General features: G+C 37.8%; 14 protein-coding genes across 35 annotated transcripts; 8 read left to right on the forward strand and 6 right to left on the reverse strand.

The window, feature by feature from the left end:
- The first annotated feature begins 42,821 nt into the window (after positions 1-42,821).
- Positions 42,822-49,922, forward strand: LOC103475520 (uncharacterized). Of its 2 annotated transcripts, none has more exons than XM_008427203.3 (7): positions 42,822-43,115; positions 43,336-43,680; positions 43,977-44,086; positions 45,876-46,032; positions 47,509-47,928; positions 48,513-48,615; positions 48,779-49,903. In XM_008427203.3, exons 1-7 carry the CDS (start codon positions 43,043-43,045, stop codon positions 48,912-48,914), a joined length of 1,344 nt encoding a protein of 447 aa, XP_008425425.2. In that variant the 5' UTR covers positions 42,822-43,042; the 3' UTR covers positions 48,915-49,903. The 2 variants fall into 2 exon arrangements, with proteins under 2 accessions (XP_008425425.2, XP_081471309.1); XM_081615183.1 differs by lacking the exon at positions 42,822-43,115 and adding an exon at positions 44,898-45,306 and having other exon boundaries at positions 43,660-43,680; positions 48,779-49,922.
- Positions 49,923-54,751: 4,829 nt separating this feature from the next.
- On the forward strand, positions 54,752-61,213 carry LOC103475519 (uncharacterized). 2 transcript variants are annotated; one of them, XM_008427202.3, is made up of 6 exons: positions 54,752-55,105; positions 55,679-55,765; positions 55,852-55,894; positions 56,019-56,143; positions 56,692-56,750; positions 58,590-61,213. In XM_008427202.3, the coding sequence occupies exons 1-6, from the start codon at positions 55,090-55,092 to the stop codon at positions 59,082-59,084; spliced, it is 825 nt and encodes a 274-aa protein (XP_008425424.1). In that variant the 5' UTR covers positions 54,752-55,089; the 3' UTR covers positions 59,085-61,213. The 2 variants fall into 2 exon arrangements, with proteins under 2 accessions (XP_008425424.1, XP_008425423.1); XM_008427201.3 differs by having other exon boundaries at positions 54,754-55,105; positions 55,676-55,765.
- A 5,166-nt stretch (positions 61,214-66,379) lies between these two features.
- On the forward strand, positions 66,380-68,213 carry timm10b (translocase of inner mitochondrial membrane 10 homolog B (yeast)). Its single transcript, XM_008427199.3, has 3 exons — positions 66,380-66,690; positions 66,766-66,861; positions 67,093-68,213. Exons 1-3 carry the CDS (start codon positions 66,664-66,666, stop codon positions 67,558-67,560), a joined length of 591 nt encoding a protein of 196 aa, XP_008425421.1. The 5' UTR covers positions 66,380-66,663; the 3' UTR covers positions 67,561-68,213.
- Positions 68,214-70,964: 2,751 nt separating this feature from the next.
- ilk (integrin-linked kinase) lies at positions 70,965-81,683 on the forward strand. Of its 4 annotated transcripts, none has more exons than XM_008427197.3 (13): positions 70,965-71,118; positions 71,557-71,682; positions 75,220-75,385; positions 75,533-75,628; positions 75,796-75,892; positions 76,022-76,105; positions 76,196-76,281; positions 76,373-76,482; positions 78,241-78,368; positions 79,566-79,687; positions 80,275-80,374; positions 80,467-80,597; positions 81,090-81,683. In XM_008427197.3, exons 2-13 carry the CDS (start codon positions 71,594-71,596, stop codon positions 81,237-81,239), a joined length of 1,359 nt encoding a protein of 452 aa, XP_008425419.1. In that variant the 5' UTR covers positions 70,965-71,118; positions 71,557-71,593; the 3' UTR covers positions 81,240-81,683. The 4 variants fall into 4 exon arrangements, with proteins under 4 accessions (XP_008425419.1, XP_008425420.1, XP_008425418.1 ...); XM_008427198.3 differs by having other exon boundaries at positions 70,968-71,118; positions 71,533-71,682; positions 75,220-75,352; XM_008427196.3 differs by having other exon boundaries at positions 70,971-71,118; positions 71,494-71,682.
- A 1,204-nt stretch (positions 81,684-82,887) lies between these two features.
- Positions 82,888-89,366, forward strand: smpd1 (sphingomyelin phosphodiesterase 1). Of its 2 annotated transcripts, none has more exons than XM_008427193.3 (9): positions 82,888-83,113; positions 83,291-83,533; positions 85,066-85,386; positions 85,550-85,830; positions 86,455-86,628; positions 86,901-87,072; positions 87,273-87,349; positions 87,675-87,820; positions 88,565-89,366. In XM_008427193.3, exons 2-9 carry the CDS (start codon positions 83,315-83,317, stop codon positions 88,981-88,983), a joined length of 1,809 nt encoding a protein of 602 aa, XP_008425415.2. In that variant the 5' UTR covers positions 82,888-83,113; positions 83,291-83,314; the 3' UTR covers positions 88,984-89,366. The 2 variants fall into 2 exon arrangements, with proteins under 2 accessions (XP_008425415.2, XP_008425416.2); XM_008427194.3 differs by having other exon boundaries at positions 82,889-83,113; positions 83,296-83,533.
- A 1,162-nt stretch (positions 89,367-90,528) lies between these two features.
- Positions 90,529-98,675, reverse strand: tpte (transmembrane phosphatase with tensin homology). 8 transcript variants are annotated; one of them, XM_081615182.1, is made up of 20 exons: positions 98,527-98,675; positions 98,302-98,350; positions 97,911-98,054; positions 95,693-95,773; positions 95,562-95,609; positions 95,305-95,469; positions 94,787-94,906; positions 94,327-94,426; positions 94,162-94,225; positions 93,270-93,334; positions 93,114-93,174; positions 92,946-93,027; positions 92,676-92,764; positions 92,522-92,583; positions 92,345-92,425; positions 91,469-91,574; positions 91,283-91,380; positions 91,111-91,206; positions 90,959-91,029; positions 90,529-90,862 (listed from the first exon to the last, which is right to left on the reverse strand). In XM_081615182.1, exons 3-20 carry the CDS (start codon positions 97,952-97,954, stop codon positions 90,757-90,759), a joined length of 1,539 nt encoding a protein of 512 aa, XP_081471308.1. In that variant the 5' UTR covers positions 97,955-98,054; positions 98,302-98,350; positions 98,527-98,675; the 3' UTR covers positions 90,529-90,756. The 8 variants fall into 8 exon arrangements, with proteins under 8 accessions (XP_081471308.1, XP_008425409.1, XP_008425408.1 ...); XM_008427187.3 differs by having other exon boundaries at positions 95,693-95,828; XM_008427186.3 differs by having other exon boundaries at positions 95,693-95,828; positions 97,911-98,059.
- Positions 98,676-100,396: 1,721 nt separating this feature from the next.
- Positions 100,397-104,056, forward strand: fgl1b (fibrinogen like 1B). The gene is made up of 9 exons (XM_008427184.3): positions 100,397-100,550; positions 100,633-100,734; positions 100,846-101,101; positions 101,522-101,681; positions 101,803-101,900; positions 102,570-102,658; positions 102,755-102,880; positions 102,982-103,046; positions 103,143-104,056. Exons 1-9 carry the CDS (start codon positions 100,515-100,517, stop codon positions 103,321-103,323), a joined length of 1,113 nt encoding a protein of 370 aa, XP_008425406.1. The 5' UTR covers positions 100,397-100,514; the 3' UTR covers positions 103,324-104,056.
- thsd1 (thrombospondin, type I, domain containing 1) lies at positions 103,462-111,288 on the reverse strand. 2 transcript variants are annotated; one of them, XM_008427185.3, is made up of 8 exons: positions 110,767-111,288; positions 109,374-109,490; positions 108,149-108,543; positions 107,397-108,033; positions 106,479-106,640; positions 105,504-105,918; positions 104,885-105,404; positions 103,462-104,773 (listed from the first exon to the last, which is right to left on the reverse strand). In XM_008427185.3, the coding sequence occupies exons 2-8, from the start codon at positions 109,423-109,425 to the stop codon at positions 104,123-104,125; spliced, it is 2,832 nt and encodes a 943-aa protein (XP_008425407.2). In that variant the 5' UTR covers positions 109,426-109,490; positions 110,767-111,288; the 3' UTR covers positions 103,462-104,122. The 2 variants fall into 2 exon arrangements, with proteins under 2 accessions (XP_008425407.2, XP_081471301.1); XM_081615175.1 differs by lacking the exon at positions 110,767-111,288 and having other exon boundaries at positions 109,374-109,643.
- A 2,549-nt stretch (positions 111,289-113,837) lies between these two features.
- vps36 (vacuolar protein sorting 36 homolog) lies at positions 113,838-119,531 on the reverse strand. Its single transcript, XM_008427183.3, has 14 exons — positions 119,354-119,531; positions 119,067-119,135; positions 118,629-118,699; positions 118,212-118,326; positions 118,004-118,093; positions 117,540-117,626; positions 117,221-117,253; positions 116,245-116,322; positions 115,932-116,066; positions 115,760-115,825; positions 115,571-115,635; positions 114,635-114,719; positions 114,455-114,531; positions 113,838-114,327 (listed from the first exon to the last, which is right to left on the reverse strand). The coding sequence occupies exons 1-14, from the start codon at positions 119,447-119,449 to the stop codon at positions 114,246-114,248; spliced, it is 1,149 nt and encodes a 382-aa protein (XP_008425405.2). The 5' UTR covers positions 119,450-119,531; the 3' UTR covers positions 113,838-114,245.
- Positions 119,532-119,706: 175 nt separating this feature from the next.
- proser1 (proline and serine rich 1) lies at positions 119,707-132,451 on the forward strand. 2 transcript variants are annotated; one of them, XM_008427181.2, is made up of 12 exons: positions 119,707-120,320; positions 120,388-120,453; positions 121,486-121,554; positions 121,749-121,843; positions 121,954-122,047; positions 122,215-122,325; positions 122,642-122,743; positions 123,476-123,554; positions 123,753-123,845; positions 125,738-127,064; positions 130,151-130,295; positions 130,391-132,451. In XM_008427181.2, exons 1-12 carry the CDS (start codon positions 120,276-120,278, stop codon positions 130,502-130,504), a joined length of 2,340 nt encoding a protein of 779 aa, XP_008425403.1. In that variant the 5' UTR covers positions 119,707-120,275; the 3' UTR covers positions 130,505-132,451. The 2 variants fall into 2 exon arrangements, with proteins under 2 accessions (XP_008425403.1, XP_008425404.1); XM_008427182.2 differs by lacking the exon at positions 123,753-123,845 and having other exon boundaries at positions 119,708-120,320.
- A 1,027-nt stretch (positions 132,452-133,478) lies between these two features.
- stoml3b (stomatin (EPB72)-like 3b) lies at positions 133,479-139,483 on the forward strand. Its single transcript, XM_008427180.3, has 7 exons — positions 133,479-134,445; positions 136,350-136,456; positions 136,542-136,614; positions 136,715-136,797; positions 136,886-137,089; positions 138,587-138,721; positions 138,834-139,483. The coding sequence occupies exons 1-7, from the start codon at positions 134,382-134,384 to the stop codon at positions 139,020-139,022; spliced, it is 855 nt and encodes a 284-aa protein (XP_008425402.1). The 5' UTR covers positions 133,479-134,381; the 3' UTR covers positions 139,023-139,483.
- A 1,250-nt stretch (positions 139,484-140,733) lies between these two features.
- Positions 140,734-185,040, reverse strand: mtus2a (microtubule associated tumor suppressor candidate 2a). Of its 2 annotated transcripts, none has more exons than XM_008427177.3 (16): positions 184,705-185,040; positions 170,499-172,763; positions 169,125-169,383; positions 166,006-166,263; positions 156,653-156,811; positions 153,804-153,902; positions 150,525-150,712; positions 150,299-150,424; positions 148,708-148,774; positions 148,089-148,303; positions 147,875-147,980; positions 147,702-147,775; positions 147,507-147,605; positions 146,643-146,762; positions 146,403-146,500; positions 140,734-145,976 (listed from the first exon to the last, which is right to left on the reverse strand). In XM_008427177.3, the coding sequence occupies exons 2-16, from the start codon at positions 172,515-172,517 to the stop codon at positions 145,553-145,555; spliced, it is 4,311 nt and encodes a 1,436-aa protein (XP_008425399.1). In that variant the 5' UTR covers positions 172,518-172,763; positions 184,705-185,040; the 3' UTR covers positions 140,734-145,552. The 2 variants fall into 2 exon arrangements, with proteins under 2 accessions (XP_008425399.1, XP_008425398.1); XM_008427176.3 differs by having other exon boundaries at positions 146,403-146,503.
- Positions 185,041-186,041: 1,001 nt separating this feature from the next.
- Positions 186,042-211,930, reverse strand: slc7a1a (solute carrier family 7 member 1a). 5 transcript variants are annotated; one of them, XM_081615178.1, is made up of 13 exons: positions 211,547-211,930; positions 198,851-199,096; positions 198,582-198,764; positions 198,295-198,453; positions 197,259-197,436; positions 197,028-197,161; positions 195,245-195,467; positions 193,770-193,909; positions 191,642-191,744; positions 190,696-190,901; positions 190,125-190,276; positions 189,239-189,347; positions 186,042-188,912 (listed from the first exon to the last, which is right to left on the reverse strand). In XM_081615178.1, the coding sequence occupies exons 2-13, from the start codon at positions 199,035-199,037 to the stop codon at positions 188,728-188,730; spliced, it is 1,959 nt and encodes a 652-aa protein (XP_081471304.1). In that variant the 5' UTR covers positions 199,038-199,096; positions 211,547-211,930; the 3' UTR covers positions 186,042-188,727. The 5 variants fall into 5 exon arrangements, with proteins under 5 accessions (XP_081471304.1, XP_008425400.1, XP_081471303.1 ...); XM_008427178.2 differs by lacking the exon at positions 211,547-211,930 and adding an exon at positions 209,069-209,195; XM_081615177.1 differs by lacking the exons at positions 193,770-193,909; positions 211,547-211,930 and adding exons at positions 192,730-192,866; positions 209,069-209,193.
- Positions 211,931-213,543: 1,613 nt separating this feature from the next.
- paxbp1 (PAX3 and PAX7 binding protein 1) lies at positions 213,544-223,785 on the reverse strand. 2 transcript variants are annotated; one of them, XM_081615176.1, is made up of 18 exons: positions 223,353-223,785; positions 223,067-223,189; positions 222,646-222,846; positions 222,241-222,462; positions 222,051-222,151; positions 220,986-221,209; positions 220,562-220,751; positions 218,371-218,494; positions 217,661-217,763; positions 216,846-216,961; positions 216,542-216,741; positions 216,299-216,446; positions 216,089-216,210; positions 215,900-215,976; positions 215,744-215,810; positions 215,042-215,188; positions 214,360-214,518; positions 213,544-214,218 (listed from the first exon to the last, which is right to left on the reverse strand). In XM_081615176.1, the coding sequence occupies exons 1-18, from the start codon at positions 223,642-223,644 to the stop codon at positions 214,105-214,107; spliced, it is 2,730 nt and encodes a 909-aa protein (XP_081471302.1). In that variant the 5' UTR covers positions 223,645-223,785; the 3' UTR covers positions 213,544-214,104. The 2 variants fall into 2 exon arrangements, with proteins under 2 accessions (XP_081471302.1, XP_008425397.1); XM_008427175.3 differs by having other exon boundaries at positions 213,544-214,222; positions 214,364-214,518; positions 223,353-223,784.
- Positions 223,786-288,358: the final 64,573 nt, after the last annotated feature.

Below are 288,358 nucleotides of genomic sequence, written 5' to 3' on the forward strand. Positions count from 1 at the left end.
TAATTGTAAACATTATTCATATCTTCTTGTGTGAAACAGGTACTACCTGGAATTCCATAACTGCAAAGTCAAATATAATTAAGTTTCAACTGAATATTGCTAAACTCGAAGGTTTACTGACAGTCTGTTCACTAAGACATTCTAATGACTCATGATTTACTCTACATCCATTTATCTCTTGACTGATGCATACAGTAGCTGCACAATCATCAATCAACGCTACAAAGTGATGGATTATGATTTTAAAACTTTTTCTATGACTGCCAAATATTTACCTTTGTTCCTCAGCTGATAAGAGCTACCCATTGTTGGCGTTAAGAGAAAATATCAAAGCTTTTCTTAGGCTGAACTTTGGATGAAACCCAGTAATAGTGGGAGAACAGAAACAGACGGTTTCTCTACAGGCAGTCATTTAATAAGACAATGTTCAAAGTATATTAAAATGGTCAATTTGTTATACTTGCTTTAGGTTTTACCATCTTAAATAGTAACTTTAGTTTAAGTCAGAGTTCTGTGATCAGGAATAATGCCTAGAGCAAGAGATTGCAGGGGGTCTATAAAAAAAAGAGGATTCAGTATGGAGTTGGTGAGAAGCATGCTAAACAGACCCAAAAAGCACTGAGTTTGGTCACACTGGGGGGCGCAGAGAGACCCTGTGGCGCTGGTGCCCTTCCTGTCCAAATACACATGAAAATAAAGGCATTTAATTTCAAAGTAGTTAGTATCAAAACATGCACAGAAAATGGGTCAGTTTAATTTTCTCTTTCAGTAATGGAATTGAAAGAAAATGAAACATCATGTGATTGGTTTTTGCATTCAAGCTTTCGTTGCAGGTGAAGTAATTCTCTCCCGTTCAAACTTCTGCTCAGATGATACATTTCACTTTTTTCACCAGGAGGAAGGGTGGGCTTGCAAATTATTTAATAATACTAATTGGCAGTTTAACTAATGGTTAATCAGATTGTCAGCTTGAAAAACAATTAAATCAGTTTAAGTTTGCCAGTTTATTAAGTTTGTCAATGTATAAAAACCCTTGTTTAACTAGTCCCAGTGGAAGACAGATGACCCACTTTTTTTTTCTTCTTTTACACAGCTGCATGGAAGCAATTTAAGTTGATTTTTTTTCATAACTTTAAATTCCTTCCACCACCCGACTTTCTCACCTTTGCTCTCTGCCTTGCTTCACATCATCCACACATTGTCCTGCAACATCGTTCTATGTTGAATTGGACATTAATCGTCTGCTTCAGAAAATGGGCTGCCGCTGTGCCGACTGCTGACCCTGTAATTTTCCATCTGTTCAGGACCAATCAAAAGCACGCTTTCACTCCTCAGTTTTCACCATCGTCACTGACTACTGAACTGATCGACAGAGCTGCTCTCTATTTACCCCCGAGTCGCTGCATGGCAAAATCACTTCTTGTTCCCGTAACTCCTGCTGGAAAAGCAGGGCATCTAATTTAGCAGGGCACATTTTTAATTTAGTTTTGGGTTATTTTTTGGCAACCTGAATAAACAGCTCATTTCACTTTGGCACCAGCAGCTCTCTAGCCGGTGTTGTATCTGGGTTTTTTTCTGGCTCGTGCAAGCAAGCAGTAGAGGTTCAATCAATCACTCTCTGTTTTCCTGTTCCTCTTGATTCGTATTAAAACCTCCCAAAACAGGAATGTGAAGAGGCTCATACAGGAGGCAGGTGCTACAAATTTAATGAGTTTAGAGCATCATTTTAAAAGTGAGTACTTTTATATTTGGAATTATGATCTGCTAAATTGAAACAACCACTACTGAAACTCAATTTAAGCATAACGATCTGCATGCCTCTGTCTACTAATCTCAGAAAATCAACAGATTTTGCACTTTGGCATCAATGTTTTTTGTGGTATTAATTTGCCTTATTATTTTTTTGTTGTGTTTTCCACTTTTACCTCCACCTGTCTTCATTCCCTCTCTTGTTTTTCAATGCAGACTCTCACATGGTTCTGCTTCCTTTATCTCTCCATCGCCTCCTCTGCCTTGTCACTTCCTTCCATCTCCACCTGCGAACACAGTAACCTCCTACCGTAATACCTTTCAAATATTTTATGAACAATGATATGAATTCATATTTTTCTAAAACAATATTTTTTTTTGTAAAATAATGGTGGCTACCACAATTTTTATATACTTGCTGAGCTCTTTTTTGCACAGATGATTAGGGATTTGTTAAGCTGGGGATCCTTTCTTTTATCAAGCTGATATATAGATTGTAGGGATGCACACTTCACAATGCGATGCACTACCCTCCCTGCATTCCTATGGCAAGGCTCAATAAACAACAAGGAAGAAATTGCAGCCCATAGCCACTAGTGCACGTGCCAAGCAGAGCCGTGAATGTTGAAGTGGCCAAAGCTACAAGCACCAGCTCCCGTCTTATACAAAATTCATCAACATTTGCCTCTCTCTACTACCCCAGGACTATTTGCAACCCTGCTCAGTGTTACTGTGGAGAAAAAGTTGTTTGTGTCCTCGAACGTCACCACAAGTTCAGTAAAACGCAGGGTTTCCTTTGTTACAAGAGACATGGAGTGTTTGAGGACCTGAATTCAACTCTTCCATCTCAGAGGAAAAATATTAGGGAGAGAAACTCATGAATGTAAAGGACATGGCACCCAGGGAACACACTATGTGTTGCAACAGTGACAAGTCTGACGTAAAAAGCCTAATAGACTTGGTCAGGGATGTGTCTCATTGACAACAGAACTTTAATATCGGTGGTTAACACAACTCAAGGAAATTCACTGTGATGCAATCAGTGAGCTGAGCTGCAAAGCACAGTGACCTCTGTTTTTCTGCAGGTGTTGGTCTGCAAAATGTCGAAGTCTGTCACATAAACTCACCACACACATACAGCTGTGTTCAAGAGAAACAGTGTGCATGTAAATGTCAGAAAAGCTTAAAGTCTTTATAAAGGGTTTTATTTCCATGTGCACATCCTGATTAGAACTCTGCACATTCTATTCGAAAGCATTACCTCAAAAAACAGCCGGCAAGATTGTTTAATGACAGAAACTGAAGAACATTGAATATTAGCCTGTTTAAAGCAACATTAAGGTCTACATTTTGCATAGATCACAGTGTGGACTAAAAAATGTTTCTATATTTGGCTTCCCTGTGCATCTGTAAATAATATTTAGCATCTCCTGTTTTTGAAAACTGCCCATCATCTGTGTTGTACGGAGTCGACCAACCTGTGAATAGTGAATAGGTTCACTAGTCTAGCAAAATTAAATATTACACTAATCCTGTCCTATCAATTTTCCAACATATTTGGTTTTCATTGCATAAATTTTGGTACAAATTAAAATTTGGGAATTTGCCTGATCATTTATTTGTATATTTTCTCCCACATATTTCCGACTTTGGTTTCGATTTGAATGTCTTTGAGAATATTTTCTGATCTTCAAATGTTTTATCTTCTCCAATCAGTGCTTATTTAAAACTAACTGACTGAAGTGAGTCATTCTAGACATTGTTCAAAACTATGCTTTAGTCAGAGGTTCAGGGAGATTTAACTACACTTAGCATAAACAACATCTGATGCCTTTGCCCTTAAATACTTGTCACTTGGGTGACAACAGAGTTTTCACAGAATGAGTGTCCTCACTTGTTGCAATTTGCACTGCTATTGTTTTGAACATGATCCTTCAAATTGATCATTAAAATTAGTAGGATATTCAGAAAGCTTGCCAATTATGTTTTACTCTACTATGACGACAAGTAAGTTATTTGTGATGCAGAAAAACAGTAAGAATTTGTGAGGTTGGACTGCTATTATCTTGAACACAGCTGATTCTTTCTGTGAGAACTGCTTCACATTATTGCATGGAGTCGACAAAGTGATTGTCTTTGTGCGACTGCACTTGAATCAGTTGCATGTTTTGTATTCAAATAATCTTTCTTGTTATCATCTTTGTACTCTTTGTTGTTGAATTTTACATTTCAAAGTGGTTTTCTGCCTCTTGACTTTGTGTTTTTATGATGAAATAATGCTGCTCCTCTCTTAATTGCCCCTCAAACAGAGAGAGACAATTATATCTCCACTGGACTAAAATACATAATTGCCACTCAAACTTCAAAATATGTAATAGATAAGGTTTTTTTTTCCTTACAATTTTGAACTCAAGTACAAAACATCTTTCTGTCTATTGTTGCTCAGATAAAAGCTTGTATTATTTATGGAGGTTAACATTTAGATAAAGATAGTAAACTTAATCTGTTCCTCTGTCTTTCCATCCATCTTTAGAAGAAAACACACATACTTTCTCACTAAGGTTAAATCAGACAAATGCTTGTTTCTCCTTCTTTTAGGCAGATAAATGTACACACATAGTGCTAGTGTGTTAATTTTATGTTCAGTTGGCCAATATAATTTACAGAAACAATTGTGAATACACACACACCACCATTAAAACACACTATAACATAACATCTAATGATAACCATGAAATCTTTCAGCCCAGTGGCTGTTTATTGTCTCACTTGAGTCATCAGTCGATGAAAGAAAGTAGCATTTTCATTGTGCAGAGTGCAATAAGAAAGATTTTAATTTTAGGGAAAAAAAATACTGCACTTTCCTGGAAACATGTTTATGCCAACTTTTAAGTGCCACTTTTAGGTTTCGTAATCTACTTTTTCTGTCATGTTGTGTGGAGGTTGAAGTGAATCAATAGGCAAAGAGGCAGAAACATCAAATGGATGGTGGAGGTTTAATGAAAAATAAATATGATGAAACAAAACTTAAAAATAGCCAAATGAACACAGAGCAGGAACAAAACAGGAACCAGGAACATGAGGAGCACAACCAGGGGGCAACAAGGAACAAATGGGATTTAACAGGAAGATCCAGCCAGGAATGTGAGCAGGAGAAGATTTTAAATACTGAGAGTGAATGCTGGAACAACGGAGCTGTGCAGATGAGCCAATGGGTTGCAGGTGTGAGGGGAGAGAGCAGAAGGCAGACTGAGGACAAAGAGCAAGAGAGAGAGGGAGGAAGAAAAAAAGAGAGAAAAAGAAAGAGTGGCAAAAAGGGGCGCGGGAAAGCACACGGGGGACTAGGAAATACATCTAACATTAAAGAATGACTAAACATAAGAAACATACTAAAACTAGAGTAACTAGTTTACTCTAGTTATAGGGAGGACAAGACAAGAAATAAAAATAATAAACACTAAGAAAGGACTGAAACAAAGTGAAATAGAAACATGGCTAATCTAACCTAATCAAAGAAAAGGAAAAAACATTACAAAAGTCAAAATCAACTCAAACAACCCTAGACCTTGACATTTTCCTAAATTTGCAGTTACTCTTTGACTGCTTGTCAACATGTCTTATATGGGTCCAAACTTCTTCCATTTACCACTGATGGAGGCCACTGTGTTTATTTAAAGAGATTACTTTAACACAATTTCGAATAAGTCTCATGCATAAAAATTTGGAAAACGTGAAGCACTGCGAATACTTTTCAGATGCCCTGTACAAGTGTCCCAAGATCAGTCGTACCCAGAGGAAAGCCAGTCTTAACATCTCAGTCAGGCTGCATGTCTGTGCTTAGTGTGGTTGGCCTTATTTTTTTATATGCAAGTAAAATAAATGGTACCTTGCTAAATCATCATATGATGATGTATTCCTCAGTAGTGATGAAGAATACATTAAGTTTTCTTTTTCCTTGAGTTTGTTTGCGTCTATGAAAAACTGCTTGACATTTTTTGGGGGGTTTCTTTGTGCCATGGGTATGTTTATGTGGGCATGGTATGAAAAACATTCATCTTGGACTTTCTTACGAATATTGTTTTCCTATTAGTTCAAATCCCACAACCAACAAAACATCCTTTACTCTTGGTTTTTCAGCAGCTCCTCTAGCCGTAGTTAATATTAATATATGGTCTCCGATGAGGCGGTTTTAACTCATTCTTTTCGACACACCGGTCTTCAACGTATAATACAATACACCATCTGAAATCCATCTGTGTTATACAAGCACTACAGAACTGGTAAAAGAGGAAGGGAGGAGAAAAGTAAGCCTTTTTAAACTTGCATCCAAAATTGTTTCCTCTGAACATGGCAGCCCTGAGGAGATCACATTTTCCATTTTTAACATGCATACACATATTTCTTGTTGCTGAGACAAAATGGCAATCTGTTTGAGATGGATTTATCTTCAAACCAAATAAATGCTAAAGTAGACAAGAGCCCTGTGGGACCTGAACTGTATGAAAATAAGCAGAAAGTAGGGGGATTAAATTAAAAGTACAGTGTGCATCCTGTCCAAGCTGTAGCGCTTTCTAAAGAGATGGATCTCCCCACGCAGAGACTCGCAAAAAAAAAAAAAAAATGTCTTGTTTAAGACTGGCCATATAATCTTTACCAGCACTAAAGCATAGCTTTGTGCCATAAATGTGGTTTGTTTAGTCCTTTAGATACACACAATCATCATAGTCTTTCATGCAATTTTTATCAATAAGGCAGACACAATATGTTTTGCACTCAAAATTGCTGAGATATGCTAGGGGAAAAAGGAAAACAAAAGGAAATAATGAAGGCGTGCAGACCGTGGACATGAACCTAACTTACTTTGACAATGTTTTTTTAAAGCCATCTCAAAAGGCATTTACAAACCTCAGAGCAAAGTCAAAACAAGCTTCTTATCCTTGCAGGTGGTAGGATGATCTAAGGATGTTTTGTTTGTTGTTATGCTCATTTTTTTATTTCTCAGTGCTTGTCAAAAATCTATATTTTTTTCCAATTGAAAAGTCTTATTTATCTTGACATTTAACAGCTTTTAAATAAACCAGTGATTAATAATAACATGAAATGATGAAGACTGCATTATGCATTGAATGTGAATAGGCTTTTTTTTCCACTTAATGTGAGTTGCATACTTAATTATATAAAGGTCTTTCAAAAAAAATTATCAAAAAAAACAAAATATATAATTCTGTTTAAAATTATGTGAAGAGTTTCCAGACCAGAAACCAGAATTGTAGTCCACAGCTTGTTATCAACTGCCAGAAGCAATTTCTGAATTAGTAACAAACTTTTGAACTTTGGACTGACTTGATGAACCAAACCTAGTTAAAGTTTTATCGAAAAACACTTTGTTAGCACCTCCCATTAGTCCAATCTTATGAAAAGTCCCTGAAAGACTGTTTATGCATTCGAATGTATTCCTTCGCAACCTGCTTAAACAAGTAGGTTTTTCTGTGTCTTCCATTTGTCACACCAATAACCTGTCCTGATGGGATCCAAAGAGTGACATCTGTGAATGCCAACTTCAGCTAAGTGAGGACAGAAAGCTGATTTCAGGTTCGCTTGCCTGCCAAAGTTCTGCAGCTTCTGTGAAAGGTAAAAGAGCCAAAACTAAACCTAAAGTTCAGGTGTTTTATTTTCTGCTTGGAAGCTGTTCTGATGATGTGAAAGTGGATGAGTTGAAGTGGTTCTGATGGCTGAAGGTCCTCTCTCCCATGAGTTGCCCTTTTATTGAAGTTTGGCATTAGAATCAGAATTAGACCTAAACCGTTTCCTTCACGGTTTAAAAATTTGAGGCAATTCTTCGATTTAACCATACGTCTGCAGTTCCATAATCACATGTGACTCTTAAAATGGCTCTTTAAGACTTTGACTCAAAATTACATAATTGTTACGGCATCAGTGGGGCCCTGCCCTCTTTTTCCTTGCAGGGTTCTGCAGTCAGGCCCTGCAGGTGTTGGGTGTTCCCCTGATTGGCGTCCTGCAGCTTTAAAGCTGCTAGGCGTACAGCAGAGTGGAGGCTTTTCCCTTCCCTCTCCTCAGATTCCCACTTGGTTTGGTTTGTATCTTTTGGTTGAGTTTTGTTAGGTTTTGCATTTGCTCATTTCTGGTTATTTATAGGTTTTGCTTTAATCTATTTTGGTTTCTTATTTCAGGCATTTCTTTTTTTCAGGGTTATTTCTTTCATATAACTTAATAAATTCTACTTTCATTTACACATTAAATCCTTGTGTGGTCTCCATTAATGTTGCCCCATCAAACGAGCCTGGTGGACGTAACATAATACAAATGAAATTTTTGTGGAACAGATGAAAGACATCCAAACAACACACAACTGTGGTTGAAAATTAAATAGCTGTCTATAAAACAAATGTCTAACAGTGTTTGGTTCTGGTTAGACTGTGAACAAGTTTCATGTTTTGGCATACTCTTCCACGAATGTTGAGTGATTACAAAGCCAGAACAACAATGTTTTAAGTATAAAATTATAAAAAGCTATTTTAATAGGCTTTAAACTATTTTAATGAAAAGTATTAAAGTTCCCACACTAATGGTAAAAAAAGTTATTAGACTTCTGCTCATCTATGTCCATAAATAATGAATCCTTTGTTAAAAATGTTATATTTTGTAAAGATTTGATATTATAGGTTCTAAAATCACGCTAGCTGGAGATGGGCACCAGCACCTCCCGACCCCACTAAGGGACAAGGGTGTAAGAAAATGGATGGATGGATGGAGGTTCTAAAATCTTTAAATAGACGTAAAATCAAGGTTATTTCACCATAGTAAAAACTAATTATATAAGTATTCATCAAACATGGAGAAGCATGGAAACAAGTTTATGGAGATTTATTCTGCACAAAAATTAAACCTCAAGGTTAAGTAAGGACTCCGGTTTCCTCCCACAGTCCAAAAACATGACTGTCAGGTTAATCGGCCTCTCCAAATTGCCCCTAGGTGTGAGTGTGTGTGTGCATGGTTGTTTGTCCTGTGTGTCTCTGTGTTGCCCTGTGACAGACTGGCGACCTGTCCAGGGTGACCCAGCCTCTCGCCCGGAACGTTAGCTGGAGATTTGCACCAGCACCCCTCCCGACCCCACTGAAGGACAAGGGTGTAAAGAAAATGGATGGATGGATGGGTTAAGTAAGAACATCATAATTCATTTTATCACGTGTCTTCCCTCCAATGGAAAGTTCATCTGGGAGCTTGTGTGGATTTCATATATTCTATAAAATTAATAGACAATCTAGCCGTATTTTTAAAGTCCCCTGTGGAGACTTTCTGTGTGTTTTAGCTTTTTCAATTAACCAAGCTTCCCTCTTGCCTGAAAGGACAAACATTTTTAGGTGTTTTCAGCATGCCAACCAGTTTATATTTGCAAATTGATGCTATTGAACTGTGAAAAGAGCTTTAATCTGTGGAAATACTCTCCCTTTGTGATTTTCATTGAAAAACATTGGTGTTGTTTAAGAGGAATTAATGCATGAGAAGTTTTGTCTGGAAACCAAAAAAAAAAAAATAATTCATGGAACCATTATAAAAACAAAAGGATGAAGGTAAAAAATGTAATCTAAAGCACTCTCTATTCCATTTGCTGGATTTATGCTGAAATGTCTTAGGGCTCATTTTTATATTGCTTGTTAAAGGTCATTGTGAAATAAAAAAAATAAATAGCCTATGTAATTCATATGTAAATCCTGACAACATTTCACACAAATAAGATGACAGGATGAGGCTTCTCGAGGCCATGACTGATGAGCAGAAGAGCACTCGACCTGCATTCCCCATTTCATTTTGGTGCAAGCTGAATCAGGAATATAGACTTGCTATATAATATAGACTGCATTCAGATGGGCTCTGAGAGGCAGCACTTCTAGTTTACCATCACTGGAAATGAAAGTATTTCACTTTTCGTCGGCACTGGACATCAACTAACTGTAAATTTAAAAATAATAATAATGCAAAACGTCTTGTTTATCAGATACAATGTACAGTCCATATCTTTCAGTCTACAAAACGTCTCTATTTTAAACATACGAAGAACAAAGGAGATTTTTAAATGGTTTGCTTTTTGAGCATTGAGAGAAACCAAATAAAGCCTCAAGCTTGATGGAGGCAGGTGTGAAGTTAAATATAATTGTCAATCCTTAAATAATGAACCAAAAGCATTGGAAGCAAGTCAGAGAACATTAGAGCAAATCAAATCGAGGCGCGAGGCAGTCGGGCAACTCACACAGACGGGGAAATAAAAAAGGGAGAACATAACATAGCAGGATCCATTGTGGGGGAAAGACTCCACAAATTTAATACAGATCACAACTGTAATTTAACCCAGATAAGAAAAAAAAAATACTTCAAACAGAGAATTTCATCTGCACCAAAGAACAAACTCTCACCAACTGCTAACTTTCATTAAAAGCCCTTGTTTAGTTGCGTGTTAGCACAAATAGCAGAGCTCTCTGGTTTGCAGAGAATAAACCGGGTTTATTCCAAAACACAAAACATGGTTTGGTCTAATCCGGTAGAAACTACCTGAAAGAATGGATCCATTCTGTCTTTTATCAATGGCTAAGGTTGCTAGTGATTGTGTAATCTTCCTGCCATATACTGAGCCCCTTAGTCCCTATTAAGCCGTGTTTAAAGCCCTGCAGCCTGCAGGAGTATTGCTGCTGATCAGGTCCATTCTTTTATTATCACAGAGCAGTTCTGATAGATACTTCACAGTATCTTTATTATTCTCTACTTGAATAAGACAATATGGTGACAATCACATCTGATTGTCTTTCAGGTTTTCTTTTTGTCCACCAGACTAACTTGTCTGTCTGAAGAAAAAACAAATCAAAATTTTGGTCAGAATTTCAAACAAAAAACCATTCCCATTATTATCCCATGAAATACACTTGAGTAACATAATGAGCATGGCAAGAGATTCTCTCAAAACAACTGCAGTTTGTGTCTTGACAGTGTTTTTCATGTCTTCTGTCTTTTTTAACCACTTAACGTTTATTAGTAACATTATCAGGACAAGTTGAGACTAATGGGAACAAACAAATTGTGTTAGTTGTGGTTTCAAAGACGTAATAATTTATTTTCAGTTTTATGTCTGTACTGAAACGCAGGTGAAAAGAAAATTGCATCACTGTTCTCCATAGAATTTTGGTGAAGTAGCATCTTCCTTCAAATTAGTGGAAGATAAATCAGACGTCAAACCTCAAGTACAACTTCATGTGCCGGATGTCTCAGGAAAATTTGGACATGTAGAACTCCCCCTCGATTTTCATGCTCTCTCTTGAGGGACCCTCTCTTTGTTTCCTATGTTAAACAGTGGATATCACCGCAGATTAAATATTTTAAAGTTCAATAAGTTCTAGCAAGAATGTGTGTTCCTAATACAACACTAGCTAGAAAGTTTCAACTTATGAAGAGCAGTGCACTTTGGGAGTTGGGATCAGTTATTGAACCCACATTAACTGATTAGCAGCTTCTAACACTAATTCTGACGTGTGCCTGACTTCTGCTTTGAATAGTCTTATCTAAAGTGTAATACTTCTGAATTGCTGGCTCAGAAGAAAATAGCTGGCCGCCATGCCATGGATCATAGCACAGACCATTTGTGGCTGCTAGGGTTTATTTGCTAGAAAATAACAGTGGCACATATTCTGACATGTGTTTGGTGCCACTGATTTGTTTTGCCCTTCGGTGTTATTTTTTCTAGCCGTTTACACTCAACCAAGAAAAGGGCTTTGAAAACTGACTGCTACCCTGCTGATCTTCTTGGTTGGCGAGAGCCCCTCATGCTGTGTGCCGATGTCAGAAATGAATGGGCAAAATGCCTGTGTAAAACTGCTGTCACTTTTTGCAAGTCATGGAGGAGTACTGAAAAATTCATGTTTCCTGAGTTTTACTATAAGTAAATTAGATGGATTTTGTTTACCATCAAATATAACCAATCAATATGTTTATTCACTCAACAAAAACACATTACATCACCAGTGAACATAAACATTGTCTTGCAACAACTCATCGGCATGAGCGAAAAGTGGCAGGAAGAAGAGAGACCTTATAAAAACCTGCCTCTTTCTCAAATACTGTCATGCCTTTGACATATTTCTTCTGTTGTGAATAGTGTCTGTTCATTGGGATCAAGGGTAGTGGTCCTGCTGCACTCGAACAGGGCAGATTAGTTAGTTCAGAACATCTATTTTTTTAATGCATATATTCAAGGGTCAGCAGACTACCCGATGATGAAATATCCATACAGGTACCTCCAAGTTATCAGATAATTATTCTTCAAACTAATCAGAAAGTACAGAGGGTCAAGGCTCAGTTTCAATTTCAGATTTATGCATTCTGCATTCTGATGTTCGATTACAGGGCCATTGCCATGAAATATGAGTCTCACTTCAGTTACTTGGTAAATGAGATTTTTCCATGGAAACCTGAGTTGCAGTGTGAACAAATCAAAGGCTTAGAGAAGGAAACATTGGTTTCCTATGCCACTGTGTCTCCCTGCTCATTTGGAAAGAAAATAATCTAGAATAAAACTGTGCCACCATGTTAGAAATCAAATAACACCTTGATTAGTAATGTCTATCCACTTATCGGTGCCTAATCTCTCCTTAATTGACTACTTCATTAGCCAATCTTTGTAAATGGTCCTGACTGTGTTACTGCTTACAGATTTTGGTGCTGATATACATGCATGAATTTAGGCTTTGTTACAATCTCTCTGTTGCCTGCAGGTGAACAAGCTGAATATGCACTTACTGCTGTAAACGTGATGTCCAAGTGAAGAACATTAGTGAAAGAGAAGAGGGCTCTTCCATTTATGAATATTAGCTGTAAGATTTTGACTGCCCAATCATCCACCTCCCAATGCATCTCAATTTGTATGTTCTCACTTGGTCATAGTTTTCACACATCAAGAAATGTAATCGTTATATTCACTGACAACTGAGGAAACCATGCATGAAGCCTTCTCTGAAGGTGAAGGAGACTTTTAACTTGTGTTGTGTTTTCTCTAAATCGTTGCTAAAAAAAAAAAAAAAAAAAAAAAAAAAAAGTAATTTGCTTTACACACACAGTTAGGATTTTCCACCCAAAAAAATCTCTGGCTGTTTTTACAATTTATGTTTTTCACCAAAAAGGTTACGCACATACCAGTGATAACTGGATATCAGGAAAAGAGATGTTTGTTTTGGAGAGCATAACCTATTTTACAGAGGAATTTGATGATCCACTTTAAGAATATCTCAGATAGGAGATTAAGTTATGCTGAATTTTAAATGAAATGTGTGCAATGCTGTTTTTTTTTTGTTCTAACTTTTCAAATTGCATACAATGGTCAAAAAGATCTCTATGATTAACAAAACAAAACAAACATATTCACGAGTAAAAACGTTCCTTACAAGCAGCTGCTAAGCAGTTGTCTTTGCATAAAGTCATGCATAGCTGTCACACAGCAGCACCTTAATCCCAGATTAAGCTTTGAAGCAAGATTACTTGGTGATTAATATTTGAAGCTCTACATCATTACGTTTGTATCCATCAGAGTTTTCCCAACTGAAGGATGCGGCTCGCGAAATGAAAAGCGGTTTGTGTTTGACTAAGTCAGGTTCATTAATTATGGTGCATATTGCTTTCTCTTAAGCGTAAATCCTTTTCATCATGCTTTTTTAGTAGCCTAAATAACATTTTTGATAAAAGCCCTATAGTTTTATGAAGTTTTTTTAGACAAAATAAAGTATTAGACCTAATTTGCAAAGATCCTTCCATGTGAAAGGACTCATTAATCGGGGGCAGAGATGACTTGAAGATGGAGGGGGTCAAATTGAAACATCAGGGATCCACCCTAGTTTTGAGATAAATTATAGTCCTGGAAGTGGGACGTCTTTTTTCACCACATTATCAGAGTTGGTTCTGCATTTTTCCTTTTGTACTCTGTTGATCTACAAAGAGGTTTTGAAATCACAGACAGATCACATTTATTTAAGACTATGCATCCTATCATATATGTGTCTTGATGATGTTTTTTTAACCGTCAGTGTGCATTGACTGCTGATTAAGTTGCTGCTTATAAAAGCAGGGGACTTGCACAGTAGACACATACACATTCACATTGAGAAAACTGCTTACTCACAATAGAAAGCTTTAGAGTCCATCTAAGGCTTAAATTAGATTGAATAATACACAAAATAAGCAAACACAATAACACAATTTTAGTAATCTTCCTGGAATTACTCCAGGAAGATTACAGGCCATCAACCCATGGAAAGCATCTAGACCTCTGATGTCGAGTGCTGGAAGGCAGTGCAGACCACTTGGCTGGAGTTTTTTCAAAGATTTTTAACGCGTCTCTGTTCCTCTCCATTGTTCCACCCTGTCTGAAATCTTCCATCACAGTGTGTCTGGCCAAAAAAGCTGTCCATCACAAGTCTAAATGAACATGGGCTATTTGCAGTGACCTCTGTGGTTATGAAGTGCTTCAAGAAACTTGTCAGGGTCCACATTATGTAATTTATTCCTCCAATGTTTGATCCCCACCAGTTTGTTTAAAGAGTGAACATGTCCACAGAGCTTTAGCTGCTGCTCTCCATGTTGTTTTGTCTTATCTGAAGCAACGGGGGAACTACACTTGGCTGCTCTTCATTGGCTTTAGCTCCGTGTTTAATACTATCTGGTAACTTAACTGTCAGACGTAGGCCTTCCACTTTCCATTTGCCATTGGATCAAGGAATTACAAAGTGATCACACTCAGTGGGTTAGAGTCGTCTACAGCCCCCTGCTCTAGATCTACTCAGAATTGCATTCTGACCTACCACAACACTAGTAATTCCATTGTGAAATTTGCTGATGACACCACTATGATAGGGCTCAAAGTCTGCGTACAAGGATGAGGTGGAGCAGCTGACAGCTAAGACTAAGGAGCTTATCATGAACTGCAGGAATAAGGCTGACAATATGTTTGCGTAAATGGAGACTGGGTGGACAGGGTTTCAAGACTTTTGCTTTTTAGGAGTCAGGGAGGACTTAGGAACCTGGTGTACACACATTGCAGACATGGTGAAGAAGGCCTGCAGGTGCCCGTTTGTTGCTGTGCCGTGAAGAGTGTCATCACTTACTGTCATTGTGAATGAATTCCCAGCTGCACATGGCATAAAAAAAGAGCCTCATAGGGTCATTTAGGTCATCTGGCAGATAATCGGACGTCCAGGGTTAAGTGTTAAGCCTCTGTTTAGAATCTGAATCAGTCAATTACTGCACATTCTTCATAGGGCTGCTACAATTTGTCACACAATAAGTGTTGTCTTATTATCGCATTAGATTTTGTCAGCTGTAGTAGTGAAAGTAGGCTGTAAGCATGCAAACAGCCTGTAACAAAGCAAATGCTGTAATCACAAACAAAATGCATCTCTTGGCTGTGAACACCTAGTATGCACAGTTAATTGAAATTAATGACCTGTAGTTCTACTTCAAATATTTTTGAAAAGCCAATTTTCTTCAGCTCACTTGTAGTTTCCTTTTCATCATAATCCATTTTCACTTTAATCAGAGTTGTATCAACTCCACTTCATCTCTCAAAACTGTTAAATAATTAAAATGACTGGAGTATTTTTCTGCAATTTCCTGTTTACTACTTGAAGGTTGAGGTTGTGAATAATGTGAAAAAATCAGCAAGAATTTCCCAATGTTTGCAGATCTGGGCTGGTTATCTGGAATTAAGCGTAGTGTGCATCCACAAAAACGTCTTCAAGTGTCAGTTTGTTATTAGCAATTCAATCATTTCTGAATTTAAAACATTTTGAGTATTTCTACTTTGTTTTGCATCTAAGCTGAACTCGGAGCAAAGAAATTCTACACGGCAACAGAGCAGTGATATAACCATTTTCTTTTTTAAAATCAAATCAAAATGATCTGTTAGTTCTGCCAAAACTGAAGGCCATCATTTAGAAACACATACATTCAAAAACCTCTTCATTTATCCTCCATTCACCCTTTTTATCACTGACTTTATCACACAAGCTCTCATTTTCCATGCATGTGTCTTGAAGCACCTCTACAGTTCACAGCGCAGCAGAGCAGAGAAAGGAGGCAAGCAGTGTAAATTAGGGAGCTCCTGAACTGCTGCGGTCCGCCTGCGCAGCGGAGCACAGCAGAAATGGATGAAGTGTAAATTGGGGGTGTCATTACCTCCACTCTAAGCTATTTGTATTGACAAGTAGGATGTTGCTAATTATTCAGGAACACAACCCACCAATTCTGTTTTCTGCAGCACAAACCACAAATGTATTTCCCTTGCAAACAGTGCACAATTTAACTACCCTCTGAACCACAGCTGTCCAATAAGATATTAAAAACAACACCCGTTTATTTTAGAGGTGCCTTATTTAATTGTCATTCTTGAAATTGGAAAGCTGTGCATGCCTATAAATATATATTATGAATTAGATTTAGATTGTAACTGGTGAGGGACAACTGAAGCACTTACATTAGCATTAGCGGTTCTTAGCTAAACAACCACGAAGAGAGTGGAACAAATATGACAAAAACACACAAATTTATAAAATATATTTTTTGCAACCCCAATTCCAATGAAGTTGGGACATTTTGTAAATCATAAAAATATGGATAATGCAATGTTTTGTAAGTCCTTTTCAATCTATTTTCAATTTAATTCACAACAAATGGGAAATTGTATTTTGTGTAACCACAATTGTTTGCACACATAATCTTCATGAGTGATATTCACTAAATTATCTGTATTCTTTTTTTTCTGTAAAATATGAATTTTTGGCTAAAGCCTTAAAAATAATATTTTTATTGACTCAAGACTTGAATGATTTTTTTTAACAAATACAGCAAAGTGATTGCCTAGTAATTATTCTACTGAAAAGAGGCAGAATAACCACAAAAGCTACCCAACATCAATTTGTTCCTTTTCCATCTCTACACCTCATTAAAATGCAGCCGATCCAAGTAAATAACAAAGCCCTGGTAGAAATTTGATTAAAAAATAAATAAAATAAAAGTATGAATAAAAATAACAGAACTGCTAAAAAAGTTAATGTAAAATTTGCTAAAGAGAAAAGTTTTTAGTTTGCTTCTAAACATTCAGCTTACCTCTGGTTTCCTGAAAGGTTATTCCAAAGGTGAAGGTATAATAAGGAAGTGATGGAAGTGGAGAGTTTGATTTTTAACTTTAGGTGCCAACTGAAGACCTTTCTCAAAAGACCTAGGAATTCTGGACGGCAAGTAAAGGTGAAGCTTTTAAGGTAAAAGTATCAGTAAAATAAGTCAGACTAAACCTGCCAAAACTTTTAAAAAGAAACATACGCACTTTAAAATCAATTCCAAAACTCCCAAGTAACCACTGCAGAGAATTTAAGCCCCTTTTCTGGTCCTTATTTCAATGCTTGGAGTTGAATTTTGCAGGGCCTGCTTATTAAAAAACAGAAAGCAGAGCATTGCATTGATCAATATGGCATGCTGTACTAGTCTCTGAAGCAGTATGAGAGAGAAACCGTTCTTCTGATGCGAGAACATGTTTTTTGTATCATTTGAATGCAATCCAAGTAAGTAATGTACTATTAGTGATTTATGTGAGATTGTCAAATTTAACACCTATACCTTTTACATGATCTGAAGTTTTCATTGCCAGTGTTCAAACTTGTGCTGTGGGTTCTCCTCTGTGCAGGTTTACCTAAATTTCAATCTTGTCTTGATTGAGCTGAAGAAATTTCCATGACTTGATTTCTAAAATATTGTTAAACAGTACGTCACACGTTGTCTTTTTAAGCGTTTTTAAGTCCTGGATTTTATTTAGGGTTAACAGAGTAAGAGAGTTTTGCTGCAATTACAAAGTTTATGTTCAAAATAACTAAGAACCATAGTTTTCCGTTCCAGTTAACAATAATGCATTACTTCGTGTTGGTCTATCACATAAAAATCCCAATAAAATATATTAAAGCTTCTACTTTTATGAAAAGTGGAGGAGGTATGACTGCTCTTTCAAGGACTTGTATTCTAAAACTTTTTGGAACACATGAGCAAAAACAGCCGCTTGCTCCCTCTCTGCAAGTTAGTAGTTCTCACATCAGTCATTAAGTTTTCTGCTCCTCTGTATGGAATATTGTACATTTCCCATACACCTGACACTTAGAAAATACATGTGCTGCCACTGCAGCTTCAATGTAAGCTTTCTACAGAGATCTAATAGCATAATAGATGACAATCCTGCAGCTTTTGCGAACAGCCCCGATGTTCCCATTAACATTCAAGCATTTGAGAGATTTTGAGACTAAAAACTGAGTACTGCAGTGAGCACGTATAAAGGAGAGGGGGAAATGTATGTCAGGTAATTAAAAGTGGCTAGTCTCGAAAATGTCGCTCTTGTCACTGTTAATAAAAAAAAAAGTTTTGTAATTAAGATCCCTAATTAAATCCCATCAAGATCCTAAAGCAGAGTACTGCCTTTAAAACATTTTTCAATTCAACCACAGAGTCTACTGTAATTAAAATGAATGACACATGGATCAAATTTATTATAGTCTGCCATGCTGCGCTCACCATAAAGGGGAAGATGAATGAAGATGTTGGGTGGATCAAATGAAGTGGGCAAATGAAGTAAGAGGTGTATGAAATGGACCATATAAAAGCTTTTGTTTATGTGTTTTTCTGGCCCTTTTGCATTTGATCAAAGATTCTATCATACTATCAATTAAAAAAAGTGGAGCAAGCAGTAAATGTTGCTTGCTACTTGGATTAAAACTTACCAACAAGGCGGTTTTGTTTTAAGCTTCTCGGCTAAAACGTGTTGCATAACATCAAAATGAGTGAATAAAAGTGGGGAAATAAGGGAGAGGAATTACAGGGTGGTAACAGAAATTTATTTTTTATTTTTTGAAAAACAGAATAGCAGGGAGGAGCATCTTGCTACTGAGCCTGATGGAGAAGCTGTTTTCCAGTCACAGGGGTCAGAAAAGGCAGGGTGCTCTAGCTCACCATTTGAGCATGACTGAACATGACACTGTACACCGACTAACACGTGCTTGGGGCACAGGTTTCTGCAAGACTTACAATGTCATAAACAGGCTTCATATTTTCAGGGGAAATAAGCCTCCTGGCTGGGCATCAATTTTCTACAAACAAGATAACAGCTGTGTGTAGCGGGACTAGGCTATTGTTTTTATGATTCTACATTTTTCTAAACTAGTCTCAGAAATGTTCAAAATTAATCTAAATTACTGATTATTTTTCCTTTTTATCAGGTAGTACATATTAGATGCGAAAAAAGCAGTGTTGGCGTAAAATGATAACCAAAATAAATGATTATACCATATATCAATGGTACCCCACTAATAAATGTAATCAGAAATTACATCTCTCATTAATCACATTAGTTCATATTTACTAAAGATTAATAGCTAAGCTAAAACAATCATACAAACATTATACAATGAAGACCAATATTCTTAATTCTTCTCTACAACTACATTTAAACCAGCTTTCAATTTTTATTTCAGGCATTTCACACAAAAACAGTAACACAATCAGTTAAAAATAGTTATTATTGAAATTACTTTGTTTATGTTGGCCTTATACATGGTTAGTGATTGAATAAGTAGCCACAAAAACAAAAATACTGTGCCATTGCTTTGATACAGCCAGCAAACCCAGACCATTTGAAAGCCACTACTTCAGGTAGTCAGTAAGAAGAATGGATTTTGTTAATTTTCTAAGCAACATTATCTACATTAAAAAACAACAATGAATTACACCTAATCCTTCCACTGAATAGAGACCACATTCACATTCAAGGTGCAACACATTTACCAACATTTAAGGTTATGGCTGACTGATTATTTTAAAGCTTTTCAAATCTCTAACCTTATCGAATATGATTGTTCATATGAGAAAACTTCTCATTCATTTAAACCACATTCACACTGTAGTGTCTGACCACGCAGGAAGTCTTTTTGAAAATTTCAGAAAAACAGTCAGGTCAACGGTCAAAAGACACAGAGTTTGAAAAATAAGTCTAGTCTGTGGATTCCAAGTGCATAAGCAAACAATCCAGCCAGGACTCAAACAAGACATAAATGTGGAACATTTACGTCTTTACTGTTTTTACTTTGGAGAATATGAGTTGGTCAGAGCGCTATAAACGGGACACTGTCCAGAGATCAGGGGGACTTCTCTATGATCGGACCAACGTTTCCTCGAGATTCAGTTGTGCTGACTTTGGCTGCAGCATCTTGAAGACACGGACAGAATACACCACAAGACAAAGTTTCATTTGAGCACATATTTGATGCGTGAGGGTATAAAGTACATACAAATATTTATAAAATGTTGTTTTGCTGGACCTAAAATTCCAATAATGAAAATTTTTATGAATTGCAGAAAAGCAGCTAAAGGTGTTGCCAGGTCTGATCAGAGGTGTTCCCTGTGAAATAAAAACATTCTGAAATCCTAAGTTTTTCTAAGTGTTGATTAGTCATTGTTTGTACAATGTCAATAAAAACAAAAACATAATGCTTGATTACCTCTTTTTCAGCTACAATAAATATGTGCGTCTTTATCGAGTGGAAACATTCACAGCTTTTATCTAGTCAAAGTGTGAAGATGCATTTTCACGCCTTCTACTTTAGCTCTAATCAGATGTCGGTGTTTAGCGGGTCAGCATTGCAGAAAGTGTTGACCATAACTTAATGCAAGAGATTCTCACTGTCAGCCGTTAGATTATGTAAACATCCGAAAAATTCTGCCGTGAGTGCTGAATAATTATGTGCCCTTTTTTTGCAGGCTCAGAAATTCCTCAGAAATAGCTTATTTCAGATGTCAGGGTTTTCTTGGAAAATTCTTGTTAGACACTTCTGGATGTGTACAGTAATTGGTAGCCAACATATCTTAGAAGGCAGTGTAATCCTGAATGAATGTCAAGATGACAATCTCCTCAAATGCCAGCCAGAGTTTGTGTCTTCATGTATTTGTGACTGCAAAGAGAAATACCGTCTATGAAGAAAAGACATGCAGAGCACATGTACTTTTTATGTTCACAATGAAAAACTAACAACTTTTCTTAGAGAAGCACTTGCAAAACAAATGCGTGAAAGCAGTGCAGGTGTGATTAGATGTGAGAAGTGACGCACACCAAGCTGCAAGAGAGTTTAAACACAAACCTTAACAGCAGCACAAATAGTCAAAAGAGCAACGACAAAGAAAAGGATCTGAAAGAAACAGATCGACAGTCATCACCACTTCATTAAGACTTATTTTTTGCAGCACGCACAAAGCCCAGTGTTTTATCGAGGGGGACAGCTCTATCATCCTCGTATGGGAGAGCAGCACAGAGTGCATTTGGAAGCTCCACAACAGCAAGCTGCTGTCACGCTACGATTTGTCACATGATGCTTCGAGGGATTATGAAACCAAAACACAAATGCACGTTAAAGATTCTTAGCAGAGCATGAAAGTTGGTACAGGAGACGTTTTTGTGGATGCACACTATGGCTCTGGGTCACACTGAATATGCATGTATGGAGGCATCAAATTTGCTCCTTAGAATGGGTTTTGCATATTTATCAACTTTGTTTTGCTCAATCTATTAACATAAAAACCCATTCAGGTTGCAAATGCTTTACAAAAAATGCAAGTAATACAGTCTTATTGGAAATGCACGTTGGAGAAAGGACAAGGTGTGTTGGACTAATTTTGAAGGCAGGGCTTTGTATTCTTGACATTTATGAGAGTAGAATTACTTTTAAAAGGGTCTTTTTGTCTGGGACTACAATTATGCCATTGTTTTGTTGCCTAGAATCAAACACAGAACTACTTAAAATGCAAGATCAATCTTTGTGTGTGCATGCAAGAGCTTCATTCTTTTCTTTTCTGTGCTTTTTTCCACCTGGATGCACATCTTATTTAAGCTTGCCTGTCAGAAGAGATTTCTTGATCATCCAGATGACTTCTCTCACACTTATGAAATGAAACAGTAATTTAAACAAATCCATAGCCCTATAACAGAAAAGCAACTATGTTTCATGTTTTGCATATTCTGTTATATTTCCGAAGTTTCTTTCCAAATTCTTTATGTTTAAAAACACATACAGCATATATTGTCTTAACATACCAATAGATCACAAAGGCTATGCTTATTCATGTACATTTTTGCCTGGGGTAATTGTTTAATATGTTCTTAATCATAAGAATAATTTCTCATAATTTGGCATGAAGGAGAAAAGGGTTTATATTTTGCAATAGCTACAAAGAAAAACAGACACAAGGTCCTTAGGAACTTGGTGTTCAGAATATAACAATTTGCTCAGCAAATCACCTGGATTGAAAAAAATTGCACATCCGTCTTGAGACATGGTTTAACTCAATGGCCACCCTCTTCATAACTGTTATTAACTGCTGGAGAAACAGTTTAGGATTATTGAGTTTAGCGAGATTGGATCAAAAAGTAACGGGGAACTAATATCTTACAATAGTCCTCATTTATTATATACCTACATCAGCTGGTCCTAGAGGTCAAAGGTAATGGCTACGCGGAGTCAAAGCAGTCTTTCACTGTCTTTAAACATTTTCAATCTAAAAAAAAAAAGCCAAATGTGTTGCAAATGTTTTCCGTTTATGAATCTTTACACCGTTCTTATTATTAACACAGCAAATGGTTGGAGGAGGTAGTGATCTTATAGAGTAAAATATGCTGAAGCATTTCTGGTGAGGATACAAATTTAAATATTTTTTAAAGGTGCATGAGGTTGTGTTTGCGTAAACGACTGTGATGGCATATATAGGAGGTAATCCATTCTAAGCCTGCTAAAATCCTCTTTAGCTTTAGCCTCTTGGACCAAATAATCTGGATTTATACTATATAAAGACTCTAACACAGTAATAGGTATGATATTGAGTGAAATAAGCCTCACCTCGAAAATCCGCCATGATGTGCGGGACCCAAGTTTTGTGTTGTTCTGGGATTCTGCCTGCCTCCTAGATCCTTCAGATCTAGTTCTATAATGGCTAAACCTTCACATGACAGTATTATCAAGAATGGTAATAAGAATTTGAAATGTTACAAAAACAAAATGGCAAAGTGGGAAATGGACTGAACTCATGTAGCGCTTTTCCAGTCATTTTGACCACCCAAAGTACTTTACACTAGAGCCACATTCACACTCACAAATGTACACACCAATACACACCAAATGTACACACCAATACACACATCGGTGTATAAATGTGACTGGTAATTGAGACGAACTTTGCCACTGAAATCCTTTAAAATCCAAGCCCCTTTAGATAACAGATAAATGTCAGCTGATGAACTGTAGGCTATATAAAGCTATATGTAATGTGTAATATATATACACATATACACATTACATTAAATATCAAAATCAGTACTATATAGATACCAACTTTAAAACTCAAAATAGAAAGATGGTGGCGGGTGGGTGAAGGCATAACAGGTCTGCTATAACATCATCTATTTTGCAATTTGTAATCACACTGCCCTATTGTCCATATGTTGCATTGGCTTGGAGCCTACAGTTCAAATAGGTCAGCCAGCTCACCAGCTGGATGGCAGGAAGCAGATACTGTGACCAGGTTCGTTCTCAGTGTGTGAATATTGGAACTGCTGTTGCTGCTGTGCTTTACAAGCTAAGTGACTGGCTGTTTGCCTAAAACAAGGACAGAGGCAGTTGCATAAGAATAGGGGGGGGGGAAGGAATATAATGGAAATGTCCTTTATTGAGCCACAATTGGGACATTTCTGTTCATCAGCAGCAAAGTGACATGTCATCAAAGCAAGTAGAGTCACACCAATATAAAAATTAGCAATATATGAAGAGAATAAAGAACAAAATATTTTACAATATTCAACATGTATTTATTTTATTTATTTATTTATTTTTAATAGTGCACTCTGGACTGAATATGGAATGAAAAACAATGTGCAAACATCAACCGGTTCAAAAATAAATGCAAAACTATATTGTTTGTAATTTAAATGGATGTAGAGGATTAACACAAATTTATATTATAAGTATCTTCCTTTATTATTTGTTACCACTGTCATTATTAGTAGACTATTGTTGTTGCTTTACTGTCAATATTATCATCGTTTTCTGTAAGTTATTTTATTTGTTTATTATATGAATTAGATTATGTAAGTATATTATACAGTTAACATAGACAAGGAGTTAGTAATTCTAGTTCTGTATGTTTGGTTGTTATTGACAACTGTCATTATTACTATTATTTTTATGGGTCAGTACATTTTCTTGTCCTGTTTTGAGAGAAAGTTTGTAATCATTTTGCTTTTATGCAATATAGCTTATTTGTTGGTTCTTTAGCACAATAAATTGAACAGGCATAGGATTACCACAACATGTTTTTAATTACTAATGTTTGATAATTACTGAATCAGTAAGTGATATATGTCATTAAATTGAGAGAAGGGAAAGGATTGAATTGAATAAGTGTTCACTTCTTCTTACTCCTTTTCAAACAAAAACGTGGTAATTATATTGTTCTTGATTATTTTGTACACGTTTTCTTTTGTTCTGAACCATTGCAGTCTGGAACCCGACTGCAGTGGTTCAAGGAACGACTAGTAACTTTTTTTTAGAATAAAAACCTGTTTGAAATAAATAAATAAAATAATTAAGTACTGAGATGCCAAATATGCAATCATCTTTGACATCCAATTTGACGTTTCTCCTTATTTAAAGATAAATCACACTTCTATTTTCCTTAATATTTTTGAAGGTGTGCCTAAGGCTATATAACCTTCAACCTACTTTCTTTGCCGTATTTTCAAACTGATGTTGAAACAAATAAGAGCAGCAAATTACAGCAACTAGACCATAAGGGTCCTATTACTGAGACTGCATAGAAGGTACATTACCAGCTTATAGGTTCTTGCTAATTTGTAAACAAATTAAAAACAGCTTAACAATACCCTAAATTGTATATATATATCTTTATTTTCAACCTTTTATTTTCAGCTTTGTTCTACTTTAAAGCTCATGAGAGTTTTTAAGAGGTGTAAAAAACTTAGGCAGTCCAACGACGACAACGAAAAGTTGCAGAGGACTGATGAAGCTAAGCTTGGAGCATTGTCTTTGGGCATCAGTGCACAACACTATGTCAACTCAAAGCAAACATAATGATAGCAGAGGCTCCAGTTCTAATTTCAGTTAATTAAGATAAGATTTATACAGTTATCCAGTGAGAAGGAGGAAGTCAATATACCTATTGCTTGAGTGCTGTACCTTGGAGATTTAACAAACCTCAGCTTGATGTAGGAATTTGGAAATGCTCAGCCATGATCCCAGACTGCATGGAATTCTGCATTGTGGCAAATAACATCTTATGACAAAAAAAAAAAAACTTTGAAAAATATGTCTCCCAACTACTATCACCTGCATACTTTATAATGCTTTATATAAAGAGACCCACATTCAAGAGTTGTGCAAGTCCAGCTTTTCTCCACATAATCAGTCCATGTTTTATTAGGGATTGTCTATAGTCTACATTAATGCAGCTGGAAGAAAAATGAAAGCACTCAGATGGTATTTGCAACAAAAATGTTTTCTCTGTTAAACCATATTGCCACAGTAACTGATAGGGAAGTAAAAGTTTTCTGTTTTGAGAAATTTCTGAGAAACAAAACGTTGTGGGTTTGACTCCTGCTGCTGCTCAACTAATTGGTCATAGATGTGGCATAAGCTGTGTTGTGTCCTGTTCTTCGGCTTTGGTTTAGTCGAAGGGGATAAATCCATCCTCTTAAAATCCTGCTTACTTCCAGGGAGCTCACCGACATTCCACACATGGACAACCTTAACTCCCAAAGCTCTTTTTGTTTCAAAATATCTTTTCAATTCTTACATTTTTTGTCTTGTTTTGCTTTTTTCAATACCTATCAATTGACAGAGACTTATAAGACATATTATAAACTATGATGATAAAACCCTAGTAAATATTATATCAAAAGTAATTTCAGGATTTGAAAAGATGATTTTAGTTGTACTGTGCAGCTTTTTGAGATTTTTGCTAATGAAAAGTGCGATACAAATTGAATTGATTATTATTATTATTATTATTATTATTATTATTATTATTATTATTATTATTATTATTATTATCATTAAAAGAAAAGAAAAATGTGGTCTTTCAATGAATCTCCCTGCATCACATCATGATCATATTCCAACTTCTTACAAACTAGAGAAACAAAACACTAACGGCAGTCAAGGGGAGAATAATGCAATTAGAATCTGCATGAATAAACTTTGAAAAAAGCTCTGCTTATTTTATTGTTTACACCAAATAAACAGCATTTGTGCAATATGGAAAATAGTAAAACTTTCTACAAAGAGGGCATTTGTAACGTATTCTATATAAAAGATGGTGGTGACAGAAGAAAAAGCAACTCCAGTGTTTCTTTAAATATCATATTGGCCCTGAAGTGGGTAGTTTACTGCACTGCCACTGATCATATTTTATCCCATTTTCCTGATCTTTCATGGATCAGAGCAGTGCTCCTCTGTGAGCTATGATCTATGTTCTTTGTGAAAACCTTGTTACAGGGGCAGTAAGTGAATCAATATCTGAATAGAAATTAAAATAAAATCATCACCTTCCTAAAATAATGACCTAAGCCAATTTTTGCCAAAAGGTGTTTTAGGCACAAAAAAATGACTTGGGCCATTATTGTAGGAAGGTGAAAATATGATGAACTCTTCACATATGTAATCTTGTGTTATTTCTCTTCAGGTCCACATTCAAGTTCAAGCATTCACTGTGATATATACTTCATATCAAAATCCAAAAATTCTTTCTGTTCAGAAGGAAAAAAATGTATTCAACATCTACGTAAATAAAATTAAGTGAATAGATGGATAAAATGTTGCAACTTTATAAAAAGACAAATAAATAGATTTCACAAAACACCATGAGCGTTGTTACTGAGTTTAGCAGGTTTGCCTCTGAATTGAGGGTTCACTATTAATGATTCAATAAATCCAATATGTACCTTGCTTAGATGATAAATAGGAAATAATGTTTTCACTGTTCAAATTAAGAGTTGGCATTTTACGCAATTATATAAAACGCCAGCATATTTTAAATCAGTCATTAAATGCCCTAGCAATGCTGTTTTACGCATTTCTATTCCATCCCTTGTTACTTTCAGACACTTTTCTTTACAGTGTTTTCACAGTGAAAATCGTTTTTAACAATTAACAATCAACGTTGATCTTTGAGGAGCCTAATTACTGCAGTTAACAAGTGTCAAGTAAAGATCTTTTTGTCAGAGGAAGCAGAAGAGGAAAACAATTGTAACTAATTGCTAAAAACATGGACATGCAATTAGTTCCAAGCAGAATAATGAGTCATATCTCAATGTGACTCTGTCAGGTCATGCCAGCACCGCAGCACCTTATGCCACTTCAAACACTGCTGCCCAGTTGGCAGCTCTGCTTACTTCTGTAAGTTGGAAAGGACTGCATAAACCGTGAAGTAATTGGTCAGCACTTTTTGTGCAGCAAGGATAAATAAGTAACCTTCGTCTCTGACTTGAATTTGTCATCTCATCATTTGTTATCAAGTAAAAAGTGTAAAACAAAACAAGAAAAAGATGTACATAATCAGAATCAAAAGTGTTTTGAAACTCTGAACTTTTTTGAATGATGTCAAGTTATAGACATAAAACTCAAATGTTTTTTGTTTTTTGTTTTCTTTTTGATTCCTCGGGTTAGAGCAACACAAATGAGCACATCAATGTGAAGTGGAAGCAGAGGAATATGTGATTGTCAAAGTCGTCTATTAATAAAAATAGCGACAGTCTGTTTAGACCCCCTGATCTAATATTTTGTAGAATCACATTTTACTGCAGATATAGCTGTAAGCACTTTTGAAGTAAATCTCCATTAACGTTTTCTGTACATCTGTGCAGTTTGTGCTTTTTTTCAAAATGGCTCAAGATCATTCTGACTGAATGTCGAGTATCTAAACATTATTTATCAAGTTTTGCAAGTTTATCCAATGGAAATAAGATATTTACTTTGACTGAGCATATATTTTGGTTTATACCTTCCACTAGAGCTCGGTCTGTGTGATTGCTAGTTGCAGCTGGCTATTCTGAAGGAGCAGAGTGGGAAATTTAAGCGGGAGAGCTGCTCTGTGAGACGGAAGCTCGGAAGTTTAAAAACTGCAGCTCCAAGGAATAGCTGCATCTCGAAGGCTCGGCTCACCCAACTGTTTTGCACAGTTGAATGGTTACCACGTGATTAATCAAGGCAACGCCCCAAGTATGTTTACTATGAGCGAATAATATTATAACATGACGTAAAGATCAAAAAATTTTGATCATTTGATACTTTACTTGTTCTTCCAATCAACTCTAACTAGCTTTTCTGTCCTTGCAGAAGAACAGTTGTCCCACAGCATTATGCTGCCAGCCCCATGCTTCACAGAAAAATTTTTTTATTTATTTTTTTCCCTCTTTTCAATTACTTGCTAATAACAGCAGGCCAGACATATGCAAAAATCTGTTAACATTTGGAGGAAGGGTTTGATTGCTGTAATATGCCACATGATATATTGAATCATGATATATATTTTTTTAAATATATGCCAAGTACAGAAAATATAAACATAACACACTGCTTTGCCATTATTTATTTTGTTTTTTGGGGATGCCTCTTGCAGAAGCAAACTTTCACTGGAATTGAAAATGTTTTCAATTTACCAGGGGTATGAATATTTCTTGGCTTAAGTTTACCTTTACCTTACAGATTTGGGTTAATAATGCCTTTAAAACCCAGGGAAGCTTAAAAAGCCCTGTCTGCCCTGAAGTTTGGTGTTTTTGAGGAGTCACCAACTTTCTGCATTAGTTTTTCCCTTAGAGGCACCAGATCAGTTAATTGTGCCAGATATGCTTGGGAGGAATCATGGTCCCTTAGTAGTTTAACATCGTATGTCTGTGATAACAGAATGGCAACATTTTGATGTACAGTACCTCCAACAGCTGGAATTCATTCATGCAAATATGATGTTTAACCATGAGAATTTTTCATCTTTTACTTTCTTAAATAGGTCTAAAACTCTTCCTCATCCTTTTTTGATAGATGTTGTATACTACTAATTATAAAAAACATTTTGTATAAGTGTTTAATGTTGCTAAATTTAACTTAAATTGCAAATCAAACTCAAGTCATTTTGACCAAAATGTGCTTTTTTTAAAAATGTAGGTCAATTAGTATGGACAAACGTACACACAGGCTTTATCTAGGAACTGACTTTAAAATATCTTCACACGGGACAGCGCTACCAAGAGAGCGTCTATGCATGTAAAATACAGAAAAAGGCACACTAACTATACGACCAACTCGTCTTCAATTGAAAAGGAAAGAAAAATTAAAGTGGCTTTCCAAACACAGCTGCCCAGAAGATATTTTCAACTCGGTTTTTGGATGTAGGGGTCACTGTGGTTTTACGTAACAGATCTATTTCAACTGCAGATGCCGGTGGTCAATTTGTAAAGCTAGACACAGAACACTTAATTAAAGAAGTCTTCTGAATCTAAATCAAGCTCAGCTTGAGGAAGCATTAAGCAAATGGCGGTCCTGGGGCTTTCTAAATTGCTTTTTAGTAGTCAGTAGCCATGTTGATGTTGAATCTGCTAAAATAAGTTGCAATTAATTATTTCTCCAGTTTAATGAAGTTAGTTAATGCACTTTTTTTCTGTAAAGTTCACATGAAAGTCAAAATAACATTTTATGCATGCTTTTGTCCTGTCAGAATGAAAGGCATTCCAGAGGACAGGCTGCACCTGTCAAACAGAGAAAGCACATCCTTTTTTAAAAAACAACCTTGTTGCTGGTAAGGTGGGGAATTCAGAGGACCCAGAGTATGTGATCTGTTGTCAATGTAAGAAAACTGCAGTGGAGGTGTCAAAACTAGCACAGACCATTTTTTTATTTATATTTTTGACATATAATGTAGCCGTCACCAATTAATATTCAGTTTTTTTCTGGCATTCCATTTCATTTCTAAAACATGTTTTCAAAACTGGTAGCTGTTTAAATCAGTAGTGGGCTACCAGAGAACCTAAAACGTTTCCTAGATTGAAGGACTTGATAAACGTCATTCTGTACATTTATTAAATTTAACATTTTGAATTTTTTTGTAACACACTGTGTGATAAAAATGGATGACAGAACAAGTTTTGACCACAAACACTTCTCAGAGTGTTTGTGGTTTATCATAAGATTTTAAGCACATTTGACCCTCATCAATAGGTGACAAAGCAGTGACAGTACAGTAAAGAAAACATGCCAGCTGAAGGAAGGGAGTTGCGCGTGGTATCAGGCTTTTTACACAATTCTGTACATTTCCTAACAGAGAGTCTGAATTTCTAATCTGTTGGATTAGTTCTGCCTCGTTGCACTGAACAGGATTCCCAGGAGTTCTGTGTTCAAGCGAGAAGCCGGGAGAAATGAGAGTAAGGAGTCCGTTAAGCATAAGTAAAGAAATTCCAGTATCCTAGTTTGTGTTTTGTTTGAGGCGCTTTCACATAAGAAGAAAACTGTTGTGTAACAGCAAGACAACCTCTATTGACTAAACTATATAAAAAAGCAAATTTAATAGATCTTTGTGGCACCAGTGCAATGTAAATGAAAGAAAGTTAAAAAAAACAAAAAAAACAAAGATAATCACACTCACTAGAGTGTCTCAATAACAATAGTAGGATTTAAAATAAAAATGTTATGCTTTTCACAAAGAGAAAATCCAAAATGAAGTTTTTGTCTTGGCGGCTTTGTCATCTCAAAAGACAATGTAATGTATATGCACAGATAAACTCCTCTTCACAACTGGAGGGAAGTGGATGGATGCCATTTCTTTTGTTGTGCAGTGAAGCAATGAGGTGGGGAAAAAATCCTTTTACCATTCAAAATTATAGATATCTGTCACATTCACAGTCGGGTACCCTCTGTTTCAAAGCGATATCTTACTCACATCACAGGCACAATTGAGCGTTATCAGCTCTAGGATGGCATTTTAAAAAGAGCAAACAATCGCTGCTCTGAAAGACGTAACAGAATAATTTTGGAGTTCTGCTTTTTTCTTATATTTTTCTGTTGTGGGAAAAGAGGAGAGATAGCATGCATAGATAAAACTAAAGACAAATAAATCCAGTAATTTTAGACTTTACGGTGTCTACTCAAATAAGTATTTGTTATGCAAATGAATTTTGCTATGTTTTTTTATTGATTAGTTTCTTTGCTCCATTAAATTTTGTGATTACTTTATGCTGCTGTTAGAAACTTTGGGTTTTAAAGACAGACTTGTTTAGCACTCTAAAAACATAAGGGCTTTGAATCATGTTGAAGTTTATTGTTATTTTCTCCCTTTCATTGTCTTGAGTAAAAAAAAAAAAAACTTTATGGATCTTTTATTATTGTTACACCAGTAAGGACATTCAATTATGTAGTATTTTTGTCCACTTTGTTTAAACCTTAACCGCAATTTGATATTTTCATAAATTACTTGTGATCATCAGTCGCATTAACTGGACACTTTTTTTGTTTTCTTTATGTTTTTTTTTTGTTTTTTTTAATAGCGACGGAAAAATCTGAAGGCTGTGTCAGCACAGACATGATCAACTTTATTTACAGTACATCACAGAGGTAACTAAATTTGTTGTTAATCGCCGGCTCTGTAATTAATTAACAGCAATTGTCATTTTAACCTAAAGTGATATAAAGACCATATAAGTAACATCTTCAATTCCAAGAATGATTTTGCTGCTAAATTATTGAATAACTAGACTAATAACTTCAACACCAGAGTTACATGTTGTTTATAATCTGTTATTTAGGTTATTCAATCATCAGATAGGTGCATAGTGATATTAAAGACAAACTATGTATGCTATAAGTAGTGCTATAATGTCTTTTATTTTTGACAAATACTTCTTTAGAGATGTGGGCTATGGACGCTGACATTAGCGTTGGAGGTGTCTGTGCTTACTGCAGTGTTTTGCATTGAGACAGTATAATAGGACTGAATAGCTTCAGTGACAGGCCAACAATAGTCTTTTCCATAGTCCCATCAGATCATCAAATTGTTTTTTTGAAGCAATAATTAACACCCAGTGGACAAAGAGAAGTGATTTTGTCATCCATCACTGTTATTTGTGAATATCACTTGTGCATCAGGTTTGCAGGCAAATGAGAAAACTGCAGATACTTTTGTATTTAAAAGAAAATACAATAAATTGCGTTCACATTTTTATTGTTAAAATAAACTAAAACAGCAAAAAAGATTATCATGAGAGCATCTAAACATCATTTCAGACATGGGCACTGAACTCAATGCATCTGGCTATCCAGGAGCCATCATGGGGTTGGAGAATTATGGAGACTTTGGAGCGAGTCTGGCCAAAACAAGGCCTTTATTTTCAATAGTCACTAAGTGACTAGTGACCTTATGAAAACAGCCCCTTGTTCTACGTAGTGCTTCACAGGGTCTTGACTCAGCGTTGGAGAAATTATTACTTCCTGGAGGCATGGATTCTGTTGAAGTTTTAAATTTTACTAACATTTGCCCAGGGCGCATGTAATGTGCCAGTTCAATGCTACAAAGCTTACCAGAAGTTAAGTCTTGTAAACAACCATCCTCCACTACGAAGAGAGAAGTGCCGATCCGAAAGAGGCAGCCAACACAGACTGAACGGCTTCTTTCACTTCCTCTGCTAAAAATACAGGAAGAGTACAATTATAAAACGGCACATAAAATTAATGTCATTCAGAATTTCTGTTTTTCACTCATTGACCCAATAACCATTCCAGTGGAGAAATCCAAGTCAATGGGGGGAAAAAAAACAGACTTAGCTGTGAAGCAGGACTATAATCAAGCGTTATTGCATAGGAAGGCAATATCCAGACTAAGTGGCTAGTGAATTTTACTAAAGAAGTTTAGACTTATTTAGTACGGAGTTTGGTGTACATGGTCTTTAAGAAAGTTTGTCTGTTTAACTTAATATCTTGTCAGATTTTTTGGATTATCTACATTGCAGTAAAGGGTTTGCTTGTGTTTGGCAGGACAGTCAAATTATTAATAAATTGCTGCCAGAAGCAGTTCGAGTCACCACAGCAGATGAACTTACAGCAACATTGTTAGAACCACAACTGTAGAATGTGAACCCTGTCTATCAAACAACATATTCTAAAGCTAATTAAAATGACTTACAAATATCCTTGTACTCCTAGAAGCACAATAGTCTGACATCTCAACTACCTGGATGCACTGTGTGTTCAGGCTGCAGTATGTAATTTGTCAGCGGTATTAATAAAAGAATTGCAATTTTCAACGTTGTTTACTATGTTGTCCACTGCTTGTGAAAACACTACATACAATCCTGATGCGAGATGTTCTGCAGACAGAAATTAGGTTGTTACGTTTTTGTTGATTTAATATAACAGCAGTTCTTGGACTTATTTTCAATAGTAAAAAAAAGTAATCAAATCTATCTAGGGGGAGGTTTATGTTTATTTCACTGGAATTATTATTTTTGTCTGAACCAATGTATATGTAAATTTTGCAAAACTAGGAGTCATTCAATTCCTTTTATTTGATTAAAAGTATTGTTTTGATTCACACAGGTAATCTGACAGACGGAACCATAAACAGAACAGCTGCAATGAAACAGGAGACATTTTGCGTGAAATAATGAGAATTGACAATTACTCCTACTGTGGTTATTATTATTATTATGATTATTAGGTTAGGTTCAAATAAAACAGGAAGGAGAGCCAACCAAAACAATGAATGTTTTAGTTTGGTCCACTTCTGGCCCAAATGTTTAATGTTATGTGACTTCTCCAGCATATTTTTCATAGAACGTGAAACTGTTGTTTATATGTTTGTGTATTTAGTCTTGTATTTTGGTTTTGTTGTTGGTTTTTAGCTAAGTCACTCTCAGAAAAGATCTTTTAATATTAATAAGGTTTTTTATTCTGGTTAAATAAAACCAGAACAGCCAATTACTGTAGGGGGCTCTCTCCTACAATTGAAAGACTTGAATTGATTGATTGATTGAAAATGTATTCAAATTTACTTGAACTTGTAAAGATGACATTAGTGAGTTTGTTAGATTTTATATTTTTCTAAATATATATTTTTAGAAATTAACTTTTAAGATAGAAAAGAATGCATATTTAACATATTCATCAACTTTTATTAGGTTTCAGAGAAGCTTTTTTTCTGGGGCTGACTCTCACCGAGTCGTGTTTGTGAGTCAGCAAGCAATTTAGTCTTACATTTCTGATAGAGCTATTCCACCACGTGCTGCATTCACCACAATGAACACCTTATTCTGTGGCCCATTGTGTACAGATCTGACAAGTTCCAGAACTTCTTTTTTATTGCACGTAATGTCTTTCTGAAATTGTCTTTCCCCTTCCTCACTCCTTCTCCTGCTTATCCAAAGTCCTAAAAAATTTCACACTCCCAGAAAGTTTAACGTTGCTTAGACTTTCCGGTCGCTTTGTCATTGCTGTACTTATTATCTTTCTCTGTCCGTTCGTCGATGTAAAGAAAGAGTGAACTTTTTGACACATGTTGGGAAAATTGTAGATCACACAAAAGAGCCCTTTAGGGATGGGTAAAAGGGGTGAAAGCAATCACTGTAAATGTGAGAAATTCACAGAAAGTTGCCGTCTTCCCTCTAAACTAAGAGCCAACATAAAGAACCCAAAATATTGTGTCTCAGTATGGCAATCTGTTTCCAGCCCTCTATACAATACCTGCCTTCTTTTGACTTTGATTGCAGCACAAGCTTTGTTGAGTATCTTATTCTACAGTATGATTGCCCAACATACTGGCTCAGCATGTGATGACTGTGGAGTGAGGCCTGAGCAAAGATTTCAGATTGACATTAGTGGTTTGACTCAGGTTGCTTTTTACAAAATAATTTCTAGAAGGATTATTGTATTATGTTGGGTCTCACAGATGGGGTCATGAGTGCACTGCTATATTAACCCTCAGGAAGAAATTAATTAATTTTAAGAAAGTGAATTATGCTGAAGCACAAAATGCATATTTAAGGATCACAAAAAAATATATACTTTTGCAGCATAGTTTTTAGTTGTGTTTGGAATTATAGCTTACGATATTTTAAATAATGTTCATGTCCAAAATTGGAAATATATAGAAAATAGCATAAAAGACAAAGGATGATGGCAAATGCAGCCAGGAACACAGCCACATGTTGCCAAAGAGACATGATGCTACATTTTGAACTCATAAGTTGGGAAGCAACTATGTATTATGTTATGATAGCAAAAGCACCTTCGAGTTGATGAAGCAAATATCTATTTGGAAATTTATCCTGCAAGGAGAAAGAAGTCAGGAAAAAGGTTTTCTGAAAGCAGAAGTTTAGAGAGCTAACAATCTGGCACACTACAGAGAAAATAAACAGAACAGTGCTTTGCGATGAGTACAATCTGCCTGTAATTTACCCAAGCGAAAAATGACAACTTGAGGTAAAAACTGTAAGACAAATTAAAACAATCCAGGCAATATCTATGTAGATGATGCTGCTCAGTTTCTGCTCCAGTTCTGACCAGCATTTTTGCATGCATTATCATAGTAATTAGCAATTCTCTTTCATCCAACAAATGTGTCACCAAAACAGCCTGCAGTAGATTCATGGGTTGTGCAAATTTCTTGATACTTTCAAGGTTTTAATTGCACTACATCATTGTATCAATATTGAACCGTCTGTGGAAAATGGCTGTAATGCCACTCAAACTCCACTATGTGTATGTTGAGTTTTCTCACATTTCATTTTCCCTTAAAATATCATTTCAAGCTATTGCTGCAAAGTCACGTATCCTCCTCTTTATCTGGCTCAGCCACAAAAAAATTACAGATAAAACTAACCATAAATTTAAAATATCAATCTGCAAACACCTTATTAGCTCATTAAGAGCTAAAGTAATACCTAAACTATGACCCCAAATCCACAATGACTTTTTGAAAATACTTGAATAGGACAGAATTTAATTTCCATTTTAGGTAAACAAAGTATTTTTGGATTGAATTATGACTACAAAACAGTCAACAAAGGAGATGAAATGGCAACATGTGGGAACAAAATGGAGGAATGAATTTGAAGTATTACACGGGGAAGGACTGAGTTGATCTTCAGCAATATGTCTGTCGATGTTGAACAGCAGTTGTCTAGGTCACAAGTCTCTGCTTTACTTATTTTTTTGTTCTGGGTATGAAAAGTTTGATAAGCACTGGTTCAGCAGGATATAAAGCCTTCAACGTGACTTACACAATGCTAAAATTGTCTTAGAAATACTTACAGATCTTTACATTTTTAAAGTGTGAAATTGTTCATGAAAATTAATACATCAGTAATTCTTTTAAAAGTTGCTTCATACTTTGGACCATCAAGTAATCTCTTAAAATTTCTAATAGTAGTAATAAAAGTATTTAATATAAGACTATGTACTTTCAATCAGAAAGGGCCTCACACACATAAAACTATTACATAATGTATTATGTATTCAAACAACTCTGAGGATCATACAGTAAACATACACCTTGTTAGCTGCTCCTCGTCTTTCATTAGGAAATACAACGACAGGTTTCATCTGACAGCTTGACAGATGCATTCTGAATTTAAATCAAACACTGGGAAAGCAAACTACTTCCTGAACATGTGTGTCAGTTGCCCAGCAACCTAGACATCTTGGATGTGATTTGGGAGACAGATAGGTCTCTCTTGCTCACTCTGCCATACCCCTACAACATGCATACCTGTGCTGAATGTCGTGTGAAAGTACACTGCTCAAAAAAATAAAGGGAACACTTAAACAAAACAATATAACTCAAAGTAAATCAAACTTCTGTGAAATCAAACTGTCCACTTAGGAAGCAACACTGATTGACAATCAATTTCACCTGCTGTTGTGCAAATGGAATAGACAACAGATGGAAATTATTGGCAATTGTATTTCATTCATTCAAATCTAGGATGTGTTATTTGAGTGTTCCCTTTATTTTTTTGAGCAGTATATTTTCTCAGAGAAAAAGATCTGAGCCATGGGACGTGTATAGAGTGCTCACTTAGAGTTTGAATCTATAGCACACTTTTACTACATAGGCTTTTCAAGATCTGTTGGAGCAATGATAACAAAACAGATCTGGAAACAGATCTCTCTCCTGTGATCAGTTTATGCAGTTTTTGTAAAACGTGTTTTCCTTGAGCAGTTCAGTGAGGATCCTAAGAAACATCACAATCAGAATACTGTAGAATGATGTATTTCAGTGAGCAATGTAAAATATGTAGCTTACTTCATTTTGCAGAAACGTTGCATAAGCTCTGAGGTGAGAAACGTTGATGGTGAGTAAGTAATTGCTGGTTTGGAATTTACAAAGTAAGTTGATGGTACTGCCAATCAGGGTGGACAGATAGGTTAGTAATAGCAAGATCAGCACAGCACAGGAAAAAATGTAAATTACTCAAAAACACTTGGATCATGGTAAGAGTAGAGCTTGATTACAGAAGCCAAGCTTGGACAATCTGGTCAAATCAGCCTCAAGCCCCAGTGAAACTTTACTTTACCATATTTAGCACTCTTATTTTGAAGTCAGAAAGGAATAAATTATTTTGTTGTTGTCCTGTTATATGAAGAAGTCAACTAATAAAAAATGCTAATGGTTGGAAAAACTTTGATGAACCCCCAACTATTTTTGAATTGTTTGCCTGAAAACATTTTGGCTTTCAAAAGTCAAATACAATTTGCAAACATGCCAAAAATGTGGTATGGATTCTTTAAAACAGCATTTAGATTTATGACACCTTTACTCCATTTTTGAAAAAGGAAGTGAATCATTTTACAGTGATTATACATTTCCTAAATCTGTACTCAGCATACCTGCCTACAACAGTGAAATGACAAGAAAAAGAAAAAGTGAACGGAAATTTTAGGAAAAGAACTATCTGCAAAGATTCAGCTCTGTACAACAATGTTAGATTTGTATCATTTCAAACAGGAAACAAAACAGTTAAGTTACAGTCTGCCTGGGAAATCAGAAAAAGTCAATTGAAATGTACTGAAACTCTCGTAAGTGAATGCAACTGGTGCATTAACCATTTCCACAAACAGAATTAAAAACCTTAATGGTTTTTGAGCAGGGGCGCAGTAAAGGGGTGAAAAGTGATGACAATTCTAGGGGTCCTGGCCAGCAGGGGGCCCTCCACAATTTAATTATTTATATTTTGTTCATAGAAATAAAATAAAAAAATCGGGGTCCTGTCAAATACAAAATTAATCATATTGTATTTTCAGACTGGTTTTAGCAGTAAAAATGTAATGTTACCCCTCCCAGACCAAAAAACACACATCTGTTTTTGCCCTATATTCCCCTGGATCTGTGTGAGATTGTCAACCATTTAGCATAGTTAGCTTAGCTGCAAATTACTGTTTGCCTCCATTTCACTAGCATAAAACGAATTAAGTAAAAACATTACCAACATACTCATATATTTAACTTGTTCCCTGTGCCTTTTACCACTTAACAGATGACTCAGTCAGCAGCAGTTATAACCCACGTCCTTCCTGACCCGTCCTCTCCTGAGTGAAATTAAAGCCGCAGTATGCAACTTTTATATAAATATTTTTTTATTCCACATATTTTTTTAAACAGTCATTATGTTGTGACAGTATGGTATGAGAGATAATGTGAAACATCTATTTCCTCTGCCTTCTCCCAGAGGAGAAACAACCAGTGGCAGGAGAGTTTTAGTGCTGTCAATCATAATCTCATGTGGTGCTGCTCATCCTTCCTCCCCCTTGATTTGTGCTGTGCTGCGGCTAGCATAACACAGAGCTGTGCAGATTCAAACTGTGAATGCTCAGTTTAGTTAGCATAGCTCAACGATGGCAGATAAACGGTTAAATGATAAGTTGTTTCTGCCCCATTAGCACATTTAGCAGTGAGTGAATGAAGTTGATTGATCCAACTCTACGTTGCATCGGTAAACGAAACGGGGCAAGACTTAAAGGATAATGCATAACTTGCCATTTTTTCCTTGAGGGTGTAGGCATTTACACTGTTTATCTTCATTTACAAAAATGATGCCCAACTGTGAAAACATTGTATTTTTTTTTTTTTTGTCGTTTTGTTTTTTCAGGAGAATGGCTGAGAGGCAGAACAGCAGACGAGGTTAAGCTCAATACTGAGTTTTTCATAAGTCTGCAACTTGTGCATGAAAACATTTTCACCACAACGGTCTGGGAAAACAGTTTGCTTGTTTGTATGTAGCTCTGAGTCGGTAGTTTACAGATTAATAACGGAGCTAAATTCAGCATGTTGTAAAGTAACATGCTGAATTGTAAAAACGACTCCAGCAAAAAAAAATATGCTTGTTATTTTATTTTCCTTCTAATCTTGTAAAGCACATTGAATTCCCTTGTTACTGAAAACATGCTAGACAAACCAAATTACCTTGGTTTACCTAGATGTAGTGAATAAATGTTTCTGTTAGGATCATCAAGGTTGGACAGAGCCCCTGGTAAAATAAACATACAATCACTAATTCATCTTTACCTTGGTCTTTCTCTTTGGGCTCTGAACCCAGCTGATGAGAAAAGTGCAATTTGAAGCCACATGTTGTGGGCCTGACGGGTTGGTCCCCAATGCACAGAACAGTCTTCGGCTCTGTGGCCCCGGCTCTTCTTCAGCTGCGGAGTTCTTTGTCCATCTCGATCTTGGCTCGAAGCTGCCTGGAGGATCCAACCATAGGTTCCTCTTTTGCACCCACCTTTTATAGTGTTTATCCACCCTTTTGGTGTGTTTGCATTAGCTAGCACTGTTGCTGTGTCTGTCTCATTGGCTGACTGCTTGGACAGATGATATCTTATCCATCACCGTCTTGGGGACATTATGACCTGATGTCTGTTCTAATGACCCCGAGTTGCTCAACGGTTGTCTGCACACCTTTTTCTTTGGAAAGTTAAATAAGGCCTTGGTCATCTCTGCTCTCCTGTCAGTTCCTCTTTTCCCCTATTCTTTCACCTACCATCTACCTCCAACACAACATCTTTAATTACAGTGACACATTTTACATAATCTCAAATTCAATGTCAAAATCACGTTTATAACCTTTTAACCTTTTTTAGTTTTCTAATTTAGTATTCATTTAGAATATAACGATAACCATAACTTATTAGTTACTCTTATTATAATCATAATGTGAGTTATTACAGACATTTCTGAAAAGAAACCAGGAATAATCCATTATTCTAATTATTTGATACCAAAATTACAGTTACTTTTTTTACTTGTAAGTATTTCCACAAGTGTAAAAGTAAGTGTAAGTATTCTTATAGTTAAACCAGTATTAATTTAAGTATTTTACTCTGGGTTTTATCCAATTACTCAAAATGTTTAATTTTATTCTTTAACCCTTTAATGCTTTGAAATAAGGAGTACTCTGAACTACTTTTATACATATGCAGGTTGGAAACTTACTTCCTCTTTTCTCAGGGAACCTGCTGTTCCTGTTTCATCTCTTTCTGCCTATGATTTTTTTTATGATTAAATAGAAAAACGTAGAATTAAAGCAAAGTTTGCAGGACACAATAACAACACACACAACCAGATTAAGTTTATTACAGACTGACTCTACTGTTGGGTTTTGATGTCACCTGTGTAATTAATTTTAAAGGTAACTTTATTTATTGTTACTATTACACTGAAATCTCCAGCATGGGGAAGTTGGATGATCTCGGCTTTTCTCATCAGAACTCACCTCGAGTTACCGCCAGAGAAACCTCAGCGTTCACTACTTGTTTAAAACTTATTTTTATTATTAAAAATACTTCTTTCAATCTAATCATCTCAAGAATACATTCCTGGAGATTTGGCAACCTCATCCACTTGTTTAAATCTAACGCTCACATAATGCTGCCTTGGTGTCATACTGACATCCATTCAAGATGGAAGTAAAATAGTTACCTCCAAATGTATCTACAAATCTCATAGTTACAGGAACCCAAGACTTTTCAGTTTTTCCTCTGCTTGTTTTGTGCAAGTATTCAAACTGCCTATGTGTGTTAATTAATTCAAGAAGTCAGAAAATCCTGACGAGATTCAACCAATAAATAGATATGATGATTTTTGATCGTCAGTTGTATATACAGTAATTCGTTTGACATTGCATTTCTCAACATTCTTTGGTAAATGCAATGTAAAACAAATGACTGGACGTCCTCAGTGACTAGCAGTTCCATCATTTTTGTCAGGGTTTGTGTTATGAAATCGGAGGAGTTCATGCATCTTGGTAGCTTGATCACAAGTGATGGTGGTGCAGCCACATTAAAACGCTCACTGAGGGATGCGAGTATGTTGGTAGTTCAATCTGTCAGAATGAACCATGGACAATGTGTGAACGCATTATGCAGCTTACACACTCCCTCGAGGTCAGACGATGTGCAAATATACACCACATTCTTTCACACAGACCTAAATACCTTTACTCAGAGTTGGCAGTCTGTGTGCTCATGTAAAATTCTTCTCAAAGTCTAATTTGCAGCGGCTCACGGGGGTACCTGGGAGTCTTTGAGACTTCCAGAGCCTGCATGAATTCAGTGTTTAACAATTACCTGCAAAAGTGCTGAGGATGGTCTGAGTATATCACCTTGTTAGCTCTTACTTTCACAGCACACAAAAAAGCAAGGAATAGAGGCTAAAACAGCAAGGAGTAATTAGCCTGTCATTATGCAATAAATCGTGAGAATAATCTCCACATTACTTTGTTATGAGAAATGAAATGGGATTTTTCAGATATTAAGCCAAATAATTCAAAGCTGTATACCTTATCAGGATTTCTCCTGGACAGCTGAATGAAGCAGTTATTACCTCCTGTTAGAAATTGTTGAGATTGCAACGACTCCCAGTGGAAGTGACATTGCCCTTATCTAATGGAGCAGAGCAACAAGGTCCCTCTCTAAACCCTGGCAGAATACTGACAGAAATCTATTAGATGACACTCGCTCTTCTTAGCCCTAATATGCAGTAAGTGATAAAGGTCAGACACTTTATATGAGTTCAAAATCATCAATCATGTGAATGCAGTGTTTGGTCAGAAGCGACTCTTTGTAATGAATGAAGGTGAGTGCTGTGTGAAGAAAGACGATCTCATAAAAGTTCATGCTTATCTTTTTGACTCATCTAGATGAAATACAAAAATTATGTTGAAAATGATTAATATTCTCAATGCAAAATCAGTATAAAAACAGGTTGACCTCATAATTTTTTACCTGCATTTGGGACGTTTTCACATGAATATTGATGATTCATCTTTGGTTGTGAAGTTTTTGAGGTTGGAAAGCCTCCATGCTATCACACTAATGTTTAGTGCAACATCTTTTGATGCCATATATTGCAAAGAAAATACACTGAAATAAGATTCCTGGGTTTCATTGTGTTGTTGGGTTTGTTCTGAGTTTGTTCAGTATGCGGTAGGATATCCACAGGGTGATTTTAAGGATGTAGTTTTATTTTTGTTTGAGCCTATCTTGCTCAAACAAATAACCACCTAAGTTGCTTTTTCAGGCATCCTAACGGAAGAAAAACACGTCATGTACGTCACAACAGTATGTGGCACAACATTGGCTGTCTGTAGAGCTAGTAAGCATTTAGGATCATATGATAGAACCCTCTGGTGGTGACAGTTATAATTGTGGTACAAAAAAAGAGCAGGTGACATTATTACAGAGGCTCAAAGGGAAGATAATACTCAAGCCAAGACAATATTGCACTTCAGCACAAGGGAAATGAGCATGTTTGAAGGATGGAGTTCAGTAAATAAACAAAATTAATTAATCCTTCTGTCTTGTTTGGTTTGTGATTTCCCTTGGTACCATTCTCGAATCATTTCAAATCTATGCTTTGCATATTTTTACTTAGCCCCGTTGACAAGCAATATTAAGTAACAGTAAACGCTGCGAAGATTTAGAGCAACAGCAAAGTTCTGCTGTGTATGAGAAGTTTCGACCTCAAGGTTTCCGTGCAACACGCTTTGTCTGTGTGGCTTCCTGTTAACATAGGGCATCCTGTTCTCGCAGTCTGCCAGACCCGCTCTTCAACCTCAGATGATGATGAACCGTTTCTATCTTTGCTAAATCCCTCTATGGATTCAAAGTGATTGACTGTAATCATGAGTACAAACATGGCTGGATGTGTACTGAGGATAGCCTACTCTCTTCTGCTCCTTGCTTCTTTTCTCCAAGGTAATCCAGTGCACTTGCACATGTGCTCTAGTTAATATACCAGCAATGGTGAGATGTTCACCATTTGATTTAAAATGTCTGTTGACGTCTGGATTCACAGGTTACCTAGCTAACAATGTGCTTTATTTGTCTACGTCATAGTGCCCAGCAGCCTATGCAATAGATTTTTTGTCTCGCTTTTGTTTTTTTTACTTTCAACATTATCTGATCTACTTGACAGGAGCCGAGAATGTTGAGCTGTTTTTTCATAAAACAATGGAAGCTGAGGTGGGTCAGAACATTACCGTACCCTGCTTCGTGAAAGATGCTACTGATCAGAAGATTGTCAGTATTAAATGGATGAAAAATGAAGGAACAAACCTTGCTGTGTATGACACCGTTTATGGAACTTATCGGTATTGGCCTAATGTGACCATCCAAGAGAAAAGAAATGATGCAAACAAGTTAATTGGTTCACATCTACACCTTCCTTGGGTGAACAAATGGGACAGTGGAATCTACATCTGCGAACTCTCAAAATTTCCTTCAGGTTCATTTATCAGTAAGACAAAGTTAACAGTGAAAGGTAAGACTGCTTGATTATTTATCTATATATAAAAATATTAAACAAGCAAAATGCTTGCTTGTGTCTCAGCACAATATAAATATTAGCTTTTCTCTTTATTTTCCTGTGAAAAGTTATTGTTTTCCTATCATCCAGACAATATAACAGATTTTTTTAAATGAGGAAGCTATAACCAGGCTATAATCCAAGCCCAAATAAAATCATTTGGGCTTGGATTGAAGCACCAAATGGTTTTATTGCTTCTGCTACATTCTTGTTTTGTACAGAATTCATATTTACTTCAAATTTCTCCTCAGATGAAATCAAGCTATTGTGCAATACTGATGAACTTGTTGAGGTTCACATTGGAGACAATGCTACAATTCAATGCACAGTCAATTCCAATGCACAGTACATGTGGACTAAGGTAAGATTCTTTTGTTACCCTCACCTGAAAGTAATCCATAATATCTTTTTGTCTGACTTTCCACTGCAATGCAGTGTATACACATTATGTATACATTTTTTGAGAAGAGTGCTTCAGAATATATGTAAAAAAAAAAAGGGAAAATTTCATTTTTACAAAAAAGCTGTAACCAGATAATATTTTTATATCAGCTTTTCTCCAAACCAGTATGTATTTCACAACAAAGTCAGTGCAAAGGAGTAACTAAGAAAGCTTAAACAGCAGGTGGAGGTGTATTATGTAAAATTGACTTTTTTGAGCTTTATATCATGTTAAAAGGTTGCCTTGATTTTGTCATGCATGTTTGAGGAATCCTTGAATCTCCCATGGCAGCCATTTGGGGGTTCCTAAATGCTTGCTCATACAAAGTACTGCCTGTTTTCCCAAAGCTTTGCCCTGGAGCTGCAGTGTCCAGCTGAGCTTTCTGATATCTTACAGCTTAACGTCCTCTGTCTACATTTCAGACTTGAATTTTAAATTAAAAAAGAAATTTAAAAAGTCGAAGCGGTTTTTGACTTTTTGTCCAGATGTATGATGGAAGTGACTAATGGAAACGATCACACTGGCTAACACTTAGGCAAGCAGCACTTTTAAATTGCTTTATGCCAGCATTTCAAGTACTTAGTGGAAAACAGGAACAGGCTAATGATGGAAAAGCTTGTTGACCCAAAGTTAAAGAGCTAATTCACAGTAAGAGAAGAGAAAAAAAGACATTTGGATCAGATCACAGGAGCAGCAGTCTAAGCAGAGGTCTAAACTTCCCTCTCCCCAGCAACCTGTGTCAGCTCTGGTGGGAGAATCCAAAGGCGTTCCCAGGCCTGCTGAGAAACGCATTACCTCAATCGTGTCCTGGCTCTTCTTTTGGGACGTGCCTGGAACACCTCAACAGGGATGCATCCAGGAAGCATCCTAACCAGATACCCAAGCCTCTGCAACTGGCTCCTCTTGATATGGAAGAGCAGTGGCTCCACTTTGAGCCGCTGGTCCTCCTGGATGACAGAGCTTCTTACCCTTTCTGGATACCCAACAGAGGAAACTTATCTTGGCTGCTTTTATTCGTAATCTTGTTTTTTAGTTGCTGCCCAGAGCTTGTGACAATAGATGAGGACGGGAATGTAGATCGACCAGCAAGGCAAAAGCTTCGCCTTTCGACTCAGCTCTCTTTTCACCACAACAGACTGGTACAGCATTAGCATCACTGCAGACACCGCATCCATCTGCCTATTGACCTCAAGCTCCTTTTTCCCCTCATTCATGGGGCATCAACCTAGAGAGGGCACTTTGACAAACATTAGTACCGTGGGAAATTCCTGCTGACATACCATTTCAGGAAGACATGTTCTTAAGCAGTTATGAGGCATGGTAGCAAGACCTTAAATGGCTGCTGAGAAAATTGCACAACAGGTTGTTGTTGGTTTACACCACAGAGTGAGTGACGTAGTTGATGTCAGCCCCCTTGCTTAGCTGACCTTGTGAGGGCTATAGTGGCTACAGCCTTTTCTCTGCCTATAATCCCCAGAATGCTGTGCAGTTCTGAGCTGGTATTCAGTGAAATTATCAATCAATCTACCAGACGTATTTGCGGTTGATATTGATAATGTGCCCACCGATATTGTTAATGATTTTTTTTTGTCCAGCCCTTTGTGTTGCTTTGTATAACTGTGTAAAATTGTCTGCTATTAAGTGTAAATGCAAAACCACTGTTTCATACCTGGATGTTTATGTTCTAAGCTGTTTATTTCTGGAACAGAACAACAAGTTTGTGTCAGACAATGAATCTCTGGAGCTCTGGGAGGTGACAGAAGCCCAGGCAGGAACTTACAGCCTGACAGTCGACACAGGAGACAAAAGTCTGCATAAAGATTTTATTATCTCTGTGCTGACTACAACCACCATTTTAAGGGCAGGTGAGCCTCCCCATTTCTTTGCTTCTACCTGCCTCTTTGTGTCATACTCAATTTCGTCAGATCCTCAGGGCTGGATTAACAATCTGACTCTGGGCCGAAGAGACTGAATGTCTTAATAAGCTGTAATGGATCAGAAAGCTGATACTTGAACTTCCATTATTATGCTTTAGCTTACTCATTTTTAATTTTAATTAGCTGAAAGGGATGATAGAGATTCAAAGGATTTAAAACTGTCATCCAGGTCATGAGGAAGTAACGGTGAATAGATTGAGAAATACTGAAGGAAAAAAAAAACAGAACCCAACGGTTTTTTCTGCAAATAAGTTGTTCAAAGAGATATGCATGAACATGAAACTCAGTTCATGTGATACAGAACTCATGGGATTTAATTCATCCCCAAATCCATCTGTGTCTTTTAACAATATGATTTTACAACTGCTGTGAGTTGGCTGTGGTCAAGTGAGAAAATAATGTCTACATGTCATCCTATATGCATGTTTCATAAATAACTAGAGGAAAACCACCTAGATGTCAAAAGTTCGTTACACTCCTTCAGCTCTATGTTCAAACCACAGAAATAAACAGAGAAACGCAAAGTGATGTGAGAGCGCAGTCTATTGGTCAGAGTAGAGAAGTACAGCAAGAAGCAGCTAAAACAAACTGAATGGTGCTTGAAATGAAACTGCTACACCAAACTCTTCCGTTTTCCAACTAAGCACCGCAACAGATCATGTTAAACATCCGTCATGTTTGTCTGTTAGACGATTTTAGCTCGACCTTAAAAAGTCTCACCAAGTGTGAAGTTATTCACAGTCTGAATATTTTTGCACATTTTAATGTGTGGACTATTGAAACAAAAGATGCTAAGTCGTGACCTTCAGTAGACCCCACCAAATAATAATTATGTTGCCTCTGGACAAAGCAAAATTTCTTTGTTAAACATGGTATTCACTCTTATAGAAATATTCCTCCTTCAAAACATGTTTTGATTTGCTCTGACTAAACTTGCTTAGGCAAGAAAGTATAGTTTTTGTATCCAATTTCTCAATTGAGAAGTTGGGGAAGTGAGAATTCACAAATTAATATAAAATGTTCCTCGACTCTGATCTGACAAAGCCTTCATTGCAAAAAGGAATTTTTAACATGAATTGTTTGGATGTAACTTGTAACAATAACTAAAAAAAAAGTATTTTAGGTTAATTCGCCTTGCCAAATTGCATTTATATATAAATGAGTATGTTAGTGTGCATGGTTGCTCGTCCGTTTACTGGCTGAGACAGACACCATCCAAATGTGACTTGAATGGATGGATGGATGTATGGATATGTGCTATTTATTTATTTGTTTCTATTATTGTTTGCAGATTGTTCATAGGATATTACTGTAGTTCCAAAATCTAGTTCATGTAACATAAGCATAACCTAATTTATCTTAGCCATTGGTTTTTATTATTATTCCTTGTTTTCCAACTTTCAGATCCAACAGAGTCAACTGAGCATCCAACTAATTCATTGCACACCAGCGCTGCAATATCATTAACCACCACACTTTCAACAGACACCCAATGGACCACTCAACCAAACTCCAGCACCTTTGGAGTCCCTGCTTCAGAGCATGTAACCCCTCCAGCAACTTCAACATCTGTCAGCGTCCCATCATCCCCTGACACCCAAACCATCACCAATTTCCTACTCAACTCCAGCATGCTGAATAATGATGTGACAGAGCTCACATCAACACAGAGAACGGCTAGTGATGTCACGAAGAATGAGTCCAGATTTTACAGACAGTCCACAGAGAACATGTTCTCAATGAGCACCACGGAGTCTGGGATAGCAGGAAGCACAGAAAGTACTGGAACAATTTCAACTGAACTTATTACCAGTACAAAGACAGGTAATAAATCTTGTTTATTTAACTTTATTACTAAAAAGCAGTCAGGGTCAGACAGCAAAGTCTTATCATTTTATAAGTCTCCAGCTGGTATCTACATTTTCTTTCTATTTGAAACGCATTATTGTTTTTAAAAAGTTTGAATTCTTATTTTTGCCTTTGGAGACATTGTGGAAAAGCTTGATTTGCTGTTATCCAGGCCAGGTCAAAGGGTCAGAAGGTAAACCATAAAAACATTTTAAGAACAAGACATGCTTGAAGCAAAACCACATGCCCAAAAAAATCAACTCCAAAAAGCCACAAATTCCTCAAATATGGGGTCTTTATAGACTCCAACTTTCTTTGCCTCATGTTTGATTACTTGTCAGGTGAAAAACTCATTAGACGGACCATCCAAAATTAATGCACAACCGAGGGAGGGGATTACAAGTAACACTTTTCAGCCTCAAGGCTAAAAGTTTTGTAATATAGTGTTGCATTTATTAAGAGTGGAATCTGGAAGCAAGATGATCAATATGTCAGGAATTTCTCTGTAGCTCCCTGTATCCTCAAATAACCAATTCTTATTTATTCAATCTGCTCCGCAGAAACCGAACGGAGTCATATCCTGTTGGTATTCATCATCGTGCTGTTGCTGCTATTGATTCTCGTGGTTGTCATTCTTTACAGGAAACAAATCATGAAAAAGAGGTAAAACTAAAATGTTTCTCCTTCGCCAGTCCCCTGCAGCCAAACTGGTTTAGCAGACATGAAAAATGCTAACATCTCTCATATTTTCAACTGTAACTCATCTGCATATTTTAATGTCCACCAATGATCAATCAATACTTTTCCTCTCACACTCCTCTTACAGGATGGATCTCCCGCCCCCGTTCAAACCTCCCCCACCTCCTGTCAAGTACACTGCTGCAAGACGAAGCGAGACGGAGCTTTACCCCACTTCCAGGTGCAACTCTTTATCAGCCCCTACCAGACCAATTTTTGTATGATAAATAAATGTTAACTTGTTTTGTATGACAGTAATATCTGTTGTACTTGTTGTGGTTGGTTGAAAGGAGTTTTACGCAGATGCAAAATATTTGTGCTTTTATCGCGGGGACATGTGTGCCAGAATTTTTTGTTAGAGCAGAACGGTGCATCTTTATGAGATCAAACAGAGTCAGATTTCTATCCCACATTTATTGGAACCTTTAGGAAGCATGTGCGGAGCCTTGAAATAAATTGCTCTTGATTGCAATTGAATAATCTTAGTTAAAAAGGGCTAATGTTCTCATACTTCAAACCATTTCAAAATACATAAATATAGCTCTGTTGCTATCATTCCCACTGGTGGTGAGATAGCCAATATCCTTATGCATTGCTGCCATGTTTTAAATCGAGTTTATGTAGATATAAAAAGAATGTAATTTGAATTTTCCTGTCAGTCAAAGGCTGACTGATTATTTTAATCTTGCAAATGGAATTTCTTGTAAATCTAAGGTGTGAAAGCGCAACAATAGGCACGAAAGAGTAATATTTTAACAACCACTGTGTTGCCATCATCAGTGGTTCAAATTCAATATTTCTAAAAGATTTGATTTGATTCTACGATTATATTCTATTAAAGCCCAATGTTGTAAAAAGGCAATAAACCAAAAAAATGCAAATAACTAATAATTTTTGATACATGTTGCCTACTCAGATATAGCAGTTCTATAAGCTGGTGGATATTTTCAGTGCACAATTACTACAAATTCATACAATTTAGAGTTTATCAGGCAAATCTAAACAGTTCTCTGAATGAGCACTTCTGCCTTTACAGGTGTAGTTCACACCATATCCACTAGATGGGGTTAAAATACACATTCCTTAAATGGCGATACAACAACCACCATCATAGTCATCATAGTGGTATCAAAATGATTAAATATATATATATTTTTTTAAGATACGCAAGTTTTTTTTTTATTGTGCGTGTGTATGAAACTGTTCTTTATGTTCTTTTTTTTTGTACATTTGTATAGTGCAATTTTAGTATTTTTTTATTTTTTTTGCTAAATGTATCAAATGTAGTAAGTTCATTGTAAATAAAAAGGAAAATAATTTTGACTCCAAGACATTTTTAAGGGCTTATTTTATGCCTGTAAATGATAGATGAGCACTGTTTTCTTGTGGAAGCTTTTTTTCTGTGTGTTTTCTATTCGTTTCCTGCATCCTGTAATGACCGCCCCCCGTCTTCTGTATAATTATAGTTATGATTTTCCATCTTCATAACCAGTGAATTAGGATTTCCTGCCATGAGGCCCACTGGAGCTCTTCTGATGTAGCTGTTCTGATGGTTTGTATAACCAGAAGTCCAATGTTAATGCCACTTGTAAAGCCAGGCTAAAACCCACAAACCACAGTAACTTAATTAACATATTCACCACATAGTCCAAAAGACAAGCCCCAAATTCACACTTCTTAGGCAAAATATTCAGCAAGTGATAAATAAATGCATCACTGGCTTGGAGACTATCTTAATTGGGCTTTTAATGATTTACATTGAATTTTCCAAAACAAGAAATGACTGGCATCTTATTCATCCACCTTGTGTGAAGCACTGGTATGTGGCAGCAAAACAGCCCACCATGTTTGACTATTGATAAAGTGTTTGTGAAAGCCATTGCATTGACTGTAAAGTTTTCTCCAGAAGGCACTTTGTTTATGCATATGTACAGTTATAAATTTATGAAAGGTGGGTGAGGAAAGCAATATTATTCTTCACACTATTTAATAGATCAATTACGAACCCTGAAGAATTTAACAAATTAAGGAAATTGGGAAGCTTCTGATGTTCAAAGACCATCAGAAGCTAATTGCTATGGTTTAAAGGTGAGTTTTGTTGCACTAAGTTTGTTTACGGTTAGCATAAAGACAAAAGTGATCTTTAAAATAAAGTTTATATATACATATTAGACATCACAACTTCAGGTCTTTGTGCTACAGTTGAAGCAGGAAGAAGATAAGATTTCTTGTTCAATATGCTTTTGTCTGCGCATTTGGTGCCTCAGTGGATCAACTTTATATTCATGCCTCAGCCTCTCTTAGCATTCAGAATTAACTTAGTCTTTTTTATTCATTTGAAAAACAAATTTTCATGAGGTTGGCTGAAAACTTGTGCAGTCTCAGCAAATCATGTGACAGAACCTTCCAGTAGCTACAGTATCTTAACAGGAAGCCTTTTTGTGGCTTCCTGTAAAGATATGTCACCTTGTTAATTTTCACAGACCCACTCTATAATCTCAGCTGACAGTGAACCTAAATCCCTCTATGTGAACCTAAATCCCTCAGCAAGACTGACTAACTTAAAGATGGCTGGAAGTGTACCGGAGATAGCCTTCTCCCTTCTGCTCCTTGTCTCTTCTATCCAAGGTAACTTTTGTGCTCATACAATGTTACAAGCAAGGTTAGGATATTTGCCTTTGGTTTAGAAATGTTTGTTGATTTCTGGTATAAATAGCAGCCTCATTAATATACTTTGAAATACTTTTATCTGTCTGCATTCTAGTGCTTGGAAACCTGTGTTGTCAGCTTTAAAGTGCAATAGATTTTTGTCTCCTCACGTTTAGTTTTTCTTTTTTTTTTTTACTTTCAACATTATCTGATCTACTTGGCAGGAGCCGAGAATATTGAGCTGTTTTTTTATGAAACAATGGAAGCTGAGGTGGGTCAGATCATTACCATACCTTGCTTCATGAAAGATGCTGCTGATCCATTTATATATCCACATAAATGTGTCTGGCTGATGAGGGAACAGCCAAACAGTTTCAAGAGGAAGTTATGACCATGATTTGTAAGAACTCTCGATGCATTCTGACCTCTCATCAGATTTTAATGGTTTTTCAGCATTTCTATATTTTTAGGAAATCAAATATACATCACATTTTCTACCTAGATCAGGACAGATTAATGTGCAATACAAGTGAAGCTGTGGAGGTCTACATAGGTGACAATGTCACGAAGAACAGCTGAAAACTTAACGGGTTTATCAACTGCGGTAACAATTTGGCTCCAACTCCTCCCCTTGTCATTTCTATATTCTTTGCACGAAACGTTGAATAAATATTAATGTTGTTTCCACAAATCATGTCCAATGTCCGCTGGACTTCTGGTTGCACCGTGTCAGCTGTTTGGGATTCTCCTCCGTAATTTCCCCTCAGAAAGCAGGAGAAGAATCTGCGCTTTCTGATTGGCTACCTGTCACATTCGGCGTTAAACTCCCAGTCGGGGAAAACCCCTGATTTAGATCGGAGCGGCCACGACGATCTAAATCACACTACAGGATGATCGGTTACAAAATCACCAGCGACAATCTTAGATCGGCCAACGATCTAAGATTGTCATAAGGGGAAAATAGGGACAAAAAATCTTGTAGTATGAACTACTGCAATAGGTAGTCGGATGTTCCCATCTTCTCTATCTAAATCTAGTGATTACTGAAGGTCAATACAGACTTCATAATCTGCACTCTTTTGGTTGAATGCAGTATTTATTTCCACTTTGGTTTTATGTTGTTTAGTTTTTATTCAAGTACATTTTTTGTTAATGGAGACTGAGAATCCATTAACACTGGAACTGATTTAGTTAATCAGTTCCTGTGTTATGTGTTCTTTTGAAAATAAAGTTTCATCTATCTATGGCAGGAAATCACGTGCATTATTAGTCATTTCCACTAAATCAGTGTCAAAAGGTCTTGAAACAATATTATCGTTTATTGCAATAATTTTTTAGACAATTAATCGTCCAGCAAAATTTGTTATCGTGACAGGCCTCCTCACACTCTCTCAAAACTGGGTGCTGATCAGTAAGAGATTGTACCACCACTAAGCAAACAATTGACTAGCCTCCAGACTTTTTTATTATAAAAAATGGCTCAGAGACAAACATGTGAACTCAGGAACTTTTACTGCTTACACCTATTATGCTTTTTTTTTCTTTCTTCTTTGAAGTTTGATGTTACCGTTTTACATTATTTTAGAATAGTAGTTTTACAGGTAATCTCTTGATTGTATTGATGTGTAATTCTGCTATTAATTTTAGATATTTCTTTGTATTAGTCTGTAAAGTTGACTCCTAAAAGTCTAACAAGGCCTTCACTAATATGCAGTTGTACAGACAGGACAAGTCTTTCTTTTAACATTGTTTTAAGTTTCATATGTCCCTGCTCAATTAAATTTAAATTTAAATAAATGAACAAAGCTGGAGATAGGCACCAGCAACCCTCCCGACCCCACTGAGGGACAAGGGTGTCAGAAAATGGATGGATAGATGGATGGATGGATAAATTAACAAAATTTACCCCGGTGAATAATGTGTTATTGATGCATTATGGTGTTTATGTGCTTTGTTTGAGAATAATGTGTGTGGTTGTTGTGGAATATGGAGGAAAGATATTTTATATATAGGTTTTAAATTGCATTTATCAACACATTCATATTTTGTACTTCCAAGTAAGAAGGTCATCCTCAGCTGGAGTGTCATGTTTTCTTGGTTTACAATAACAACATACAAGTTCGATCATTTCAAAAACAAGAATTAGGTGTGCCAGTGTGAATAGTTGTTGTGGATTTCTTTTTATGCACTTATGGTCAACACGCTTCAAAACATACATACAACACTACTAATACATAGTTAAACATCTAGTCGAGGAGAAATCATGCCCTGTTCAGCAATTATTAACCCGAAAAGAAGCAACAAGGAGGAGAGACTGAGCAAACTTTTCCCAGCCTCCATTCAGATTTTTTAATTTCTTTATATTTCTTGAGTGCATAGGCAACTTTCTGGGTTCATGTTACATTTACCAGCAATATTATATTCTCAGAATCTTGAACTTTAAATGACGGTAATTTTAAACGCTGGTATTTTGGCCTGACTTGGTCAAATCTGCAAATCTTTTAGTTTATCAGATATGCAGCTATCAATGATAAACTCATCTGATCCTTCTTTCTGCCAATCATTCAGATAACCTAAAAGACATTACTGAGCTAGCCTGGAGAACAACATGATGGTGTTGATGCCTTAAGGACATGGTCTCAACACTTCAAAATACAATCAAAAAGTCCATCTAAAGGCTATTTCAAAACAAAGTTTGATGCAGTGCCGGCTGTGATGGAGGTGTAGTCGTCTCTATTTCTTTTATGGAACTTATGAATGGAGATTTTCAGCCTGAAAGCCCAGTGAGGTCTTTTCATGTAGCCGTTTATGTTGCCAATAGACGAGGAGCTCAATATCAAAGACCACTGTTGTCCACAGCTACCACAAATTGACACTTCTGTTGACAAAGCAGGGCTAAAACCACAAACCACAATGTACGTAAAGGCTAGCAAACATATTCACCACACACTATCAAACCCGATATATTTTTTTTCCTTCTTCTTTTGTAATTGACTTTGGTCATTTAAAATTAAAATTGAATAAAAATCAATTGTACTTTACATAAATTCCACCCCCAACTCTCGCAATCTCACCCAAATGTTGTCACGTTATACTAACACGGCCTTGTGTACATTCACACACACAGTTTCCTATTTAGTTTTACAGAGAAAAAAATTCACGACAGCAATTTTTTTTTCTTTTCTTTCTGATTTTCCGACCACACTTGCAAAACCACAAGCTATTGTGCATGCAAGATATAAATTTGAGATACACCATCTCTGCAGTTTTACAATAGTAAAGTGATAATGTACTGTAGAAAAAGAAATTTGGGCGAGTGCTGATAGTTGCATCCTCACCGTGAAAATGCAAATATAATGAAGAATCAAAGTAAAAAAAAAAAAAAAAAAAGGGTTTTGCTGACTGAACATCTGGTCTTAACCTCAACAACAACCACCTGCTTTGGTAACCTAACTGGAATGTCCTCCTTTTGGTTCATTTTGATCAAATGTTATGCCAAGTTAAGATGATATGATGAAATTATGTTTTTACCCCCCAAAATGGCATTGAGGCAATCTGCTTCGAAATGAGGTTACATTGTTTCCTGTTTGTAACTGAAAAGCAGCAAGTTTTCAAAGCGCAGTGAAAGCAGAGAGGGAGCAGAGGCGGAGTAAAAATAGACAGTGTAGTACACCTCACCGACGGAGCGCAGTGATGCCCCATACAATGAGGAAAACTGAGACAACGAGACAACCAGCTTAGTTAAGGACAATGGGACAAATGGAAGGTAAGAACATTTCTTTTAAATTTGTACAGCAGAAAGACAAAATACTATAATATATACGTAATTCAAGGAAATATTAGCCTCAATGTGAATGTCGCAAAGGCCAGATCACAAATTGAGCAAATGTAAAAAACGTGTCACAACAAAAGGTCACAGGAAAGAAAATAGTGGCAATGAAAAGTTTTCCCATTTCTTACACAGGAATATGCGCAAAGTCACAATAAAACTCAGATTTTAAAAGAAAGAATCCTAACTTGTCTCCTTGTTTTTTGTGTGAATAAGACAAAGGAACACAAAAAAACAGGGGCACAGATATAACTATTGTTCAGAACTGCATTATTTCTTTCAGTGGCTAAAACGAAGAATGACTATTGTTTTCAATTTGTCATGAAGAATCTTTGACCGCAATTGTCAGTTGTTGGGTGTTTGTCACAAGCTCAAATTTATGCTTTCAATATGACAGTTCAAAAAGTAAAGATGTAAATTTATAAATATTTTAGTCTTCATTTCAACACAAATTAAAGTTTTCTTTTTTCCCTTTCTTGTCATGTCATGTTTGCTGTTTGGTAACAGTAGCCCTGACACTCGTGTCTCTGGCCTTGCTCATCTCTGTGTGTCTGAATATCATCTTCTGCTACAGACAAAGACACATGTCATGTAAAGGTAAATTAACGGTTCCCTTTCCCACATATTTTGTGCTTTTTCTCTTTAAAATATGTTACAAAATTGTTGCCCTTGTGTTTACTCAGAACCACATAACTGCTGCCAACCACACGGTTCGGAAGAAGAAACGTATGTTTATTTTCAGTTCGCTTTGGAATTAGACTTAACTGTGCAGAATACAATTCAGTTCAACATGTATTAAATTCCTATTTAAGACAAAGTGTAAAACTGGTCTTTTCATATCCGATTGCAGCCTGTCACAAATCGAAGGGCAACATTTTGGTAACGTCAGACATCAAGAGGAGCAGGAAAATCCCCACAATCATCATGAGCGACAGGAAAATCCAATCTATGGCAACATCAGCACAGAAAGACGTGGTAAGCACAAATCTGCTTTCTGATACCTATTAAATAAGGGGAAATCTATGAATGTGTTTATGATTGTATGACTCAATCGAGAAGAAAAAATAATGTTTTTTTTTTCTTAAAAAGGGCTGTGAATGGTTTTCCTGTTTTTGAACAAAACTTGCTTTCCTTTTCACAATCATTATTTCAAACATTTTGCACTCCAACCTCAGAAACAAGTTGCACCTTGAATTTCTTTTCTGATATGTACATCCAGTGTTATAAATAGGGTCTGTTAGTACAGTACGCACACAGTTGGACAACAGGAAACAAGACTAGAAACACTGGAATTGGTATCTGAATTATGGATTCCAATTTTGGCAGAAAATTCCTATGTTTAAGGAATTGGACGTAATTCTGATAATATTTTTGCTTAAATTTTAAAATATTAGGCTTGGTCAGATATAAATTTGATTATTCTATGTTGAACAAAGATTCCTTTAAAATACAAACTAATTTCTTTATCAGTTTTAAAAAATAAAAAATAAAGTCAAGTAACTTACAAATGTGTGTTACGGCAGGTTCTTCAGAGGTTTGCTACGAGACGATGTCCATGCAGCGCACTAGAGATTGTCTTAAGGTAACAGTTTAAGAAATCAGTTGTGTTTTTAATAATTCAGAAGTCATCCATTTCAGTTATATGACATTTTCAGTTATATGACATAATCTTAATTGCCCTTTATCAGTAAAATTTTATATTGTCACAGTTGCCTAGAAGTCAAAATAAGGTTGCAAAGAGTCAGAAATATAAAGCCATTGGGCTTTACTCTTCCAGTTTCACTCCGTTTTTTTTTTTTAGGGGCAAGATGTTCATTTTTGGTGTTGCTTTCAATTTGTCGGGGCTTTGTTAATTCAAGTCAGCAGCATTAGCACACGGCTGACACTGCTTTGACTTAAATGTTGCTTTTGTTACAGATGAGCTTCCATGAAAAGACTGACTTTAACTTGCCTCATCAGAGTTTCTTGTACTCAAAGGAGCCTCAAGGTGACCGATGGCTCTGTACCTTTGTAGTTTCTTCACCAGTGGCATTTTGCTGAGATGTGATGAATATTTTATTCTGTAGTCGTTGTGCTAGCAATTTAAGCCGGCATTTAAATGCTGTCAAAGTTCACCTTAGTGGTGATCCTTGCTTTACTGAGAAAACAAAATATGACTTCATTTGCCCTCAGTGGAAATTAAATCATTGCTTCAGAAACTATAAACAAAAATGTATTGTAAACTACCATTTTCAGTGTGAAAGTTTTCTTCTTATATTGTATTAGTTCAACTGTTACGATAGTCCCAAGACTTTGATGTATAATCAAATTAGCGAACTGTACATTTTGAGTTACGGGCCTTCCACGTTCTTCGGCACCTAATAAATTAATATTTTATTGCAGAAGCATAATCTCACAATTTTCTTTAATAAAAATCAATTTGTAAATTTAAGTACATTTAAAATGATTTATTTAGTCCTATTTTAAATAAGTATTTCTTATATCAAATTACCAGCACCATTCACGGATTTTACAAAATAAGAAAACAATAAATACATTTATTTAAATGTCAAAATGGTATAAATTGGAAAAGATACTCTGCTCCATTTCTCTGAGCCACTAGTCAGCATTGGAAAAAAGAACAAGAGAATATGCTATTCAGGAAAATAAGAAGAAAGTTGCTACTCAATTAAACTTCCCCAGAAACTTAAAAACACATAAAACTGTGACAAAAATAAAAACACACAGCATATGCTGTGAGAAAAGTTTATTACTGCAATAAAATATTTTTTTATACATTCCTAACACCTCTTCACCAAGGGTCCTAATAGGGTGGGGGCTTTGTTTATGATTGATTCTGCTCATTAATTTCGTAATAATCATACAGCTGATTTGCATGCATTTCACTCAGAAATGCCCTTTGAAATAAATCACATTGATTATTATTTTCAAGAGCTTTGCAGTTGCAATTAAATTCTGGTCGAGGCAAATTATGTGAAAAACAGTGCTCTGCAGACGAGATCAAAATTAAACTGTAAAATATCCGAAGGGAACCTAACCCTGCACATAAAACACTCTCCCTGCTGTGAACCATGGAGGTGACAGCATTCTGTGGGAATGTTTTTCTATAGCAGAAAGTTGAAAGCTGGTTGTATATCTGTCCTTCTGTTCACATAGGACTAAATTTATCATTGCATGTTATTTGTTGTACATGTCAAGCAGATCAGTTGCGACCATGCTGACAGATTTCGTTTCAGAACGGAAGGCAGCTAGCATCTCTGACACACATTGTGGTCAGCGGAACTGCAAACCAGTGAGCACCGTTGAGAAGAAATTGTTCTAAAAATAGACTAGACAAGCGCTACAAAAATAGAAGTGTGTCTGAAGCAAAAAAAGGAGAAAGAAAACGTCTCACATTTTCACCTGTTGTCTCTAATACCAGCCTCCGGAGTCTGACCTGAATTACGCCTCGCTGGATCTGAAGATCGCAAAGAATCGCAAGAAAAACAGACACATGCAAGGCCAGGCACAAGGACGCCACAAGAAACACGATTCGCTGGCAGAGCACCCGACGTCTCCCTTGAACGCCTTCTTAGAGGTGGACACGGAAGTGGACGCTCACCTGCCATCCAGAGACACCAGTGTCATGGTCTCACACAGCAGCATCTATCTCAACAGTCAACAGATAGCCCAGGAGGCAGAGGAGATGGAAAGAGAGAGAGGCATCAACATGGACAAGGACAATGTGGGATGGGATGGCTTACAGGAGAGCGAGGAAGGACGGAGAAGAGATTGGGATGAAGATCAAGAAAGTGAGGACAGAAAAGACGATTGCGATAATCGCAATGGGAATATATGTATAGAGCTTTCAGAGGTAGAAAATACTCAGAGCTGCTCAGATCAAGTCACTGACAGCTTTGGCCATGATTGTGTCTAACTATATATTTAAGTATTATATTACTTTTCTCAAACTTTTCAACTTGTACTCTAGAAAAATGTGAAACTATTTTCATATTTTTAGAGCAAAAAACTATCATCTTCAGTTTTCTCCACGCTTCGCAGAGTTGAGCAATTTCCTCCTTGACACAGACAATCTACCTCTTAAAGTCTCCATATTGAGCAACAGGAACATAACTATGCTTTCTCTGTAATAAACTACTTTAAAAAAAGAAAGAGGAAATTCTGCGTGACATTTAGAGGTCAAGAACCATGTGGAAAGTGCAGATTGTTGTGAAACGCAGGGAAAAGATTGAATCATCACAGGACACAGAGGAACTTTCACTCCTTTGATGTCTCTTATTCGTCCATCAGAAGATGTCTCATAAAAAAGTATGAAGGCAGAAAAAAAAAAAAAAAGCATTTCTGTTTTCCATGGTGTGGGCGATTGTAGTTTGAATAACTGCACCTTCCTGTTCCACGGGCAAACCAACTTTTAAATCATTCTAAAAAAATTAAGCTAACAGTATAGAAATTGGAAGCAAACACATAATGATGACAATAAATAGCAGTTTGCTTTTTTATCTTCCCCACGGGGAGAATTGTCACACTGTTTAAACTGCAAATGTCACCCACGGTGGATTTTCCCTGTCAAAGCTGTGACAAAAGGTCATTATGTTTACAGTCTGAGCTAATGCTCCAGCTGTTTAAATGAATGTCTTCCTCTCTGTGATCCCCAATTTGCGGAGTAATTTACTGCCCTGGTGTCTACTGACAGCAAAAGCTCGAAGGTGAAATCAGCACTCACACGCCTTTAAGCACATTGTCTGTTGACAGTTTTTCAAAGCATAAGAGCCTATTTCACACTTACGAATTATATGTGACCCCTAAGCATTATGGATAGACAGAAAGCTACAAAGAAACGCAATCACAAGTAAAAGTTCCCTTTTCATAAAAGTCACCCTTTTGCGTGGAAAATTTTGATTCAATGTCTTGTAAAGGGATTCACATCCTCTGAACTCCAAGATATTTTATTCCAACTGCAAATTTAAATTCATTTCTTATTCAAGATTGATTTTATATGATAAAGATAAACCTGCAGAAACTAGCCCACAATTGTGAATCCAAACGTATTCATGGTTTTCAAAATTTTAAGCAAAAAATACTCTTAAGATATGTTCAGTATTTGGATTCACAACTCTTTACTCTGATGCACTTTAACAAAACGTAAGCCAACCAACTGACTGCTTTCAAAACCAACAAATAGAATGTCTTACATGTAAAAGTCAATCGCAAAATAAGTCTACGTGTTTTGTTTCTCAGAGGTTTGTGAGAATATTACCACAACGCATCAGAAAGACCAAGAACCGCAGCGCACAGGTCCGAGATATACTAATAGTTAGAGAGACGAGTATGTCACAACTGCAAATCTACCAGCACATGTCGAACTGACAGGCCTCGCAAAGACTATCAAGAATCCAAGAAAACTCCAAGAGAATTCAGATTTTTCAGATTTTAAAACCACATGTCTTTTTTTTTTTTCTTTTTTGTTCAACTAATAATTAAGTTTTATTTTATGCAAGCCTATCACATAACCTTACCCAAAAAAAGTTTGTGGGTATGTAACAGTGCAAAATGCTAAAGTTTAAGAGCTGTAAATACTTTTCCAATGCTCTGTAAATTCAACTTCTAAGAAGGGTCTGATGAGCAACATATGAAGGCCTACATATACTACCAGAAAAAGACAGCCGCCATTGCTATGAATTCCGTCAAAGTTTCAGTCGTTGTATGACATTGCTCCTCGGAAACCCCGAGGCACAGGATTAATCCCAGCTTCCTTTGGTTGAGCTGCAGATTTAACGTTTCTTGCGACAGCAGATGATTGCATGATGAAAGGTGACGGAAATTCTTTCAAGTCCTTTCCTCTTTTTACAAAAAACAAAGCTATGTGTCAGAAAGGTGAGCCACTGACACTCGACAGTGACGGCTTAATGTGCGCAGATGCTCCTCTCTGAAGAGACTTGAAACAGTGATTTATTATAATGAACAGCAGCAGCAAATGTCAAAATTACATTTTTATTCCACTGTGTTGTACAAATTGAGAAATAAATGTTACTTTATTCTTTATAGGACAGATGTCCAATCAATAGTTTTCAAAAAATGTAATTATTTGTCCAAGATAATAGCTCGTCTTTCACAAGCTTAATATTGTAATATTGTTTAATAATGCTGAGTGATTTTTGAAAGATTTCAAGTTATTCAGTGTACATAATTTTGTCATGTTGCTACTGATAAAAAGACCAGTTAAAAAAATAATGCCACTTTTTTCAGCCAGTCTAATGATTTCTAGTGATAAAACACCACTTCCACTATAATGTTAATTTATGACTGTTTTGCTTGTGCCTCTGCGTCGTTGAATTGTTTCTTTTTAAATTACTCTGATGACTTTTTGCTTGGCAGCAAAAATTAATGAATAATGCTTTACAAAAAAGTTTTGACCGTAAATGTAGACCAATTTTTATTGGTCATCCTTTAGTCGTTTCTTAATGTATTTAACAGCAGCCAGGTTACACATGGATGACTAGTCATGATTGAGGACCAATAGCATATCTTTAAAATTGGTGCCTTTTTAATAAATGAGAAGACATTTAATCAATTTCATTTAAATTACCCAGACATGTTATGCAAATAGGACCCAAATCCATTGTGACTATATACCAGATTTATATTCTATGAGTCCTGTGCTCTATAGACTAAGTGTGCTTGTCAGTAACACACACCTTCAAAGAATCTAAGGCAGAAGTTCCCAAATGCAGCCTTTGGAAGGATTTTATGAGACAGCAGTCCACAATTAAGGAATAGCTCACATTTATCTCACCAGACTGATGATGGTGATATACTTCAAAAAAATTATAGTGAAATGTTCAATTATCAAAAAAAAAAAGATGCAGACAAATTAAAATAGTCTTAAAGTGGAAGACTTAAAGAGGGGGTAATACGTATTTTCCAAGCACATACCATTATTTTGTACCACAATCAAATAATTATATTACATTCAGGTCTTATGGAAAGTCTGCATATTTATCAAAAACAACTTAATTAAAATCAACGTTAAAACCCAAGTCTTTTGCAAGCCAGCGGAAGAATGAGGGGCACAAAGTATCATTGGACGCAAGTGTGAAAGCCGTGTGAGATGCATTTTGCATTTACAAAGCGGCTGAGTAATGACTTAAATACCGGTAATACTGGCTTGTGAAAATCTTCCTCGCGGAAAATGCTTAATAACAAGTTGCATAAAAAATGCTCTTAAACGTAAACCCGCATTTTCTGCACCACATGTTTTTATGCTTCTACAGAGCTACCATTGGAATTTACACAAAAAAATCAAGCATAACTACTTTCACCTATTGATCTTTGATTTGACTATAAATAAGTGTCATTATGACAAAAAAAACGGGATGTTTACTACCTTAGACCAGACAAATGTGATTTTTGCTGTCGATAACAGCTTCATTCAACTGGTCATGAGGTCGGCTGTAGGCCTTGATCCATTTCTTGCATTAGTACAGGTTCTGTTTGGGTGTTGGAAATGTAATCATATCCGTTTTGGCCGGGAAACTAGGAATTTGATCTATTTTCCCCGCCATGCTCGCGTGTTAGCATTTTCCCGTACGTTTCGGGTATTAAAGTAAATATGTCGCCAAACCGTTCTCATGGTGCAAATGCGCGCCCCAATTGCGAACGCCGATTGGTCAGTTGCTGACGAATCCCTGTAGAATGATTGGCAGGTGGCGTGTGCGTCGGCGCATGTGTCAAGCTGAAACCAATCGGTGCGCGTATTGGTTTCAGCAAATCACGTGACCGATACAGGAACTGTTTCGAAATGACATTAACGTGCCAAACTGTGTTTATACGGAAGCGAATCTATCAATCTATCAAATGCATTTGCTACAAACGAATTCTTGATCTTTTACGGAACAGCGTCAACTATGGAACAGCTTCAGCAGTGTGGGACCATTTTGATCTTATATTGGAAAATAAATTTGTTTTCATTTTTGTTGTTTCATCCTGTTCTTGTCAGTTTCTACTTGATCTATCTGAATCCAAATTCAGCTGAAATTGACTCTTAGTTTACTGCGGGCTGCACAGTGGCGCAGTTGGTAGAGCTGTTGCCTTGCGAAGGTTCTGGGTTCGATTCCCGGCCCCGGTCTTTCTGCATGGAGTTTGCATGTTCTCCCTGTGCATGCGTGGGTTTTCTCCGGGTTCTCCAGTTTCCTCCCACAGTCCAAAAAAACATGACTGTCAGGTTAATTGGCCTTTCCAAATTGCCCCTAGGTGTGTGTGTGCATGGTTGTGTGTCCTGTGTGTCTCTGTGTTGCCCTGCGACAGACTGGCGACCTGTCCAGGGTGAACCCCGCCTCTCGCCTGGAACGTTAGCTGGAGATGGGCACCAGCAACCCTCCCAACCCCACCTTTATCTATCCGTGAAATCCGTGAAGTAGTTACTTTTACAATTACTATAGACTACAGCATAATTAAATACTTTACATTGAAACCACCTCCCGACCCCACTGAGGGACAAGGGTGCAAGAAAATGGATGGATGGATGATGTTCTGCAGGTTAAGTGTTGCATATGTTTGACTAAACTGTCTTATTTAAATAAATTCACCTTTTCAACGCTGAGGCATTATGAGGCCAGGCATGAGAATGAAGATAAACTCGGATATACAGCCATTCTACAAATTACTCGGTTGCATTTTATAAATTATTTCATATACAGTGATCCCTCGCTATAACGCGGTTCACCTTTCACGGTATCGCTGCTTCGCAGATTTTTTTTTGTGCAGTTTTTTTTCAGTGTTCTGCATCCTGGTTGACCATATGATTGGCAAAAACAGTCTCCGCGCTTCTTCTCTACCTGAGTGCCAATAAAGTTACGGTATTTAATACAAATTAGCCATTCAGGAGATGGAAACTGAAACTTTGAATGCCAGCTGGGAAAAAAAACTGTGGCCAGAGGCAGCGCAAAACCCGACCGGAGGCTCGCTTGACGAGATCCATCGCTCTGCCGTAGATACAGCTGTGAATCTCGTGGGGCAGCTTGGAGGAGACGCTTTAATGACATGACATGATCACATTAAGGCCCGATTGATGAACATGGATGATCTGAAAACAGGCTTTGTTCTTTGGTTTCAATGTCCATCCATCCATCCATTTTCTTGCACCCTTGTCCCTTAGTGGGGTCGGGAGGTGGTTTCAATGTAAAGTATTTAATTATGCTGTAGTCTATAGTAATTGTAAAAGTAACTACTTCACGGATTTCGCTTATCACGGGATATTTTCGGAACGCAACCCCAAAGAAAAACAAGGGTTCGCTGTAAATGTAGTGTTTACTTTTTTTTCTACAGCAGAAGTTTTGTCAAAAGAGCGTAACAGACTAAATTTCAAAATGTTGTAAAAACTTTTTTTTTAAATAAAAATAGAAAAAAGAAACAGTCCACAAGCATCCTCATTCCAAACACATTCACTTAAATTTCCACCTTATGGTACATGTTCACATTATTTATTGACTGTATCAAATATATTTTAAATTTAACTGAAGATATGACATAATACAATATATAATATTCAATAAAATACAAAGACTTAAATCTTATTGTATAGACTAGCTCATCAAATCACTACGATGCCGGTAGGAATTTTTAATGTCCAGCAGGTGTCAGTATTGAGTGACACAGTATTGACACAGAATCGACACAGTTTTGGTATGTGTCGAAACGATACATGACGCCTCATCTATCCGTCACTCCGAGTGGAGTATGCAGAGTGGGGGGTGGGAGCTTGGCTGAGGAGGCAGTTTTGAGTGGCGGGCAGCGCGCTGAATGAGCAAGAGTTTACCACAAACACCCAGTAGCTTTTACTCGAAAGCACAATATTTAAAACTTAGATAAAAGAGTTTAAAAAAGAAAAAGAGGGACTCGCGCTCTTATAGCCTAAAATGCATCTAAAATGATGTACAGATCATTTCTGTGTAGAAATCAAACAAATACTTTTAATTAAAGTATTGTGTATTTGTTCATTTTTACAATAGGTTTAGGGCTATTTTATTTATTTTTCTACATTTTACATAACAAAAGTGATTTAAACATTGTGGCTCACTACTACTTTTTAGCTTCATATAATAAGATGGCAAATATCTTGACACAGGTGTCCAAAAAACGTTTGGACACCCGTGATCGAAGGGCACCAAGAAACATGAAAAGAATAGTTCAGGATTTTTGGGTAAAAGCGACTAATATCTTATCAGTAGAAGTTCCACTTTGGGTCTTTCTTTAATCTAAATCCAGTGTGACGTATCCAAGAGGATGAAACAATAGGTGAAAAGGAACCAAGACAAAAAGTAGAATTCTGCTATTTTAAAGCAACTGTAATTTAAAAATATCATTGTGTTTTATGCTGAGTTTATTTGATCAATCTCATTTACATTTGGCACTGATTCACCGCAGATATATTAACTCTTCATCATCTTACTCAAAAATTCAAAAATATTTTAACTATACCCTTTAGATCTTTTGAATGACGAGTTAAGTAATCAAACTCTTAGCTTTCTAACACAAATTGTACCTTCAGTTCCACCCTGAATAAATAAATATTCATAGAGAAGTCAATATTGTTGTTATGGTAGTTTGATTTAATGAGTCCATATCAGTGATAATTTTTGAGTAAAAGGGCCTCTACATTTACTTCTGTTATTCTCACAGCTGGAAACATATAGGAGGGTTTTGATTTCTCCTTAAAGCGATTGCGGTATCTTTGACAAAAATAAATATAATTTCATAAATATTCATTATTATTAATTTATTTGCTTTAAGCAACTTTTAAATAGGGCTCTGCCAGAAAGTTTTCAAACTATTAGCCAGGTGCAGGGACACTGCAATTCAAAAGATGTGTCAAAAAAGCAATAAGGGAATTCATGAATTATCTTCTGATATAGCTGATTAACTCATTAATCCAGTGCTCACCTTTAACTGAAATTGAGCACGGTCCACTAAAGATGATTTAAAGTAGTATTTCATAAGTATAAACATAAGACAAATAAAATAAGCTAGACTGAAAAGAGAAACTACTAAAAGAACGTTTTAGTTTAATATCTTATTAAAGTTTTTCAAATACCGATTACAGGAGTAGTGATATATGAATACATGATGGATATACGTAAACAAAAACAAAACTGGACTGGTTTTGCTGTAACACCAGCCTTTCTTGTTTATTCTTTTCATTTGTTCTAACAGCCGCAGAGTGAAACCTCTTCACAAGCAGAGGCGATCTTTGCTCCAAACATGGCCGCTCGCATGTGAATGTCATGCCACTAAAATCCTTCACGTGAATGAGTTCATTTCGGGTATAATTGGTTAGACGTGGAGGTTTAAACGTAAATCTGAACATACGGATTGTTTTACTTTATCCATTAAAGTTAGTCACGCTTTGGTAAGTCTAGAATTTCCTCGGATCCGAAGATCTAGAGACCAGCTTACTGAACACATTAGCAAACCAGTGGCTCACCACCGAGGCAATTACAATGGATCCTGACCAGCAGCTCAGAAATGTAAGTTGATTTTCCTCTCTCCGATTTGTAAATAGAGACGTGGACAGTGATTCTGAATGACTGCATTTCTTCCAGCTGCGGGATTTCCTTTTGGTTTACAACCGCATGACTGAAATCTGCTTCCAGCGCTGCTCAAGTAACTTCAACTACAGGAACCTCACAATGGACGAGGTACTGAGAGCAGACATAACCATAACCCCGTCATCTAAATACACTGATGCACGCTACGTTTGTAACGTATCATCATGTTACAAACGTAGAGTTGATATATATATTTATATAGAATACTTGTATTATAGATGATATGATTCATAGGTAATCAGACATAGATGACATATCCGTACTGTAATATTTTGTTCTGATTAACATTTCTACTGTCTGTCTGTCTGTCTGTCTGTCAAGGAGCGCTGTGTGGACAACTGTGCTGGGAAGCTGATTCGCACAAACCACCGCTTGATGGGCACGTATGTGCAGCTGATGCCTCGGATGGTGCAGCGAAGGATGGAGGAGATGGAGAGCAAGGCTGCAGAGAATGCAAAGGCAGCCGAGGCTGCAGCTGCACCTGGAACCATTGGGACTGGAGCCGAAGCCGCACCATCAGTTCAGACATCTATAAGTTCACCTCCACCTACTCAGATAACCTCATCAGTGACTGAAGTAGCACCAGAAGTCCATCACTCAGCCTTAAAACCAGCAGTATTAGAAATTCCATCTAATACAGTAGCCACAGGAATAGGTTTATCAGCTAGCGCACCACTTACACCCAGGACTGATGGTGTAAATGTCTCAGAGCTTAAAGGACTAGGATTTCCTCAGCCTGCTGTATCTGGAACCCAGAATGACTTTGGCAGCCCTAAAACATCACCATGACCAGAAAATGGACCAAAAGGCAGATCCAACAGAGTCTAAATCATGAGGCCTGATGGGCCAAGAGAGTCATGAATCAAAGGAGTTTTATCAGTCAAACTGAAACCTCTGTCCTCAACACCCAGGCAAAAAAATCTTTGAAATGATGAGGATCCTAACAGATGTTGATTATTTTTGACAGAGTTCTATCGTTTTTCTTTTCTTTTTTTTTATTTCTTACTTTTTTAGATTTGTCTTGTGGCTGCAGTCATACACATGTCACCTTTTTTTTTATTTTAGATTAATAAATAATTAAAGGATTGCTGACAACGTTAACGTAAAGGTATAGTTCAGGGGGGTTTTTAAAAGTTGTTTTTCTGATAAAATCTAAAATGTATATGTCTATGTGCTTTACAGCTGAGGTCCCAAACCGAGGTCCTGAGATCCCACTGTCCTGCAGATTTTAGGTGTTTCTCTGCTTCTTTACAACTGGCTTAAATAAATGGGTGATTAACGGGCTTCTGCAGCAACTGGAGCTATCCAAATGAGCTAATGCAACCATTTGTAACCATTGGGGAAACATCTAAAACGTGCAGGACAGTGGACCCTGATGACCAGGGTTGGGGGGCCTCTGCTTTACAGATGGAAAATAAAATGACAAAAATGGAAAAAATGTATATATTGCAGTGGTGAAGTAAGGGAAAACAGACTACACTTTATGATGGTCCAGTTATTTATCAAAAGTGCCTATAAACAAATGGCCCTTTAATCTATATTTAAATTAACTGTGTTTCAGTATTTTGGGATTTTCTGGAAGTTAATTTTGTTGATTAAGCCCAAGTGCATCCTAAGAATGAAATATGCCATTCTTGGGCATTTCAGAAGTAGTCATTTCTTTGACCGGAAATTACTACTTCTGGTCAAAGTAGTAATTCATATACATTTTTTTTTGTGCAATGCCAACTCAATTAAGCAGCTTCTTTTACTTAAAAACCTCTTACAAGTTCAGTTCAGGTTCACATTAAATTCAAGTCAGCTTATTTATATAGCACCAATTCACAACATCTCATTTCCGTTGAGTCATACATACATACTAGTTGATCCTATTTACCAAACAGTGCAATAAGTTTTGTTCATTATTAATACTAGCTGAAAAAGGTTTCTATCGAAGAAAATCATTTACATTTAATTAAGTTATAGATTTGCAGCATTCGCTCAAACGAGCACGTAGGTACAGCTGAATCCTTCATACAGAGGATGCATGTTGCAACCGTGAAGAGGAAGAACTAACCTTTTATTAAGAAAAATGCTCCCGCAGAAACTGGCACAGTGCAAGCAAACATCTCCCACCAATTGGGAGATGGAGAAGACAGAGCAGATACACAAAAAATAAACAGAAAAACTAATGTAGGAGTACCTTCTATGCAAATAAGAAGTAAAAAGTTAGAAGGAAGTGAACCACCTCCTACTTCCGTTTTCCATATGAAACAGTACAGACATGACAATATAAAGTTTAAAGCTACGGTGCTTTAAAGTTTGAGTTATTTCTGAAATCCACCTTGGTCTCTCTTCCTGTTGAACTATCTGTTAGCTTTAGATTTCAAGGTAAGTTAATGTGGATTTAGAGTTCATACCCATGCATTTAAATAGTTACTTCTGTTTGCTGTTATGTCTAAGAGCTTGGTCAATTTTAAATAGTGTTGAAAGGTAATGAGGTAATGCTGGTGCACCATGATGTGCCTAAACGCAGTGTAACTTCTAAAATAAATAGTTAAAATCCTACTTTTGCAGGTAGCACATTACGAAATAAAGATTGTTATATATCAACATTTCAGGTTTTCAGTTCTATCAGTCTTGAGAGACTTAAACAGTCTGAATTACCTCTGAAGGCCATCCTGCTGGATGTTCTGACAAAGCTTCAGGTCTGATTGTTATGATTGTGAAACGAGGTCATGACCTTGGTCACATCTGCCTCCTCACATAGTTTCCTTCGTGTTGCTATCAAGACGATCTGACATAGAAAGATCTACTACTCTCATCTGTAACACACTACTTCTTCTGAGGCTTTGATAAACTGAGCTTTTCAACAACGGCAAAATTCAACAAGAAGTTGATAGGATTGGCACAAAGATCATTGGTGGTGCTTATAATTCTATGGTCAACATCAGACAGTCGGTTGCATTCTAAAAAGCTTGAACAATTATCTCATCAATGGATGGGACAAAAATGGATAAAATAAAAGACTACTTTGTCTCCACTCTTGTATCATCATAGAGCCTTTTGTAATGTGCATTGCACATTGATCCTGGTTCTTGGCAGCCTACTTAGGGGAGGAGCTATTGTGGTTACTGACATACCTACTAGTTTATGTAAGGATATTTCACATTAAATTTGTTGTGGTTAGTGCAATAAAGAACCAAGGTTGCAACATCTATGTTTATGTCTGTGTTGCACCTTCAGGAAGAGTTTTCTAAGACATGAACCCAAATATATTACACTTTTGGCTATTTTCTTAAATAACTGAATTGTGGCATTTAGACTATCTTTAGTTAAAAAAAATCTATGTGAACACTGACCTAAAAAGTATGCAATTAAGATACTACTATAAAGTTGCAATTTGACTAAACTCATAACAATCAACCCACAGTTTTTGGTAGTTTTCTTCCTTGGTCATTACATGTCTATCACTGACCACAACCTTTACTATCTCAGTTACTGGTTAGGTGGACATTAAGGTTATTTAGAGTACACCCAACGAGTTGACTGTCATACAATTACACCATGACTCTTATAAATATAATATCCTTCCACATATTGCAGTGCTCTGAGTTTGCTGCCCTGCAGAGTCTGATGTCGACATTGTGATTGTTATTCTATATTGTGCAACTCTACTTGCCGCATAAAAGTCACTGTGTTTCTCTGGAGAAACACAGCGAAATATTTATGTAAACTACAGCTTTTCATTGTCAAATATTTGCCATCTTATTATGTGACTATTTCCTGCTGATTTCTATCTTTTAAGCCATTGTTATTTGCATTACATAACTACAATTTTCTGTGTCAAACTGTTTTCTTGACAGACAAAAAGGTCTGTAATCCATTTTGCCCCATTATAGCCATTCACAACAGGTGATGACATATTGATATGTATCAAGATCAACACCTTTTTGAGTCTATGCCACAAAAAAATAAAGGCAATTACAGAGAGAAAAATGTGTCCACTCTACCAAGATATAAAATTCTAAAGTGACCAATGATTGTATGTGGATCATACTGCAGATGACGAAATATTTTGTTACAAAAAAAAAACAAAAACCCTTGTGTATTTTAAAAGTTTTATTTCTCCTAAATTTCAAACATTTATTTATGACCCAAAGGCAGCCGCATCGCTGCATTGCCTCCTGCAGGGGGCGTCGCTGTGTCGTTGTCCCAGGACGTGGCTGCCAGGGGGGAGAGCTGGAGCCCACATCAACTCGGAAAAGCGGGGCGTGGACTCAGAGCGACCAGTGGAGAGGAGAACTGTGGTGGTTCTGGGGAGGGTGGAAAAAAAAAGGAAAAACGAACTCCTCAAGATACCAACTGGTAAGACTTTCGACACTTTCTCTCAATTTACGCAGTAATGCTTCATATTTCTGTTTATGCTGAAAGTTTTGTGGTGGGTTTAATTCGTTATGAAGCAACAAGGGGTTGTGACCCAGAGGGGCCAGCCCATCCGAGCCAACGTAGAAAGAAAAAGCAAGGAGGAAATGTTGGAAAGTCCAACTATTTGTTGACTTCACAACACAATTATTTCTTACTCTTCCAACTGAAGATGATAGTTAATGATTAGTTTAAAATATAGGAATTCCAGAATCTATGGCTTTGGGATTGATATGATTGAGCTGCAAGTTCGGCTCAAACGATTATCTTCTCTATTTACTTTAAAAAAAAAAAAAAAACTTTCTGCTTTTCTTGAAGGGAAAAGTGCACCTAAGGAATTCTCAAAACCTTTTACAGACTCTATGTCCCTGCTTCTTAAAGAGACTGGGAGAACAAACAGCCACTCTACAACACAAGCATGGATGACATCTTCACGCAGTGTCGAGAAGGGAACTCGGTGGCTGTCCGTCTGTGGCTGGACAACACAGAGAATGACCTCAACTTAGGGTAGGTTCCCATGTCAGTTCCTAATGTTTGCATTGGGGAGGGATTTCTGGTCCATCTGGATGCTGGAATTCAGCTGTGAAGTTAGTGCAATGACAGGTAAACACATGTCTTGCAAAAACTGGTGGTCTTTTCATAGGATGGGCAAGCATGTGCATGTGAGTATGCACAGTGATTGTTGTACACACATAGTTTACATATTGGGATATTACTGCTGTATTACACAACTTGCTTTGTTTTTTGTTGTTGTTGTTTTACTAATAATGTTGCTAAACGCAACTCATCTGCACAAACAAAACTTTAACTTTCTGATTAAAACTAAACAACATGAGGAAAATCATTAAATTTGTGATAACATCAGCTATGATATTTCCACGTTTTCCTCATTTCCTGTTTTTTCATCTGTCAGTACGGTCATTCCTTCTCCCTTTTTGAACTTCAGCATCTCTGGCACTTCTATCTACGTTAGATGCAGTTTGACTAAATCCCTCTCGCTGGAAATATTGCTGGTACACAAAGTGTGAGTTTATAACACCTGGAATAGGCAAGTCCAGAAACACCAGGATTTTGTTGTAGCTAACTACTTTTAACAACACAAAATAATAATAATTTTATTTTGATTTTAGTGAACGTACTCCCGATGTTATTTTTTTCCCCACAGAACTGTGTTACCCACTGGTCTGAAAAGTACAAACCTGCAACTGCTGATAGATAGCTTTTTTATGAACCCTTTTTGCTGCCTTTTTTGTATCTGTGGAGACATATTGGATATTAAAATTGTGATTGCTCAGAGAGCTTCGACTTGCATCGCTGCTTAGAGTTTATGAAGAGTTGAGTTGAATGGCTGAGAAGTTTCTTTAGCTTACTAGGGGGGAATCTAAAATCGTTGATTATGGCCCCAACAGATTGCTTCTGTTCATAAATTGTTATCATAGCCCTGTTTATGAGGGTATATATATTGGCAATTCTAATTTGTTGAATAAAATAGCACATAAAACAGTGTATATTAGTACAACTGCAGGAATCAAAAGTCCCAGCTTTTCTCTTCTGAATTGTTCAATTCTAAAACCCTTGCCTCTTTTCACATTCTCTTCGTCAGAAGGAGTCAGAAAATGTCTTAAATAAAGACCCTGGTTATCTCATTCTTGGACCCGGCCATATATGTACAGTTTGCGAAGCTGCTGGCCAACCACGCAACAGCCAAGTCCATTTCCTCTTCTTAGCTCCATACAGGGCCAAGCCCATCGCTGACAGAACTTCTTAGGCAGCTCCCCTACAGTCACACATAAACAAATGAATAAGCAGTCATTATGATGAAGGCCTTCTTTGGCTGTTACTCTGAGGAAGCTCAACTATGTGGCGCGGCCGCCTCTGTCCCGCTCAGAGTGCCCAAAGCGCTGAATAAAGGCTTTATGTGTTGTTGGAATAATAAGTTGGAACTGAAAGAGGTGCCTAAGAGCAGCTGGCGAAGCATTAAATAACCACTCCGCCTCTAGAACCGAGTGACACAGGAAAACACATGAAAAAAAGGCAGACGTAGAAGGAATGTGTAGCTCAGAGTATTTTCCACTCTGTCATTCTTGCATTTTTTTTTTTCCCTTGTTACTTTTTTTAGCCCACGGGGTGGTTTAGTCTATGAGCTGTCTGTCCACAGGGCTGACAGAGAATAAGCCTCCCTGCTCTTTCACTTCAGTGTGAGCTGTTATTTCGTAAAGACCTCCTCGAAGTTTATTGTTAAACTAACAGCAGAGTTTGTGGCTTCGCGGGGCGTTGTGAGAAACCCCAGCAGCCAGGAGACTCTGGGTTGGTCAGTGTAATGAGCTGACCTGTTGGGCCCGCAGTGGAGGTGACAGCCTGGCTCCTCGCAGACTGGAAGTGGTCATGTATACGCCGTGAGTGTGTGCGTCCTTGCACATGTTAGCAGGCATTCCAGCCTGTGTGGAAGTATTTATCACCGGGCCAATCATCAGATGGGAAGAGGCTGCAGGCACTGAGAGGAAGCATGTGCTTCAATCTAAATAAAGATTAGTGGGAGGTGGGTGCGTGAACCTGCGCCAAAGAGCAAACCTCACAGAGAGTGTTTTGTTAGCAGGGCGCTCCATAAAAAACACTCTACCTCTTCATTTTAGCCATATTCAGGATATTATAAGTATTAAAAATACATTCAGGAAGGTTTTTATGCTTAATTTCCCTGGCACCATATAGGTATGATTACTTCTCTTGTCTATTAATTTGTTTTATATAAATGTAAACCACAATTATGTTATTATTATTTGTCACCTGATATACTGCGTTTAAAACATAAGTTTCCATCTGAAAAAAGATTAAATTACAATTGTGCAGTGGTCTAGTCAAAGTCTTGTCTTAAATCTGATTGAGATGCTGTGGCATGACCTTACGCTGTCTGTTCAACCTGGGAAATCCTCCAATGTGTCCGAATTAAAACAGTTCTACAGAGTGGCCAAAGATTGACCACAGCGACATGAAACAGTCACTGACAGTTATTACCAATGCTTGATGACCAGTGTTGAGTTATTAGGTTTAGGGAGCAAATCCTTTTTCGTGTATGGGGTCAGGTTAATGCAAATATTTTGTCACAGTATTTTTTTTTTTACAGCAGTGACATTTGAAGAAATACATATCGAAATGTTAGGAAGAGTTTAGAGATAAACATTTTTTTGGATGTTGAGCCAAAAAAAAGGGCTGATTCTGGTTGGTATGTGATGTGTTTTGCTTACAGCTTGTTCCACAACAAGTGCAGCATTTATCAGTCAAGATGAGAACAAATGACAAGCTGAGCCATATAGGCTTGTGCTTTTTTTAACCTAAAAAAAAAACAACAACATTTTTTTGTTCTTTTTTTGGGCCACTTGCTAATACAGTGCTATCACATTTGAAAGAACAGTGTTTCTCGTTTTCCATACGTCAGAACTCAACAATGCTACTTCTGTCTTCTTCCACATCATTAGTAAATATTTAATATGAACTTGCCACCACATTGCCTCTGCTTTGGGAGACGTCTTTTCAAAAAAAAATTACCCTTTTGAAGTTTTCTTTGTACTTTGTTTTTGTCTGCTAGACGTTGATCTGTTTAAGTTTTGCCTGAGTATTGCTCTGCTTTTTAAAAGGAGACAGTCAAATTTAGTCCTACTACTTTTAAAGTTATTACGTTATTTGCACTTGTGAGGTGAGGTGAACCTTGATGAATTTTTCTTTTCATTATGGTAGACTGGAATGATCATATGTCTGTCTGTAAGTGTTATTTTTCCCTCTTGCAAAAGTTCAGAACATCTCATCTCTTTATTTGAGAAAGCGTTAACCTTTCATATACCTAATTTATTTTAAAAATGAGCTGTTCCTATTACAGCTTAGAATTCATTTGTAAATGTTTGTACCTGAATGGAGACTCTCTCCATACTGCAGTTAAGCGTTTCACTTGTGTCTCTTTGTGTTTGGATGTTTTGGTGACCAGATGTAATGTAAAGATGTGACATCCCGGCTCCTTTTCCTCTCATATTTTCCATTTGTCTTGTGTGTTAGAGACGACCATGGCTTCAGCCCGCTCCACTGGGCGTGCAGGGAAGGGAGGAGCGGCGTTGTTGACATGCTCATCATGAGAGGGGCTCGAATCAACGTGATGAACCGTGGAGATGACACACCTTTACATCTGGCTGCAAGTCACGGACACAGGGACATTGTGGCTAAGGTTCGCTTTTTAAGACGGCTCATATGCTGATGTGCTCTCTCTCTCTCTCTCTCTCTCTCTCTCTCTCTCTCTCTCTCTCTCTCTCTCTCTCTTTTTCTCTCTCTTTGTCTCTTCATGTGTTTTTGTTGCTCTGTGTTATGATGACAGCTGATTCAGTGCAAAGCTGACCCCAATACAGTCAACGAGCACGGGAACACCCCGCTGCACTACGCCTGCTTCTGGGGCCACGATGAAGTTGCAGAGGTGCGTCGCTGTACACCAACACGCACTTTTCACACCCATTTTTGGATTCCATCTGCTGGTGAAACACCGCCCTCTTCTGGGCAGAAACCGCTACTGCAGCAAGACCTGCTTCCTTTATCAGTACATGCTTAATTTGGTTGTAATTCTAGGGTTGTATCTCTTTTTAGGACTTGGTAACCCACGGTGCCCAGGTGTGTGTATGTAACAGGTATGGGCAGACACCTCTGGATAAGGCCAAGCCTCACCTAAAACAGCTACTGCAAGGTCAGAATTTTTAATTTATAGACTTTTAAACATTGTAGCAGATGTTTTTCTAGGATAAAGAGACTTTAAAGGCAAATTATGAGCACTATTCTTATATTTTAAATGTTTTATTTGTTTTGCTTATTTTAGAAAAGGCAGAGAAAATGGGCCAGAACATGGCCAAAATCCCATACAAGGAAACGTTCTGGAAGGGTACAATGAGAACGCGACCCCGTGAGTAGGATTTCTCTAATAAAATAAGATCAAAATTATGATGCGAAATTAGGATTCATGCTTTTTTTATTCATGTTTTTCGTCTCACAGGTAACGGCACACTCAATAAGCAAGCTGGTATTGATTTTAAGCAGCTCTCGCTCCTGGCCAAGATCAATGAGAATCAGTCCGGAGAGGTCAGCTGCTTTTACTGCTGACTGACAGTATTTTATTTTTATTTTTTTTAGCTCCTCCGGCTGATCACTGGAGTGTGTGCTCTTCTTTTAGTTGTGGCAGGGCCGGTGGCAAGGGGATGAGATTGTGGTGAAGGTGCTGCACGTGAGAGACTGGACCACCAGGAAGAGCAGAGACTTTAATGAGGAGCATCCCAAACTCAGGTTATTTACAGCCAGACTGTTGTTATTTACTACCGGATACATTTATGGTCACACGTTTACATACACCGGCCGTTCATGTTCAATTAATTTTATTAATTTTAATTATTTGCTTGAACAATCACAAACAACAAAAACAAAAGAACTTCAGTCATTTTTTAAATTGGTTGCACAAGTGAGAATTTGTTGTGGGTTTTCTCTATTTTACATATGGCCAGATTTATACATGCAGATTCAAATACATAGCAGAGAAACTACACACCAGTAAGCCAAACCAGTCATCATGGGTTTGTTCACTCTTCTTTGCAGAATTGCTAAGGGGCTATTTTAAACTTATACAAAAAAAGTTAGATGGTCAAATAAGACAAAGTTTGAACAGTAGTTGAGATTGAGAGTCATGATAATGGTTTCAAACCTAAGATTTTCCATCTGTCAAGCACAATGGTGGTAATATGATGCTGTTTCATTATATGGAATAAAAAAGAAGGAAGACTTCATCAAATTCTTAAATATCACCTGAAATCAACAATTAGATGATCAAAACCTCAACATAGTTGAATGTTCCAGGTGAACAATCACCCCAAACACACATCTAGATTGATTTTGGAATGGATAAAGCAGGATGACATTAAACTTTTGGAAACTGTAAGGACTATGCATGAAAGGCAGATCTGTGACACTTCATGACATTTAGCCAGTTTGGATGAATATCTGCATTTGAACAATAAAGCTTGTGCACAAAATCTAGTTTCCAAAAATAATTGAACTTGCCTGTTTTGTAATTATTCCACTTTGTAAGAACAAAATCAGTAATAGAAGAAAACGAACCTGATATTCATGGTGAATAATGAATGAATGTAAATCTATGAAAGGAAAAGTATGCATACAAAATGTGGAAGGTGTGAATATTCGAACTCGCAATCATGTTTATGTAAAAACTGTTTTATTTGGAGTCAGTGGTCAACGTTCACTCCAGCTCGGTTGCAGAATGTTTGTGCAACAAAAGAAGGTTAAACACACATCTTTGACACTTTCTTTGACTTCACTAATTGTGATGTCTGTTTTTGGGGGGGGCATTATTTGCATGGATTAGCTATTGTGACATTTAAACATAACTTAACCTTTAGTATGCTGACACTAACCCAGTCTGAATCAGCTTGCCCACCCCAGAAGCACGTCTTATAAACCACATTCTCGACTGTTTGTGCAACATCTGAAAGCAAATAATACTCCATCCAATTAGCAATGCATAACATAAAACGCATGTTTTACTTTTTCACCATCCGGAATGAGTTTAATCAGTGTTTCCCATCTTTGAGACTCATTAGGCTGTAAGGAAAAAAAAAAAAAACTGAAAAAAAAAACAGAACAAAAATGAGAGAAGCCTTTAAACTAACCCAGTCAAAGAAACCCCACTGGAGAGACTGAGTAGCGCAGCTGTGTTCTTACTTTAATGTGAGCTTCAGTTCTTTTGCTTTCTTTTGAGAACTTATGTTTAAATAAAAGCACTTTGGCTTAACTTGGGTAGATTTTGCAAAAATGAAAGAGTTTCTGTTAATGAGGTGTAAAACTTAACTTAAAAGGACTCCAGATCATACAAGCGCACTGTTAAAAAAAAAAAAAAAAAAAAATATATATATATATATATATATATTTTTTTTTTTTTACAGTTTTGTTCTTATTTCCTTGAGTGAAGTATAATTTTATGTTAACACAGCAAAGTTGAGTTTTAGCTGTTTGTCTCTCTTTTTACCATTATAGGATCTTTTCTCATCCAAATATTCTGCCTGTCCTTGGGGCATGTCAATCCCCTCCGTCTCCTCATCCAATCATCATCGCCCACTACATGCCATACGGATCTCTGTACACCATCCTCCATCAGGGCACAAGTAAGTCATTTGTGTTGACGTGCAAGCACAAAAAAGGAAATTTGCTGTCTTAATTTTCTCAGGTTATAAAACCTCTGCTTAGAATAGCTGTAACTCACTGTGCAACAGTCCAAGCCAAAATATTTTCTTACATTTGCATATAAACAAATATTAATTTCTTCAAGGTGTTTATGTATTTTAGCAGTAAGCATAAACATATAAAAAGGGAAACAAGATTATTCAAAAAGTGAAACTAGACAGTCATATGGAAGACTGATGACTTGAGAGGTGTCTAGTAGATGGTCATTGATGGTATCCACAAGAAGGGTAAGCCACAAAAAGTCACTGCCAACAAAGCTGCCTGCTCACAGGTTGCTCTGTTCATGCACATTTAAAGAAAGTTGAGTGGAAGGAAAATCTGTGGTAGAAAAAAAAGTGCACAGACAACAAATATTCTGGGTACGGGTAATTCCTCATCTGGGGTACCAATAGGACATTATCAGATGGTGCGCACAACACCATCACTGCACCTGACCCACATGAACACAACCACATCCCCAAACCAGCACAAGCCTAGCTTCCACAAATACAGGGCACATGAGCATGATGCACTTGCCACAAAGGAACAATGTGCCTAATCAATACAAGGCCCAATATGCACAATGCCACACAAACACATACACATGCCTCCATTGGAATATTTTTTTTGTAGAAATAATACAGACAGGAAAGAAAAGCCTACCCACTGGAGGAGGAAGACGGAAATTCCCAGTGAAGCGACGTTTTCTTCATTTCCACTTTCTTTCTTTTTTGCAAATGTTTTGACTAGACTTAACTGTTTAAAAATCTGCTTACTCATTTTTGCTAGCCTCACTGCACAGTCACATTTAGCTTACAGAAAGAGCACCAAGCCACCAAATAAACACAAGTAAAATAACCAATAAAATTCTGATTTAGGATGTACTGTACATGCGTCCACCCAACCCACAGAACCACATATATATATTTTTTTTTATACTCAAAGGAAAGCTCAAGGTACGCACAGTATAGCTGCAGGCGCTACTGTTCCTCATGTCAATTTATTGAGATACATCTGCATACAAATATAAACGCTATTTGCATTCACATTACTGACATCCATAACATTTGAATGTCAATTTTATTGTTAGTTACTTAGTTTGTTGTTTTACATGTTGTCCCTCGCTTTGCCTTCATCAGCTCTGGTGGTTGACCAAAGTCAAGCGGTCAAGTTTGCCCTGGACATCGCCAGTGGGATGGCGTTCCTCCACACCTTAGAGCCGATGGTTTCACGGCTTTACCTCAATAGTAAGCATATCATGGTAAGGCACCTCTGCTACGTCACAATCATTGCTACTTCAGGTTAGAATGTTTGAAAAGCCTTAAAATCAGTTAATAACTGGCCACAGGCTTATTGGCTCTCTGAGAAAGTTCTATTAAAATAAATGTTTTTCAAGTTGAAATGAGTGCCAGTGAACTTTTAATCAGTTTTTAATCAATATTTTTTTCTTGGTAAAAAAATATGACATGACCACAAAAACAGTCAACAGCTGATTTTCTGCTGCGTCTTAATAAGTCAGGAAATGGCTTACAGAAAATCACGACTCACCTAAACTTACTTATATCCTCAGCCACAACTGAAACTGAAATACAAGACTCTTACAGTTATTTTGTAAGGAACAGTGTGGGAGCTGAGGAAAAATTAAATATCCAAAACTTTCTCTTGGACAACTGAAATAAAAAAAGGGGCAATTTGGGATCAGCATAAAAAGCATTATTTTAGCCGCTTGTACACATTAAATGCTCTAATAATTGTGGTAGGCACAGTGTATAAGCCAACAGGGGAATTCCTTGTGTTATTTTGGCACTTTTATGTGTGATGAGTCTTTACCCATTGTTTAATTTACAGATTGATGAGGATATGACAGCCAGAATAAGCATGGCAGATGCTAAATTCTCCTTCCAGTGTCCTGGGCGCATGTACTCCCCAGCCTGGATGGCCCCTGAAGGTATTTGTCCCCCCGCCCCCTTGGATCTTCCCAGACCTGTCTCCTTCCTTTTCCATTAATGTTTCTCATGTTCTCCTTCTTACCGCTTTCAGCACTGCAGAAAAAGCCAGAAGACATCAACAGAAGATCTGCGGACATGTGGAGCTTCGCAGTGTTACTATGGGAGCTGGTTACCAGAGAGGTTCCCTTTGCTGATCTCTCAAATATGGAGATAGGGATGAAGGTAGCAACACACCAAAATGCTCAAACTCTATATTTTTCAGAGTGCATTGCAAAATTATTCATATCCTCTGAAATATTACATTTTTTACGTCACATGAACAACAAATGTCCTTGTTTTTCAACAAGACGTTTATACAAACACAAACTAGAGCGTAATTGTGAAGCTGAAAAAAGGATACATTGTCTATAAATTGTTCTTTTATCTGCGGAAAGTGTTCAGTGTTGCATCAGTTGTATTGAGCCTGTCTGAATCAATATTGGCTTCTAACCCCGTATTTAGCTTCAACCAACTTCCAATAAACTCTTGACTATTATTGCTGAGGAAAAACATCCAACACCTTGATTCTGCCACTCTGAGTTCGGTTCTGGGGATTGTTCTGCCACACGTAGTGTAAACAAGATGTTAAAAGTTCTGTGATAAGTGTGAAATATTTTTTGCAATGCACTGTACATGACACTTACAGCAGCACATCGTTGTCCTCCCACTGCTCAGATCGCTCTGGAGGGACTCCGGCCAACCATTCCACCAGGCATCTCTCCTCACATCTGCAAGCTGATGAGGCTCTGCATGAACGAAGACCCAGCCAAGAGGCCCAAGTTTGACATGATTGTTCCCATTTTGGATAAGATGCAAGACAAGTGAATATCTTAAGAGTCAATGTGCCCAAGACTTTTGTTTTGTCTTATTACCCAACCACTCTTTAGCTTCACTCCAGTCCATGTATCTGCTACGCCACTGTAAATAAAGCCACAAACCACTGGAGCTGCACGTATTTTAAACACGTAATGCTTGTTTTGTGCGAGTTAATTTGAAGTTGTATGTGTTAACTTTGCCTGTGTTGCTCTTATATAATCACTCAAATGTTCTTGTTGGAATATTGAAAATTGCGTCTGCAGTGTGAATTACATTTCAGTGATTCACGAGACAGAAGCTGATCCAAAGAAATGTGTATAGAATTATAGCTTTTTATACACGCCTGCTACAGCAGATGAAATAAAATTTTTATATTTATGACATAGACTTCTAATGTATTATCCTCCCTTTGTGAAGCACTTAACACATAAATTATTTCTCATCTGCTGTGAATTTTGCAGTGGCCTTTTGTTGTCAGATTTCATCACATTTGAGGAAATGATTCTTTGAACCATGGTGTAATTTTGCTAAATTGGCAAATTTAGCAAATGACAACATGCATCAATTTTGTTGTCTTATGTCTTACTGGTACAGATTAAGGGGTTAAATAGAATATAGGCAGTTTTTCTGGTCTTTTATAGTCTTGTACCTTACTGGTGAACCTTTTTTATATTTTTGGAAAATTAAAACAGACGATTTTTTTTGTAAAAATTTATTTCAACATAAAACAACATCATAAAAAAATGAATGAAAACAATGCATTCAAATCTTTATTTGTGCATGTCTATTAAACATTGCTATATAAGTAATGCGATCGGAAGACTCATTCACCTTTACGTTTCAAAATGATGTTTTATAGTGAGCACGTACTTAAAAGTTTCTCAACTCTGTTTCTCATGGCTCACGGTCATTCATGTTTTGAATGTGTCTCTGCTACAGCACCCCCGATTCAAATGAGTGCATTATTTTCTCAGTATGCCATCAAGTGCTGCCCATTACTTGTGTGGCAGAAATTGCCTTAAACATGAAGAACAGTGAGACCTAAGCACCAGGATTGAGATACACTGAGTTATCTTTAGATGACCAGGACAATGTTTGGATATGGAGAAGGTGAAACGTGTAATGAGAATTATGGTTAGTGGTGCAGATAGAACTAAACTTAAACATTGTCTTAATAGCTCAAAAGGTAGAGCCCTTCTTTGTTTGAGATGTTAAATTTGAGTAATCGCTGAGTGTCAAAAGCAAAGAAGCTTCATATATTTTAGGAATGTTCTTTTGAAGTAGCAGGAACAATTGATTATCGATCTGCAAGATATGCAATCACATGGTTTCTAAAGGTTAAAACGCACAGTAAAGAAATTCCTCATATCTTCCATGTAGTTACACTTTACTGGGACCAAAGCTGTTATTCTTATCTAAAATGTAGGCAACGATAGGTGTGCGGCTTGATACGGGATCCCACATTTATGCAGCTTTCTGATTTGCAGTTGGACGTCGCGAGAGAATTAGAACAGATTAGAAAAACCGCATACACTCTGCAAAATAAAAATAAAAATTCCCAAGGGAGCTCCGCGGCATTATTATGCATAATATTTCCCCCTGCTGTTTGACAAATTAGGTAGAGAAGGAAAAACAAATGACACGTGACCTATCAGCTGACGACCTGACGGTCACGTGACAGCGGGCAGCCACAGCCGGGAGGACATATAGAGTTGCGCATCTGAACAAGCAGAGCTGCTTCCAGTCGAACATGTGAAAAAGACTCGTCTGACCTGGTTTCAGTTGACTTCTCCGGGGAAGTGGAACTGGAACTTGGAGTTGCTTTAGTTCAGCACACCTGGAACTCCCTGGAGAAGACAGCGGCACTTTTATTCTTTTTAGAGGTACAGTATGAGCAGTAGACTTAGCTGTTAGCTGGCTTTATGTTTTCTCGGTTCACAGTTTTTTTTTGTTTGCGGTTGTGAATGACTCATATTTCTTTAGCGAGTTTGAATGTCAGACTGATGTCATTTCCTTGAAGCAGCAAGATTTACTTACCTGCCACGGTTTGCTTCTTTGAGCACAGACACGCTGCCGTCAAAACAATGAGGCTCCCCACGCTGCGCCCCTTCCTGGGACTGATGACCTGCACTTTGCTCCTGATGTCGCCGCTGTTCGGGTCCTGTCATCCGGCTCAGTATCAAGCTCAGACCAGGACCGTGTTGGTGGAGCAGTTCGAAACCCACGGACTCGGCTTCCCCTGGAGAAACCTCACATGTCCCATTTGTAAAGCGATCTTCACCATTCTTGACATCGCACTTTTGGTAAACCTTTTGCCTCTTACTCGAAGTAGAGTAGAAAATCTATATCTGTTATTGTGACACTGAACGCTGCAAAACAAGTTGCTTTTCTTGCAACACAAGCAGAACACCAGAGTTTGAAAAGAGGAACAAAATTGCAATAATGCATCTACTTAAGGCTGGATGGCACAACCTAACATGTTAGGTTACAATATTATTTAGTCTTTAAATTGTGGTAAAAATGTAATATCTTTAAATAGGTGGAATCTTTTATTATTGGCAGACTGCTACAGATGTCAATAGACCCACAGAACATGCTCAAAGGAAGTTAAAACCTCTTTAAACTGATAACTAACCAGCAAAGAATGCGGTGACTGAGCAAATGCAACTTTTGGTGGTCTATTTGGCAAGGAAAGTTTTTAACTTGTATTATTAAGTTAATCATATTTATGTGAATAAATGGTTCATTAAAAAAATCCTATTTGAATTCTAATTAAATACATTCTGCTGCTTGTGTCTGAGCTGGTCTTTGTTCCTGCTTTCGCTTCGTCCGTTAACACTTTTGCTTGTTTAAACAACTGCATATCACTGTTGTTTCCAAAGCTTTGTATTTGTATCTAAATAGGTTCTGACCCCTATTTAGAAAATGATAGAACCCCAAAATAACTAAGAGTGATCTCCTATGGCAATTGAAGTCGTAGCTAAATGTTACGGAAGCAGGTTATCAATAGTGTACATAAGAAAACTTTAAATCTTCAGTTCTGAAAATGGATAAGAAATGTCCCACTGATTCATGGTCAGTTTGAAACGCTTGCATACCCGCTGCAACTGTTAGAAGATCAATTAGTACCTATATTATCGTAGTTGTCCATGATATAGAAATACTGTTGAAGTTTCCACTTATTTAATCCTCTTTGGTACTAAGTTTACAAATTAATATTAGTCATTGTTACATAATCACACAATATACATATATGCCTACATACAAGTCCACACACACAGCAACACACACAAAACAAGTTGAAGATTACGAAACAACTTTCACTGCAGTGATTTGTACACTCTGATTAACTTCCCAATGAACTCCTGCTCCTTGTGAAACTGCTTCTTTATTCTTATTTTTAGAATGAATTACAATAATTGTTCGAATTCGACCATTAATCACCAGTTTAACATCCCAGATGTAGAAAAACATGTTTGCTTCATTGTGTGTGTGTGTGTGTGTGTGTGTATATTTTTACTTTTTTTAGTCTGTACTAAACATAAACTGCTGTCACTTGGCTTTTGTTCTCTGCTGCTACTGTTTTTTTTCTCATTTCCTTCATTAACAAGGAACTTCTAAATATATATGCTGGGTTACTTTAGTTTACTAGTAAACATGTCATTTGTCCTAAGTCGTGCACTAGATTTTGTGATTATTGGCACCAAACCAAAGGATTCCCTAAATTCACTATAGATTTGAATAAACTCATTTAAGCTTGACTTATTTTACAGGAAGTATTTCACAGGCAACGCCCTGCTCTAATAGTCTTTTTCTGCTTTATTGCTTCTATTAGAGCAGTTCAAACGAAGAGCGGGTGGCACATGTGGTCAGCGAGGCGTGCATCCATCTGCATCTGGCTGATGAGCATGTCTGTCGCAACATAACCGAGCTGTTCAGGGACGACTTCATCAGGGCCTTGCAGCAGTCTGTGCTGTCTCCCACTGAAGCATGTGCGATATTGGTGGGGCCTTCGTGTGGCACTTTTGACATTTACGCACCGTGGAACATCACTTTGCCAAAGGTTCCCAAGCCGCCTGTCACGCCGCCATCACCCCCTAAACCTGGCTCTCCACAGAGTAGGGTGCTGTTTCTCACAGACATCCACTGGGACAAGGTGAGTGTGTGCCGAATTTTAAAAAAAGTCCAAGTGTGATTGGGTTCGATCTTTTCGTGGTCAGTAAAGGGTTCCAGTGTCAGTGGAAAAATAACGTGCAGTACGGCAAAGAAAAGTCTTGAGACACGTCTGCAGTTTACGCTTAAAATCTCTTTGCTGACAGGAATATGAAACTGGCAGCGCTGCCGACTGCAGGGAGCCTCTCTGCTGTCGCGCAGACTCAGGTGTTCCCAAACGGAAGCGGAGAGGGGCTGGTTACTGGGGAACCTACAGCAAGTGTGACCTGCCGCTACGCACGGTGGAGAACCTCCTGGAAAATGCTGCTAAAGCCGGACCTTGGGACTGGGTCTACTGGACTGGAGACATACCAGCACACAACGTCTGGTCTCAGACCAGAAACCAGCAGCTGACGGAGCTCACAGTCATCTCCGAGCTCATCCAGAAGTAAATATTGCTGAGAGTTCACACGCTCTAAAACGATGTTAAGACATTCAACTATAGGCATAGGCTTTTGCTGTCTGTAGTTTCACTGCCTGATGTAACTGTGCTGCCTGTGTAAGCTACAGCTACAGTCCTCTTCCCCTTCCTATAACTACAGCTAAATCAGTGTTGCTTTGAACTGAATCCAGTGACTCCTGCAGCTTCGGTGAATTAACATTTCCCAAACCCTTGATTTATATGCATTAGTCTCAGATTGCAGCATAGCAAAACCTTGTATAAATACATCATGATGATCATCTCAAAGTCCTGTTCAGGCACCACAAAAGAGACTGGGGTGAAATTCTGCCCTTGCAGGAGACGTCAACTACTTTCTTCACACCAGAACCAATTTGCGAAGTTAATTTCCACCTGGATAATCTGCCGTACTTTGGTAGATGAAGTCCAAATGAATGAGGGTAAAGAATGGCCACAAAAAGCTGCTTTTTGTTGAAGTTTCAAAAATGTTGCTTTAAATTTACAGAGACAAATTCTTTAGTTTATGAACTTATTACTTTCACGCAATTACAGATTGTTGTGGACACAGCCTTCTGAGCTGAACTGATAAATATTCTCTCGTTTTCCACCCAGGTACCTGGGAGCCAATGTGACCGTTTACCCAGCAATAGGAAACCATGAGAGTACACCAGTGAACAGCTTCCCGCCACCGTTCGTCCACGGCAACCGATCCTCTGCCTGGCTCTATGATAAAATGGCAGAGGAATGGGCGCAGTGGTTGCCAGAGCAGGCGTTGAAGACTTTAAGGTTTATGATAGTTTGCTTACTTTCAGTCATGATTTTTATTGTATTTAGAATGTCTGTTTTATGGTGTATAGATAAAGCTTCACGACATATTAAATAAGTATTGTTTTTTTTTTTTAAACAAAGAGCAACAATGTTTGGCGTTGCAGTTTCACTGTGTCTGAATGGCACATCTGACCGCATGAAGAGCAGAAGTGGTGGCAGCCCTCAGCACGCTGCTCCTTATATCAAATGCTAGTATGAGTCTGAATTAAACCCTCCTGTGTTGCCAACAGATATGGAGGGTTCTACACACTAGAGATTCAGCCCGGGCTGAGGGTGGTCTCCCTCAACATGAACTTCTGCGCACGAGAAAACTTCTGGCTGATGGTGAACTCCACTGACCCTGCTAACCAGCTGCAGTGGCTGGTTCAAGTTCTGCAGGCCAGTGAGGACAGAGGAGAGAAGGTTGGTTTCGTCACTTGGTGTTAAAATATGAAATGTGAATTGAGTGTGGTTGAAGCTCCCCCCTCCTCCCCCCAGTCAGTAGCTTTCTGTCCTGGTCATGGAGGATGTCTGTTATTTTAACTGCATCTAATTACAGATACTGTGGGGCAATAAACGTTTTAATTGCCAGTACCGTCAGCTTATTTGCCGCTTGTGTTTAGGTGCATATCATTGGTCATATCCCACCTGGCCTGTGTCTCGGCAGCTGGAGCTGGAACTACTATCACATTGTCAACAGGTAGCTGCTGTTATAATTTATGTTGTCAATGAAATGTATAGTGGTGAAAAAACAGATGCTGTTAACACCTTGGGTTTAGAGTGGTCTACCTTTATATTGCTGAGAGAGAGGATGTTGAAGTTCAACTGAATTTTTTTTTTTTTTAGATGTCAGTAATATATTGCAGATTTCTAATACCAGGGGGCAATGATAATACAATTACAAGTATCTGTTTCCACTTATGTTTTTACATTGTAAGACTTGACATCATGCTGTAGTTTTGTATCTGAGTGACTATTGGAGGTTCTAGAGTTTTGCTGCTTTAACAAAAATGTCTTGTTTCCAGATATGAAAGTACAATTACTGGGCAGTTTTTTGGGCATACCCATCTGGACGAGTTTCAAATGTTTTACGATGAGGAAACCATGACCCGGCCTTTAGGAGTGGCTTTCATTGCCCCCAGTGCCACCACTTATGTCAATCTTAATCCAGGTGAGTTGGTGAACCAGAAAATTATCTCATTTAGTGTGTGTTCACTAAATCAGTCTCTGGATAAAATGTGCTCCAGAAAACAACCATGATTGGGAGGTGCTATATTGTTGTGGCTCTCAACCTAGTTGTTTTAGTAGGAATATTTAATGAAGCACAAAGTTCTGCTTCCAATGTGTGCGGGGGTAAACCCTCCTCAAGTAACTGGTAACATTAGAATTTTTTTCACATCTATGTTAAGATACACACAAGTTTGTTTTTTTTTTAAACAGGAACACAAAAATGTGTTAGAGGGAAGTTTCCAACTAATTTGTTACAGCTTACTCCATTCCATAAAGTGACTTTTTTATTATTTAACAGCACTACTGCTATGACAGAATGAGTTTTATTGCTGAAAATTCCAGCTGCTTGTTTTTATAGTCAGGCGCACCAAGCTTAGCAGAATAAGACGTCAGTATGTATACTGCTGCAGTATGATTTACTATTAGAATTAACAAGTGTAATTTCCAAAAGTAACTCTGTTTCATGTACAACAGTGGACACACAGGAATCATCAAGGGTAAAACAGAGGCTTGGGACATTGAGTTGTATTTTCTATGATAGAATTTGCTATGCTGAGAGCTACTTTAAGCCCAGAGGGCGTTTTGGTTTTTCACACACAAAGAAAAATATTTTATTTTGTTGTGATTCTGTGGTGCTCTTTTTAAATAAAAGTAAAACTCATATTAAACTTCGCCTTATTTTTAGGTTACCGCATCTATTACGTCGATGGAAATTACAAAAACAGCTCTCGGCTTGTGCTCGACCATGAAACCTACATCCTCAACCTCACAGAGGCAAATCACGACCCAAAGTCACCAGACAATCCAGAGCAGAACCCCAAATGGAGCCTCCTGTACCGGGCCACTGAAGCTTACCGTCTTTCCAGTCTGTTCCCGTCTGATTACAACGCACTGCTACGAACCTTTATCAGCGACGACCGCACCTTCCAGAAGTTCTGGTACCTCAGACATAAAGGACATGTATCCGAGCCCTGCGAAAACGCATGCAAAACCACAATGCTCTGCTTTTTGCAAAGTGGACGCTCTGACGAGCTGGACGAGTGTGACCTTCTCAATGGTTTTGCAGGAAACTTGGCTCGGGCTGCAAGAAAAACTCTTTGCTGACCTGATGGAGGCTAGATTTTTAGACTAAATCAGGAGTGGATACCAATACGACCAAATATGAGCCAAAAAAGGTGTTTGTTGCAAAATGATCAAAAACAATTGGACACATTTTAGAAGTTAAGCTAATATTCCATTTTGGAAATCCTGTGTGCCGTTTTCAATCAGCCCCTTAACCGAGTTGAAATTTGATTTTTAGTTTAGTTTTGTTAAGGAGCATGTCTGGGATTTACCGAATGTTCAGATGCACCAATTATGCAAAGTCTGCATAATAACACCCTGAAACATTGTTACTTGAAATGTACAAAGCGGTTACATTACTGTACTGCGATCATCGTTTTAGCTGTTCAAATTAAATGGGTGCCTTTTATCAGGGAATGGATAAACGTGCTAATAATTTGCTGCTTTACTTCCCTTTTACATTTCCTCCTATTTTTATTTTCAGAGTGTGAGATGCAACTGAGAGCCTGCATACAAATTGAGGATGGGACATTGTAGCAGTAGTAGCATTACTTAAGATTTAAGGATTGTAAAAATTATTTTAAGTCTGACACTGGTAAATACATTGTAAACTTATTTTATAATTTTCACTGTTTTATGTTACAAAGCCGTCCATAATTTTAACATTGTTTCCTTAGCTTGCACTTTATTTGATTAGAAAAATTTCTAGTGGATCAATGCTGGGACATGCATTCGTCTCAGAACTGGCTTTTTGTGAGAATACCTAGCAATTGGGATACAATTTGAAAAACAAGCCAAAAACATGCTTGCCTGCAAAAATAAATCTTGATAATGCAAGTTAATACCTCCATGTTTACTTCAAAAGGTCATAAATGTCATGAAGATAAAGTTTTAGGGGCTTAGTTTTAGGTAAATATCTAACAAAAGTACAAACCAGCAATTTGTATTCTCTGTGTCTTCACTTAAATTAAAAACGCTCTTTAACACACTGAAATTTCCATTAGCTCATTCGTGATTTGGTCAACAGTTCACTGCAATAAAAATGTTCTGGTTGATTTTGGAATCAACATAACACTGTGGATCAACACCAGCAGATGGCATGGCCTCCTATATGATCATTGACAATAGAAACAAGTTGCTTGAATTTTGCTCGAGTCTGAAAGTTTGATTTCCAAATTTGATGCAAATCTAGTTTTTAATAAAACTTGGTTGCTAAAACTTTGAGCCACGCTCAAATCCTTTATTCATCAAGAAGTATTGTGAAAACATCTGATTCAAGAGGATGTTCAAATATATCTGGTAGATGTAGCCCATGTTCTAGATTAGGTTAATGGGAGGCGGCTCCTAAACACAAAGCTTTACTTGACTGTATTGAACTAGGTTGTCAATATTCATATTTGCCAATATGTAGAGCTAGTCACTTTCTCAGAAGCAGGCCTTCAATAAAAGCAAACTGATTACTGCAACTTTAATTTTGTTCTAGTCAAAGACTGAATACAAACTAAGGTCACATGCAAATGTTTTCCTGATGCCTAAATGAAAAACCATCGTCCAAACAAGTCGCGTACAGGAAAAAGTTTGATTCACTAGAGGTTTGCATCACTCGTTTAATCATCAGTGTTCCAACATTTAATAGTCAAGTGCCATATGTACATCAGAGCATTACCTTTGTTTTAATCACAGGTGCATCCAGCTCTAATCAGAATAATCATCTAAATGGAAGATTATAGCAAACACTTTAGTGTTGAATGCATTCATTTCTTCACAGCTTTTTCCAAAATTACAGGTTTTTGTTCTTTTCTTTCTAAAATTGCTTCAATCAGAATCTGAGAAGAACATGGTGACACCAAAGTCCTCTTTGTATATGTTCCAGGTTTTAGATTTATGTGGGTTATCCAGCTCTTCTCTGGACAAAAACAGCCTAAATAGAAAAAAAGAAAAAACGTCAGATGTTGCTACGATCCGAGAAGAATGTAAAGGCTTTAGAAATATTATTGTCCAAGCTAAAGAAACTTACTTGTTTTCCTCTACAAAGGACGTATTAAACCAGAAGTAGAACGGAACGTCTTCATATCCTTTCGGAAGACCCTGATGCAAGAAAAAAAACGCAACAATCAGGACAAACACCAACATTTAACATTTGTAGGTTAAAGTTCTAAAAGGACTCACCGCACTTGATTCAAACATAACCTTCACATTGCCTTCAACCAAAGGCCCATTCTCCAGGCTGATTACTGCAGCATTGTTGCCTGCATCAGGAAACACCTGAAAAACAACCGAAAGTAAATAAAGTCACACAACTGTTATTGATGCACAACCAAACGAGTCTAATGAAGCCCACCTTGCAGTTCTCCTGTGTGCTGCAAACACACTGAAAGATCAGATTTTTCCCCATTATTATTTTCACTCTCAGATCACTGCCATCCCCTTTGCCCACACCTGAGCAGGAACAAGAAAACACGCATGTACTGGAAACTGTGTGCTGTTGAAGCAGTTGATCTGAGTGGACTTAGGTTTGCTGGGTTACCTGCTATAGAGTGAATCCGGATGCTTTTAATCCTCAGGCTTCTAGAGGGAGGCAAATTTCGGTTGTACTTGGTCTTCATGATCTCATAGTACCCCACATAGCGGCTCTGCGGTGCAAACACAACAAATACTTAAGCAACTGGGGGAAGAAAACACACACACAAAAAAAAACAACAACAACATAGGTCACACTTTATTCTGTACACAAAGTACATTTAAAACTTTATTTTTAGCATTTTTATTCCATTTAATCTATATTAAATAGAATAATCTAGATTATTCCATTTGAATTCTCAAAGAATTCTGCTGCTCGTCTCAATCTTTAAAAATGTCTTTTCATAAATGAATAACTTTTTTGTGATGCAACAATGAATTGTCTTGCACTCTGTTATAATAAAACTTAAATATTGTTTTCTAATATGCTGCTGGTGAACTGAAGATCATTGCCATTTATTCATTTTAAGCCTGCCCCCATTACTAATTTGACATGTTCAACAAAAACAAAAACCGCCAGATTTTCCTGCTGTTTTGTAGTTTTAAGTCATAATTTTTAAATGGTGCAAATGTGTACTCTGGCAGCTGATAAATGTCTTAGTTTACTTATGAAAAAAAGTATTGCAAAATTTGTTTTAAACGTATAAAAAAAATAAAAAAATCAATTGAAAAACTGCAATGTGTTGTGAGCACCAAATTAGGAAGAAAAGTAATCCTGAAGCAATCAAATGTGGGAAATGTATATTCTTCTGTCATTCCTTACATCCAACACAAGGAGGTGTTATTCAGGCGTGAAACAAAAAAGGCCAGATTTTAGTAAAACACTTTCAACCAAGTTCAGCTTAAATAAATGCACCAGATAAACATTTCTTGCTTTTCTCACCTGAGAGGGAGTCTCCACTCCCTGAAACTTGGAGCTGCGACTCTTGTCCGTCCTCCTCTCACCAAAATAATCCAGACTGTCCTGGTGCACAAACACACACAGGCAATAGGAAGTGGCTCTATATTTAAAATATTCACCTCATTCATCAACCCTGCTTTGAACAATTCAGAAACCAACCTGTGCACTCTCAAACTGGTCACTGTCAATGAGCCAAATGCACACCATGGTTCCAGTGCGTCCTGTGGGGCAGCAGTGTGATAAACAGTTGGTATAAAGACACTCAGACACAGCCAACTCCAAGATAGTCAAACAAGTAGGATTTATTTTTCACCTTTCCCTCCTTTGCAGTGAATAGCAATAATATTTTTGGGATCAGCAGACATCCAATTCCTGACGCTTTCTGTGTATTTCAGCATGTCTCTGGTAAAATTCAATAGGAAGAAACCATGAAAAACTACCAGGCTGTAAATTAGTCTATACATTCCTATGTTTATCAACTAGACGTTACTTAAAAAGGTACCTTGGGTGTGCGAACACTTACAAGATGAGATCAATATAAAAGAAAGCCTGCAGCGCAAATATCAAACTGAAAACTACTTACATCAAGGTGGGCACATTGTGGTCGTCGATAAAAATCCGTTCCACTCTGTAGTGGAAGTACTTGGGGTCGTACCCTCTCTCACCTGAAAACAAAAAGCATCTCTTGACATGGTTGATGTGGTTCATAAAGACGAAAGGCGGAATGAGATGAGCCCACAGTCCAACTCACTGCAGAGGTTGTAAACTTTGTAGTGTCCTTCGTGTTTAGTGTCTAGGAACCTCGCAACCTCCTGCAGAAACATTTTTTTTTTTTTTATGGTGAGCATAAACTGTGACCAAGGACATATTTATTGTATTTCAATAGTTTTGTTCATGACCATCTTACATGGATCGGGTTCCTGTAGAAGGCCTGTTTCCCAGAGGAGGGGAAAGACATAGCAATGACACGATCTAGAGAGATGGACAAAGAAAGTATTTCACATGAACAAATTAACACACCCCATGATAACCTGCACGTTTTTCCAACATATTTGGACTCGTGGATATTGACATTCATCTTAGTAAAACTGAAACATTCAAATATGTGGGCTAGATACTAAAAGAAGTCTTTAAAACGTTCCTTGTCCAACCTACAGCAGGCTCTTGCTATATTCAATATGAAAGAGCATATTGATGCGTCACAAAAAGACACCACAGGTTTAATTGTTATGGGGGCGTACAAGGTCAAAACAATAAACGTCTAAGGAATAAAAAACATGAAGGTTAGACAATAGTTTGCCAGAGAATCTGTGCAAAAATTAGGGAACTAATGTTCAAAGAATGCACAACTTTTTCAAGATCAGATTTCTCAATAACCAACACTGTGGATATGTGCCCGGATGAATCTCTGGAGTTAGTGTAAGCACATTTCAACACCAGGTAGCCTCTTTGGTGACATCTAGAGGTTAATAGTAGGTGTGGTGAGGACATTCTTTTGCTTTTATGGCTTCATTTCTTGTCGGTGGTTAAACTGAGTGGTTTCCTGTTGTTCCTGGTTAGACTAAAGTTTCTGAGAATTCTACTGGCCCCTTCATAGCCTTACGGTTAACAAGGTTCTTTTTTTGTGTGCAATAAATTTGGTTTCCTTTCCACATATATAAAAAGGATGGTTAGACATCAGCAATTAACTAAATATTTAATGGGGTGTAAAGCATTTTTTTCAATTACTGTATATTTATGAAAAAAAAAGCATGCCACATAAGTTTAATACATATTTCTGAAACATTCATCACTCGTACCTGTGACATAGGTAAGATCGAGATCAAATCCATCCCTCTGATAACGTCTCTTGTTCTCAGATATCTGAATGACAAAATATTCTCTGAAGGCTAAATACAACAGTTAACACAGGGACAGTGTGCAAGCGAGTCATTTATTTCTTTTCTGGCTTTCAGAAAACATACCATTCTCCTAGTGACCTTCTCCAGCTCTTTCTTCTGAGATGCCAGTCTGAAAATCCTCACCAAGATGATCGTTCTCAAGAAGCGGAAGAATGTCAGAGCCCTGTCAAAGAAGGATTAAAAGCAATATGAAATATTTTTCTTACATTGACAAATGGCAAGCTTATTTTGTCCTGGGTCCTTATGCAATTAAAATGCTGTCCAGGAAGATAAAAACAACGTAAGCAAAATTACATCACATCCAATTTAAAAGAAATCGGAACATTTAACCATCTTAAAAGCAGTAAAACGCTAATCTTGCATTTTTAGAACATGGAACAATGACTTCCGCTCGTTTGTAATATGGACAAATTGACAAAAAGATTGGAAAGCTTTGAATGCAATTTTTATTTTTTACGATATTCTAGGTGCAAAACAGCTAAAAATGCTTCATAGTAATTAGCTAAGGAGGGATAACACCCACCTGGGAATGAGATATGGCCCTGTAACGTCGATGAAAGTGTAGACCATGGTAACAATCAGCGTGCTGACAACAACACACGCATCCATAATGTTCAGCTTCGAGACGAAGTAAACTTTGAAGCTAAAAGAGAGCCAAAAGAGATCAACAGTCAACAAAAAAAAGCATATGCTGTACATTTGGGTTGACGGTTGATAAAAACGGACTGGATTTACTCAGTGACTCTGCACTGGTATTCCAAAGAATCAGCCCAAGACATGCCACACATTTCCTGTACAGCTTCCTCTTCACAATTTCCTGCTCAACAGCTAAGCACACTGTTCTGCTGACGCAGGAGCTTGGGAAAGCTTGCATCACTCTTGAACATTCTCTTTATGAGAATGAGCACTTTTAATGATGAAAGTTTTTATGAACTCATTCATATAGAGAAGGTAGAAACACATAACTGATTCTAATCATGAGTCCTTACTGTGACTAGGTCGCCGTAAGACAAAGGTTAATGCTAATGCTCGTCTTCTCACCTTTCCACATAGACACGCAGGAGGACATCACCAAGAAAGAAGAAGGAGATGGCGAGTGACATAGCTTCTGTAGCATCTCCTTCCATCTTGTCCATCTTACGGTGCAGCACGAAGTCCACAATGACGAGAACAATGTCCAGAATAATCAGGATCATTCCAAATACACTGAAGAAAAGACAGAATTAGGGAAAGATTAGCACTCCATTCAACAAGAATGCAGGAAAACATTCGTTACAATTCACTGCAAAATAACTCACCGAAACCCAAAGGACATAACAAATGGAGTGATCATTTTCCGAATCTTCCTGTAAAACGAGGAGTGGGGAGAATCAAATGTAATTCTGTGCAAATCTGACCACTAATTTTCAGAATGCTGCAAATTACTTACTGGTACATTGTGTCTGGCACCAAACTCTCCTCCTTTCCATCATCAATTTCTACTTTAGCGTCTTCCATCTTCGTAATGTTTCTGACAAACAGAAAGGGGGTGGGGGGAATGAAGACTGAAGATAATCTGAAAAAGTCTAAAGGTGAAAGTCTGAGCTACCATATAATCAAGAAATTTCAGCGCACATGTACTAAAACTTTTTGAACATGCAGATTTCATTTTATATTAAGAATTGGCATCTCCCCATACTTTTAGTACCAATGCCTACTTTACAGACCATGTCATCATTACACCTGATTGGAAAACAAAATCTTGGTAGTACAGTATAAAGATTCAAATGAACGGTAAGAAAATGACTGCAATTCCACAATAAAAGAACATCATTGATACAGCAAAATCAAGAGTTAAATAAGCTGAAAGCAAAAAATAAGTATGTAGGCTAGTAACTTGCAAAATATAAATAATTTTGCAAGTTATCACGTGGGGTTAAGGTTTTTATTAAATTAGTGTCAACAGCTAATACTGAAGCAACTACTAACATACAATTAACCCCCAAATCAGAAGGACTTATACAGATTCTGCTAAAACCACAAAACCAAGCAAACTCCCCGTATTTATGTGGTAACCAGAAAAACTCATCAAAATATAACAAATTAATGGTGATAGATCTGAGTCGCCAAAAGAGACTTTCCAATCCCACATCAAAATGGCCATCTAGCCAAGCAAAATGATATAAACCAAACATTAGTATTATAAGAGCAGCAGCATCAATGTTAAAAATTTTAAAAAGGAGAAATCTTAGCATTTATCTAGAGCAGCTAATGCCGCTGGTTAGCATTATGCTAACCAGAGCAATATGAGCATAAATCCTACATCAATAACTGATCATCCACAATGAACATATAACAGCATCTGTTTAGTTTTTCTGAAAGTCAGAAAAACTAAACAACGAAAAAGAGTAAAGAAATGTGGTTGCTAAAACCAAAAAAAAAAAATAAAAAAATACAGGGGAACAGAAGCTGTAGCTTACCAGTCGTCTGTAAAAACCCCCTGCATTGTCATCTAAGCTTTTCCCTCAGCTGCCGTTATCGCCATTATTCACTTTAACGCCATAGCAACGCAGAACTGCGCGCCACCAAAGACATTACAAACCAGCGACGCCGATTGGTTAAATGTTCATTATTTCCCCCCTAGTATACACAAACTATTATCTAGTTAGCTTTATTTCTGGGACGCCCCCAGAATTTAACCATCACTGTCAATCACTGTTGTAACTTTTATAAAGATATGGTTTCTACACATTTGTTTAAACTGTCACCTGTCATGACTACGTCGTTTTGACAGATAATGGGTGAAAATATAGATCTCCGCCTCCTCCTCCCGGAGCTACTTATTAATGTCCTGAACTAATTATTATCGTCGCCTGAAGAAAGGCGCCTCTTCGACCAAAAACAAAAACACTCAAAGCCAAGAGGAATAAAACTGTCACTCAACTTCGTGTACTCACTGCTAAATGTGCGAATGTTGGAGAAACAATTTGGAGGAAAACCGTTTATCCGCCGTCATCGGTGCCTATGCTAACTAGCTTGAGCATTCACAACAGGCTCTGGTGAAACGAAAAGCTGTAGCGGTACCAGAGAGCAGAAGGATGACGGGAAAGGGGTTTTTATGAGCAGCGCCACACGTGATTGTAATTGACAGCGCGACTCTGCTTTGATTGTTTCTACTTTAGCGATGGGAGACAGAAGAGGAGCTTGATTTTTTTCTTCTTCCACAGATTAACTGTCTCATTCCATAATGTTAGACAATGACAGTTTCAACAAATGTAAAAAAAAATCTATATATATATAAGTTACTGCATACTTAGGCTAATACATTTTTTAAATCATGTTTGTAGATTATTTTTAGATATCCCCAACTCAGACATCAGGGAGGGCGGCGCCCCCTATGGACCAACCGCCACTACTTGACTGGTCATTTAAAAAAAAAAAAGTAATGTTCAATATTTATGAGAAACTAGATTATATCAAAAGGTCTACGCCATAGACAATCAGAATTAGCAGAATAAAACATATCACGTGGGGTTAAGGAGAGTCAATTTCCGATTTTGTTACTGCACCTGTCAGTTAACCACAATCACACCTTCTGCTTTTTCTTTAAATCAGAAAAAGAAAAAGCAGAACCCACCAAGAACATAAAAGAAATGGTGTTGTCTTACCCATTTACTTCTGAATCTGGTCCTGGGTCGAAGTAGACGGACATGATGGATGCGTTTCTGGACCGGGGAGTTTCTGATTTGGACTGAAGACGTGCCAAACCACATTCAGTTCGGTTTCTGCAACGCAGTTACCGCAGCTCCTTTCTGCTCTAAAACGAAACAAATATATGCATCGCATTCATTTACGTCGCATCTATTCATTTATCCACTGATGAGTGTGGTCATTTTTATGCCAAAAACAAATAAGTCGTGCTAAAATGAAAGATACGTAAAATTCAAATTCAAATCTCTGGCCACCATTCGTTAAGCACCCAACCTTTGACTTTAAACGTCAACACTTAAACAGCAGATTAAACCCTTAAAAACAAGCTGAACTGCACTGCTTGCTTACCGTTAGGAGTGTCATCCGTGAAATTATACGACAGTTCGTCTTGTGACTTCTTGTGAGCACAAAGAAAGACAGTTCAAAGGTTAACAGGGCAGATTTTCATCCACTATCCCTCATCATTTTTTTTTGCAAGCCTTGTAGTTTCTGACTTCCTGGACTTCGCTAGAAAAAAAAAAAAAAAAAAGTTCAGCCCCTTTTTCTATTAGTCATCTTTCCCCCTCTGCTTACCTTTTCGTTAAAGACAGACTGAACTTGACCATAAATCTGCCGTACAAAGCTATTTACACCACCTGAAACTTCAAAAAGTAGGCCAACAAACAGACCACAGTCCTCTCGCTTCTCCCTGCTCTCTCACACATCTGGTTCTAATTAAGTACATTCCCAAACACACAGTTTTTTTCATGCTCATATTTTCGGTATTGTTTTCTTCTTCAGTTGAATGCAACATGTATGGTTAGGTTTTGCAAAGAAAAACAAAACATTAGCATGCATTACAACTGAAACTTAAACACTCTTGTTATGCTATTTTTCCACATATTTTTGTATTACTAAAAAATAATACTTTTTTTTTGTAGCCTAAACAATATAAAAAGATTAGGCTACATGTGTTTGAAACAAAATGTGTTCCATAACATTTACTCCTATATCTACCTATATCAATGCACCCCAAAGCCTTACACACATTATATGAGATATGGGTGCTTCATACACACCTTACATACCACCAGTATGCACATTTTTAGGACCAATGGAACCCCATAATCAACAAGCACTAACATTAAAGGGAGACATACCACTAACCTTTTGGGCATTATAAATCAAATCTATTATTATCTTCTGCAGGCTGAAAATTTGCCTGATAGCAAATGTACATGTATCACAGGTTATCTATAGTATACAGTCACAAAATGGTCTTTCTGCATGGAGTTTGCATGTTCTCCCTGTGCATGCATGGGTTTTCTCCGGATACTCCGGTTTCCTCCCACAGTCCAAAAACATGACTGTCAGGTTAATTGGCCTCTCCAAATTGCCCCTAGGTGTGAGTGTGTGTGCATGGTTGTTTGTCCTGTGTGTCTCTTGTGTTGCCCTGCAACAGACTGGCGACCTGTCCAGGGTGACCTCACCTCTTGCCTGGAACGTTAGCTGGAGATGGGCACCAGCACCTCCCGACCCCACTAAGGGACAAGTGTGTAAGGAAAATGGATGGATGGATGGATGGATGGATGGATGGATGGATGGATGGATGGATGGATGGATGGATGGATGGATGGATGGATGGATGGATGGATGGATGGATGGAAGGATGGATGGAAGGATGGATGGATGGATGGATGGATGGATGGATGGATGGATGGATGGAAGGATGGATGGATGGATGGATGGATGGATGGATGGATGGATGGATGGATGGATGGATGGGAAAAATATATATATTTTTGTAAAAGTTTTACGTACCGTGGCTTTAAGTGGACATTTACTTGCAGGTAAAATGACTGACCACTGAATTAAACTGACGGAGTGTGGCAGTAGACAACACTCTAGTGGCTGTTATGAAGTTCTATCACAGAAATCCTATTATTTAGGAAAAAAATGGCTTTTCAATACATGTGCACTACAGTGTGCTAAAGATAATTTGCAATAGAGTTGGAATCATCTTAAGCACTGCCTTCTGCATATCTTTTAACCTTTATATCTTCACACAAGTAAACAACAATGAGAACAACACCTGTAGTTTGTGATTTTAGAAACTCCAATGGGTTACACAAACACATTTTGCTCGTGTATTCCAGTGACTTCCCCGTGTTTTTTTTATGGTAATGTTAATGTTCCTTATATATGCAGAATTTTAAATAACACTGTTTTAAGACTGAATTGTTTCATGCTATTACATCCCTTTCCAAAATGTAACAATCATGACTGTATTTTAATTGAATGCCTGCTTGATGTTAAAAGAAACTCCCTCCCTAGAATAGCATGTGAAGAATTTTCAGTACTTCATGTCCAATAGGACATGGTGGATTCTTGGATTAGGCATGATTTAGAACCACTGATATTTCTGAGTAACAAAATGAAAAAAAAATAAAAATAAATCGAGCTGGTCCAAGTTCAGCATTTGTCTGGAATGTTCAGGTCTGATTTATCTAATGTGTTCCATGCAGAACCAACCCAGCCTATAAATAAGACTGACATGTTTTAGAGATGAAAGAACATATAGTATGGGGAAAACAAAAGGGAAGTGTTGTGAAATGAAGGTAAGCTTGAAGCAGTTTTGTTTCATAAAAGGTGTTTGAATCTGTTAGATGTGGTCAATAATTTGTAATTTTTTTTTTTCAGACAAATATTACTGGAAGCGTGTTATTGGTGAATACCCTAACAGTGTGGCTGTTGCTACTGCATCTGGTCTGCTCAACCATAGCAGCTCCTGGGCAGCTTTTCGTAAGTACTTCACACCTTTTTTCAACAATGTTATGAATCAACAACAGAACCGGCAAATGTCTACATCTTGAAAACATTTGTCATTTCTAACTGTAAAAATTCTTATTTCAGGAAACTGATCCATGCGGACCAGAGGCTGCAGCTCTCAAGACTAACATAAGGAAACTGGAGAATAAATTGCTGATCACAACTTGGATGACTGAGCATCTGCAAATGTATAGATACTTCAGACCGCTTGAGTTTGCTGAATCCGACAGTAAACCTCAGACTGGCCTCGTCCCCGATGTAAACCAAAACAACAACACCTTGGACAACAAAATGATGAAACTAATTCCTCCAGCTGGAAATTTGATTGTCTATGACAGAGGTAAGAAAGGAATTAATATCAGTTATCACAAATTTTTACTACAGCATATAAAATAATTTAGATTTTTTTTTTTTACTAAAGTTACTCAATCTTTCTTTTAATTAACTTGTTACTTTCTTTATTATTATAAATTATAATTATTACTATTATTAATAATCGTCTATTTTTATAGCTTATATAAAGCTGTTTGTAAGCTTTATTTACTTTTACAATACAAACAATAACTGCCTAACCAATATCTATTTCATTTCATATTTTCTTTACGTTACACTTGTTTTGCACTTGTACTTCTTTTCTTTCCTTTGCTGCAATATTTTACAAAAATACATGTTTGTATTTTTGATACAAAAATGTATCAAAATGTTTTTATCTATTTTTTTTCATCATTATATTCAAATCTTTTCAATCTTGTTTTCCTAGACTGCTCCGATCTTTACGATAGGCTGAGATCACAAAGCGGCTTTTACCGCATCAGACCCAAGTTACACCAGGAGCCGTTTTTAGTCTACTGTGATATGGAGGACGGAGGAGGATGGACGGTGTTTCAGAGGCGTCGGCATGGAAAAGTTGACTTTAACAGGTACTGTCCCTCTTACCAGATAAATAGCTGACATTTTTCATTTGCAGAAGATAAAAAGAAGAAAATTTTTACAGGTAGCAGATCTGTCTGAAATAAAATATCAATTCAATCCTTCTTTTAGAGACTGGGTGGACTACAGAGATGGTTTTGGAGAATTCAAACTGTGGAATGATGAGTTTTGGTTGGGGAATGAGCACATGAATGCTCTGCTGTCAGAAGGTTAGAAACAATGGCAATTATGTTATTGATACAGTGATTCTCAAATTTCTATACCCTCCTATTGATGTAAAAAGATAATTAAACTATAAAGAAAACATGTTTCACATGAGATGTATCTTTTACTATTCAACTGACACAACCCAGTTTCTTCAGGGAAAAAAAAAAGAGAAGCTGCAATGACCTAGTTGCATAAGTGCACACTTAAAACCTCTAATTTAATCTTAAGCATTTTGAAGATTAAATTAGAGGTTTAGGTTTTGAAAAGTGGGTATGCAAATTAGCAAAACAAGGTATATATACCTTGGTATGTATTGTTCTTCTGTAGCAGTCATGAGTGGTAGGCTGTAAGCCACTTTAGCTATGTGCTTCTTTGAGGCAAAATTGTGACAGCATTAATCTAGGGGTTAAGAGTGTGTACCTCCGTGCAGCCAGGTTATTGTAGCTTTCTTATTTTAGTTTTCTTTTTTTTTCCCCTTAAAAGATTATTTTTCAAATGAATTATACGCACTACCTGCACATTTTAGTGTGAAAACAATTTTTTAAAATATATATTTTTTAAAATAACACAAACTTTGAGGCATGGCAGGCCTATGTACACTTTTGAGATCCACTGTATTCCCATAAACGCCTAATGTATATAAAAAAAGTCTCTTTTTTGTCTTCATGCAGATAAAAACCTGGTGAAGATTGATCTCATGGACTGGGATGGAAAGAGAAGTTATGCATTTTATGAGAATTTCAGGATCACAGATGAAGCTGTAATCATAAAAGCATTGTTATGTAACTATACTTTCTGGAGAAACACCATAAACCGAGAGCAATATAACTAAGGCTTTTACAAATTCTCCCTCCAGGATAAGTATCGTCTCCTGTACGGGCAGTACAGTGGGAAAGCTGGTGATGCTCTGACTGGTGGTGGAGGAATGGTGGAGCAGTGGTCTTCCTGCCTTAGTGGGATGCAGTTCAGCACTTTAGATCAGGTCAGCCATCTGGACTTTTTTTTTTTTTTTAGATTTTCATGTGCTACTGATTGTATTTTTCATGGCGCACAAATCATGTTGATGATGATTGTTATTTTCAGGATAATGACCGCTTCCTTCAGGGAAGCTGTGCCAAAGAGAATCAGGCTGGTTGGTGGTTCAACAGGTATTTTCTTCAGTTTCTATTAACATAAAAATGTGTCTCAAAAGATATATATCTTGCACTGTGTGTTTAAGATTATAAGCTTCCTTCTATCTGCAGGTGTCATGCAGCCAACCTAAATGGCAAGTTCTATCGGAGGGGGGAATACAAGGCTGAGTATGACAATGGTGTGGTGTGGGGGACGTGGAAAGGCCTCTGGTACTCTCTTAGACACACCACTATGAAGGTGCGCCCCCTGGTATTTTTGGACATTGCAGGAAGTGGAGCAGGGGACATTTAAAAATCACAGACTTCTGTCTAAAATTAAAGAAAACAAGGTATTTAAAAAAAACAACTAATTATTCTTTGTATTTTAATTACTTTCTTTGCTTCAACTTCAAATTATAACTAAAATCAACAGAACATATATATATATATATTTTTCCAGTGAGCATTTCTGAGACTGTAAAATTGCCAGATTTTTAAACAAACAGTATTTTAGCTTCATTGTTTCACCAGTGTTCCTATTTAAAGTGCCTTGCAAAAGAGTTCATGCCCCTCAACGTTTTTCACACTTTATGTTAAAACGCCATACTTCGTGTATTTCAATGTGATTTTATGTGGTGACGACACGAATTATAGCATACTTAGGAAACGGAAGAAAAGGATATGTGGTTTTCAAAAATGTATTAATTTGAAAACATATGCATCTTCAGCCCTCTTAACCCCAATCAAAGTCACTGCGTTAGTTGTTGAACACAATTGCAGTTTAATACTGCATATGTACTACTACACAAATTAGAATAATAAATTCCTGCCTGAACAACAGAAAACACCCCAATTGTTACTGTAATAAGCATTGAGACTTCCCAGCATTGCTGAAACTGTAGATTTAGAGTTGACATAAACCATTTTTTTATTGCATCTTGAAATCTATCACCAATCTAGCTGGTGTTTAACCTTTCAGAAGGGTGAATGTGCTCATGATACCATGGAAATATTAAAAGTAATGCATTAAAAATGTTAAAGAGTTAGTTGTTCTATTTGTTCTTTCAACATATAAAAATTGTTAACATAATATTGTAATAATAACTGATTTTCTACTGCTTCTCCTGTACAAAAACTGGGGTTAGATCCAAGTCTAGCATCCTTTGTTCCGCCTCACTTAGCCTATAGGGGGAGCCACCGCTGCTGCTCTGGTCTCTAGACATTGGCAAAGAGTTGCACCAATCTTTCCTTCGATCAGATGATGAGACGTTGAAGCTGGAGCTGCGCTGGCGTCCCTTGGCTCCAGAGCAGGACTGAGCCTCTTTCAGTTTCCGGGCCAGAATGTTCCTTTGGATAGGTGATGGACCACGGCGGTTCCAGTTCTGCTCAGCCCGCTCAGCTCGGTCTACACCCAGCTGATTGACCTCATGAGATAAAGGATGTGTAAGGGATGGACCGCCGATCCCTGAGACCAACTCTCCACCTCTGCCTTCAGGGTCTGCAAGCCTCTTTCTTTCCCCTCTGCCACGAAAGTCTTTAGCATTTTTCTCAGATATTGAAATACTGTTAGTGTTTGTTCCAGTGTGCTTGACTTGACTATTATGTGTTGTCCCCATCCAAACCTTCCTCTGCTCATTACTCTGGGGTTTGGTAGCACTCCAGTCTGAGACTCTGTGTTCTGGGATGGGGTAAGACGGGTGAGGCTGTCTCTCCCATCTTCCTTTGGTCCAAGAACTTCCTTCTGGAAGCGTCCGCGATCCCACCTGAGAAGGACAACGTGGAATTACATCTTTATTGATCTTGAGTCAATATATTTAAGAGTATATAAACTGGATAAAAATTGAGGTAAAAAGTAATAAAGTTGGGTGGATGACCTGGGTCATGCTCCTTTCTCTAAACTGCGTGGACTGAGCTGAAGAAGTCGAAAGAAGTTTGGTGTCACTAAAACTGGAGGTCCGTCTGAAGTTTGGATTCTTGTGGAAACTATTTGCCGATGCTTCATCTCCTTCTCTCCTAAGACCAGGCATTTTGCTCCTCTCTACCATCTCCACCCAGTCAGCTGTGCGGTCACGCCATTTAGAGCTCCTCCCAGAGACAGGAGGAGGACCCAAAACTATCTCGACCCTTGGACTCAGTCTGTCTGACGTGACCCCCAATGTCCCAGATAAGGGAGTCGATGTACAAAAATGGTTGTGGTTGACATTGTCCTGCAAACCCAAGGGAAGGGCAGAACAAGCAAACTCAGTAGGTGAAGGAATTGGTGAGGTTGTGGGTGAGGTGCAGGTCTCTACCACAGTATCATGGACAGGACTTGAAGAGACATGGTACAGCTGTGTGGCCTCTTTTAACCCTTGCTTCTTCATCTCTTTCAGCTGTTGCTGAGCCAAACGATAGCTACAAAGAATATGGTGTCTTGTTTATTAAAGCTAGATGGGACAAACATAATTAAACACTGATAAAAAAAATATTGATAGAAAAAATATGTAAACATACCCAAATATCGGTGGTAGCACCTTCTGACCTGTGGGAGATAGTCTTTCTGAATCCTGTGAAAGTGATTTCACCAGTGCCTGTGGTGAGAGAGGCTGCGCTCCGAGCGAGGGTCTCTCTTTTTGGGGACCGACTGCCCCAGATGGGCAATGACCGTCAGAGAGGCTGGGCCTTTGGAGGCTATGGCCACAGATGGAGGCCTCATCTGAAAGTTTGCGCCCACCAGGGGAATGAATGGAGCCTCTGTGGACTGAGCTACACTGAGGGGTTTGGCAAAGCTTTCTCCACACAGTCACCACAACTGTTGCCATGATCACTGCCAAGCAAAGGGAAATACCCAACACCACAATCATGTTTCCACCAAGCGGGGATGCTTCCACAGGTACAGAGGGAAGAGATGGAGAAGGAGAAGATAACACTAAGGAGTAAAAGGAAAATAACATTATATTAAATTAGTTACAAGGATGTAATCTAATCACTAATCACCCTGCACTAGGTATTAAATTCAGCTCTATAACCACTCTGGACTCCAAGACAGTGGTTACCAAAGTTGGGGTCAGGACACATAAAAATGTTTTTTATATAATTGTTACAGTAGTAAAAATAAGAAAGAAAAAAATATGTTTACTTCTCGCCCCCTTCTTTTCCACAAGATTCTATGCTTATTTACTCAAGTCATTGCATTTCACGTTTTTGTGAAAAGTATTTTCATGAATTATTAAGATAATTAATTAAAAATGTGTAAAACTTACTGGCAATATATTTTAATTTTGTATTATAGCTGAGAAACCTTATTTTATTTTGCTCTATTTTCAATTTGATTCCAGTTTTGGTAACTCTAAAAAAATATAGAAGATGTAACCTTAATGTAGCTAAATAGCTCCAGGCAATTTTCTACAATAGGATATTACAGAAAACATGGGAACCACTGCTTTAGAGAACACATATTTGTGTAAAAATTGATTTAACAGCAGTTACTGTCACAGTCTTCCAGCGAACATAAAGATTGCTCCTTCATCATGCCAATGCACTGCGTGCCTCGCACACCAGAGGGCAGCAAACACTCTCGAACTCTTTCCCTCACTGCCTCTCCACAAGTCGCACTGCAAACACTCCATGGGTGCCAGGGTCCCCAAGATTCTGCAAAGCAAAATTAAACACACAATTATATGTAATTATATTATACCCATAACCTCCTCTGCCTTCTGTCATGTTGCAAACACAATCCCTAATGTATGTTATTTGGATTTTATGTGCTCAACCAAAACAAATTAAGTCAATATTTTTTCAAAACCACCTTTCCCTCTAAATCTAACCATAATTTGTTTGTCCTATGTCTCTATCAGATTTAGGCATCATAATATATATTTTAATGTATCTTGTATTCAGTCAAACTGGATGGAAAACATCTATTTTTAAAGTTTGTCACAGTTTCAGAATCAAATCTAGTTCTGGACTACATTTGATTCTAGACCAGGCAAAAAAAAAAGTTTTCATCTAAACTCTTTTATTGTAGTTTTGGCTTTATGAAGTGACATGGCTCAATAGGAAAGGTGAACCTCTGCTCTGTGTTGAGCCATAGAAAGCTCTAGCAGGTCTTCTTCCTTGATTACCCTGTATCTAGGTTCCATTAACTCTAACCAGTTTCCCAGTCCATGCTGGAGAAAAACCTCCACACAGTATACTGCATCATAATACACTTTCAGCTCATTCACATTTACATTTAAGTTGACTACAAAGTTCTAGAATGGTAGCTCAGTTGTATGTGTGTCTTATGAGCTGAGCTAAATATTTGCTAAATGTATATTTGCCTACCACTGACACTGTGGATCTATAAAAAACAAATTTGATTATTTATATTTCATATGGCAACAAAACGAATCAGCTAAATCTCACCTGCTGTTCTGTAAACCACCAGACATGTCTGTGCTGGACTAGGGGATTGGCTGAAGTTGAAAACAAAGCGGAAGCAATACTTATTTCTTCCTGGGTAAAAAACAGAGCAGTTGAATTCAGCCTCATTCTCCCCTTGTGTGAGCCAATTAAATGCAAGCACAGAAGAAGATTGTTCCTCTGGTCTAAACTCCATCGACAGGGAAGTTAAGTCACCCCCCCTTGCGAGGCCTGCATTATATAGCAGTATTTTGCCATTGGCATGAGTGCAAGGTGGGGATATCATCTTAACAGTCATTGTGCCCATGCAACCATTTTTATAAGCATTGGCATTTTCCACCAGTAGTTTGTAGGAGAAAATACGGGACAGATAGAGAGGAACAGGGCTCTTCACTTCTTGTACTGTGTGAGGGGATCGCAGAGCCACTCTTAAGAAGTCTCTCTCAGTAAACGGGAAAGCACAGTGCAGCTCTACACTCTGCGAACGAAGCGGCTTGATCGGTTTCCGTGTTTGAGCTCGAACTTTGTCAATGGTACTTCGTCCGATCTGGTTGTACTCCATATAACTCACTTCTAAGAAGAGGGCAGAGTCAGTGCCTCTGGAGCAAGCCTGAAAGTGTTCATTAGTGGATAACACAACCTGCGAATAACCAACAAAAGAGAAGTATGCAAATTATTGTCTATTTTTCTGATTGTACAACAGTAAATAGGCAAAAAAAAAATAGCTTGATGAATTAAATTTCTGTTTGTTCTACCTGAAAATATTCAGAGTGGTTTCCTGCTTTCTCCACTGAAATGTGAAAAGTGGGCCACTGCACTTGCAGTTCAGAGCTCCACCAGGAGGCTGAGCTTTCTGTGCTGCTGACATCTGTTCTGTTAGCATGAAAAACAGTGGTGATGCTTGTCTGCCTCAGCAGGAACCGGAAAGTTCCTGCGTACAGGAAGCAGGAACAATCAAACTCCTCCCTACCAACCAGTTGGTTGCTGGGGAGGGTCCGTGAAAGAATTGAAGTATTGGTTTCCATGTTGACTAGAGAGAGGCTCATGTTGGTGATGGTGTTGTTATTTGATTTTGTGCTAAAGTCCACAAATACACTCCCATTGCTAAGGGCCACATGGAAAGAGGGCCAAATACTGAGCCCTGCAAAAGCTGAAAAAGAAAAAAAGAGCAAAGAAAAAGATATTTAGAATTATTCTCCATACCTCTGCATTGTTGGTAAAATAACTTTTAATTATGCTTTCTAAAGATAAAAAGATTCTATAAGATTCAACTGGACAAGCCAAAAGTCTTCTCCTGACCATCAGATGAGAAAAAGAATTAACTAGTTGGTCACAACAGCAATAAATATGTTTGGAGGAGTCAATAAAATGCTTCAAACCCCAGAACAAAAAAAAATTAGCTACAAAGTACAGTAGAAGCATCATTCTGAAGTTTGGTTACACTGCTAGAGGTCATTACACATTGATGGTGATTGCCTACAAAGAGCAAAGAATAAGGGAAAATTTGGATTATGCCATTAACTTTTACATCTACAAATACATGCAAATAGCAAACCTATATCCAATCAATCCAAGCTAGCAAATGTTAGACAGTTTCATAAAAAATAAATAAACAGAACTCTATCATTTTTGTAGCCTTTGTGGGCATCTAAATTTTTAAGATAGACATTACATCCCTTTTTTGATTATTTAATGATAGCATTACCCACATTGTTTCTCTAACCACATTATCACATAGTAACTTTCAACAAAATAAAGATGGAGCAGGCAGAAGCTGCCCCTTCATTCAATTTATCATCAGAAACTTTTTTGTTAAGCTCAACTTTTTCTTTTCACCTTATTGAATGGTAGACTTAGGGGACTGAACACTTGTGCTATATTATTTAGAAGCCATGTATCCTTTGCATTTTAGACAAAAAAAACCCCACTGCATTTTCAAATACACACTATAATCAAGATGAAAGTCTTTGCGACACTCACCATATCCTATGAGCACAAGAAGGAAGGGCAGCAGCGAGACAGCCTGTGGCATTCCGATGTCTGTTTCTCTTCTTACTTCCACACCACATGACCGTCTCACTCAACCATCGTTCACATCTATAAATCACAGATCAAAAATGTAATTGTTTTAAAAAAAACACACAACTATTCACAAAGACTCCAATCTCAAATGGGCAAAGACATTGAACAGGGAATTTCTTTCTACTGAGCTATGGAAAACAGGAAACTCATAGTATGAAACAACAAACACCAGTTTTCTGGGTTTTTAGGTTGGTCCTCCTCTTCCTTTTAAGCACACAATGGGAATAAGGAGTTGTCGTCACAACCTAGCTTAAGTGGAGGGCTTTGTTCGAAACTAAGAACAAAGTTCTATTTATGGGTGACTGCACACATTTTTGATTGGTGTTCTCTATTGCTTTATAGATTATCTAAGGCACAGGTAGCCCCAGTCAAAAATAAAGGTCACAAATAGTAGGAAGTAGGAAGATTGAGAGGAAAGAAAGCAGGTGTATATTCAAACTGATATTATTGCCATCACATGATTTTCCAATATGGTGCAGCCCTAAATTATGGTATTATAGAATGCATAATTTTGTATGGTAATAAAAGAAAGAAAAAAAAATGTTTTAGTAGAATTCAATGGGGCACATTAACTGTGTAACGAACTATGTGGAACTTTATTAAAAAAATACTAAATCTATATTTTTGCTAATCTTTGAGATATCCAAGATTTTTATCGCCACAAAAATTTTGGATTAGGATTAAAAATACCTTAAATGCCATATAAGCATAGCACTATGGAATCTCAGATTCCTTTACTGATATCCTTATACTTTTTAATCAATTAAAAGTACCGAGTCTGTTAAAAACAGACAATGGATAGTAAACTCTCAGGCAAAAATACTACCAAAAACTTAAACAGAAAAACACCTAAAAAATAAATTTACAAATAAAAGTATAAAACAATAGCTGCACAATATGTGCACTTTTACTGCGACTACACGTGCAACTAAATAACTTGAGTAAAAAAACAAAACAAAAGCATTGACTAAAAGATATGAAAGAGGATTAAGTCCAAACCTACAATATTAAAGTTTTTTGTTTTTTTTCTCCCAAACCGCGAGTAGTTTTTCTTATGGAAACAGAATGAAAGGTTATAAAATGTACAACATTAATAAAAAAAATAAAATATTTAGCCGACACACATCGAATTCCAGGAGCTTTTTTAGTCAGACTGCCGTCAAACCAAATAACATGCAGCCTTAGGTCTTCTAAACACACCACTATCGCTTATTTTTAAATGTAAGTCATACTGTTACGCGTGAGCTCTAGACAGTACGTAGTGCTCGAATATAGGAAATAATGTACTTACGTATCTCGTTTGCGAAAACCTACACATTATTTCGTTCCAATTTCTTACGTACAGCAGGAACTGCGGTAAAATAATGTTCCTCTCCAGCCTGATAAAACGTTTCACCGACATCCAGCGGTACCGAAGCTCGAGAGCGTTTGAGTTGAAGAGCGCGTGCCGTCTGCCCGTAGTCACTCGACAGTTGCAGACCGCATTCATTTGATCTTCGCCCGGATTTTATTTCCATTAAAAATAAAACGAATTAGTGTCCTTACCTTCAGTCCAGCCATAATTGAAATGTTACGTTAATAACCGATAACTACTGGATAATGAGGCTATAGTGACGATTCATCTATTTAAATAAACTATTATAGGATAAGGATAAGAGCCATGAAATTAAAATAAATAATCAAATGTATTCACGGGTCAGTTTATAAATAATTACACTTAGATATTTCTCTAAATTTTTTAACACATTACACTCTAAAAAGAATATAGTTGAACCAACTTAATTGAATTGCTTCTATGGGTAACAAGCATTTCAATTAAGTTTATCCAACTTAATTTATTAAGTTTAACCAATTCAATATATTCTAATCATCCAACTCAATTTATTTTTTTTAAAAACAAATTTATTAAGTATTTTTAAGATAACAGATTTAAGTCAGTCTTACTCCAATCATTTAGTTTACTTCAAAAACTGGTGAATGAACTGAACTTATACAGCGCTTTTCCAGTCATTTTGACCACTCAAAGCACTTTACACTAGAGTCACATTCACCCATTCGCACCCACACATTTATACACCGATCTGCACATCTGGCAGGATGAAGCTGGAATCAAACCTACAACCTTCCGATTATAAGACGACGACTCTACCCACAGAGCCAGGGAATCTGTCCCTGGTAAGCTTGAGTCATGGTGTCAGACGTGGGATACAAATATGGTATTGAACTTAATTATTTCCAGTAAAGTCAAAGTAAAAAGGTCATTTAAGGAAAAGATTTTTAACTTTTAAGTTAGAGTGTTTTTAGAGGACACTGTAAAAAGAGTATTAGGTTATTTGGTTTGATGTAAGTACTGCTTATCAATTAGAAGAAAAGTTTGAGTTGACTTTCTGTAGAATGAAGTCAAATAGGTTTTAAATGTTTATTAGAACACAATAAATAATTTGAGTAAGAGTGACTTAAATTTGTCATGTTAAACCCCCTTATGAATTAAGTTATAAAAACTTAGCAAATTGAGTTGGAAGGACTTAATGAATTGAGTTGGTCAGATACAAAACTGGCATTGAACTCAATTGTTTTAAGTAAAGTCAAAGTGAAAAGTTCCTTTAGGTTAAAGATTTGTAAGTTTTGAGTTAAATGAACACTAAAAAGTAAGTTGTCATAGCAATAGCAAAAGAATTAAGTCAAATTAATGTAAATAAGTCCATAAGATGAACTGCAGCCCAAATACACTTTTTAGAGTGTATGTAGTTATTTCATCATCTAACAATTTCAGTTTCAATCAGTACACAAAATAGTTTAAACTACTGTGGCTAATCAGATACTAATCTTACCTTCAGTCCAAACATCTGTAATCATACCAGTAACAGCCCTGCCAGTTATCTATTAGATTATTTTTATGGGCTAAAGGTGTTGTGTAGTGTGTCACCAAAGAATTAGAGAAACTGATAAAGTAAAATGGCAAAACGTTGCTAGAGAAAGCATAATTTCTGAATCTATTCACCAAATATACTAAAAAGACTTCAAACAATATCACAAAGATATGGAAGAATGCATCTACAACTACCATAGAGCTGAAACTAGTGAACTAACTAAAAAAGTTGTCCCCATGCTTATCAAATATATTGCTTATTTGACCACATATACAATGCTTTCAAAAAAATCATGCATATATTTATTTATTTTTTCACAAAAATGAATCAACTTGAGAGATGTAAATTGGATGATACATTGATTTAAAACTTCATAACAAAATTGAGCCCTGGAGATGAAAAAAATCGCAATATATTCGAGTGTATCTTGAATCAGTGGCCTATTAAAATTTTCCTTTAGCCTAACCTTCACACTCCACAACATGCACAGAATCCATTGATTTGAAAGTTGTTCTCATCATTTTGCCTTCCTATAAAATAAAACTAGAATAGCTCACTATTCCACAGAAAAACAGGAAATCCCCTGTTCAAGAAAACAATGGAAAATACTAAAATTATTCAAGGCATGTGTAGCACATAAGTGGTTAAAGTAACAAAACATTTCAATAAAAGAGTCTTATTCTGTCAGATTCTGATTATGCATTTTGACAAATAATAAATAGTAAGAAAATAACCAAGGTACATTACCGTACCTTTATTACATTTGTCATATCATAGTTCTATCAGTCCACCTTGCACTGATAAAGCAGAACAAGCAATATCTTAAAATGTAAACACATTTGTATTGACCTACTTGCCTCAAGCCAGATTTCCTGAATGAATTGAGCTCAACTATTATCAATAAGTGAACCACATGGCAAGCTAATCTAATCAGTTTCACCGACCTTCATTTTTCCTTCAGTGAAAGCAGGGGAAAAAAAAAACAGGAAGCTTCTCTGGGGATGAAACAGTTCACTGATCAGCTCAGTTCACAGCAGGGACAAAGACTGATCTGATTCTGAGTTTCAAACGCTCCACACAGATCAAAGCTAAAAAGACATGGCCATTGACTGGTGCGTATTGCTAAATGCACATATTTTACAAATGTATTAGTTTCTCTGCAGTAAGTTGATTTAAGACGTATTGTAAAATGGCAGCTTTCACTGCTAGATAATAAAATGCTTGGATTTATATTTAGTCACAAATCTGTTTAGTTCGATGGTGGTCATTTGGAATTGACCCGTTTTCTAGGAAATGAGCCAAATTGGAAGGAAACTGTGTAGCGACTTTATTAAATTTTGACCTCTAATGAAAATGATGGAACAGAACAAACTTTTTGTGATAGACAAGACCGAAAGACAAAATACCAAAGACGAAGTCAAGTAACATGGTTCGCTGAAATGCTGCGCATCCAGACATGCATGAGAATTGCACAACAAACAGGACAACAGCAAAAGTTTCCAACCATTTATTATAAAAAATGTGTGGCTTACTTTGGAACAATGGATCCAGATACTAGAGGCTGCAAGAGTTTCATAACAGTGTGCTAGCTTCAAATAAGCCTGCAGGTAAATCACAAAGACAAGAAAGTGGAAAACAATACATCAAATAAACAGAAAGCATTAAGTGCATTCTGTAAAATAATGTAGAATCGTCTCCTTATATACAGTATTTAGAGGTAATTTAGAAAAACGATAATTAAGACAAGAACTTTGCCTCACAGATTAGGTATTCTACAAAAAAAAAGAATAGAACAGCAACGAAGAAGACCCACACTAACAGCAAAGTGTCATCACCAGACAGAGTTCATCATGTATACTTTTTATGTTCATCCTATATTCTTAGCATTTATTTAAACAGATCAAAAACTATTTGGGTAAAATCTTAAACCCTCAACAGAGTCATCCCTACATAGGTGGCCCATCTTCTCGGCAAGCAGCAACCTGAGAATGAAAAGCAAACAGAACACATATAAAATGTGCAAACCTGAGCAAAAAAAAAAACATAAAAAAGACTATCAACTGTCAACTATCAAAAGACATAGATGATGACTATTTTATGTTAGCTTACCGCTCCTTAGACAGAAGAACAGAAAGACCCAAGAGCTTTGCAAACTCCTCTGCTGTCAGGGAGCCTTTTTCTGTCACCTGCAATTAAATCACAAAGACAAATAATAAAGGTAAATACCTCAAATATTTAGCAGATAGTGGAACAAGCTAGGGTATGATGTTTGTGAAGGTTGAAACTCACATTGTCCAAAGCTGAGGCTATCATTTCCTCTTCACTGTGAGACTGCAGCTGGACCACCATCACACCGCTGTCAAACACACGCAGCCTACACACAAGACAAGACGCCAAAACAAATAAACAAACAAAAAAAAATTAAAGCAAGGAAATCAGTCAGGCATTGAGAGTAAAGCTAAAACAAACATGGACATCAATACATACAAAATATACATATAAAATATGCAAGAAAGGCACCGTTTATTAATCAGTACAACAGGATGTGGGAAAATGTGAATCATCTTATAACTAGTTGAAAAGAAGTGATTGATCAGGACTGATAAATGATCAGGACATGTTTTATTCCTTTAGGCATCTGACCTAAAGGAATAAAACATGGCAATAACTGAGACAAGACCAACAAAAAGAAGTTAATGAGACACAAATATCCTCTGGTTTTATTTCAGGACACCAGCTTAAAAGGGGCTTTAAACATATGGATTCCACACTCCAACTTAAGAAGATAACAATTTTGACACCCATGTTTTATCTTCCTTAACTTCACCAGTTCTCTGTCAAATAAAATCCCAGTAATATGTATAGAGGTCTGTTGTTGCAGAACATTTTTTGAAAAGGTCCACGATTACTTTATTGAAATACAAAGTTTAGGTTCACAAGGACCAGTTACCCAAAACCAATATGGGAAAACTTGGCTTTTGTTATTTCAAACAAAAAAAAAAAAGAAAAAAGAAACGACAACCCCCCCCCCCCCAAAAAAAAACCAGAGGAAGTAACAGGAAATGACAGCTGCGGAAGCCTGGACAGACGTTCTCACAACAGGAAGCCAGGCAGGAAGAGCCTGGTCAGCTTCGTCTATGCTAAACACTTAACCTTCTCAGCATCTAAAGGAATGTAACGCACACAGATAATTTAAACAATGCAATACAAACAAGTCAAACTCACCTCAAGGGGAGTTTCAGGGACTCAAACATTTTGCAGGCGTTTAGCAAATCTTCAGGAGATAAAAGCTGGGGGAAAAAGGAAAGAAAAAAACCTCCATAAGCATAGATGTTTGTCTGGGGTGTAACTGTACAAATTACCAACGTATGTCACATGAAACATCAGCTGACACGATCAACATGTGAGCATCACCTCCATCCCTCTGGCACGGTTGACGAGACAATACACCTCTGTGAGAGCCATCATACCGCCGCGCTCCTGAGATGGCAGCATAGAGAGAGTATGAAATTTATGCAAGCGTCGCAAGAATAAAACCTGAATTTGTTTTATTCTTGTGTAGACAGCAGACAGGTGAGACACCCACCTCCAGAGGAGCCTGCAGCATATCTCCCAGTTGCTTAGCCAGCTGCATATGATAATGAGTACCAGATCCGTGTGTTTCCCTGGTAACAGGGTTAGCAATGCCCATGCTCAAGAGGTAAGACTTAAAGCGAATTGTCTATGGAAAGAAACATAACTGTAGATTCAAAAAAAATGTTGCTAATCTTTGAGCATCAATAAGTTAACACCAATCAATACGGTATCCGATTCATACTTTAGTAAATTTGGAGAATGATGGGAAAAACTTTAATTTTTAAAAGTGTTACTATATCTCATGTTGTTGCTGATATTCTTACCTCATCTTCTGTAATGTCTCCCTGTTTGTCTTTGATCTTGCTTGCAATAGATCTGGACAACTCCACCATCTCTTTGGCCTGCCAGTTAGAGGGTCATTTAGAATATCACACTGGAGGTTGATTTTGATAAATAATATGCAGTCTTTTCACTTGTGACTGAACACATGGACATCAAAAGTATTCCTACCCCTTTAACCTCTTCAAAATGTGTCATCTAACCAAAAATGTATTTTATTGGGACATAACATGATTGCAACCAACACAAAGGAGTGTTTACCTGTATAGAGAAAGAAAAATGACAAATGCTAATATGAATACACATGCATTTAGCCCCCTATAATCTAATACCCCTTAATAAAATACACAGCAACAACTGCTTTCAGAGGTGATCCAATTAGTATAATATGCCGGACATGTCAGGGTTGTGGAGCTAAAAAAGAAGGCTTTGGAAAGGAGTCTTATGAAGCTCCTGTTCCAGTTTGCTACAAGCTACATAGAGAACATAACAAACATGTGGAAGAAGGTACTGTGGTCAGATAATATCTTCAGGCAGGATTACATCCTGGGAAAAACTGACAATATATGTAACTCTGAACACATCATTCACATGGTGAAATATGGTAATAGTATGGTAAATTTAGCTAAATAGCCCGACTACCTTACAGAAAAAAAAGTCCCCTAAAAATAATCACTCAATCTCTAAATGTGCAAAACTGATAAAGACATACCCCAAACAGACTTGCTCCTGCCATTGCCTCAAAAAATGGTTCTACAAACTATTTACTCAGGATGGCTGAAATCAAATGCATGGAACATTTTCATTTGAAAAAATTGTCGCAATTGTTTTTGTCCAATAAAGTCCAAATAAAATACATTGACAGTTGTGAAATTCAAGGGGTATGATTACTTTTGCAATGTACTTGGAGATAATTTCCATTATATATTTGCAGGATAACACAATAAAAGCTTCCTTTACCTTCACCATAAGCTTACTGAGGTCCTCAAAGGCCTAAACACGAATATGAAAAGTTATTGAAGCTTCAGATGTTCAGAAGATTTAATAGTAAAACATAAATATTTTACAGAACACTCTATCCATGACCACAAGACAGTTAAAATGCAACTTTCATGTTAGCTTTTAAATTGCTATTCCTCCATATCATTGCCTTTAGTAGCTTTTATATTTTATGTGATATCAGGATTTCATTTCTGCCTTCTGAGATATTTCCACGAATCAGCTGAAAATACAGGATCTCAATACGGTAATTCCTTTGCTTTTTTGTTGCTGAGATTACCTCAGAAATGTTCTTGTCAGTTTCTTTCCTCTTCTCCTCTATCTTCCTTTCAATGCCAACAATTCCCACTGCACGTGTCCTTCCTGTCTACATGACCACAAAGGGAAAGAAAAACGCATGCAGTTAAACAGTAAATTCAACAGCTGATGACTATAATCCAAGGACAAAGAAACATAACAGCAGAGAAAACTCCCTGTAATTAAAAATGTTAAGGGAAAATGGTGGATGACTAATCTAACTATGTTTTTTTTTTTTTTTTAAACTATGTTTAATTAGCTCAACTAACATACATTTTTTAAAAAAAGACTGCCACCCAGTGGTTAACAATTAAACTGCTCACAAATATCTGATTGAATCTTTAAAGTCCTAAATTTGCAGCAGGACGATCCTCTACCTCATATCTTGCAGTCAAGAACAGGGTTGTGATTAAGATAAATTGACAAGGATGTTGTTCAGATTCTAACCTGAGGCCCAGTTCCTGTTGAGATGGGTTGTGAAACTGGCGTATTCTCCCACCTTTTCTGGGTAATCTCTTCTGTCAGTCTCCTGTAAAACTGCAATTAAATGGTACGGCGTCAGTTCCAGCCAGGTAATCAAGAATAGAAAATCAAGAAGAGAGTGCAAAGATTAAAAAAGAGAGAGCTCTGGAAAGTTGTGTGCATGTGGGAATACCTCAATCTGCCCATGTTCTTTAAAAGACAGCTTGATGAAAGAGTACTTGCTGTTCTGGTATGGACCAGGCTCCTTGTTGGCAGGTGATGGATGCAGGTGGATTACTATTTTTGCACTTTAAGGTAAAAATAAAACAGTTAATCATAGCTTAAAAAAAAAAGGTTTAAGTTGTGTGACACTACTAAAACAGGAATTATTACTTGTGATTAATGATCATATTTTATCACTATCGTTAATTTTTTGTGTGCATTTTTTTCATAATCACATTGCCAGAGTCTCTCAATCTTTAAAATAGGGCTAGGAATAGGGCCACATGTATTATCATACCGTATTATACAACTACACTTTTGACAATGGGAACGGTTGTTACAGTAAGGTAATTGAAACTAGCTAACTAACTATCCAACTTCTGTGTACCTCTTTCCTATTCCTGCAGCCTGCTCCTCAAAGAAAATAATCTGAGACAGGGGCATGGCCATGCAGCAGTCCTGTCAAGTGGGAAAAAAAGAAAAGAAATTCACAAGTCACAATTAGAGAAATCATAAAAAAGTACTTTTAACTATAATCTCCTTAAATGTTAAAGCAAGATCAAAAACTACTAATATGAATAAACTATTTAGGGTGAATGTTAACCAAAGTTTTGGTTTCATGTTTAAGTTACATGACAACAATCATAAGTTGCTATTTACAATAAAATGAGTGTACCATAAGTAATAACACTATAACTACACATCTCATATCCGCAAACAATGCTGCATGTGTAAACTCTTACTTTATGGCTAATCTTTGAGTCAAAGATCAATTTAAGATGAGAATGAATAACCTTTGCTTTATTTGTATTTAAAATTTCCTTACGTGATTCTTTCCGTCCCTCCAGATCAACCGATGTGTACTCAACAAGGCGACTCCAACATCCAATTTTGCCTGGTAGTAACACAGGAAGTATTTTTTTCATTATAGCAATAATCTTAACATGTTTCGAGTATAAACAGTTTTATAGAAATTTTTTTTCAATACTTGCATGTATAATGAAAAGTGCCTCGACTCACTACAATCTAATTTACATAATGTCTTACTTAATTTTTCGCTTCTGTTTAGATAGCAATAGAAAAAAAAACTGCTAATAAATAATAAAACTTTACCTTATCATCACCATCATACAGTCTGACACCTCTCTGCTGTATCACTAAAGTTTCGTTTATTTCTAAGAGCCCATTTGACCACGAAAACCGGTCCATTTTTTCTCTTAGAAGGAAAAGACCAAAAACAATATATTGCTCCGTTGCAAACACCCGTTCTGTATTTACTTCCTGTAAGCTGTTTAAAAGTTGCCTGCATAGAATCACAAATATAGCATTAACTGTAAAACATAAATGTTGCAGAATTCATGTTAAATATGTATGAATTATAATATGGGGTGTTTTTTCCCTGATTAGTTGTTAGCTACTGTTAAAAAAAAAACTACACTAAATGTTTGCGATCGGGTACGTCACGGGTGTCCTTTCGTTGTTGACGTCCTAGCGCCAGCTGTCAGCAGCACCAGCTAGCTGAACTTGTGCCGTTTCTTGCACTCTTCATTCACATTTTAACGATTTTTATAAATGTGCTTGGAACGGTTGTAATTTTATTACGAGCCTGTTTGAATCATACTTGACTGTACGACCGGTCGCATATTTGTTTGTGTATTTTTTATTGTATCTTTTTGTCACATCGTCGTCTCGATTTGAATAACTGTAGCACGCTAGCTTGTTGTTAGCTACAGCCACATTTGGTTCTGCTCTGCAGACATATCTCCTATTTGGAAGTCATTGTTTATTGTCCAAGAGCTAAGTTACTTAAGGAGTATTTTAACCATGCAATTATTAAATATTTCACTGCACTCGTATAATGTCTTAAATCTTGGTTTTAGTAAAAAATGAGTTTACGTTACAAGTCGAGGAACAGAAAATAGATTTAACCTAATCGTATCCGAATGCCTTTTATTTTATCTGAACTCACTTGTTGTATTTTAAATACTACATTAACCTTTATAGTTCTATTATAATCAATAACAAATAATCAAACATGGATAAGAAATCATTTGACATCGTCTTGGATGAGATAAGAAAGGTATTAAACGTGTGTCTGATTTGTAATTGTTATTCTACAATATTGTTGACGGTCTACTTTCTTTCAGTGTGTCCTTACGGATCAGCGGATCAGAGCCATAGAGCAGGTTCATGGATATTTCTCCAGTGAGCAGGTAGGGTACTGCCCAGACTCCTTCATCTTTATGGTTGCTACATATCCTATGGGTGGTAATTCACACATGAATCACTTTAAAGTATGGATAAAATTTTAAATCAAATTTCTTATTTCAGTGACAAATGTAACAATATGACTACACTGCCTGTGAGAAGTATTCATAGCCCTGGAGCTTTTCCACATTTTGCTTTTCCATATTGTTTCTAAACATAGAAACAATATTGCATGATTGCAAACTTACCAAGATGTGGCCGTTTACCTAAGCTCACGGGCCACAGCACAGTTAATCTCCATTATGGAAGAGTAGCAAAATGATGAACTGTCGACCTCCAGTTTCAACTTTGACACATTCAGTGTCGGAGAGAGTAAACATGTGGAAGAATGTGCTCTGGTCAGACAAAACCAGAAAAACTTAATGACCTCATGTCACCCTTAACGCACCATCCCTATGGTAAAACATTGTAGTGGTGGTGTAATCAAGATGATGCTTTTCCTCTGCAGGGATAAGGAATCTAGTCAGAGAAATTGGGAATGTAGATGTAGCTAAATGATGACAACTGTAGAAAAAGGTCTGTTAGAGACCATGGCAGAGAATCTGTGGCAATACTTGTACATTGCTGCATCCAATCTGACTGAGCATGAGCTATTTTTGCAAAGAATGGGCAACAAGTTCAGTTGATGTGTAAAGTTGGTACAGATATGCTCTGACGATGTGCAGCTGTGATAATAATTAAAGATAGTTCTAAAAAGGATTGCCCCATTGATCCAAGGAGGGATAAATATGTAACACTACAGCCATTGCAGACATTTATTTGTTAAAAAGTTTGAAAACCATTTCACAATTTCCTTTTGTGTAACAGAATCCATTTAGGTCGTAGTTGTAACAAAATGTGCCAAAGTTCCTGTGGTCTGAATTCTTTGCAAAGCATTACATTTCACCTTACAGAAAGTATTATATTTTTTGTGTTTTGTTGTTCCAGAGAGCTCTTTTTAACTTCATTAGTTCTAATTAGGCACTTAATGTGTGCAGGTGATGGAAATCCTGAAGTACTTCTCATGGGCAGAACCGCAGATCAAAGCAGTTAAAGCACTGCAGCATGTAAGTAGGAGCACTTTTGACTAACTCAGGCTGTGCTGCTCATATTTTCATTGATCAGCCTCACATACCGCATGGTCACAGTGCTCCCTCTACTAGAGCAATCTCTCCTTACCAGGGTAGCAAGGCATGTCTTAAAAACTCTTTACAAAATGGAGGCCTAATATTGTATCTGTTCCTCTTTCTACTGTCTTTAGAAAATGGTTGCAATCCCTACAACCAAAGTTGCAAACATTCTGAACTGCTTCACCTTCTCCAAGGACAGACTTGTTGTCCTGGAATTAATAGCTTTGTGAGTACAGTTTAAAATGCCATTTAACGTGGTCAAATGTTGTTTGTAAATCGGTGTGATTTTTCAGTTGATTGATGGTTTATTCAGTAGGCATGTCTGTTTCCATACAGGAATATTTCGGATGCTCAGAATTATCGACCGGTGGAGGATCTGTTCCGGATACATGCATCCGAGAAGAAACGCGCTCGCAGGATATTAGAGCAGGTGAGTACAAAGAAAAAAAAAAAAAACAGTTTATACTTTATCAAGAATTACTTGTTTTAAGAAAAAAAGTGCTAGCTGCTTTGAGAGCTAAATGAGTTAAGTAATTTATCATTTTAAAAATATAAAATACAAAAATTAATAAAAAATGCATGTCTTTGTCTTGTTAGGTTTGTAAGGTCGGTTGCAAGGCTCCTGTAGCCATGATCTCGTCCTGTGGAATGATTCCGGGAAATCCATACCCTAAAGGCAGGCCCAGCTTGGTCACTGGCACTTTTCCTGTGAGTATAAACAATATTTAATTAATAACTAACTTGAGTATAATTTATATGAAATGTCTGTATTTATATTAAACCTAAGTGGCAGCAGTTCTGCTGCAATCTCCTCAATGCATAGTATAGTCTTGTTTTGTTTTCCCCAGATATGGAGATTGTTATAAAATGCCATTGACATGAAACATGCTTGCTGATTAAATTTTTTTGATTGGATGAATTATACATTAAAAAGAAGAGGCAAACTTGTGTGTCTGAGGTTGAATGTTTATGTTTTTCTTAAGGATTATGGTTTTTAAATGACATATTTTGCTTCTAACCTCAGGGAATCCTTCCAATTAAAAAGGACAGTGAGAAAAAAGATGACGGCTCCAGCAGTATGGAGGGGAAAGGAATTGCTTCCAGGATTATAGGACCTTTCAAACCTGTAAGTCCTGAACTGATAATGAGATGTTTCTATGTATATGTGTCAGAATACAACACATTTTTTATTTTGGTGAAATCTGATTGCGCAACAGGTTTCCATGTTCCAAAACTGTGTTGCCTGAGCTAACGATTGATGAGAGCCCTAAAAAGACACACCTTCTTTTTATTGTTTTGACTGGACGTCTGTATAATGTAAGATTTGTGGGAACTGATATGGACCTGTGATGATATGCAGAAAGGAATTTGTGCTATTTTCTTTTTCAATTTTGTTTAGTTTTTTTTTAAAGGTCACCTGACTTTTATTTTCAGTGCATCACAAAGTATGCTGGAACTTTCAATCTGTCACATTGCATTCACAAAATTCTATGTATTTTATTGGGAATTTTAAGACACATATCAACACAAGGTTGTGAATAATTGTGTAATAATAGTATGTGTGTGAAGTAGTAGTGATAGGACACTGGGTTTTTAGACCTTGTTCTTTATTTATTTATTTTTTTTACAAATAATCGAAAAGATGTGGGCATTTGTATTGAAAAGACATAAAAAAACCCCACATTAAAATAAACCTTTTTGCAACACCTAATACGCTACAATATTTTCAAATTTGGTGACTTCTGAAGGTTGCCACAATTTCAAACCAGAATCTCAATAAAGTACATCATGCAGTACAAGTTTTGGTTTGTATTATGGGCTTTTATAAGTGTTTAAACATTTTGTTTTTTGTTTTTAGTTTCCCTCAACTTACAACCCTCATCGACCTGTTCCTTACCCTATCCCACCCTGCCGGCCTCATGCCACCATCGCACCAAGTAAGAAACAACAAAACAAAGCACACGTCTCTTCAGTGTAACCTACTTTAGATTTACTTTGAACATCATGCAGCCTATCCGTAATTTAAAAACAGAATGCGGTCACAGGGTGTGTTTTCTGACATTTGGAAGCTTATTCTGTAAGTTTGTGTCACACTTGTAATGCAGACAACTTTAATATCTGCAACTGCTACTTAGGTGCGTACAACAACGCAGGCCTTGTTTCTGTGGGAGGGGTCATAACAGCCAACGTGCCCCCTCCCCCCTACCACTCTTCTCACAAAATAGCAGGTATGATTCCTTTAAGGCAAGTTGTGCCTAGACTCTTTCTGAAGCTTGCAGCTTACCTTGCTGGCATGCTGCTCACCTGTGCTTCTTCAGTTTATCAGGTAACTGATTTCAATTTAACTTTTGTTGGAGCGCATTGATTGACCAGAAAGATACTACAAATTGCAACAAGTTGCAATTACAGTTTACTGCTAAATTGTTCTTATCTATATATTGTGGGTAAATACTAGGGATGGACAGTAATATCTTATACTAGATAATATTCTAGAGCATTTATGGCTATAACAGAAATAATAAAAGTGATTATATAAAAAATATACACATATATATAATACATAGTATTATGAAAAATATATTTTAAAAAATCCACTGTAGTGTTTCTGGCAAATCAAAGCCAGAACCTTCACAGTTTTTAACTAGATTTGTAGTTCTAAATCTGTTTAGAAGGTACAAATATAGTTAACACTCCTATTTTTATTTCTTTTTGCAAACATATTAAATATATTACTGATGACAAACTGCCATCCCAAGACTTCATTGTAAGATTACTGAAGTGCTTTGGAACTAAGCTTATTTAAGATTGTTCAGATGTCAAAAAAAAAACTTTACCACATTGTTAAATGGGAAGCCCAAATTCCAACATTGCTGTTTCATTATTTCAGAAACATATACATGTAATTAAATGTCCCAAAACATCCATGAATCTGAGTCAGAATTATTGAGTAGAAAATGTATGATTCCTGTAAGCAAATAGATTTATTTTGAATTGTCTTTAATTATATGTACTGCAACATTAGTTATGTTAGGTTTTGAAAGTATCATTAAGAAAATATCAAGGCTCGCACACACAAACACAAAAGAGGAAGCATTTTGGCTACACTACTCCAGTTTCAGATTATGTGCCTTGCAGAATATCAGAGGTATTTCTGTTATCTGGTCAGTGAGTATGCATTTTTTCTTGTGAGAATAGGTTTGGGATTCTAAAGACAAAAAGATATTTAAAGATTTAAACTTGGACACTTAGTCTTTTACTCTCTAGAAGTATCCTATCTGCTTCCATTTAACATTCATTGCTTGGGGTAGTCTTTTTTTAATTTCAATATTATTTTTTACAATGGAACTACAGCTGGGTTTCCAAAACAGTTGGTCTGTTTTGTAAGATGCAAAAAAAAAAGATTTGAGATCCTGTATTTCAATGATAAAGGATAATGATAAATAAAAAAAACAAGTTTTTCTTTTTTTGACTGCTCAAGTTTGTAATTTTGTTTCATAATCAAAAGTTAACAGCTGATGATCAATCAGTTTAGCTAAATAAGTGAGAGTGGACATGCATTGTTGGTGATTTTCAAGATCCCACCTCTCACTTAATGACATCTAAAATAGACTACATGTTCTCTGCATGAGAATAGTGGGAGTTTTGAAGAGTTCGGTGATAGCTTTGCTTTTATTTCGATTTTACAAGACATTCCAACTTTCTTGAAAATACAGCTGTACATTTTCCAAACCTTTTGGGAAAATCTCTTGCAACCAAATTTCTCTCATTTGGTTTAACTGAACCATTTAAGGTTAAAACCACAGATGAGAAGAGTTATTAGCAGTGATAAAAGTTAATTTAAGCACAAACCAACCTGAAACCATGATGCAGACATTTCCCCAAAGGTAAGAAGGAGATGCCTTTAAAAACTATTATTTCAAATACCCATAAAAAGCTGCATGTAGGAATGCTTCTTTGCTATTCCTCCTTACTTTTTCTCTTCTTTTATACACATTATGCAAATGGTTTGGCTTATTTTAATCTTAATTAAATATATCACAACATAACTGACAATAGTTATTTTTCAGAGATCTTAATTATAAATTGAATATAATTTTGACAACCTCTACGTTATTTTCAGGCTACACCAAACCTGGGAATCCACAGAACACCACACCTGGAGTCAACAGTGGGCCACTTCTCATTCCTCATGGGTCCACTCCTTCTAACCCTGCCCCACCCCAGGCTTCACCTTCTCAGCCACCTCCCCCAACCACCCCAATTACACCAGTTTTTCCTGGGATGGTACCTTCCCACAACTTGAATGCTCCCTCTCCTTCCCCAGCTCCATCTCCATCTGTGATAAAAGCTGGACCGCACACCCCCAGTGGTCAAGTCACCCCTACGCCTTCATCTGTCATTAAAGCCCACACCCCCTCGGGGACTCCTTGTGGGACTCCTGTCCCAAGCAATGGGGGGTTTTCCTCTTCCCCCTTCCATGGCCTTTCTCGACCAGGTACCCCTGCTAGCTCCCGTAGTGGCCAAGACTCCCAGTCGCAGTCAAATTCTATGGGTTCAGCTCAGCAGAGGGCCTATTCCCAGTCTACAGACCAGCAGTCAGGGCCCAGCTTCTCCGGTATGCACCCACAAGGAGGTAACCCATCTAGTTCGGTGATCCGAAGCTATACCTCTTCCCCTCTCACTCCTGGATCTTCTACTCCAGTTATCCCAAACTGTTCCACCCCAGGACCCAGTCCAAAGCCCTCCCCTGTCCACCCAGGCCAGGCTCAAACTCAAGGCGTTGTGGCTGGAACCCTGAACAGACACTCTGGGGGCAGCAACAGTGGCAGTAACAGCCCCATACCCTCAGCCTTTAAGGGCACGTCTCGTTCTGGTACGCCGACGGTCAGCCCACTGGTGACGCCTAGTTCGGCTCAGGCTGCCCTTGCACGTTCTTTGGGTCTGACACACCCCTCAGGTTCTTCTCAAGTGTCTCTCCCTACTCCGGTTGCTATCACTGGCCTCCAAGCAATGTCTGCCAGCCCCACTGCAACTCATTATCCAGGTCTGTCCCCTTTTCCGGCGCTGTCTTCTTCTCTTCCCTCTGCCACCATTCCTACATCAGTGCCTCCCTCCACCAACCATCCACCGTCTTCTGTCTACCAGGGCTTAGCCTCTGGCGCTGCCCCCTCTGCACCTTCACCTTTTGCTCTAGGCCTCACCTCTGCCCCCTCTATATTCCCAGGCCTTTCTCCTGGGCCTAACCCCACAAGCTTTCCTGGACTGGCTGTATCAGGTGGGGGTGGCACCAGGAGCCCTGTGTTGCCTTCTTTCATGGGACTATCAGGAGCCACTCCATCTTCAGTTGCATCTGTGGCCCCGCTACAGGCAGCCGCAGTTGGGGTTCCTTCTTCATCACCAGTGTTACCAGGGTTTGCATCTGCTTTCAGCTCCAATTTCCAGCCAGGGTAGGTGAAGTTGATTTTTGCTCAGATGTTCACAACACAATATTTTGGGTCGTTAAAGGTATACCAAGGTTTTAACAAAATACAATTTAAATTGACAGTTTTACTGCCAGTCTGCTGACTGAAATAAGGCTCACACACTTGTTACACAGTGTGCTAAGAGGACAAATTCCCTGCTGGAGCAAATTCAAAGTACTCATATATATTTTAAACATTTTAAATTTTACATCATACATTTTTTGAGGTTTAAAGTATTTTTATTGCAATGACCTAACAGTTGCTGGAGTAAGTAAGCAGAATGTTCTTTTATTCTTATATTTTAAGCAAAGCTAAAGGCATTATAATTACAGGTAGATTATAATCCGAGAGGAAAGGCAAACATGAGAATTGTGTCCCAGTCAACACTGTAAAGATTGATCGAGTAGCAGCCCTTGGCGCTTGCATGCGCTGGGCTTGAGGTAAAACATTGCCGGTCTTCTCTGTAAAATAAAATATTCAAAAGCTGCTTCATCTTTCATCCATTCCAAGATGGAGTGCGCTGAAATGACATCAGGATGCGTTATGTTCACTTCACGTTAAAATTGCATTATTTAACTCAAAGTTCTCATAAAAATTATTTTAATTTAACAACAATAGCAATGAATATTTAAATAAAAGCATTTGGACCACATTATATATTGTTGTTTAGGTAAAAACATTAAAACCTATTACTTTTAATCATGCTGCCATATTCTCCTACTGGCCTACGCCAAACTAGAACATGTCCATTATGTCATATGTCTTATTCAGTTTGCCAGGTAATACGCCATTTAGTTCATTTAGTTTAAACAAACATTAAGTCCAGAGTCCAGACTTTGAATGGCTATTATATTTGCTTTATCATCCATTCTTTTTCTAATAATGCACAGCACAGTAAACAGTAGGTAGAATTACCACACAATGAGTGGAAAAATGTGACCTTGATTTCCACTTGCTCGTAAAGTTAAAACACATGGGTATCATAAATCCTGCCTATCAATTTTCCACCACTGTTGTGCATGATGAACCTAATGCTTCCCCTATTCTGTGAAAACTCCTCTTGTGCTTTTACTCTAGGATTTCAAGCGTAGACTTTGTCTATGTTCTTTGTCAGCTCGGCAGAATAATGACTGTCAGTTATTTTTAATCTCGGAGGCAGAAGCGTAACCTTTTGATGCCATTTCATGTGCTGAAAGAGCAGGTGTTCCCTCAGGAGAGAGTGAATAGAAGGCAGCAATTAATATGAAAAAAACTAAAAGGAAAAAAATGTACTACTATTATCAATATTCAAAAATATCACAATATCCCATCATACAAAAATGTTATGGTTACATGGTAATTCGTGATCTAATACTATTGGGAAAAGATAGGTTTACATCATGTTGTAATGATATTCCCTCATCAGAAACATATCTAGAGTGTTTACTTCAACATTTTCATGCATGTTTGAGAAATCTTTAAACCTCCCTTGGTATCTGTGCGGGTTTGTAATATCCCTGGGGGAACCAAGCACTCTTCCCATTCTCCTTCCTCACTCATCTCCTTCAAATTAGCAGCAGCAAATGGCAAACACCAGGAGGTAATGTGCTGTGTTTATCATATGAACTTTTTGTCCAGTGAACTCCAATGAACATTTGTAAATGCTTGATAGAGGAAATATAACTGTGGCGACGTTCTGGATGCAGAGTTTCAGAAAGAGTGAGAACTTTTTAAAGAGACGGAGGCCTAATTCCAAGGCAATTGCAAAGTCAAAATTCTTTTTAGTCATATTTGATAAAGCAATAATTTGTGTATTGAAGATAACACTTGGTGTAAGGGTTTGGAAAGACAAACCAGCATAAAAAGGGAAAATGTATAGGTAAATATTAGTAACTGCTGACTGCCACTTGACTTTGACTTGACTTTGATTTTGTTAATAACAGTAGGACTGTAAGTTTTCAAGTGTTTAGGGGGTAGGAGTTAATAAGTTCTCACTTCTTCCTATTCCATTTTGAGCATGATATGTTAATTGAAACAAATATCTGTATTTACTCTTCTTTTTTATGCACTTCTTGTTACTGTGCACTATTTTATTTTTATATTTGTATCATGTTCGAATAAAAAAAATTTCAAATTTAAAAAATAAATTAATTAAAATATATTTATAACTACCGTATTTTCCGCACTATAAGGCGCACCGGATTATAAGGCGCACCGAATTATAAGGCGCACCTTCAATGAATGGCCTATTTTAAAACTTTTTTTCATATATAAGGCATTATAAGGCGCATAGAATAGATGCCTAAGTTTGGGTTGCCAATTTGTTCCGTACTCTATTATTACACATCCACTTTTGTAATGAAGTGGTCCCCGAGCACTTTATGTAGTAGGCTGCCCCAGTCGTTGTTTCACTCACGGTGTTGGTGTTGCGATATTGTGCCCAACTGCTTTCTGGGTAACACAGACCAACCGACATGCTGCCGCCGCAGTCTCTGTCTCTGTATTATCAAACTTTATTAACAAACCAGCGTTCTGACAACTATCCCAGCATGCACCACACACTTCTTCTACGGGGGAAAATGAAGTCGGCGGCTGCTTACCGTAGTTGCTAGACCTGTTGTGGCTCAATATTGGTCCATATATAAGGCGCACCGGATTATAAGGCGCACTGTCGGCTTTTGAGGCCTTATAGTGCGGAAAATACGGTACTTGTTTGTGCTATAAAATTATACTGTGTGGCTGGAAAATTCGTAACTCTTTAAACACAGCAGAAATTTTTAGTGACACAATACAGTGCAGATTGAGGAGTGTTTCACTGAAGCGGAGAATTAATGTCAGTATTCTGGTTATGTTTTTTCCCTTCGTGTCAAAAGGGAAATATATGCAACACCGGTAAACAGCCATAAAAGCATTATGTATTGATTATTGCACATTTATAAATTACACACAGGTGGAGACTGTGTGTAATTATATTAAATTGTGTTTATGTGATAGAAAATAAAACATGTTTAAAAAAAAGTTCAGCTATAACACTTCTGAGGAAATTGCAAGCTTTTCCCATCAAGCACTCATGAAGTATTTATGCTTTCCAGTTTGAGCGGCGCGCTCCAGGCTCCTGGAGGAAGTGGATTCCCTGGCTTGCTCTCCTTCCCTCCAGTGCCAGGCTTCCCTCCCTCTGCCTCCGCTGCTGCTCTAAGCGGCCTCCACAACCCGTCGATGCCGTCTGCTCTCCTTCAGGCATGTTCCGTAAAAACCGTATGCTGTGGTCCAAAATATTTGACTATCATTTTAATAGAGTCTTATAAAAACTCAGCTACTTTTTTGTGTTTCAGGGTCATCCTACATCTGCACTAGAGAACTTTCCTCCCCAACCCAACTACCATCCTGGTCCTGGAAACCCCTTCGCTCTCCAACCAGGACTACACCCCCAGTTGGGCTGGCAGTGAAACATGCAGTTCAACACATTCAAACTTAGACCCTGAACCCGATGCTTTGCCCCTCCCTGTTCTCCTAGGAGGTAATGTGTCACTGGCCTTGAACCCTCAGGACTACAAAACAGCACTGTTGCATTTCTGTGTGTGTTACAGAAGGAGCGTCTAAATTGAAGAAACACTAGTCTGGATATGTATGGCATACTTGTAATAACTAGGAGGTAGGAGTTGTAAATATCAGCAACGAAGTTGTGAGGTTTAACACATAGGTTGTGACTAGTTGAAACAATAGCCTTGACTTGCCTGTTTTTAATAATTATTATGAACATTTATTACAGAATTATGCAAAATATGACAAATGTAAAATTATAGCTATTATCATGATGAACTGTTTTATATGATTCAGCAGGAAAGCGAATGGACACATAAATTGTGTCGTTTACCTGTTATTACAATGTGAACTTTCCACTGACCTGCTGCTTCTGAAATGGATTTTTAGGCGGAATAATTATGATGTTTGTGCAGTTTTGGTCAGTGTAATGTCCAAGGTCATTCTGATCTGAGAAGAATGTGTTTGTGTGATATAAAATATCCCAGGCCTGAAAAGTCAGGAAGAGATATGAAATAACATTTTCCAAAAGTGCTATAAACAGCATTTTGCGTAACTAAGTATTGAAATGCCTCAGCTGTGGACAGTTCCTGAATACACTCATAGGAATCCAGCATGAAATGAGCCAAGCGATCTGCACAAGTGGAAGAAAAGAACTCCATTTTTTAAAACGTCTAAATAGACACCAATATATATAAAATCCTATAAAAGGCGTTGTGACCATTAAAAAGTAGCAGACTTTCTGTATTGGAACTGAGTACACAGTTTTGCTGAATAAATCTCCTCCTGGTTGGCCTGATTGGAGCAGAGAGATTTGAGTCCTGTGTGATGATTTTTATTTTATAAGTTTGCAACGGTTTCACTCTTCGACAGTCTCAGTCTTGTAAATATTTTCTGTTGTGTGAAGAGGGGGACTGTTCCATCTTAAAATTGATTTTTGGCAGCTTTGGTCAAGTTTTGGACTTTTGATGTAAATATCTGTGAGTATTTTACCGTCATTCACTTTTTTTTCCTTTTTTTAAACAAACTTTGTCTGACTATTCCTGTACTGTAACAGTAGTATATTTGACCAGATATACAGCTACATCACATAATGTAGATTACCAATGAAATGCTAATTTATCTCAATAATTCAATTAAATTTGATTGGATTGAATTAAATGATTTTCAAATGAAAGACATTTACTTTCAAATGAAGAAAGGAGTAGCTCTGTAGCTTTGGCAGGATGCTGTCGTCATTGTCATCAGCAGTGGGTGACCTTAAATAATGTGACAGTTGTAGCCCATGTATTGGGTGTATCTGTCTGTGTGTCGCGGCTGTTGAAGCACTGACCCAAACCCAACTGTCTGTATGAATATCACCTAAACTGTTAAGTGAGTTTTGATTCACAACCATCTCAAGGCTCCCAGCTGAGTTTCACTTTTTGGTTTGATTAAATTATTTCACTTTGTGATCATCAGATCGTTTATTGAGAAGAAGCTGATGTTTATGTTCCTCACACACCTGATAACACACGGCTGATTGATGTGTTTATGAATTGTTAAAACCATTTTTTTTAAATAACAGGAACAAATTATGTTTATTGACTTTGCCATGCACATACACAGTTGACAGATTGTTTTAAATGATGAACATTTTATTTTGGATTTGTCTTGTTTGTATTTGCATATGTTCCACATTTTCTCAGTGATCTAGTTTCTGTAGTTGTTTCTTTTTGTGTTGCATTGACTGTCAGGGCACCCTTTAAATAAAATTACCCAAGCTAGATGAAATATAAAGTACGATATATGTTTTTTTTTTATTATCTGAAATAAGAACATGTTGGACATACATATACATCTTTATATCTGTCTTTCTGTCTGTTTATTTTTTATTTATTTCGAACATAATATAAAATTGCACACATCAACAAGGAATGCAAGACACATTTCTTGTACCACAATTATCTTAATGTGCTCAAAAAGGAGTAGGAAGTAAAATACTCCTACCCCATAAACTCATGCCATTTTTTCAGATGGACCCTCATTATTGAATCAAACCAGAAAATAAATGATATAGTGCACCAACAACAAAAGTAAACTTAAAAATTAAAAAACTTAAAAGTTCCTGAAAGTTGCCACCATCATCCATTCCCACACATATAACTTTTTATTTGCGTATGGAATACTCATAATTTGTCAACCTTTATAATGCTTATCAACATCAGTACTATTGCTCAACACAGGTGACCAGTCAGATGTCGATTAGTCACAAGGATTGCCGCTCACATGAGTCCTTAATCTATTTCCACTCATCTCTATTTTCCACTTCTGTTTGATCACTGTCTCACCTTATACAAACAAAACAAGGAGTGTACTGTACGCGTGCAGTTCTCTCAAAAGCTTCATAGAATTAGGATTTTCATCTGAAATTGTGTTATTGTCATTTAACAAATATTTTTAATTGATAACTATGACTTTTTTAATTACATTTTTAAATGACAGATTTCATGTACACTTTAGACACAAACAGAGAACATGGACACAACTATTTACTGCTCAACTTAGAAGTCCAGGCTGTATCTGTAGTTAACATTGACCAGAATTTTTATGAATGTGTTGTCACTATGTTTGTTTTTGATAGTTAATTATGCTTACATATAAATTTGTGCATTTAAAAAAGGTTTTAGTAAACTAAACTAAAGTTAAAAAAAACATGAACAGTTCAGAAAAGGCAAAAGTTAATAGGGAAAGGAAAATATTATGTATTTCAGATCCTCTTTCTCTATCAGCAGTTACGTTTCTTTGAAATTCTCTATATTATAATTGTGAAGAGGATCTGAAATATGTAATATTTTCTTTTCCCTATTAATATTTACCTTTTCTGAATAGTTCACATTTTATTTTAGAAATATTTTTAGAAAAAGGTTTCTAAAACCTTTAGTAACTGTTCAAATATATTTGAACATAATCACCTTTATTCAAAACATACAGTTTGTTTTGACTCCATTATGTCCTGGGAAGTTGTTGAAAATAGTGGAAGTTACAATTTAAGTTGTTTCCTCTTGAAGTGAAATGGGCAGACACCATCCAGTCTGTCAAAAGAACATTAAAAATATTAAATTCTTATCTATCTCAACCCCTCAGAAATTCTGCTGTTGTATAAATTGCAAAAAAGCATGGCTATTTTTATACATTATACACAGTTATGCCAGTATAATAACTACAGGAGTGAATGAAGGAAATCTTCATTTTGGCACATAAATACTCAAAAATATAATTCAATCAGTACGTTAATGAAAGCTTGTTCACATAGCTCCATAATTGAGATGACATAATTTAAATAAAATCTTGCATTGTCTGAAACGGAGAAAGAGAAAGCAAATGCTTCTTACTGAAAATGTTTAACCTATCCTTTATGCACACCACGATAGAGTGAACACTACTTGGAAATATTGTGCTTAAATAATTAACTTATTACACCTATTGTGGATTTACAATTCTCTGTCATTGTATTGATTATTTGTATGTAACAGTTATGCAAAAAAAAATGTTCTGTGCTCTCTCTCAGTTCCCCCAAGATATATTATTTTGCAACAAAATTGTCTTTTGACCTGGGTTAAGTTTTATGATTCCACTCTGTTGATGATCAGCTCACAGTCAAAGCCACGCCTCCACATTAAGGAACATGATATTGCTGTGTTGCAGCTTTAAAAAGGCTGGCTCACTTCCTCTTGGTTAGAAGCACTTTTACAAGCCTTCCAGCATATATATTCAGGGAATTCACTCAACTCTGAGCAGCACATGGAAATGGAGGATCAGATGGAAAGCCAGAAGAGAAGAGGAGTGAGCAAAGACGTGCTGATATGTAAGCCAAATATTATTTTTTTTGTTTGTTTTATATGCATGCTTAAACGTGACTTGACAGTCTGTGTCATGTAATATAGCTGTTATTACTTACACATTGTTTTTTTTATTTGGTTATTGAAGATGCTATGTAATCTTGATCAGGTGTTCTGTATGTTACATGACATGTTTTTCACTATTAATTATGACATTAGGAGTTCAGTGTACTTCATGAATAGATAAGATAAAAAGTTGATAAAAAGCAGCGACACAACCCAGAGGAGAGCAGAACTCCATCAGCGTCGAGACAGAAATCACACGTCATTAACATAAACAGTCTCTGAATCATGTGACGGAGAATTATTTGCTTCTTTAGCTTCTCTTAGCATTTTCTACACGGTATTGAGCCAACCGAAAAGAAACCCTGTTTTTCAGAGCTTTGACTAACAAGTATGTAAATTTGGGTTTTTAAGATAAGTGATTCTTTCCATAACATACAATAGAGCGATTGTCTATACAGTATTTGAAAATACACAAAATGCTTATCTATAAAACTGAAACTGATTACAATATGATCCTGTTTTCTTTCTTTTTTGATCATGTGAAAAACAGTTTATGCTAAAGAAAAGGGTTTGCTGCGTTTGTTGACGTTCACAAATACAGCATGTGTTGCAAGTCAACATTTCATTTTAGACCCTTGTAGCTTTTTTGTGTTTGCTTCGAAAGATCTTGAGAGCCCATAAAGAAATAACTGACCCTTAGATTTTTATTTTATTTTTTTAAATTTGCAGCTGGGTAATTTTCTCGGGTTGAACAACAGGAAGCTTTTTCTTTGTTCAACTGATTTCCTGTGACTTGGTATAATGTGGTTTTGGTTTAAATGTGTCTGTGTGGGCGCTGACACTTAGAGCAAAAGCCGCAAAGGATAAAACTTTCCATCAATGTGTGATTGTGTTTTCTCTGATAGCAACAAACATAAAAGGAAATATCCTCATGGCTTCTCGTCTGGAAATGCACTTATCACTTCAAGCTGGAAACAGCATCAGTTGTGTGCTACTTTCCTTTCTCGACAAAGCCTTACTCCAGAGATCATGTTGCATAAGTCAACACTTTAATAATTTCTCTTTGCACATATGTTTTTGTTTTGGGGGTGCTCTGTCCTGATCTCAATAATAATATAAAATAAACCTTCGACACACCTTCTAACTGTCAGTGGCAGTTAGGTCACAAGTAAGCAAAAGACACATGTTGTGAAATAAAGCATTAACTTTTCTTTGGTGTGCAGTCCAAGCAAAACTTTAATGCTTTAATGTTTAATGCTAAAGTCCAACTTCTAACATTACTTTGTATATTGGAAGTTGTCCAGTGATTCAGATTTTGTTAAAGTAGGCATTTCCAAGGTGGCACTTGATGTAGCAGAAGCACCCCATGTATGGAGGCTATGAATCCTAAACACAGTCGTCCAGGGTTTGAAGACTAACCTTCAGACTCAAGCTGCATTTCTTACCCTCCTTATCAAATCAAATCAAATCAAATCAAATGAAATGAAATCAAATCAAATTAAATCACATTTTACTTGTATAGCACATTTCAGCAGCAAGGCATTTCAAAGTGCTTTACATCATAACAAAAACAAAAAGACAAAGTCATGCAACACAGAATCAACAATCAAAACATTACATTAAGTCAAGTGCCATCATTCGTAATTGATTACGTTTCAAATACAACTCTAAACAGTTGAGTGTTTAGTCGTGATTTAAAGGCACTCAGTGTTTCAGCTGTTTTACAGCTTATCTTTATCTTTGTTTCATATCTAATTACTACAAATGCAGCAAAAAAGCAGGCATTTCTTTACAATCAATAAATCTGTCAAATCATTTTCTGTTTCTTAGCCTGTTTTATAGACTTTGTTTTCTCTCTCACTAGCTGAAGGGCCGGTGGGATCTCTGGGATGCTGCGGCTGGGTGCTGGTCATCCTCTCAGGGTTTTTTGTTTTTTTGACCTTCCCAATAACAATCTGGGCTTGCTTTAAGGTGAGTGAGCTGAACACCAGAAATCACCCATTTCGTTTCAGTGCAAACAAGAACATGAACTGATTGTTTGCGGTCAACACTGCAGATTGTTCAGGAGTACGAGCGGGCCGTCATCTTCAGGCTGGGCCGCATCACGGACCGAAAGGCAAAAGGACCAGGTGTAGTAATCATGACTATTCTACTTTTGTCCTACTTTTTTTTTTTGTTTAGCTTTAGCAAAACACTCATATACCTGCACCTTTTTCTGTATATCGGCAGGAATTTTCTTCATTTTGCCATGCACCGATTCTATTGTGAAAGTGGATCTGAGAACTGTGTCATTTGACATCCCACCACAAGAGGCAAGAGGCACACAACAACACACTTTCAGAGGAATTTCTTGTAAAAGTCGGTTTAATATCACGTCTGTAATGTGTATTCTTGCTGTAGATTCTCACTAAGGATTCAGTCACTGTGAGTGTGGACGGTGTTGTGTACTTCAGAGTAAGCGACCCCATCGCCTCTGTGGCCAACGTGACTAATGCTGACTTCTCCACTCGGCTGCTGGCACAAACCACCCTTAGAAATGTTCTTGGCACCAAGAACCTGGCAGAGGTCTTGTCTGATCGGGAGGGCATCGCCCACAGCATGCAGGTAAAGAAGCTGAAAGGGCTCTTAAGTTGACTTTTGTTCCCTCCTTCCTGATTCACATATGATCAATGTGCTTGCTGAAGGCCTGGAAAGTTATGAAGCTCACCCCAAGGGTAATTATTATTGTTTATGTATATGGAACCGGTTTCTGAACCAGAATACTACACAGCAGGGATGCAGTTGGGATTTTTAGACTAATAGGTTAGACTTTTCAGATGTGGCTAGATTAATGTCTGAACTTTCACAAATCAAATAAAGGTTTCAGAAACCACAAATTGTGTTAGGATTTGGGGTTTATTCTGGTTTTAGATATTCTGAACGTAGTGTAAAATAATCAAGTCCAGGTTTGAAGAGTTTTTTCAGTGAGAGTGGATTAAAGAGTCCACTGACAAGTTTGGTGGAATCGTCCGTTATTCTTCTGCGTTCACCATATGTCAGGAAACCACACAAACCAATGCAAATCAGTTTGGTGCTCTCAATCTGTGCGTGGTTTCTTATATTTTCTGTTTCAAAATAAAATGAGAAAAAAAGAGATGTATTTTTCTTATTTATTTATTTATTTAAAAAAAACCGAATTACAAAGATAATACCAAAAACAAAAAAAGGACACAATTTTTAAAATTTCTTATTGTAATTTTTTATGGTTAGATAAAAGGGAAACTTTATATTTTGTTAGTTGCAGCGATACTGTGTGTTCTCTTGACTCACTGCTCACAACAATGTCAGCTGTCCTCATCTGCTCAGTGTCACATAAAAAACTGTTTTATGTGGAGACTTTTTCCCACGGAGCAGAATTTTCCCACTGAACAGCTTATCACTTTTATTCCACATCGAGTTTCCCTGAGAACGCACAGGGTCAAGTACGCCCCACTCTGTGGGAATTTACACAGAGTGGAGCTATTTATGTTACTGGTAGCACTTATGTTTCTGTAGTACACTGTGTACCACAGAAAAACAACATTTGTCTTCACAAAAACACTTAATACAAGCTGCAATGAAAATTTATCATGTTAACCGGTTTTTAAGCGTCAATTTTACCAGTGATGTGAATTTGGGCCTTTTACAGAAAGGGCTGAATAGGTTTGGACTAGGACACTATGAATCTTAGGGTTTGGGGGGGGGGGTCATGTCCTCCTCATACCCTGGGCCATCTGAGCCCAGGCTGTGTAGGCAACACAGACTTCCAAACACAATACACATTATTTACACAGAGACTGGTGTTTACAAGCCTTTATTTCTATTAAATATGATGATTTTTCTGCTTAGAGCTAATGAAAACCTGGCATTTAAGATTAGAATATTATATCAGACCAATAAAAAACATTGTGGCTTAATTAAAAGTGTGTCTAGTACCTGCTTACAGGTTTTCAAAAGGTACTTTTAAACTTGTGAAATATTTTTTTTTGTTAAATATAATGCTGCTTTTCGTTTTCTTCAAATGAGCAACACATAATATTAGTTTCAAATATGAGGTAATGATCCTCTTTCTCTATTTTCCAGTCAAATCTGGATGAAGCCACGGACAACTGGGGCATCAAGGTGGAACGTGTCGAGATCAAAGATGTGAAACTGCCTCATCAGCTGCAGAGAGCCATGGCTGCCGAAGCTGAAGCAGCTCGAGAGGCCAGGGCAAAGGTCAGGACACTGAACATGATAAAACCAAATAAAAAAAGACATGCCCATCACATAAAAACCTGATCATTTGGTTGTGTTTTTGCTTTATTCTAATATCCGTCTCTTGCTACAGGTGATTGCAGCTGAAGGAGAAATGAATGCCTCCCGGGCCCTGAAGGAGGCGTCCCTTGTTATTGCAGAGTCTCCATCAGCACTGCAGCTCCGCTATCTGCAGACTCTCAACACCATTGCAGCGGAGAAGAACTCCACCATCATCTTCCCACTGCCTATGGATGTCATATCTCACTTCATGCGCAAGTGAGGCTGCTGAAGCTATCATTTGAGGAGGAAGGAGTTGGGCTGCATTTATTGCCTATGCTAGAAAAAAAAAACTGCCAGAATTCACTGCCAATCCTTCATGGCTTAGTGATTGTTAGCTTTGATCAAACAGAGACTTTCTTATGGATGTGATATAAACAGAAAATGGAATGCGCGGTAATGTGGTTTCTAATTTTGTGTCTGTAATGATATACAAGTAACTTAATGTTTTAATAAATGTGTTTGTTTCATTGTGTCGAAAAATTCAAAAAGCTTTTCTTGTATCTTAATTCTGGAAACTCCCAAATGAAATGCTAATGGGAAGTTACAAAGAAACTAAATGTGTTTTTGAAAAGTCATGTTTTGATTTTATAAACTATTACAGTGATACAATTTTGAAAAGGTCAAACTAAAACTCTTGGCTTTTTCAAACTTTTTCCTTTTACAATAAAAATCTGAGCAGTGTGATGTGCGTTTGTATTTGGGCACTTTGGCGCAAAGCTTCTGTGCCAATAATTGTATTCAGATGTCTCCTAAGCAGTAAACAACTATGTAAGTAATTTAATTTCAGTATACGAAAGACTGAATTTAATGAAGAATAAAAAAACATTCACAAAGAAACAACCTCGTTAAAGGGACAGTATGTGTTTTCATATGGTGCCATTTTATAGCATAGTCAAGTTACTAAGTTACCTTCAGTTATTCTGAAGCTGAGCAGAATTGGCAAGAAGGTGGTAGAGACTAAACACAGGACATTCTGGGAAAAAAAAATCTGTTATGGGCTATAAACCACTTGAGAGAGAGGCAGAGGTTAATCTTCCAGGATGATAAAAAATCATAAACATACAGCAAGACTTAAGATGCAACAGCTTAGAATCAAGCATGTTTATGTGCCTCGGACCCAATCAAAGTCCATACCAAAATCTCTTCTGAGAATCCATGAGATCGAGAAATTGCCTTTTAGAGATACTGTCCATCAATCCTGACTCACTTCCCCAATGCAAACGTACAACACACCCTTCATATTTTGATGCAGCTAAAATGTGAAAGGTGTGCCGTCCATAGATGATTAACGAAATCCTTTCCTCTCACTTCACAATTATTCACTACATTTTGATAATATATGAACTAAATTCCGGCTGCACAGTGGCGCAGTTGGTAGAGCTGTTGCCTTGCAGCAAGAAGGTTCTGGGTTCGATTCCCGGCCTGGGGTCTTTCTGCATGGAGTTTGCATGTTCTCCCTGTGCATGCGTGGGTTTTCTCCGGGTACTCCGGTTTCCTCCCACAGTCCAAAAACATGACTGTCAGGTTAATTGGCCTCTCCAAATTGCCCCTAGGTATGAGTGTGTGTGTGCATGGTTGTGTGTCCTGTGTGTCTCTGTGTTGCCCTGCGACAGACTGGCGACCTGTCCAGGGTGTACCCCGCCTCTTGCCAAAACGTTAACTGGAGATGGGCACCAGCAACCCTCCCGACCCCACTGAGGGAAAAGGGTGCAAGAAAATGGATGGATGGATGGATGAACTAAATTCCATCAAAATACATTATATTTATAACTACAACATAAATATATATATATAAAATTCAAGGAATAACAACACCTAAGAGGCTCTGTATATCTCTTCTCATATAGTGCCATATGAGAGAATATCATCCTGTAGTTGGATAAAGATTCTTGAATGGCAGAACTCATTCTGAAAAGATAGCACAAACACTGTTACCTTTTCTTAAACACTTTAATATTGTCCTTTCCCCGTAAATGACAAACAAAAGCATCGACATACTGTGTTCACATTACATTGTTGAACAATCTTATTCCTTCTCTTGTACGTCTCCCCACGCTACAGTTACAACCCAACCATGGACAATGCAGAGAGGTCAAAGAAGAGAAAAGGAGAACAAGGACAGCAAAGGCTGAGAAAACATGCTTCTATTTCTGTCGGTGCACTAAGACACACAACTCATGTTGTAAATGTATTTACATTCAAACATACAATCAGCACCAAAAAGCTCATCTCAGGATCAAAATCCGTAGGAGATAAAGTTTTAAAGATCACCTCTATAAATTTTAGTAATTGAATTGAAGGTTGACAAGCCATTTGCTACAGTAGCATTTGGAAACCAACACAAGTGTTAAAAACATCGCCAAATATATTCAATTATCCACGCTGTTCTGTGGGTAGTTTTGACCAAATGCTACATATTCAATAGCTGCTACAAAATGATCACAAAAGAGGTCCTTCTTTAGTAAACAAAATGGCATGAAAGAGTTTTACAAAATGCAATCATTACAATTTTGACATTCAGAGCAAAGTGAGACACAAATGTCCACGGGACACATTGCAGGGTCTTTACAATACCAGTTTAAGGTTTAGAAACTGTAGTCCATTCAAAAGATTTATTTTGAAATTCAGAACTGTATGCTGCTATTTGTAAACAATATTTTTGTTGCATCCTTGTAGACTGTAGTTTTTGCACCTGAGGTGAACCTTTAGGAGGAATCTTTTAGTGGTGTAAGTGAGGAAAAATAACCCCAAACAATCTGAAAACACAGTTTTTGACTGGTATTTTTTTCTCATTCTTTTTGTGTGTGTGTTTTTTTTATTGTTTTTGTTGTTGTTGTTGTTGTTTTCCTTTATACAATTGAGCAGACATTCTTAAAACCATCAGTGTAGAAAAAAGAAATAAAAGAATTATGTCGGTTTCAGTACATTTCTCAAACACTGCATTTGACATTCTTCTGATAAGAGCATTTAACCCTGTGTCCACATCATACAAAAAGTTGAAGTGTAATGAAAAGAGTTCTTTTCAAGACCATCAAAAAGTGCTGGTAAAGAAGTTACAGACCAACATCTCCCGTAGCTTTTTTTCCCCCCTGGTAAAGATGTGTGAAAAGATTTCTAATAAATGTTTCTTTTATTGCTGCAGCAATCCATCATTTAAGTTAAATAAGGGGGTACGAGAATTAATTTAACCACATTTCCAAAGTACTTCTCAAAATCCAGAAGCAGTTTTCTCATTTGAACAATAATCATTGAATTCACCTGTGGTGATAAACTTTTAATTGGTAATCCACGATGCAAGGGCCAATTTCTGCTAGCAACTCTTCAGTATGGGAAAGACAAGAGAAAATGCATTAAAGTTAGGTTTTACCTTCCAAATAAATGTCCAAAACTTTCTGTCAGAAAACCATTGAGAAGAAAAAAAGAAGAATTTATTATTTACTTTAAAGACTTTTGCACACATCTTTACTGGAGAATTGTTGTTACTGAAAGCCTGGTCCAATAACGTTTAAATGAAGCTCACCTGCTGAGCTGGAGACATTCAAATCAAGTGTGCTGGTAAATATCTTTTTACATTTTCTTTGCAGAGTAAGCATTCAAGAGAGTTTTTCTTAATGACCAGCACCGGATCTCCACATTGAAACTCCATTAAACTCGACTACTTCAATTTCCAAATGTCAGTTTACTGATAAATACGACTGTAATAACTACGAATCCAAATGCATGCTCCCCTTGGTAGTAAAACTGTTGACACTGACTCTCTAGATCAGGGGTGTCAAACTCCAGTCCTGAAGGGCCGCTGTCCTGCAGTTTTTAGATGTGCCACAGGTACAAAACACCTGAATCAAATGGCTTAAATACCTCCTTCTTGTATAGGTAAGTTCCCCAGAGCCTTGCTAATGACCTAATTGTTCTACTCAGGTGTGGTGCAGCAGAGGCACATCTAAAAGTTGCAGGCCAGCGGCCCTCCAGGATTGGAGTTTGACAGTTGTGCTCTAGATCTATCTATTTACAGTGGGTAAAGTTTCAACCGTTTCAGTTTTGTGGATAAAGATCTGAAGCTTACAGCATCTTATTTTAAGCCAGGCAAAAGATCATGACCCTGAGGGTAATTTACTGTAAGAAGCAGACATAACACACCATTTGAAATAGTGAAAAGGTAAAATTTTCTTTTTACCTTTACTCTTTTTATATAGGAATAGTTGACTTGTGGTGTGCTCTGCCGATTTGTAAAACAATTTGGGGGGGAAAATCTTCTTAAATTGTTTTTACAGGGCAGCTGTACAAAAGAAAGAAAGAAAATCTTATAAATTGCCACTCAGATTTCCCTGAACGAGATATTCTAGGATGCTGTGGTTTCCTTTAGTATGCAAAAGTATAAATGAACTACCAATTGTAAATTAAAGTGTATTACAAAAAAGGCAATGAAGAAGTACTACAAATACAGGTTCTACAAGATCTACACTAATTAAGCACATCACAAAAGGTAAACACATTTTTTTCTGTTTTACCTACATAATTTAGAGGCATTTTACACAAGACAGTCCCCTCGAAGTTTAATCTCAAATTTTCTGCATCCATGGGCAAATCCAATAATTTATGCCCTGTTTGTTCTAAACATGTCCCCTGTTCACTCAATGAACTAAAACACTACGCATTCATGCACCACAGATACCGACTGTGCCTAGCAGAAAGAATCCATGCCCCTCGAACTCTTTGTCACACTATAGCAGCAAACTTTACTGTATTTTATTAGGATTTTTGTGATAGGCCAAACACAGAGTTGGGCGAAATGGAACAAAACTGATCTTTTCAACTTCAAAAGAAAAATCTTAAATGGATAGCACACCTCACAGAATACTGCTTTGATGACCATCTCAAAATGGAAAAAGTAAGGACAAGCACTTTAAAGATTGAGATTGGGTAAGTCAAAGCGGATAACGATCCCAAGCCTGTAATCTTCTCCATGACTATGGGTGATCGGGCATTTGCTGTGGCTGCTCCTCGTCTATGGAACTCTCTCCCGGACTATTTGAGAGCCCTGCACTTATTGTCCGATTTTAAAACCGGCTTGAAAACTTTTCTTTTTAGACAAGCCTACTCCACTTTTAAATGACTGTCATTTTTTGATTGTTGATTTTATTTGTTTTTAGCTGCACTGTGTAGCACTTTGAGATTTTTATTAATGAAAAGTGCGTTATAAATTAAATTGATTATTATTATCATTATAATCATATGCTAGAATGGTTCAGTCAAAGTCCAGACCTAAATCCATATGAGTCTGCGGTGAGACTTGAAAGTGGGTGTTCACAATTGCATCCTTTCTGAGTTAGAGCTATCATGCAATTTCATTAAAAATTTATAAAATGTACAATTACTTGCAATGGATGAGAGTAAATCTGGCTACGTGGTGTTGGTCTATAACATAAAATCCTTATAAAAACAAAGAAGTTTGGGGCTTGGATGCCATAAAATGTGAAAATATTTAAGGGATGTGAATACTTTTGCATATTCAAACCAGTGTAATGTACAATTTAGTTGGGCTCTCCAGATTATCTGCTCTACTGGACTCATGTATCTGTATTCCACTTCTGTCCCATGACAAATATTTTTTAAACTTACAAACACACAAATATTTTCTAAACATTTTAGCATCAATAAATAAATAACAGCAATAATCATTTTTTACGTTAAAACTGGAAGACTTTCACAGTACATGCTTGCTCAATTAGCAAAAGACATGTAATAAATAAATCAGTTAAACATTGCACTATAAAGTAATAAACAACAGTTAAAACAATATATCCTGCGCGAGGTTTCCCTTAGCTCTGAGCGCTCCGTTAACTGTTATGTTGTGTTCTGATTGCTGTTGTTGAGGCACAACAGACTGCACATTCCCACTGAGGTACGTAGAAAACAGCAAACACAGATTTTGCAAGTTGACCTGAGGACCTGAAGTGAAGAAGAGCTTGTCTTGTAAAGGAAGACCTGGCAAGGCTGTGAAAAATACACAAAGTTCTCAGTATTTTGCAGGTAACATGGCTCCGCGGAGGTTAGACTATCAGCACTGAGCTAATTAGAAACACTCAAATAGAACTCGAGGAGGCAATTTGCTTGGATTTACAAACCAATTCTTGAACCGAAGTCCTTTATAAATAAAACATTGGTCACTCTCTGCTGGTGAGGTGGTAGGACCAAGTTTAAGGCGCTTTGTTTAGTCCAGATGAAAGGAGAGGACTGACTCTCCTTCCACATCTTATTCTGATGGAGAACAGCTTATTTTACTGAGGATGCTTGTGTGTCCGTGTGTGTGTCTGTGTGTGTGTGTGCGTGTGCGTGCGTGTGCATGTGTTTTTGCCACACCAAAGCATCATATTCTGGTGAACTGAATGCGTAATTTCCATCTCTACATTTGCACTATGCAGGACACATGCAGGAGAGGTTTATCTATCAACAACACCTGTTCTAATATTTAACAACATTTACAGTGTGCAATTAAAAAGACATGAACACACACGGAACAGTCAGGAGCTCTGACTGGAAAATTCAGTTGCAGACAGCATTTTTTCGTGTTTGTATATCCAACTTATAGAATCTCTGCACCACCATCAGAGTGGTTCACAGTGTCTGTACAGTATTCTGGTAACTGGTTCTAGTTACTTTTTTTTTTTGTAACACCATACATGCCTACAAAGCAAAGATTTGGAGTACTGAAGAAAAAAACGGGGAATGTGTGAGCTTTGAAAGCTGCTTTTAATTCTGTAAAGAGGCGTTTGAGTTACAGCAACCCGACGACGGCCTGTGAGTGGGCGTGTTCGGGCCAGAGGAGTAGTTGTGATTGAAAGCCGCCCTGTGAGTAGGCGTGGCCGGTCCGGGAGAGAGGTTTTGATTGACGGCAGCTCTGTGCGACGGGGAGCAGTACTGGGCCTGCCTGGGACAGCCGTGACAGTGGGTGGGCGAGTCGCACCCTGCCAAGGGCGAGGAGGAGAACAGCGGGGAGGAGGGGACGGGGGAGGTGGAGAAGGAGGAGCGGTGGAGCGGGGACGAGGCCGGGGACACGAGGGGGCTGGTCTGGAGAAGCCACAGCAGCTCCTCGTTGTTGCGGCTCAAGCGCTTCTTCTCGGTGCTCTCCTTCTCCACAGACTCGTGCAGGTTGGCGTTCTCCTCTGTCAGTTGCCTGTAATGGGGAAGGATAAATGATCGCATGAAACAGGAAATACAGCGTAATGTTAGAGCTAACCCAATGAAACTAACAAGCACAAAAACCAACCCCTTAAAACGAGTGGACGGTCATGGACGTCTTTTATTTTGCCACGTGGGTCGTCATGGCTCCAACGTTTAAGCCCAGAAAATTATATCGGAAGTTGGACTTTTAGTGCTTTCTTATACCAATTTAATCTAAACATGAATGCGGAAAGTCAGCCTATTTCAACACCAGTGTTAGTGAGCCATACTGAGCCTGGATCAGAAGTCAAGCTTATTCTACTCACCGTAACCTACAAGGTTTCACAAGTATAGTTTAGATAGCCACTTCAAATAACAGACTCAATTTAATTCAGTTATCTGTAAATGTGATTCACAATGCTTTCCGGATGCGTCTTACCTGGACGCAGCGAGGTTCATCTCAATACGAGCCTTCATATCTTCATTCTGCTGCTGCAGAACCTGGATCTTCTCTTCGAGAAACACGTTCTTTTGAGCCTGCTCAAATTCAGAATGCAACAGAGGTGCAACCTTTAATTAACCAAACACTCAACATCATCGGAATCCAGAAAGCTCTGCATCCGTCATTTGCGTGCAAAGGCTGATAGACTGTGCCTGTAGAAGGCCTATTTGAGCCTACCACTTTCTCCAGGTCTGAGATCTTCTTCTCCTGCTGGTGAATCTGCTGATTTTTCATCTCAACAACCTCTTTCAAACTCTTCAGATCTTTCTCGATGTGCTGGTATGGAGCTAAAGCATCCTGTTAAAAACAATAATGATATTCATAATAACATCAAGAAAAGGCTTTGCTAAAATATTCAAAACCCTTGGATATATATGTTTTTTTTCAAATGTCATGATACAGCCACAGGTTCTAATGTGCATTATAAGTGATAAATCAAAACAAAGTGAATTATTGTGAAATGGAATGAAAAATAAACAAACAAAAAAGCAACATTATTTTCATACAGTACCAAGGAACACATAAGGCAATGCAGAGGTAAAGCTATTGTGTATTTCGACTCCCTTTAGATAATTGTTCAGATATTGCCTCTATCTGCTTTTGGTATTACTGAGCGGATGATGGACTTTATATTTTATTTGTACCAAGGGTTGCATTGAAAGTATTTTCCCACCATCTAGTGGCCAGAGGCTGACTGATATCTAAGCTAAGCTTTATTTGATTTATACTATGAATAATAAGTTGGGTTTGCTAAATTAAAATAATCTACTATTTAAGCAATTTTAGCATCTGCAAAAAACAACAGGTATTAATTTCGGTGGATATAAGAGTTCAAACACTGCTGTTAACGCCACAAATGACAGTTTTGTGGCTTTAACATGACAAAAAGTTGAAAAGATATAATTTTCAAAAGCACTGTGTCATTTTTATTTATCTTTGAAGTATTTATAAAGAAGCCAAACTGAATTGGACTCATTTTAGAGACATCTTTGAGGAGTGAGGCAGATGGTTCTGTTTAGGAAAACTTAGACTTATACTCACAATGATTTGTTCATCCGTACTCCTTCTCAGAGCTTCCTCGAAGCGTTTGGCCTTGTCCTTTAGACTCTGGTTTTGAAATGTGAGCATATCTACTTGATCCTAATCAAAGACACAGCAGAAATTGAACATCATACATCCACACGGCCAAGCAGGTACAAGGAACCTATAAAGTACTGTCTTCTGCAGATATAATACCTGTAAGGACAGTCTGAGTTTCTCAAAATCTTCCTCTAGGAGGAGCTTCTGTTGCTCATGAGCTTTTCTCAAGTCTGCACATAAACACAGCAACACAACAAAATGAGAAGTCAGTTTTAGCAGTTTATGCATCACAATTTTGTTTTTTTATTTCATATCTAAAAAAAACATACCTCTCATGGTACGAGCATGCTCCTCATGCAGTGTTGCCATGGTGATATTATGCATGTCTCTGAGCTCCTGCATAGCTGCCTGGTGGTTAACTGTCACCTCCTCCATCTAACACATCCACAAACATATATAAATATATATACAAATAACAAGACATGTGACAGTTCGCATTGAACATGAAAGACTGGATCCCATCCCCTGATTCCTCTCTGTCACCTGCTCCTGCTGCTGAGTCGTCAACTCCTCCATCTCCAACCGATGCTCCGCCTTCAGGTGCTCCACCTCAGCAGCGTGACACTTCCTGAGGCCCTCTTCCACCGCAGCCAGCTCTGCCTCCTGCTGCACCTGGAGCTCCTGCAGCTCGTGCTCAAACGCCACCTCCAGCGCTGTTTTGTCCTGCTGGAGTCTCTCCCAGCGCGCCGAGTGGGAGGCTGCGCGTCAAGCAGATCACGAAAGGGAATGAAAATGTTCAACTTTTACAGAGAAGCTTTGATTTTGAGTAGCTAAAACGTGTTCAGTAACAGAAATTCATGGAGAAAAAAATATATAAACATAAAAATTCTGATAATACCTGTAGAAAGATAAATAAATATATTAATAAATTAATTGTTTTGTTTTTTTTGGCTTATTTGCTAATCAGGACCAAAGATGTGTTTTGAATGCTCTGGGAAAGAAACAGCCAAAAATGAAAAATATTTCATTTCTAATAATTAAGTGAATTACTGTTCAATATCTGTGAAAGTAATTGACAAATACACTCTTGGGAATTACACAATAAAGCAAGAGAAAATGTCTACGTCAATATTCATATAGTCTTATATGTATTCTCACTTACTCATTTCCTCTCTAGCTTTCTTCAACTCCAGGGACAATTCACTTTGACCTTCCTCAGCAGTTTTGTTCTGCAAATTACAGAAAAACAAAACAACTACATATTTTTGACATTGTGAAAAATCTAAAATCTAAAATCTATTAGCAGTAAAAAGTTTGTTTGTTTGAAGCAGTAACAAGAATTTGTAAGAGTATACAGCAAGTCAGGATGAGCTGACATGTTGATTTCATAAGCAAACACTGAGACTAAGTTGCAAACATTAAGCATGTATTCATGCGACTTGAATATTTTCACATTTTGTCAAAGATCAACATAAGGCAAAATAAACAGAAAAATAGGATACACATTTTTCCAAAAGTTCTTATGAATTAAGACATAAAATGAGTTTAGAATAAGTATACTTGTTTATAATTTAATCTGAGTATGAATACAGCAGTTCTGTAAAGTCCTCAGGGTGAATGACACAGCCACAAACCAAGAACTGATTATTCTTGGTGTGTGGAGCTAAATCCTGGAAGAAGACCTTTCAGAGGCTGCAACAGACTAAGGGAGAGAGGGGTCAACATCACTCAGAGGACAGCCAGAGCTACAACAAAATAGATTAGATCACTCATACTCATTTGGTAAAATGAGACCAATTAAACTGCAAATCTGTGAATTAAAAAATTTGTATTCACACATACCTTTCATCCAGTCTGACTGAGTACATATGCACGACACATTTTTTAATATTTTTATCTATGAAAAATTTGAAAACCATGTATCATTTTGCTTCCGCTCTACCGATATATGCTATTTTTTTCCTGACTAGAACACTGCAAGTCCATTCGTCCTTGTTCTTACAGGGTTCAATGTCACTTTCAATTAATTTTGTTTTTTGGAAGGGTGCATTTGCCCTGCAAGGGGGAGCGTACGTGACCTGCATGAGCAGCACAGCAAAAACCACTTCAGTTTAAATGATGCATATATCATTTACAACCGTCGCTCTCTGCCGTTTCCATCAGCAGGGGGTGCTCAAACCATCTCTGCTGCCCGCCACCTGTCTTTTGCATTTCTGTGCTGTGTGCCGATCGAATGCGGCGCTCAGACAATGACTATAAAGGAGTCAGACAGACACAGACAGGATCACTGCTTCCCTGTCTCAGAGCCTTAAACACATCATCTGGCAGGGTGAAACCAGTTCAGACACACTAACGTAGAGCCCGTCTTCACACAGTCACTCCAGCTCATCATCCTGAATGTCACCTCACGGTGGGAAATTATCCATCCGACCTTATTCATGTTCACAGTTTGCACACGCATTGCACATGCGTTTGCTACAATCGAGGGTCAGGGGAAAATGGTAGGAGGAAACATCCTGTGGAAAGTGTATGGAGGAGAAACAGATGAATTCTGCTGGTAATCAAAAGTTGTGTCCCAGGAAATCAGAGGGAAAGATAAAAATCAGAACACTGATCACCATTTCTACCCTCCACTGAGGATTATTAGGCTGTTTTATGACATGCCAAGTCTTAGTTAATTGGGAACAGGGCCGCTGTTGCGGAACAGGGAGGCACAAGGTCATACTTTCATTATATCATTTCATTTTGGCTACCTTGAGGCAATAATGCTGAGTGGTGATGATAAAGGCATCAAGACCTAGAGAAGTTCTCTGCAGCTCATCCCTCAGAGCTTTTAGCTGCCTCTCCTGACGGTTGCAGTACCTCTGTAGTTTATGAACCTGAGCGACAAGAAAAGAACATAAAAAAAAACAAATAAGTGTAGAAAGAATGCAATAGAAGAAAGCAAACTTTAGCTAGGCTGACTCTCTCATTACTGACCTCCTCCATTTGGTCCATCTTTTCCTTCTCATCTGCTTGCCTTTCTTGCTCTTTCTGCTGAGCCTCTTCTTTCTCTTTCTGCAGGTTCTCCTGGTGTTCCTGCTGCGGCCTCAGGGGAGCCACACGCCGAGGTGACCCTGAAGGAGTGGAACCCCGCACCGCCGCTGCAGGTCGCTGCCCGGGCTGGACTTTAGAGCGAAGAAAAGCAAGCAAAGACTATAAATGGGTCGAAGTGAAGTTTATTTTGTATAACATGTTTCAGCAACAATGCAGTTCAGAGGCAATTATGTGTTTCACAAGGGGGGGGGACGTAATATAAAGCTTTCTTTATCTCAATAATTTTAAATAAAATGTGTTCTGGATGTGTTTTCAGTCCCTAAAGTTACCTAATAAACAAATAGAGTGCAACTTTCTTGGGAGGAGACTCAACATGCAGCCCAGGAAAGAAATCAGTTCAAAGTGTATCAAAGGCTGCATGTACTGCAGATATAAATCAAAATAAAGAATCTGTGGCAAGACTTCAGAATTGATGATCTTAGAAAGACTTTATTCAATATGACTAAACTTGTGCTTTTTGGTGAAGAACAATCAGCAACAACATCAATTTCCAGTTATACAAAAGGCATCCTGCTGTAATTGCAGCAAAAGGTGGTTCCACTGACCACAGACTATAAATACACACCACACTTTCCAGATTTTGATTCATAAAATGTGAAAACCACGTATGATTTTTTTCCCCCCCTTTATTTTACAGTTATTCACTGTTGGTCAACCTAAAATTTACAACTGTAATTCCACAAAATGTGAAAAAGTTGAAAGGGTGTGAAAACTTTTGCAACACACAGGATACATCTTCATCATCTAATTTTTAATTCTCTATACCAATGAAACTGACAGCTGTTAAATTAAGAGAGATCTGACCTGACCCGCTGCTAATGATCGGCTTCTTGAGATAAATGATTGGAACTTAATGAAATCTTTTCTGCAAAGGAAGCTTTGTGGTTGTCCCTAATCTGATGTCCCTGCCTCTAATTTCATGATAAATGGGTCTAATATTTGTTCCGTGCAAGAATTAATCCACAGAGTGTCACTGTGAACATCTAGGGTTTTATAATAACTTGTGTGAGTATTTACTCGTTAACTATCAATCTAAGTAAAGGTTTCATCCACTAATGATGAGAGTAATTTTAAAGCTGGGCAAACATGCTCACCTTGTCATTTTTCCCAGGAGGGAGACAGCCGTTATGTTGCAGCTGACATACAGACAAGTCCATTACCCTGTATGTGTTCCACCTTGTCAATGGTTGTGAACAAAGGTGCACAACATCTTTTAGTTTTGCAATGCCATGTTTAAAAACAGTTATTGTAATTTCTTTTTTAAACCCCTCCTATAAACCTATACAAGAACTATCCCCCAAATGTCTGCACCTCTGCATCCCCAGCCTGAGCCAGATCATTCGGACCTACTGAAGCAAGAGGGAGCGGTTTCCATGACAACGTGAGGCAGAGATTGGGGTGCAGGGTCCCAGGTAATGGGAAAGAATTGGTTGGAGGAAGGTGGGGTGGGACGGGGGATAAAATAAGAGAAAGAGCAGTGAGATAAAAGAGAGAAAAGAGTTGCAAGGCATTATTGAGTAGGAGGGGGTGGGGATGAGGAGCGGAATGACCGTAATAATGATACATTTCTAAAGCCCATTTAGATGAGTGAGAAAGAAAGCTGATAAGAAAAGCACATCTTTTTTTTCCCTAAAAGAGGAAGTGAATAAGGTTGAGAAAAAGGCTTTGCTTCTCAAAAACCACACATTTTAGCAGACCTTGGAGCATTTATCCACATGATTATTCCCTGTTGTGCTTGGCCTCTCTAAATTATTTCCACCCTACTTTTCCTGACAAGCACACATGTGCATACATACCTGCAGACATCTGTAGTTTCCACCTGAAAGGTTACAGAGAGGATACTGAATACTAAATGAATGTGATGCAGATGGGAGCAGGGAGAACGGATTTGGAATATTAACACGAGCAACAATGATGAAAACTTGAGGAAAGATCTTGCTGACAGCAGAGATTAGATTTATTTATTTATTTTTTGGTTGGGTTTTGTGGGTTCACTCTTTGAGGCTGCAGGCCCACCATGATTGGTTCCCTGGCCGCATTTAGGTAAGGTGTTGTTAAAATATTGCAAAAAAGACTGCAAACAGGATGTAATTATACATTTATTTATCACAACCTGGATTTTCACACATGCCTGGAAATATCACTGAATAATGTCAATACATGCAAATTTCATTGGGCAGAAGGAAATTCTTTGATTATATCGGTAAAGGTAAAATTAGGTGAGGTGCAAGGAGGAAAGTAAGGAACAGTAACACTGCAGTGGAAATATTAAACGGAAGAAAAAAAACTAAGCCTGGGGAGACTTTTTTTTTTTATAAGGAGACATTTGGATGTTTGCTGCAATCCCATGACAAATTTTTTTTTCACCACTGCAGATCTGGAAGAAGGAAAAGCTCTGCTTTTTATGGACTAAATCAAATCATAGATGGGAGCTGTGTGCTCAGCTCAGCACGCCATACTTGGAATAACCACATACCATCCAAGCTGCAATTGGATGTGGGTAAATTTCATAGTTTAAAATATTTCACCAGGCTGAGCTGGAGTAAAGGAGTACAGAACCACATGGAGTTCAGATGTAGTTTTAGAATGGAAACATGAGGATCAAACTAACAATGTATTAAGAACATTTTTATATAATCCTGCATTTATATTCACTGTAAAGGTAGAGGTAGAGGCTAGGATGTCTGACTAAATTAAAATATCATCAAGACCCTAAATTACTTCAGAAATTCTATTCAAATACAATTATATAGACTGATTTCATACAGTGATGCATCTGCTTTGTTTATGTTTACTTGCTTATATTTTCATGAAATTTTAATTTATTGACATACACCTGTACAGTATTTTCAAAGTAGTTTTTACAACCTATGTTGGACCGTCTCATTTTACAAGTCAAATGCCGGCCCCAGAATAGTTCTTCCTCCTATTCTGAATCTTTCAGTGATAGAAATCATGAGCGATAGCAGAGAAGCTTCTTATTTTTCAGTTTTACAGGCTCTTCTGTGCGCCATCTGCAAGTTTTTACTCCCAAAGTCCAAAACAAATAGCTTATTATAATAAACAGTCGATAGGAGTGAGTTTAATACATTGTTGCTTTATTTCATGCAGTCCTGAAATGAAAATGGCAGGCTTTAATGAGGACTTAACTAAAGAACTTACCTGGGGACTTTAGTTTCGGGGGAACCACTGCCAACCTTTTTGGCGAAGAAGGAAGGGAACGTGTGACCTCTGAACTCCTCTGAAACTCCTTTCTGCCAGCTGTCAAAACACATCAAAGTTTGATAAATCAGTGGGTGGTTTCATCCTTAGAAAATCATGCAAAATTTTCAAATCCACAAGAGGAAGCATCTGGCAAATACAAATTTTATTATGTGAAGGCATGTTTAGCTGGATAGTATCTGTATGTATGTGTGCACGTGTCACAACCATCAAACTTGCTCTTCACTTTTCTTTTCAATCTTTTTCTACTCTTCCCTTTCATCTCCTGCTGTCCCCCATGCTGTGTGTTATAAATATATTTCAGTACCATCTGTCAAACATGAACAGGGCATTCAAGGGTCTACATACACATCACCTTCATGCTCCTTGTAACATTCCACACTTTCTAGGCCAAAATAGGTTCCAAATAGGGATTTCTAAGACCTTTTGTTTTCTGTTTTGTGCCTGCACATTTGCTTGTATGCTGCTACATTACACCTTTTACACAGTTGGAGGTGTGTGAGGTGTAAAGCGAGCAGCAGGTTTTACAGAGTGATGTTAGATGTGTTGCACTGGAGTGCTATGGATGAAACTGCGAGAAGCTAAAACGGTAACGGGAGGAAAGTGAGAAGAAAGGAAGTTTCAAGAGGTTTGTAGAGAGTCTGTCATGAGGCAGAGAAGAGAGGGAAAAGAGAAGCTTTGAAAAGAAACTAATTAGACCTGTTATGGGAGAGAAGCCTCTGATCCTGAGCAAATCCCCATACAACCCTGGAGAGATACTCCGGGCCTCTGGAGAGATCATTTATGGGTTCACTGTATGTGTGTTCACTCCGCATGCTCTTCTGCTGTCATTCAAATGTTGCTCTCAAATTGGCTAATAATGTTGGTGTACATATCACAGATCAATTCATATTACTGTAATAGTTTGAGTTTGTATTAAAAAACATCAGCGTCCCAAGTGAGTGAAAGACTTACAGTTCTCTTTATGGGAGCAGAGCCATCTGACGTTATGATAGTACAGTGCTGAGCAAAAATATTCATACCTATAGAGTAGCGTCGTCAATGTAGCTGTCATACATTTTATTTTAAAGGAGTGGGATCAAAGATCTGCTGTAGATCCACATGACACTGTGCTGAAACATACTCAAATTAAATCAACATTTATGGTAGCAACAGACACAATTTTTAGGACTAGAACTTTGCCGTACAGATCTAGTCAAATGCAATCAAAGCTAAAATTTAGCAGACATTTTGAAATGTCCTCATGTATGCAACTACACTGCTCAAAAAAATAAAGGGAACACTTAGACAACACAATATAACTCCAAGCAAATCAAACTTCTGTGAAATCAAACTGTCCACTTAGGAAGCAACACTGATTGACAACGGGGACCCTCGTCGGGTCAATCAGTTTGATTTACTTGGAGTTATATTGGGTTGTTTAAGTGTTCCCTTTATTTTTTGAGCAGTATATATGACAAGCCTTACTGAAAACTGAGTTTAAGCTGAAGCTAATTATTTTTTTATTGAAATGTTTGTTAAAATTCTAACATAAGAATTAAGTTCATAGGGTAATACTGCAAAGTTATAGAAAACAAGCAACAGACGTGTGTGGGTCTGGCTGGATTACAGCATCTGTCATGCTTTCACTCTACAAGCCTGAGATTTTGTGGTGTCTCTTTGGTGTCCCAAACCACCAAACCAATGAAGATAAAAGCCTTTGGTGGCAGCTGCATACCAGCTAAACACTCAAACTGTTTTATCTTGTGTACTGGTGAATTTGATGCAACTTATTGACGTGGCACATTTCTTAAAATCAAAGGAAGCGTAATTAATGGAATTGACTAAAATAGAGAATAATAAATAAATTCATGAATAAATAAAGGTCATAAAACAAGATTCCAGGCTTTCAACATATACCACTGTAATAACTCAGGACAGCTAAAAACATATGCATGCTCTGATTTTTAGGTTTTCATTTGACAAGATTTTCCCAGAGCATTTGTCTTTTTCCTTCAACTTTACAGTTAAACATTACTTAGTGTTCATCTAAATCACATAACTTCTCATCTCAGCCCAACCCTGAAATTTCTGGATATATATAAAAAAAGAAAACTTTCAAAGGGTTTGAATAGATTTGCAAGGCACTGCAATAGACTGGTGAATATTTAAGCTGTCCAAGAAAAAGAAAAACACCACACCACTACAAATGTAATAAGTAACAAAACAAAACAGAAAAGTAGAGTTAATGCGAACTCACATCACATAAATTTAGTGTTCATTGTTCAGTAATTTACTATAAAGATTAAAAACATTACATTTCACATTTTATTCTACAAGGCATCTGGTGTTGACTCCACTAGTGAAAATCCCGTTGTGTGTGAAAAGCATCACAGCCTTGTCTGCTGCTGGTGTTACTGGTGCTAACAAAGTCAGGTGTGATCCCGCATGAATCTCACATTTTTGTTTCAGCTTGAAAAGTTAAACTAGCTCATAGAAGATTGTTTATAGCTGTTTAATATTTCAGCAGAAAACCAAAATAATAATAAAAAAAACCCTTGCCATCTAAACAGCGAGGTGCCCAGCTTGGTGCAAAGCAAGCAAATAGTAGTTTGAAAATAGCATATTACCCTTTCTGACAGCACTGCAGCACTCAGCTATCAGTTTCTGACTTTTTTAGGGATAAAACTGCTCATTTTACTACAACACTTAAAAATAAAATAAAGTAAAAAAAAAAGCTCATCTGAGCCTTTAATTAACAATGTATTTGGGAAGACAATTTTTTTTATTTTTTATGATCTTCTACTGACCTCCAGGTGAGCTTCTTGGCTGGGGTGGCAGGTAGCGTCGTGGCAACACCGGGGTGGAGGGGGGCTGGAGGCTGCGGCATGGCGGACCCCTCTGTTGATCTGTTGACGGGGGGCTCGTTGTCACTCTGTGGAGTGGAGGCTCCTCGCTCACACTCATACCTGGAACACATAAAATATAATTTTACTTCTCTGAGGTTTAATTTTCAATCAAATGTTTAATCTCAAATGAGTCGTTTCTCAAAACCCATCTATCCCAACCTTTCATGAATACAATCCTTTTCCTCGCATGGCTGTGTGACCCTGGTGTTACGTCTAAATTTGGACTCACTGGACTGAGAAATGGTTTGTTACTTGAGGGTCTTGCTGCTGCCCTCAATCTTCCTTTTCTAACCTGGATCACAGCATTTGTTCTTCAGATGCACACACACACGCACGCACACACACACTTTCTTTCACACAAATTGAGACACACCAACTCACCTCGACTCACACATAATACTGATGATTGCTTGTTCTAGTCTTTAGCACTGCTATCTTGTCAACTATATACCTTAAACCAGCTATGATACATCGTCTCCCAAGCTCATCTCCACAAAATTGATCAATAACAGCACAGCAGAGCGAGCCAAATGATGACTCGTTTAATTTAAGGCTGCCGCAAAGAAGCTTTAAGATTCTGATTTAGTCAAGTACAACAACTTGCTTCTCTCTGTGCCACCAGAAGACTGAAGGTTCGTCTCATGTTGTGCCAAAACCCCCTCAGGTCTCTGGGATTAGAATAGCTCACTGCAGGGTGCCTCATGTTTTCAGAGCAGTTACGCAAGGGAACATTGTTTCAATCTTCCCATCAACAGAGACAAAAACCTGTACAGAAACATTTACAAAGTAAGAGATAATTCCAAACAAATAATTAAGAAATTCATCGTTATTTTAACACTAGCTTCACTGTGCTACCTTTTGAAATCTAAAGAGTGAAAAAGATCTCCCAACAGAGCCGTCTGTCCATGCATCACTTCACTGCTTGACTCTAGATACGTCTGCATCATTGACTTGAAATTTTTACTGTGGTTTAAGATGATGTATTGTGAATTGGTGTCATATGCTATTAATAAACTGAATTGAACTGAATTAAATGTATTAATCAACACTTTCTCCAAACAATCCTCCTGCATGTTTAACAAATACAATTTAACCAAAAAACTAATTATGTGGCGTAAAGTGAGATTTGTTCAAGCAATACGATGATCACCATTATAAAACTTATTCTGGTGACAGTTGTTTAGACAAAAATGCTTATGTGAACATCATAGCATTGGGCAGAATAAGTCCCCTTTGAGTTAACTTCAAGAAATAACTGCACTTTCTGTCATGCATTTATTATTTTAAAAATAGGTTAATAAAGCTTTCAATTTTTGTCCTCATTAATATTATGGGGTTAGCACCCATAATCTGGTTGGTGCACTAAACCAAAGTCTTGCTCTAAAATAGCTACAGATGACTCTGGTTTAACTGATGCCTATTTCAAATGGTCATTGGGGGAGGGGCCGGGTACAACCTGCACTAGTTGCTATTCCATCACATGGGAATTCAGAAATATTAATATGTAATAAAGTAAATATTTGATCAAAAGACGGTTGACTGATGCTCTCAAAGGTCTTGTAAACATAGAAATAGCAAAAATAGAAATAGAAATAGCCTTTATAAGGCTGATGCCTTGGATAAAATAAATTATTTATGATAAAACATAGTGACTGACAAACTACACCGTACGACAAATGACAATAAGAGGAAGGAAGATATTTAAATAAGGGGGAAGCTGATCAAGGAAGTGAACTGGCAAAAGAGCAACGAGAAGAAATAAATGAATGACAGAGAAAGAGAATGAAGACCCAGGCCTTTTCTGAGCGTGCATGAAAAATCTTATGCATATTTAACGGAGATCATGAAAATGAGGAAACAGCTGGGGATGAGGTAGGGAGCCTTTTTTACACCTCTGCAGGAGGCCATTTTCTAGGAGAAATTTCTTGCACGTTCCAGCAAAAACTAAACTAATGCTGATTTTTGTTTGTTTGTTTGTTTGTTTTTAGTCAAAGTAGATGAATACATAAAACAACAAGATAAAGCTATCCAATCCCACATACAGCCTCACAGTTTGCCTGTTGTGAAAAGTACAATTCTGATTGTGATACGAAATGGCTCTAAAGACTTTTCATCGGACTTAAAATCTCATTTATTTTTGATGAACTCAGCTTAGTTGGAGCCTTCCCCATCAGCAAAAGAAACTCAAATGCTGTCCTAAAGGAACTGATCCACTCTATCTCAGCTGAATTTACAGAAAGCTGCCCTCTCCAGGTGCTCACACAAACACACTAAGTGTTGACAGGGAATAAAGCTGCACAGCTGGCACTGCTGACTTGCTAAAGAAAAAGAAAAATCCCAGTCATCAATGCATTCTCCTTCTGGAAGTAACTAAACATTTCAAGCTATAATATGAGCATAAAACTAACTGGTGAAGTTAATGTACACTTTGGTTTGTGTGTATTGATTTAGTTTATCTTTACTAGGGAACATTAATCATATCTGATGTTCTTCAGTGAAATAATCTCAACAAGCGACTTTGATATTCTCAAATAGTTTAAATCAAAATAACAGTTTCACACCAATATTAAGTGAGTAGAAAGTATCAGCTTTGTTGTACAATGTAAATGAAAAAACCTTCAATATTTGTAAGTTTTCAGAACCGAGAAAGTTTTGATTGCCTTTAAATACAGGATTTAACATCTGATAATCTTTGGAAATATATTTAAATCATACCTCATCAGTTTTCTTTTAATTAAGCCACATGTTCCCTCTGACAGATGCACTCTACAGTCAGTTTAGTGGATGTAATTAAGTATGAAGAGCAAATCCATCAGAGACTGATGTTTGTTCTGCCTGTCAACTGCTGCTTCCTCTCCTCTGTATGAGGCTCATGTAGGAAATGCCTGTCACTCTTCCACCGTAATTCAGAATATCCTATTTAAGCTACTGCTCTGTCTGGAAGATCTTTCAGATCTCCACTCTTCTTACAGTCTATGCACACATTAAGTACACATTATGATCTAAAGAAGAAAAAAAAAAGTCTGTCTGACAAGTAAAGGAACATTTTAAAAAAACAACATTCTCCTGTGGTAAGTTTCCCTGCATCTGTTTCTAATGTTGCTACATGATATTAGTCTCACATGTCAAACACATGTGGAATAATATATGGAAGATTTTTCATGGATTGCATATTATATAATTTCCACGTATAAAATATGTTGCAGGGTTATCTCATGATTTTTAGACGCTGCTTGATATTAATCCAACATGTGAGACACGTGGTAGATTCTGCATATGTTTGATCTGTCTCTACGTGACGTAATTAAAATATTTCAAAGGGATTTCAGCCTTTTCCTTCTGAATTTGTTGTTATACATCATTTACACATTCAAATGCATGTAAAAGCATTTCACACACCTGCTCACAGGTTTCCTACCAGATGGATTTTTCCCCTTCATGTGTTTTTTTAAAATCAGTTGTGCTATTTTGAGATTTTATACAAACTGATTTTATTTAAGGAGCCGTGACTTTAAGTGCAGAAACTTTTCACCTGAAGCTGTTCTGAGAAATAACAGAGTTGTATGGCAAAATGACTGTAATTATCAGCAGAAAAACTATCATTTACTAACAATAATAAATAACTGATTTTAATTATATTGCACTTTAAGATTCCTCTGCTTTGTAAATAAGATTTGTATGCAAAGTAAGATGTAAGCAGGTGCACTAAAACACATACAATGTCAGGCCTTGTAGCATTTTCAAATGTAAATTAGAGAACACTTGAACAGCACGCAATGGTCCTGTAACATATAGACAGGGCAGAGAAGGACCTATGGAGATGACCATCTGTTAGCTGCACTGGATTCAAAAACCGTCAAGAGGCAGATTCAAGCCCGCTGAAATGTTCATCTGCACACCTCCGAGTCGTGATTTACAGACAGCAACATGAAAGATTTATTTTTCTAGCTTTGGTTTACTACCAGCCTGACACACAACAATCATTTCATTGAGGCAACGATCTCATCCAAAAGAGCTGAGCACATCCAGGGTGCATTTGAGTTGGTATGGCGCTCGCTCTTTCCTCACTCAGTATAGATTAGGTCAATTTTCCACTGCTGTTCAGTAGGTGGTATACATTTGTGCCTGCTGTTTACAGACTTTGTCGCACACTTTCGCTCACAAGGAGTAAGTAGAGCTGTAGTAAATAAAGGGGGAAAAGCGCTGTCACTAAAGCTCAAGGCAGAGCAATAAAACCTGCATTTTATCTTAGAAGAAGATCAAAACATAGCCAGAAAATGTTAAAGAACGATAATACAAAAGTGTTAGGGGAAAAAAAAAATCCTTAGCAAAGCTTATGTTTAATATTTTACTGCCACAGGCTGCAGTGCAGGGCCATGTAAACCAGCACTATAAATTGAGTCACATGAAAAAAAAAATTTTACAAAAAAAAAAAACACACAGTAGACTTTAAAAACCTATGTGAATGCTAAAACTAAAAAGAATTATGTAAAAGAATATGGCATTTCTCAATTTTCCATATTTATGATACCATATGATAAGAGATGATTTTAAAAAGTACAAGGAATAAAATCGAGAACATATATTGAATATCAGTAAATAAAATTATTTTGCAAAAAAATCTTTAAAAGTTATTACACACATAATCATATCCGCATTTAGTAACACTTCATGTTTCCCCTTAGCACATAATGCAGGAAACACTAAAGTTTAGCTGCTATCGATCCAGCAGTTTTCTTCCAGCGTGAAATGTCCGGTTCAGTCATAAAGTCGAGTAAACACTGAGCTGGATGAAATGGACGTTGAAGCTGTCAGTTAATGAACAGGCTCGATGAGACCATCTTCCCTGTCACAGCTCTGATGCTTTAAGAAGCTTCAGCCATGTTAGTTTTATTCTCCTTATCCACAGAATAGCATCCATATCTAATTGGCCCATCTAATTTGCTGCTCTCTGGGTGAGAACGTGTGCGCATGTGTGCATGCATGCTTGTGTGTGCGTGCGTGCGCCACAGAAACCATCTGTTCGCAGTGAGCTGGCATGAGTCTCAGACCAGATCTAAGCCTTGTGTGGCATCTGGGGTTTGACATCCTCTCCTCCATCTACACTGATGCTTCTCTTTCCGCTCGTTTCCCCCCTCCATCCCACTTTCCCATTCTCTATGCTTGCTGCTCATTTTGACTCATTGGATTAGTGTTTATAGCCACATCACTCTTCACCTTCTTCCTTCTGCTCCCTAGATTCATTTTGATTTCTTGCGTTATTAGATTATTCTTTTCTTTAAAAAAAAAAAAAAAGTACAGATAAGAGTGATAGCACTCTATTTTAGGATTTGAGTTTTCAGACCCAGGCTTCATCAGCCTCCTTCTGCTGCACTCACATCTCAGCTCTGTATGTTGGCCGGAGTGGATAACCTGAACCGTGATGCTTCTTCTCTAATACACCAACAACGACAACCATGCAACAACTGAGGAGGCCTGAGTGACAACACTAATGCCTGGATTTTGTTAATGGTGTATTGATTTTATACAGAGAAACCTAAAGCTCCCAAGATGCTCGACTGCTCCGCTCTTACTTACAAGCCTCTTATATGCAAACAGTTGATAAGAATCAATTAAGGCCATCGCTGAAGCTTTGGATCAATATGACCTGGCTTACATTAGTTTGTGTGTGAAAAATATTTTCAAATGTGTTGTCACATTGCCTTGCCAATGTTTTTGTATCTCTTGACATTTTTATACTTTGTCAGATTACAGAACAAACCTCCATATATTTTGGTAGTATTTTGAATGATAAATGCAAAGTAAGCTTCAAAGTGGAAAGAAAACAATATAACAATCCACAGATCTGATACGAGAATCTGTTAACAGGACGACTTAATTGGTGACGTTCCAGTTATAACTTTTATATTAAAGTGAAAACTGGTAAAAGGAAAAAAAAAAAAGCACTAAACAACCCATGTGAGCAATAAACATATTGTGACCTTCCTAACACAATGGATTGAATCACTTTTTGCCAAAAGTCTTGTTTTGTTTTTGCCTAAAACATTATTTTTTACTAAAATCACATTAGCCAAAAATGACATAGGCCGTTCTTTTAGGAAAGCGATTATATTGAAAAAGGTGAAGATTACACTGAAATGGATATTTACACTTACATCACCCACAGCACACCATCCCAACATTATTAAAGAGCTATCCTTCAGTAGATGCTGGAGACAATAAAGGGGAAGATGAATGGAGCTAAATATAGATCAGTCCTGGATCAAAAACAGATGGAGGGAGCTTGAGACTGGGGCATATGCTCACCTTCCACTTGGATACAAACCTGAAACCTACATCCAGAGCTACAGATCAGAACAAACAATTGGGAAAGGCAAAACTTAGCAACTGATGTTTTACATGCAAGAAAAATATCCAAAGATTTAAATCTCAAGATGTGCAGTGGTAATAAAACGATTGCACCAAGAGACTTGCAGCTATAACTTCGGCAATATATGTTTCTACAAAATATTGACTAGGGGGCCTGAGTACAAATGAACTCCACACTTTTCAGGAGTTCATTTGTAAAGATTTTAAAACAATTTATTATGATCCTTCTGCTTCACAATTATATGCTATGCTATGTTCATCTGTCATAAATTCCAAAAAAACACCTTGATGTTTTCACGTAACACTTAGCAAGATGTTGTACTCATGAATACAATTAATTTTTCATCTGATTTTTATTATTTTGTATAGACTCTAATTAATCTGGACATTGCACATCCTCATCCACTGTTTAAAGCAGTCTGATGCTCAAGTGTTTTACTTTTCTGACCTCTTTTACTGAAGAGCTAAAAATCCCCTCGTTATTTTGCTTATATCCTGAGCGATTTATTTGGTCTGTATCCTCCTGGGATCTACATTTGCACGTTTTGCTTGGGAATCAATGGGGAAAAGGAGCAACCGAGCACAGGCTTTACTCTTACTGCACAAATGGGAAGTATATAGCTTCACCAACTCCCATGATATCCATGAATGAAGAGTGTGTAAAACCTCAGCTGTCAGCATGGATGTGCTTTTATTCAAGTTGAGGTATAGTGACATGGAGGAAAAATACCAGAGATATAACAAGACTACGTTCTTTGGAGGAAAAAGATGTAAAGATATACGATATGAAAAGTGTTTGGAAATATTGAGAGATACTGGGATTTAAATACACAGTCATGTGATCAAATTAACAGAGCCAGAAATCTGAAACACAGAATGGTTCAAACTGTAAATTCATGCCAATTTCATCAAGTGTTCAAAATCAACAATAGTTGAAAGCTGCTTTAGGTTTCAGCGATCGAACTCTCAACAACGACGTGTAAAACTGTTGAATCCAGGTCTAAAAAACATAGAAGCTACTATGATCATAAAACTGTTTACAGTATAAAAACATGAAAAAGACACAAGACGCCCATTTATGCTGCACAGAAGAATTGAAAGAATGAGTCTGGCTCACTTTAAACCTAAATAGAGAAAGGAGTTCAAACACCTCACAAACAAAGGTCACGTAAAACACATACACACAATCAAAATCAAAAGCAAACCCACCCACATTCTCATCAAAGGCCCCCAGTTTTTTACCTCTCATGACTGTCATCCTTGATCTTCTTTTATCTCCTCCCAAGCTTCTGTAGTACATTGCAAATTAGAGAGACTGGTGCAGATGCTGCTTTTGAGACCTTCTGATTATATATTCTTATGTTCAAAAGTTTACTAATAATAAACAATACTGTTGCCTAAATTCTGAAGTAATCAACCAAACATGAACACTTCCTTCCAGACAGTGTCAAAGAAAAATTGCGTCTGCCTCTCAAATTAAGCAAATAGTGCAGATGCCCATGTGAAGAGAAAGAGACATGGTTAAATGAGTGCAGCTTTAGGTGCAACGCTGTAATGAGAAACTCAGATCAAAACCAACTAAAACTGAAGGGGAAAATCTAAACAAATCGTAAGCATTCCCTTTAGCACACAAATCTGTGTGTATCACGTTCATTATTTTTGAAATGATTGTGTTTTTGTCTCTATCTGAACCTCTTAGCTCAACAAAGAAGCTTTCTTGTAGAAAAGGAACTCTTACGTCTTCTGAAGGAGATCACCATGCTGATTTAAGTCTATGTGTAAGATGATGAACTCTTTTTTTTTCTTTTTTCCTCAAATTAGAGAAAAAAAATCATGAAAACGATATGCTTCAAAGGGAGGAAGTGAGGGAAGGGGGGATGACATAACAGGGGGCCTGATGTGTGCGAGCTGAGAACGCAGGCGCTTACGTCAACTGTAACTGGGAGAAGAGCAGCCAGCCTTCTTATGTAGGTCACATTAAATAGACATGCTGCTACCTCAAAATTCAGCCAAGTAACCGAGCAGCCCTGAAATCACAGCTGGAAAAACTCAGAGTTTCACACCATTAATGCAAATTGAGAAAATTTACACGGTTCATCCAGCAGCAAGTTTGATCTCGTCATTCTGATTGCTCACAGAATCTGTGGCACAGACCCAGTTTGAAGCTTTCTGAATTACGAAAATCTTTAAATTACTGCTATTGTTTTCATTTGAAACAGTTTGTGTAATACTTTAATCGGGAACCTGCAGCATCCCATCTAAACTCGTATGACTCACCACAACTCAAGTCCGAAGCAAGACGCTAGTGACAACATTCTGAAATGTGGCTTTCATTGGCTTAAATTAGTTTTTTTTTGTTTTTATTAATAATCTTTTAAACATGGTGGTGTCAGAATCATGGTGTGGGCGGTTCTGAAAACTTGATAGCGACTGTAGAACATAAAACATACTGCATGTTTATAGATTATAAACATTCACAGATGCCATTTATATAATTTGACAAAACATAAGTTATTTGCAAGGAGTTTACAAATGAGTTATAGATTACAAACACTGTCAATTTGAACAAGTCTGGGAGAAATTGATAAAAGTATCGATTTAGAGTGACGGGATATAGGTTCATGCCACACATTTAAGATTTGGATTTTATGCCACTTTAGAACTGTGTTACTTCATATTGGTCTAAAATGAGGTGAAAATAAAAGGATTTTCTACAAAGTGTTGTAAATTGAAGCAACAAAAAATTTGATTAAAATAGAGCAAATGTTTTGATTAAGATGTTCATTGAAAAAAATCATTTTAAGTTTAGTTTCACAAATGCAAATTTCACACTTGGTAAAAAAAAAAAAAAAAAGCATAATTATTTTTGTTTAGAGGGAACTCACGGTGTGCTGTTCTGCAGGGATCACTCTGCACGCTGTCAGCAGAGTGAGCCGAGGACGCTGAGGAGACGCTGGAACTCCTGACAAAACCAAAGGCTGCCAGGCGACCTGCCGGGAGACGGTTGGAGGAGAAACCTGGAGCCCGCAACCCAGACTGACTGACTTTGGGAAGCAGAGATCTGGAGGCTGTGGACGGGGGCTGGGATGCTGCTGTGGACGCAGGAGGAGCCGCAGGAGCTTGATGGCTGAAAACCTGGTCATCTAGTGATGAAACAAGCAATTTGACATTGAATTGTTTGTCAGTCTTTAGAAAGACTGCATATTTCAAGAGGCAAGATGTCAATAAATATGGCAGTTGTTTAATAATATTTTAAGGTACACCCGTGCTGGATCACTCATCATGAGTTGTTAACAAAGCTCTCTCAGTAGGGAGCATGAGGTTTATTTTGTGGTGACTCTTGGTTGTTCCAGCAAGCAAACATAGTAACTGTGTAAATTAAACTGCAAACAGCTGTTTGGCTCTGCCTGTGCTAACAGGCTGGACTAATGGCCAAAATGTTTTCTAATGCAATTATGGCATTAAATTCAACACTGACAAAATAGCACAGGGGAACATTTGTTTTTCCTTATACAGTGCTTTGGAAAAGCACTTTAATTGGAATTTCATGTAATAAACCAACACAAAGTAAAGCATAATTGTGATGTGAACAGAAGTTATTGTCAAAAAGCAGTGGGTTATAGTCCTCCCTGTATAGATTCTATTGTCTCTCACAGCAAATTAAAAGTTAGGATGTGCAAACATTAACAATTTAGGTTTCGTACAGAGACACGCAGAATTCAGTGGTCAAATATCAAGACTTTGGATAAAAACCCAATTTTGGCTTCCATAGTCTGCAAAAACAAGGTCAAGATCCTGCACAGAAGAAAAGCGTTATCCCCTGCTGGCTGCAGAGATAAGGTACGCGACCCTCCTTTCCTTTCCATTTGGCACAGCTGTGTGCTTCAGTGGAGCCCAGAGGATAACTACTACATCAGAAGAAAAAACATGTTTCACAGGGAGAAACAGATGCCTGATGTTAGGGAGAGGAAAAAGTGGAATGGGAACAAAGTGGAAAAGTCCACCCCCTCCAGCATCATTAGAGATGCAACTCATGCTTATCACATATTTCCTCCACCACTAATATCTGTGTGCCATGAGGTCTACTTATGAGTTTGGAGCTCCTTCCTCTTGAGTGAGAATGTCAGGATCATTAAGGATAAATGTGTTAATTTGCATCCTGGCCTTCCCACCACCGCTCCTTATCCTATTCATCACCTCTGAGAGACCAGGAGGAGAACATTATAAATTAGTATAACAAACATCCACTTATCCCTGATTTAAATAGCTTATTTTGCTTACTTTTTAATTTTGCATCTATGTTCTATTTCAGAGAATTCCTTCTACAATTCAATTCAAACTTAAAACTGCAGATTATATCATGAATCTTTTGAATAAAGCCAAAGTGTGCTACGGTCTTCGAGTGAAACAAGGCCATTCTCACTTTGGATAAATTATGTAAATAAGGCCAGGAAAAATCAATAGGACATGCAGCTGGCATAAGCACTAATGATTTTAATCACAGTCCAAAGTGAGAGGCGACAGTGTGTATAGATTTCCACCTCCAGGCTTTAAGCTGCATGTTATTAAATCTAATACTTGTTTGCAGTGCAGTCCCAGCAGCGCTACTGAAAGAAAGCATGGAGAAGCACGAGTGAGGGAATCCACTTGCAGTAATGGTTCATTGCATTTCACTGTCTTACCTTATAAGTGGACTTTCCTCATTATCATAACAATACAGACTTCAAACTATGCACTGCAGTCATGTGACACAGCTGTCACAAACTATATAATTGCTATAATTAGTAGGTGTCAGACATTTTCATTTACAAAATACTGAAAAAGTCGTAATTGAAATTAGTGCATAAGAATAAAAGGAAACTAACCCGGGTATAGAGAATGGATGGATGAAAGGAACTAGGTGGAAAATGATACGTGCTTTTAAAAAAAATTTTCATAGATACAAAATCTGAATTATATGTATTTGGATTCTGCCCTTCTTTCCCGTCTGACTTAGATTGAGTTATTTTGAACATCAGAATGACCAAAATGATTCAATCTGCAGATGTTCAAAGATGGTGGTGTCACACCACGAAGTAATAATAGCAGCAAAAAAATCAATTCTAAAAAAGCATTGATTCAGGGGAGCTGGATGTAAATGCATGTCACATATTTCCGATTTCAACTGGCAGTACAAACATTTGCCATTTTTCTTCCACTTTACAACCATGCAATCTTTAAATGGGTGTGTAGCATCAAATCCCAGTGAAACGATTTAAATTTGTGGCTGAATTATGACAAAATGTCTAAAGAGTATCAATCCTTTTGCAACGCACTGTACTCAAAACAGACAAATGTTCTGTGTCAACATTTAATCTAGTGTGCATAAGCTAAGAAACATTCCAGTGAACAAACATTCCAGTGCATGCAGACTGATATGCCTTAGATATGCATTAGTACGAAATATGATAAGATAAACCATACAACTATGCTGATCGATTTGATATTAGAGGGTTTTTTTCCACTTCATGTCTAAGCTATCACTTTAAGGGAAAAAGCAAATGAAATACACCATGTAAGCAAAGAATGAAGGACCCTTCCAGAAGAATGAGAAAATGCCATACTTCAATATTTCATTGACAGATGAGCTGAAGCAGAAATCTGATTTCAGCAGTCAGAGGTGCTATCTGTATCACTGAAATTAGAAATTCGCTGAGGAGAAGATGCGAGTGGCTTATTATTTATTTATTATTTTTATATTTCAGTTTGTAGATGGCTGCCTTCTGGTGCAGAATGCGTCCCCTCCTACAGCCATCCAATCAGGACTGCCAAAATTAATCTCAGAGAGAACGCATTTTAATGAACTGCCTTCATCTCAAGCCAGGCTGAGGGATGCACAGGTCCCACAACTGCTAGCTGTTGAATGGCAGAAGGAAGACCAGGCTGTATTCTACTAAGTCAAAATTTGGGCTGATGAAGTCATTTTCAGTTGGCGTTCCAGAAGTGAACGTGCAGAGCATCCTACCTGTGCTATCTTGGCTTTTCTGGCTGATCGCTGGGCTAACGGTTTGGATTGGCTGGCTGAAGACCGACGCTGACCTCTGTCCTTGACTGGGTCCACGGGTCTTGACGGAACCCGCATTTGTCCTGGTGACGGCTCCAAGACCCAAACGGAGGCCTCTGCCAGAACGAATGAGACTTCCACTTCCCCCGGCCTGTGTAACTGTCCTGCCCTGCAATGCATCTTCAGAGGAGACGCCTTTTAAACTGTTGGATCGCCCCACCTAAAAATCAGAATCACTATATTTATTGAAAGAACTAAAACATGACAGATTCATGACATTTTCTGACTTTCACAGCACATATTGTAATGCACTGCCACATCATTAAGAATAGAAGAAACAAACTTCTGCATAGCAGTTGAAAGATCTGTCCTTATTTCCTGTATAACCAGCAATTCCCATGGAAAATTCAATTTAGGCCAATAAAAAAAAGAGAAAAAGAATAAAGTTATCCATTGCAGTTTGTTTTTGCATTTTAACTCAAAGCTTCAGATATGTGAGCTGTACAAGAAAAGTCTTAAATCTAAATATGAATGTTACATATTTTCCACTAATCTAGATGTGGAAATCCAAAATGACTGGCTTGTTTATAAAAACCAAGTGACATATGCAGAAAAAAACCCAGCTTGTTTTCCCTTCTTATGTTTGGAAATGAATTAACAGGGTCAAACGTTTCACACACACATTGCACTGAGAGTTAAATCTCTTCGATGTTAGTGGCAGATAAGGCTATTTAATACAAATTAATAAAAATGCTAATGTTAAGGCGATAATGATCAGCTCTTGGACTTTGAAAAATATAGAGGATCTATTAACAACTAAGTGTTAGCATGAGCTAGAATAATACATGCGTAGTAAATAAAATTGGCCAAATATGCCAATCATGGCACATAAAATTTTTTTTATTAGTTGATGGCAAGAGGTGGCATAGAAAAGAATAGAAAAAAAATCTTTATTGTCTGCCGGGGGAAAACTGCCTTTGGCTCACCAGTACTCAAGACAAGCTGGTAAGAAAATTAAACATGATCAGACACACAAAAAAGCTAATAAAAAAAGACATGTTGATTAAAAATGTATTAGCTGCTATTAAACATCCTTTTCATTAACTTCACATTTCTGTATTAAAAGGTTCTTTTTTTATTGGGCTGATGTAATATTCTAATATTAAATGTGTTTTTATTAGCTATTAAAAAATCATTATAAAATTAACAACAAAAAAAGGCTTAAAAACACCAGACTGAATTTTTCTTAAATATTTCAATGTATTCAATGTATGACTATATACAAGATCCATCTCAGTGCAAAGGTATAGAGTAGATCACATATATCTAACTCACCTCAGATGATGTCCCATAGTAGTCCTCCACCCTTCCGCTCAGTTTCGGGGCTGCATTGTGGCTGTGTGCATGTGCTGGGGGAACTGTGTTTGTGTTTCCAGGAGTCCTGATGCTCCTGTTTTGCAGCCCTGGTGGGAAACTGTTCACCTGCATCTCTTGGCGATATTTATCGTAGAGTGGGTTGGAGGCACTAAGTACAGGGGTTCCTCGGGTTTCAGCGTCAGGGTTTCTGCGCGGGTCTTTAGACGGATCCTTAAAGGCTGCTGGTGGCTGGCTGTGAGTGTAAGTCGAGAGTCTGGATGGCAGAGATGAGACCTGATAAGGTCCTTCAGCAGCCTGGAGTTTAAACTGAGGATTCTTTCGAACAGACGTTATGATCTTGGGGCGGATTCCTTTAGGTTTAAGATTAGGTGATGGAGAGTTCTCTTTGGGGATAGGGTTGGAGGAGCTCTGCTGGATGTTAAGAGGCGCTTTTGGGATTCCACTTGTGCTTATGTTTGTTTTCACTGGAGCTCTCAAACAACTGTTGCCATAGCCCTGAGCTGACGTTGGTACAGCTGGGTTGCATCCTGATGGGATGTGCCTAGAAGCTCCAGAGACATTCCTGGAAATGAGGTACATAGTGGGCTGCCTGCGTGGTGAGCCCTGTGGTGTCCTGAGAGGGGATTGAGGAGGGGTAGATGACCTGGATTCAACTCCAGTCCTGTTGGGACTGGAGCAGTTCCTTCGATAAGTGAGCTGAGCCTGAGGTTTGTTTTCCAGAGTGGGTGTGTTAGAGGGACCAGATAGATGTTGTGCAGTTGTAGTTGTCTGTTTTTCCATGGGTGAAACCTCCCTATGGGATGCCTGGTTAGGCTGCCTTAGCTGGGAGACAGCACTCATGTTGTAAAGGTGGGAGAAGTCTGACGGTTCCCGTAAAGAAGATTTTGTGAACTTTCTGCTTGACCTACTGCTGTGTGACTCTGGTGATGCATTGTTGGAGGAATGTAGCACTGTCCCAGTTTGCTGAGTTTTAGGCTCTGGCAAGGTCCTCTCTCTTATCATCTCTGTCTGGCAGAGGGGTCTGACGAGCTGTTGGCGTCGAGGCGGCAGCACCCTCTCCTCAAATCCAGTCCTTCTCCTTTGGCCAAGTGCTCCATCAGAGGATCTTCCATTTCTATGATGACTCCTTTCCTCCAGTCTCTGTTCCTGGCCATAGTATTGTTGACAGTCATATCTCTCTTGAGGACGAAATGATGCGGAGTTCTGATTGGTATCTAGGGAAGCTACCCTTCTGCTGGTCTGGGCTGAGGTAGTACAGTTGGTGTTGGGAAAAAGGTTCGTCTTGGGGTTGGGTAGGGAAATAAGACATGCGTCACCGCTGGAATCCAGAGCACTAGACAGACTTCCACCAAGAGCAACAGCTGACAGACTGGAAACAAACACATTTGTCTCAGACTTGGATTCCTTCAGACCCCCTGTCCGTCTATCCCTGCCTGTCCTGGTGTCTCTTTTCTCTACTGAGCCTGTCACATATGTATCCAGCTCTTCAGTACTGTGACAGGCGATGCGTTTCTCTTTGCTCCTCTGTATTCTGCTCTCTTCCCTGTTGTGGTCGTAGTTTCGCCTGGCACCGGTTGAAGCAGAGCTGGCCGTTGAACTTGAGGATATGGACATGGGACCCTCATCCTTACCGTCTCTCATGCTTTCTCCATCATCTTCCTCTTCGTTATGTTCTTCCTGTCTTTGGTTTCCTAAGAATGTGTGGACTTCAAATTCTCTGAGCTCAGGCTCCATACATTGCTGCTCAGATCCCCAGATTACGATTTTGTCTGGAGAGTCACTCTGACGAACCAGTGGAGGAATAGAGCTTGTGTTGTACCCTGTGACCTCAACTAGACACCCTCCTTCTTGGTCAGTGGCTGAAGTTATTTGATTGGCGTTATCATCTCCTGATGGGGTGAAATGGGTTTTATTTCCAATCTTCTCTCCTCTTTCAACACTGACCCTTAATCCATGAAAATTAGTTGGAATGCTCATCTTTGACTTTTTTGTTAAGCACGTTCAGGGGTTGAGGCCATTTACAGAGTTTTAAGAGTTACTTTAATTTTTGCTCTTCCTTATCAGGGTCAGTGTTTTTAGAGTCATTCAGCAGAATTATCCAGGAGTTGGTTATCATCTCAGTAAGTCTCTCTCTTTCTTTCAGGTTGCCACGCAACTTGCATTTAGATTGAGCTATCTAAGTTGATGTTAATGGGCTTAAGTGAAGATAGAAGTCTGATAAATCTGGAAGAAGAAGAAACACACAAAGGAAACTATAAGAAATAGCAAATAAGTTCATGAAATTCGACCAATTCTGATAACATTATCATGTTTTGTCCCTACAGAGTTACAGAAACAGTTTATGTCCCCAGTGTATTTTCAGAATAGCAGCTGTTAATTTGCCCACAGTCCTATTTTCTTTATATTTGTAACTTATGTCATTAGAGGGTTCTTTGACACAAAACCTCTCTACCCAAGGAAATGTGGGGAGTCATCAATCAATGTGTCCATAAATGTATAAAGAAATAAAATCAGAACTTCACCATTAACACAGTTTGTCAACATGATTACTTCCCTGCAACACTTGTATTTAATATGGCAACTACAGAGTGGCTCAACAGTAATAGTAGTTAAATTCAATCATACTTGAAAAGCGTAGAAAAGGTTTCTATCAGACTAATTTCAACTGCATCATTTATACAATTTACATTGAATCAAATCTTGATGTAAGTATGAAATACACCACACAATACATTCAAGGAGAAATTATGTTCAAATATACATGTGCCCATTTATACTATAAAAACAAAGAGTGTTTTTTTCTAGATGATTTATGATTATTTTATATTAGTAAAATTTGTAGTTTGTTGTGGTGTTGGGGACTTAGGAAAGCTTCTAAAGAAAATGGCAACAAAGGTAACCTCTTTGGGAGGATGCAATGAAGGTTAGCACATCAGACGGGTGTTAATGCTTTTGCATGACTCAACATGCCCAAAACAAAATGCCTTATCCATGCTATGAACACAGTGTAAATCAAATACTATGCATATGCTGTCTGAATCTGAAGTGGTACCAGAAGGTCTATTTTTAGCACCACAAAATGCGTACATTAATGGAAAATGACAAAATGTAATGGCTACAGGACAACATCTCTTTCATACAGATTCTTCTTCTCCCTTGAGCTGAGTATTCTTGCACGCAGTATACAAAGACGGTGCAAAAAAGTAAGTAAAAATACAGCAGCGCCGGGAAAGCCATTTAGTTTCAATCTTTACATGAGTTATAGAGTGTTATGCCTTTGAGTATGTAATTTTTTATGAGCAGTGGGGCTGTGGGAGCAGAAAGAGCCATGTGAGCTGATTATGAGCGCAGTGTCTCTGCTTGAATTTAATGAAAGGCTTGAGTAGCAATTGGGTGACTTTGGAAGGATGTATTTTCTGTATCATCCAATACAGATTTTTCCAAAGCAGTGAGAAGGTACTGGCGCAAAAATAATGCCGACATTGTGGGTTTGTTTTGTTGTTGCTTTTGTGTTGCAGGCAGTTTGTTGCAGACATTCAGATACACAGTTACTGGCTACATACAATTTTCTTTGAACACAGTCTGCATCTGTGTAATTGTATTGTCTTCTTTAACAATTTCACTGAAACAAAGATGGTGAAATAATTTATTAGTGCAGGATGAATTATCCATGCAATGAAATGCACACACACACACACACACACACACACACACACACACACACACACACACACACACACACACACACACACACACCACACACACACACACACACACACACACACACACACACACACAAACACACACCTACACACACAAATACACACACACACACACACACGCACACACACACAAAAAAACCTGATAACACATACAGAATAAATTTGACATTTTTATGCTATTCCAATTTCATGTGTGATTATTAAAACACACCCTACTGACGGATCCAGATTGTGCAATATATTGTTTTAAATCTTTATCAAATAGTATGAAACATATTGAGCCGATTAGTTTATGTTGGGGTTTTTTCTCCATCAACTGTCTTTGTACACCACATCATGTGTCTTCCTTCACTTTCCATTCTGTTTGCATCATTTCAGAAATTCACGTTGAGCCTTCACCTAATTATTTTTCCAGCAGAGGTGTCTCATTAGCAGGTCCTTTCTTCATGTATCTGATAGCAGGCATTTTAGCAAACTCACTGCTAAGATGGCAGCTCCCTCTGCCTTGTGGCTTATTTGTGAATTCTTTCCAAATGCACAAGAAAGGAAAGCATCAAATAGAATATGTTTTCCTGATTGGTCAGTTGGTTTTGTGAATTTGGCGCAGAGCTAAGTAAGATCTATTTGAAAAAGATAAGAAAAAGTGCAAGTTCTTTTATTATATGTAAAGATTGCAGTGAAGTATTTGTTGATTTCTCTGTAGTTTTCTGTTTTGCATCAAAAAGAGAAAGAGAAACCCAATTTGAGTTACATACAAATAACAACAACAGGCAATCCGCCCACTGTCTGTCCCACTCTGCTCCTGTGTATGTTGCTCACTATCAAATAATTAGCTGGTTACAAAACACACATGGAAAACTCAAAGTGGTAGGGAGAGGATGAGGAGGAGGCTGAATTCTCCGAGAGGACATGGTGCCAGATTGATTACAGCGCTGATGTAGCACCGAAGCTTGTGCTGATGACAGCGATCTGAGGGAGGCTGAGTGCTCTGCTCAGTCACAGAGCCTGCACCTCAATAAACTGCATTTCAACAAACAACCAGGCTGACAAGAGCAATTCGGTACAAAACGGAAGAGTGTGGGGAATTGATGAACAAGTCTGACAATTTGAATAAAAATATTTGTTTCAGTGCAAAACATGAAATGAAAAAAGTGAGAAAAATAAAAACACTTGGCTCCCTTTCTTTTGTTTTTTGACATAAAGAATACAGTTTATTAGGCAACTTGGGCATATATGCCAACTAGGAGCCAATATGTTATTTTCTTTCAGTATAAATAGGGATGGTACCAAATTTTGCAGAACGTAGCTCAGTCTGACAATCAAATGTGTTTGGCACACCTTCATGTGGAAACAAATATGCACAATGACGGATGAACATTCACTAGAAACTAACAAGATGAGGGAGGAACATCCCTCCTACTACAAATGGATGCACTCATAACATGATGAAAGCATGGCCCAGGAAGAACTGGTACTTTGATGTTAGTCAATTTCTGTTCCAGATTTTGGGAGTTTTTCGGTGACCCCTTATGTGATTTTAAACCAAACCAATTAAGTCGCTCATGGCATGAACAAGATCTCACCATAATGTGAGCTGAAAATGTAAAAGAACCGAGGAAAGACTCATCTTAATTCGACTATCAGGATTCAGTCTGAGTGGGTGAGACACTGAGACATAATCTGACGTGGGAGGGATAAGACTTGCGCATCGGTGAAAGAAAAGAGTTGCTGAAGATTTCTAATTAGGCGGACGGTGGGGAATGTGTAATGAGAGCCGCTATATGAGCTTTACGGCCCCGTTTATGATGTGACTTACCGACTCAAGCCCAAGAGAGGAGAGCAGAGCCGTTATTGGAAATCCCTGACCACAAATAAGGCTTATTAGTAATGAATTGCTCACACTGATGAAACTGGGAATCTGTACTTCCGCTTTAATAAAATTCTTTTCTCCAGACAGACATAAGTGAATCTCAAGATGAAAGCACTGACAGAAAGTATAAGAGACTAAAAAAACTTTTTTTTTTAAACTACCGGCAAAATCATGGTGTAATCAAATAGTTTGAAGGAACAGGAAATTAGTGATCAGTTAATGAGTTCTTTTTTTTCCCCCTAAGTGACTGAATTTGTTTTATTTTTTATTTATTTTGTACGATGTATAGGAGATGTTCCAGAGTGTCTTGTAAAAGTATTCATACCCCATGAATGATTTATTTATATTTTGTCTGGTTACTACCTCTAAATCCAGTAACTTTAAGGGGTAGAGCAATGTTCATAACTGTGAATGTTTTTTTTTTTTCTTTTTTACAAATTAACGTCTTGAATTTGTCACCTAATGTTAATAACATTCAGTGCAACCTCTTAAACCCTTTTAACCTTTTTAATCTCAGTTTAAATGCAGCTGTTCACTGAAGGAGCACAGCAGCCAGGTCAAGGACAAAATTGTGGAGAAGTTTAAAGCAGGGTTAGGTTAGAAAACAATCTAAACCTTCAATCCACCAAAGTGGTGGCAACATTATGCTGTGGAAATGCTTTTCTTAAGAATTTATTTAATGCCAGCATAAATATGACTTATGCTTCCTGTCTGTCAATCCCAAAATCCCAATAAAATACAAGTTTGACGTTGTAAACTTACAAAATCTGAAAAAGATAAAGTGGTATGAATACTTACATAAGACAGTAAAAAGGTGCTTCTTTCTCGTGATTGTGCAAAAGGCTCAAGTGATTTGACATGTTTTAAGTCATTTCTTTCTTTCCTATGCACAGATGTTTTTCTGAGAAAACCAGTCTACAGTTAAGAAAAGGTTCATCAAAGCCAAGTGGCAAACTTTTGGATTGTTTTATCTGAAAGTAAAAAGAAATTCTTTGAATTGAGCGCCGCGCTCACTTTCTTATTTTGCTTTTTTGCAGCATTTGTTTCCATTTTCAGACACACACACACACACACACACACACACACACACACACACACACACACACACACACACACACACACACACACACACAACAAAGCCAATCGAATTTCTCAGGCGCACACTCGTGCCCGACATGCATTTCCCCGGCATCTTTGTTGTTCGTCCAGCAGCACAAGCGGCTTTCAGGGAAGCCATTTGTCTTTGGCACTTTGCTTTACTCTACTCCTCCCCCCACTGACTAGCAGACAGGTTTTATAGCTCTGTGGTCCCCAAGGGGGACACCAGCAACACTCTCACACATGTATTCCCCCCTTCCCATCTCTTTCATCCACACTTGTGCCGAGATGTGAATTCCTGCACTTAAAATAGAAACAAACGAGACGGCACAGAACAATGACGTCTGTTTGTGCTGATCACCATAAATCGTGACTCCTGAATATTTATACATGACATAATCTGATTTAACACCTGGTTTGCATTAAAACTGGTTGCCCAGAAAGGTGGAACTCTCTCCGATGCACTTAATGCTATATTTATTACATAGATATAAATAATACTTTGCTGCTCAGCACATTAAAACAGACATAACAAACAAAAACAGAACATTCCATGAAAGTCATCCAACAGGTAAAAGCGCAGACAATCCTCAGACAATCCTTGCCTGCTCCTCCTATATCTGTCTGCAGCACAATATGGACAGAAATAGCAGTGGAATGAGCTAAATGCTTCATTATCACAGTGCACAATAGACACCCCGTCTGCAGAATCTCACAAGACGATTCACTGCGGTGCTGCTGAGCGTTAAGTCAAGAGATAACTCATGGGATTTACTATCACATACAAAAAAGCAGCAAAGCAGCGCAGGAAATGACATATAAATAGTCTTGCGGCTTTTGTCTTTATTGATTTGAACTGGTTTCCCTTTTCTGCTTCAAAAACAACAAATGTTCCACTTTGCTTCTCTGACTGTGGTTCACACCATATTCAGACAAGCTTCATCCCTACAGTGATTCCATCTGTTTTATGCCTTTCTTATGAGATTTTTTTTTTTTTAAGTTTCTGCCGTGCTGGTGCAGCCAATCAAATCTTCCATCTTATTAATGAAGTGTTTATAAGGGCAGGGTGAGGCAATCAATCCCATTTCCATCGTCCTAAGGTGACACATCAGCAGACTGCAGCTTCGCTATCTGTCTCTGCACTCCCACATCGTAGGGGGGGCAGTAACAGGATTTATGGAGAATCTTGGGTCAGAGTGGGTGGTCATAGCTAAGTGAATAAGGGGGATATGGAAATCAGATCATCTCCAATAAAAGCTGATTTATCTCCTTACCGCATGCAGGCATGCCGTGTTTGCTACCTGCTCTGAAACTGACGGAAACTCACAAAATGCCACTAATGGGCATCATCAGATGAGTCAGAAATGGCCAAATGCAATCACACATGGAAACATTTTCATGCTTTGTCTCTTTGCTGCTGTCACAACCAAGAGAAGAAAAAAACCTGCAACAAGCTCTGAAGCATATCTAAAAAAGCGACAAGAAAATCGACATGCATCATGTTCTGAATTTGTTTCTATGCAGAAGAAGAAGAAGAAAAAGGATATGTTAGTAACTTCATTATACAACCACACATAGCTCAGTCCGTAACTACAATGCAACTTTCTCTCATTTTGTCATGCATTCAATGTTTTTTTCTGAACTTGTATGTAACGCAGAGTAGAACATAATTGTGTAAGTGGAAGAATGATTTTTAATTGCCCGTTGGGATAAATAAATATTTTTGAGTCAATTTTTTTTATTGAAAACAATACATCTTCAGTTCATCTTTTTTATTATGAAATGAAAGCAGTTTTTTAACCTCTTCATTCTTCCATCCATCCATCCATCCATCCATCCATCCATCCATCCATCCATCCATCCATCCATCCATCCATCCATTTTCTTGCACCCTTGTCCCTTAGTGGAGTCAGGAGGGTTGCTGGTGCCCATCTCCAGCTGACGTTCCAGGTGAGAGGCGGGGTCACCCTGGACAGGTCATCAGTCTGTCGCAGGGCAACACAGAGACACACAGGACAAGCAACCATGCACACACACACTCACACCTAGGGGCAATTCAGACAGACCAATCCTCTTCATTCTTTCATTGTTGAGATTTTCATTGTTTTAAAACTTAACAAAAGAGAAATTCTAGTTCTGATTTCTTTTTTTTTCCCTAATGTTACATCATAAACATTATATGGAAGAAGGAGCTTTGTCTTTTGCAGCATCTATAATCCTGCGTTTAGCTCCATAATTCTTCCCATCAATTATCAGCATCACTGTTCCTTCGGAAGAAAAGCATCCCAACAGTACGATGCTGCCATCACCATTTCTCATCGTAGGATTAGTATGCATGGTGCAATATTTGTATTTTTCACGCATGCATCACTGAATTCGTTCAAAAAAATCAACTAAATTTATACTACTTTTAAAGTAAAAGAGTCTTTTTGCTAATACATTTCTTTATGGTCATGGCTGAATGTGTAAAAATGTGTAAAAGTTCAAGGCATGAGAATACTCCTACACACTGCATCCCTGTAGCCAGATTTGATGAAAAAAAAAAAAAGCTGTCACTCGCAAGTACAGGTTTATGGCAAACAGGCAACGCTTGTGCTATGTACTTCTTTTTTTTTTCATTCTTGCCTTTGGCAATCACCAGGAATCAATTTTCATTTCATAAGGCAGGTTTTTTTTTTTTCCTTCACCATCTTATTTTGCTGTGCTGTGCACCTTGCAAAGTGATGAAATACAGTCAGAGCCAAAAGAGTAGAGATAATTAAATTGGGGTTTAAGTTATTAAGATGGGACAAGCTGATATTGGTCAAGCGACCGACGTTGGTGCCAAACGAGCAGATTTGCCCCATTTGTCATAAAACGGCGAAAAAGGAGATTGAGAGAGAGAGCAGTCAAAACACAGACTAACATCCATCGCACTGGTGGCAGCTTGAAGGAGGCGTGAAACGAGGCTGCCTGTCCACACCGGTAGCTGGTAGCTCTGCATTATTATTAACAAAGCCCCTCCACCCTCTACCCTAATGCCTGTCGCAGAGTGAGAAATGTTAACTCTTGCATGCCTGAAACTGTATGGGACAAAGAGAGGGGGACAAAAGTGCCTTACATTCAAGCTGTGAAGAGTACAAATAAAGAGATGCATTCTTTGTTGGATTCTGAGGAGGCTGCAGACATTCAGAGCCAGAAGGGCAAGAGGCTGAGTCACCTTTCTTTATTTTAAGAAAATACAGACTGTATGATGAAGCACAGAGGAAGTACGATTGATGGGAACTAGTGAGAGGATTCTAGATAGCACTGCTATGTGTAAATGTGACATGTGTTGTAATGTGCAAACCCTGGATGTGTGGGGGAGGGAAGATGGTGAGAGGTGAGTAAAAAAAAAAAGGCAAAATGAGGGTTCAGGAAGGACAGAGGAAAAGAATATATTAAGAAAAGAAGTGACTGTTTTCATTCTGGGGGGAAAAGTGCTTAACAGAGCCATGAACTCCTTTGGGGTTGGGGGTGACATCTCACATGCACGACTGTTCTGGCGAACAGTTTTATTTTTAGCAACACGGACAAGGCTGAAAACCAGAAGTGGATAGATGCAGAATATGAAGAGGGCTCTTTAAATATTGATCATGTGGATTTCTGTCATCTTGCTGATTTGTGAAACGGGCTTTCAAGGAGCTCTGCACATAAAAGGAATTGTTCAAGTAAAGGCTCCAGCTCACTTGCTCTTGTTACCCAAATGAGCTGACTCTGTGCCCTTGAACTGACTGCTGACATTCTGTAAAAGGTTGCACACAAGTGAAACAATGGCTTTCACGCTGACTCTCCACAGCATAGGGACGTGCATGTGCGTATGCGAGGAGGCGTGTCTCTCCCCCGCTCACCCCTCATGTCTTGGCCATGACTGCAGGGGAGGAGCCATGGCGGGCTCATTGCCACCTTCCAGACAAAAGCAGCGTGAATTTGGAAACGTGAATTTGAGTGTGTGTGTGTGTGTGTGTGCTTGCTCACATGCAAACATAACACGCTGATGAGATTTATATGCATACTGACAAAAGTGGGCTAGGACGTGGCTGCAACAATACAGTTGTCAAACTAACCGGAGTCTCTCTATGTTTTCGTAAATTGTTAAGATTCTTCCATTCAAAACCTAACTACTGTAACCAGAGGTGAACCAATTAATCTTTTAGAGCTCAGAGTTGTTGGGGTTTTTTTGTTCACGTGTGTTTGGTGTGTTCAGAGTCAGCAAATATTCAACAAGTTCAAAGCCAGTGGAATTACTTGGCATTAGTGTTGTTATTTATTAAAAAAGCACCTTATGTATTCAATCTTGGACAGCTAGAAGATTCTCTTTTAAGATAAGGACTGCTGATGTTATGCAGTTAGTTTTATTGTATACAATTAATCTTTTCCCCTCTTTTTGTTTGTTTGTTCTCTTTTTGTGCTGCAATCCTTTGGCGACAACAACAACAAAAAAACAGATTGTCAAAATCAGTATTGATAAAAAAAAACAAAGATTGATTGGTGCATATTTAATTCAAGTAAACTTTATAGCATGCACTAAGAGTCACACTGACACACTTTCTGTGTTTCTTCTCACTTTTCACAACTGAACTGTTTCCCATCCTCCTTCTCCTTGTTTGCCCTTTAGATACCCTTGAAGGTTGCACGAGTTTGCAACACTCCTGGGCTTTTCGACAAGCGTTCTTACCCGCAGAAACACACACATGCGTGTATATGATATCTGAAACAGATGGCTTCTGTAAAACACACACTCACAGACACACACGTTCGCAGCAGTGCGCGCCGTGTTCTTACTGAATTGATCGCAGCTGAGATATAGCTGAGGTCAGACATATTGTATCAATCATGCAAACGTCAGCATCCAGAAAGGCAACGACAGCAGACAGTTGAAAGGTCACTCGCGGGCAACGTCGTGCCAGCCTGCGCGTTAACAAGACAGGAAGGGTTTGCTGAGGTTTAACAAAATGAACTGGGTGATCCATAAATGTGGAAAGCTTGTGGTACTGGAATCAATAAACATTATGAAGTGCACTTATCAGGCACATTTTAATAAAAGGGTGTTAGTTTAACCAGTACCACCAGGCAAAATCCTAAAGATGCCAGTACATAAACTGGGGTGAAGTTGGTCTCTCCAAAATCTCAACGACAACATTAATATCAGAAACAAATCAACTATTAACAAGCATTATTAAGGTGTGAAGAAACATATTCACTTAACCTTTGTTTGATGCTTCAATTCACACCTCAGGTACTCAAGGCCTTCAAGCAACACAATGGAGAGACTTAAAAACAGTTTTACAAAAGTGTCAGAAAAATCCAACAACCATGGCTGGGATTTTTTCCTGGCACAAAGATAAAGCTATGAGACAGGAAGGTGAGGTCTTAATTAATGCCCTCCCAACAGAGCTGGATCAAGGTTGTATGAGGCCCTGGGCAGAGTTTGGTTCACCTTCGTTTAAACCATTCACCCGGAACAGCTTAACCATTTATATTGCCCTTGCTTTCTTTGTTTTCTTTGTTATGTACATTCTCCAGCATAATATGCACAGAAAATGTTTTCCTGGCCCAGAGAGCTTTAAATTTCAGTAATTTCCAAATAGTGAGGGTTTAATTTCCAAATAGGTTTAGTATAGAGATGGGGGGTCAATCCGATCCAGTATTGATACACTAAACAGATGTTTACTGTCAGATGTGGGAGATTAGATTAATTTTAAATATATGGGCAGAACTTGTTACAGAAAAACAATGTCAGTGCAGTCTGCTGCTGCTACATAGTGAGCACTCTGATGCTCAGCAGTATCTTTTTTTTAGAGGTATTGTAATGTTGAATTGATAAAAATATATGGGTTTGTGCAAACATTTAAATTGAAGAAAACACATCTTTTAATTTACAACATAAAGGACTTGGAAAATTTGAGCTGCCTGTCAGGCTATGTTCACACTGCAGCCTGAAGTGACCCAAATACATTTTTTTTTTTTTGCCCTTGTGCGACCTGTATCTGATCTTTTAATGAGAGTCTGAACAGCACAAATCCAATTTTTTACAAATTCGACCCACTTGGCTATGTGGTTCTAAATCTGATACGTATCTGATCTCTTCAAACTGTGACCTGTGTCTATGTGGCCAGGTCACACGAAAGCAGGAAGAAAAATGTGGATTAAGTTGTTAACGTGCTGGCTCCAGTCGGGCAACAACTTTAACATTTTAAGGCATTGTCCACTATTAGCAGACATGTTTGCTTCCGCAAACATTCAGCACAGTCTACATGTTATGTTACTGCTTCCTCTAGTGCGCATGCTGCACACTTTTAGGTTGTTTGCAGTTCACAAAGAACATCACATGCAAGTCAAATATATTTGGAAATGTGAACAATCACGCAAATTGTTTCAGATTTCACTAAAAAATCTGAATTGAGCATTAAGGCTTGCAGTGTGAAGGTAGCCTTAGAAGACTTTGACACATGATAAGAAAATTTGTAATGCAGAAAATATTGGGAAAGATTGCTCTTGGATATGCACACCAACTGTACTACTTGCAAATAAATGTTGATAAAAATCAAATGTTGTTGGCTTTATTTGATTAAAACAGAAAACTATTATGTTAATGGGTCACTTTGGTGACTTTTCTCAATGTTTTGTTTTTTCCCCATTAATACAGTCACAGTGCACATAAGGCATTCAATTCAGAACACCAAAACTCCTGAATCAGATTGTCTGCAGATTAATGTATTTTGTCACATGTACAGTGAACCCAATTTCTTTGGGCCCCCCAACAAGCAATGGTTGCAAAATTCACTTATACCCAGGGCCGAACCTGGAAGTCATCGCAGTCTATCCAGACAAATAAGGTTGGAGCAACCACAACTGTAAATTAAGAAGGTAATTAAATAATCCTGTCATTGAGTCATGACCCAAAACCATGTAAATATCAGGATGTTTTTCTGAGCCTACACATAAAAATAAGGTAATAATTAATAGAATCTGTATGTTTTTATGAACAACTTATGAGCACGTAACACTCCTGCTGAAATCCATGCAAATTTAATGCAAGTGGCTATTACCTCGCTGTACAGTGGGTGATGGCTCTAGTCTACAAGTCAAGTCTAATTTATACAAGATCATTAGCAACACACACTCACAGATATCTCACCTGGTCCATCTCATCTCATCAACCTGCATGACCTCACTTTTTCCTCCAATCCCACCTGTATTATTTAACACTCATAAAAGAGCAGTCTCCTTTACACAAACGTGCTAAATGTTTTTCCTCCTTTCTTTTTTAATAAACAAAACAATGACATTAACATTTAGCTGCGAACGAATCGGTTCGGCTAGAAGATGAAGAAGAAGAAAAAGCAGGCAAATACATGTGCGACACATCTTAAAACCGCAACTGGCCTTTGGATCAACACTGCAAAAAAAAAAAAAAAAACATGCGTCGGATGTTTTCAGTGTCGCCACTTACTTGCGGGGTTTTCTGGTGCTGATTCACGGAGGAGGCTGCCGGAAAACACAGGAGCTGCTATTGGAAACAAAGCCGCGTGGCTCTGCTGCTTCCTCTGCTCTCGCTCAGCTTTAGGATGGCATGAACGGTGCAGGAGGAGAGAGGTATGCTGCAGACAGGAGGGGAAGGAGGAGGAGAAGAAGGGAGGGATCTGGAGGAGGAGTGGTGCTGATGCTGCAGCCCACAGCAGGTGCGTTTATACGCACATGCTCTCGTTTCATTTTCTTTATTCACTTCCGCCCTCTGCTGGATCTTCACTGGAATATCCCTCGGTGCTCCGAATGAGATGGAATACTGTGCCTTGAAATGCATACAAACCCATTTAAATTCGTGGGTTTGTATGTACTGCAAATTTAAATTGTGTTAAAAATGTTATATTTGCATTTTTGCTGTCACACAGATTCTAAATTAAGCCGATGTTATATTCATAGCTCAGGTGGGAGAATCTGTCTTAAGATAAGCTATTAGTCCTGCACTCAACAAATCTGATATTAATAAAGTGGCAAAAATAATAATAAAAAAGAAGAATACCGTAAGAAATGTAGTAGATGTCCAAATCAAAGTTTCCCACAAGTGATGTCAAGGAATCAGTGAACATGAAGCACCAGGTGATTTAGTCAGGAAGACCAAAATTGAATGTTGACCTGTAAATTATGCACAAAATATACTAGTATTTGACAAAAAGATAAAAAAATCAAGTGAGAAAGTGAACCATGCACAGGATTCCTTCATTCGCTTTGATAGTTGGAGCTGCAGAGATACCAAATTTGTAGCTGGAAAGTATCCATGCATGTGTGAGCCAGAAATTAACCTGCATCTTACTGTTAGTCCCATCTTTACAGAAAACTGCTTTAAAATGACAGTCAGATGAAACGATAAGAAAGCTGCGATTCTGTGAGTAAACTGAACTACAGCCACACCAAACCACATTAAAGAAAAAAACCCTTCTGCAAAATAAGGATGAAATGAGCAAGAACTGCTCACTGTCACATCGCATACTCCCTTTCTCGCATGGATAACACATTTTGAAATATTGCTGTGTTCAAATGACCTTCGAAGCAACAGTGAGGTGCCTCACTCCCAGTGAAAAGTTGTGCCAAAGAGGAGCGGCTGTAGTTTGGGGCATTTGTGACTTTGAGTAATTATGCTAATGAAAGAAAAAAAGACAAATGACAGCAGCTTTTTTTTGTTTATACCAAGGATACAAGGTTTTATTTGCAGAGGTATACTTATTACAGGAATACAGAGAACATAGAAGCTATAGAATCCACACGTTATGCAACTGCCCTTTTTTCAAAAAAAAAAAAGAACATTTTTATTAATAAATAACTTAATACTAGAAATATACATCTTATTTACACAGTTTTGATTATACACATCTAATTATTGAGTGCCATCTTGTTTCCAAGCAGCGGTGTCAAAAGTCTGTATACAAGGGCTGATATCCTGCATTTTTTTGTCTTTTTTTCCACTGGTTCTTCACACCCGAACCGGTTCATTAGGTCTCTGCAGAACTTTGACATGTTGAGAAAGTAGTTTGAATCAGTTGTATTGGAGCAAAAACTCCTGTAAAACTGGCAGGACACCAGCCCTTGACGACTGAAGCTGCACACCAATGTTTTAACGAATTATTCAAAACTATATTAGTTGACAAAGTAAGTGACATTTATTTTAATGAAAGTCTTCAGAAATAATTGCTCAAGTGTGCCAATTACGTCACAATAACAAATCTTTATTTCTTGCATATTTTATTGTACTTTATCAAAAACTTGAACCAAAAAAAAAGCAAATAGCAAAGGTTTTGAAAGTGGGTTGTAACACAGTAATACACATGTGTGCGAATGGCAGAGACATTTAGCAAAGGCATACAAGTAAAACCCAGAAAATGTTTGAGAGAAAAGTTAATTAACAAATGCTGTAAATGCCAGGGTACAGCCGCCAACGGTGTAAAAATTATACTAGTACCTTTTCTGACTTCAACTTACAATAATATTACATCCAGTGAATGCGAAAACAATCGCAATTCAAATTCAAAAGAGTTCCTACAAGTTTTTAGACCAGAACATTTCTCAGAGGTTTAAAGAAACTAACCTCCATACTAATATCCAAGTATTGGTGCACTTTTATCCCGTTACCAGGGTGGCAACAGATTGCATGGGTAAAAATTATCAAGGAAAATGGCCCTGAACCTTCGTGATGGAGTTTAGTGCAGAGAAGGATGTTGAGTGTTTTTGAATGATTGAATTTTCTCAGCTTTTTGTGATAGTCATCACTGTTTAATTTCATATTTTCTACTTGCAAATAAATTTTCAATAAGATGCACAGAAGAGACAAGACATAGAAACATTTTATAGTGTTAAATTAAATGCTATAACATTGTGTGATCCAATGCATAAATTAAAACCATAACATCACCCATGCAAAGCGTATCGTTAATCAGTTCTTAATTTTATAAACAATAGACATGCTGCTGCTACATTGTTTTTGGAATATGTTGCACCAGTTTAAATTGTTGCACTTCAATTGATTAGCAATTGATTCCAATGTGAAGTAAATGCAATTTTGTTTTAGAGTTAAATTGTAAGAATTGGCCGTAATGGCAGGGAATGTGGAAGTCTATGAAGTTCATCTAAAACCTGTAATAGTTGTACCTTTGCTCAGAGTTTGGTGAAACTTAAGAAAAGGTATAGAGCGAAGATTCTTTGAAATTATTGTCAAAAAAGATTTATTGCAAAAAATATGTCTATACTTGAAACGGACAATTTTTTTCTCCCTTTCTCCCAAACACATTCAACAAGCAGTGCGATCAGAAGAAATCAGAGGACCAATCCCCTAGCGAGTTGAATAAATTAATATGAACAGGACAAAAGTCAAAACGGACACTACTAACAGACTGAGGGATCAGTGTAACAAAATTCAAAGTTTTAAAGGTTTGGGGTAACATAATGGAAGCATGTGAAGAAATATGCTTAATCAATCAAGGTACAAGATTATAGAGACCGAAGTTCTCAATTCGTGGTTAGTATAGTCTTCCCATTAAAACCAAAGTTTTGTACATAAACACTCTTATAGAGAATGATTGACCCATCTCCTAAGCAAATTTTTGTTAAAAATTCAGACATAATTTTGTAATTTACCCAGACAACATGAAAAATGTGGTGACAAATTTATGTTGTCATGAGGACGACTAGTAATATAAGTGCAGATGAAAAATATGGACTCTTTTCAATATATTTCAGGAGAAAAGAGAGGACAATGGCTGGTCAACTTGAAATAACCGTCATAAAAATGTCCCTTTTCTACTGAAATAACATCTCAAAACCAATTTTTTTTACTATGTTCCTATGAACATTATTTAGGTAAGTAAATGATGCTGCTGACTACTTTAAATCATTGTTTCCCCCAAAGGCCACATCACTAAAGATCCACTGACCAGTTTCAAACAAAGCACACTGTGGTAACACATTTTATAAAGTACTGAGATGGTTGTATCTTCTTCAAATTTATGTAGACATTATGTTTTAATAGATATAAAAAAATCAATCTATTTTTAGAAAATATTCTGGTAGCACAACCTCAACCACTCCACAGTCTGACTGCTAGTAATTCAACCTATTAACACCCCAACTCAACATGTAGAGGAACTTAACATGGCCATACTCCACCTCTCAACTTCCATTAAACATTAATGTCTCTAATGAAAGCCCTTCTTCCACAGACAGTCAGGCAGTAATGAACAGCTGAACCACGAGGCCATGCACAAAAACTGACTCCACTGAGGGTTTCAGTTTGATTTTCTGCAAGGGATTCATCACCACTTGGCTGTAATGTGAGCAGGACCTAGATGGGGGTGTCAGTTTACATTTTTGCAGCATAGCTTTCCCCCCAAAAGGAGAGGTGAAGAAGAGGACTGTCAAAAACCCTTCTACGATGACGGCCTGGTGTCAGGGCAGGTGGACGTGGAGCTGTGTGTTATAGTCCCTTCTATAACTCCCCGTTGTTTTCTTCCCTGACATCAAGGCCGTCATTGAGAAAAGCTTCTTTCTCTATTGACATGGCTTCCAATTCATGATCAAGACTAAAACCATTCATCTCTGTTACCAGAGACAGGCGAGCGGAGGTCGCCTCGGAGCTGTGACGAATGCCATAACAGAAGTAGATGACTAAACCTGCAAAGAAGGAAAAAGGCAAAATATGGCTTGTATCATACACTCTCGTGATGAAAAATCTGTTAAAGTCTTAACTAGGCTGTAGATAGAGTATGTTTTCATGCAAATGACACGTGATCAAGTCTTCCTAGTTTGAGTTTTGCAATCCTACTTGGTAGATATTTTAATTAAGGCAATGTTAAAGAAAAGCCTTCTAACAGTACCTACCTGTAATTGTGATATCGCATTACATTGTGCAAGCAAAGTTCCAATCAGCTTTGCAAAGAAAATAATTTTCTAATGTTCAACATAATAATGATGCATAATAACGAAAGATGTAGGAGTACCTATAACCATCCAGATGGAAAATCTGACCCATGTTCCTCTGTCCAGTTGCATCATCAGGTAGACATTGACAAACATGCTCATGACTGGAATGAAAGGCACCAGGGGAACCTGGGAAATAGGACTGCATTACCACATGAACGCCCTGGAAAATGTGTGTATTTATTTGAAAACCTTTAAAACAAATAGATTTTGGAAGCTTGGTGACAATTCTCTAAAAGAACGTTTTGGAGATAAGTTAATATACTTGTTTGACCACCCTAATATATAGGAAAATATATATTGTCACTGTAATACCACTTTAAGCAGTGTTATTAAAGGTTCTGTTTGAATATTTTACTTATTGCTCTGAAAGTAGATATGAGGGTGTTTAGAAGACCATGTGTTTTCTTGCATCCATTTTCTGACTTACAAAGACTCACATGCCTGAAAGACAAGTTTTTGTGTTTTTTGAAGGCTATGAAAACAGGGTCTCTACGTGATGCTGTGTGCTTTTCTGTCTTAACCATTTTCATTGTACTTATGAAAAATGGACCCTTATATCATGTCATGTGTAAATATGGATTACAAATTAAATTTTGCAGACACTAATGAAATGGAAAAAAAAATAATACATTTCAAATTTTACAGAAATTTCTAAGGTTGCCTACAAATGCAGTACATCTGATTTAGTATAAAACTATTTCAGAAATAAGGATTGGGCTTTACGTCACTGAATAAATGTAATAAATTAAATGCAAGATTTTTTTCTTTACTATTTTATTTGCAACTAAAATAAACAATTACTTTATTTTAAGGTTTTGCACACTTTTTGTCCATCATAGCCAAAAATGAAACTGTTAAATTTAATTAGCATGCCATAGTACTAAAAAGGTCTTCAAGCCTAACCTTGAAGGAGAGTTTTGTTTTACTCTCAGGCTGCCTCCAGATTATGAAAACCAGAGCGAGACACACCATGAAGATCACACTCAGGGCTACCATGTTCCAGGAGGCGAGGCCTCCATGAACGGCCAGTATACTGAAGGCCAGGATCAGCATTCCTGCAGAAGCACACATCAGAGAGTTTGTAAATTCAGACAAACATCATTTAAGTTTGGACTTATTTAATGTACATTAAATCAGCTGACTTTATTTTAAATAAAGACTTCTGCTTGTTTATCCTATGAATTCAAATACAAAACTGGCTTATCCTATGAATTCAAATACAAAACTGGCTCTTGAGAAAGTATAAAGGCCAAGAAACACAATGTGTTCTGTTTGTTCACTTTTTCTTCTGTCAAATGTGACTAATAAATGACAGATCTTGTTGCTATTCCATACAACTCAAAGAGGCTACTTCATAAATAACTTCCTAAAATAATTGAGCAATAACAAGATTGATCCTTTGTTCGTGTCATGAAAAGACAAATGGGCTCTTAAGACTAATTATTTTTCTGCTTTATCTTGCACGAAAACATACCTATGACAGATGTACAGATCTTAACAATGAAGCCTGACAGTATGGACGGCTCAGGGTTGTTTGGATACAGAAGAGTCTGAAAACTGAATCTTTCCTCCACACCAGGAAGGATGCCCATACTGGACACACATATCCCATCACTGCAGTCTGCCTCATCATGGGTATTGGCCATCTGGTACGCTGGGCTGTGGATCTCTGGCTGGTATCTGGAATTTTAAAAAAAAAGCGCACATTAGCTAATTCTCAATTAGATCAATAGAAAATCTAAATACCACATATTCACTGCTGCTGTTCCAATCGTAACAATGCAAATGCAAATGTAAAGCAGCAGTGACCCTTTGTAAAGGAAGTGTCAATTAAAATGGGAGCTGTAGCCAACTTTCCAACAAGTTACTTCAGTTTGTGACAGCTCAACTACAGATTATGAAACATATGAAAAGTGAGTGAAACGTTTAGTGTCAGAACATTTTCACAGAGAACAACACAACACTTTGATTGCTTAAAAATCCAATCAAAGTTGAAGAAATTTATAAATAAGACTGTAGATTTGGATAAAACATTTCTATTATGAAAGTTATAAAAACAAAAGTCAGGAAATTTAAATTCAGAATTTAAAAATTTGAGTGCACAGATTTGGTTCTATAATGTACAAATGTTAATGAAGTAAATGTTGAAACACAATTACTCCAAATCCCACTAATATGGTAACTAATGCCATAAATTACCCCAACCTGTATGTGTTTTTCTAATTTTAAGAATGAACAATTTTGCAACTCCATCAGTATTTTTTCTTCTTCTTGTAACACAAAGTAAAAAAAAAAAAAATCCAATTTTACATATGTTCTGTTTTGTTCCAGTGAGACTTTTATGACCCATTAGGAATCAACTAAGTAAATTTTCCTTTGGTTTCCACCTAGAATTTTTGAATAAAACAGTCCAAACTGACCTTAGCACCAGCACACAGGCGGCCACTAACGTATAGGCCAACAGCGTTCCTATTGACATGAGGTCCACCAGGTCCTTCAGGTCAAACAGAAACGCCATGATTGCTAAAAATGTGTAAAAAAAAAAAAAAAAAAGAGCAACAAAGGGCTCATGTAAGAATGGTGCAAGCTTGAAGATATATATTTTTGAAAGCGCAAAATTGAAAAAGTACTCAAATGTTTTATCATTCATGGACATGAAATCTAATAAACATCTATTATGTTATTTCTTTTATTATCTAATTCTGACTGAAGAGTTTGTGTGCGTACATGTCTCAGAAATAATTGATATATGATCTATTATGGAAGTGTTTCAACTGTTAATGCACAGAATAATGGTTAAATGAACTTTCATGATCATGTTAAATTGGTTAAATTTATTTCTGAAGAAATTCAAACCAAACAAATCTGTTTATGTCCCTAAAAAAACATTCAGAGAACTAATCTTATTGTGGCAAAACTAAGTCATGTTTTTAAAAAGTCTGTTTACCAATGTCATTTATGGTGAAATGTTATGTTATGTAAAACAGAGTCCAAAAAAATTTCCCCAGAGAAGCAGGTTCTTAACTGCTCCAAAATTACACTGTTACACTATTACAGTGTATCATGTCTTTATTTCATTAATAATAAATTTTCAGACCTGACAGGGAGACATGTAAGAGTCTTAAACATAACATGTTTATTGTCTTTCATTCATGTAAGAAGTTTTTTTTTATCCACCGACAATGTGGCTAAAAAAATAGTTAGAACTCTAGAAGAAGAGCATCATGGTGGTAATGTACTGAAATGTTGCTGTGTGAATGTCAAAATTTTTTTTACTTTTAAATTCTTCCGTATTTTATTTCTTAAATCATATAAAACTCTTAATCTGATCTTTCTTTGGTGCCATTTGAATCCCTAGATGCTATTGCTAACTGCTCTCAGTAAACTTAATCATCTAAACTTTGCTCTCTTTTAGATCTCTGTTCATGTTTCCCCTATCGCTCCGCTGCCGTTTCCATGACTCTGACTCTCTCTTTTCTCCCTGGTTTGCATTTCCTACTCCTCTTACCAGACATGACCCCAGCCGCAACGGTAGAGTTTATGGGCGCCTTCCTCTCGCTGATATGGGCCAAAAAGGAGAAGAGAAGGCCATCTCGTGCCATGGCAAAGATGATACGGGGTAGGGGGAACATGGAACCCAAAAGACTGGGGTAGAGTGAGGAGGAAAACATAAGATTTGGGAGATAGTTGTTGGTAAGTGAAGGGAAATATGGGGAAAGAAAAGAAAATGCTAACTTGGAAAAAAAAATAAAAAAAAGCCGGCAATGTATGGATTGGAAAGGTGAGGCAGAGAAATGCGCAACAGGGTTTTCAGGCTGGAGTCAGTATAGCGCAAGGGGACATGATGCTGTTTGTCAAAAGTTCTTTGAATGATGCCATGTAATCATGCAAGGCTCCACATGCTATTATTCTTCACTGCAAATTCTATTTGTGTATTTGTCACATGCAGCTTTGCTTGGTGGATATGTTTTTTTACAAGATGCAGGTTCAAAATATAACAAAGTTTCAAAACGGAAAGATAGTGGAATATAATCTGTGATAGACTGATATTAGGACTGATAGGAGGAATAACACAGCTTGACTACAATAAGCTACACCTGTGGCGGTTCTTGCTTGAAAAGCACCCAAGGCAAGAAAAGCTTGCCCATAAGGAGGCCGCACTTTTTTAACAAAGCTTTAATAAATGCTCACAGTTTGCAAAAACACTATTTCTTAAAATTTCATGGTTTGTATTTTTTAGTGTAACATCAAGGTACTGTAGGGGTTTATCTACCGAACCCTCCCAGCCCATCTTCCAATGTCTCCCTGTGCATTTGTATTTTGTTTCTATCAAGCTCCACCACTAAGCAAGACCTTTCAACAGAAGGAAATAGAACCCTGGCTATAAAACAGTGAACAAGACCCTTCAATGATCAGGGAACTGACTTCTGCCAGGCGTTAGCATCTCCAGCTGACCGTCTGGAACATTAAGCCCAGCACAACTCAGTCCTTAAGCATGGAAAGAGGCTACAGGATGCAACATTAGAAACATGCATGTTAGTGTCTCACCTGCCCCTATGCCAGTGGCAAAGGTTGCAGTTAGTGGGGTTTTGGTGCGGGGACTGATCTCAGCCATGAACTTGAAAAGCAGCCCATCATCAGCCATCGACCACAAAACACGAGGTATAGGAAACATTGCACCCAGCAGGCTGCCATGGGGGGGAGACCAGGATATATAGTATCCACACTTCACTTACATCCAAGAGAATGATATAAGACATACATGAACAGAGACAACAGCTCAAACATCGAAGAAACACAGAATAGCGTGAATGTAGCAGAATAAGGAACAATGTACATACAGTACTGTCAAAAAGTTCTGAGGCCTCTTACTTTTTAATGTTGTGCGTCCAAAGTGCCAGACTTTCATGTTATTTGCCTTTGATCTCCAATATATTTGATATTTATAGATTCTGCAGTAACTGAGCATGTGAACAAAAAGAAAGTTTTCTGTACTAAGAAATCAACTACGGCTATTTTAGTCAGTCTTACAATTTGTCTTATGTGCTAGTTACTTTTTTATATATTGTTGCTTATAGATCAGAGTTGCAAGCAATAGACAAAAAGGTAGAATAAATCAGCTTTTGTTCGATAAATAAATAATAATAAAATGACAAAATTTACAACAACTTGCTTGACACCACACTAAAATATTACAAAAACACCTGACTCTTCAAAAGAGAGAGAGAGAAAAAAAAAACAGAGTTTCCTCAAAACGTTTGAACAGCACTGTAATATCTTGTGTTCTGAGAATCAATGCAGACACATGCAGGGAAATGTTAAATACACAGTAATTTAATAAAATAAAATAAAAACTACCTTGAGTGAAATTATACTGCACACTTCATGTAAGAATATAAATGTTACATGTCATTCGCACTAACCATATAAAAATAATTAACAATTGAAACTTAACATAAGAAAAACTGCTACTTAATAAGTCCTTGTTGCATAATCAGACACTTATACTTATGTTACAAATTATTTTATTTTTAGATAAGGAGTCAAATTCTGTTTAAAGCTAAATATACCCACAGCACACATACAGAAAGCGTGCAGGCGCACATAAGCGTGTTTATATATGCCTGCACATGCACGTCTGCATGTTTCTCTGTAGCCTTTAGCACATGTGAGCAACGCTGTTCAAAAGACTGTCTTCTTTACACAACGGCTTATCAGCACTTTGTCTGACATGACTGGGTCTAGAAACGTTTATAAGATCTGCTTTAGATGCAGTAATCATGTGAACATTATTTTCTTTATAACAGATTGAAAATAACAGTTGAAGGAGTTGTTTTGATATTAATGAGACGTTAAAAGATCCAATCTTACATTGACATGTTAACACTCCAGCTTAGATTGTAGATGTTTACTTTAGGATATATCTGCAGAAAATGATCTAAAGTGCATATTTCAAAAAGGCTCAAGTGAAAACCTGCCACAGACGTATGGATGGAAAAGTTGATATGGTGTGAAGTTCTTACCTGGTAGACAGAGCACAAAGAGAGCCTACAGCTACAGCATATTTGGCTCCTCCCCAGCCTACATATTTAAAAGCTACAGGCAGAGGGCTGTTGCTGTCCAGAAGATAGTATGGCATCATGAGGGTGAGGGCAGCGGAAACACCAAAGTAAGCAACGAAACAAATCAGCAGCGAGGACACAATCCCAATAGGAATGGCTCTTTGGGGGTTCTTCACCTCCTCGCCTGAAGTTTGCAAAGATAAGAAACACAGTTCATTTTATCTTCAAACTATGTTGACCACTATTACTGGCCTAGAGAAAAAAAATTAGTTTAGGAAAACGCAAAAAGCAAACAAAAAACCAGATTGTATGATTAAAAAAACAACAAAACACAAAAAAAACTTAAGATAATTTCAGAAAAGAGTATTCTAAGGCAACTTGAATACATTAAAATGGACTAAATGTTGTTGGTTTAAAAGTGGGTTTTAGCATCAGATAAAATGTTTTAGCGTAGAACATAGTGCAGCTTCACCTTGACCATAGTGAAATGAGTTTTGCCCAGACAAAATGGGCTTAGAAATGGCAAAATTTGTATTTTGTAAAATGATGCATTTATGTCACCTTCAAACATTCTGAAGAAGACCAATATATTTTTATGCAAAAAAACTAAACAGCATGTTTAGAAATCAATGAAATAAAAATTCTCAAATTTGCAACTCAGAGTAGTGGAGCCTGAAACCCCTCCAACAGATGTTGCGCCACTGTTGGCGAGATGTTTTTGTGTTGGCAGGAGTCCAGAACATGTGGAAAACTGTAAAACTTCAGCAATAATTTAAGGGTTTTCTCCATGTGAGCCAAAAAAGAAAAGAAGCACTAATATGTCAGAGAGCATGTAAGCTAGTGTAAGCCTTCCTTTCACTCCATTACAGCAATCCACAAACATAATGCAGAAACACAAAGATCTATTCATATATGTAAATTTGAGGAGTTTAGAAAAAGTCTGGACAACATCTTCTTAAGCTGAATCTCTCCCCTTTTTGCGTCACAGCCTTTGGCATCCTGCCACGCACAGAAGTGGGCCAAATGCATAAAAAGTGCACCTTCTCTCTCTCCCTGGCTACTCTTATGTAATGCTAGCATCTAATAGTGTTCCAACTGCAGATTCTGTTTCATGCCCTATAATGAAATCCAGTCAGAGTGAAATGGAGATGAGAGAAATGCTTAGATGGAAGCAGATCTATTGCAGAAAGTTAATTGAGAGCAAAGATATTCTGATTCGAAAGAAAGTTCTCACCAACATGTCAGAGAAAACTTTAAGGATAATACGCAAAGACTTTGAAGTTATGAGTTGAAGGACAGACTTTGTTGGGTGGCATGGAGGTGTTTCTTGTGAATCATTTCTCCAAGAAACACCATTTTAATAGCTCTACGTAAATCACTATCTCTAAAAAGATAATAAAGCACAATGAAAAGTAAACAATATTAAAGTAAACCAATATGGTATAACATTATGACCACTGAAAGGTGAAGTAAATGCCACTGATTTTCTGCTGCCAACATCTTGGTGCCAGATCCCACAGCACTGCTTCAGGTGTCTACTGGATTCCACATCTTTAGGCTAGGGCTCTTTTGACAGCAAATGTGGGATTTACTCACAATTAGACAGGTGACCATAATGTTCTGTCTGATCTCCGTAATTTGTTATTAACATATTCACTGGAAAACACTTTCAGACCCATTTTGAAAAGGAAAGATCACAAAAAAGCAGAGAAAGTAGTTTCGAAGTGTTCCATCTATCACTGACCTGTGGTGGCGATGCAGTCAAAGCCTACAAAGGCATAGAAACATGTAGCAGCACCTGAAAGTACTCCTGTGAAGCCAAATGGCATAAAGCCACCCTGTCCTATGCTCTCCTTGGATGGCAGAATGTCAGTCAAACTGGGTACAAAAAGCACAAAAATATACATATTTTCAAAGATAAAAATCTCTAAAACATCTTGGGCACATAAAGGTAAGTTTGTAGTCATGTTCTTACTTTTGGCTTGAGCTATTCGTATGATTGACATGTAGGATCTCCTCTGGATCGACTTGCCAGTTCTTCAAAGTGCCTTTGACCAGCCCAGAGACCACCATGAATAATAAGACTAAAACGTTGATACAGGTAAACACCTTATTCACCATCGCTGACTCCTTCACTCCAAATGCCAAAAGACCTTGTAAATGAAAACAAAAAGAAAATTTAACGGAGAAACAAATTAGAAATGCATATTATACATAAATTTCAATATATCTAGAAATGTGCTTGTCAGCCAATCAAATGGCAAAAACTCAATACATGTAGCCAACTAGAAGTGGTGAAGATGACTTGCTAAAGTTGAAGCTGAACATCAGAAAGGGAAAGAAAAGGGATTAAAGTTGCTATGAAAGTGGCATGGACATTGTTATCAAAAGGACCTGAGCATTTCAAAAACAACTAATTTACTGGAATTATCTCCTTGCAGGTTTACACAGAATAATCTAGACATAATTCAGAGAATGCAGTTGTGTAGACTAAAATGCCTTGAGGGCAGATCGAAAAGGCAGATTGTTTCGAGATGAAAGAAAGGACACAGTTGCTCTAATAAGCACTTGTTACAACTAAAGAATGCTGGATATCATCTGAAAGCGCAACACATTTAATCTTTAAACGGATGGTCTGCAGCAGCAGAAAACCTAACAAGTGGCCACTCCTGTCAGTGAAAACAGGAAACTGAGATACACAGGCTCCCCATAATTGGACTGATTGAAAAACATTATCTGGTCTGGTAAATCTCAAAATGATCTCAAATCTCACCTCAAACTGGTTTCAAAAGAAATTCAATGAGTACACTGGACTTTATGGTGGAAGGATTTGCATCTTAGATGAGCAGCTGACAAATCTGCAGCAGCAGTGTGTTATGTTTTTATGAAACCAAAATGTCCATGTTAATCCAATGGAAACGTTGCACAGCCTCACACATTCAAGATCTACACAATAACGTAGTTGGTAAGTGTTGAGACAAAAGAAGATGCAGACAGGGAGATGTTCCTACCTGTAAGAATAAATATGATGAGAACTGCAAACATGTCAGGGTATTCTGCCAGCACACCTGGTGCATTCATAGACATGTGTTCTCTGCAGAACTCCTCAATGCGTTTTCCTACCAACTCGTCAAAGGTGGCGCTCCATGCACGGGCAACACTCGAAGTACCTGGAGCACAAAAAGTTCAGTCTTTGTTCTCAAATCAGTTGTTCTCCCTTAACAAACATGAAATGACCTAAAATATCTTGTGACCTAGCCCTAAAAAGACACTCATTGTAGAAAGTATACCGATTTACCAATAATGTAAGAGAGAATGAGGTTCCATCCAGTAATGAAAGCCCAGAGTTCCCCGACTGTCACATATGAGTAAAGATAAGCAGAGCCCGTCTTCGGGACACGGGCTCCAAACTCAGCATAGCAAAGACCTGCCAACACTGAGGCTGAGGCAGCTATCAAGAAAGACAGGACGATAGCAGGACCTGGAAAGATATGATACAATCAAAAATCTGGAACTATGTTCTCCAAAAGTAAAAAATTTTTACATCAACAAGGCTGATTAATTTACCTGAATTGTCTCGTGCAACAGCACCAGCAAGCACGTAAACACCAGCACCCAACGTGCTTCCCACACCCAGGGCTACCAGGTCAAAGGTGTTGAGACATCGAGACAGACGGGAGTCCTCGGAATTCGAGTTCACCACCTTCACCCTTAGCAACTGTTTTCCAAAACGCAGAAGTTTCTCGAGCACCATGGTTTGTAGACTGGCCTCAGGAGGGGAGAGTACTTCAGAGGTCACAGGCTGCACACACCCTAAGGGGGAAAAGGGAATAAAAGATAATGTTCCGAGACTGGAGTATATCTGAGTGAATATTTGGAACGTGCACTCTAAATCCTGCCAGTAAATGTAGACTGAAGTTGCTGAAGTATCACAGATTTGACAAACAAGTCTACAAATCTCTGTTGGGAGGACAATGTGGTTCCGTGGGAGGTCACGTAATGTAAATCCACTACATGTGGCTGTAAAGCAAAGAAACAGTTAGTGGAACACAGTGATGTCTTTGGGAAAACCTTGCTATTGGACATATTTCTGATATGTTATGTAAACACAACTCAGAGGACAGGGGAAAGCTCCTTAGCATAGTGTTCAACAGACAAACCTCTGCATTACATGACCAAATGTTATACTGCTACATCCATAAAAGTTACCTATGGACCAACAACTCTAATAATAAGATTCTATACTTGCTTTTATTAAAGGGGGGAAACTTAAAAAAAAAAAAAACTAAAGTAAAAGAATTTAACAAATAAGAATATTGGTTCAATGTGGACAATGTCAAGCAATGCAGGTTAAGGTCCAACAGTCTGGTTAAAAGATTGGTACATCTCACAGTGAAAATGGAGTAGAGTGAGTGACATGCAGTGACGCTGTGACCCTGTGACTCATGTCAACGTAATGGCACCTCGTGAGGACACTCTGACATGATGACAGAAACCCAGAAAGGTTTCCATGTACACAATGTATCCTTTCCTCTTTCCTTCCTGGAAACATTCAAGCTCAATTTTCCAACTTTGCAATTCGAAACACATATGGAAAAATGGGGTTTTGAGGTTTTGTGTTAGAAAATTATTTTTGTAAGAAATGGAAATTAGATGGTCAGAAGGCAAAATATCCCTTCACAAAGGACAAAAGTTGATAAGTCACTGAAGACAAGAACGTCATAACTTAAACTGTAACATGTTTGTGGCAATGGATTGGTGATGAAGCCGTGATTAAAGTTTGTGGCAGCTGTCAAAAACTTTAAAATAACATCTTCCCATTGGTAATATTTTTCACAAACAACTTCTATAATTTCAAAGGTCTATGCTGTAAATTAGATACCAACTCCACCATCGTTAGTCACATGGTGAGGAAGTACTCTGTATACAAAACTCAGAAAAAAAAAATAGTTCCAGATATTAACCTTTTTCCTTCTCAAACGGTCATCCCACCCCTCAGGCTGTGCTTACCCATAATCATATTGCCCTATCAGACCCAATCAATGATTACAAAGCCATTTTAGAGGTCATTAACATTAGTACTTTCAGGTTGTAGATGTGTTTCACAGATCATTGATGCTCACATGGTGTTACAGTTAATAAACTGTGCTTAAACCAGCAGGGGAACAGGCTGGATGCTCATGAGAAATGTTTAGTAATTTAAAAAGGATGAAGGTTCTCTTCCCTAAGGTGGCCATGGGTGTGTGTGTGTGTGTGTGTGTGTGTGTGTGTGTGTGTGTGTGTGTGTAACCTAACCACACACACACGCACACACCCATGGCGTGTATCTGTGTATTTTCCGGCTGTGAATGTAAGCGGATTAGTGTGAGTGAAACGCTGTGTTTGGAAACCGCTGTTTGTGCTGATTTGAATTTGCATTTTGTGCTGCGTTTTTATAGTAACGCTATTATGAACATTGAGTTGCAAAAAGATGTGATTGGCCATTCCTATGGTCTGGGTCCATGGAAAACTCTGTGGCAACAGATAGTAGGTTTAAGTAGCATATATGATCAGCAGCTTGGTCTGGATTCGATTAATGTGAAGGCAGACGAATTGAAAGGCATGTTGGAAAATGTGGTCCGCCAACAGGATGAACTTCTTAATATTGAAGTGCCTTTGGGTTTAATTTTAAATGCATGTCTAAAACAAGCCTTAGCTGAAAGGTAGAAAGGGACGGAGCTAGTCTGTTTGGCAGGAAGACAACAATTAAGAAGCTACAGAGAGCGGAACAGAAAAGGCAAACGTGGGCTAAACTCGTAAGCTGGCAGGGAACGGACCACCTTTATAAACAGGGACCAGTTACGCAGATTTCAGACCCATTTCACGTCCAGGTAGTGGATCGTCCGGAGGTGCGCCCTGAGCAACCTAAACAAGTAGTTAGTCCGTCTGATGCTTCACTTACACCCTTTTATATGGGATTGTATCCATTATTGGATGTTCGAATGGGCACGGTGGACGGGGATCTTGTGAGGGTTTCTCCTCCGGTTGTTTCTAATGCTCCACCGGTTCAGGAGGTGCCTTTGTTAACGACTTCCTCCCCGGCATCCCTTATAAGTTTTCGCTCTGTGTCTGATGGTCTTCCCATGACAGATCATGCGCAACATGAAAAACTTTCCCTGCCTCCTTCTGCAACTTCGCCAGGTGTGGCTCAAATTACACATCACCCAAGCAGCTCCGCCTTAGCCTCTTCCTCTCAGAAGGAGGAGGTATAACTGAATTTGGATATAAAACTAGTGGGCCCTCTTGTGGAGGACACCCAGCCTTCTGAGGGGGGCTCTTTAATCAATCAATCAAATTTTATTTGTATAGCACATTTCAGCAGCAAGGCATTTCAAAGTGCTTTACATAATTAAAATAAAAACATGTGACATTGAATAAACAGTGAGAAAGAGAAAGAGAAAAAAAAAAAAGATAAAACCATTAAAACCCGCACCCCTTTAGGACTTCAGTTAAACGTTGTTTAACTGGGATTCTAACCCTCAGGGACTTTAGTCAAAAACACCGTTTGACAAGGACTCCAACCTCTAGGTTTTTAGTTGAACGCCGTCAACTGGGACTCTAAACCCCTTAGAACTTTTGGGGGGGCCTTTACATCATTAAAACATAGAAAAGAAATAAAATAAATTAAAAACATTCTTCCTATCCGCACGAGGAGTTACCCTTAAGGAGTCTCCTCAAAGTAAGGGGGCTCTAAGAGCCTTACCTTTTGCCTTTAGTTGAAACTCTGTCAACTGGGACTCTAACCCTTTAGCCTTTAGTTAAATCTCTTTTTGACAAGGACTCTAACCTTTATAGCCTTTAGTTAAATCTCTTTTTGACAAGGACTCTAACCTTTATAGCCTTTAGTTAAATCTCTGTTTAACAAGGACGCTAACCTTTATAGCCTTTAGTTAAATCTCTGTTTAACAAGGACTCTAACCTTTATAACTTTCTTCCTATCTGCACAAGGAGAAATATAAGCCATTCTCTTTTGGGGATTTACAGGCCCTTATTGAGAAGGTACCCTCTTTGGTGGACGGAGCTGTTCCTTGGTTAAATGAATTGGATTCCCTCACGAAAGGGTTAACGTTGGCTTTGGGGGATTTCAGAGCCATTTTAGGTCGTTCCAACAACGAACATGAATTGTCGTAATGTTGAACTGACTGCTGGGACTACAGATCAGCCTGATCATACGCCTCTTTCAGCTGTGCTGACTGCTGTAGGTGCGGCCCTAAGGGGCATGTTTCCCTCCGTGGCTCTATCAGTTATTCCTAAATTTTCTTGGGACTCCAAAGAGCACCCGAAAGAGTTTTTGGATAAAGCCAGAGAAATGTGGCGACGGCAAACTGGGGTTCATCCGGCTAATAAAACAATTATGAGGGAACATTTTCGCCAAGCTGTTTTGGATGGTGGCCCTCCCTCTGTCGCTGCCTTGATGAGGAAAAACCTGGATTTGAAAGGTTGTATTTGAAATACATTTGTTGCATAATTTACAGATGTCTCAGAATGAGGAGATAGAGGCGGAGAAGGAGCAGGAGGATTCTAAGAAACAATTACTGAGGCTTCAATTAAGTGAAGCTAGACAAAAGCTTCATCTTGCAAAACAAGAACAAAAGGAGGGCATGGCTATGAGAGCAGCTGCTCCTCGATCAGTTCCTGTTCCAGCTCAGGCTCGTGTTGCAGTGGCACGATCTGGTCCTCACATGCATGCAGCTCCACATTGGCAGTCTGGTGTTCCAGGGTGGCGTGGGGGAAGAAAAAGAGCGCCCGCATGGACAGGTGGGCGAGGACGGGGTGGTGTTATTATTGTGGTGAAGAGGGTCACTGGGTTCAGCAGTGTCCTCACAATCCGCCGATACCTGCAAAAGAAGGTGCATTGCCGAACCTGATTCCACAACAACCTCTCCAAATGCTGCATTGCTTCCGCAGCATCCTGGACAGTACTCTCAGGCTGGACATTATTGACACACCCTGGAGAGGAACTTGCATCAGGGAGCGTTGGCAGATTCCCTGATCGATGTGACAGTTGATGGACAATCATTGCCATCTTTGGTGGATACAGGAGCAACTTATTCCACTATGAATGTTGTCATACCTTTGCAAAAACTTTCTGATCGGACAATATCAGTGGTTGGTTTCTCTTGGGTGAAATAAACTCTGCCTGTCTCCACACCTTTGCACACAGTTGTGGGCAGACAAAGTGACATCCTTTTGTGTGTTCCCCCTCATCTCCCGTGAACTTATTAGGGAGGGACTTATTGAATGCTCTGGGGGCAACCATTTTGTGTGGACCTGATGGACTAATTGTCACGTTTCCTGATGGATCTTCCCATACCTGTTCTCAAGTATATAGACATGGGCAATTTCTGCTGCAGCAATTGGAGGAGCAACTGGCTGACATATACAGGGGTCTTTTACAGCCAGAGACGACTGAACATTCTGGGATTCTGTCCTGCTTCCTGCTTCCTGCTTTGAAAACCCTGGATCCAAGCACTTGCACTGTATGGGCCAACTCCCGACCTTCCTCATGTCACTCTGTTTTATGATCAAGACTGGACTGAATGGTTTCAGGAGTAGTTTGAGATGAATTTAGCGGGTAGAGACTGGACTGTGTTTTCACAGGACATTTATGTAGCACCGGAAGGTGTTGCTGCTGCGGTTAATCTGACTCAGGATCAGTTGGCCTGGTATAAGAAGCATGATGAAGCAGTGCCACATCCTGGCCATCAGGCCATGGAATTGGGAGGCGTGGTAAAACGGTCCCTGAAAGTTTCAGACTGGCAGAATACTGTTGCTCCTGACCTCTACTTCTCTCCTTCTACGGACACATATAAAATACAGTGTTCGGCTGTGGACTCTGTAGTTTTGGAACATGTTCAACTTCCTAGGCACCATGGAAGGGAGTTGACTGATCATCCGACTGCAGCTGCAATGTTGACTTCTCTTCCTGAGCGTCTGTGGGCTGCAGGTCCCACTGATGTGGGGCTTGCTGACATCACACCTGTCACTTTTGATCTAGAACCAGGCCCTCCTATTTGGAGGTCACAGTATCCGCACAGGCAGGCTGCAGAGGAGGGGATAGCAGACACTGTTAGGGGTCTTCTGGAGGCAGGTGTATTAGAATCTTCCACCTCCTCCTGGAACACTCCTATTTTACCAGTGGAGGAAAAGGGGACAGGGAAATACCGCATGGCACACGATCTCAGGGCGATTAATTCTGTTTTATTGACCCCTACAGTGCCAGTGCCTAATCCTCATGTTGCCCTGACCAACCTTGATCCCTCTCAGACTTGGTTCTCCTGTATGGACCTTGCTAACGCTTTCTTTTGTCTCCCATTGGCTGAGGAATGCAGGGTTTTCTTTCACCTACAAAGGTCAGCAGCTGAGATATACGCATCTGTCTCAGGGTTTTGGTCTCTCCCCAGGGATTTTTAATCAGGTTTTGAAACAACAGTTAGCAGATTCTACAAGCTTCTACAAGCTTCTCCATTAGGAGGTGAAAATGTGAGGAATTTTTACACAGATGGTTGCTGTTTTAAACGTGACAGACGGATTGAGAGCAGCATATGCAATAGTGGAAGATTTGGGTAGTGAGTTTCAGGTACTGAAGGCAGAAAAAATACAAGGTGCCCAATCAGCACAGAGAGCAGAAGTTAAAGCAATGATCAAAGCATTAAAATTAGTTGAGGGTGAAGGTGAATCTATACAGTGATTCAGCCTATGTGGCCAGTACCGTGCATGTAGAACTTCCTCAGTGGCTTAGAGCAGGATTTATAATTGCAACACAAAAACCTATAAAACATGAGATTGAAATGAAAAAATTGGCGGAGGCATTACTGCTGCCTCAATCTGTCGCTGTGATTAAATGCAGGGGACATGATCAAAGCAAGACCAGAGTCGCAGAAGGAAATGCGGCCACAGATGAGGCCGCCAAAAGGGCAGCTGGATACTTGCCATCTCTTTTAATGGTAAGTACTGAAACTGAGCAGGTGGAACAGAACCACCTAGAGAAAATTATTTACCATCAGAAAGGGGTGTCACCTAAAGAACGATCTGTCTGGAAAGCAAGAGGTGCCATCTGCAATGATGGACTCTGGCAGGGACTGAATGGTAAAGTAATTCTTCCTCCTAATATGAGAATCCAGGTTCTTCAAGAAGCTCACGGACTTGGACATGTAGGTATTACACAGATGTTAAAAAACCTAGAGCATTGGTGGCATCCATTTCTGAGGGACATGGTCAATGATCATGTGAAAACATGTGAAATTTGTGGACAACACAATTCAAAACCAACCATCAGATCACCAATGGGACATTTCCCTTTGACTACACAACCAGGTAAAGAAATCATTATTGATTTTACAGATATGATAACACCCTTCAGAGGACACATATTAGTATACAGTATGTACTAATATGTGTGGATGCATACTCGGGCCAAATCAGATCAGACAAAGTCACTCATTTTAGGAACCAAGATCTGCAGAAAGTGGAGCAGATGCTCGGACTGAAACATTCATTCGGTACAGTATATCATACCCAATCATAAGGCAAGGTTGAGAGATTAAACCAAACAATTAAACAAAAATTGGCTAAAGTATGTGCACATACTAAATTAAATTGGGTAGATGCTTTGTCTATTGCTTTGATGTCTGTCCGAATGTCCATTAACCAATCAACAGGGTTCTCTCCATATGAGCTCCAGACGGGAAGGATGTTTCCAGGACCTGCGACCCGGATTCCAGGATGGAAAGGTGAACCTGCGTGTTTATCTCATAAAGATTTCTTTAATGAGTTACAGATCCTGGCACCGGAATTAGCAAAATACCAGACGACACAGGAACATCCGGGGTCAGGACCAACTCCAGGAATCAACTGGGTGCGGTTCAAGGTCATCAAAAGAAAGTGGTCTGAACCTCGCTTCACCGGACCATACCGAGTCGTGGAGAAGGACGTCTCATGCTCTCCGTCTCCAGGGGAAAGGAGACACCTGGTTTCACTGGAGTCAGTGCACAGCAGCTGAGGAGCCATAACGCACGCTGCAAGGCATACGGGAGGATCTCCAGTCTCAACCTGCGGTAGAGGAGCGTCTGCAGGCCCATCCCAGAATGGAGGAGGATCAGCAGTTCCAGGCAGGAGAGTAGCAGGAATTCCTGCCACGACCACTTCAATTTCCTGGAATTTAAGGTTTTAATGGCCTGGAAAGGCATAATAATCCTATTCCGCTGTCCTTATATTTAAAGAGGAGATTGCACCCTCTCCTTAAACTCACTGTTATATTGGCATAATAATCCAATATTCAGTGTATACATAATAATCAGGTGGGAACCTGAGGTTTAAACCCGACAAGGAAAGCGGGTACATAAAGGATCAAGCTACAAGAGGACCACCATTAACATATCTTCTCTTTTTGCGAATTTTCGTCTTTACTTGCAAACTCTTAAAGAAATTTCGTTTCTTTTTTTTTGCGTATTTTTCGATTATATTCTGCCAAAGAACTCACATTTTGTTTTGAGGAACATCAAAGAAGAAAAGACACAAACTCTAAAACTCTATTATTGATTTCTGTGGGGAAAAAAAAACATTTGTAATTAATTTTCATGTTTGTAATTTTTTTTCTTTTTCTCCACAGCATCGTTGTTGGTACAATTTTATATTGTTGAAGTACTGCAATTTTTATCATCATAATTGACTTTGAAGTTAGAGAGTATCTTTAGTAATTTTTATATACCATAGTTAATTTTTGTATTTCATACTTTGGATTATAATTTGTAATGTGTTTTTGCTTGTTTTGAAATAATTGAGTAATAGGTGGCACAGTTGGTAGAGCTGTTCCCTTGCAGCAAGAAAGTTCTGGGTTCGATTCGCGGCCCAGGGCTTTCTGCATGGAGTTTGCATGTTCTCCCTGTGCATGCATGGGTTTTCTCCGGGTACTCCGGTTTCTTCCCACAGTCCAAAAACATGACTGTCAGGTTAATTGGCCTCTCCAAACTGTCCCAAGGTGTGAGTGTGTGTGTGCGTGGTTGTTTTTCGTGTCTGTCTCTGTGTTGCCCTGCGACAGACTGACGACCTGTCCAGGTGACCCCGCCTCTCGCCCGGAATGTTAGCTGGAGATAGGCACCAGCAACCCTCCCGACCCCACTGAGGGACAAGGGTGTTAGAAAATGGATGGATGGATGGTTCTTTCATATTTAAAAAAATGACTAATAGGTATTCCTTAGTTTCAGCTTTAAAATTGTTAAAATTTTTGTGGTACTTCAGGTGACTATTAAATTGCTAGACAGCATAAAACTATAATCTATAGGTTCAGATTATGGAGTTTAGTTTAAGATACATACATTGGAAGTGTAAGCTTTTGATATGTGTGATTTTTGGAACCATTCTTCTGGGAATATGGGCTTTTGGAAGGTTCATGAGTGGAATCGTTTCCTCTCAGACATCTGATTTTCGACAGATTTCTGTCGGACACGGATTGTCTGGTGAAAACGTGACTGCTCGTGTGAAGCGTTCTTTAAGATCTCCTGTTGACAAGTGCCTTACTAAATATCGTGGAATTGACTTTAACTAACTTCGAAATTGATTTGTATGAAGTAACTCGTCGCTGTTGGTCAATCCCTCGATCCTGGCAGAAGACTTCTGTGTATTTGTGTGGAGGTCTAACCTTCCAGCGACACTGTATTACTCAGGAGAATGGGTTTCGGCCTTTGAGTCCCACTTGGAAATCAGCTTTTAGATGGGTAGGTTCAAGATGGAGTCCACCGTATGCTTATAAATCTGTTACAGAATATGACAAGGTTAACATATGATGAGGAAGAATAGGAGATTCTCCAGGAAAGGGACATAATCCTCTTGTGTTAACCATTTCTTCAATGCACAATGCTTTCTTTAAAAAGTTTCCAGCAGATTTAGCTGTTTATTTAGTTTTAGGAGCCTCAATAGATGATAAAGATCCACTTGGGGTAATTAAAATTAATTTGGTTAGACCCGGAGGAGAGGAAGAAATGGAAAGTCAAGTTCCTGACCAGTATGCGGCCAAAATAGACTACACTGCAGTAGCACCATTAGATATAATTCAAACCGCAACTCGGTATAAGGATAGGAATTTATGGCTTAAATGGATGGTTCAAACGGCTAAGGAAACTAACATTGGGAACTGCATAGCATGTGCTACAGCTAGACCTCATCTTTATACTGAACCTGCCCCATAGAAGATTCAGCCAGAGATTTTCTTAAAATATATTATAACCTAAAATCTTCTTCAACACAAGATAACAATATGATGTCTTAGACAGAGGGAATCATAACCCATCAAAACAATCTTTGGTGTCTGGGGCAATAAAAATGGCAAAAGATAATCACTTGGTATGGATTGATAAAAATCGAAAGCAAAGTTTTGAACTTACCGGAAAACAGTGACAGCTGCACTTTAAATGTCAATCTATGTGGAAGATTTTAAATTAATGATGACAGGCGTGGAAATCAAAAGCATATTTGCTAACTTTTCTTTCAACTGCTGTCAGAACAGCAAACCTTTAGTCGGGTAGGATTCTAAAATAGAATATGGAAGAATCACATGGCTTGGCTATTCCAAGCAGCCCGAAGTTGAGCACGAGCATGCAAGGTCAAAAAGTTGCAGTCACACTACCAACTTCTCTACATTTGGCAGAAATTTTCTTTTTCATTTCTTTTTGCAAGTGTTGCAGTACACAACTCTTACACACAAGCTTAAATGCCATGCCCACCCAATCTGAACAACAAAATGCTTACGTTTACGGAGAACGCTCATAAATATCTCAATTTTCAACAGCAGGAATTACTGTCAACTCTTGACCTCCAGCATGCACACAGATGCATTCACCGAACCTACTGTATGCATCACAAATTCTTTAAAAACTATAAATCAGATGTCAGAAAAGTGGAAGCAATGCCCATCAGGGGGAGGGAGTAGTTGATCAGAAGAAGGGGTGTGATCCCAAGGAACCAATTAAAATTCACCCTGCATTTAGCACAGTTCCACACTGCAAACTGCTATGTCATGGCTAAAGTCATGTACATTGCTACTTTGAGAGGTGGAATTTCAAATTATTAAGAGTCTATATATTTATGTCTTTTATGAAACTGGAATAATTTTGGTAATCATAACTGGTCAAAAGCAGTAATTTAATGTCAGTGATTAAAAAATATCTTTGTTTTACATTCTATGTAAATATCCAGTTTCAACTCTTGAATCCTGCTCTGGTGTTACTTTTAAAGGTCACGTCTTTCAGTCTTGCTCAAGAGATAAAATAACTGACCTAAAATGGAGGTGGCTAGGTGTGCTCTTCCATTTCCCTTTCAGTTTACCATATTTGTGTATTCAACAATGCGTATCAGTCATTCAGGCCAGAAAGGTTGGGAGGACAGACAATGTCATTAGTTGCACCACCTCCATTGAGCAATGCAGGACCAGCAACACTCAACAACTCTGGCCAAAATGTTTCCCACACAAACAGAGAGTATCCACAATGACGGGGTTTTATCTTATCAGTACTCATGCAGTATATTCTTGGGATATCTTTGTTAAGTAAAAACATATCAATATCCCACAGGCCATTCAATTAGCTGACTGCCAAGTTTTAAACATACAACAGAATGCTTTATAGTCAAAAGAAAAAAGGACAGACAAGGTTCCTTTATCTGGCTAGATTAAAAACCCAGAGATTATTTTCAGAGAAATAATCATATATTTTTGGCAAACAAAAGCTCAACTTTTACCACTATTCACTTCACCAACAGACATAGCAGAAACAGACACCTTTTGTTGAATGCACTATCACTGAGAAAAGTGGATACATATTTGTTGTGAGAGGAGACAGCGTCGTCGACACATAAATGTGAGTTGGCATTTTAGTTTGTATATGTACGACACAGACAAAGACAGCAGAGGACGTCTCTCATTCACTGAAAGTGAAGTTCTTTCTCAGAATTTCCATCTGTTTTGATTGCAGTGACTCAACAGAACAAATGCACAACATACGCCCGTGACACAACATCCAGTTTACGCTGGTCTTAACAAGCTCACACTGGACCAATGCAGCAGAGATGAAATATGAAGCTCTGAATTTCACTGAACCTGGAAAGCTTCCGCAGACTCACTCTGGAGCTCCCTGCAGAAATGTGGTCTGCAACTTTGCCCACTACTGACCTACTTTGGGACTCGCTAAAGTTAGACTGAGTGAAGCTGATCTGAACTGTTGCTTTTGGGATCTGAAAGGTCAGAACTCACCCAGTCATTCTTTAAAAAAGATGCACTTTTCTTGAAGACAGCATGTGGTCAACTTCTCCCGTCTTCCATCAGAAAATAGCCATACAGTAGTCCACTGCTGCCATCTTAGACATATACAGAGCACCAGTTTCTAGAATAAAACAATTTATATCTGAGGACTTAAGACTTTATGTAAAATATATAAGTAATTTGACATGACAGAGTACTTCTATTCCACATTGCAGATTTACATAGGACAAGCCAATACGATGTTTACAAATATAGCTAAAATAAACTTATTTAGTCAGTGAGGTGGATTTTAAAGATTTGTGGAAGTTCGTGACAGCCTATCCTGACTAAACTGAGACTAAATAAAAAGACTGAGATTAAATAAAAAGAATTGGTTCAATTTCAGTTTGTGTGAACGGCTTAGAAGCTAAGCAAACGTGCATTTCTTGATGCATTTGCTTGATAGTGACAGACCAAATCCATGCTTTGCAATGTCTACTCAGACGGACCACATGTTGCTCTCACTCTGCAGACCGCATTCATAGCCCACCCCCGTTCAGATCATCTGGGTTCAAACCTCTCCCCTCACCAGCACTCGGATCAGTTTTAAGAAATCCAGCACAGTAGCAGCCCTATTTAAATCTCATAATTCCTATAATGTAACCGCGTAGCTCCCCGTAGTCTCCAAATAATATCGGTATTATTTTGTTTGTGAAAAATGCAACAGTAAGTGTGAATGCAAGCCGTGTTTGAGGAATTAGAACATTATGTAACTCCGTGGAAGTCCCTCTCTCGTCGAACATCAGGAAAAAAAATGTTAAAATCTGAAATACAACTAAAGACACGAGCGTCTGCTTTAAGAGTACTGTCAGCTCTAGAACCCGCCCCCCCAAAAAAACCTCAATTTAACCTGTATTAAAACATTTTAAATCTTTAAATTAAGCGCACAACTTAAAAATAATCTAACAGGGAATACAAGAAGATTTATTTACACTTTAGTAGTGCCAAATCCCCGTCAGCCTGCAAGGAACAGCTCCAACATACGCGTTTCCAGAGGTCTGTGGATTCCACAAAAAGTGCCGCGACAAGCTCTTCAAAGTATTAAAAATGTCCGTAAAGGTGGTTGGGAAGTTTGTGATGTTTAGGTTGTACTTGCTCTGTAGCAGCGCGTTCAGATGGAGGAGGGGATTCACGGAGAGAACTAAATGCAGCTCCGCCTGTTCATTCGCATTCATATTGAGCAATTACTCTACCCAGTATAGCTTGCTGTTTGTTTTTAACGGGTTTAGGAGACATGCATAAAGAAATGCTTCAAAATTTTAATAGGCCTGTATCTTATCCTTAATTTGAATGTGTAGAAGTAAAAGAGCACACCAAAAAAAATTAATAAAATCAAATGAAAAATAAAAATAATAAAAAAAAAAACGTTTGTGGGGTATATTTGGTAGAATATTAGTGAAAAGTGTATTTCAGTAGTTCAGGTCAAAAAGTGAAACTCGGATACAGGTTCATTACAAACGGATATATTTGTATTAGTGTCTTTTGATATAAATATTACATAAAATATTTTTTCAACACAAATATTGTGGCTTACAGTCTAGCAAAGACTGCTGACCTAACAGTCAATGGTACACAAGGAGTGCTGTATCAACACGCTGTAATGGAAAATTGAGTGGAAGAGAAAAGTGTAGTAGAAGCACCAGTTATTGACAGCAGGAATAAGAGAAATCTACAGAAGAGAAACAAAGCCGATTCAAGTATTTGTGCCAAATTCAAAAGTCATGTTGACAAAATCTGTGCTTCAAGACCCACCCCACACTGACATCACAGACATGGCCACCGCTGACACATTCCTTGTATTATGCCACTCCTGTACCAGACAACATCAGAACCATCTTACCTGGGCTAAAGGGCAAACAGGCTCGACTGGTCAGAGATCCGAAGCAATCTAGCAGGCGAAAAAATATTATTAAACATGTCAATGTTTTCTAAATTTAAATATGTCTAAGGGGAGAAATTTAATAAAATACACTTTATATTGGCAACAACACAAGCAAAAATGTAAAAAAATCTAAGCAGAGTAATTATAAAGGAAGCTATGGGTGAAAAACATGACTGATTAATTGAAAAGGTGCGAAACAGCATAGAAAGTCTAGAAAACAGCTGTAGACCATCAGTACTTAGAAAGCATCCCTTTTGCTATAAGTAAATATAAAAAAAAACAAACTCACTGCACAAGAATCCATAGCAGAAGAAAAATTACATTGAAGCTGCTTTAAAGTTTGCTGTAGAACATTTAGAAAGCCCAGTTTAGTACTAGGGAAATGTCAGGTTAAAGCTGAAATGATAATGACAAATGATATTCTTGATAAAAATTGAAAGATGAATCAGGTGTGGATTTCCAATTACGACAATAGTCCAAAAAAACATGTCTGTACAGATTTTGCAGAAAGGTAAACTGCTAGAATGACCAGACTGTTTTCTACAAACTTTAAAGTTTGTGGTAAAGATCAGTCGTACACAGAAACCACAAAAATGTCATGATTTGAAGGGTTTGCGTGAAAGAAGAGGTCAAAATCAAAACAGACCAATTTATGACTAGTTTCTTAAAACAGATGTTTTGAAGTAATTACAAAAAAAGTTTCTCTACAAAATGTTTCATACATACTCCAATTATTTTCCTAGTCATTTTAGGAGTAATTTGCTTTTATTTTGTGTTGAAAACTCACAAAAATGGCTAGGATAAAACTTTAATTTTACATTAAAAAACCCTGCATGTCTTTCAGCTCTGAAGAAAAATATGAAAAGCCAGAATAGATGGCCGGAAGAGGTTGGCTATATTAGCTGAAATGAGCAGAATTGTTTCTGATGTGTACTTGAATATAAAACGAATCCAAGTATGTCAGACGTTTTGAATTACTGGTATAAGTTTTGGTGCTGTTGTACCTTAGACCTATACTTTCCCTTTAGGGCAGGAAGACGGCAATCATTTACAATCTATACTTTATTCACAGGCAAAAACACAATAGAAATATAACTTACAAACTACCAGAGCATTTTGGATGTGATGGAGGTGCTTATGGTTTAGACTGGGGTAAAAAACAAAACAAAAACAAAAAAAGTTACAGAGCGCGAATAACTTTTACCTTTTCTCACAATCAGAGCAAATGGGTCCATAGAGTAAATGTTGGCAGTCAAAAACTCAAATGGTGGAGTTAAGACTTCAAAGATGGAATATTTTCAAAATTGTACTCAAGATGACACATTTTTACTCCTATTAAATTAAGGGTTTTAAATTTCTTTTCAAAGTGTACTTTCCGAGTTTGCAAGACAGAATTACATTTCGGCTTCGTGCCCATGGGCGTTCGAGAACGCTATACATTATTTACAATATTTACAAAAAGAGTCCTCTAATCCTGTAGGTGTAACAAGTGCCGAGTTTAAATTCACATGTGCAAATACACATTTTCCTAGATTCCCCCATCGTTGGCGTTAAAATGTCCAGAGCAACACAAAATGTAGAGGAAAAATAGTCTCTGGTTGTTTTCTGTTATTTCACTTCCATGAGCTGTTTAATGTCCTTAACGCCGTGCTCTTCTGCCACGGCGATGATGTGGTCCAGGGCGTTCACGCGTCCCAACATCCTCACCACTTCCCTTACTTGCTCCCTGATGGTAGGCATGGGATGTAAGAAATACATGTAAAACACAATATAACAACTACATTTTAACAAGGTATTTAGATGAAACAACAATAGAAGCTATTCCAATTGAGACAAACCGTCTTCAGTGTTATTTAGAGCTACTTGCCTAGTGGTGCGCCGCTCGTTATCAGACGCCCCCACACTGCTGCGGTGCAGTGTGTTGGCCAGGTGTGTGAGGTAGCGACACAGAGGCTCCAACTGGGGCAAGGTATGCTGGCCTTTCAGCCCAGAGAACCACTGGGCTGGCAAACACTCCATCACCTGAGAGGAGAACAGCAAATTATAACGCCGTGAATTATGTCACAGGGTTAAAAATAGAAAAAGCTCACTACCTAATTTGTCAAGAGCTTTTCAAATGTAACTAAATATCTTTAAAAAAATAAATCAAATTCAAACTGAAAAATGCATCTGTGCTCAATATGTGGTTTGTTTTGACATGCAATGCTTATCACATCGTTTCAATTAAGCTAAGAAAGAAACACAGTTTAAACTCTGCATAGCAGAAAAAGGATATTCCAAACGCAAATTATTTTCTTTATGTCTTTAGAGCAATATTTAGAGAAGAGACTTGCAATCTAATTTATTTATAAAGCACTATTTAGAGAAGAAAACATTTAGGCCATTTCACATTCACAGAATTTAGATTGTGTTAATGCATGTTTATACAACAATGGAAAAAACTCCACACCGGCTTCTCCCCTTCACATAATTGGAGGGACAGAAGACGGACAGAAAAAGACAACAAGTCCCAAACTTTTTTTTATTTTCCATCTGAATTTCTCACCTTCTGGCACTTCTGCACATTCTCCTCCCCGACATCTGTGCTCTGCAGCGCAGACAAGATGTATCTGTTAAGAGTGCTGTCCAAAGCCAGGTCCTTCAAACAGGAATAGGATAAGATGCCATCCCACTGAATGATGTTGCCCAGTAGCTATGCAAAGAGACAGAGCAAAAAAGTCAAACATTGTCCCAATGTTGTTCATAAAAAGTTCAGATTTTCTGAATGAAATCAATCCATCAAGTTTATTTGTATAGCACATTTCAGCAACATGGCAGTTCAAAGTGCTTTAAACCGTAAAAATGTAAAAAAAAAAACATCATAAACACATCATATAATCAGCAGCTGTGAAAACCAACAATAACATTTTATCAATTCAACAATACGCATAAAATTTGTTGGTCAATATTATATTTATTATGGTTAAAAAGCAACTCAATTGATTAGTGCAAGTTACTCTGCAGTACAGTACTACTGCCACTTGTTTTTGATAATTTTTCTTTCGACAAAAAAAAAAAAAAGGGCAATTTTGTATTTTTAAATAAAGTGCTTTTCAATACTAAAAATGTATTTATGCTTAGTCAGACAGAAATGATCAAATTTAATTCCATAATCACCCTGACAACATAGGAATTTATGAGTTAGTTTGTCTTAATCTGATTTAAGAAAATAAAAACGGCATAAAAATGCCAATATTTGCACAGATACCTTCACACAGGACCAGAACTGTCGCTGGTAGAACAAGTATGCGCTGCTGTTCTTATTGTCCATCACACTGCATAACAGAAAACAAGAGTTGCTTATGATGATTAGATCACCAAGAATTAAAACTAAGCTTCAAATTCTAACATTTCTCTGACGTACTTTTTAGGGTAAAGCGGAAGGAAGACATCCTCATCCAGAGTCCGTCTGGTTCGTAAGACTATTGTTTTCAAAAGCTCCTAGCAGACAAAAATAAGTTAGTTAGAATCATTTTATAACACTAAGCACATGTAGCTTAAATATTTTACGTGGCTGAAATAATTTGCATGGATCCATAAAAGCGTGCTCTACCTGTGTGTACTGGTTGTCTCCGTGCAGCACGGTCGGGTAACCTTCAGCGAGTCTGTGAATGAAGCTCACCAGCCTCGTTGTCTGACTGCTTGACAGCGGGTCCCACACTTGCTCTGCCAGCACTGCCACAAACAACACGACACATGTTGTACTCGTTTGGCCTCGGCAAACCAGTTTTAGTATCCCTTGCTGCTGCACAGGATTCACTACCTGATAGTTTGGAGAGAAGAACCTTCTCTACGATAGCAGGCAGCAAGCCGATATCCCCGTCGTCTTTTTCAAGCGTTCTGTGCTCCTCAAATCCATAAAACAGAAGCGACTCAAACCACAGCATGTACTCGAAGTTTGCACACGGCTCCTACATGAAAGTAAAAGAAATTAAAACAGAGCTCAGAATTAAGGGTCTGGTTTTCCATCACAAAATACCATTTGGATGAACAAATGTTTCTTTACCTCGAGGGGGTTCCACGTGATGAGCTGCATGCGAACTAAAGGGTTAAAGAGCTTGGGTAAGCAGAGGCCGATGTAAGCGTCTCTGTAGCAGTCGGGGTATTCCCTTCTCCAGACCTCAAAATGGGACTTGATGCAGTCAAGAGAATGAAAGTCCTCCACCGCATCCTCAAATATCTTTTTACTTTCTCCTTTGATGCGATCTGGATGGGACAAAGTGTGAGGGCTGTTCATTTCTCAAGCTTTTTGTTGGCATTTCAATGCTCTCTTAAATAATTGGTATTTTTCACAGTTTTGCAGAAATTACCTCTCTCCATGTTGAAGCTGGTGATATCCGTAGAGGTTTCCTCGTCATCAGAGGACAGGCCTTCTTTATGCTCAGCCCTTTTTCCATTCTGCTCTCTTGCTTGTCGCCGACGAGTTCTGGATCCACACACAGAAGTAAGAACTTTAAAATAAGTACCATAGTGACCAATTCTGCAATTTGAAATAAGTCAGTTTGACCTTCCAAAAATTTTAGAAACAATTTAACCTTCCTAAATAGATTTTTATATTTTCTAAAGTAAAAAAAAGCTTGCTTTAATATGTCTTCAGTTATGGGATATCTGTAATATAAAATATTGCAAACTCATAGTTTTACAAAAGGAAAAAACGTGTCTACAACATTCCTGAGCAAAATTTGGATGGGGTAGAATTAATGCAAATGTTCTTTTCCAGTGAATGGTTTACTCCCAATTGGTTTGCTCTAACTGATCAAATACTATATTCCAAAAAAAAAAAACGAAATCTGAAAGTTATAAAGTTGCTGTTTAGCGTTTCAGAAGATAGCTACAATTTAAATTACTAAGCGAGAACTATGCATTCAATTTATTTTCCTTGTGGCTTATTATTTTTTATTTTCTCAACTGAATTCTCATTCTACCTTACGCCTGAAAGAGCAGAAGAGAAAAAAAAATGAAGGGAAAAGCAAATTATTGTCTCTATTAGTTTGATTCTTCCTCAATATAACCCTCTGAAAAATTACCCCCTCCGGTGGCTCTGGGGAGTATTGCAATCTTGGATGTTTTTAAAGTTGAAACCAGCTTCACACCCTGAGGAAGCTAAAGAATGAAGTCGTCCTACCTTCTTGCTTCTCTTTCAGCTATCCTCCTCTGCCGACTGTTCTCTTGGTATGCAGCACGGTCTCGACCGAATGAGTCCAGACTGGGCGCCATGACAGCTTTATCTGAAATAAAACAGGGTGAATGTTAAAGCCTGAACTGAATAGTGGAAAAAAAAACCCTTGAACTTTTTCCTATTTTGGGATGTAACCATAACAAGATAAGCTACATGTGTCGAGAATAAAAATGTTAATGCATGATAAAAGTATTAGCCTGGTCATTTTAACTTACAAAGCAAACTAAAATACGTGACCCTTCCAATTCTTTCAGTATATGCAGCAATAAGCTCAATCTGTCAAAAACTGTGTAACATTTCTTAAAACTTACCGTGCTGCAACTGCAGACATGTTACAGAACATTATGTTACCCTGTTAATCAGAAACCAATGTTGTTTGACATCTTTTATTTTGTTGCTCTTTACTTGAGGCAAGTTAAAACATCCAGCTGCAAAAGTCAGCAACTCAGAAAGGTCTTTTCCCATCGTCATACATACTCAATCACACAAATCATCAATCACATAACTTTAATCATATTCCCAAGAATACTGCAATGTGTGCAGAATGGAGCAGGAATGTGAAAAACACACACACACGCGCAAGCATACATTCAGATATAAGGGAAACTAACGAGGCCGTTTCAAATAAATCATAAAAACCTTCAAGATGGACTGACTTGAAAGGCTTGCAAACTCCGACGATTCATCTTTAATATCATCCTGTCTTCTCTGGACAAGCCGTGCAGCCCGTTGCCTTAGTAACTGGTGCATGGCAGCCTCCAGCTCCAGGACAGCAGGCACCTGAAAGATATGATGCTTTCTGTGACCTCTGACCCAGCAAAGGTGGGACTCCGAGTCAGAGGGGCTTCTTTGGTCGGACAACTTAAAAGACACATGATGGACAAAACACTGCTGGGGGAAAAAAGATCCTTGGAGTAAAAAACAAACAAAAAAAAATAATAATAATTTATTCTTAGAGCTGACTCCATCATGTTAACCTTGAATGTTGTAGACTGAAGTTGAGACAAGAGTGAAATGCAGAAGATACAGAAAGCATACCATTCCATTACAAACATTATATACTAAATGAGAAGAAACAGAACATGGTTTCAGATCCATTCATCAAAATCTTCTGTACACTATGAGCTGAAATCTGGTGCTGCAAGGTCAAGATTAAATGATTCTGTCTGGACATGCATGTTGCTGTAAATATATTAGAGATGCACCAATCAGAAAGCTGCGGCAGATTTTTGTTCTCTGGCCTTTGTAAATTGTAAATTTTGACCAATTCTGACTTCTCCCTCAGACCTTCATATCACAAGCAGCCATTAAAATTTTACATCATGGGCTGAGACAACATCATGGCGTGTTAAGAGAGCAGTTGCTGAAAAACAAGCTTTACTATTATTTAAGAAAGGACTAAATGTTTAGAGTTGAAATAATTAATTTTCTTTAGCATCTTAAATTAGCTGTTAATGCAATTAGCGTTACAAAAGATGCACTTATTTGAATTCCCTAGAAAATATTGACTAACCTAAGATTCTCAAAAGGTCACCAAACTTATCAAATCATGTACATTTAAAAATAGAAAAAAGTGATTATCTCAAAAGGTTAAAACTGAGCCTGTACTCCTTTCAGCCTTGCTGTTGTCTGCTGAAAATGTCACTCTCTTGAAACCTGAATAAACCAGATTTGTTTTGAAGATAAGTAGAAGACATTCATTTTAAATGGATTCTTAAACCTTTGGGTATCCTCTGACAATTTTGAAAACCTCACATGCTTTGAACCAAATTCGCTCAGAACCAAGATTCAAAATGAAGAGTGTTGCCGTCAATGCACCTGGCTCTTAAGTACCGTATTTTCCGCACTATAAGGCGCACCTAAAAACCTTCAATTTCCTCAAACGCCGACAGTGCGCCTTATATATGGACCAATATTGAGCCACAACAGGTCTAGCAACTACGGTAAGCAGCCGCCGACTTCATTTTCGCCCGTAGAAGAAGTGCACGGTGCATGCTGGGATAGTTGTCAGAATGCTGGTTTGTTAATAAAGTTTGACTGACCTATCTACCTACCGACCTGATAATCAAGTCGTCTGCAGGTCATTTAGAACCACGTTCTCCACGAACATGCTGTGCGCGAACGGAGAAGGGTGACCATCGTCCGGCCACGCCCCGGCCCAGTCGCAGAAGGCTCTACTCGCAGGCTGGAGTCGGACTGTTATATTGATATTCACTTTAGTGCAGCTCCATCTAGTGGATGCATTACGTAACTCCAGCCTCTCCTGCAGCGTCTATTCTATGCGCCTTATATATGAAAAAAGTTTTAAAATAGGCCATTCATTGAAGGTGCACCTTATAATCCGGTGCGCCTTATAGTGCAGAAAATACGGTACATATACATGATGCAATAAATGACTGGAAAAAGATTTGTGAGTTTCTAACTAGACAGTTAGAAACTCACAAATCTAACTGTGACCTGAATATGACCTGACATATTTTGCCTCGTGGCCATTTCACGTGTAGGGTCAGGGACAGGTAAGCTGGAAACCATATAAATCCAGTCAACAGACAATTTCTCTGTTCATCTCTAAAATTTACAAAGATTTATCTTGAATGCATGAGATATTTTCATTTTATTCTACAAATCTGCACTCATCTTTATTTTTTTCCTGATATGAATGAGCAGACATTCCCCAATTCACTACATTCTACTGTATAAGAAAAATACTTTTTTTCCATGCTGCATGTGGATTACAATGGAATTTATTTTTAAGACTTCATCTGTTTAAAATTCACATAAAAGTTCCCAGATTACAGACACAAAACAGCAAGCAGCTTATCAAACTGCAGATAAATTCTCCCTTACCTTTTCACTGAAACACTCAAGCAAGTCTCCAACATACCCTCGCATCTCTTGCAAGAATTTATATCGATCTGCATTATCATTGGATGAACCCTCAAGCTGCAGGATGGTGCTCTCAGAGGCTTCTAGCTCATCTCTGATCTGTTCGTAGCGTTTGATGTTCGCGTTGTGGCCTGCATGCATTTGGGCAAGCCTAAAGACACATGAAATACAGGGGGAAAGAAGAGTTAAGGGTGAGTAAGACAGGGAGAGAGAGACAGTCAAAAAGAGACCAATCTAAACTCATAGTGGAGACATATTTTTTGCCTCGTGGCCATTTCACGTGAAGACAGCTTTGCTGGGTCATCAGGACCAACGCACATTGAGAGGGCAGCGGGTGAGGTGAGCACTGATATTAGACGTTGTGTCAAACTCTTGCAGAACCTACCTATCCTGCAGGCGCTTCTTTACCAGATCAATGGACACGGGGGTTAGATCACAAATAGGGGCCCCATAGCGAACAGAACCATTGTCAGAGAGGCTGGGTATCTTTCCAGGCTGTGGAGCCACTGAACTGTAGGTGAAAGGCATACTGTAGGAGGAGCCGTAGGGCTGAGTCTCATAGCTGTTTTGGTAGTAGGCTGTGTTGTCCTCTGGCTGACTGCTTTGAACCTGACCAACAAAAATAAAACATAAGCTTGATTAATATCACTGCTAAATTAAAAAGCAACAACAGATTAAAAAAAACAACGACGTCGCAATGGTTCATACACACTTTTCATGCCGAGATACGTTTCCAGGAGTAAATTAGCTCGAAGTTCTCAGTTCACTTTTGGGTGATTTTTAAAGTACAAACACAAAAGTTCAAACAAAATTATTTCTATTGTGAGGCCAGGCTTTAAAAACAAAAACAGTAAAAACCAAGAAGGAAGCTTACAAGAAACATAAGAGAAGAAAGCACAAAACTAAAAGGAGAGAGGGGAAAATAAGTTGAGAAGAAGAAAGTTAGGGAAGAAAGCAAATGGAAAAGGGGAAAAAATGACAGAATGAAGCAAGAGAAAAAGAAAGAAGCTAGAAATGAAAAGATGCAGTAAAATAAGGAAGGTAAAAACGAAGAACAAAAAGAAGAAACAGAAAAAAGTAGAGAGGGAAAGGAGATGGGAAGGATAAGTTTAAAAATAGGATTATTTCCATACTTTTTAAAGCAGTGCAGAAATATTTCTACCAAATTTTACAATCAAAAATTTCCAAAACCAAAAGTTTCATCTTTCTATCACATCTTCCTCAGATCAGAAATTTGATTTCACAATAAGTATCTAACAAAGAAACAGACAAATTTTGTTTCTCTAATTGAGAACCATTTCACCTGTTAGTGGAGCGGGATAAAAAGCTCAAGAATTTAAGATAACAACCTCCTACCACTGCAACTCAAGATTTCCAAAACGACGCACATAATTTCAAAAACCCAACATGAAGTCAAAATACTTCACTGCATGTGAGAGATGCTGCTCACCTGGGGAATGCTGATTCCTTTCCTAATCTGTTCTTGCTCCCAACGGCTTACTTCCTCATCTTGACCTGTATCCAGTGCTTCGTCATCGCTACCCTCAATACCTGCACACATTTGGAGAGGACATCCATGTCAGCTGATAGCAGTAATACGGGCAAATGTATTTGCAAAATTCAACACTTCATGGCAGTACCTATCTCTTCAGCGATCTTCTGCCTCTGACTTTTGTTCTTGACACCACTGAAGCGGATCCTCTTCTCGTCTTCATCTTCGTCATCGCTGCAGTCCCTGTCCTCTTGTGTCATACGTTTCGTCGAAGGCTCGGCCTCCACCAGAGGAGCTTCCCCTCCGAGCTCTCTCGCTAGCTGCCGACGCTTCCTTGCAGCGTGGATGAATGCTGCATCAGGGATCTCTCCTGAGGGTAGAATCAGGAGTTATTAGGTCGTCAGCACCTGTGCACTTATACATGCGAATACGATAACATTTTTCAGGCTGTCAGTTAGTGAGGGACTTAACTTAAAAAATATGACAGCTAACTCCATGTGAACCAGCTAAACCAAAGAGTTTTGAAGAGAAGGTTTTGAAATAGGAAGAGTACCTGGCTTCAGGCTAGTGAGGGATGACAGTGTGTTGAATGATGATCCCACGTTCCTGCCCCTGGACAGTTGACCCCCTTGGGCTTTTGCTTCTTCGTTCTGTTCATCTCCACTCTCCACTTCCATCTCCTCCTCTCCGTGTTCACTGTTGCCTCTGCTGATAGCCTCCTCTTTCACAGTAAACACAGGCTGAGGGGGAGCGTCTGGGGAATACATGCGTCAAATGGTAATCTTAAAGGAAAAGCATGTTTTGACTGCACCATATTTATTACTACAGCAAATCTGTATATATTCCAACTTGCATTTGAACAGTCTGTGAAAGCAGAAACAATCTAGAGCCCAGGGGTACACAAGTACTGACGCGCTTCAATTTTTCTGCGTGATCTCGTGATGTTGCTGCAAATTAATAACAGCGGATCTCACCTGATTTGGTTTCCTGCTTGACATTTCCCGATTTCTGCAAATCTTCCTTGTATTCTTTCTTCAGCTGCTTGACTATCTTCTTGCTGTGGTTGGGTTTCTTCACTCGGAACACCTCGGATCCCTCTGTCACAATAACCAGACAGACAAGGATGAGAACAGTTTACAGGAAGGGAATTCATTAAAAAACGTGACTGCATAACCTAGTTTTGTGTTGTAGCTATATGAAAAAGGTTCAAAAGCGCTTCTGTGGCTAAGGTTGAGTGGTTAGCTACTTTAGCACTGTTACCTTCGTCATCGTCAAAACTCAGCAAACTGGCTTTAGTCGGAGGAACTACCACTGGAACTTCTTTGCACTTCTTTTCCTTCTTCACGGGTCTCATGGTGTTCAGGTTTGACAGAAAGCCGTTACTGAAACAGTTCTCCTCGCTGCTTGGAGCCCCGCTGGTCTCAATGAACGGGATTTCAACCACAGGCCCGAAAGAGGTGGGCGCAAAAGACTGCGGCTGGCTCTCCTCCAGCTCATCCTCGTCGGAGTCATTCCTCCGCCGCAAATTAGCTCGTTTTGCCCTTTTGAACATTATGTTAATCCCTTAAGGGAAAAAGCGCATAACGCAACAGCCGAACAATGCAAACAAAGCTTATAAAACAGATATATCAAATGCACACTGCATGGCGGCCATTTTCTGTCTGAGTACTCGCTCGTTTTTTCTTCATTGACAATAAAAGTGGAACACAGCTGGTCTTAGAGAGATGCTGCCACCAAGCGGCCGCAATTGTAATAGGCGCTTGATACAGACGCCCAACAAAAACTATGTTTCGATGTTTTACTTTGTAGAAAACCAACAGAAACAAATCAAAGGTATGACACAAACTAATTTATGCAGCAGAACACAAGGAGGGATAGTAAAGTATGCATTAGAAGACGATATTGCCCTGTTCATTTAATTTTTCAGATCAAACAGAGAAACAGTGAACTTTGCCTTTCAAATTCAAATACCTGCGTAAAAACTCCATTAAAATGATTTTACAGCTTCTATCTATAACTGCTAGGCAAATGTTCTTATATTTTCTGTGTTCTGAGATTTTTATCGAGATGTTTATTTAGTTTATTCATTTTGAATGGCATTTTATATGATTCATTCAAATGTGTCAATTATTCTGCACTTACAAGTGCTTTGAGACTTTAGGAAACTGTTAAACCTGGTTGAGTAACCTCATAGTTGGTCCAGGTTTTATGGAAATCAAACATTTGATCAAACAAACAAATGACAGTGTCTTGTAAATAAGTGAAAAGGTGTAGAACCATTTTCAGGTCAGCTGCCCAGCAGTGTTCAGCTGCCAGAGGGATTGCAATATATTATGTTGTGGTTTTCACTTACAGCAAACTCATTCCCAGCATGGTTTTTGGCAATTTATAGACAGAAATTTAAACTGTAAGATTAGTTTGATGGAAAATGTTGTGATTTTTTTTTTTTATCAAATGGCCTCCACTAAAGCTACTGCCCTAAGAAACCAACAAGGGCAAAAATTTGAAGTGAAAGTTACTAATAATATGTATTTGCATATATATGTTAATATATTTTGCTCCTCTAGCACGGATCATTAATGGGTTGACACAGGGCTTAGTGATGTTGATGCCTCGATAGTGAAAATAGTTTTGTAAATTAAAAGCACCATCAAAGACGTAGCTGGAGTAAAATGTTGATTAACAAGAAAATTTCCTTTTAGCCTTAATGATGATAATTGGTGATAAATAGCTTTCAATTAAAAATAGCATTTGAATTTTAATACCTCAGAGACCTTATTATTCCTTTCCATCTGCAAATCTAAAATATATTAATATTCTGTTGTAATGGAAGGACTGCAAAAACAGAAGAATCTATAATCTATACTGTTATGGAGTTTGCCAATAATACCTGTAGTTAGTGCTATAAAATTGGTTAAAAAATATTGACCCAGAACCTGGTGTTACCCTACATGAAATAAAATAAATGATTCATCATTGAAGACAAGCACAAGTGAGTAGCAAACAAAATGTCCTTGCTGAGGAAGTAACAGTAACAAATACACCACTGTGCACCACCACATAGATGACTTTTGGCTCTCTCAGACAGTTGCAATAAAAACAAAAAACAAAATTAAAGACAAAGAAAGAACAAGCTCATTATTTTAAATGTATTCACAAAGTGTTTGTGGAACATAGCCAACACATTAAGCACATTAGCAGTCATTTAAGGAGAAGAGGTCCACTGTCAATAATGATTCCTGGCCACACTGCACAGGGCAATTTAAGGAAATTTATTAAGCAGAAATGCATATTTTTGGACTATGGGAGAAGTCCAAAACCATGCACATACACACAAGGCAAAGATGTAAGTCCTTGCAGAAAGGTTGCAGACCAGGTTTTGAAACCAGGACCTTTTTGCTTAAATGTAATACTGTTAATAACTGTTTAACTGCATAGCTAAAGTCTAGCTTGAACTAACACTTAGCTGATCAAAGGCGAATGTCATCCCAAGTTAAATTAGTTTTCCCTGTATTGTGAGCTAAGTCATAAGTATTATCAGGTACATCATTTCTCATTTTATCTTGTGGGGGAGGTTTAGTAAAGTCTGATCCGGTTGTCGTAGAGTTCAAATAGCTGTTTTGTGTGTCTGATCTCAAACTCAACAAACGGGGTAACAATTTTTTTATCCAGCATTTTGTGTATGCAAACTAATATCAGTCACAGCAGCATATGTTAGTTACCCAGCAATTTTTAAAATGTGCTTTTGATTAAATCAGGTGCGGTTGAACTATACTCTTGAGTCTTTTCGAAAAGTATAATATAATGTGCTTGCACCAGTAATGTGTGTCTGAAACTGTTTGAAACAAAAGATGATGAAAGAAATGCAATTAAAATATTTAATATTTTAAATATTTATCCGATAACTTGCATACTTGGAAAAGTGGCACCAGTTTGGGTGTATTCTATAGCATTCAACTCTTTATTCTGGCAGACTGGCACCATTAGCTGTGCCTTGGCCTTGACCCCAAAGGAAAAAAAAAAAACATTTGTGTGAAGTGATGCTCTTTTGTATTTTAAACAAAACATGCAGTTAATCTAAAAACCACTTGGAGGCGCTGCACCCCTTTGCAAGCAGGAAAAAAATGTGTTTAATTTGTGGCCAAGGTATGCTCATAGTTCACTAAGGTACACCGAGGTATAAATGCTAATGAAATACAATGACATTTCCTGATCCAGTGAATCTGAATCAAGACAGAATGAATACAGATGACATCAATATTGTCTTCTCAAATGTTCATCACGTCGTTCCCCTTGTTTTTAACAAGAGGCTGTAACTTTGTATCAGATGAGTATTTGCATATGAAGGAATACAATTCCAAGTTTTGCTAGTTATATATCGCACACTGCTTACCTGCTCCTGAGAGCATGGGGTAACGCGATCAAAGAAAGAAAGAGCCTGCTTGTCTTCTTTACGGAGTGACAGGAATCATGTTAAATTGCTCCCAATGGATGCAGTAATTGTAAAAGCAAAGCTAGAGGAGCTGCACTTTCATTTGCAGCGACGGAACAAGCATCAGGGTTGAATAACCGTACTTATTAAATACCCACTTGGTGTCACAGGGGTAACAATGATAGAAAAGAGAAGAAAATAGATGTTCTAATGGAAATACAAGAGGATCACAACCTTCACCTTTCACAGAGGGTCTCAATTAATGCAAGCGTATGAACATTAGTTTAAACAAAATGAAGGCATAATTGAGCACTTTTCATCATGTCAGCAGTGTGTATGTTAGCTTTTCTTTTTCTAATGGCGTCAAGTATTTTGCACGTAGGTATTGACTCCCACTCACTGCGGCTATTACTGTGCTTTTGAAACCAGCGAACAACGCAGCATCACAAACGCAAGGGCAAAGCTGCAGAAATGCTGGGTAACTAATTATGCTTCTATCTAAAAAGGATCAAGATTCACTCAGGTAATTTTGGTTTAAGCTCTCTAAATCCCTTTTGCTTGCACAATGCATTATTTCTCCTTTTGTAGAAGAGAAATAATAAGGACACCTGCAGGATATGCTTGGCCATTCTCTGACATACTCATTACAATATGAACTCAAGTAAGTAATGCTTGGAAGTTTTTGGCAATTGTTCAGGGAGAGGGACAGGTAGATAAAAGGACAGGGAGCCGGTGAGGAACTGGGGTGATGTGCTCTATTTTTCTAGTTTTAGTGACAAAGTGAGCTGCTGCTGATTGACTTTTTAGGGAGACCTGTGAAGACACTGTTGCAGTAATCAATTCGACTAAAGACAAACAAATGGATGAGTTTCTCAAGATCTTGCTGGGACATTAGTCCTTTAATCCTGGAAATTTACTTCAGATAATAGAAGGCTGACTTTATAATTGTCTTTATGCGTTTCTGGAGGTTCTGGTGTGTGTGCATCACGACACCCAGACTGTGGGCCTGGTTAGCGGTTTCTAGCTGCAAAGGCTAAAGCTGTGTGCTGAATCTCATTCCTCTTTTGGTCTGTTTCTGTTCAGCTAAACAAAGTTATGGCAAATAAACAAACAAATAAATAAACACGGCAACTCCTTCCTAAATGTATTCATTAACTTGCAAAATGAAGTGCAAATTGCAAAAACTGTCTCAGAACAGAAAGAATCAAATATGACCAATGGACTCAAAGACAAGTGAGCCTCAAAATTAATATTCTGCTCAAAGTCTGATAAAACTTTGGGCTTTCTGGGCGTGTTTCATCTCTCACACAAGCTGTGGATCTCTACAGCTCCCCCAGAGTTACCATGGGGTGCTTCTCTTATTAATGCTCTCCTTGCAGTCTTTCTGCTTAGTCAGACAACATCTTGGTAAGTTTGCAACTTTGCCACGTTCTTTCCATTGTCAGATGATAAATCAATTGTCCTATGTGCAAAGCAACTCTCCAGGTGTGTTAACATCACAACATAGTATAATTCTCAAAATACTTGATTTTACATCATATTAATTGAGATTATATTTGAATCTGTGATGATTGATAAATTGAGTTTTTGTTTTTTAAGTCCATGACGATTTGTTGTATTTTCATTCCACCCCAAAGAACAGATCAAATGCATCATAACAACTAGGTTTGTCATGGCAGCAAATTTTGCTGGACAATAAATTGTTCCAGAAGTTATCATGATAAACAATAATATTCCTTAATGCGATCACATTCTCAAAGATCCGTAAATTTTAAATTCCAATGAAAATGAATTTTAGTGGATATTTTAGATATCCAAGAAATAAACAAAATAACAGAAACAACAAGTGAAATCAATAATGAAGTCACCATAAACAAATTCCCTTCAAGTTAAAGGATTAGTTCACAACACTGAACCAGACTGAAACTGTTTTTCATCCAGTCTTTGGACGAAATAGAGAGAGACGCAAGAAAAGCGTTAAATCATGCAAATGAGAATGAATGAGTTTGTTTTAATTAATCATGTGATTACTTGAAATATCTGGGCTACAGCAGCAGAAAACCTCACTGGTTGCAACTCATGTCAACTAAAAACAAGAAATTGATGTTGGATTTGGAAAACATTGGTTAGATGAGTCTTGACTTCAGCTGTAACATTCAGGTGGTGGTTCTGGGTTTGGCATGAACAACATTAAAAGTGTGTACTAAGTGTGTTGATGATGGGTAGAATTATACTAATGTGGAAGATATTGTCTTAGCAAGTTATTTTTTTTTAAATGGGGGTCCATTAAATCCAAGCAAAGCATAGCTAATATACCGGTGTATGAATGTGTTTCTACATGTTTTCTTTCACGTGCTTTTTATCTTACATTTTTTAACAACTTTTAAGGTACCAAGAAACTCTCCAGATGTTTTAATATTTATGCAGAGACATCAAAAACTCTACAGGCTACACACAAAACTTCACTGTAACTGATTTGTTTGTTTGAACACAAGCTGTTAGATCACAAATGAACCCAAGGGCTCAGACAAAGAAACACAGCATGCCACAGAGTGCACACGCCATCTCCAGTGCTATTTGTAGAGGTGTTTTGATCATCGAATAGTATAGCTCATTTTCTCATGCTGCTTGATGCATTTTATGTACATGTGACAGATGTTCTATTTGAGTGTGGCACTGGGAGTATTTGCATATTTCTTCTTGGCCTTCCTTGGCTGCTCTTGTCACAGAGCAGAGCTTACTGTGTCTGACAGCGTGAGTTGATTACGGCAGAGTTTGTCTTAAACGCTAACCCGCTATCATGAATACGCAGTGACCTCCAACTGCCTCCTTCATGCATTAGAATACAAGTTGACATTATGCATTTTATGCTTCTTTGCCACGCTCTTCCGCCATTCTCTTCAGCTGTCGCCCTTTCTTACCAACCTTACCCATTTCCTGAGCAATACAGTTGTTTTTTGGTGCTGCTCCATAAAACTGCAGATGGAAGTGATAAGCATAAACTTTAAAAAGAAGTACGAGGGGGAAAGTTCTGTGAAACTGCTGTGTAAGCAACATCACCATTCCTGTTCTCAAACCCTCCTCCCTCTCTTTCTTTCCTTCTCTTTCTTTCTTTCTTTCTTTCTTTCTTTCTTTCTTTCTTTCTTTCTTTCTTTCTTTCTTTCTTTCTTTCTTTCTTTCTTTCTTTCTTTCTTAGCCATCACTTAAGATAACATCAAAATGTGATCACACGGTGACTATCAGGACTTTTGCTCACATCCATGTTTGCCTGATTCCATTCACACACTCTAACTCCTTCAGAGTTTCATCTAATCTGCATTTGTATTTGATCTGGTAGAACTTTTCCTTTCCAGCAGCTTTTCTCCACCCGGCATCAAATTTCTGCTTAGGTTTTAAGAAAGACGACGCATCCTAATCTGTAACCTTTGACAAGGGAGAAACAGCAACCTCCTTACGAGACTCCGCAATGAGAAGTTCCTCCACAGCACCTGTGAGGGATGCAGACTGAGACTTAAAGTGGAAAAACAGTCTGGAGGAGATAAGGTACCTGATTAAAGTGAACACAGGGAGGAAATGATGATGTTTAAACTCACTTTGAAGCCTCAAACTGGTAAATAAATGATGTGCTCAAGAAGACTCAAGAAACGGCTGTGGTTCGTACACCTGCGGCACAATGCTTAAATATTCATTTCCTGTCAAAGTCACACACACACACACACACACATTTTAGGAATGTGCATGTAGCTTCTAGGAGTGAGTTAAAATTTTACAGAGGCAATATTGAACTAAAAAAGCTTTGGTGCACACAAGCTGCAGATGAGAAATGAGTAAAAGGAATCAAATGTGGGGTATATTTTACCTTCTAATTATCAATTCCATACATCTTTAAAATTCCCTCATCAGTGGACAGCATGCAGCAAAAGAAGCAAAAGCCCTCTGAGCTTTTATCAGCTCTCTTACATTTCTTTCATCCGTGCTATACCAGTAATGGCCCTGAGATTAGTGCCGGATGTGTTACCTAAACTTCTCATTTGGCAGGAAAGGAGGGTAAGAAGACTCTTTTTATTGATTTATTTACTCGTTTCAAAAAACGACTGCAGCTGAAAGAAAAGCTGGACAAAAATGCAATTCCTGTGAAAATGCAGTGTGAATATTTTTGGTGAAAACTGTATAATAACTTGAAGTCAATTGCAGAAATGTAAGAAATGAGCAAACTGCATATAGAAAAACTATTCAAGGGGAGTGAAAACTTTGTCAATGCAAAAATCCCCATTCTGAGACCATTTGAAATTGCTGCACAACATTGCTTTCAAACCTATGCTGTAAGGTCACTACGGAGCCCTCTAGGGGACATAGGGAAAAAACCTGTCTTTTGCGTTACCTCGCGAAACGTTTGCATTTCCCCACAATACTTTGCGTTACCTTGCAACATGCTTACTGCAATATTTGCTGGTCTATTTTGTCCACTGTCACAAATGTCAATTTAAAATTTCTAATGCATACACATATAAGGAGCCTCAGTGTTTATTCTCAACTCTTTGGTACAAAAGACTGATTGAAAATCGATTTATTCACTGCATGTCTGTTGTGTAAGGTTGTGAAAGAACTGCACATGAAAACATCTCTTTAAACCATTCAGACCAACATAAAAGAGACAGAATCAAAACTGTCAGATGATTTATTACACCGCGATAATAACTCAGAAATAGTCCAAATAGTTAGGATGTATTTTACCTTCTTTCTTACTTACGGAAAGTTTCTGTTTATGTCATAGGTTTGTGGTGCATTTCTATCCTAAAGAAAAAATATATAAAACTTCAGGTATTTCATAACGAGATATCAACAAGTGAAAAAGTCTTATGAAAACCTTATATAATAGCAGAAAGTCTGATCGCCACCGTAAGAAAGGCTTACCGTATTCAATTATGCCACATGAGCTAATCATTACATTATTGCGAGGTAACATAAAAGAAAAAAATAATTTCTCATGTCCCCTAGAGGGTTCCGAAGGTCGCAGCAGTTTATAAAGTAAAAAAAAAAAAAAAAAAAAAGCTAAAGTTAGCTGAAATACTAATGATCGCATGTAGGCTATCACTAGCAAGTTGACCTACAGTAAAATACCCCATACAGTGTGGAAAAAAATGGTGCAACCCAGGCTTTGATCGGACGTTATTTTATCCACGACCGGATTAGCAATATGTCACCAAATATTTTTACCCTAGAGGTTTTTAGCGTGTAGATTTGAATTCATTTTCTTTCCACTGGCATACAAATGTACCAAACCACCACAAATCATCCTAAAACAAGAGTGACTCCATTCCATGTATTTTAAAACAACTGTTTTACTAGTTTGTTGTTTCAGTCTTTCTCTCTACTTCACTCTGCTAATTGATCATTGTGTCAGACTGCTCATTAGACCATCTCCTTTAAAACTGCTTGACTTCGTATTGACGCCCTTTCCTTCTCATGTCTTCATTTCATGTTTCCTTCATCTGTTTGGCTCCATCCTGAGCCTTCTCTCTCCCTAGTCAGCATATGTTTCAGAAAGTCCTTCAGGGCTTTCTTTCTGTCAGCCTGAGTACAGATATTTCAGCACCTTGATTTCAGCGTAATTACATAAGGATAACTGATGACTCTCATTGAATGCATTTCTTTCTTCCTTCCTGTCAGCCCCATCAGGAAAAGGTCCTGAGGCATAGCAATCACTCACTATCTCTCCTTTGCAGACGGGCACCAGAATCTTTACAAAGTTTACGAGTAAAGACAAAAGGAGATTTTTTTTCCCTTCTTTTCTTGATTGCATAGTTATTATACAAGAATAACTCTCCCTAAATGCATTCTACTTTCTTTCTGTCAAACTAAAAGGAAAAAGACCTGGGGCACAGCAATCACCCGCTTCTGCTCTGCACCAGAGGGAGGTGCAACTATTTAAAAATTGTACAGATATTAGATATTTTTTTTCAGCATTTAAGTTTCATAATCATGACAGGGACTTTGGCCTAGTATAAATGCTATTTTTGAGAACCCCACTTTGTAATAGTCGCACAGATACCCACCAGGGAGTTATCAAGGGCAACTGTTTTACAATGCTTGACAGTGAGCAGTTCCTCAGGGACAACTCTGAATTACTCACTGGTTCTTTAATAACAGCTACAAAGAGAAACCCCATTTACACCTGACCACGATTTTCTTAACAAAATCTCCTCTGTTTGGAGGTTTCGCTTTAAAAGCAAAATTCCAAACAGGAAAACTGCCAGATTATTTGTTTGCACAAATTCATCTGAGCTCTGTAAGGAATTAAAAATCCAAAGTATTAATACCCATCCTGAGTTTGCTGTCTACACATTACACACAGGTTTCTAAAAAAAACAGCTTAATTTCTGAGACGTTTTAGTCTGTTCCGTTTTGTGTGAGGATGTTTTCCTGAATGCAAACATTGCATTTCATTTGCACCTGTTTAGCTCTGCTGTTCACACTTCATAGCAGAGATCTTCTGCTAGAGATGCTTTCAAAGCAGTGAATAAATTGCAGAAAATGGAGGAGAGCACCCAGGAGTTACAAGTTCGAAAACACACCGCGGAAATTGCTGTATTCATGTTGCATCACCCCCAAGAATAGTGGATAAGGTGTCCTGATGACTGTTTTTGTGTCGATATCAAGACCACATTTATCTAAATCTAGGCCTGCTGTTGATGGCAAGTGGACGGCAGTGGATGAGAGTACAAAGCAGAAATTCTAGCCAGCATGCACCCTTGTATACAATAGTATTGAATTGCTCTCTCACAATTTCTTATCTTTCACATTTTCCAAGTGTTCTGTGCCACTCCTTTATAATGTGTTTAAAACTATTGCAAAATATATGGGACATGTGCAAAAACCATTTTTTTGAAAAGCTGGAGTCGAATGTAAAAAATATTTTAGGCCCATGGTAGTCATAAAAGAGTCCTGTGGGAACTTAGAATGAATTCAGAAAACAAACACTGACACTTTGTAATCGCTCTTCTTAGGCACACATCTAAGCTCAGCATGTGCAGAAACCCACTGCTGCACCAGCAGAGGGCCTCGCACCAGGGCCTTGATTTAATCATTGCCCAGCGAGGGGAGAGGCCAAGCAGGCAACAAAGCTGCCCTCCAGCCTTCTATCCACCTCTCATCAATGCACCCTATAGGTTGACCCAGGAGAGGCCAATCCCTCATCCTCTACCCTCCACCTGGGGTGTTTGAAGATGAGAGGAACTGTGTGTAGAGGGAAGGGAGGACCAGGAGGCGGAGAGGCAGATGAAACCGAGGTTGTTTTCTTTGAACTGCTAATCAGTGCGTTTAAAGTTGACCCCGCTTCCTGTCCCTCTTTCAGTGTTTAGCTCATTAAAATACACACCCTGATAAAAGATTTAGGTGTAAGTTCGGCACGAACCCTTACAGAATGCTTTCTCGATTCCCGCTAAATACTGAAACCTTAAGTCAACACAGCAAGAAATTTGTAGAATAACGAAATTAAAAATACTGAACACAGTTGCTGTTTTAATGTAGTTTTCTTAGTCTTCTCTATAATTTTTAAATCAACATCACAAGATCGTTTTGGAGTTAAACTATTATGTGCAGATATAATATTTATTGGCTAGCCCCACCTTGAAGGGCTCCAGAAATAAATCAACTTAATCTGAACTAATTTAAGATCTATTGGACATTAATATTATAAATAAAGACCATAACTTGGAGCAACTATGTCATTGGCTGTACTGAAAGACTGTTCTACGAATTATTTTTAAAAATCTACATTTTCTTTAGGCCTCTGGTAAACAGTGCATTACAATAGCAACAGAAATACGCATGAGACAAAGCTGCATGCACAAACTCACCAACCATTACTCTGAACAATTGTACAGTAAATAAACTCTGTAATATATGTCTTTATTTGAAGTATTTGAACCTTTTTGGCATAGTACTTCTGACAGGGAAGCATTAGACCAATTGAAACACTAATTTAAGGACTAATTTTAAGTGACAAAGGAACATTAGACACTAAAACGTGTAGACTCAGTGTAAATGGAAGGTCCAAACAGATCCACTTTGGTATGGATCTAGTCAGAGTTACATGCTCATGCTAGGTGTGAATTGTGCTCAATCTCTGCTGCATCAGGTTCCAATTTGGAAGTGTTTGCATTGAAAACAGTGGGTCACAACAAGCCCAAGGAGACTCACATTGATGGTCGGCCATGGAGGGAGAGCATGATAAGGCACAGCAAAGATGGAGAGTTGAGTAGCAAGGGATCAATCAATCATCGCTCCTGTTGGTTTATATTGACTCAGAGGTCCCACTGGGCTACCACGGTCAATGTGCTTTCAGGCATTTTGTGTGGGTCGATGACGGAGCATGCCTGACTTACCTCTCACCTTTTGTGTGCGTGTGTATCAGTGTAATAAATTAGATGGGTTTTTTTCAGGTGCACTGAAAGGTTTTCATAGATTCCCCCATTACAAAAAAGCAGCCTTTAGTTACCTTAAAGTGAATACGTGTTTGGAAATTACAGCCCCTAAAAATTGTATGTTGATGGTACAATAAGGTGAACGTAAACCCATGGTTTCAGTTCTTTTAGAATATTTCTAATGGTGTAATTTACAGCACCAGGCAGAAAATATTCATTTTCCACATTTTCTTTAATTCACAATCCTGAATGTGTCTTGTTGGCATTCTGTGTAGCAGAACAATATAACGCATAATTATTGGCTATTTTATTTATATTTGTTACATAAAATCTATTTTTCCACCATAAATAGAGATTGTGGTGCAGGCACGTGCAGAGGGGGGAGTTGGGGGTGCTTGAGCACCTGCCCTTTTTGCTCCTTGCCCCCAAGTGCCCTTTTGGTCTTTTTTTTAAAATTATTATAATTTCCTAAGCTCTCTTCTGACACATAAGAACATGTGCTAAAATTCTTTGCTTTTTTGTTTCTTTTTTGTATAACATAATAAGCCAGTCAAAATCCAGATTACAGAACAGCTTTTGGTGAATTAAAAAAAAAACATTTTTGGTGAATAAAGTGGAGTAACTTGCTACTTGACGGAAAACGTTGAAGTATCGTTTCTGCTTCAGCTCGGAGTCGCGGTTTAAGCAGAGAGGTAATGAAATACAACAGACACTAACAGGCCTCTGCGTCTGCCTTTCTCTGAAGAACTACTGAGCGGGAGGAGACAGCCAGGTGAGGAAAACTGTTCTTATCTATCGATTCAGTATTTTTATCATACAGACATTAGGCTGTTGTTGTTGAGCTATTAGCTAGCTGCTAGCTAACGACTTTGCTAGCAAAGCAAGATAACTAAAAGCTTCTTCCCTGAATCTTTAATGATATCAGTCATTCTTTAGTATTGCTTATGCAATAAGGGCACATCGCCCGTCCAAAACCAATCATTTTCCATTTTCATAAGGGATATATGTCCGATCGTCTAATTTCCTTTGCTGCATACACATTGCATTTATTCTGGCATTAGGTAAATGTATCTTGAAGGAGAATAAGACTGAAATATTCACTTAGAATTAAAAATAACTCGCCCTGAATTACCATGAACTGTGTGTGTATCGTGTTTTGTGTGAGGAGGAGCGATCAGAAACGGCAGAGAACAGACTCGAGGCCTCACCGCTGGGGGCGCTCCTGTTCCCAGATATTGTGATTGCACAACTGCAGAGTAAGACACAGTGAGCTAGCCATGGAGCTAGCCACACAGTAAATAAGTAAAGTACAGCGATATATTTGTTTTCTTCTCTCTTCCGACGTCAACACGAAAGACTACATTTCTACACTTAAACAGTTTTCTAAAGTGGATTTCCAATTGAAGCAGGAGATGATAACTAAAGGAAGACCAACACCGGAGCTGAAAGTTTTACTTCAAGACAGTTTGATGATTCTCAGACGGAGTAGAAAAGATGCCGAGGATAAACTTGGTTTTGGATGAACGGATATTCCTGTGCAGAATTAGGGGTGCATGGATTTAATTGATACGTAAAGGTAAGACAGCAATAAGATGTTTTTGTTTAACTTTTTATTTAAATGTGCGTTTTGTGGGCTACAGTTAATGTTTAAATAATTCAGTAAAGTAAAAGCGGTAGCTAATCTACCACAGCAATTATTTATTAATAAAACATTCAGCCTAAAACATACTGCAACAACAAACTAAATGTTCTGTTCTGTGTGAAAAATTCTTGAGTGTTTTTTGGTGTTAAATCCTAAAACATGAAGCGGCATTGTTGTCAGTAGCTTGGCGAATACAGATCACTTTGCTGTGGATCATAGCACGAAATTAATACCTACATTTTTAAGTTTCACTAAGTTAACGCGGCTATGGATGACACGTAAAAGATTAGTCTTTTACGTATATAATTATTTATAATATATATATATATATATATATATATATAATTTTATTTATACATGTCGGATATATATTTATTCTTTTACTTATATATTTATCTTTTATTATGTTGTGTGTGTATATAAGAAATAAAAGCATAAATACATATTTTGATAATATATTATTCTTTATATATTTATTATTTTATTTCTTCCACAGCCATTCTATATGGAGGACCAAAACTGACATAATAAGAAATAATTATAAAAAATATATATATATTACTTTTATTTATATATTTATCTTTTATTATTATGCTGTGTGTATATATATATATATATATATATATTGATTGATTAAAAATAAAAGCATAAATACATATTTTGATAAGAAATATATTATTCTTTATATATTTATTCTTTTATTTCTTCCACAGCTCCAGCACCATCCCCAGCCATTCTATATGGAGGACCAAAACTGACATAATAAGAAATAAAAGAATATATATCAGGCTGCACAGCTGGTGGTATGACTGGTTCCTGAACGCCATCCTTTTTTCCTTCATCCGCCGCAGTCTTCCCGCCTCCGTCCGTCGGAGTCTTCTCTCCTCCATCCGTCGCAGTCTTCCCGCCTCCGTCCGTCGGAGTCTTCTCTCCTCCATCCGCCGCAGTCTTCTCGCCTCTGTCCGCCGCCTCCATCCGCCGCAGTCTTCTCTCCTCCGTCCCCCGCAGTCTTCTCACCTCCTGCCACCGCAGTCTTCTCGCCTCTGCTCACCTGTGCTGCCTGGACTTGGTGTTTTTGTCATGGGTCCACTATGTCTACCTCATGACCTACAAACCGCAATTTATGACGATCTGTCCAAGTCATTCTCCATGGGCTCTGGAAACTTCTTCTACACCCGAGTTTTTGCCTTGGCAACCACCCGAGCTGCATGCTAGTTGGACTTCCAGTATCCATCCGCTGCTTCCAGGGAGTCAGTCAAAAAAGACCTGATAGTTCTCTATCTTTGGTTTGAGAGCATCCCTCCCTTCTGGTGCCTACGAGCTGATTTTAGGGTTGTTCCCAAAACAGGCACAGAAAATCTTGTGGCCACATCTCCGATAAGCCGCATTGACATTGGAGTTGGGGGCGATGTTCTATCCACTTCCTCCAAAATGTGTTCAAAGTTCTTCCAGAGGGGAAATTTGAAGCTCTGTTTCACAGATGACTCTGCCAGGATCCTCACAACACTTTTGGGCCTCTATGGTTTGACTGGAAGTTGACTGATGATGGGGGAGGATGCCAACCAGGGAGTGGTCAGTGGACAGCTCTGCCCATCTTCACCCAAGAGTCCAAGACATACAGCCACAGATCAGATGGGAAACAACAAAGTCTACCATAGAACTGTGGCCATGGTGTCCTTGTGCTATGAGCACATATGGACACCTGTATGCTTGAACAAGGTGTACATTATGGACAGTCCATGATGAGCACAGAAGTCACATAACGGTACACTACTCAGGTCTAGATCAGGGTGGCCGATCCTCTCAACCACAAGCCTCCAGGTCTCACTGTGAGTGCCCATGTGAGTGTTGAAATCCCCCAGCAGAACCAGGAAGTCTCTTGGAGGGACACTCTCCAGCACCCCTCCAACAACTCCAAAAAATGTGCCCAATGTGAACTGCTACTTGTTGGCCTTTCTCCTTGGTAGGAGATTAGCCAACCTTCTGCCTTGCTGACGAAGCCACTTGGAAACTTGTGACCTTAAATTTCCGGCATTTCTGCTTTTAGATTGAACTTCCTCAAGAGAAACATCCACTTCTTCAACATCATTGCTTTCATGATGTGGCTCAATTTGAACATTATGTTCTGAGCTTTCTTCTGAATCCATTTGTTCTGCAGTCATTTCCATTTAGTTTCATTTGAAACTAAATGTTAATGATCTGTATTTTGAATCTTCTCTTATCTAGCTTATGCTTTCTTATTGTGTATGTACTAATGAAGAATAACGTCAAGCAATAGTATTCAGAGTATTATTCAAAATCTCTTCCAGAATTGCATTTTTTAGAAGTCACCTCTGCTTAAACAGTATGACGTTTCCCTCTCCTTTTCTCTTCCTCCTGTCTTCACTCCCTCCGTCTCCTTTCTGGCTGTCAATCATCCATTAATAATAAAATTTCTGGCTAAACTAACTGTATTAGAAATCCGCATTTCTAATACAATATTATCCTCTCTTGGTTTATTGCTATGTCCACTTTAGTTTTTGTCCTGTTGCTAGATTTATTTTATCGTTTATTGACCATCAGAAATTTTCACTCATCACCTGCTGCGCCGCCTAATCGTCACGTGTTTCACATCATGTGTTTATTTTTCACTATTCACTATTCTCTGTTTTTATGCTATAATTCACATCTAGTTTGTCGCTCCGTTTTATGTCCCGCTTCTCCTGTTTCAGAGTTTTGCGCAATGTTGGCCTCGTTTTTTTTTTTTTTTAAGCCCCTAAGGTGCAGGGCAGTCGGGAAGCGTATCGATGGGGAAAAGGCAGACTGACATAAACCTTTTAAAACAACGGAAAAAATTTCTGTATTCTGATTATTGAAATTTAAAAGTGCTGTGGTACCGTTGTTCTATCACACCCGTTTCATACCGGACCACTTACAGCGCCGGTGTTAACGCTATAAAATCAACACCCTCTATCGTGGCATCGCCCATCAAGGGATTTTTTTATTTAAATGGGTTCATTTTTCAGCGGCATACAAAGTGAGGGTATCATGATTTTAGTAATTGCATGTTTCTTTGACATGATCACAGAACTGCCAAAACATATGTACAAAAGTACCTGACCAAGTGAATCACAGCACCGTCATCAGCCGGTGTAACACTGAACTGATGCGGTGAAACTACTAGCAGGAGATCGAAGCTGCGCCAAAAAGCTAACTGACACTGAAGAGAAGAAGGAGAGCTTCCATTGATACAGTTGCAGCCAAGCATGATTTAATGTTACACAATGCAGTTTTACCAAGTTGCTCAAAGTGTAAACTGGTATTGTTCTGCATATAAGGTGTAAAGTTTACCTTCGACCAAATGCCCCCCAAAGGAATCCCAGCGCCCCCCTTTTGTAAAAATTTCCGCCAGCGCCCCTGCCATCCTCTGAACGCCCCCTGGGGGGCGGTACCACCCACGTTGAGAACCGCTAGTATAAATAGTTTTTGAAAGGCTATATATCTGCGTTGATTAAACACAAAAAAGAAGCTCAGATAACAGAGAAGCTATGCAATAATATGAATAATAAAAGTCTAATTTTGATGCTGTACAGAGTGCGAAGAATCTGTTAAAAGAGAGTAGAACAAATATCAGTCAGAATTTTAGTAGAAATTCAGACGTCTGATCTTTCGCATTTCAGTAAAGTACAGGTTTAAGAACAGAAGAATTAGATTTTTTTGTACTATTACCATAACTCTCACTGACTAATCTTTAAAAAGCACTCAAAATACTAAGTTCACAAATGCTGTAAAATGGCCCTTGGCCTTCCAAGTCTCTTTTATAGTATTAAGTACAATCAGAAATTCTTCATGACATCTCCTGAGATTGTTGTGGCAGACACTGGCTCTACGTTAAGTTAAGCCGTACTGTTATTTTTCAACTTGCCATGTTATCTGACAATATCTTCGTTTTTAATTTTTTAACAATCAAACTGAAGCCACAACAAGGTGTAAAATTGATATTGTAAGTGAGCTTCAGATACACACAAGACACGAGAAGAGACAGTAAAGAAATACAGCGAGAACATGGGCCCACAAAGTAAGTTAAAAAAGAAACAAAATGAGGGCACACACAAAAAATAGCAATCTGTAGAGAAATGACAAAAAGTTTGGAAGATTGATGTGAAGACAGAGAGAAATGAAGATAGGGTGGCACTCAAAGAAAGCTGTTTTGATGATTGTCTGGTTGGAAGAACATTTTTCTTGTGTTTTCTGATTTACGAAGAAAAAAAATGTGCCCACCAGCTTAGTCTTTCCTGTAAATATTATATTTGGGTTCATTCTTCCACTCCCCGTTCATAAATGAAAAGCAGTCTGTGAATGTGGAAAATCTAACTATGCTTTGTTGCAGGGAAGTAACAAGATATTGTATTTTGTTTATCTGGACAGGCAATGAAGGTGCACATATGTAAATAAGCTTAAACATACTGTTGAACTGAACATCTGCATGATTTTACCAAAACATTTTGCAAGAGCTTTTTTTTTTTTTTTTTTGTTTAACAAACTGCGAGGTCATCAATCATGTGGGTGCTATGAAGGCTTGACGGCACAGGAATACACTGACAGGATCTGAGTGATGGATGATTGACAGCTGATGATTACCTGAGCTGAGGGTTGGTTAGTGTCTCCTGGGTGAACCTCGCTGAAGCTCTGCCTCGACTCAGGTGGACCAAGAAGGAAATAAATTTACAGGTAATAAACTGGGATCAACCGTGTATATAAACTTTGAAAAGATTACAACAACGTTTCTTCATGTAATTATTTGTGATCGTAAAGAGTTGCAAAGCAAACATGGGATATTCAAAGATATCACAAAATGAGAGTGCTAAACTTTTGGATATTGAAAAAACAATAAACTTCATTTAAGGTCCTAGTTATACTTTCCATGTAATACCAGAGCCATAAAACCTCAGAATTGTACATTTATTGGAAGTCATGGTACCAATCAGGAGTTTCCATTATTGATTTTTCCAGTTTTCCAGTTATCTTTTGTGTCTAACCTACTCAGGTTAGACCCAAACCTAACCAGTAGGTTGGCAGGTTGCAGGTTCAGTTTTTTTCCCAGTGTTTATATTTCAATGAGCATTTTGACATAAAAATCATCCCAGAAGAACCAAAATCTTTCTCTCTCACAATGATATAACAAATCAGACCATAAATTAACTCTTAAAAATAGTACAGCACAGGAAATATATATTAAAAAGATTTACTGATTTTTTTTTCTAAAGGTTTTATGGTTTATTTTCTCAAATTTCTTTCCACGTATGAATTATCAACAACCTCAATGAATTCTGTTCCAAGGTCCATTAGAAATATTCAGTAACCTATTATTAAGATGTTTAAATTAAACTCAACAGTCAAAACTAACTAGTAGAGAAGAGCTTTTTATTTATTTATTTTCTTTTTCAATTAAATGACACTTCCCTCAGTGAAAGGATTTATGACTTGGCCTCATTTTTAGAAAAAAAATGTTTTGTAAATTCCTTTTTTGGATTTCAGGTTGTCCACTTTTTTAGAGCTCAGACAATCATATATAGGATAGTAAAATGCTTTCAGTCCACTGAATCGTGAGACAACAGCATGGAAAACCTCTGCTGGAAGTGGAACACTTGATAGTAGCTGAGTGGATTTTTGCTCTTCACAAAAGAAACTTCTTGTTCTTTAATGTGTGTTTTTCTGCAACCATTCAGTTTGCCGAGCATCTCTGACACCCGCCCCTCTTTTTTAATCAAGAGTTTGATCCTAAATGTAAGTGGAGTTTTCTTTAGCTGATAGAACCACTCAACACTGTCAAGACAATAAAACAAGTATGAGAGAGAGGTTAAAAAAAAACAAACAGTCAGAGTAAGCTGTTTTAAGAAGCAGTGGGCCAAATGGCCAAAAAATTAAAAGGCTTCCTCACCAGCAGGTTATTGATCAACTCACATTTTTCCAAATAATCCTGAAAGATTTCTACAGGGAGAAACAGATTCTACATCCTTACATCACTTGCCCTTGTCAAGTCTTTTCTCTTTCTTCTTAACATTTCAAGCTGTCTAAAAATCTTGATGGAACTATCCACACATCCATCCATCCATTTTCTTTACACCCTTGTCCCTTAGTGGGGTCGGGAGGTGCTGGTGCCTATCTCCAGCTAACGTTCCAGGTGAGAGACGGGGTCACCCTGGACAGGTTGCCAGTCTGTCGCAGGGCAACACAGAGACACGCAGGACAAACAACCATGCACACACACACATAAGGGCAATTTGGAGAGGCCAATTAACCTGACAGTCATGTTTTTGGACTGTGGGAAGAAACCGGAGTACCTGGAGAAAACCCACACATGCACAGGGAGAACATGCAAACTCCATGCAGAAAGACCAGGGCCGGGAATCAAACCCAGAACCTTCTTGCTGCAAGGCAACAGCTCTACCAACTGCACCACTGTGCAGCCCTTGATGGAACTATACAGTATATAAACAAAAAATGATTTACATCGATGTAATAGACAACGACACAGAAGGGGCACTCAAATACAGCTGTGTTTTCAAACTAGCAGTATTAACCACAGATTCAGATAAAACAACCTAAAACTTGTCCATAAAAGTAAACCTAGCAAAAAAATTATGTGAGATTAATATTTGCTTGAAATGGAAATTATTTTATAAGATCTCACACTCCTGTCAATGTTGAGGACTAACAGCCTATGTATATGCGGCAGCTGCTCTACCTCAACACCACACACCACCCCACTCCATCTGGTTCTTGTGCAGCCAATGAAAGAGACCCATATGTTTTCAGAAAGCTGCTGAATGGTGCCCTTCAAAGACTGATGAGAATAACCATTGCTGACCTTTAAGATTGTGACAACCACTGTGTCTTTGTGTAGCTTTTATAGACACTTTCTAGTTTCTATCCCGTAATGGAGATTTAAAACTGTCAACAGGTATTGTTTGTCATGGACTGGCATGAGTTCCTTTTTTGGTATGTAGCACTTATCGTGTAAGAATGCCTCCATATTCGCTGCAACTGCATTCAGACCAAATGGGGAAAAAATTAACATTTTAACTATAAAGAGTACATAAAAGCATTTTTTTAATGATTGTACAAATACTCGTAATCCTGACCTAAGTGACTTTACTTACATGCTCAACACACTGTCTAAGGACAGTCTTTGCCTCTGTTGATGTCTTAGTGGTTGCTTTAATATCACTCTTCATTGTTTTTGCATTGCTAAGTCTGGTGTCTCTCATTTTCCTCTTGTAAAACTCCAGAGAGTCTCTAAGGCACTGTTTCTCCATTCCAGTCCTTATGGACCACTGTCTTGCATTTTTTAGGAGTTTCTCTACTACCACACACTTGACTTAAATGGATGATTAATAGGCTTCTGCAGCACTCGATGGCATGCAGAGGAGATCATGCAATCATTTGCATCAGGTGCTCGTGAACAGAGATTTCTAAAATAAGCAGGTCAGTGGAGAGACTGCTCTGTGGGCTTTAGGTCAGGTCACATTGGCTGACCAATTAAGCACAGACATGGCCATTGTCATTAAAGCAGGTACTACACTGGTACATTTAGTAGTAAAGTTGAAATTAGCAACTCCATAAACCTTGTAAGCAGAGGGAATATAGTGTTCTAAAATTTCCTCATAGGTGGTTTTGCTGACTTTGGACTTATTAAAACAAATTGGACCCCCAAGCAACTCAAGATTCTGTATCTCCCCACTCTTCCCTCATACTAGGACCTTGATTTCCAAATGGAATGCAATTTTACTTCCACCTGAAGAGAGGATTTGGAACCACTGAGCAGTTGGCCAGTTCTCTTTTTTTCCTTAGCTCAGGTAAGTTGCTTCTGACATTGTCCCTAGAGTCCCTGGAGTTCAGGAGTGGATTAATATCTGAAATGTGACAGTTGTAGCCCATGTCCTGAATACATCTGTGTGACTTTCGAATCACTCCACGTCCCGTGAATATCCCCTGAACTCTTGAAGAGGCTTTTCTTCACAATCCTCTCAACAGACTGCAGGTATCCCTGCTTTGTGTGCACCTTATCTACCGCTGCTTTCCCTTCCACTGTGCTGTCCATTAAAACACATGGATACAGCAGTTGGTGAACAGCCAGGATATTATTTTAGCAATATTTTGTGGAATTATCCTCCTTTTAGGGGACATCCGTGACTTACTGCTGAGCAACTGTCAAGTCAGCAGTTTTCCCTTATGCCTGTATTTAACAAAAATAATACAGGCATGTGCAATATTTTGACATTCTGCAAACTTTTCCATTATCACCAAAAATAAAAGAAAGGAAAGCTTTAAATATAAGTAATGTTTGCAAGTTTCACTTTTGACAAAAAAATAATTTCCCATTTTAATTTACTAAGCTACATCTCCATCCATTCATTTTCCATGTGGGTTTGTTCTTGCCTGATCACAGGGAGGCTGGTGTTTGTCTCCTTGAAAAGCAACCAGCACAGGTTCATACCTTAGGGCAGTTCACATTTAAGAAAACCAAAATGTTAAGACTTTGGGAGGAAGCTGGATTTCTTTGCCTGCTGGTTGTGGTCAGAAGCATTTGAGGTCCTCTGGATGTCATAAGGCACAATACAAGTACAGATCATTTATCATTCCTGGAGATAATCCATGCACGCAGAGAGAAAACGTGTGAACTCCATGTAGAAAGACACCAGGCCAGGATTCAAACCCCAGATGTTCTTGGTGCAAAGCTTGGGCTAATGACTGCACCAACATGCACATCAAAAAAGTATTAAATTTTTTAGAATTTTATCAAAAATCAAATTAGCTTCTTTGTTGCATATTCATCATATCGATCATATAGGTACTTTTCAAAACCTGCAAGAGGGATAAGCAAAATAAAGGCCAGAGAGTCAGAGTTTTCATGCACCTCACATGCCATGCTTCTTATCTACTCCTAGACAAATTATATAACCGCAGAAGACACGTTAGGTACATTTATCTTGAAGAACATGAGTTCCTGCTCTTGTTTTTCATTGCGCTGCAGCATAGGACTAAATTAACAATTTTTTGATACAACTCAGTTTCTGAGTTGCTGAATCAGATAGGTCAGCCTAGCCTGTAGCCTGTGATTAATGGTTGAGCGCTTTTTCTGGGCGACTACCAAAACAGAAAAGAAGAGCTGAGGTTGTTGGGTAAAATGTTGTTGAAATAAGAACAAGGAAAACATTGGTTATAGGAGTATATTAAAGCTCTCGATGACAACAAGCACTGATAAATAACGGTTTGTTGCCGTATACCATTTGTGTCAATGTGATAAATTTAAAGCGTTTTTGTAAAATATCTATGTTTGCTTAGTAGATGACAGAAATCAGCAAGTATCAAATCAAGTGTCGGTAAGTAAAAAGTTGGCAATTGCTGCATTCATTTATGAGTATTCATTTAATTATTCAAAAGAACTTGCTCTTAAACATCATCTTCCCCACTTAATAGAGCTTATGTGTGGGAGACATGCACAGATGACATGTGTGTCCCCCCCCCCCAAAAAAAAAAAATCTCAGCATATTAGCACTCACACAAACACACTTATTTGGACCCACACAATTCCGTTTGCCTCACAAAAACATGTCCTAACTCAACTTATCTTGCAACTCATCCATAATCAAATATGACACTCCTTGCCTCTTCCTCCCCTCTATCACCCCCGCTCCCTTCTCACGCACCCTCCTCTTGCTCTCAAATCCCAAAATACCAGTCTGCTGAACAGCAGAGTCTCCCTATAAGCCCCAGGCCAATTAGAGTGGTGTAGCAGCATTGTTATGTGCCTGTCATGGTGGGTTTCTCCTCCCCACTCTCTGTTTGTGGCAACACAAACTGCTGCTGGGCCACAGGCAGCTTAGAGCCAGAAAGGAGACGGAGGGAGTGAAGACAGGAGGAAGAGAAAAGGAGAGGGAAACGTCATACTGTTTAAGCAGAGGTGACTTCTAAAAAATGCAATTCTGGAAGAGTTTTTGAATAATACTCTGAATACTATTGCTTGACGTTATTCTTCCTTAGTACATACACAATAAGAAAGCATAAGCTAGATAAGAGAAGATTCAAAATACAGATCATTTTGTTTTTTCTCTTAATCATCCTCCTTCTATACACAGCTGATTACAATCAAAATCCTAACTTTCCTGGGTGGAGGTGTTTGATGAATTTGAAGCCCACACTCTGTTCTGTATAAATATTAGCTGATTTTAGTACAATTACCCAAAAATAAAGTGGTAAAGCAATCTTATTTGACATAAAATAAAAGCAGAGGGAAACAGTGCATGGAAAGTGATGTGACGCAATTTCTTCTGACTACATTTAAACAGAGCAGTGGAGTACTCCGGAGTCCAAAACCATCACTGTTAATTTAATTGGTCTCTCTAAATTCTCCTTAGGTCTGAGTGTGTGTGTGCTTGGTTGTTTGTCCTGTCTGACTCTGTGTTGCCCTGCTGGCGACCTGTCCAGGGTGAACCCTGCCTCTCGCCTGTTGACAACTGGAGATAGGCACCAGAGGTGTGCTGCTGACCCCATTGGATGGACGATATTTGTAAATACTGATCTGTGGATTCTGAATGATGCTGCTGAGGAACTTGAGACTTTAACACATGATAGACTTCAAGGAAAAAGTCACACCTTGAAAGTTCAAAAAGATAATGTTTCTGAATAGAAACCCTGTTTTAAAAGATTAACTTAATCAAGTTTTATACTATCGGGTTAATTGATGACTAAATTCTGTGCTGTGACCAATATGTTTTGTAAGTGATATGTGTCACCCCTCACAAAACCTGCCCCATGCCATCCTGAAATCACTGAAACTGTTGATATTGTATTTAGCAATAAGGCTCTCAAGTAACTGAGATATTTAAAATTAGTATAATGGTAAATGTAACGCCAACATTCTGCTTCCTGATATAACATTTACTTGTCAGTTTTATTCTGGTCAGATTCATAATTGCCTGAGGCTGTTGCAGCTGTCACTGTGTATGGATGGGGTTCACACAGGCTCCACGACTATCTCAGCGAAAAAACACACAAAAAAATGGCAAATTATAATTAAACTATTGCTACCCTGTGTAAGTGGCATTTTTTAAAGCATAGATCTCTGTAAAAAGAGATACATCCCAAGTCTCTACAATGTGTTTCTGGGTGAACCCTCTAAGTCCCAGAGGTGTCTGCTGAACTTTGATTTGTCAAGGACATTTATGGTGGGTAACGTTTTCAGTTCAACTTTAACTACATTTTAATGTTGATACAGAGTGAGAGAATACTCTGAGTGTGTTAAGCTTTAGTTTTTTTTTACTCTCACACACAGAGAAAGTATAAATGGAATATAAAATGATCAAATTAGCTGAAAGTGATCAGTGCTGTTGTTTAGGATTTTTTTAGATTAAAACAGTATATACTTTATTGCACCCTAAAAGCACAGGTGATGCGAAATCCTCTCAGCTAAGTCTGTTTGACTTTTTTTTTTCTAAATCATCCATTTTTTCCTTCTCTTCCCACAATAGATAGAGGAAAATGTCTTGTGAGTGCAGCACAAATCTGAGCTGCCACTCAAAGCAAACAATTACAAGAAATGATTTTTCCAAGCAGACAGTTGCAGCAGGGTGCCTTTTATTAGCCATACTTCTTGCAATTATGGCTTTCTGTTTTTCATATTTTAATGTATGCTGTCACACGAAGATGATGTTTGCATTGATCATTTATGATTATAGGGTACAGAACCTTTTCAATCTCATTTTTTTAAGGAGAAGTTTGTTTGTAGCTCTATTTATCAATCACTGTACACATTACACAAAATAAAATAAAAAATTCTAACAACAGCCAAATAAAAAAATACCGCTTGAATATTTATGTTTAGCTAACATGAAAGTGATGCTAATTTATGCAAATTTTAACTTTGCATTTATCATGTAAACTCATTGACCTCAAGTAACATTTTATTTAGCGCTGTGTATCTTATTAGCTACAAAACTGCAAAGGTACTTGGGGAAAGACAATTGAACTAAAAAATCTGTTTTAATTAATATTCATGGAATGGTTCATTTATGCTAATCAACAAAAAACTTTATTGGCATTACATCAGTTAAACACTACTTGATTGTTTATCTTTGGTAATGAGCTTCAAGTCTTTCAGATTGGAAAGCTTCCTCAACGTTGCTCAAATCTTCAGCTCCCTTCATAGATTCTCTCTCAGGCTACGTTTACACAAAATTACTGGCTGGAAACTGTCAATATTTTCAGACGTTGATTGGGGGAAAGTTCTATATTTAGATCATGCCACCAAGACACTGTAGTTGCTTTGGCTGTGCCACAATATGACACTGTGATTTTAGCATGCTGTCGAACGTGGATGCGCTTTGACCCTTAGCTTCTACCTCAGTAGCTTCCACCTCACGGTAAACAGTAACCAATCTCTGTCTTCCATGAATGAAGTTCTCATATAGCACATATATTCCTTATAAAAAATTGCTGTCCGCTATTGTTTTTGTTATATGCGTAAAATAAACCCTGCATTCTGTGCAGAGTGAAGAGTGGCTTCGTGTAAACGGGGACTCAGAAGCAATTTGGGACTCTGGAATCATCAGCTACTCCAAAACAATAATAAGCAAAGGAACCACTTTTCTACTACTTCTCCCACAGCATATAAGACGATGTAAACCACAAAATGTTGGATTGTAATTCATATTAAGACCTTTTGTTTTTGCTGAAACCTTGTTTTTTTATTTCTCAACTTAAAATTAAAACTCTTTCATTTCTCAGCTGTCTTAATATACTTTGCCTGCTCAACATACTCAACAACATTCTCAACTGCTGAACTGTAAGCAGGTTTCAGCACTCAACTAACTTAGAGTGAAACTTATGGGGTTTTTTGTAGGACATGCAAACATTTTCCAACGTGCATTTCAAATTTGATTTTACAGTAACATGCAAGGACATTTGGAAATGTTTTCCAAGTATAAAATCTTCTCCTACATATGCTTAAGATGTGGAAATATTCCGACAGAAAAAAAGCATGCTTTTTCACGTTACATGTTTGATATAATTATTTTCTGCTCTGCTTTCAGCAGTTTGGATGTTTGACCACATGTTTTACCATGTAAACACATCTCTCCACTCACAATCACAAAGGGAAATGTGAACTTCATGAATTGCTTTTCACAAGTTGCAGTCATTTAATACAATCAATGTTATCCTGTTGAAGAAAATGAAATATTACAAGAGTTTTTTTTTTCTTCTGAGACAAGTTGAGTGCCATTTTTTTTACTTTCATTTGTTCATCAGATAATTTCCTCTAATAACCTCATCGTGCCTTTTACACGACTTAATTGACATCTAGTCAAATTCTTTTTTTTTTTTTTTTTTTTTACCAGGAAGCCTTGTTGAGAGGCACTTGCCTTAGTTTAAATGCCAGAGTGTCTTTGCTGTCACAGCAGTGCATTACAACCCTCTATTTCACCACCTCCGCTTATGTGAAGGGCCCATTAATGGTTCCATGGGAGGAGGACTCCGATTGGATTCAGTTCCTGTTGTCAGTTGCAATAAGGGGGAAAAAATATGTTTACTGTCAGCTCCTAGTACAATAGAGAGAGAACTGTTTCATTGCATTACTTTTCCTTTTAGAAAAGAACACAAATCAGTTGTTGTTAGAATTAGCTAACTCTTTAAATATTTTTATTTGTCTACCTTTTCTACTTAGCTGATTTTCATTACTTACTGAAATGCATCTGTTTTATTGCAGATTTCAGGAAGATATTTTTTTTTAATACAGATGTGAGTGCACAGGGACCAAGACTGTAGTGGAGTTGCTCTTGACAGTTTTGTTTTATGCCTTATTCGACAAGACTAATGTGCTATAGAGAGATATTACATTGCAGCTCAGTCTATGACTGCATGGGAGTTCTACTGGCTTAAAGGAGGGACAGTTAACTTTCTTTAAAGCAAAGTAGGAAAATACCTATGAATAGTGTGAAGCCTCATTACTTGAGTAAATGGGTAAATGCCCCATGGCCTGTACCACCCACAGTATGCCAGCTGCAAGAGCAAATTGGTCTCTAGAGATTTGTATACATGACTGTGTGAATTCCTGTGTGCATTTGTGTTGTACAGTATGAAAGTAGGAAAAAAATATGATTGAAGAGAACAAACATGCCAGAAATGACTCGATTAAATTCACAAAATAAACAAAACACTGTTGAGTGTATGTCTTCCTTATATCAAGTTATCTATTAAAGTGTATTCATTTGGGTAAATAAAGCCACACAGGAAAACAGATATGACACAATGTAATTTCTATTTAAGCAAAAGCAAAATGCAGAGGCATTGTGTACAAAGGAAAGCTTGTAGTAGTAACAGTGTCCTCAGAAACAAATTGGTCTGAGTGACACAAGAGGTTTTTGATACACATACTTCTGGAAAAATCACAGTTGACAACAGGCTTAAGATACAGGTTAAGAAATAATGAGATTTAAAAAAGTGTAAAAAACAAACCTCTCCAGAACATGATTTTAAATGTCAAAATTTAAAATACCATGTACAGATAATATATTTTTTCCACATATTTCTTCCTCGTGTTTATGATTTGAAGGAATTACGCACCCTCTCACTATTTGACACCTGTATGTAATTTAACGAATGCATCATAACATACAATGCACTGAGAAAGTATTCACTTTTTCCACATTTTATGTCATAGCCTTATTCCAAATTGTTTTGAATTAATATCTTTCCTCAAAATTCTACACACAAATACCCCATGGCAATATTATTGAACATTTTTTGAGTGTTTTGTAGATGTATTAAAAAAAACAAAAAAAAACAAGAAATCACATTAAAAAAAGACACAAGCAAAATGGACTCAGATACACCAGTTCTGTCTGGAGAAATTGGCCTGAACTGCCTTCTTATGTTTCTTTTGAAGTAAAGGTTTCTTCCTTGCTAAGTGGCTCTTCAGCCCATGTCAGTACAGTACTTGTTTCACTGTGGATAAAGATACTTTACTACCAGCTTCAGACAGCATCTATATTAGGTTGCTGGGTATTATTCTGTGGTCAATGTGCACATTTTGGACCATATGGGACACAGAACTCATCTCCTTATTGAGCATCATGATGTCTGGACTTCCCTCTCATGTCTATACTTGCAAATAAGTGCTTGATTAGATGAACATGGCATCTTCAAGCCTCTGTAAATGGTTTCTAAGGATTAACCAGAATTGCGCAGCTGCATGGTTCTCGTCCTGATAACTTGGTTGATTTCTTTTGACCTTCCCATCATGTCAAAAAGAAAGCAGTGGATATAAGTTGAGGCTTTAAAATACATCCACAGGTGTGTCTCCAATTAACTATCAGGAGTTTGTGGAAGGAAGCCCAAAAGGTTTAACCCAAGTTATACATTTTAAAAGACAGTTATCTCTGATACCAACCAAATATATGAACATTTTTAAATTTGAGAAACCTTAAAAAACTGTTTCTAAAAAATGTTTTCATCAAGTTTTCTGGCATTTAGCAAACATAAATAATTTAGGTAATTCTAACTAAGCTAAAACAAGAAAAGTTGGATGTGATTTAACTTCAGACAGTGAGCAAAAAATGGTGTTTGTGTCTTTTTTTTATGCAAAACAAGTAAATATCTGGTTTAAATGGTAGGTAACATTCTTCAGAATTTGTTCTACAGCCAAATAACATTTCATATCTATAAATGGCTTCAGCAGGCAGAGACACCTGACCTCAAATGAGACCCAGGTGTTCACTCACTGAACTGTTTTATGGATCCAAACTTACTTCCAAAAGTTTACGTAAATATGGACCCCACTTTTTGTAAAAATGTGGATTTTGTTAACCTAACACTTTTGTTTTAAAACTTTCTGCATAACTGTAAGAGCAGTTTGAGGAAATCAACCTGACAGCTTGGGAAACTCAGGATTGCTACATTAATGCAGCAACATTGGGTTTGTCACATTTCCAGTAAGTTGGTCTCCCAAACCTTCTGCTCACACTGAAGTCGCTGGAGTCAAAACTGAAAATTTTCTGTTATTCATTTAAAACAAATGAAAAATGGGAGTCCTTGTTTAAACATGGCAATAAATATTTTCTAAAGCTGAACTAATACTCCCAGGAAGCATTCTACACCAAAACTAAAAGATTTAATGCTCAGGGGCACAACTGAATTTTAATGCTCATAATATGGCAAGCCATAAGATTTGGGTAAAACAGGAAAGTAACATGAAGATCAAGCAAGGAGTGAGAGCAGGAACTGTGTTGAAATACTGAGTGTTTTCTATCCTCAAGTGAATAAAGAAGTAACTCCTTAAACTCCTTTTACACTGTTTCCTATATTCCCATGTTTGCTGGGATATTGGAAAACTCGTGTAACATGAGTCCAAATTAATGGGATTTTGTAGAGGATCAAATCCTGCCAAATCTGTGAAGAATGTGTTAGCTGTAGTGGAAAAACTGACACATGAAAATGAAAATGCAATTTGTAATTTCCTACAACTTCACATTCATAGCTTGTTTGTGTGGATTTGTTTCACAGGTGACACTTTTAATCACATGCATGTGACTATTGGTACAAATTTGGATTTTGTGCTCTGCAACTTCTCACATCGTCATCCACAAATCTTCTGATCTCGAATATAAGTGTGAATGTTTTGAAACGTATTTACCTCCATAGACAACCAGCATCTCTCTATGGTATGTCTTAAATACTGACAGAACATGTTACTTAAACTGTCTTTTGAACTGCTACAAAGAGTGCAGCCACTTTAGGACTGTAGGAAGCAGCTATAAACACTGTCTTTTAAAATATCTGTTTTAAATGAAGCTGGATAAGTTGGCTCTCTGCCTGTGGAAAGTCTAGCTTGTTGGCGTTTTTCTAGCCTCTATTAAAACCTGTCTCTAGCTAGAATTCCACTCTAGAGTTGGTTTGCGTAAATACTAATCATTATTCCATACATATCTTTAAATAGACTTCATGATATTTAAATACCTTTTAAATAATAATAATCTGCCCTCCACAAACACTAAATCTGCCATTTCTATTGTTCATAACACCTCAAGTCCCTGGGGTCTTTCTGTCTTAGTCACTTTTATTGGTTATATGTTTGTGTGTTCTTTATGTGATTATTTTATTCATTACAAAGAGAAAAATGGGTGGAAAAATCTTGCAAAAATGTTCACAGGTTAGTATTCCATTTTTGTTGACCATAACTGTATTAAAAAGTAAAGTCAGTGAAAACAGATTTAACGGAGCAATAAAAGAACGTGGGAGACACTAAAAGTTGCAGGTCTAAAAGTGAAAGGAAACTTCAGTATTGTCAGTATATCAAAGAAACCTGTTTCACTCACAGTCACTCAGCTATATTAAAAAGCATTAGTCACACACAGAAACACACAAATACATATTCACCAAATGAACTTCAGACATAAAAAGACTTGCACACTCTGAATTGTCCATGAAGCTAATGGAGTCTTCTGCTCCCTGGAGAGTATGTGACAAGTTGAATCAGCTTGAGGAGTTGGAGACTTGTTAGTCCCTCTGGTATTTGCTTCCATGTAGAAACATCAAAATCAACACCACTGTGGAAACAGAAAGGTGAAAGGAAAGCGAGTGGCTATATTACTCTGGCTAAGCACTTATAATATCACCGATTCTAAAAATTATGTGGTAAATCAAAGGTATAAATAAAATAAAACAAAGAATAAAAAAACCCCAATAAAATATGCATGTGATTAGTGTACAAATTGAGCTTGTCATTTCAAATTAACAATGTATCATGTTGTGTTATTCCATCATCAAAAACACTCTGCCCTGCTGTTAAAGTCTGAAGTCAGATAAAACAAATAAAAATGTTAATAAATAATTCATCTGAAAGCAAATATCCAAAAAGTTTTGCTTTTTAGTAAATATGGAGCTCTACAAAAAGCAGAGTACATGCAGTGAACCAACTATTACCATAGCTTACTCATTGGTCCCTTTTGTTGCTGAATATAAGCTTATACATTTCTGATTTTACCGCTCTTTATGCTTAAAGGAAAACGGGCCATTATTTGCAATCCTAAAGGACTTAACTGGCATGTTTCAGCTGGTGTGTGCATTTAAACAAACGGACAAACAACATGAAAATAAAATCTGCTTCATTTAGCAGTAGCCCACATTCTGTTCACTGCCGACTGACAAAGAGAAAATTAGGGGAAAAACTTTTTTACAGAAACCCCAAAGCTACTTATTAAGTTCCTGCCAACATTTTGTTTTCCAAATAAGATTAGTCACAAACCTTTACATGGCACTGTAAGTAAATAATCATATATTTTTTTGTTTTAGAGAGTTATAAATAACTTCACTATGTTATGGAGTGGTGTGAACTCAAAAGGCTTTTTGATGCTGTTTGCCAGCTGACAAGCTATGCCCAATTTGTCAGGCCACACGGGAGACATCCTAACCAACAAAAATTCCCACACATCCTACTTGTAATTAGCACCAGGAGGCTGACATGCCCATTTTTCTCCCAGCTGGCTGCTCGTATTTGTGGCAAATTCAATATGACATGAATGCGGTATTAACATCGGTGGGGAGATGTCAGCAAAGAGTCCTGCGGCATATTCCTCCAATTCTATACAGTTTGGCTCTTAATGAGATTTTTCGATGTAATATGCCTCAGAATTCCACAGTGCGGACAGACCTCTATCAATAGTTTTATCCACATATTTTATTCTTCCATATTTTGAGTAAAAGTGCACAAAATCTTAACCTTTTAGTGAATATCCTATTCGAGAGGTGCATCTGAATATATTATAGTATCAAAAGATGAATTTACTTCAGGAATTCAGTTCAAAATAGTAATACTTTTTTTTTCCATTGCCATTTCAGCCTCCAATCGAACCGTGTCTACTGGACTGTCAGGTGTGAAAACACCCTAAAATGACAAGAGGTCCTAAAATAGTTCAAAATAGAGTTCAAAATAAGCAGGACCAAGCTGGTGAAATCTCATTACTTGAGAATGATTTTGTTGGAAAAAAAAAGAAGTAATTAACATGTTTTATATCGCTCACATCCTTACTTGTGCAAGGAAGCAGAAGGTTTTCATCATGCAAGGTGTGTTCAGGCTAATGAATTTAACACAATAATAACAATAGGGTGTCATGTGGAAAGCATAGAAGATTTTAAAAGAGAGTTTATGAGGCATAGGATATAATCCTGTAAAGTTTATTAAAAGGGCAAATGTTTAAAAAATTTTAATCAAAATGCAGAAGCAAAGTAATGGCAGCATGACTCTGCCAATGTCTGAAGAACTCTTAAGTGTTCAGCCAGGTGATTTAACAGGAGCAGCTGGGATTCCAATGTATGGGGACTCTTCCTTTCTTTCTTTCTTTCTTTCTTTCTTTCTTTCTTTCTTTCTTTCTTTCTTTCTTTCTTTCTTTCTTTCTTTCTTTCTTTCTTTCTTTCTTTCTATCTTTCTTTCTTTCTTTCTCTTTGCTTTTACTTGCTCACTGCGCACACACATATTCACAAGCATGCTTTACTACCTAGTTGTCCTTGCTGTGCCTCATAAAGACAGACTAAGGAGGCCAGGATGGTTTCAGGCAATAAAAGGGAGGGACTATGAAATAGCATTATACGCGAAGACACAACAGATGGCTACTGCTGCTACGTCTTCACTAAATATGACACCAGAAAGGACAATGTGAAGAGGAGTAGTACTTTCTGCATATACGCCCTACTGGAGGAGGACACAAGATCTTGTTATAGACAAGGTTGCATATTTAAAGCTGTACTCAACAGATGCTTTTTGTGCTGTAAAGTGGAAAAAAAAGAATAACATTAAAAAAAGAAGATGACGAGCCCCAGTAGGGGGCAGAATTAGTCCAGAAACAGACTGATTAAGAGTAGAAGGTGGAAAAATATAACTGGCTATATAACAAGATGTTTTTAACTAAGACAGAAATGTCGTATGGTATACTGCATCACACTGTCAGAATATGACATTTGGTTGCTATGGATGCAGCTTGTGTATCTTTTATCTTCATGGCAACTTGGTTTGTATTTTCTGGAGTTGCTTAAAAAGCATTTAAAACATAAATTTCCTCTAGTGAAGAGGTTGAAAGTAGTGGGGGCAGATGCTCTCTGTGTTGTTCAATGGATCACTGGCCTAATTGTTACTCTAGAGAGTTGTGCCAAATAAAAAAATGAAAAAATAAAAAGGGGGAGCGATAGAGAAGAGAAAGCAGGTGTTTCAGAAGTCTAGGGATAAATGAAATGACACAAGAAACCTGTTTCGACAAACTATCTTAAGAGAATTAGCCTAGTCAACTCTGTTGGGCAAAGAAATGGTTGTGGAGACGATGAAAGCACCTTAATGACTGTGTCTGTTTTCAAGTGGTAGTACCCTTTCAGCCACATCTTAATGACACAGAAGGATGATGGCACTTAAATCCCCTTAAGCCAGAATTGTAGAATGAGCTTTTTAATGCAGCACAACTAGTGTTTTTTTTTATATAAATAAAAAAGCATACCATATCTTAAAGGAAATATTAATAAAGGTACAAATATGCAGTTTCCTAGAAATATATCTCAAAATTGCATATGTTTGAGGAAAGAACAGTTTCAAATGTTAAGGGTAGGAGAAATCTGTCTTTTCATGTCTTTCCTTTAAACCATATTTCCTGCATGGATGCTCTTTTGTAGCAAAAATGGTTACTACATCCTGCTTCTGCATACATGCATCACCAAAGAGAAGTCAAATAACCATTCCCGTTAAGATATTTTCTTTCAACAAAACAATCTGTTTTGTGAATACAGAGAGTTTTCTTGATGATGTTTACACATAGAACACATAGTCCACATATTGATTTGCTTTTCTGATCTTAAGTTAATGACTCAAAGGGTTTTTTATGACAAATTTGTTTCAAAAATGCCTATTTGCTTGAACAGAAATGAAAATGCTATGCTAATGCAATAATTTTGCCTTTAAGCTTTAGGCACATATTTTACTTTTTCCTTTTTTTTCTTTAAATTGTGACAAAACAAAAAAAAAAGTACATAAGGAATATTTTAGTACAAAAATTTTTTGAAACTGATTACAATTTTTTTTTTCTGAAATTACAGGTGATGCCATGATTATACAGAGAATGTGTTGTTCTAAGATACAGCTCACATGAGACGTCTGTCTAACTGAAAAGTAAGATTTCAGTTTTTATGTGCGAATTCCTTAGAATATTAATTTATATTTTGCTTTAAAAGCACCAGAGTAAATCTTTACTTTCTTTACTACATTGTGCCATGTTTCCCCAAGCTATTTCAGTCTTAAATTTTTCATTTGGCCACTAGCTGTTTCTTTGTCTCTTCACTTGTCTCTTCTTTTCAGTGCAGTGTGTTCTTAAGGTCATTTTGGGGGGGATTTAAGATTTTTATCTCTGGCAGGCTATTGCAAAAACACCATTTGTTCCCAGTTTTTTTTTAGCAACGTCAATGAAAAATTCACAAAATAACAGAGTTTGACAGACATAAAATAGTTGTTCTGCCCCAAGCTGAGCGCTACGGTGCTACAAGCCAAAACTTTGTGTGCATGGTGTTTGCTTTATCCCTTGAATTAGGTGCTTAGAAAATTAGAAACAAAGAATATATCTTAAATTAGGGAACCAAGAAAAATCCTCAGTCAAAGAAAACTGAAATATTTTCAAAAGGCCTGGAAATCTAAAGAAACCTTGAAAAATATAAGAATACCAGGTTCTTTTGAAGCAAAACTGTGACTTTGTTCTGCAATAAACAGCTGTCAAACTATACTGACTGAAATTTACTGTGATATTTGTGGGCTAAAGCTGAGTGCAGAATTTTTATAATTTCTTTATACATTGTTTATTTTATAACTACTAATTCTCTGACGTCAAGTTACGGTGATCTCATTGATCTATTAAGACTTATGGTCAGTTACTGCCTATTTTGCTACATCATTCTCTGCACAGTAAAACTGCAGAACATGTTTAAAGATAAAAGGTAAGTTCATTTGTTCTGTGAAATGTGTCAAAATTGTTGCATAAAAACATTTTTATAGGTAAATTGGGGCAAACTTTTATTTTCTGTTTTTGATTGACGGGATTAGGCCATTGGTGTGAGACAAGGTCAAAAAAGTCACATGCAAACATTCATATTCATTTGATATTCATGCCTAATTTTTTCCAACCCATGGTTTAGGTCCATCCATCTCAAGGCCAGAGTTGTGTGAGATTTTTCCTTCATCTATGTCCCTTTTGTATTTAAATGTCTTCTAACTCTGCTAACCAATTAAGAAAGCTACACGTATATTTAACATGCACACCAAAAGATATGTGCAGTGCAGATCCAGCACAACTTTCAAAGTAATGTGTACTCTTTGGAGGTTGATTCGCTGCGACAAGTCTTGTGTCATTTGCTGTTAGGATGTGTCACATCAGTAGTCTGGAAAATGGAGATTGAAAATGGATTGATGTGGTGAGGTGGCGAGAAGGTCAGCATGTTAGAAAGTGATATATTTATTTGACCAAATAACTTGGATCATATTTGTCAAAGGATGAAACTAAGCTTTTGGTTATTACTGATTAATATCATCATCACTATTGCAGCTGGCTTAACTAATATAACAGTAATAATTTATAGTTATTCAATTAAAACCTTCATAGAGTATAATATGAAGAAAAAACAAAGCATATGTTGAATAGGAAATCTATTACATGTCTCATGAGGAATGGTTTGTAAGAAGGTTGCATGTTTAAATCTCAGCTGGGTTCTTATTTTGTGGCATTTGCATGTTCTCCCTCTGCAGGTTTCCTGCTGTTACTCCATCATCTTTCCATTATTCAGTTAGCATCCATGTTTCGGAAAAAGCAGGCAATTTGAAATTTCCATTTCAAATAAATTGTTGCAAGAAATCTTTGCTAGACCAGATTCTAGCTACGTGGGGGGAAAAGTCAGAAGTTTACATGGACTCATAAGGAGTGCAGACTTTGGGATTTTATTCATTGATTTGAAAAGTTCTTTGTTTTCACGGTTTTCTGACAAACGGCATGTTTTTATTTGTGAAAGATATTGGCATGCTTACACTTCACAAGGTCTTATTCCTTTCATTTCTTCATGCTTAACCATGTAACAGGTGTTTTTCAAAACATCAGCATTCATGTGTCATGTCACTACAACACAGCAGCTTAGGAACTACTGAGTTTTTTTTTCATGCAATAACTACTATGAAAGGCTCAGCCTGGGAGACTTTTACTGGCTTAATGTTTTGGTTATCTGTGACCTTCAAAAATCGTATGTCTGACCTGAAAAAAGTTGTCCTGTTGAAGATGACCAAATATAGAATATTTATGAGAAGAAATGCATACACAAGAAAATCTGTCCATACCAGAATGTCTAAATGTAAATATTTTGATACCTGAGCAAAACATTTTTTTTCATGATCAGTAATCATTTCAGAGCTTGCTCTCTGTGATTTGTGGAAAGGAATCCAATTTCAAACTAACTCTTAAGATCTAAGCTTCTTATAAACAGCTTAATTCCAATTAATAGTTTACAGCACCTGCTACTTTGAAGATAAAAAATACTCACTTATAATATAAATGTGAACCTGTGAGAGTGTGTTATTAAAAAAAATAGTACCCTGGACAAACTACACCATTTTTTTAGTTGGCCTGATTCTACTTTACATCACCATTCAACCTCTTTTACTTTTTGTTGCAAAGCCATAAACCCCAAAAGATAAGAATCTGGGTAAGTGAGTGTGATGACAGCTTTACTGCCTTGGGGACAAAGTGTCTTCAAGTCCCTTGTTTTCAAAACTTTTGTTTTCAGTAAAAAAAAAAAAAAAAAAAACATAAATAAATAAAAATCAGCATGGGAAGGATGTGATACTGACCTACAAGACAAACAGTCTTGGGGTTGCCCCAAATCAGTATGCCCTCACTCCACACATGTACCAACACAGACCACACGCTGACTTCACAGAGCAGTTTCTGCCTGTTGGGATTCAATTAGTGAAACTTAAATCATATTGAGATGAAAACAGCATGGCCTAATGGGCTTAGCTTTACATATGTCCTCCTCTTCCCTATTATATTTCATTAATAACAAGTTGACTTGAGAGAGCGGGGCTTTGGTTGGTTTAAGCATACGAGGGATGAAAGCACTGAGCAGAAAATGGTTCCACAAACCGACGGAACAGCAATATTTAAGAAGATAAAAAAAATATTACATATAAAAACATAACCCAGTACTTGAGTCTCCCATCTACAGTATCAAATTGTTTCCTTGGGGTGATGTGTTTTCTTCCTACTAAATTGAGGATAGCAAAAGTCCATACACGTTGAAACATCATATACACAATTGCACTCATTTAAAATTTCCCAGTTATTTTGTTGATTCATATTTAAATTATTTTCATTTCCAAATGATAGTGGCTGAGTTTAGGTACTTGGACCTCCAGGTTTTAATAAACTAGTTTTATGCAAGAAAACTTTTGCTTCGATCGTAGCTGTGATTGGCTTGTAAAGTACCCTTGCTGTCCCCTCAGATGTTAGGGCCAATTGTCTGTCAGGGACATCTGGACGGTTGGTGCGCATCTGTCACTCTTGTCTTTTTGATGCACAACGCACCATTTGGTTCTGTCAGACCCCTGTCAATGTTTTTCAGCTCATTTTACTTGTTGAACAGTTGTCAGGTCAGTCAGTGGAAAAAAAATCTCATTGGCCAGTTGGCATATTGAATAAACCCTGTTCCATATGAAAGTCTGTCACATTTTTGTCTATAATATGAATGTGTGTTGTTAAGAGGTGTTATGTGGATCTAAGTATGGGTAAAAGTACATGACCCAATCTAAGAAGAATATTTTGCTTGTGATGCATCCCCATTTTTTACAGTGCATGTGTTTAAGAGTGAAATATGTTAAATTCATAGTGTGCACCTAAGTCAAGATTGGTCTGACTTTCGAACTGATGCCATCATCTTATTTTCTTTATATTGCCCATGCTGTCGTGAGATTTTGGACTTTTGCTTCAAACAGTTGCCATCTCATGGCTGTTTTGATGTTGATGTGGAGGATGAATCCATGCTCTGGTACCACGCTGCAGTTGTGAAATCAGGGAACATTTCTTTAATTGAAATGATTAGAAGTTGGAAAAACTCTTTGAACTAAGTTTTCTCTGATCTCTAAAACCCTCGCTTCAGTGTGAGGAAATCTTGTAGCATGTGGTCTTTCAGAACCAGCAGTTTAGCTGCACCACTCTGTGGTCCATAGTGGTCACAAATCACTCCAAAGTCTCCTGTCCATAACTCCTCAACATGCATTGAGCATTGAGTATAGATGTTGTTCTGATGGATTTATTATTATTATTTTTGATTGATTGATTCATCTACTACTGCAATTTAAGGAGAAAATGTCTGTGTCTGTGCCGAATGATCAGGTGTTTGAATTGTAATATGTTAAAATGTCAAATGACCTTCGGACTTTTTCTTCACTGTTTTAAAATAAATCTGTCAAAGGCGGAAAACATTTGGTTAAAACAAACCCTGGATCCATTTGACAAAGCAGAATAGGTGAAAATCATATTATCTGCCTTCTACTTAGGACTTGTTAACTCGGCTTTCTGAAACAAGGCCTTAGTATATAGTAACAATTTTATTTCAAAATAAAAACTAACCTTGTTCACAAACACGCAGCTCTATTTTTTTGTGCTAGACACTTGGAATGTGAAGGGGCATAGCAAGGGAGCCGTGTTTGTCATCACTGAAATGTTTTGACATCAGTTTGGTGTGTAAGAACCGAAAGTTCTTTACACCTTCACAGCATTATTCTTCTTTAGTAGCTGCATATGCCACTAATCAGTCAGCAGATCAACAATGATTTAACATAGGATGATGACACATTAGTGTACTATTACCACAACATATCTGCAATATCCATTAAGCTGAACAAAGACTGTCTTTGTTGCAGTGCTCTGGAGAAGGTGTCTCTTAAATTTATGCCTTTCTATATCTATGTTAGTGAAAGACAAGTACAAAGATGAAGGCATAAAAGGATGAGAGGTTCATAACAACATTACTACTTATCTCCCTCATCTTGCTGTTTCCGCTCTGTTATCTCTTTCAACTTCTCTCAATTTCCCCAGTTACTTTGTAATGAATCTGTCCCACAGCAGAGTTCTCAGCCCAAGCAATCATTAGATGTAGGAAGGATAGAGTGAGCAGCAGAATCGCAGGAAAAAAATATCAAATTTAATGTTGAGGGTAAATTTTTTTTAAAGAGAACCGAAAACAGGGGAGGAAACAGAAACATGACAATGGCAAGGAATTTAAAAGATGCCCACAAGTATGTAAGATGCAATGACAATTTTAATACCTAGTTACATAATTAGCTAAAGTTAAACAGGGCATTGCAATGGAATTATACAAGTTTATTGCTATGAGCTGGACTGCCTATGAATCATATTGTTTAGATGTTTGTTTATAATGTTTTTTTTTTGTTTTGTTTTGCAATGACAGATTATTTATTATGCTTTTTCACATAGTTAATTGGTAAAGTTATTTTTCATGGTTGTAAAATAATAATAATTCAATTTATTTGGCATAGGTAATATACTTAAGTTAGCACAAAAAGGACCAATCCTGCTATAATGAACAATACAAAAATAAATGAATTACTCATTGAAAATAATTACAGGGCCTAAAAGCAGTTTGACAAATTTCTATGCCATTAAATGCAACAAGATGATGAAAAGAACAGTTTAATTTAATAAATCATTTGTTACTTAAGGTTTAAATGTACATTTCAGTTTTTAAGTTTTGTAATTTAGGTTTGTGTTTTAGTGCAGGGCTGCACAGTGGTGCAGTTGGTAGAGCTGTTGCCTTGCAGCAAGAAGGTTCTGGGTTTGATTCCCGGCCCCGGTCTTTCTGCATGGAGTCTGCATGTTCTCCCTGTGCATGTGTGGGTTTTCTCTGGGTACTCCGGTTTCCTCCCACAGTCCAAAAACATGACTGTCAGGTTAATTGGTCTCTCCAAATTGTCCCTAGGTGTGAATGTGTGTGTGTGTGGTTGTGTGTCCTGTGCGTCTCTGTGTTGCAATGCGACAGACTGGCGACCTGTCCAAGGTGACCCCCGCCTCTCGCCCGGAACATTGGCTCAAGATGGGGTACCAGCAACCCTCCCGACCCCACCGAGGGACAAGGGTGTCAAGAAAATGGATGGATGGTTTTAGTGCATATTGTTTAAAACTGATAAGTTTTGCTATTTCTTTTTCTTGAATGCTATATATTTTTTTCTGTTTATTTACTATAAGCTCTTTTTCTTATCCAGGTTTATTACCACCTGCATATATGTATTGTTTCCTCTAAGAATATATTATTTCAAGTGATTTTATTGTCTTTTTATTTCTTAAACACCTGATATATATTCTCCTGTATTTCCTAAGCCCATTTCTTTTTTTTTGTACTACTAACATTTTGTGTTTGCTGTCAGCACAACACAGGACATGTAAAAACACAGTGGTCAGTTGTTGGGACTTCTCCTCTCCTCTTGGCCAAAGCCTCATCAGTAGGAAGTAGTTTCAGAGCCAGAGACTTGATTTTACATGCTTGATATGAAAGTATCTATCTGTAAGATATGCATTACTTTTTTTTTTTGCATACTGTGAAGTGAAATGCAAATAGAGATTTTCAAAAGCAAATCAAAATCTGAAAAGGGTAGCATAAATTTGTATGTATCCTCTTAAACTACTTTGCCACTTCACAAGTCATTGCAAACAACTGCACTCAAGTTTCCAGAATAGCAACTTATAGTTAACTTTTATTTAATTAAGCTTAAAAGCAACAATTTTGAGTGGCTCTTGAAAGTATAAATACATAATCAAGGGACTTTAACTGTTTTAATGAGCTATTGGGAGGATTGGGGTTTAAATGACTAAGACAGGCATTGATAGACATCCTAGATCATTCAGGGTAAATACAAGAAAAATACCTTTTATTGGGCTAGGAAAGGATTCATAGATATAAATTACCCTCTAGTTTCTCACAGTAGTTGTGTTCTTACAACAAACATAAAAAAATAAGCTGTTACACAGAATGAAATGGGCAACAACTTTGACTTAGTACAAATGACGTGCTCTCATTGCTTTTAAGTTGTTCTTATTGCCACCGTGACCAGTCAGCATTCTTTTCACTCTTACTATATGAAATGGTAGCAAATCCATCAAATGAAATAATCATTTAGGCTTGCTAACTAAGCACTGGATCGTGTAGGTCCTGTCTTCTGCTGGTGGAAACTTCTCAGTAACTTTGGCCGAAAGGTGCTTTGCCATCACTGTGCGTCTCTGTGCTGATGTAGGTATCAACACAATGGCCTGGGAGGAGATTTTAATCTAAAAAGAACCTGGCCCTATTGAACAGTGCATTCCAGAGACTCTCCGATGATATCAGTGCCAAAATCTATAATAGCTTGATATATCTGCTAGTTATTCAGTTGTGTGTGGTGGCATTTTTCCAGCTCTCTTATTTTGCCCCATATATTCTTCCATTATAGCTCTGAGGAAAAGTGAGCTTGTTGTTAGGTAAGGCATTAGACAAGGTAGAAAACTGGACATAGTATTGCCTACAAGAGTCATGAAAACCTGTTGTGTGATGTGTGACTTTTTTCCAATCATTACTTGGCAGAAAAGCTCCAACTACTCCATTAGAATTACACATCTAAAAGCGATGAGCATTAAATATAAAACACTATTTAGTCTGTGGTATATGAGCTTTGTTGTGTTTGCTGCTGTTGTATACATTTGTCTCTCCTCATAGTTTTTTTCTAAAATTTATGTCCACAGATTGAAATGGCTAAAGGAACAGTTGAACTGTTTCAGTTTCCTCTACCAGAATTGAATAAAAAATGTCCTGGTATCATCAGGTTTTTCGTGGTTTTTAGTAAAGAAACAAGCCCACAGCTTTTACATGCACCTCATAAATCTCCAGCCAGAATAAAAGGCTGAAGATGGGGATATTCATGACAACTCTGAGCTTTCACAAATGAAGCTAGTTGTGCAGAATGACGAGAACAATGTTGTGGCATTGACGTAATAATTATGCATTATACATACCATTCATCTGGCATCTGTGACTTCTATCCTACCAGCATTATTAGGAAATCTATTGAGTGATTCTGTTAGACACAACTGTTTCTCACTATGAGAATTTTTAACACCCTCAAACACATGTATTTTTCAAAAAACTCTTTAGAGTCAGATTTTGCTGCAGTGAAAGACGGTCTTCTAAAGGCTTTTTCACCCCACCAGGAGTAATGTATGCAGTAAAAGTGAAAGGAACTGTTTTACTGCAGAAGGTCATAATTAAGAATGCCTTATTGCATTTAAGAATGCTTTATTGTTTCAACACGAGTTGAAAGTATAGATATAACCTGCTTTTCCTGCTGTTGCTGACCAGGACATTCAGCTTATCCACCCTGTCATAGACTGATTATACGGTGTAGACTCTGCAAACTTGGCATGCTGCCTCTCCACACGCTTCCTGTCCTAGTTTACCAATAGCAACACCTGGTGGTTCAGATATAACTCCCTTTAATGTACACGTATAGTATCAGGTTTTCTGTAGGTCTTTTGTTCATAATGCTATGTATTTGATCCCCTTGGTTATTGTTTAATTGTTCTACCATTTTATAAGGTAACCTGTCTTATAAATCCAAATTTGAGGTTTGGATTGTTTATTTTAATTAATGATTTTGTCCTTTCTATAGTTACATTCTTTGTCTTAAATGTTCAGGTACTTTTCACTACTGTCCACAAGTCTTTATTGAATTAGACTTATGTATGTTTGCTCGCTATCATACGATGTGAAAATCAGACGAGTCAGAATAAAAGGCTGTTTGGTCTTGTTTTTTTAAAAAAGGAGGAGAAAAGCACACATGTGAAAATAGAAACTTTGTGAGCAGTTGTATGCGATTAAGGCCTCCCTAATTGCGCTCTAAAAATAGTGCTTATTTTGCTGAGAACTCTTTTTCATTGTTATTGCTGAAGAAACCAGTTGTGCCTCAAGGTGTTTGATTGTTTTTTTTTTCAGCTTGCCATTAAAGAGAATAAAGCAAGCATTTCTTTTGCACAGAGACTATATTTAAGGCAACTCCATACAGTTACAATTTTAACAAAGCTGTAAACAACAAAGCAGTGAGACCTTATCAAACACAAGTCTTAATTTGCAGAAATCTAAAATGTAATATTACACATTTTTTGACAAAGCAGTCACTGCATCTAAAACAACAACAAATGCATAATTTTCCCTCTTCTTTCTTATTGCATGTAAAATGAATAAATTATGTATTACAACATAGTAGTTTTCTATGTTAAACATAGAATCTGTAAACATTAATAAATGGTGCAGTGCTTCTGGACAAGCTTGACTGATATCAGTTTCAGCAGCTTAAATCACCCTTGTAAGCAAACATACTAAGGTTTTGGTCTTGTGGTCTTCATCAGAGCATAAAACGAAAAACGGGGTCACGTAATTTATAAACAGGAATTTACAGGTCATTGACCCGTATCTACTGCTAGGTAATCATTACTGCAATGTTATGCTTTGGGGTTTGACTACCAGGATGCTGAGGAGGAACATCCTTTGTGCACTCACTTAGCAATGAGGTGTCAATCCCCTATGAAGGCACTGCACATACAGTAATTAAATGCATCTGTGCTCAGACTTTCAACTGATGCTTCACATGCAGGCCATGCAAAGAATCGTTCCTCACTCTCCCATATAAAACAAATCCAACAGTGTAGTGCAAAAATGTCTGACAAGCAGAATTCCCTTTGTGAAGGTCTGAGGTCCTATTGTTGAAGCTACCACAATAGTGTTACTAAGAGTTTAATGATCCAAACGACTGTTTAAAACTGGTTGATAAGTCAAAAGAGACATCTCACTCATGACTGACAAGGAGACATGAGATACATGTAATGTATTATGAATGTAAGTAGTAATATGTAATGTGTTCAAAACTATATATTCATAATCAAAATCGGCTGAAGTCTTTCACCAGCTTGTTTTAATGAATTTATAAAGTTTTTAATAGAAGTTGTCAGATATTGATTTTTACTGACATTTTTTAATCAACAGTCAAAATGGCTTTTAAATTGCTACATACATACAATTGCTACATACAAAACAAACAACAACAAAAATCAATTATTATTGTGTAACTGTTAATCAGAATTTTAGGCAAGATAGAAGATGAGTACATTATTGTCTATTCACCCATGCATAATTAGTGCTTGCTTTGTATTGCAGAATTTCTGCTGTCTTCTGAAAGACCTGAGGGCACTGCCAATTACAGGCATAGATAAATGTTGCCTCGGGGTAATTTTTCAGTGCCTAATCTGACAGAAAATCCTAGCAAAATGTGATAAACTACACAAGATGCATTGATGAAATGTATTTTAAAATAAAAGTGCCATGGTTTGAAAATGAGAGAACCCCGGATAAAAAAAAAAAAATTAAAAATCAAGTTTCCCTCAAAGAACGTCCATCCATTGTCTACATCCACTTATCCCTGCAGGCTCACAGGAGAACTAATGCCGGACTCAAACGGTTATCTGGCAAGAGGTGGGTTTGAATTCAATCCAAAATTACTTATTAAATTAAAATTTCCCAAAAGGAACATAAATGTTGTATCTCATATCATCCATCCAATATTTTTAAAAGTCACTCTGGATGGTGAAACTGTGGGAAGGAAAGATATCCGGGAGCAGTCAGTCTTGCAGCAAATCTGAAGAGTCCTCTGACTGAAGACTGTTGCTTTATGACAGCTTCATGACTGTCATGACATGGTAAAAGCTCAATTTCCAGGCACCTGAGACAACATTCCACAGCAACATGTCCTGGATGATACCGCCAGTTGTTGCCAAGCAGAGCTAATCCACCTCATTTGCCTTCTGATCATTTGGCACAGATGTAACAGATCATTCTGAGTACCCAATTTTTCAGCCAGACAGAGTGTAGTTTAACCCTTGTATTTAGAAATGGGGTCCAACCGACCCCACACATGAAAAACTTGTATCATTTGCCACAGTCCTCTACGTTTGCCTCAGTCCTTGCACACACAAGGGTTCATAGAGTTATTATAAAGCTCTAAGATGAAGAACAAGGAACTGCTGGAGACACTCTGAGGTCAAATGGTAAAAGGAAACCGATTAGTGGCTACTGAGAATCCACTGACAAGCAGAAAACTCAGAAGCTAAGTCACCAACTTTTTCAGAGACCAGGCGAGGGCTTGGAATAATAAGTAACAGCTTTAGGTTCTTAGATAAAGTAGATAAGCGTCACAAAAAGCAAAGTCTTGACTGAAGTATGCAGCTTTAAACTCAGAGCTCGGTGATGATGTCACAGGAGGCAAAGCCTTGCATGGAAAGGACAACTTTAATATCAGCGTTGGACCTCATTGAGATGAGACGCAGATCTGTGGAATAGGCAAGGGTCAAACGCAGGAAGGCAGTCTCAGGCAGTCTCAGGCAGACAGATCTGTGACCATGAACACACTCATACCTTACGGAAAATTTTGGGAGACCAGTCAACCAAGCAGTCATGTTTTTGGACTGTGGGACGAAACCAAAGTGTTTGTAGACAGCTTACTCATGCAGAGGGGGGACATGCAAACATATGTTGAAAGACCCCAGGCTTGGATTCAAACCCTGGACTGCTTTTCTGCAGAGTAACTGTGCTGCACTGTACAGCCCCCAACCCATCCCTTAAGAACTTTGCTTTGAAATTCCTTGATGCAAAGAAATGCAGATTTTCTCTCTCCATGAAGAAAATTATAAATACACTGTGTTCTCATTGCTTTATTGCCAGCTTTGGGTATTTTTCATCAGGTTGTGTATGAGAGACCACATAATAGGGAATTATAGTGGATTCTTTTACAAGCCCAAAACCTTTAATCAATGCCAATTGAAAGTTAGTTTCCATCTCATGATGCACCAAATAGTTTCTATTTTCATTGATCTTTTTCTCTCACAGCCAACTATTTTTGTATTTGGCATTCATAATTAACACTATGAAAGAGACAGTGAAAGAACAAGAAAAGTGCAGTGCTGTATTAGATAAAAAATGATTATGAAAGTAAAAGATTCTAAATAGATGATGGTAAATAAAAATGGACAAAAATGGAAATCATAAATGAACGAGTAGACCGGCAAAGATCAGCAGACAAAGCTAGAAGGTTCACATACTAAATATAGCAGCCAGTGGGATATAAAGCTGCAGTATGACTCAAATGTGTCAAGGAAATATAATGACAGGATCCAATGAGCATATGTGAGGAAACCAACAAACGGAGAGGAAGGAAATAGAGAAGCAACAAACACACGAGCGAGGTGTCTGCCCTCCCTTGTCGGGTGAGGAGACTAGTGTAAATGAGATCGACTCATTTCCCACACAGACACAAGCACCCACTCCCATCTGTCTTTGACAAACGTGCCCTCGTGCACACACAAACACATTTGCACACGCACACACGTGTGCACTTGCTCACAGACCAGCAACCAGAGATGAAAGGAATCAATACATTACAGCAGACATCTGAAGAGTCCGATCCACTCCCTGGAGGATCATCCGTAATTGGTCCAGACAAACAACCAAAGGACAACAACAACAACAAAGCCTCTGTGCGCAACAAATGCAGCAATTAATAAATCAGAACTGGAATAGCAAATTTCATCTATGAACACATATCGACAAGGCTTTGAACACATTTCCATTATTCGCAGACTATTGTTGTGGTCTGTAGGTTTCAGGGACCACGTTTGCACAAGCATTTGCATGTCTAAATGAGTTACTATTTCATTTACATGTTACCAGTCAGGCTAGTTTTTGGAGTTTGATGTTAATTTACTGCTGCTAGTTTTCTAGCTTATTAGAGGATGAATAATTTAAGATTTAGATTTTTAAGAGGCAGTGTACTTAATGGGGCTGAAAAACAAGTTGACCTCAAAATTCTTAAGCATAGGATTAAACTCACTAGAGCTGTTGTTAACGACTTTTGTGAACATAACAGTAAATGTACTGTATTTCAACACACTATGTCCAACATCCATTTCTAATATTAAAGACTCATAAAGAAATCTTGAAACATTAACTTCCAGTGTATCTGTGTTACAGTCTGTGCTGTTACTGATAAAACCAGGTAAACCAGGAGCTGGAGCTGAAATGAGTAACAGTTTTTTTTTGTTTTTTTTTTTCAGATCAGAACCACTCTTCTGACCTAGTTACCTATTTTTTAACTTAGTATCTTTGTTTGAAGGTGTACAAAAGCAATACTACATTAAAAAAGCAACATTTGCTCAACCCTGTATTAAGAAAATGTCTAAATTATGCAGAAATAAGACAATTCATCTTGAAAATGCAACATCACTGGATTGTTTTATTTTTATTTAAACGTTATGAAACTGAACTAGGAAAGAGCCTTTCAGGTAACAATCGCCCACCACCAAAAATATTTTTTTAGACAGTTTTTTTTAATGTATTGGTCCATTAACATTTTGTTATTCTTTTTTTTGTCTGTACTTTGTTCAAAACTTTGTCACTATGGAACATTTATATGTACCATTGAGTGGAGCTGAGATGAGTTTTTTTTAAGTTATACTGAGGTTAGGTAAATCATTCTGAGACATAACTCCAACAAATTCCAGATATGACATGACTCCACAAAATTAACCCTGTATTCGTTTTGAATGATGCTGTTGAGTTTTATTACATGGCAAACCAGATTAGGACTTTATTTTTGCACTTGTAAGGAACATGTCTAAGTGCACGTACAACCTTGTGACGGTCCGACCAGTAAAACAAAAGGACAAAGGCACATATAAAAAAATATTTTCTATTTATTTTTTCCAAAGAATATCTTAACAAAAAGGTTCAACAATACATCTAAAAGGCAACATAACTCAAGATAACAAACCAAAGACTGACCTAACAATGAACACACAGGGGAATTTATACAAACAGGCTAGCCTACACAAATGTAAATGACTAATTTATGTATGTTTATACATAAATTAGTCATTTATGTATAAACATAAATGACTAATTTAAAGTAAAACATTTTAACTTTATCACAACTATAAAAACCAAAATAACCTAATACCAAAAAGTTTTTAGCAATTATGCTATTAGTGGAGAGAGGCTATGCTATTAGTGGAGAGAAGCAGTTGCTTCACATCAAGTCCCCTGCTTCCAGCAGCCTGATGGATTGTTCCACTTCCTGGTTTTCTTTTCAGCCAACCCCCTTCTGCCAACCAGTCCTTAAACTCAACAAAACAAAATATTAATGATCTTAAATAAACATAAGGTGTTTACTAAATGTGTGCACCCAAATTAGTAAACAACCTAATGCAATAACAACCACCAAAGAAAAAGTGAAATTATAAATATATTATATGAAAACATTTAAATAAATACTAACACTAAGGAAAAGATGGAGGAACCTCCACAAACCTACTAAAATAACATAACCGACTTACATATGTTTACCTAACATTTAGAAACTGACCTTTTAAAAAACAAAAACCTGTTTTACCACACAAATATTCACATTGCATTTGCATAAGCTACATGCTAGACTGACAGGATTTTATTCCTAAAGAAAAACATAATCCTCTTTACTCACTGGATGCAGATTATATTTCGAGTCTGTAGATTTGGAATGAGGTTACATAAGAACAGCAGTTAGCAATACATTATAAGCCTAGTTTACAGGAAGGTTCTTTTTATCTATGTGCCTCTACATTTTTGCTTCAAACTTGTTTCAGGTTGGCTTAGTTTTGAACTCTGTATAAAAGTTTTTATCCTGTCTTCTTTGTTTGTGTGTATCTGAGTCACTGACCAAATAAACTATAAGTGCAGCTCACAACAGGTCCTCTCGTGTACAATGAGACTGAGGAGCAGCAGGCAGATACAGCAGTAAGGAAACGTGACGGTTATATGAATTTTCACAAATCCTTGAATTCTAATTGAGGCAAAGTTGTATAGGTTCATGACAACTGTTTTCAATCTTAAAGGGATTAATAAATCATAAAAACTCATAAAACGGTGAATAATCTACTCTATCAAGACAGTAGAACAGAATTTGTTTCACAAAAAAGCTATTAAAAGCTATAAAGATGACCAAGCTGTAGCTACTACTGTCTTGGCTTTATGCATAACTCCACATTGTAAATTGCGTGATACTTTTCCAGTAGAGGCTGCACTACTGTAAAACAAGACAGGTGTTTCCTTAAGAAAATATGTATTACTTACAGTCATACTCCAAGCCATGGTACTAGCATAGGTGCAACTACACATTATGAACACATTGAAGTGCAAATCTTCTGGAATGTGTGGCTGATTTGAGCAGAGCAGGGCAGAGCTGTGTGTAGCTCACTGCAGTGAGCTGTGCTTGTTACAGTTTCAACTTTTACAGCTTCTTTTTTTTATTTCTTACCACAGTATTGTGCATGTGCATTTCCATGTATTTTCCTTTATGCTGTGTATTTTAAGCTGATTAAAAATGTGCCAAAGAAGCCTGACCAACCACGCACCATATAATTTTGGGTTGAACCAGCCCAAACTTTAGGTCAGGCTCTGGCTATACATCTCATCTCTACTTCAGAACAACCATGTTATTGTATTTTTTTTTGTTTGTTTTTTGTTTTTTTCACATCCAGCTAAATCTGAGTGACGGTATCTCCCAAAACTGGTCCTAAAGGAACACTGCCCTGTATTTTTTGTCAATTCCCTGCTTCAGCACACCTGATTTCAATCGATGCCTAATTAAGAGGCTTTAACTGAACTGCAATTATCTGAATCAAGTTTGTAAAAGCAGAGATGCATCTAAAACATGCAGGCCAGTGTCTTGAAGACCTGGGTTGGAAAACACCCTGAACTGAGAATGAGGTGCTTATGTACTGGGAGGCTGAATGCTGAACAAAAACCTGGGTAGAGGGTTGCAGAAGGCAGACTGAGGAGAGAGAGAAAGAGGAAGTGGCATAGGGGGGGCAGTGAGAGTACACTGAGGACGGGGAAATTAATCTAACACAAGACATAATAAACAGGGGCGGAGCTATGGGGGGGCCCTGATGGGAGGCAGAATATGACTTCAGAGATCCAAATCCATATCACGTCTGATGAGAGCTGGAAAAGGTGGGCCCTCTCTTGTTGAGTATGGTGCATGTAGATTATAAAACTGAGTCCCCCAGTAGATTATATAGCAGGCTGCCCCAGTCATTGTTGACTCATGGTTACTAAAAACTTCACAAGACCGACTGATTTTAGAGACATAGTGGGTGTAAAATATTGAATAAAATGTTGTGCTACATGACTGGCTTTATTTTCATTCTTACATTTAACTTTATGACATATAAATTTACAAGTTGATCGCCGATATTGTCTCCAAGTGTATTCCGGGTAAAACATCAGTCAGATAGTTAGGAACGGATTGTAAATTAGGTAGATTGAAGTATTTTTTACGATAAATATGAGTGGCTTTAATTAGTATTTTATGAAATTGTGTTTTCAAGAGCTTTGTTAGTTTGTGTATAAAGGTCCAGTCATAAGCAACGCCCCCTGGCCCGACGGCGACTTGTTCCACCACTGACAGTAAACATAATAAAAACTAGAGTAAATAAGAAAAGGACTAAACACAAAAAATAAACATAACTACAATCTCTAAGAAGGGACACAAAAAATAACAAAACGTTATTTTTGCAACCCAAGATCCTGACACAGCTAGTGTGATGAGGATTAGATAATGTGATGGGAATTAGATTTTTTATTGTATAGTTTTGTTGAAGAATCCATGAACTAAATAGAAAACTAAAGAGGAACATAGTGGGATAAGCATTCTGTATAAACATAATGAAGACATTAACCCTGAAATTGTTTGAAACGCAAAAACACAAGCTACTTTATTTCCCTATAGCTGATACAGTATATAAACTTGCCAGGCACAGGAAACATAAAGCTGGACAAAAGATAGCTGTTAAACAGCTTTACAACCGTAGCCGTGTACCAAATATATTTTGCAGTGTGAAACAATATAGCTGTTGTAGATCACTGCTTGTTATGACAAAGGTCTGCTGCAGTGGAAGAATAGTTTAAAGATCCAAACAGTGCCTCAGTGGGTATCCAATTGGGAATCTCATAAGATGAACTTGTTTGACCCAGTGGCTAATTTTCTGACTTTTTGTTAAGTCCTTTTCTTTGAAAATATGGACACAGTGTGCGTTTAATAACAAACTGTAAACTGTGAATTTAATATGTGGGGAAGAGGTCTTTCATGGCTGTTTGGAATGCATCGAGAACATTTTCTCATTAGTCTACTTTTATATGTGTCATCGTGCACTTCTTCAAACAAATTACAAGAGAAACATAAAAAGGAGCTTGGCTTCTAGTCAGATCTGTGCGTGAAGAAAAAAATAAATGTAGGAACGTTTTGAGAAAGTTTAAAGAGATGCTAAGCACCGTGTATGCAAGAACCTTAAATGACATGGCCTGCTTTGAATTGCTGACCTTCAATATTTCCTGAGAGCAATCTCTTGCAACCTGTTACCCATCAGAACACAAATCCACAAATTAACATCACAGCAATAAGTTAGACTTACAAAACTTTGTAAGTCTAATCTTTGAAAAATTGTGGACTTAAATTTATCTGAGACATTTTCATACATGTATATTTATTTTTTCTTTTGTTAAGTTTAGTTTGGTTATTTGGTCTTATTCTCTTAAACCTTAAATGGGTTTTAAAATTAACAGGTTTAAATGAATTTATTATCTGAGATAACCTTTTAAAAGTGTTATCTTTTCAGGAAGGACATGGACAGAGTTTAATACCTTGTTTTCTGTCTGCAGAGGCTTCTTCTCTACTTGAATAGATACACAAATGCTCAAATGCAACGTTTGACCTTTTGTTTTAATTCACTCTATGTCAGAAACAGAAAGGCAAATCACAGATAATAACTAAAGCAGTTTTAGTGATCCGGAAATATTACTTTGACACAATCCACTCTGGAGGTCTTATAAACTTTCTCATTACAGCTTTTAAATCCTGTTTGATTCATCTCATCATGTTGACAGTGAATACAAGCAATGCATTTGGGGACAAGAGGTGAGCTGTGGAATCACTGATCCCTTTAACCTTTCCCATCTCTATTAAATGATTCTTTTATCAAAGGAAAATACCATTTGCCTGTCCATTTAAACAGGAACAAGTTGAGGAAAATGAACACAGACAGGACTGTTTACTCATTGTTTCTGTGTGCAACAACATTTTATCATAAATTCACTCCTAATTTCACTCTTTTTGATTCACTGTCTGGTTTAATTCGGCATATTTTTCACTTTACCTTTGCAGTCACTCTAAATTTTTCTATTTCTGCCATCAGCTGCCTGTTCTGTCTTTTCTCATGAACTTTTTTTTTTTATAAAGAACTCACTTCCAACACTAAGTACTCAAAAAAATAATGTTTTTTCCCAACATATCCAAAAATATTCTGCCTTAGAGAAAGTTGTTCACTTTAATTGTGACTTAGATTATTTTATTTATTTATTTTATTTTAGTACTATACAAAAAGTTTGGGATTGTTTATTGGGTTGAAAATTTGATTAATCTTCCTGTGTTTAAACTTTCTCCTTACAGTTTAGCCGATTTGCATGAGTTAGGACAGTTATAGAGGTAAGACTCACAGCACATCAGATTGTGAAAATTCTAACTTCCAAACGTCACTTTGTTTGTGAAGTGTTTTATTGATTTATCAAATCTTTTGGTTCATAATTGGAGTTAAACATATTGATGGACACTTTCTGTTAAGACTCTCTCACAACCTCTCACCATAATCTCTTTTCATGTTTGACAGTGGCATCAAATGGATCAGGAGAAACATGACACAAACATTGCTGCATATTTCTGAGTAGTTATGTGATTCATTCTCCTCTATACCTTTTGCATAAACCAGGAACGTCAAACAAAAGTGGGATTTAATTGCAGACTTGTAAACAGAGTAGTAAAAGTAGTACATTTCTATTTTAACTGTATGTCATCTTCATCCCAGAATACTTTATCAATATAAAGTAATAGTGGTGAGTTTGAAATACAATATATTTCCAAAAGCATTGGGTAACTTCCCTTTACACACACATTATATGTATTATGTTGGCCCTCTCATTGCAGCATGAACATCTTCAGCTCACTAGGGATGACTTGGACTTTTATTGCACTTTTGTTTTTTTACAAGACTTGTTGGCCATTCTTCCAGAAGAAGGTCAGAGTCAGATGCTGGAAATGATGGTGCGGGCAGCACTCTCCCATCTTATTCATATTGAATCAGGGCCAGGTGAGTAAAATTCTTCAACATTTCCCTCATCCATGTTTTTATGGTGTTGCTCAGTACACTGGTGCACAGTAATATTGGAACAAGAAGGATCAATTTCCAAACTGTACCTACAAAGTTGAGAGCATGAAATGCCAAAGAAGTGAATGTTCCCTTCTCTGGACCAGTAAAATAAATTCTGCACCTGCCACAGAGCAGCCAGACAAGTGGTGTTCTGAAAGCAACTGCAAAACCCAGACTTGTCCATTGACTGGCCAAAGAGAGGCATTATTTATCAGTCAAGAGAACAAATCTGCTGCTGTACAGTTCAGTGGTGGGATGCTTTACATCACTGAATAAGATGCTTTGCATTGTACTTGGTTGACATAAGGCTTGGAAGCAGCTGCTGGACCGATGAAACCAATTCCATGAAGCCGTCTACACATCTAATCTGAAGACGTCATTAAGTCTGGAGGTCCTACCATGTTAATGGTTTTCTTTCATTATGGTGCTAGCAGTTGACTGGAGAAATTAGCTGTGAAGAAATTGAATACATACAGAGATATTCTATCATACTAGAATTGTGAGCTTCTGAGAGGAACCCCTTCTTTCAAACCTGTATAAGCAGGCTGCATTCCCCAAGGTGGTACATTTTAAACATCTCTGGCCACAGGAGTGATCAAGACACCTGAATTCAAGTAAAGTATGCTTTTATCAAGGTTGTGTATATTGCAGACATATGGATTTTTAAAACAGAATGATTTATTCTGTGCAGTGCATGTTCAAACTCGAGACTAAACAAAATTCTGGCTCACCTTTCCTTTACCATAATTACCCACATACATATTAACAAAGGATATATATATATATATATATATATATATATAAATAAAATTCCCTTCTCACCCTCCGCGGGTGGTCTGTTTCATCCTCTGAGCTCGGGTCCTCTACCAGAGGCCTGGGAGCTTGAGGGTTCTGCGCAGTATCTTGGCTGTGCCTAGAACTGCACATTTCTGGACTGAGATGTCTGATGTTGTTCCTGGGATCTGTTTGAGCCACTGCTCCAGTTTGGGGGTGACTGCCCCGAGGGCCCCGATGACCACAGGCACCACTGTGGTCTTCACCTTCCAGGTCTTTTCCAGTTCCTCCTTGAGGCCCTGGTATTTCTCCAATTTCTCATGCTCCTTTTTCCTGATGTTGTAATCACTTGGTATTGCTACATCCACCACAACGGCTTTCCTCTGTTCTTTATCCACCACCACAATGTCCGGTTGGTTCGCCATTACCATCTTGTCTGTCTGGATCTGGAAGTCCCACAGGATCTTAGCTCGGTCATTCTCCACCACTTTTGGGGGTGTTCCCCACTTTGATCTCGGGGCTTCCAGTCCATATTCTGCACAGATGTTCCTGTACACTATGCCCGCCACTTGGTTATGTCGTTCCATGTATGCTTTCCCTGCCAGCATCTTGCACCCTGCTATTATGTGCTGGACTGTCTCAGGGGCCTCCTTGCACAACCTACACCTTGGGTCTTGTCTGGTGTGGTAGATCTGAGCCTCTATTGCTCTGGTGTTTAGGGCCTGTTCCTGGCCCATATAAATATATATATATGACGTAGCTCCTTATATACACCACGCCCTCTTTAAGAACCGGAACTTCTCACCTGGAAACTATTTGTGTGGAATTATGTATTTCTATACCACTACATATGCTTTGTGACATGGTGCGTTATCCTAGTGCATTATGGTTGCTACATGTGACAATCCAAGTATCAGCCATCAATAAAATACTCAGACGAGCTCTTTCGGCACCAAAAACCACCTGCTGTTCAAAGTGATTTAACTCTTCTTTGTTGATGCTCAGCTTAAGCAGCAGCAAATTGTCACCACATCCAGAAGCATGGTTGCATTGACGTTCTGTAATGTGATTGAGTGATTGACTCGTTGCACTCACATCAACCAAAGACGTGCCCTATTAAGGATAGAGAGTATATATTTGGCTTTACCAATTCTCTAGAATTTTTTCTTTTTAAAAAAAAAATGTACTGGGTGATACTGAGCTGTCCATTTAGATGAGTTGCTGCAGGTGTGGACTACTGAGTGACGTACCTTGACATAAATACTCAGTCATTCATAATGTGGAATTGTCAGTTTTGTGCTTGACATGATGGCTGCCCTTCATAAGTGGTTTTATTTAATTATTATTATTATTATTATTTTTTGTCATACTCTTTGCATGCTCGAGGAATTAAACTCATATCATAGGTCCCCCCCGGTTGGATTTTGTGTTACCAATTTGTATTTTAATTGAGGCTGTATCTGCTAAATAGAACTCGCTGCGTTTTAATTGAACTATAATCACAATGGACTTCAAATACAGAAACTAAAATAAATGAAATGCATGGTTTTATGAACTGAATAAAAAAAACTATCTTCTCTACTTTTGTTTGTTTTTCCTTTTTATCATCACTGTTTTCCAAGGGCATTTTCTCAGGATTAACAGCAAATGTGTTTACAGTTAGATTAGGTATATTGTCACATTTATTTTCTGTGATTTAGTGGCTTAACCTGTGAGTGCACACGTCTGCTCATAATGGGATGCTGTGTGTGTTTGTTCTTGGAAGAGGGTTAAGATGGTTTGGTGGCAGCAGAGCAGAGTGCAGACCAGCCAGCGTAAACAGTTCTGCAGTGGCAACTCTAAATGAGAACTATTTTGTTATTGTCATGTTCACTGGTTTTGCAAAATTACTAAACAACAAATTAAGTACTTGAGGGTTTTTTTGTCTGCAAGAAAGGGGGAATGAGAGAGCTATTGCAGATGAACTTCAAACATCAGATGTTGAAAGCAAAGCAACTTGATTAAAGGATAACTGCGGTAACTCTGAGTTAATTGCCAATTTGAGAGCTGCCAAAATTATTGTTTAAGACATAATTAAAATTCTCTCGTATTATGTGTGTGGCTGGGTGTGTGAATGTGTCTTGGTCTATGTCCATTAGACCGCCGTGTGTCAAAACATTTGTCAGTTTCAAATGAGTGTGTTTGTCTGTCACCTCTGTTCTCAGCTGGTTTTCTGTCCCTTTTTTTTGCCAGATCCATTTTCTCTGCCATGGCAACAGCTACCAGTGTGAGTTTTACCTGGATCAGACAGGTCTTCTTAATGATCGCCATGAACAACAGAACAGTGCCCGAGAGGTTAGAGAAAGTAATTGCTGCATGTACTTTTCTAATTGTAAATTGAAGCAGGTGATTTTTATTTTTAACCACACAAAAACAATGAAAAGAGAAAAGGAAAGAAGAGTAAGAAAGGTTTTTTAAAAAAAAAAAAAGGGGAGCGAGAAAGGTGATTCCACTTTGAAATCCATCTCTCAAATGATAGATTCCCTACTGGGAGCCTCAGGCTTTGTCCTTATTTCAACTTCTTTGTGTGTGTGTGTGTCTCAGGTAGAAAGTCAGTGGTTTTAGTCCAGCTATCAGCCCCGGGTGTCAGGCCAGTCTGCTATCAGCTGCCATACAAACAGAGTGCCTATATTCCACCCCTACTGTCAGAAGCCCCCTCAGGACAGTCCATGAACTTCTGAGCATCATATTTAAGAGTCAAAAAATGAAAGCAAAACTGTCACAGTGGATTTTAAAAGCTACATTTTTCAATGTAGTCTGAAATCAGAACATTTCAGACTACATTGTCTGAAATGACCAGAAATAGTACTCATCTCTGGATTACCTACTGGATAAGCACATAATTTAGTATATATTTTTAAGAACACATCCAAATATTCTTCATGTTACCCATGGCATTAGAATATAACCTCATGCTTAGTGATCTAAAACCCCAGTTTTTCTTTGTTTGCATGTTTAATGTCCACAGAGAAAACACTTTAATGTGCTTGACATTTCCACTACCCTTAGGCAACTGCTCCTGGAATTGCTGGGAGGTTTTCTCAGAAAGACATTGAGCAGGCAGGCAGTCATCTGAGCAGAGTCAGATTAGCTTTGTTTCCTATTTAATCAATCAATCAGGTTTGTTTGTATAGCACATTTCAGCCTCATGGCAGTTCAAAGTGCATTACAAAAAAATAAAATAAAATACAATCTTGAGGAAAACAGAACACACAACAAAGTCAACAATTGAACAAACATTATATTTTGATGAGTGCCATCACCAAAATCTCATGCATCAAATGTGTTGGTCATTGTTTAATTTACTATGGTGCAAAAGCATCTCTGAACAGCTGGGTTTTTAGCCTTGACTTAAAGGAGTTTAGTGTTTTGGCTGTTTTGCGGTTTTCTGGAAGTTTGTTCCTGATTTATGCATCATAGATTTGTGATGCACAGAAGCTGAATGCTGCTTCTCCATGTCTGGCTCTGGTTATGGGGGCAGAGCAGACCAGAACCAGAAGACCTGAGAGGTCTGGAAGGTTGATACAGATCTTTAAGGTATGTTGGTGCCATGTATAAGTCATCATGTTGGACTCTGAAGAAGTGTTTGACATTATGACCGGTCTGATGGTTGGCCATCTTGTTGGAATTATCTTAATAATTTCTTCCTCCAATAAGAAATAGCACCACTTCCCTTTCAACTGTACATGTGAATTGTGTTTTTGAGAATGTGCATAGAATAGTGATTTTTTTATATTGGTTCCAAGACGATGGTACCTCTATGAACCACTGGACTCGCAAGATTGAGTAGTCACATGAGAGTTTGTACTGGAAATCCCACCAGCATAAGCACAAGCTGGTCCAGGAGTAAATTCAAAGCTGCTCAGAAAAGATCACCGTTTTACTCTTTCACCTTTTTCTGTACCTCTGAGCTCCTCTTACTATAGCAAACTGCGTTGCTTTCCTTTGAGAAAAAGACGATAGTTAGTATTTTTCCTCTGCTTGTACCCTGTACTTTGCCAATGTGTCTGACTTTTTGTATCACTCATGACATTCTCGTCAAATTACTACATAATTCTGACCAAAGTAGACCACATGTCTATCTTGGCTGGACAGTCAGAGGTGCAGTTGCAGGGAGTTGTTTGCTGTCTGCAAACCCCCAACTTTAACATGTTCTGTTTGCTGCGCACATATTTTCTTTCAGATTAGATGCCAAATCAGTGTCTTGGCCTTTATAAGTAAGGTCCAAGATCACAACCTTTAAAGTTCATCAACATGCGCAGGGAACTTCAGAAACTAACAATAGAGTTATTATGAATGTTGTGCAAAAAAGAATGTAAAAATGTGACACTTTTAATTATGTAGCAATTATGTGCAATATCCTCCCATGTAAACTTTTTTTTATTTTTTTACCTTTAAGGCAATTATGTTTTAAAGTATTATGGATTATGCACTTACCATCACAGTGCTTTCCACAATAACCCTGATGAAATGATAGCAATTAAACTGGGACATCAAATCCACTTTTGTTCTGTTAGGGTGCTAGAAGAATTTTTTTTCAGCCGCATTTAATTTCCACTGGGACCCCAAAAGACTTACTGCTGACACATGGTATTCAATGATTTATTTATTTTTTTTTTAAAATTTGGATAACACTTGGATTGTAAAAGTGCTCTATTCTTAACTTGTACCTGAACTAACTGTATTTGTCTATTCAGAAAAATATTTTGTCAGCTGTATTGAGGAAAGTTTTTTTATGTAATCCAACACACTTGTACCACTATCATCCTCCCTCACTCTTCCACAAACTTTGTGTAACTTCACAGATTACGCTTCTCTCATTGCTGTCTCTCCAGGCATTTTTTTTTAACTGGTATCCTCTATCTAACCTTACGAGAAACTTGACTGCACTATGCATAACTCCTGCTTCAAATCCATGTCTCTTTCCTGCTCTGTTGCAGTGTTTTATGCTTGGTTCGGCCCTCCCAATTCTCTCTTCTACTCTGTATCTGATCAAAAACTACCCCTTGTCTTTCATGTACTGCTCCCGCCTGCTGGCACCCAAAAATTGTCTATATTCAATGCAATGTGAAGACAAGGTGAACCCTTTTTGATCTTGTATAAAGCACAAAGAGGTCAGAGTCCAATGCACAAGCAAATCTGAGAAGCAACGTGTTAAGATGATTTGAGTGAAACCGAAACCAGTGGTGTACCATAAAGGTCTTCATGTCTTGCAGCTGATCCAGATTTAATATATGTCTCACTTGGTTTATAAGTTATCTCACAGCCCACAAGCTAAAACCACAGCTCCATATTGTGCAAACCAAATTACTAAGGTCAGATTAAGGTGAGACACAAAAGTATTTTTTTCTTCCAAGCATAAAAAGAAAAGTATAATTTATTCATTACAATTTCCATTTACATTATTTACACAATGAATTTTAATTCCTTTGCACTAACTAAGTGTCTTCTTTGGGTAACATTTGCCGATCAAGGAGGCAAGTTGAAGTAGTGACATTAAAGAAATAAAATAATCAAACTTTTTTTTTTACTCTCCTGTCATATTGTTTTTCTGCCCTATTGTGTCTGAAACAGTTACAAGGACATGGCCAGTTATGCGATATAATTTAGTAACGAATATCTATACAGGAGCTAATACCTGTTTTAAACACACAATTGAGTCCAAAATATCCATTGCAGATTACATGAGTCCCCCAACTGGAAATAATACTAACATTTGAAATGGCTCAGCTGGCATTATGACTTGATATAGAATCTGTGGAAAAATTATGGCAAGGCCTCCCAAAGTTCTCAAAGACTGTTGGAGCTCAACGCTAAACATGAATTGTCAAAAATATCAGTGGAAACAAACAAAATATTGGTTAGTAATTATGAAAAGAGAGCAACAGGTTTGTAACTAGAACATTTCTGAAGAAATTTAAATGGGGCCTGCCAAAGTGTACCCGTCTGATGCTACAAATTAGCATCAATGCTAAAGTAAGCTGCAATGTACTCAATAGCATGCGGAGAGTCACAAACATGTTCAGTAACATGGACTTACTCCATTCTGTATGTTAAAATTAGTTTACAAGTTAAAATGAGCCAAATTGCTAACATTAGCCTAAATGCTGTCACTAGCATGTTGTTTTACATTTTCTTCCTCCATTCAGTATACTAAGTGTGACTAATAAATAAGAAAAATAGATAAAAGCTATTTTTAGGGACAAGGCTAATGCTAATGGGGAGCAGTGAAATGCTAATATTTGTGCTAATGTTAATACACTGCCTTGCTGCACAGAGTATTAACCGACAAAAGAGATGTAACTTCTATCATGAATATAGATTAGCCAAAAACCCTATAAATTACAATGAAATACTGCTACTTTTACTAGCCGCCAGAAGTAAGACCCATAATCGTTTCCCCAGTAAGCCTCTCATGAAGGTGGATAGAATGTTCAGTTCCAATGGTATCAATGACATCAGCAGTGATGTCATCACTCTATGATATCACAAGAGAATTTCTCTCTTGAATGTAGCTGGCAGACAGGATTTTCTTTGATCTGCTCCAGAGTTCTATCGCGACAGATCACCCTTCAGAGCACGTTTGACGTTCAGAGAAGCAAGAAGTTACTAGAATACAAATATGAAGCAACAACAGATTGTTTGCAAGCATGAAGCTTTTCCAGCTAAGCTTTCATGGGTCGACATGGTAGACCTCAACATCCTAGTCGACTACGACGCTGTCATTTTCCCTGTTGAAGATGACAGCCCCATTGAGCCGGAAGTTGAATCAGAGATCCAGGGGGAATCAAGTCCTTCCGGCAACTTTGAGAGTCCAACATCTTTGGAAGTCAAGCAGGAAACAACACCCTCTGCTGGCTTCAAGATCACTCCCTCAATGGAAGACGTGGCAGAGACTAGCCAACACGTCAAAGCTTTGACAAAGCAGGTAGACGATCTTAAAACAGAATTGCAGAAAAAGAATTCTGAACTCTGCGAGGAAAGAGACAGAAGGATTGCATGTCAGGCTGAAGTCAAATCCCAGCAGGAGGAGATTCAAAGACTGCAAAAACTGCTGGAAAAAGAACGTCACCAGCAAGTCAAACGTGAACAAGTTTCTTGCTCTACCAAAGTTACAACTGACAAGAGCGTTCTTCAACAGCTGGAATACTTCAAGTGGGAGGCTGTAAAATACGCCTCCCACAATAAAGGTCTGATTGAAGTAATGATGGAAGAATACAGAGTGAGACTCAAATATGAGGAGCAGCTCAAAAGTCACTCTGAGCAAGCTTCCAAATTTAAGGCTCAGGAGGAAAAGGTGAAAGCTCTGCAGGGTCAGGTTGCGGACCTGAAGGTGGAGTTAAAACTTGCTCTAGAAAACAACCATCCTAGAGTCTCCACCCAACAAGAGGTCCCCCTGCAAAGAGAAGGCTCCCCACAAACAGAGGAGACCAAGAATAGACAGACCTCCAATCAACCAGGGAGGTCCGAAGAAAGACAGACCTCCAATCAACCAGGGAAGTCTGAGGAAAGATGGGCCTCCAATCAACCAGGGAGGTACGAAGAAAGTCGGACCTCCAATCAACCAGGGAGGTCCGAAGAAAGACAGACCTCCAATCAACCAGGGAAGTCTGAGGAAATATGGGCCTCCAATCAACCAGGGAGGTCCGAAGAAAGACAGACCTCCAATCAACCAGGTAGGTCTGAGGAAATATGGTCCGAGGAAAGATGGACCTCCAATCAACCAGGGAGGTCCGAAGAAAGATGGACCTCCAATCAACCAGGGAGGTCCGAAGAAAGACAGACCTTGAATCAACGAGGGGTCTCCATGCATAGCCTGGCTCAGCCTTTGCACCAACCCAAGCTCAGGTTGCAAACAGAGGAGTCCACGGAAAGCCAAACCTCCGCACAAACATGGAGGTCCGAGGAAAGACAGACATCCATGCAATCAACCTCCACTGGTTGCATGGAGGGTCTTCATGTTGGCGTTGGCAGGAAGGCCAAGAAGCTAAGCCCGGCTCGGCCTTTAAAGCGACCCACACCCAGGTGGCACTAACCTAGGTCATTATCCAAGCCCAGGTTTTGCTAACACTTTGCATTATGAAAATTTGAGGCTTTGCACAAATATGGCAAAGCCTCAAACTGTTTAACATTCATCATCATCATTTTAACTGTTTAACAAGTTCCTTATTCATCCATCATCTAACGTACTTATGTACGTTAGATGATGGATTAATATTTGTTAAACAGTTCACAATAAAATAAGAAACAGAGAATTTGTGAAAATTCATTTGGCTCTGCTACTGTTCAGAAACAACCAATCAGAACCAAAAGACAAACTTTTGGTTCTGATTGGTTTCTAATGTGTTGAATGTGCCTCAGCATATTTAACAGATTGGACTACTAGTGTACTGCAGCTATGCAATTGGCAGAAAAACAACCTAACATTATATCATCATTATTTATAGAATGATTTAGAAAACAAAATTCTATACAGGCTGGTCAAAACTATTTCGACCCAATTTAGAACTTTGCATTGATTTCCTTTCATTGTAGTAGCTGCGATTTTGCCTAACCCAGACATTTTCCCTAACCCAAACCAATACTAGTCTATTCCTAACATTAACTAAACCTTAATTCACATCTTACGTCTAAACATTACCCCTGACCCAAAGTAATGAATCCATCATATTAGGACAAGACTTTGGTCCTAATATGGTGGATCTAATATGACACTGGACATATAATGGTGTGTTCACACCAAACACATTTTGACCGTCAGGCGCATCTGGTTTACATTCAAACTCTATGTGGAGGCGCGTCGACGGCGATTGTGGTGCTCTTCGAGCGTCTAGCGCGGCGCCATTTGAACCGTTCGAAGCGTTTGACACGTCCAGCGCATCCAATGCTTCACATAGACTTTGAATATAAAGCAGACTTGCCTGACGCTCAAAACGTGTTTGGTGTGAATGCACCATTAGAATGTTTAGTTCCTATCAGTGGCGCAAAAAGTGGGTATGCAGTGCATGCAACACATAGGGGAGCAGCACCAGAGGGGGCGTCAAAACCCCATCTAGGAGGGGGGGCGCCGATTTATGTTTTCGCATCCACCTGAATAATGTGTAGTTGCGCCACTGGTTCCTATGGTAACAATGACATCATCAGTGATGACATCACTCTTTGATGCATCAAATAAATCTCTCTCTTGAGTGTAGCACACAGACTGTTTTTTCAGACCTGTTCCTTATGAGTTTAACTTGTAGGTTCCTGTAACTTTTAAGTTATGAATCTTCTACAGGAGCATTAAAATTATTTGAAGGCACAGAATCAGCCTAGTAGGTTCACATTCTCAGGTGAGACACTCACCTGGTATAAAGTTAATTTTTCGGTACTGGAATTGCACCGAGGATAAATTACTTTAATCAAAGCATGTCATGAATATACGTGCATATATTCCATCTTAAGTACATAGCATAATAGTTTTTTGTTGCTTTTTCCATCACTAGATGTTATAACCTAAACAGCACTATTCAGAGATCCAATGAGTTTATAGCAGCAGCCCTGATGCCAACATCTCCAGAAAACATATTAAAGATTGTAGCATGTGTTACACACATCAGGGCTGGTGTCGGTGCAACAGATGTTTATTTTCCTGTAAAAAGTCTAGAACAGGTAGGAGTGATGAGGCAGAAACAAATCTGTGCTTCACTAATCCTCCTGGAATCTGTTCTGGTTAAATATTTAAGATTTCCAAACACCACCATATCTGATCTTTCTTCAAAATAATCATTGTGTCCACGTTATTTTCTTTGTCATTCTAGACAATATACTTATTTCTGTAATAAACAGTTTTAGATCATTTAATACAAAGGTATCTTCGTCACACACTTAAGTCTCAGAATAACCCCCATCTGCTACTGCATAAAAAATATGCAATATATTGGGGGGTGGGGGGGGTTCCCTGAACACCAACATTTTCACAGAAAGACACAATATAGCTAAACAGATTCGACTCATGTAAAGAAAAAACAATCTAAACATGTCAATAATACTTTCCAAAAACTTCCAGAACCATTTTATTTCAAAGCTGATAACTGACAGTGTATTAAGCAATCTGTACATATAAACAGATCGCAATTCAGCTCCTGCACAGTAGGTTTATACCTCAGCTAACTAGAACCGCCATCGCTCTTTTTCCTCCCAGGGCCCGATGGTTCAGTTGCTATGACAATGGTAAATAAAACGCAAAAGGAAAAGGTCTAGTAACGGAGTGTTCCACCATGTCTGTAGTTCTAAAGAGCAGCTCTGAGGGGCAGACAAAAGTCTATGTCTATTTTGAGTGGCACTGTTTTGTGTCAGACTTTTGTTTTGAGTTGAATTTGGCTTGTTTTGTGTTAACTATGTCGCCACAGTTACTCGAAATGCCAACAAAAGCAATTGCTCCCCACATGGGATCGAGCCACATATTGTGAAGGGGACATGCAGCGGTACGAGCCGCATTAACAGTACTAGGAAGAGGCAGTTACTTTGAGGTGTAGAACAAT

The sequence above is a fragment of the Poecilia reticulata genome, chromosome 14 (assembly GCF_904066995.2).
Source record: "Poecilia reticulata chromosome 14, P_reticulata-male-v2, whole genome shotgun sequence".
NCBI classification, from domain to species: domain Eukaryota; kingdom Metazoa; phylum Chordata; class Actinopteri; order Cyprinodontiformes; family Poeciliidae; genus Poecilia; species Poecilia reticulata.

What these genes read in the sequence shown, in the direction of transcription:
- LOC103475520 (XM_008427203.3), top strand. Translation starts at nt 43,043, where the DNA reads ATGAGTACAAACATGGCTGGATGTGTACTGAGGATAGCCTACTCTCTT. An exon ending in CCTTGCTTCTTTTCTCCAAG is followed by an intron (nt 43,116 to 43,335) that starts GTAATCCAGTGC and finishes TCTACTTGACAG; the next exon opens with GAGCCGAGAATGTTGAGCTG. An exon ending in AAACAAATCATGAAAAAGAG is followed by an intron (nt 48,616 to 48,778) that starts GTAAAACTAAAA and finishes CTCCTCTTACAG; the next exon opens with GATGGATCTCCCGCCCCCGT.
- slc7a1a (XM_008427178.2), bottom strand. An exon ending in CATTCTCTCTTACATTATTG is followed by an intron (nt 198,454 to 198,581) that starts GTAAATCGGTAT and finishes TTTGTGCTCCAG; the next exon opens with GTACTTCGAGTGTTGCCCGT. An exon ending in AAACAAAACTCTCCTTCAAG is followed by an intron (nt 189,348 to 190,124) that starts GTTAGGCTTGAA and finishes CCTATTTCCCAG; the next exon opens with GTTCCCCTGGTGCCTTTCAT.
- tpte (XM_008427187.3), bottom strand. An exon ending in CGATCTTACCTATGTCACAG is followed by an intron (nt 93,335 to 94,161) that starts GTACGAGTGATG and finishes CCATCTCTCTAG; the next exon opens with ATCGTGTCATTGCTATGTCT. An exon ending in GAGTGGAGACTCCCTCTCAG is followed by an intron (nt 91,575 to 92,344) that starts GTGAGAAAAGCA and finishes TTTGCACCGCAG; the next exon opens with AGCCGCTATGTGGGGTACTA.
- ilk (XM_008427197.3), top strand. Translation starts at nt 71,594, where the DNA reads ATGGATGACATCTTCACGCAGTGTCGAGAAGGGAACTCGGTGGCTGTC. An exon ending in GAGAATGACCTCAACTTAGG is followed by an intron (nt 71,683 to 75,219) that starts GTAGGTTCCCAT and finishes CTTGTGTGTTAG; the next exon opens with AGACGACCATGGCTTCAGCC. An exon ending in GCCACGATGAAGTTGCAGAG is followed by an intron (nt 75,629 to 75,795) that starts GTGCGTCGCTGT and finishes ATCTCTTTTTAG; the next exon opens with GACTTGGTAACCCACGGTGC.
- LOC103475519 (XM_008427201.3), top strand. An exon ending in AAGACACATGTCATGTAAAG is followed by an intron (nt 55,766 to 55,851) that starts GTAAATTAACGG and finishes GTGTTTACTCAG; the next exon opens with AACCACATAACTGCTGCCAA. An exon ending in CATCAGCACAGAAAGACGTG is followed by an intron (nt 56,144 to 56,691) that starts GTAAGCACAAAT and finishes GTGTTACGGCAG; the next exon opens with GTTCTTCAGAGGTTTGCTAC.
- paxbp1 (XM_081615176.1), bottom strand. Translation starts at nt 223,644, where the DNA reads ATGTTCAAAAGGGCAAAACGAGCTAATTTGCGGCGGAGGAATGACTCC. An exon ending in GAGTTTTGACGATGACGAAG is followed by an intron (nt 223,190 to 223,352) that starts GTAACAGTGCTA and finishes TTATTGTGACAG; the next exon opens with AGGGATCCGAGGTGTTCCGA. An exon ending in AGCGGCGCACCACTAGGCAA is followed by an intron (nt 214,219 to 214,359) that starts GTAGCTCTAAAT and finishes ACCATCAGGGAG; the next exon opens with CAAGTAAGGGAAGTGGTGAG.
- stoml3b (XM_008427180.3), top strand. Translation starts at nt 134,382, where the DNA reads ATGGAAATGGAGGATCAGATGGAAAGCCAGAAGAGAAGAGGAGTGAGC. An exon ending in TTGACATCCCACCACAAGAG is followed by an intron (nt 136,798 to 136,885) that starts GCAAGAGGCACA and finishes TTCTTGCTGTAG; the next exon opens with ATTCTCACTAAGGATTCAGT. An exon ending in CTCGAGAGGCCAGGGCAAAG is followed by an intron (nt 138,722 to 138,833) that starts GTCAGGACACTG and finishes CTCTTGCTACAG; the next exon opens with GTGATTGCAGCTGAAGGAGA.
- vps36 (XM_008427183.3), bottom strand. Translation starts at nt 119,449, where the DNA reads ATGGACCGGTTTTCGTGGTCAAATGGGCTCTTAGAAATAAACGAAACT. An exon ending in GCTGCAGGAATAGGAAAGAG is followed by an intron (nt 118,327 to 118,628) that starts GTACACAGAAGT and finishes TTTACCTTAAAG; the next exon opens with TGCAAAAATAGTAATCCACC. An exon ending in TGCTGCAGGCTCCTCTGGAG is followed by an intron (nt 115,826 to 115,931) that starts GTGGGTGTCTCA and finishes CTGCCATCTCAG; the next exon opens with GAGCGCGGCGGTATGATGGC.
- proser1 (XM_008427181.2), top strand. Translation starts at nt 120,276, where the DNA reads ATGGATAAGAAATCATTTGACATCGTCTTGGATGAGATAAGAAAG. An exon ending in CAGTTAAAGCACTGCAGCAT is followed by an intron (nt 121,555 to 121,748) that starts GTAAGTAGGAGC and finishes TACTGTCTTTAG; the next exon opens with AAAATGGTTGCAATCCCTAC. An exon ending in CTCTTCTCACAAAATAGCAG is followed by an intron (nt 123,846 to 125,737) that starts GTATGATTCCTT and finishes CGTTATTTTCAG; the next exon opens with GCTACACCAAACCTGGGAAT.
- mtus2a (XM_008427176.3), bottom strand. Translation starts at nt 172,517, where the DNA reads ATGAGCATTCCAACTAATTTTCATGGATTAAGGGTCAGTGTTGAAAGA. An exon ending in GAAAGCTAGAGAGGAAATGA is followed by an intron (nt 148,304 to 148,707) that starts GTAAGTGAGAAT and finishes CTTGACGCGCAG; the next exon opens with CCTCCCACTCGGCGCGCTGG. An exon ending in GTACGGATGAACAAATCATT is followed by an intron (nt 146,763 to 147,506) that starts GTGAGTATAAGT and finishes TGTTTTTAACAG; the next exon opens with GATGCTTTAGCTCCATACCA.
- thsd1 (XM_008427185.3), bottom strand. Translation starts at nt 109,425, where the DNA reads ATGCCACAGGCTGTCTCGCTGCTGCCCTTCCTTCTTGTGCTCATAGGA. An exon ending in GGTGGTTTACAGAACAGCAG is followed by an intron (nt 106,641 to 107,396) that starts GTGAGATTTAGC and finishes TTTGCTTTGCAG; the next exon opens with AATCTTGGGGACCCTGGCAC. An exon ending in GAGAAAGGAGCATGACCCAG is followed by an intron (nt 104,774 to 104,884) that starts GTCATCCACCCA and finishes TGTCCTTCTCAG; the next exon opens with GTGGGATCGCGGACGCTTCC.
- smpd1 (XM_008427193.3), top strand. Translation starts at nt 83,315, where the DNA reads ATGAGGCTCCCCACGCTGCGCCCCTTCCTGGGACTGATGACCTGCACT. An exon ending in CAGACATCCACTGGGACAAG is followed by an intron (nt 85,387 to 85,549) that starts GTGAGTGTGTGC and finishes CTTTGCTGACAG; the next exon opens with GAATATGAAACTGGCAGCGC. An exon ending in TTATGTCAATCTTAATCCAG is followed by an intron (nt 87,821 to 88,564) that starts GTGAGTTGGTGA and finishes CCTTATTTTTAG; the next exon opens with GTTACCGCATCTATTACGTC.
- timm10b (XM_008427199.3), top strand. Translation starts at nt 66,664, where the DNA reads ATGGATCCTGACCAGCAGCTCAGAAAT. An exon ending in CTGACCAGCAGCTCAGAAAT is followed by an intron (nt 66,691 to 66,765) that starts GTAAGTTGATTT and finishes CATTTCTTCCAG; the next exon opens with CTGCGGGATTTCCTTTTGGT. An exon ending in GGAACCTCACAATGGACGAG is followed by an intron (nt 66,862 to 67,092) that starts GTACTGAGAGCA and finishes CTGTCTGTCAAG; the next exon opens with GAGCGCTGTGTGGACAACTG.
- fgl1b (XM_008427184.3), top strand. Translation starts at nt 100,515, where the DNA reads ATGGGGAAAACAAAAGGGAAGTGTTGTGAAATGAAG. An exon ending in AGTTCAGCACTTTAGATCAG is followed by an intron (nt 102,881 to 102,981) that starts GTCAGCCATCTG and finishes TGTTATTTTCAG; the next exon opens with GATAATGACCGCTTCCTTCA. An exon ending in GCTGGTTGGTGGTTCAACAG is followed by an intron (nt 103,047 to 103,142) that starts GTATTTTCTTCA and finishes TTCTATCTGCAG; the next exon opens with GTGTCATGCAGCCAACCTAA.